Here is a 252,203-nt window from a genome sequence, read left to right as displayed (position 1 = left end):
TCTCCCTCCCTCTGCTGGGATCCTGTCCACTCTGCAGTCGCAGCTGGAGAAATAGATGTGAACAGAGGCGAAAAAGGAACAAAACCAGTTTCCCTCCCCCCCAACTCCCCAGGCAGAACCACATCCTCCTCCCCCTTTAACGCCCCCTCTCCCCAGCGCAGGGCTTTCCCTTTGCTGAGTCACTGAATGAGCTGAGTTGGGGGCGGCTGGGGCTGGAGGACCAAGAGGATGCTGGGGGAGGAAGAGAGAGAGGCAGAATGGATGGAGGAAGATCCCTGTGGGGGAGTGGAATTTCGGTTGCTAAAATTAGGAGCAGATCGAGGAGGCGGAAAGGGCCGAGTTATGTAACCCGGGTTATCTGCTCTTGGGCAACCGGAGATGCACAGCCAGGCTGCTGGGTCCGCAGTTCCTCGGGCCCATCTCCGCTCCAGGGCTGTAGTCTTCACCTCTTCCACAGGTTCTGCCGCCACTCCCAACCTGGGCTCCGTCTTTGGGCACCCCAGGCCAGCCCTTCCACGTAAACATCTCCTCTTCCAAGAACCAGGGTGGCGGGAGGGGGCCTCCATCCCTCCCACTGCTTCTGCCAGGGCCCCACTACAGTGCCCTGGAAACCAGGATAAGAAATGATTTAACCAAACCCGCTGGCATCTGCTACAGGGCACACCTGAGAAGTCAGCAAAAAGAAAGGGTAGGGCTGAAGGAAGGACAGGCACCCACTGGTGTGTGCGCAGCCGTGTGTGTCTGCGTCGCGAATGCTAACATCGGAAACTTGACTTTGAGCTTTGAGCCTTGAGCCTTGATCTACGCTGGAGAATCCCACGAGTGGTGGTAGAAGGTGGCAGGACCGGGAGAGGAAGCTTCTGGAAACCTGGGGACAGGGGCTGGGCATGAGACTGAAGACAGAGCCTGAACCTAGGAGGGGGGCCGAGGCACATGTTCAGGGGCAGAAGGGGGGGGGGGGGTGCTGGTGAGAAAGATCCTGTGAGAGGAAGCTGCCGTGATTCAGAGAAGAGACAGTGCTGTGAGCAACCCAGCGTCTAGTTCCTCTCACAGGCGGGAGATTTCGGAAGTGGCATGCAAAGAGCCCAGGCCTGGAGCTGGGGGGAGCCGGCGGCGGGTGCTGGGGTTAGGATCCCTAAGCGAGGGGCTGAGAGGCAAGCAACAGATGAGCTTCACGTCTGAATTCGCTCCTGCGCCCAGGAGATTTCTCTCTGGTTTTTAAGCACATCGTTTCCCCACCCCCACCCCCACCCCCAAGGGTTACTTAAAACCAAGGCAAAGCGAGCCCTTGTTCCCAGACCCCTGGAGCAACCTCTCTTTGGTGTCCCTCCTTGGCGTCTGGCCCCCAGCCCCGGTGGGGGTTCCCCGGAGAAAAAGGTTGTTCACTTTCTCTGACCACACAGTTTCCGCTTCTGTGTCTCTTGTTTCCTAGGCTGATAAAAATACTGAGCCCTAGAGGCCCTTGGCTTCCTCTGACCCCTGGTGCCAGGCTGCAGGCATCCTGTCCACCACAGTGGGGGCAGGGAGGGGACCAGGGATCCCCACGGGGTGGCTCGGTGCCTCCTGGGAGACACTGCAGGGGCTGCAAGTGTGTGTCTCTGCCCTCCTGAGCTGGGAGCAGGGGGTTGAGTCTCCGTGGAGGAAGCTTTGGGCTTCTGTTGGATAAACAGTTGGTGAGGTTGAAGAGGTCATTGAGGGGCTGGGGCTGGAGTAGGTTTAAGCTCAGTTAGACAAAGAGTCAGAGCAGGTCGGCTGAGCGGGATGTGGCCTAGAGGTAGTTTCAAGCCCTGCTTCGAGTGTGCAGTCTAACGGGGACACAGACCCCTACACAACCAGCTGACTCAGGCCTGCAGGGTGGACCCGATGGCCAGGTGCAGTGGCTGCAGAGAGGGAGGTGAACGTGACCTGCAAGCATCCGGGGAGGCCATGAGGAGGGGACCGCACCTGCATGGACTCTGATGAGCGGGCAGGACTTCGGCGGGTGGAGATGGAGAGGAAGGCTTCGTAGGTAAATGAGACGGCTTCAGCAGAGGCCAGGAAGCCAGAAAACAGGCTGAGAAACGGACGAGAGCATCCTGCACCGAAGGGCACAGGCGTGAGGGAGCGTGTGGTGAAGAAGGAACAGCAGAACGCCAAGGTCACAGACAGGGAAGTGCTACGGGACATGCAGGCAAGGAGTGGGAAAACCTGTCATCACCTCACTCCCTGCTGTGTGTTAATAGCCATTTTCCCAACACCAGGAATCTGATGCACTCAGGAAACTGTAGCCCAAAGCTTGGCATGTTGCCTTGTTGAGTACTTTGAGCTAAACGAGATTGAGAGGGCTCAGAAGCGATCTCTCTCTCTCTCTCTCTCTCTCTCTCTCTCTCTCTCTCTCTCTTCCATCGCCTGTCTTGCTCCCCATGAAGAGAATTATAAAAATAACTCCTTTTCCCAAATCAGGACATAGAAACCAGAAAAGGCAGCCATAGAATCTACAAAGAGTCTAACCTTCCTCCCCGCCCCCCCCCCCCCCAAACACCTTTTTTAAAAAGTCTCTAACCTACCTTGTCTGGCACTTGGTTAGAAGAGCTTGGTCTAGGGCAGGCGCTGTGGTACAGAGGGTTAAGCCGCGGTCTGCAGCACCAGCATCCCATATGGGTGCCAGTTCAAGTCCTGGCTGCTCCACTTCTGAACCAGCTCCCTGCTGATGCACCTGGGAAAGCAGCAGAAGATGCTCTGAGAAATTAGGCCCCTGCACTCACCGTGGGAGACCCGGAAGAAGTTCTGGCTCCTGCCTTCAGCCTGGCCCAGTCCCGGCCGTTGCAGTCCTTTGGGCAGTGAACCAACGATGGAAGATCTCTCTCACTGTCTCTCTCTCTCTAACTCTGTCTTTCAAATAAATATTAAAAAAAAAGAAGAAGAAGAAAGAAATAAAAGAAAAGCTTCATTCCAGACACATCCTGTCCGTTCCTACAGGAAGGAAAGCTGCAAAGAGAGGCCAGGGAGAATCTGGACAGACCAGCCTCGTTTCGGCCCTCCGTCGGTTGCCATTAGCTCACACCCTTTTTGTCCAATCACGTTTCCACGCACTGCCTGTTCTTCATCAAGTCTAAGTGCTTAGAAATGGACGGTTTTCCTTGGGGCCTGGGTCTTCACTTCTGAGGGTTCCCGTATCACGTAAAACTTTGATGCAATAAAGCTTGGGTATGCTGTTCTCTGGTTAGCCTGTCTTTTGCTATTGGAGTATTGGCCATGACCCTTCCGAGGGGTGAGGGAAGGGATCATCCCTTGCTGCCCGTGCATTGCCAACAGGAATAAGGAGTCCATCCCCATGTCCAGATGACAAAGCTGAGGCCCTTAGTGTGGCCCCTGCTTAAGGCCGAATGGCTAAAAAGTAGGGGAACGAGCATTCCACTCACAGACCCTGAAGCTGTGTGCTTTCCACTGAAGTCCCAGCACCACCAAGTGGCATTAAAGGAAGGAAGAGATTTCATAAACTGTGAGGGGACTTTAGGACATGACAAACAATCGGATGGGAAAAGAGGACCCTTAGCTGACTAAAAGTTTTGAGCCCAGGGGATTGGAAAGATGATGATGGCCTACACCAGGGGTGGGGAACCTTTTTTATCTGCCAAGGGCCATTTGGATATTTCTAACAACACTCAAGAGGCCACACAAAATTATCAACCTTAAAAATGAGCCTGCTATAGATTTACTGAACTTTTTTTTAAAGAATTATTTTATTTATTTGAAAGACAGAGTTACAGAGAGAAGTAGAGCCAGAGAGAGAGCTCGTCCATTCCGCTGGTTCACTCCCCAAATGACCACAACGGCCAGTTCTGAGCTGATCCGAAGCCAGGAGCCAGGAGCTTCTTCCAGGTCTCCCAGGCGGGTGTAGGGGCCCAAGGACTTGAGCCATCCTCTACTGCCTTCTCAGGCCATAGCAGAGAGCCGGATCTGAAGTGGAGCAGCCAGGACTCAAACCAGTGCCTACATGGGCTGCCGGCGTTGCAGGCTGGGGCTTTAACCCGCTGCACCACAGCACCGGCCCCAAATTTACTGAACTTTGAGAACCTTCTACAGTTGCCTTGGCCACTGGAGACAGACCAGATGACTACACAGCCCAAGGGATATCCCCCAGCCCTGGACACACCAAGAAGGAAGAGGATGGCTGAAGAAAGATAAGTTCAGTTCCAAACATTTAAACTTTTCTTAAGCATTTGTCTGGAGCAGGGCACTGCCAGACAACAGATATAAGAAAAGAAAAAAAAAATGTGCCTTCCCAGCCTTACAGTCTAGTGAGACAAACAAGCAACACCCACACTGCTGATGGGAGGTGCACCTGCTCAGAGGGCTCCAAGGCTGCTGAGTGTGAGGGGCTGATATGACACTCAGGCAGAAGTCTCCAGCAAGAAGGTGTGAACCTCAAAGAGTCTGGACTGGAGGGATGGATGTGGCCGTCATTCCCTTCCTGGGGAAGGTGGCGGAGTGGCCACACAAATCCCTAAAGCAGCGAAGCGCGAGGAGCGGTCAGAGAGCAGGGTGAGGGAGGGCTGAGCAACCGCATCTGAGGCTTTGCAGAGGTCTCGCAGGTGAGGGCTGGAAACGGTCCTTCGGGCTCAGGAACTAGACGATTACAAATTTTGAGAATATCATTTCCATTTAATAAGAGGCAGAACTCACTTCGTACAGGTTGAGGAATGAGTGAGTGGGAGGTGAGGGAAGGGAGGCGGTGGGTACAAAGTGACAGAACAGTGAATACACAAGCTCGTTAAGAATCATCTCTTAGTTCTACCCACGAATTCGGCGGACGAGGACGGACGAGGAAAATTTTACCAGTTCCTGAAAAAGCGGGCTACTCTCTTGACATCACGTGGAAAGGGAAGTGAGGGGTGAGTGGACGGTTGAGGGAGAAGGAGTTCAGGGAAACAGTTTTTTTATTTTCAAGAAATAAAATTGAGTCAGTGTGTAAAAGGAAAGATGCACAACGAGAAAAAGAAGCTGAGAATACGAGGAGGGGGAAGGATGTGGGAAAGACAAGGCCGTGGACGAGGAGCCTGGATGAAAGGAGAGCTGGGGCCGCGCCGCCTGCAGCGCCGGCATCCCAGAGGAGCACAGGCTCGAGTCCCGGCCGCTCTGCTCCGCTGTGGCCTGGGAAAGCAGTGGAAGACGGCCCAGGCGTTTGAGCCCCTGCACCCATGTGGAAGACCCAGAAGAAGCTCTGGCTCCTGGCTTCAGATTGGCCCAGCTCCGACCATTGCAGCCATTTGGGGAGTGAACCAGCAGATGGAAGACCTCTCTCTCTCTCTGCCTCTCCTTCTCTCTGTGTAACTCCAGCTTTCAAATAAATAAATAAATCTTAAAAAAAAAAAATAGGGCCTGAAAGATTTGTCAAAGAATGCAGACAACTCTGGATTGGAAGGCCGGATGGGAGTCCAGTGCCCACCAGACTCTCCGGAAGCCCAAAAGGACTCAGGAGTGAGACCTTCGAGCTGACCCCATGCAATATGTTAGTCTTCCTGCTGGGACATCAGGGAGGTGAGAGATTCTAAAATGATAATGAAAAAGTAATGGAAATCATTACCCGTGCAGGATGCTAAGCAAATCAATAAGGGGAGAAGTGAAGTCTTGATGGGGACGAAGAACTGATTCAGTGGGAGGAAGAGTGGGAAACGTGACAAGTGAGTGGCTGTGATGAAAGGAAAATTTCAGAGTTCGAGACCTGGAAGGTCAGGGCGGGCACTCGGTGCAGCGGTGAAGATGCCGCCTGGGATGTCCCCACGCCACATCCGAGAGCCAGGGTTGGGTACCAGTCCACTTCCAACACCAGCTCCCTGCTGATGTACGCCCAGGGAGGCGGCAAGTGATGGCTCAACTGTTTGAGTCTCTGCCACCCACATGGGAGACCCAGACTGAGTCCGGAGCACCTGGCTTCAGCCTGGGCCTGTCCTGGCCATTACTGGCAACTGTAGAGTGAACCAGCAGGTGGAAGATATCTCTCCTCTCTCTCCCTGTATCTCTCCTCTCTCTCTCTGTTTCTCTCTCTCTGTATCTCTCTCTGTCTCTCTCTCTCTCTCCCTCTCTTTCTCCCTCTCTCTCTCCATTTCAAATAAAGTGGGAAAAAAAGACCCTGAAGGGATAGCCCTTCAAAGTGATACTGAGGTTCAAAGTACGACCTAGCTCAGGGGTGGCTAAAATGGAGCAGAGACTCCAGCACCCTGTATTGGTGCTGATTTGGGTCACATGATCCAGCTCCCTGCTAAGCACCTGGGAAGGCCGCAGGTGATGACCGAGGTGCCCCTGCCGCCCATGTGGGAGACTAGGATGGAGTTCTTGGCTTCTGGCTCCAACCTGGGCGAGCCCTGACTGTTGCAGACACCTGGGGAGGGAACCAGTGGAAGGAAGACCTCTCTTTCTTTCTCTGTCGCTCTGGCCTTTCAAATAAATAAATCCATTTTTTTAAATAAAATAAAATCAAGCAGAGAAAAAAGCTGCAAAGATGCTGGAGTTGAGAAAGTTGAAGAATTGAAGCACCAGAGCATAAAACTCATCTAATCTGTGTGGTTTTAAAGTCATTGAAGATGGTGGTGGCAGATGAGATATGGAGAAAGTGTGAGTGAGGTATGCAAGTTGTTAAGAGCATACTGATGGGGGCCAGCGCTGTGGTGTAGCAGATAAAGCCACTGTCCGCAGTGCCAACATCCCATATGGGCTCCAGTTTGAATCCCAGCTGTTCCACTTCCAATCCAGCTCTCTGCTATGGCCTGGGAAAGCAACGGAAGATGGCCCAAGTCCTTGGGCCCCTACACCCACATGGGAGACCAGGAAGAAGCTCCTGGCTCCTGGCTTCAGATCAGCTCAGCTCCAAGCCATTGCGGCCATCTGGGGAGTGAACCAGTGGATGGAAGACCTCTCTCTCTCTCTCTCTCAAACCAGCGCCCACATGGGATACCAGCACTGCAGGCCATGGCTTTCACCCGCTGAGCCACAGCGTCGGTCCCAATAAATAAATCTTTAAAAAAAAAAAAAAGCATACCATGATGCTGATGGAGAAGACTGCTGTGAAGACAGAAGAGAGTGGGGGTGGGGGGGAGGAGGAGGAGGAGGAGGAGGTTATGGATGGTGCAGGGGGAGAAGAGAGTCCTGACCTCTCTGCTCCGCCCGCACTCCCGCAGTGATAAGGATCACTTTCTACAGACTTCACCAAAGACAGAAGCAGCCACGTTAGGGGGAGGCCAGGTCCCAAGGTGCCCAGAGAAAGATGATTTTGAAAATGAAATGTAGGATCTGAATGCATGAGGCAGATTAAGCTCCAGTGAGAATGCAGGAGACAAGATAAAGCCTGGAGGGTTTTGCTTCTGGAAGCAGAGACTGGTGCTCCTGGATCGCAGAATGGAAGTTGTGTTACATTTAATGTGGGGGGAACGCACCAGGAAATATAACGTGCATGTATGCACATTATGAAAAAACTAAGCGTTGATTTCATTGTTCTGCACAAAAATAAAGTTATCTGTTAATTTCCACTCCTGTGAACTTTTTCAAGCCCTTTTAAGTAACCTTGAGGGGTTTCATGAGAATGCCCAAGATGAGGTATCTCTCCCAGTTCCGTGGCTTTAAATGCCATCTCCGTGCTACAAGTCCATTTTTCCCTCTCTCTACCCCCCCAGTTTCAACCCCCGAAATCACACACCCAGCTGCCAACCAACACCTCCTCTTACAGTTCCCTCCAACGGCTTTAGACCTGGCACCCGGCGCTCCACCAGAACCCTACTCTCCCAGTTGCCCCACCTCCTCCCAGCCATCCCACGGCTGCCACCATCTCCAGCATCATTACAGTCACCTCCCACTGGTGTCCCTGCTCACCCTCGTCCCTTCCAATCCAGGCTCAACTGCGATCTTCCAAAATCCCAAGTCCAGGCACCACCCTGTCTGTCTGTCTGTCTCTCTCTCACACTACACACACACACACACACACACACACCCGGCTGCTGACTCCCTCCATGGTTGAATACAACCTAGATGACCCAGCCCTGCTGTGGCCTTTTCTATCGACCCCCTGCCCTCCTCTGGGATCTTGTCTCCCGCCCCTCTCCCAGTCTCTCTGCTTGAGCCACACGGACCTTCGTTCTGTTCCCCAGCACCCCCAGTTTGTTCCCACCCCCCAGCAGCTGCAGCAGCTCTTCCCTTTGCCTGGAGTGCCTTGCCCCCACACTCTCCCCTGGTGATTCTTTCTGTCACTTGGGTCTCAGTGTCATTGCTGCTCACTCAGAGCCAGCTTTGCCGACTACTCCATCCAAAGTAGTTCTTTGGGGCCAGCGTTGTGGCACAGCGAGTTAAGCCTCAGCTTGTGGTCTTTGCAATCCCGTATTACAGTGCCAGTTTGCATCGTGTCTGGTTTGCTTTTGCCTCCGGTCCACCTTCCTGCTAATGTGCCTGGGAAGGCAGTGGATGATGGCCCAAGTACCTGGGTCCCTGTCACTCATGTGAGAGACAGGATAGAATTCTTGGCTCCTGGCCTCAGCCTGGCCAAGCCCTGGCTGTTGTGGTCATTTGGGAAGTGAATCAACAAAGGAAAGATCTCTTTCCCTTTCTCTCTCTCTCTCTCTCTCTCTCTCTCTGCCTTTCAAATAAATAAATAAATAAATAAAATCTTTTTTAAAAAAAGTAGTTCTTGCCATTCTTATTACATCATCCTGTCTTTCTCGTTGCACCACCCTCTGATTCCTTCTTCAGTTTCTTTCCCGCCTGCTCTTGGCTGGGATGCAATCCCCACGTGCGCTGGTTCCCTGCCACCACCTCCCTCTGGTGTAGAACAGCATCCAGCACATGGCAGGCACCCAATAAATTGTTATTAAACGGAAGGACAGGAGGATAACGGGATACAGCAGCATGCAGTTCAATTCTAGGCTGTGTCTCAGATCAAACGTACACATTTAGAGTCACATTAACGTTTGGGGTTAAGAACGGGGATAAGTTGGTTTAAGGCTTAGCCCTAGAAACAGGGTTGGGTTGGTTTAGAGGATAAGTTTTGTTCTGGAGTTTATTTATTGGGATATGTTTTAGATTTTAGGTCAGATACAGTTGGCACTGAGTTTGAGCTGTGATCTGGGTTGAGGTTTAAGTGTGGGTTAGGGTTGAAGTCGGTATTAAAAATCCCGGTGTGGGTTTCGAGGCTTAGTTGAAGTTTGCAGCTGTCATTTCAGCCTCGCCAGGAGCCCTCAGAGATTCCACTAGCTGCTCCAGAAGTCACTAAGAGACTGCCTTTCCCTGAGTGGAGGGCACAAGACTCCAGTCAGCAGCCCTCCCACCCAGGGAAAGCCCCAAACCAACTGCTGGCCTCCCCAAGAAAGAAACCGAATTTCACACAACCTCTGAAACTGAGATTGAAACCAAGATTGGCTCATCGCAAGGAGCAGCCTCCGGCCCTCCGCCCGGCTCCCGTGACACCGCCACGGCCCTTCCTTCCTCTCAGGCTCGCCCATCTCCCAGCACCCCCTGCCTTCCCCTTGTGCACCCCCCAGCCCCAGCCCCAGGCTCCCTCTGTGATGGAAGTCGCTCCCTCTCTGCGGCTCACTGCTCATCGCACCACGTGTGTGTTTCAACAAGGCTCAGCTGCGCTCGGAGCAACAGGAGAGGAAAGAAAGAGAGAGAGAGAGAGAAAGAGAGAGAGAGAAAGAGAGAGAGAGAGAGAGAGAAAGAGAGAGAGAGAAAAAGAGAGAGAAAGAGAGAGAAAGAAAGAGAGAAAGAGAGAGAGAGAGAGAGAGAGAGAGAGAGAGAGAGACCCAGAGAAAGAGAGACATAGAGAAGGGAGAGGAGCAGGGGCCGAAAGGGAAACAACAGTGACACAAGGGCAAAGTTCAAAGAGCAAGAAGGGGGCTGGCACTTGGCCTAGAGGCTTAGATGCCTGTGTTCTACACCAGAGGACGTGGGTTTGATTCTCGACTCCAGCTTCCCGCTAATGCAGAATTTGGGTGGCCGCGGTGACTGTTCAAGTGAGTTAGCAGCCAGTGTCCCCCTTCTTCTCCCTCCATCCTTCACAAACAAGTGAATTCTCTTTTTAAAAAAGAAGACGAAGCTAGACGAAGAGATTTAAGATACATCCCTCTCGGACGTCTCTTCTCCTGTCACATCTGGTCGGCCACGAAGATGTAGGTTTTCTACATCTGTTCTCCTGCTGCTGCCTCAATATAAACACAGACGCCCACACCTCCCAGCGGCAGTGACCCCAAACCCTGCTGGTTTCTCCTTTAGTCCCTGCTCCACGCCCCAATCCAATCTCCATGTGGTCTCCAGACTCATTTTGCTTTTTCTTTTAAGATCTATTTGTTGATTTGAAAGGCAGAGTGACAGCGAGAGATAAAGAGAATCTTCCATCTACCAGTTCACTCCCCCAAATGACCACAACAGCCAGGGCTGGGCCAGGCTGAAGCCAGGAACCAGGAACTCCATCTGGGTCCCCCTGCCACGGATGACAGGAACCCGGGTTCGTGGGCCATTATCTGCCGCCTTTGCAGGCTCGGTAGCAGAGAGCTGGATTGGAAGCACACAGGCAAGTCAAACCAACGCGCCGATATGCAAACTGCATCTTAACCCGCTGCACCACAACACTCGCCCCCAGGCTCATTTTCTGACATATCAATCTAGTGGTTTCCTTTCTCGCTTAATATTTTAAGTGACTTTCCATCACATTTAGTGAAATCTAAACTTGGGGTTAAGGCCTTCGGGATATGTTCTCAGCTTTCCCCCCAGCCTCACCTCTGCTCTTTCCACGCATTACGGGCCCTGAACTCTCCCACCTCGGGCCTTTGCACAAACTCCTCCCTCTACCTGGGACCCCCACCCATCAGCAAGCTCTTTGCCTCCGGCAGCAGCAGCACCTGAGCCGTCTGTCCACCAGACCAGGGCCACAGATTCTCTGTGGTTGAGCCCACGGTCCTGGGGCTACCCCACTTTCTTATCCTTGCACTCCAGAGGTCGGGGGACCAGCATTCACATCTGTACCCTCGGCGCTGTGGAGCAGAGAGAAAGCCAAAGAGGCAGAATGCGAGCTGCTGGGTCTCGGGACACAGCGCCCCAGCTATGGGCCTGCTGCTGCTGGAACTGGAAGACTGGAAGGTCCCGAGGCAGCTGCCCTTCTCCTGCTCTGTCTTCTCCACTCCCCCACCTTCCACCCCAAGCCAAGCCACGGGACCCAGCACCCCTCATCCCCAAATCCAGCCACAAAACTTAGGATTACTACTCTACCTTCTCCCCTGCCTCTCTGAGTCACAACCGGCAATAAAGCAACTCCCGACCTGCCTTGTGTCGTCAGCCTTCCATCACTATAACGAAACACCTGGGGCACCGACTTTATAGAGGGAAGAGGTTCAGCTTGACTCCCGTTCCAGGGTCCACAGAGTGAGATCCAGATCAGTGGGCCTCGTTGGTTTAATCTGTCAAACTGATATTCTTTTTTTTTTAAAGATTTATTTATTTATTTGAAAGGCAGAGTTACAGAGAGGCAGAGAGAGAGAAAGAGAGAGAGTCTTCCATCTGCTGGTTCACTCCCCAGATGGCCCACAATGGCCAGAGCTATGCTGATCTGAAGCCAGGAGCCAGGAGCTTCTTCCAGGTCTCCCACATGGGTGCAGGGGCCCAAGGACTTGGGCCATCTCTACTGCTTTCCCAGGACATAGCAGAGCTGGATCGGAAGTGGAGTAGCCGGGACTCGAACTGGCACCCATATGGGATGCTGGCACTGCAGGCAGCGGCTTTACCCACTACGCCACAGCACCAGCCCCTCATACTGATAATCTCGCTGACAGAATCTTAGCTCTTCGATGCTCCCATGTCACACAAAACTTGGATTGAACAGGGCCAGCTGCTCCACTTCCGATTCAGCTCCCTGCTAAGAAAGCAGGAGCTCCTGCTGGGAAAGCAGGAGAAATCACTCACGCGTGCTCAGAATAAGAATTTATCACGACAGGATACATGACCCTTCCAGAACCTGTGCCTGAGTGCAGTGTGCCCAGGGCAGCAGCACTTTAGCCTCACCAGCCCAAGCCCCAGCCCCTCTCAACTGCCCAATTCACCACAGCAATAGCAACAACAATAATATTTGAGAGCCGGCACTGTGGCTTAGAGGGTAAAGCACCAGTTCGAGTCCTGGCTGCTCCACTTCCAATCCAGCTCTCTGCTATGGCCTGGGAAAGCAGTAGAAGATGGCCCAAGTCCTTGGGCCCCTGCACCCACCAGGGAGACCCAGAAGAAGCTCCTGGCTCCTGGCTTTGGATTGGCCCAGCTCTGGCCATTGCAGCCAATTGGGGAATGAATCATCGGATGGAGAACCTCTCTCTCTCTCTCTCTCTGCCTCTCCTCTCTATGTGTAATTCTGACTTTCAAATTAAATAAATAAATCTTTAAAAAAAAAAAAAAGAACCTTTAACTTACAAGCTAAGAGAAAACTGGCTCTTCTACAAGAATGTTCAAATCAACGCTTTTCATATTAGCTAAAAACTAGAAAGAAACCAAATGCCTCCACAGAACACATTAGAGTGTGCTCATCCGATAGACTCTCACAGAACACATTAGAGTGTGCTCATCCGATGGACTCACATCACACATTAGAGTGTGCTCATCCGATGGACTCACATCACACATTAGAGTGTGCTCATCCGATGGACTCACATCACACATTAGAGTGTGCTCATCCGATGGACTCACATCACACATTAGAGTGTGCTCATCCGATGGACTCACATCACACATTAGAGTGTGCTCATCCGATGGACTCACATCACACATTAGAGTGTGCTCATCCGATGGACTCACATCACACATTAGAGTGTGCTCATCCGATGGACTCACATCACACATTAGAGTGTGCTCATCCGATGGACTCACATCACACATTAGAGTGTGCTCATCCGATGGACTCACATCACACATTAGAGTGTGCTCATCCGATGGACTCTCGCATCACACACACAACTGCTGAGAGCTCATGAGGTGGTGTGGCACCTTAAGCTGCCCCTTCGATGCCAGCAGCCCACATCGCAGCGCTAGTTTGCATCCTGGCTTTGGTCTAATGTACCTGGGAGGGCAGCACATGCTTACCCAAGTATCTGGGTCCCTGCCATCCACATGGGAAACCCAGATGGAGTACCTGACTCCAGCCCCGGCTGTTGCAGCCATTTGGGGAATGAGCCAATGGATGGAGGATTTCTCTCTCTCTCTCTCTCTCTCTCTCTCTCTCTCTCTCTCTGTCTTCCTCTCTCTCTTTTCTCTTTCACTCTTTCAAATAAATAAACAAATCTTTTAAAAAATATCTGTAGAGGGCCAGTGTTGTGGCGCAGTGGGTTAAAACCCTGGCCTGCAGTGCCAGCATCCCAAATGGACACCGATTCTAGTCCCGGCTGCTCCACTTCTGATCCAGCTCTCTGCTATGGCCTGGGACAGCAGTAGAAGATGGCCCAAGTCCTTGGGCCCTGCACTCATGTGGGAGACCTGGAAGAAGCTCCAGGCTCCTGGCTTCAGATCGACACAGCTCCAGCCGTTGCGACTTTCTGTTCAATGAACCAGCAGATGGAAGACCTCTCTCTGTGTCTCTACCTCTCTCTGTAACTCTGTCTTTCAAATAAATAAAAGATATTTTTTAAAAGAGCAGCAATTCAACAATAAAAGGTGTCATTTACATTTAAAAATATATTTGTAAAATTCTGACAGATGCGACCACGTGTGTGAATCTCACAGATACGCTGAGTGAAAGATGCCGAGCGCTCCTGAGCACTTCCTCTGTGATTTCATTTATACTAAGTCCACAAGCAGGAAGAACCAAGCTGCGGTGAGCAGGGCCAGAGAGCAGTTGGTTTTCTGGGAGGTGACTGACTGGGCGGGGGTACAAGGGAACCTGTTGGGGACCAGAAAGCATATAGCAGTGGGTGACAGCTCCAGGGTCACATACAGTGGGAAAATTCATCACAGCACATAGAAGAGGTGTGCACTCCCCTGCACCTAAATTATCCATCAACAACAGAAAATAGGAGCTGGCGCTGTGGTGTAGCGAATTGGGCCGCTGACTGCACGCCTGCATCCCGCATGGGCGCTGGTGCGTGTCCCAGCTGCTCCACTCCAGATCCAGCTCCCTGCTAACGTGCCTGGGAAGGCAATGGAGGATGGCCCAGGTGCTTGGGTCCCTGCATTCATGTGCAAGACCCAACCCGGCTGAGGTTCCTGGCTCCTGGCTTTAGCCTGGCCCTGGTCATTGCGGCCATTTGAGGACTGAACCAGTGGATGGAAGACCTCTCTCTCTCTCTCTTTGTCTCTCTCTCTCTCCCTTTCACTCTCTGTAATTCTGTCTTTCAAGTAAATTAATCTTTAAAAAAAATCTTAAAAAAAAGAAAATAAGAATATTGAACAGTATTGAAATAGTGCATTGGCTCTGCAAACGCAGTTTCAAGGCAAGTCCCTTAGCTACGCCCACCCCAGCTTAGGCCACCACCCTTAGGCCTCTCCTGGGGGGACTGTTGAAGCTTGTACTACAGATCACACAGCAGTGGCCCCAGCACTGACCCTGGAGGGGGTGTTTCCACGGGATACAGAAATCTGATGTGGGGGGGCTGAGGCTGGAGTGAGGGGGCAGGCACTGTTCAGGGTGGGACGGGAGCTTGTCATCCAAGAGCATGTAGCATCATCTTGGCACGGGGGTGATTCATCTTCCAAGCCAGGACACTTGGAGAGGGAGAGGGGGCTCCTTTCCCCAAGGCAGCAGGTACACAGCCCTGTTTGAGACCTGCCAGACAGCCTGGAAAGTGCACACACTGGGACGAGCAAAGACGAGGGCCAGGGCTGCCCGAGAAGGAAGCTGGTGGGGTGCAGAGGTGTTCACTGCGCTGGCTGTTCAGGGAACTGGCCTGCAGCCCACACCCAGGCTGCTGCCGCTCGTCCTCCCCGAAACGCCTGTCCCTTCTCTGGAACTGCTGGGCCTGCCCTCCCTCCGCGGCCGTCCCAGCCCACGGTTCCCCTGACCCCACTCGCCTTCCCAGAACTCAATCGCCCGAGCCCCCAGCCGGTGGTTCCCTCCTAGGCCCCAGCCTTTCCTGCCTTCGACTGAAACAGCAGCATCTTCTAAGCCCTGGGGGCTTCCCCGGGCCCCAGCCCCGACCTAGAACCCGCCCGCCGCCTGCCACGCTGCCGCTGCCACTGCCGCTTCCTCTATAAAGGGACCCAAGCGTCCGGGCCCAGGGGCCCCGCACAGCAGGTGAGAGTCTTCTGCCCAGCTGCCTGGGCTGCCGCACAGCCTCCTACCCCCTCGGCCCGGGCACAGGCCGGCGCCACCTGCCTGGCACCCCGCGCCTCCCCTCCCCGCCCCCCACCTGCCTGGGCCTGGGCCTTGGTGGGTTTGCTTTTGGTTTGTCTTGTGTCTGCCTCTCCAGCTGTGCGTCATCCCTGTCACGGGCTCTCTGTTTCTGCCACCTTCCTGTCTGTCTCTTTCTCTTTCTCTCCTGTTCACCTCGGGGCTCCCCTGCCTGCATCTCCTCCTCTTCTCTCTCTGTCGCCCTGTCGTTGGGGTGGCTGTCTCGGTGGGCGGGCGGGCGGGCGGGAGGTCCCTCTTCCGCTGCGTGCCCCGCCCCACCCACCGTCTCTCACTCCGCGGGGCGCGCTCTCTTTCTCTCTCTCCCTGCAGGTTCTCCCCATGACACCACCTGGACGTCTCTACCTCCCCCTCCTTCTGGGGCTGCTGCTGGCCCCGCCGCCGCCTGGGGCCCAGGTGAGGCCGCAGGAGAATGGGGAGCTGCCGGGGTGCGCCCAACCTTGAGCCTCGCAGCTCCCCTCAACTCTGTTCTCCCCTAGGGGCTCCCTGGGGCTGAGTTCCCGCCCTCAGCTGCCCGGAATGCCCAGCAGCGCCTTCAGAAACATTTCGGCCACAGCACCCTCAAACCTGCTGCGCACCTCGTTGGTAAACACCCACCGGGCCCCAGACACACAGCCCCCTGGCTCTCCTGCTACAGCCCCACCAGGGTCCCAAGTACAACCCACACCCCTCCGCCAAGTCCTCCCCCACTAGCACCTCCCCCAGCCCTCACCTGAGCTCAGCTGTCCAGTGCTGCTCCCTCAGGGGCTGAGACTCTGACCTGCCCTTCCCTCCCCACCCCAGGAGACCCCAGCGCGCAGGACTCGCTGCGCTGGAGAGCGAACACGGATCGGGCCTTCCTCCGCCACGGCTTCTCCCTGAGCAACAATTCCCTGCTGGTGCCCAGCAGCGGGCTCTACTTCGTGTACTCGCAGGTGGTTTTCTCTGGGGAAGGCTGCTCCCCCAAGGCCGTGCCCACGCCTCTCTACCTGGCTCACGAGGTCCAGCTCTTCTCCTCCCAGTACTCCTTCCATGTGCCTCTCCTCAGCGCCCAGAAGTCCGTGTGCCCAGGGCCGCAGGGACCCTGGGTGCGCTCCGTGTACCAGGGGGCCGTGTTCCTGCTCACCCAGGGAGACCAGCTATCTACCCACACAGATGGCATCGCCCACCTGCTCCTCAGCCCCAGTAGTGTCTTCTTTGGAGCCTTTGCTCTGTAGACCTTAGAAAAATCCAGAAAGAAAAAAAAAATGGGCTTCAAGGCCTTCTCCCCATTTTGACTCCATTCTGACTGTTTCAAGGATCACCACCACCTCTCCTTGGACCATTCCAACAGTCTCAAGTCTCCCCCACTCAAGTCACCTGGAGCCTTCAAAGAAGGAATTCTAGGCCCCCCAGGGGACCGCACCTCCCTGAACCCAGGATGTCACGCCTGCCTAGAAATTCAGAGCCGCCTGCCTAGAAATTCAGAGCCGGAGCTGTCCTGCTGTTCCCCACTGTCTAGGTGGGGCCTGCGCCTGGACCCGGACCGGGACACAGGGCAGCTTGGGAGGAAGACTAGAGGCAGGGAAGGGGGACTATTTATGAAGGGGGGGAATTAAGTTATTTATTTATGGAGCATGGAGAGAGGGGAATAACACAAGGATGTCAGGAGAGAGAGAGTGTTGAACAGGCTCAAGAGCTAAAGACAAGGCACTTGGACAAGGCTCAGAGAGAGAGAGAGAGAGGTCTGAGGAACTGGGGGGCTCGAGAAGGAAGCGAAAGGGCCGCCGAGCCAGCACCGCTTGACCAGACACCCCCGGGGAGACACCTGCGCCCTCGCCCTCAGTGAAGCCCAATAAACCTCTTTTCTCTGAAGTGCTGTCTGCTCGTGTGTCGGTCTCTAACTCTGGGAGGGGAGAATTCCCCAGGTCTCTCTACGGAATGGAGAGAGGGACGGGGGCCACAGAGGGGTCGGGAACTGTGGGCAGAGGTCCAGGAGATAAAAAGCCCCCAAGGAGCTCCAGGGGTGTGTGGCCGACTCCCAGGGGAGAGGCAGCCAAAGTGCTACACGGGAACCAAAGGATGAGCTGGGAAGACTGGAGAGATGGGGTCCCCGGGGTCTGGGGGGGTGGGAGTCAGGGGGTCCCCGGGAGACCTCTCCTAGAGGCTTGAGGGAGGGGGTCACAGGGGGCCTCTGGGGAGAAGGGACCACACAAAGGGAGGGCTGTCCCAGATGGTGAGGGTGCAGATGGAGACCCCCTGAGGAGGAGCTTTGCACAGGACCCCAAGGAGCACCAGGGGGTGTGGAACACAGCAGACTTTGTGGACACGCAGCCGCATAACAGGGCTTGGAAGGGAGGGGTGGATTCATGAAAAAAAAATCAGGGACCTCAGAGTCCCTTGGAAATCAAGATTGAAACCAGTAGTGGGGATCCGGGTTCAGAATGAAAGGAGAAGCCGTGCCCTGTGGGGCCGTGAATTCCCAGGGCTGATTTCCCTCCCTCTGGGGCTGTCCCAGGCTTGTCCCTGCTATCCTCCACCCAGCCCTGCCAGGGGCCCCATGCACACCCCATGCACCCAGCCCCCAGCGCCTTTTGCCCCCCCCCGGGGACCCAGACACCTGTCTCAGACCCAGCACCGCCCAGGTTTCTCCCGCTCAAGGTCTCAGCCTTCTGAAGCCCCTCCTACTTCAAGTTCTACCCCCCACAGGAGTCCTGTCTGGAAATCAGAGGGAAACAGCACACCCATCGGTCCCCCAAAGTAGGCGTGGTGGGGGCAGGGGCAACCAGGATCCAGCTTCCAGGTTGCTCTGCTTGCACTGGTAACTGGCCCAAGACATTCGCCTCCAAATCCGGGTCGGGAGGGTGAGGAGTATCCTTGATGCCTGGGTGTCCCCAACTTTCCAAAGCCCCGCCCCCACCCCCGAGATGGAGAAGAAACCGAGAGAGAAGGTGTAGAGCCCACTACCGCTTCCTCCAGATGAGCTCATGGGTTTCTCCACCAAGGAAGTTTTCCGCTGGGTGAATGAGAGCCTTTCCCCGCCCCCCTCTCGCCCGCGGGCTATAAAGGCAGCTGTGTGCACACCCAGCCAGAGAAGCTCCCTCAGTGAGGACACGGGCACCAGCTAGGAGGGAGAGCAGCAACTCCAGGCTCCCCCGGCAGTAACTCCCAGACGCCGCCCCGCCAGACAAGCTGCCAGCCGGTGTGCCGTCTTCCTCTCTCACGCACCAGCCCCCGGTTCCACCACCTCCCTCTGGAGAGAGCGCCATGAGCACTGAGAGTATGATTCGGGACGTCGAGCTGGCGGAGGGGCCGCTCCCCAAGAAGGCAGGGGGGCCCCAGGGCTCCAAGCGCTGCCTCTGCCTCAGCCTCTTCTCTTTCCTGCTCGTGGCTGGAGCCACCACGCTCTTCTGCCTGCTGCACTTCAGGGTGATCGGCCCTCAGGAGGAAGAGGTGAGTGCGTGGCGGCCGACAGAAATGAATGAGTTAGCTGACAGGATGGGGGCGGGAAACCGTGGGGCCAGATGGGGAGGCAGAGGGAGATGTGGAGAGGAGGAGGGTGCTCACTAGACCTTGGCTGCATGCATGCAAGAATGAATGAATGAACGAGCAAGCAGATAGAGAGATGTGGGAGATACGCGAGATAAGGAGGGACATGCGGAGACAGAGACGAGAGGGGGTGAAGACAGGGCGTCTGGTACACAGAAGGAACCTCCCGAAAGAGTTGTTAGGGGGAAGGAAGGGAGGGAGGGAGGGAGGGAGGGAAGGAGCCCGATGAGTGGATGGATGAAGAGACAGCAGAGCAAAAGCCGGCTGAGCTGCCACCTGTTGCTCCTTTGAGCGTGATTCCCCCATGCTAATCCTCTCCTTTTTTCTCCCAGCAGTCCCCAAACAACCTCCATCTAGTCAACCCTGTGGCCCAGATGGTCACCCTCAGTAAGTGTCTCTAGCTTCTCCTACCGTCCTGGGTTTGAGTGGGAGGGGAGCTGTAGTCCCGGGAAGCAAGCAGCGAAGGGCGGGGATTAGAGTCTGGGTTTTGGGAGGAGATATCGTCTCCTGAGGGTAGGGGTCTCAGCTCTGTCTTTCTTCTTCTCAGGATCAGCTTCTCGGGCCCTGAGTGACAAGCCTCTAGCCCACGTAGTAGGTAAGAGCTCTGAGTGGGTGTCCAGGGCGCGAAGGAGCACGCGGGACTTGGAGGGAGGGGATCTGAGGGCTGAGATGTGGGAGACGGAGTGAGAAGCACCTGCTGAGCTCAAGGGGAGGGTGGAGGAACAGAGGGGGCACTGAGAACCCCACGGCTAGATGGGATGTGGGAAGGCCCACGGAGGAGCAGGAACCGGATGTGAGGGCAGGCAGAATGTGGGGCCCAGGATGTGGAGGGTGAACCGTCACAGTTACCCTGACTCACCCCTCCCTCCCTTCTCTTTTTCTCCAGCAAACCCGCAAGTGGAGGGCCAGCTCCAGTGGCTGAGCCAGCGTGCGAACGCCCTGCTGGCCAACGGCATGAAGCTCACGGACAACCAGCTGGTGGTGCCGGCCGACGGGCTGTACCTCATCTACTCCCAGGTTCTCTTCAGCGGTCAAGGCTGCCGCTCCTACGTGCTCCTCACTCACACTGTCAGCCGCTTCGCCGTCTCCTACCCGAACAAGGTCAACCTCCTCTCTGCCATCAAGAGCCCCTGCCACCGGGAGACCCCCGAGGAGGCTGAGCCCATGGCCTGGTACGAGCCCATCTACCTGGGCGGCGTCTTCCAGTTGGAGAAGGGTGACCGGCTCAGCACCGAGGTCAACCAGCCTGAGTACCTGGACCTTGCCGAGTCCGGGCAGGTCTACTTTGGGATCATTGCCCTGTGAGGGGACTGACCACCACTCCTCCCCCTCTCCCACCCCAGCCCCCTCACTCTGGGCGCCCTCAGCCCCTCTCATCCTCCTCTAGCTTAGAAACAGAAATGAGGGGCTCAGAATCAGACCTCAGAATTTTTAACACCACCACTTAGAAACCTGGACCATGGTGGTGTAGGCCTGCACAGTCAGGGCCCTGGCCACACCAAAGCATTCAAACTGAGGCTTCCAGGACTCACTGGGGCCTTCAGAACTCCATTCTCAGATTGAGCCCGGAACATCCGGAATGTGGGGACCACGTAGCCGTGGGTTCAGGCCAGAACCTTCTAGAAGAGCCCTTGAGAGAAGTTGTCACCCAGACCTAGGCCTTCCTCTCCTCAGATGTTTCTACACTCTTCTCTGCAATGTGGAGCCCCGCCCCCCGCCCAGGGCAGGGCCCCTCTATTTATAGTTGCACTGGTGATTATTGATTATTTATTATTTATTTAATATTTATTTATTTGCCGATGAATGTATTTATTTGGAAGCTCAGCGCATCCTGGGGTACCCAGCGTAGGAGCTGCCTTGGTTCTCACACGTTTTCCGTGAAAACAGAGCAGAACCATGGGTCGATCCCACCTGGCCTCCTGGCCCCTGTGCCTCCCTTCACTTATGTTTTTAAGAAGATATTTATCTGATCAGGTTGTCTCACTAATGCTGATTTGGTGACTGACCCGTCGCTACATCACCGAACCTCTGCTCCCTAAGGGAGTTGTGTTGGTAACCGCCCTACTGGTCAGTGGCGAGAAATAAAGACTCCTTAAAAAATAAACCTGTTCTCTTTTCCTTCTTTCTTGCTTCTAGTTATTTGAAAGGCAGAGACAGATAAAGAGAGAGTGCCCACCCACTGGTTCTTGTCCCATAATGCCTTGCCATGGGCTGCAGCCAGAAGTCAGGAATTCAACTCAGGTCTCCTATCTGGATGACAAGTACCCAATTACTTGGGCCATCACCACTGCCTCCCATGGTCTGCATTAGCAGGAAGTTGGAGTCAGGAGTGGAGCTGGGAATCAAACCCAGGCAGCTGGGTGTGGGACACAAGTGTCTTAACCGATAGACGAAATGCCCCGCCCCCATAGTCTCCCAAAATTGATTCTGCATCTGCCTCTCCTTGAGGGTGGGAGCCCACTCCCTGAAGATCCTTGGGACCTTAGACTCTTGGGGTCCAGGAGACCCTACAGACACAGAAAGATCCCCTCTTGCCCAGGACGCAGGAGCCTGAACCTAATTGCCTTTCCCTGGGGGCGCGGGAATTTCCCAGTCTGGGAATTCCGCTCCCCGCTGGGAAAGTCCTGCAGCTCTTTCCTGCTGTTGTGGCCTGACCGAGCTGGGGAGGTGCCACATTCTCAGCTACCTGAATCACAGCCAAGGGACTTCCAGAGATGCAGGTGTCTGGGCTCCAAACCCCTGAGTCCCAGGCCCCTCGCTCAGCCCCGTCCTAACCGTGCAACCTGCACCAGTTCCCCGCAAGCTGTCAAAGGGAGCTGGGAACGCCCCCCCCCATACACACACACAGGGGACCCCGAGCTCGGCACCTGGCACGGGAGACAATGCATGAATTCTGGCTCCCTTTCTTCAATCCGCTTCCGTCCCCTTGGTGGGTGGAATACAAGAGACTACATAAGAAACAAGGAATGACACGTGGGTGAAGGACCCAGGAGCCAGCTCAATCTCACTGATCTTTTTGGCAGATGATGAGTGGAATGGATGAAGTGAGGGAAACAGAAAGAGAAAAGCACTCCTGGTAAAGAACACATTAATGATCCTTATTGAAGTAAGAAAGACTTTACTCAGGCCCATCATGGCAGGTACAGGGACCAGTGCCCTGGGCTCTTGTTCTGGGGGAGAGAGATCAGGCTCCACCCCAAAACAGCCTGGGCATGGGGCAGTTGATAGCCAAGGAGCAGGGTAGGGGTCCATGGATGAAGAAAGGTTAAGAAAAAACCTCAGTAAAGGGGATTATGCTAAACCCACCAAGCAGGATTCTTGCCAAAGACAGGCCAAGGTGATCAGACATCACTTGGGGAATGGTAGAGGCTGAAGGATTTGATCAGATATCAAGCATGATGGGGTAGGCATTTAGAGCAGCAGTTAAGATACCACTCAGGGGGGGGCCAGTACTGTGGCGCAGTAGGTTAATCCTCTGCCTGCGGCGCCGGCATCCCATATGGGTGCAGGTTCTAGTCCTGGCTGTCCCTCTTCCAATCCAGCTCTCTGCTGTGTCCTGGGAAAGCAGTAGAAGATGGCCCAGATCCTTTGGCCCCTGCACCCACGTGGGAGACCAGGAAGAAGCTCCTGGCTCCTGGCTTCAGATCGTCATAGCTCTGGCTGTTGCGGCCAATTTGGGGAGTGAACCAGAAGACCTTTCTTTTCCTCTCACTGTCTGTAACTCAACCTCTCAAATAAATAAATAAAATCTTTAAAAATAAAATTTAAAAAAAGATATCACTCAGGATACTCCTATCCCATATCAGAGTACCTGCATACAAATCCCTGCTCTGCTCCCAATTCCAGGTTTCTGATAACGTGCTCCCTGGGAGGCAGCAGTTGAAGAGCTCAAGTAGTTGTGTCCTTGCTACCTGTGGGAGACCCGAATTGAGTTCCCAGTTCCCGGCCACTCCTGGCTTGTTATGGGTTTTTGAGCAGTGAGCCAGTGAGTGAGAGCACTCTGATTGTCGTCTCTGTCTTTCAAATTAAAAAAATAAAATCAGGTATGGAGAATGAGGGGCAGAGAGTTCTTGCTAAACTGACTAATCAGTGTTCTTAGCTAAAATTGGATTAAAAAAATATATATTGGGGCTGGTGTTATGGCATAATGGGTTAAGTCGCCACCTGCAACATTGGCATCCAGTATGGGCACTGGTTTGAAACCTGGCTGCTCCACTTCTGATCAAGCTTCCTGCTAATGCATATGAGAAAGCAGCAGATGGTGGCCCAAGAGCTTGGGCCCCTGCACCCACATGAGAGACTCAGATGAAGCTCCAGCCTCTTGGCTTCAGCCTGGCCCAACCTAGACCATTGCAGACATTCAGAGAGGGAACCAGAGGATGGAAGGTATCTCTCTCTCTCTCTCTCTCTCTCTCTCTCTCTCCATCTTTCCCTCTCACTCTCTATAACTCTGCCTTTCAAAGCAATAAAATAAGTATTTTAAATTTCTTATTTATTTATGGAGAGGAGAGAAGGAGAGAAATCTTCCATCCTCTGATCACTCCCCAAATGCCTGCAACAGCTAGGGTCAGGCTGAAGCCAGGAGCCCGGAACTCAATCCACACAGGCACTCGACTACTGAGCCGAGCAAGGAACCTCTGTCATTCCCCTCTCTTGCAGGGAGGCTGGACACAGAGATGAAGACAAATAGGAACTTGGACATGGAGCCCCCGAGAGCGGGAGCCCCCAGTGGGCCCAGAAGTTGGGTTTTCCTTCCGCAGAGGTTGCCAGGCAGGGGAAAATCAACTTTGTGTGGTGTGCCGTGGGGGTGTTGTGACCCGCAGGGTGACCCAGATAGGGCCCTGGTCCTCCTCTGCCTCCTCGTAGCAACCGCAGGCTGGAAGTTGGTCATGGGGTGGGCCAGTCATGCTGTTACTCACCCCAGGAGTCCCCACACTTGCCCACTTTGGGGAGAGGGGACCCACAGTGTGACCCATGGGTGCGGACTTTCCATCCCGCCGAGGACAGGACCCAGTGGCCCCGATTTTTCCTCTTCCCCCCTCCCCCAGCGCCCCCTGATGTCTGGGGCATCACTGCCTCCTCCCCTTCCCCACCTGGCTCAGACAGCTGAGCCCGCTGTCTTCCTTCAGCCTCCCGCTTCAGACCCAGGAGGCCTGGCCACTGCTCCGCAGAGAGCGGATTGTGGGTGGGGGAGCTTCACTGCTCGGCTGTATTAGGGGTCACGCTGCCGCGGCCCCTTTGTGAGAGGCTTGCCTCCCCCTGTAATGACCCCCATTGGGCGGGACCTATGATGAAGAGTGCAGTGCCTGATCTGGAGGGGACCATGTAGCCCTGGGCATCAGGATGCTTGCGGGGGCTTCTGGGTTTGAGGAGAGCGCCTTCCTCCTACCCTCCAGTTAGACTAACGCTGGGGCCTGCTGGTGCAGACAGGGGTGGATGGCTGGGGAGCAAAGACCACACCCTCTGGGTATCAGGAAAAATTCTGAGACCTTTCACCCAACGCCTGGATTAAGACACGTTAGCGCCTCAGCGTCCGGACAGCCGCATGGAGTTTTAGACTCTTTATTTCCACCTCGCTCCAAATCAGTATGCAAACAGTCTCCTCCCGCGTAGTTCTCACCGAGCTGGGGGCCAGCGGTTTTCCCAGGGTTGGGGCGGCCCTCACCCCACCATCACAGCCCCGAAGGAGGTCTTCCCTCTCCTGTAGTCCACCATGTCCGGGTGACTGATGTTCACGTACACCCTCTCGCCTCTCCGGAGCTGCACCAGGCCGCCGAACCCCACGCTCGTGTACCACAGGGGGCCGTACTCGCGCCTCCCGTCCCAGTCCACGACCGAGGTCACGGTCTCGGCGCCCTCGAGCAGCAGCTGGGGAGCGCCCGGCCCGTAGGCGCCCCCTGCCCGGTACAGCGAGCTGCGCAGCACGACCGCGCGGCCCCGGGGAGCCCCGCCGGCAGGGGGCGCCCGGCCCCGGTAGCCGACGTGACAGTAGAGGTAGTAGAGACCGTCCTGCGGCAGCGCCAGCCCGTCGGTGCCCGAGAACTGCGTCCCGCTCCTCAGAAACGCCTCTTCTTTCTTCGCCTCCCAGCCTAGCCCCTGCCCCTTCATCCAAGCGCCTGCGGGGAGACGGGCCGGTGGGCTCTCGGGGAACCGAGCCTAGGAGGAGCGATCTAGGCCCGGGGAGGGGGGTGGGGATGCGGCGGCGGGGCTTTTGGGTGTGGGGCGCGGCTCGGGTAGGGGAGAGGAAGCTGGAAGGGTGGACACTTGAGGGGCGGGAGGTGGTGGGGTAGGTGGGAAACCCGGGCATTGGAGTAACAGAGCGGAGGGACCCTAACTGTGGGGGAGTAGGGCTGGCACGCTGGGGTTATGAGAGCTTTACCTATGAGGTGGGCAGCCGGCAGCCTGGAGCTGAGATCTGCTTCTGGCTCCTCCTTCTCCTCCTCCGGCAGCTGCTGAAATCCTGCAAGGGACAAAGAGTGCTCGGTTGGGGTCAGGGAGGCCTCCTACCCATGCTGCATGTCCCCTTTCAGAGGGCAGCGGCAGGGCGGGTGGATGGGTGCCTGGCCTCCTGGCTGTGGGTGGGAGCTGGGAGTCCCTGGGGGTGGGGTGGGGGCTCCAGCAGGGGAGAGGAGTTGGTTTGCTCTTACCCGGTCCTTGTTGGGCCTGTGCCCCAGGATCAGCCGTCTCTGGTACCTGGTTGGGTGGGGTCACAGTGCCCAGTGTTCAGATTCAGCTGATGCCAACCCCACCCTTGCGACAGACCCCAGCTCCAGGCCTGGGGTTTCCCATGCTATCCCCAAATGCACATTCCCCAGAAGGACATGCAAGCAAGGCACGTGCACTTGGGCAGGCATCGGGAGAGGAGACACACACTCAGGGGCTTGGAGACATCAGGACAGGGTATGAGAGAAACATCAGAGAGAGACGGCAAAGAGAAAGGCACTAAACCCCCACCCCCACCTCCTCCACGGGGCATCTCTACCCAGCTGAGCCAGGCAGGCACTGACCCCAGGTACAGCAAGCACTCAGCCAGGACAGCAACAAGACACAGCCCCCGGGGCCTGTTGCAACCACTCACCAGTCCTCCCTGCTCCTGCGGCACCAAGGCCAGCACAGCCAGGACGGTGATAGGCACTGCCAGCAGCAGGGTCACCAGGGAAGTGGCCCCTGCCACAGCCAGCAGGAAGCAGCCCCTCCCCTGGGGCCTCCTACCCCGGCCCTCCAACTCCAGTGCCCCCATGCAGACTCCGAACCAGGGTCAGGACCCGAGGGCTTTCATACCTCCGGGGTGGGGTCACCCCCTCCCTGTGGACCCACACACCTGGCTGGGGCTTTCCGGCTCAACGAGGCTCCCCCCCCCCAGCTTCCTGTTTACCCAGAGCAGGGGTGGGGCACAGTGATGCTTGGGTTCTCTGAAGTGAGGAAGGAGTTGAGCTTTCAGGGTAGAGCTGGAGGGGAACTCAGAGACGCTTCTGGGCTAGCGAGGAGGGAAACGGGGACTCGGGGCAGGACAGCAGCTGGCAGAAAGCAAGGCGGCAGGGCTGGAATGAGAACTCCAGGCTTCCAAGGTGGAGTGCGTTTTGCTGTCCACTCCAGAGGTGGGTGCTGGAGAGTGGGCTGCACCCACCTCCTTGAGGTCCAAGGCTGGAGCAGACGGGCAAGAACTGGCACGCTGACGGGCTGGGTGTCTGGGTCACCAAGAAGAAGCCCCCCTCCACCCCCGCCACTCTGGGTTCACCTTTCTCATCCCTTTGTCATCCCCAACCCCCTAGCGCTGGGCGAGAAAGGAAGGCACAGCTCAGCCAGTTCACAGTGTTGGAGGCTGAAGGGGGCTCCAGGCTCAATACTGAGGCACCCAGGGTGGATGGGAATGCATTAGCTCCCTGCTGCACGATCAGACGATCAGACGCAAACCACGAGCCAGGCCCCAGTCTCCAAGAGCTCCACAATCAGTCACAGGCGCTCACTGAATAGTTGTGGACAGATGAATGACAACACAATTGAAGGGAGGCCGGGGCAAAACACAACAAGGACCTACAGAGCGAGAGAGGTAGGCAGCGTGGTAGGGGATGACAGAAGAGAGACCAGTTCCAAAGCAGCGGGAGGTGGTCTCAGTTCATCCCCCTTTCTTAGAGACATCTCTGTGTTTCGATAAAAATAATAGAGCTCTTTGTGCCCTCGCTGTTATTATTATACAAAGATATGCAAAAGTCTCCCAGCATCTGCCTGTTACTGATCCGCAAATACTGTAGCTTGTGTGTGTGTGTGTGTGTTTATGAGAGACAGAGGGGTCCCTTCCTCTGGGTCACTCCCTGAACGCCCCCAGTGGCCAGAGCTGGGCCAGGGCTGAAGCCCGGAGCCAGGCAAGCCATCCAGAACTCACTTACTTGAGCCATCACTGCTGGAGTCAGGAGCCCGAGCTGGGTGTTGACTCCGGTGTGAGACACGAGCATCTTAATGGCTGGGCTATCCACTCACCCCTACCCACACTTCATACATCATAATTCTTTTCATTCTGACAACACCTCAGAGGAAACAGGCGTAGAGAGGTTATGAAACTTGTGGATGGGGCAGGCATTGTGGCGCAGGAGGTTAAGCCACCCACTGGAAGGGCCACATCCACATCTGAGTGCTGGTTCAGTCCTGCTGCTCTGCTTCTGATTCAGCCTCCTGCCAATGCACCTGCGAGGCGGCAGAAATGGCTCCGGTACTTGGACCCCGCCATCCATGGGAAAGACCTGGATGGAGTTTCTGGTTTTTGACTTCAGCCTGGCCCAGCCCCGGTTGTTACAGGAATTTGGGAAGTGAACCAGCAGATGGCAGGTCTCTGTCCCTCCCTCCCTCTTTCTCTTTATCGCTCTGCCTTTCAAATGAATAAATATTTCTTAAAAAAAAAAAAAAAAAAGACAGAAAAGGAAGGAAACTTGTCACACCGCAAGTGACAGAGTCAAGCTTCAGCCCAGCAATCTGGCTCGAGAGACTTGACCACAAAACAGTTAAGAAAAAAAAAAAAATCCTGACTTCAGATTTGTGCGTTTTACTGTATGAAAATTTTGTCTTCCTTGGGTAAAAAAAGAAATGGGGAAACAAGTACTGAATTTGCGTTACTGATCAGCATGCAAGAGCTGAGAGGTGAAAAGTACTGATGCTTGTAAAAAAAAAAAAAAGTGAGATTGCAATACGCAACAAAGCGAATATGCACTAACGCGCATCGTAAAATCTAAGGGACCAGGATATGTTCCCCGTGCTGTACTTCCAATTTTCATCTATGCTTGAACTTTTTAATAATGAAATGTTAAAGAAAGAAAAAAGCCTAAACTACATCGTGTCCTGCTGTTCTGGAGAGTGAGCGGGGTGTGGTGTGGGGCTGGGGAGGAAGTAGCAGAAGACTGCATTTAGAGAAGGAAGTGCGAGCGCCTATGGACTAGACACCAGATCTGCTGCTCACCCATCGCCCCCACCTGGGCTCTCCAGTCCTCCCCTCCTCACGGACGTGGGGTACAATGCTCAGCACCTGTCTACCTCTCCATCATGGTGCCACCCAGGTGTCTGTCTGAGGGTCTCGACCACTGCCCTTACCTAGATCTGTGCTTAGCACCAGAATACCGCCTCCTGCAGGAAGTCCTCGGGGATTAACCACACCTCGTTTCCCAGCACCAACTTCCCATCAACTCTGTTCTAAATCTATCAGCAGTGCTCATGTAGATCTAAGTCATGCTTCCTTTGACTCTCCAGCCAAGCACCCTATGGATACAGCTGCAGAGCACCAGGCTAATCACCCTAACTCATCGAAGTACCTTATCTGATGTGGGAGCCAGGGTGGGGGTGGGTGCTGTCCATCCACTTAGACCAGGATCCTGAGCTCTCAGCTGATGCCGTGCAAAGGGCAGGGGGAAGAGTTAATCAGGCAAGAGGCGGGCATTCTGATCTTGACAACCGGCAGGATCAAAAAGATGCCGAGCTGAGGGGGATTGGAGGCCTAGTGACAGTCCCAGGAGTCCGAAAGGAAAGGTGTTGTAACCCCAGTCCTCAGCATCGAACATCCTCCCCTCACGACGCCAGGGAGGCGCCCAGGCCTGGGGAGAAGTTAAAGCCGGGGGAGGGACAGGAGCGTCTGTCCGTGGTGGCAACACTCCTCTCCACTCAGATGGCCGGAGCGGGTCTGGAATGCACCCACCCCGTGAGCCACAGCTCTGAGTAAGCCGGGAGTGAGCAGCGACATGGGGGGGGGGGGGGGAAACGACCCCGCCCCGAGCCAGCAGAGGCTGAGCGGAAGGGAGGAGCGCGTAGGCGAGGGGTTCCTGGGACTCGAGAAGCATCCTCCGTGCAGCTTCTGCTGCCTGCGGGTGACAAATCGTCCACTGTGGCTCTCCCGGCCACACGGGCACCGCGGTCTCTCCCCTCCACCTGCCACGCACCCCAGCATTCCTGCCAGGGTCTCCGCTTCCGTCCCTAGAGGATTCGTTTGGGTCTGGGGTGAAGGGAGTGCCCCCGACCTCAGTGCCTTCAAACAGGAACCAGTGGTTGGAGGGCAGGAAGTCCCTGAGGGGAAGTTACAGGGCCGTAGGCTCTCCACACCCACGCACCACACCAGACATGCAGGGCCCCGCTCTCCCGTGTCGCTCTGGGGCTGAGGGAGCAAAGCCCAAACTCCTGGGTGTCAATGGACCCCATCTGCTGCCCTCTTCCACCAATCCCCACATCCACTGCACACCCTGCTCCTCTCCGTCCGTCAGCCCAAGCATCAGCCCCCTGGAACTCCCCGGTGCGGGAGACGCTGCTCCAAAATGCCTGGGTGGAGGGGAGGGGGTGGGCTCTGGAGCCTAGAACGCCAGCTCTGCTGCTTCTGGGCTGGGTGTTCGAGTCCCAGTGCAGGCTTCAGTTTCTGGTTTCTTAGTTAACAAACAGGCGCCCCGGCACCCTACACTGCTATAGGGATGAGCAGCGACGGCCAAGAAGTACTCAGCTCAGGGTTAGCACAGCAAAGCACCTCAGCCAGAAGAATGCTTGAAACAGAGGCCGCCCGGCTGCAGATGAGGAACTTGGGGCACGTGACTAACCCTAGGCCAGTTAGCCCAAGCGCTGGGTCTCCTGACCGCCAGGTCAGTCGCCAGTCCCCCGCCAGCCTCATGCCAGCTTGCCATGGGTAACAGCTGGTGTACAAAGAGTAAGTAAGGGTCCTCCCTCCTGTGCAGGGCGGGCTGTGGGGACTCCGGGAGGACTGAGGGCACAGGGGCACGTGTGGCTCCTGACAGCTGCCAGGGCCTCCGGGGAGCAGCCTGTGCAGGTGGGCAAGGACCTCCCGGGAGGCTCGGGGGCAGCAGCAGGGCTGGTGGCGAGAGCCTCGCAGGGGTGAGCAGCAGTCAGGCACTCATGTGCGTACAGGTGAGGGATGCGGGCCCTCGGGCAGGAGGGGAGATAGCAGGGGCTGGGCTGGGGATCTGGAGAGGACAATTTCCTGCTTCTGAAAACAAATGGAGAGGAGACTTGAGATGCCTCCCTCCACCCAGAAGGCTGGGCTCAGGGGAAGAGAACAGTGGGCCCTCCAGCGCTATCCCTCTTCCCAACAGACCTGTGCCCTTTGCTCTACGTGGGCTTGGGGCTGCTGGGGCTGCTGCTCCTGGTCGGGACCATTCTGTCCGCCTGTCTGTGCCGGCTCCTTAGGAGAGGTGAGCCATGTTCCATGTCGCCGGTGGGAGGGGTGAGAGAAGAGCATCCAAAGGGAGAGGCGGGGCCGGGGCGGGGAGGGGGGGGCTTGGCCGTGGGAACCGCGGGGGGCGGGGGTCCAGCAAGTGGGGCAAGGCCCGCGGGAGAGGAGGGCGGTGAGCAGCCCCCTCCCCCCACCCCCACCCCCCGCTGAGCTGCTGTTTTTCTTCCAGTGAAGCGGCTGGAGAGGAGCTGGGTGAGTCTGGGGTTAGGGAGGGGGCAGGGCGGGAGAGAGCCCGAGTGGGAAACGGGGAAAGGTCGGAAGAAGATCGTCTCCCAGCAGAGGGCTGGGACAAGGGGGCGGGGGGGGGGCGAGAGCAAAGGAGAAAGTGGGGTGGTGGGGAGAGAGAGAAAAGGCGAAGGCAGTGAGGTAAGAGAGGTGGGAGGTGGGGGGCGGGTATCCCAGGGAAGGGTCTGAGGGCGGCCACGCCCGAGACCCTCCCATCAGCGCCTTCTGCCCGCCCCCGGTCCCAGGTCCAGCGCTCGGGGGAGACGGAGCTCCATTACGCGTCTCTACAGAGGCTGCCCGTGCAGAGTGCAGAGGGCACGGAGCTGGCCCACGGAGAAGGAGAAAGCATGAAGGAGGACCCCAGTGCTGACTACGCCTGCATTGCTAAAAACAAGCCCACCTGAGCGCCCAGGACACCTGCTTCGCCCCAGCCAGAGGCCAGCATCACCCGGTGGTGCTCCCAGTAAAGACTGTGGTGCGGTCACCTGTGTCTCAGACTTGTCCGTCCGTCCGTCTCTCCAGCACCCGCCCCCCTTCAGCGCGATCCCCGGCCCACCCTCCACAGTGGGGGGCAAGTGGTGGTTTATGGGGTGAAGGAAGATGCTGAAGGGCCTGGGCTCTCCTGCAGGCCAGAGAAGAGTCGGGGGGGCTGTTCAGGGGGCCTGACTGGAGTAGGAGCCGTCAGATCAGGAGCGCCAGCCTCAGCCCCTGGACTGGGGAGAGGAGGTGGGAGGGGCCTCTGGGCACCACTGTTGGGAAGCTCTCTGCGTGGCCCCTCCAGGTCCGACGTGGAAGCAGGGGGTGGGGGTGAGGAGCCAGCACCTGAAGAGAGGCATCCTGGGGCATCTGGACAACGGGGAAGAAAACACACGAGACTCACAGGAGGGAGTCAGTGGTTGGACAGAGACAGGTTTATTGGGGTCTCTTGAAGAGGGCTGGGCATCGGCGGGGGGTAGGGGTTTAGAATCACTCCTCAGAGGCCATCCAAGAGTGGCGACGTGTCCCCAGGTGACAGTGGCCTGGTGGGAGGGACAATGGGAGCTGCTCAGGGCCACCGCCCAGAAGCGCTCTTCTTCCTGGCGTCTGTCCCTCCCATGTGGCTTGCCCCATGGCCCCGGCCCCATGACTCACATTTGCCCTGGTAATAGAGGGTGCTGCCCATGGCCACAGAGAGAAAGCTGAGAGCGTAGAATCCAGCCCGGAGGAAGAGGACTGTGCTGGTCTCTAGCGGAGGAGGGGCTGCGGGAGGAAGGGGCTCGGTGGACAAGGCTGGGGAGGGTTCCTGCCTCCCTGGGACACATTCCCCCCCCACCCCCCCGCCGCCCCAGACCTCACCTCTCTCCACCACCAGCCGAGTCCCATTCCCTGTGCCGACACCCAGGCCCAGCACCTCCACGCTGCAGACGTAGACGCCCGCATCACGGCTTGAGGTGTGCCAGATACAAAGCTCAGCCTGGTGGTCGTAGAAGAACCGGGAAGAGGCCAGGGGGCCCAGGCGGCCCCTGAACTCTGGGGTTTCGTTCTTCACTTCCTTCCCTGGAGCCACCTTGTCCCGGTACCACGTGACGGAGCCAATGGCCGGTCTCCCCCGGGAGGCGTTGAAGCTGCAGGGCAGGGTGGTAGCAGCACCCTCCTCAGTGTGAATCTCAGGGGGCTGGGATACCCAGAGGGCACAGCATCCTGGGGGCAGAGAGAAGACCCAGAGAAACATCTCCCCCGTTAGCCAAGGAGAGAAGGCAAGAGAGCTCAGCATGGGTGTCCCAGATGTCCCCACATGTCGGGTGTCTGGGCACCAGCACACGGCAGGCCTCATGAAACCCTTGCCTCTTTCCCACTGTAATTTCTTTATTTGAAAGCAGAATTACAGAGAGGCAGAGAGAGAGAGAGAGAGAGAGAGAGGTCTTCCATCCATTGGTTCACTCCCCAAGTGGCTGCAACAGCCAGAGCTGGGCCAATCCGAAGCCAGGAGCTAGGAGCTTCTTCCAGGTCTCCCATGCGGCTGCAGGGGCCCAAGGACTTGGGCCATCCCTCCACTGCTTTCCCAGGCCATAGCAGAGAGCTGGACCGGAAATGGAGCAGCTGGGATTTGAACAGCTGCCCATATGAGATGCCTGCACTGCAGGTGGCAGCTTTACTCCCTACGCTACAGCACCAGCCCCTACCACTGTAATTTCTTAACGAGGCTTATGAACTCACTCTCCATACTCTTTCCCATATCACCTCTTACCCTCACCCTTTCCCAACATCATCCAGGCATATTCACCAGTAACTTGTTGACCCTGAACTTGCCACATGAAACTGAAGCTCATTCATTCATGAAATATGGATGCCTAGCTAACTAATATCCTTTTTATTTAAAGATTTATTTTACTTGAAAGTGCTAGGGAAAGGGAAAGAGAGAGAGAGAGAGAGAGAGAGAGAGAGAGAGAGGTCTTCCATCTGCTGCTTCACTCCCCAAATGGCTGCAATGGCCAGACTGGGCCTATCCAAAGCCAGGAGCCAGGAGCTTCCTCTGGGTCTCTCACATGGGTACAGGGTCCCAAGGATTTGGGCCCTCCTCAGCTGCCTTCCCAGGTGCATTAGCAGGAACTGGATTGGAAGTAGAGCAGCTGGGACTCGAACCAGTGCCCGTATGGGATGCTGACATTACAAGCCAGGACTTTAACCCACTACGCTGCAGTGCAGCCCCCACTAATATCCTTAATTACATTATTTCAGGTATCATTTTGGAACGAATGGCATTTAGAGTAAACTGTCTTTGCCACATTGGTTTTTGTTAGAGATAATTAAGTAAATCTCTAGGGCACACACATGGAAATTCCCAATTTAGCACATCCATATTTATGAATTAAACTAATTAAAATCCCTCACTAAATCCTTGAGTTAGGGAAATTTTCCAGTCATGCAGTGCCGGCATCCCATATGGGCGCCGGTTTGAGTCCCGGCTGTTCCACTTCTGATCCAGCTCTCTTCTACAGCCTGGGAAAGCAGTAGAAGATGGCCCAAGTCCTTGGGCCCCTGCACTCACATGGGAGACCCAGAAAAAAGCTCCTGGCTCCTGGCTTAAGATCGGCACGGCTCCAGCTGTTGCGGTCATCTGGAGAGTGAACAGGTGGATGGAAGACCTCTCTCTCTTTCTCTCTCTCTCTCTCTCTCTCTCTCTCTCTCTCTGCCTCTCCTTTTCTCTCTGTGTAACTCTGACATCCAAATTAAAAAAAAAAATCAGTTTCACAAAGAAAGATCTCCCAAAGTCCTAATTATCTATCTAGACCCTAGCTAAGGAGCCTGGTTTAAAATACTTATTGAACATCAATTAAAACAGATCCCTTAAAAAAGTGAAACACACACACACACACACAAAGAAAAGAAAAGCACAAAAAAGGCCCCTTCCTGCAGCCCTTCCTTCTTCCTGGCCACCTTTCACTGGTCCTTTTATCCTAAGAGGAATCGGCTGTGAAAAGGGCTCTGGGATGGACCTGGGTAGTGACCCTGGCAGCAGGTGAGCACATGAAGGGACTGCAAAGTGGGGGAGTCCACCGCTTCCCTCACTTGCCCCCTCACAGCTCGGTGTCCAGCACCCCCCGCATGCCTGCGCCCCTGGTGCATCTAAGTCCACTCTCCTCCAACCCCCCCCCCCACAGCCGCACACCCCTTCGGTCTAAAGCGAGTGCCCTGTCACCTGGGTGGGCCGTGATGAAGATGAGCACCAGCATCCAGGTCATGTCGGTGCGCCCGTCGGCGAGGGGGAGCTGCGCCGTGAGGTCTTGATGTGGTCACGCCTGGGGTCAGCAGGCGGAGCTGGGGAACTTCCTATTACAAACACGTCTCACACAACACTTGCCAAGGACTTGCAGGGATGTTGGGCATCAAGTGCACGCTTCTGGGAGCAAGGGCGCTGCTCACCCAGCTCTGCGGGACTCTAGGAAGCAGGGCAGCTTGTGGGCTGGTGCCTAAGGCTGAGGGGCAGGGTGCAGCTTAGGTGGCTGATATCGAAAGAGTGGGTGAGTGGGTAGGTGAGACCAGGATGTGGTTCTCCCGCCTTCTGAGGTGCAAGAAGTCCAGCTCATTACCCAGAACAAGCCTCCAAGGGTCCTGTGTGACCAAAAGTTGACCGACTTCCCCTCTCCCTGGCTCCACTCATTGCTCGCTCAGATCTTAGCGCTGCGCTAGGATTTCTGTAATGAGGGGAATAGGAGAAGCAAGCTGATGGCAGACAAAGGGGTGACCTTCCAGGGACTTTTTCTGGAACCTGTTTTGCTTTGGGAGTGTTGACTTGGGTGATTTGGCAAACGAGTGAGCTCAGCTGATGGAGAAGTTTGGACTTACTCATATTTGATTTCCATGACAGAAAGACACCCAGCAGAGATCTGCTTTGTCCAGAACCTTCTACATGGACTTACAACCCACCAGAAGACACATTCCCTTGCTATTTTAGTCACCATTCCTCTAGCTTTTCTTGAGAACCCACAAAGTGCCCATTACATGAAATGCATTTAAAAGATTTTTAAAACGTATTGCCATTTTATTTGAAAAGCAGAGAGACAGAGATCTTCCATCCTCTGGTTCACTCCTCAAATGCTCTCAACAGCCAAAGGTGGGCCAAACCAAAGTCAGGAACATGGAACTCCATCCAGGCTTCCCCCATGGGTGGCAGGGACCCAAAGCACTTGAGTCATATTTGATGCCTCCCAGACTACACATTAGCGGGAAGCTGCAATCGGAAATGGAGCCGGAAATCAAACCAGTCACTCTGATCCGGAACAGTGCGATCCCAAGCGGCATCTTTACCGCTGAGCCAAATGCTAACCCATAAAATGCATTTTTACAGGGGATTTTTTTTAAAGATTTTTATTTATGTATTTGAAAGGCAGAGTTCATAGAGGCAGAGGCAGAAAGAGATTGAGGTCTTCCATCTGCTGGTTCACTCCCCAAATGGTTGCAATGGCCAGAACTGGGCTGATCTGACCCAGAAGCTTCTTCAGGGTCTCCCACGTGGGTGCAGGGGTCTAAGGACTTGGGCCATCTCTACTACTCTCCCAGGCCATAGCAGGGAGCTGGATTGGAAGTGGAGCAGCCAAGACTTAAACAGGCGCCTATATGAGATGCCAGCACTGCAGGTGGAGGCTTTACTCGCTATGCCACAGTGCCAGCCAGGCTCTGTTTTTGTGGCACAGTGGGTTAAGTCACTGCCTGTGACACTGGCATCCATATGAGCAGAGTCCAGCCTGCTTCATTTCCAGTCTAGCTCCCTGCTGATGTGCCTATGAACACAGCAGAAGGTGGCCCAAGTGCTTAGGCCCCTACCACCCATGTGGGAGACCCAGGTGGAGTTCCAGGTTCTTGGCTTCCGCCTGGTCCAGCCCCGGCCATCTCCCTCTCTTTCTCTCTCCCCGCCCCTTTCTATCTGTAACTCTGCCTTTCAAATAAATAAACAAACAAATCTCTTTTTTTAAATAAGATTGATTTGTTTATTTGAAAGTCAGAGTTACACAGAGAGAAGGAGAGACAGAGAGAGAGAGAGAGAGAGGTCTTCCATGCACTGGTTCACGCCCCAGATGACTGCAATGGCTGGAACTGTGCCGATCCAAAGCCAGGAGCCAGGAGCTTCCTCCACGTACCCCACGTGGGTGCAGGGGCTCCAGGGGATGTTGCAGCGCCCACAGGGGATGTTGGCACTGCAGGTGGCGGTTTTACCCTCTACGCCACAGTGCTGGCCCCACAAATCTTTTTTTTAATGTATTTTGTGGGCTAGCACTGTAGAGTACCAGGTAAAGCTGCTCCCTGCAGTGTTGGCATCCCCTATAGGTGCCTGTTCAAGTCCCAGCTGCTCCACATGTGATCCAGCTCTCTGCTGTGGCCTGGGAAAGCAGTAGAAGATGGCCCAAGTCCTTGGGCCCCTGCACCCACATGGGAGACCTGAAAGAAGCTCCTGGCTCCTGGCTTCAGATTGGCGCAGCTCCGGAAGAAGCTCTTGGCTTCAGATCAGCCCAGCTCTGGCATTGCAGCCATTTGGGGAGTGAACCAGTGGATGGAAGACCTCTCTCCCTCTCTCTCTCTCTTTCCCCCAATCTGTAACTCCACCTTTCAAATAAATAAATAATTAAAAAAAAACATATTTTTGCAAACACAAATGAAAAATCCACTGCACTACACATAACTCCAAGGTCACAGAGGGATTAGGACAAGTGTTTGCTACACACTCTTATGTGTGTGTCACACACCTACAGGAAATAACAGCACAGAAAGGACTGTGCACCATGCCACCCCCCGTCAGCGCACGTCTCTCTCTGGCTCCTCTTCATACAGGACACCTGAAGACCCTTGTGTACGTCCCCCTAGCCTCGGGAGGGTCTTTGGTTTTGGTGAGAGATAGAACTGCAAGCCAGCAGAGTTTTCTTAAGAAATTTTGTTAAAGCAAGTGGCAAAGAGCAGGCTTTTCCACAGACATAGCAGGCGGCTGTAGCCAGGGTTCTACGTTTCTGAGCTCCAGGAGATGTACAATATTATCTGAGCAGAATAGTCGCTTATTTCTGGGAAGAGGCAGGAACTTCAAGGAATTAGGGATCCACCTGTTTTCTCTCCTTGTATGGTCACTCCCATTGGAGTCAGGGCGGTTTCTACTATGCTCATGTATTCTAATGAGGGGATAATGAAGTTGGAGGTTGGATAGTGGCTAATCTGGACGCCATGTTGGATCCAACTGATGTGGACCAGTTTTTTGCCTGGATCTTGTGTTTTCTGCCCACTTCCCGGTGGGTGCAGCTGGGACTTGCCACATACTATCCCACTTGCACATTAATACTATTTGGGGTTTGGGAAATTTATTTTTTTAAAGATTTATTTTATTGATTTGAAAGGCCGAGTTACAGAGAGAGAGGGAGAGATAGAGAGCTCTTTCATCTGCTGATTCATTCCCCAAATAGCCACAATGGTTTTGGCTGGGCCAGGTTGAAGCCAGGAGCCAGAAGTGTCATCCAGGTCTCTCATGTGGGTACAGCAGCCCAAGCACTTGGACTAGCCTCTGCTGCTCTCCCAGGTTCATTAGCAGAGAGCTGCATCAGAATGGAGCAGCCGGGACTCAAACCGGCACCCGAACGGGATGGTGCTGTCACAGGTGGCTGCTTAACCCACAAAACTGGCCCCTAGAAATTTAGTTTTATTTGAAAGAGAGAGATCTTCCATCTGCTGGTTTTCTCCCCAAATGCACCCCCAACATCTGGGCTAAGTCAAGCTGAAGCCAGGAGCCAGAAACTCAGTCCAGGCTCCCAGATGGAGGGCAGGGACCCAAGGACTTGAGCCTCACCTGCTGCCTCCCAGGATGCACATTAGCAGGAAGCTGGATCAGAAATGGAGCCGGGAATCAGACCCAGGCATTGCGGTGCGGGACGTGGGTGTCCCTGGCAGCCTCTTAGCTGCAGCACCACACTCCCACCCTCGAACTTCTTTTTCTTTTCCTGTGCCTCTAGGTCTGTTTCATGATGTGTGTGTAGACCGTCCCACTCCCACCCGCCACAGCAGGGACCCAGACCTTTCTTTCAGAGAAGCAGTAATCATGGCTGAGCATGCTGGCTTTAGTCAGGATGGGTTCCAACGCCAGTTCCCTCATGAACTCATTACCTAATCCTAAACAATCGTTTAACCTCTCTGGACAGCCACGTGTACCATACACCCTGGGGCAAACTGACCCGTACTGTCCTGCGGTGGAGTGCTCCCTCCCTAGGGCTGTCTTGCAGGGAGCTGCCAGGTGCAGGTAGGAATGCCCAGCCCGTGGGCCATACAAAAGGCTGCCGAAATCCTTTGGCCTGGCCCTGCCAATGCAACCACAGGTAGGACTTGAAATTCAATGCATCTATGGCAGGCTGATTTTTTTGAAAAAATATTTATTTGTTTGAGAGTTAGAATTACAGACAGTGAGAGCAAAAGACAGAGAGAAAAGTCTTCCATTTGCTGGATCACTCCCCAAATGGCTGCAATGGCAAGAGCTGAGCTGATCAGGAGCCAGGAGCTTCCTCAGGCTCTCCCACATGGGTGCAGGGCCCAAGTACTTGGACCATCTTCCCCTGTTTTCCTAGGCCATAGCAGAGAGCTGGACCAGAAGTGGAGCAGACAAGACTTGAACTGGTACCCATATGGGATGATACCAAAGCAGGCCACAGCGCCAGCCCCAGCAGGCTAATTTTTTTTTTTTAATATTTATTTATTTGGAAGGCAGAATTACAGAGCAGCAGAGGCAGAGAGAGAGAGGTCTTCCACTTGCTAGTTCACTCCCCAGATGGCTGCATGGCCGAAATGGCTGATCCAAAGCCAGGAGCCAGGAGCTACTTCCAGGTTTCCCACACGGGTGCAGGGGCCCAAGCATGTGGGCCATGTTCCACTACTTTCCCAGACCATAGCAGAAAGCTGGATTGGAAGTGGAACAGCCAGGACTCGAGCTGGTGCCCATATGGGATGCCAGCACTTCGGGCGGCGGCTTTACCCGCTACGGCACAGAGCTCGCCCCCAGGCTAATTTTTAAGTTGATAATTTTGTATGGTCTACAAATCATGTTGTAAATGCCCAATTGGTCCTTGGCAGTAAAAAGGCTCCCCACCCCTGAATGAGGAACTGAGATGCCATGCAAGGCAAGGGTGCCCTCTGGTGGTCACAGAGCATGGGGGGGCCTGAGGCACCGATGGAGGCTTTCTCCACCTCAATTCCAGTTTCTTTCTTGTCCCTCACCTTGCCTCCCCTAGTAACACCCTATCCCCACCCCCAGAGAGTCAACATGGGGGAAATTATCTCTTTTTCAACCGTGAGAAGTCCACAGTTTGGAGAGGGGGGACAGATCAGTCCCAGTGGGGACACGGAGTGGGCCGCAGGCCTGAAGAGACAAGTCCGCCTTCCCAGCGCACACGATCACATGGTCCTACTGGTCCTGGGCCAACGTGGCCCAGAAGTCAAGCCAGCCTAAGCTGGAGTCTTGGCTTCACTATTTGCACATCTGTGCAGTGGGAGCAGTAAAACCTCCAGATGCCATTGCGCTAGGTGTTCAAGGTGTGGTCATTCTGCAGTCCAGCTTGACCCGTGCTGACGCTGCGCCCAAACTTGAAGAGGTCCTGCTCTTCCCATATCTTCACCTAGGACATCCAAGCCATTTGTCATAGCTAAACTTAAGACAATAGTTGTGGTTTTATTTCTTCTAGAAGAAATCCTAATATGAAGGGTCCTCCAAAAAATTCAGAGAAATCGCATACAATGAAAAACTATGTGTGGGTTGCAAAAAATTTTGCATCAAAATAAACTTTTTAAATTTAAGTTTTATTTTTAATTAAGAGACATAGAGAGAGACAGGCAGAGAGAGTGAGACATATTGAGAAAGAGCTCCCACCCTCTGGTTTACTCCCCAAATGCCTGTAATGGCTGAGGCTGGACCAGGGCCAAAGCCTGGAGCCAGGAATTCCAACCAAGAATCCCACATGGGTGACAGGGGCCCAACTTTTTTTTTTAAGATTTTTATTCTTTCTTTTTTTTTTTTGTTTTTTCTTTCTTCTTTTTTGTGTTTTGTTATTGTTTTTGTTTTTTGTTTGTTTTTATTATTTTTTAAGGTTTTATTTTATTTATTTGAAAGAGAGAGGTAGAGCCAGAGACAGAGAGAGAAGTCTTCCATCCGCTGGTTCACTCCCCAAATGACCACAATGGCCAGAGCTGAGCTGATCTAAAGCCAGGAGCCAGGAGCTTTCTCCAGGTCTCCCTTGCGGGTACAGGGGCCCAAGAACTTGGGCCTTCTTCCACCACTTTCCCAGGCCATAGCAGAGAGCTGGATTGAAAGTGGATCAGCCAGATTCGAACTGGCGCCCATACAGGATGCCAGTGCTGTGGGCTGGGGCTTTAACTTGCTGCTCCACAGCACTGGCCCCAATAAATCAATCTTAAAAAAATAAAAAGAAAGAAAAGTTCTTTAGTGGATAAGCACCAGTCTCTGGTCTTCTTTTTAAAATTATTTGTTTGTTTGAAAGGCAGAGACAGAGACAAAGATCTTCTATTCACTTGTTACTCTCCAAATATCTGCCACAGACTGGGCTGAGACAGGTTGACCCCAGGAGCCAGGCACGCAAGCTGGGTCTCCCATGTGGGTGGCGGGGAGCCTAGGACTTGAGCCATCACCTGCTGCCTCCCAGGGTGCACGATAGCAGGAAGCTGGGATCAGAAGTGGAGCCAGGACTAGAACCCAGGTGGGATGTGGTTGTCTCAGGTGGCATTTTAACCGCTGCGCCCACCACCCACCACCCTTGGTGTGAAGTCCTTACCAGTCATCTCTGGGCTTGCTGGGGAGTGATGGGGAACAATAAGCTCCCAGCTCAGAGCAGCACAGGAGGCTCTGCAGCTCCAGCACACGCAGTCCTGCCCCTGCTGGGGGTTTCTCTTCATGGTGTTGGCTGGGCTAACTTTTCCTCGGGCCAAGAACTTGTCAGTGTTTCTCAACTAATGAATGGCTCCCAGGTCATGACGTCTTCAACTCTGACAACAGCTTCTCCCCTGAGGTTTGCAGCACCTGACCCCCCCCCACACACACACCTTGGGTCCCTCCCTCTCGCTGTCATCGTCCAACCTCCCTCGTGTCCATCAGGGGCTGGCGCCTCATTCTCAAACTTCCTCTTCTTTCAACCTCTGTCCCTTCCCCGATGGACTTAATGTTCACATAAATGACAATTTTTAAAATTGAGGTATAATTATCTACAATGTGATGTGTAGATTTTTAAAGAAATATTAAAGATTTTAAAGAAATATTTGTTTCTTTTTTTAAGAGAGAGAGAGAGAGAGCGCTTCCACTTGCTGGTTCACTCCCTAAATGGCCACAACAGCCAGAGCTGAGCTGATCCAAAGCCAGGAGCCAGGAGCTTCTTCCGAATCTCCCACGTGAGTGCAGGGGCCCAAGGACTTGGGCCATCTTCCACTGCTTTCCCAGGCGCATTAGCAAGGAGCTGGACTGGAAAATGGAGCAGCCAGGACTTGAACCAGTATGCATATAGAATGCTGGCATTGCAGGCAGCAACTTTACCTGCCTACACACAGCACTGGCCCCACACGTCGATCCTAAAAATATGATTTGATGGCCCTTGGCGAAAGTATATATTCGTGTAAACAACACTGCGGTTGAGATACAGATAACTGCCATCACCCCCAGAAACTCCCCCACGTCCCTCGTTGATCAGTTCCTCCCCTCTCCAGGAGCACCCGCTGATCTGTAGCCTACAGTCAAGTTTAATCTGTTCTTGAACTTCATGTCAATGGAATCACATAGCACATGTTCTTGCCCTGGGTTTCTTTCACACCACGTGATGTCTGTGAGATTCACAGACGTTGCTGCATGTATCAGTAGCTTGTTCCTTTTGAGTGCTGAGGGGTGTTTTCTTGCATGTGCGTGCCATGGCTTCCTTACGCAGTCACCTGATGCTGTACTGTGTGGGGTCGTGGTTGCTGTTGCTGTTGTTGTTGTTATGAATAAATCTGCTGTGGGCATTCTTGGATGAATCTCACCACGCCCTACCTTCACAGTTGCCTGCCCCGGCCCCTCCGACCATCACCCTGACTCTACGTGACCTACGCCGTGGCTCACGTCCCCTAGAAAGCTGTTCCACTCCAGAATCTCACCTCCTCCTCCATCAGGCCCGAGACCTCCCAGACTCCTGTATCCAGCTTGAGTCCCGCTGCTCCTCTCCCAATCCAGCTCTCTGCTATGGCCTGGGAAAGCAGTAGAAGATGGCACAAGTCCTTGGGCCCCTGCACTCACATGGAAGACCGGGAAGAAGCTCCTGGCTCCTGGCTTTGGATCGGCGCAGCTCCGGCCCACTGTAGCCATTAAGGGAGTGAACCACTGGATGGAAGACCTCTCTTTCTGTCTTTCCCTCTCATTGTCTGTACCTCTACTTCTCAAATAAATAAATAAAATCTCAAAAAGAAAAGAAAAAGACCCCAGAAAAGAACAAAGATAATTTTCGACCTGCATGAAGTAGAAAACAGGAACAACAGCGCAGACAGCAAACACATATTCACGGCCACTACGGATATACATATGTGCTTTATATGAGAGGCAGAAACACAGAGACCTCCCGTCACCAGCTCAACCTCAAATCCTGGCCAAGCCCTGGCTGTTGGAGGCAGCTGGGGAGTAAACCAGTGGATGGAAGATCTCTCTTTCTGTCTCTCTCTCTCAAATAAATAAAAAATAAATTTTTAAAATTAGGGATATTTATTATAAGTTTCTCTTCTCCATGACATTGGATGTTCGTTTTGCAGTGTTTTTGCGTTGTTCCACTGCGTCTTTCCTCCTCTTCTCATTCACACTCTGCTCTTATCCGCCGTCTCTTCTCTGAGCACTTGTATTTCTCACGTGTGGCCTTCTCTCACTGCTGAAACACTAAGTTCTGTTGCTTTTCAACTCATGATGGGATTTTGGGCTATAATTTCCATCTGCTTTTGGTAATATTTTTCTAGTGTATCGTCATCTGTTGGGTAGGCTGTATCGCTCTTTTTTAAAAAAAAAATATTTATTTGAAAGGCAGAGTTACACAAGAAGAGAGAAAGATAGGTTTTCCATCTGATGGTTCATTCCCCAGATGGCTGCAATGGCTGGAGCTGGGCTGATCCGAAGCCAGGAGCCAGGAGCTTCTTCCGGGTCTCAAACACGAGTGTAGGGGCCCAAGGACTTGGTCCATCTTCTACTGCTTTCCCAGGCCACAGCAGAGAGCTGGATGGGAAATGGAGCAGCCAAGACTTGAACTGGCACCCATATGGGATGCCAGTGCCGCAGGCAGTGGCTTTACCTGCTATGCCACAGCATTGGTCCCTGTATTGCTCTTTTTTAACCTCTTTTCTCATAATTAATCATATAGGAGTTGTGGTCATTTTTTGTTACTCATATTTGAATGTGGTAGATTTTTTTAAAAATATTTATTTTTTATTTATTTGAAAGCCAGATTTACAAAGAGAGGAGGCGAGACAGAGAGAGAGATCTTCCATCCGTTAGTTCACTCCCTGGATGGCTGCTACAGCCAGGGCTGTTACAGGCGGAAGCCAGGAGCCTGGAACTCCATCCAGCTCTCCTACATGGTGGCAGGGGCCCAGGCACTTGGGCCATCTGCTGCTGCCTTCCCAGGTGCATTAGCAGGAAGCTGGATCGGAAGCAGAGCAGCCAGGACTTGACCAGCACTCAGGAAAGCCGCCCCCTCCCCAGGAAGTTTTTCTGAGCCTCTAAGCTCTGTTCCACTGTGGTAATCTGCCGAGCCACCCTCCATGGGAAGACCAGGCTGGGAGGCAGAAGCTCCGGCAGAACAGAAGCCAGCGTCTCCGACCTCACCTGCACCCAGCTTCAGCTGCACAGACCTCCCCGCCGCTCCAGATATCCAGACTGCTTTCACCTCAGGACCTTTGCACACACTGCTCCCGCTGCCCGAAATGCTTCACTCAACACGAGATTGTGATAGTGAGAAATACGTATTTTGGTCTCCGTCCCAGCTCCTGGCCAAGGCTCCTAAAGCTCTTGGAATTTCCTAAGTGATAAAGATGAAGAGTGTCTTATTATTCATTAACAATCCCCTTTCAACCACACCTGGGTTTATGGTAATAAGGTGACTTCTGGAAAGCCCCTAAGGATGGGCGGCTCATTGCCAAGGGAACCAACCGTATCATTAGAGGGTTAGAAATTTCAGGCCCATCCCCCAACTTCCAATCAGCGCCTGCAGGATGCAGGCTCCGTAAAAACCCAAACAGATGGGGTCCAGCTGCCAGTCAGCGCTGGGAGGGTGGCATCCACCAAGAAGGCACGAAGCAACACGCCCCACCCTTCCCCTCCTGAGCACCTCTTCCACCTGGCTGGTTCTGGGCTGTATCCTTTCTAAGAAACCAGGTTTCCAAGTACAGTGCTTCTGAGCTCTGTGAGCCGTTCTAGTGAATTGTCAAACTTGGAGACTGACAGCTGTGGTCAGAAGGGCTCACCCCAGGCATCCAGTGTGAGTGCAGCCTGGTGGGTGTGGGCGATAGCATCAGAACCGAATTCGATGGTAGCAGACCCAATCCAGATCCACCAAGAGCTGGAGAACTGGTTGGTGTAGGAGACGCCCCCACAGAGCTGGTGTCCAAAGTGAGGTTTTAGGGGCCAGCACTATGGCATAGCCAGTAAAACCGGTGCCGGCATCCCATATGGGTACCAGTTCCTGTCCCTGCTGCTCCATTTCTGATCCAGCTCTCTGCTATGGCCTGGGAAAGCAGTAGAAGATGGCCGAAGTCCTTGGGCCCCTGTACCCACATGGGAGACTCAGAAGAAGCTCCTGGCTCCTGGCTTCAGATCAGTACAGTTCTGGCCGTTGCAGCCATTTAGGGAGTGAACCAGCGGATGGAAGACTCTCTCTCTCTCTCTCTCTCCCTCTCTCTCTCTCTCCCTCTCTCCCTCTCCCTCTCTCTGCCTCTCCTTCTCTCTTTGTGTAACTCTGACTTTCAAATACATAAATAAATAAAAAATCTTTAAAAATAAACAACAACAAACTGAGGTTTCAGAGGATAGGTATCGCGGTGCAATAATGGGCACCCACATCCCGCACGGAGTGTCATTCCCAGTCTCAACTACTCCACTTCCCATCCAGCTTCCTACTTAGGCTCCTGGAAAGGCAGCGGATGATGGCCCAAGGACTTGGGTCCCTGCCACCCATGTGGGAGACTAGGCTGGAGTTCCTGGTTCTTGGCTTCAGCTTGGCCAGCCCTACTTATGAAAATAAATAAATTAAAATGCTTAAGGCCGGCACCGCGGCTCACTAGGCTAATCCTTCACCTTGCGGCGCCGGCACACCGGGTTCTAGTACTGGTCGGGGCGCCGGATTCTGTCCCGGTTGCCCCTCTTCCAGGCAGTGGAGGATGGCCCAAGTGCTTGGGCCCTGCACCCCATGGGAGACCAGGAGAACCACCTGGCTCCTGCCATCGGATCAGTGCGGTGCGCCGGCCACAGCGCGCCGGCCGCGGCGGCCATTGGAGGGTGAACCAACGGCAAAGGAAGACCTTTCTCTCTGTCTCTCTCTCTCACTGTCCACTCTGCCTGTCAAAAAAAGAAAGAAAGAAAGAAAGAAAGAAAGAAAGAAAGAAAGAAAGAAAGAAAGAAAGAAAGAAAGAAAGAAAGAAAGAAAGAAGAGAAATGCTTAAACCTGCACTCCACCTGCAGCACCCCACTCCTCCTTCCCCACCTTGTCTTGCTCCATCAGCACGTTACTTTTCTTTTTTATTTTAAAGATGTATTTATTTATTTATTTGAAAGTCAGAGTTACACAGAGAGAGAAGGAGAGGCAGAGAGAGAGAGGTCTTCCATCCGCTGGTTCACTCCCCAGGTGGCTGCAACGGCTGGAGCTGCGCCGATCTGAAGCCAGGAGCCAGGAGCTTCCTCTGGGTCTTCCCGTGCAGGGGCCCAAGGGCTTGGGCCTTCTTCTACTGCTTTCCCAGGCCATAGTACAGAGCTGGATCAGAAGTAGAACAGCTGGGTCTCGAACTTGTGACCATATGGGATGCTGGCACCACAGGCAGCAGCCTTATCCGCTATGCCACAGGCGCCGGCCCCAGCACGTGTTACCTTTCACACACCTCTTTATTATGATTGCCTTCCTCAGTTAGACCGACTATGAGGAGAAGAGTCTTCATTTGTTTGTTCAGCGGGCCTAGAAGAATGCCTGGCATAGAGTAAGCACTCAATAAATATTTATAGAATGATTGAGGCTGGCATTGCAGCTTAGCTGGTAAAGCTGCTGCCTGCAGCACTGGCATCCCACATGGGCACCGGTTCAAGTCCTGACTGCTCCACTTCTAATCCAGCTCCCTGCTAACGGCCTGGGAAAAGCAATGGAAGATGGCTCAGGTCCTTGTGCCCCTGCCACCCACATGGCAGATCTGGAAGAAGCTCCTGGCTCCTGGCTTCAGCCTGGCCCAGTGCTGACCACTGAGTCATCTGGGAGAGTAAATCAGAGCGTGGAAGATCTCCCTCTCTCTCTGTGTCTCTCCCTCTCTCTGTAGCTCTGACTTACAAAATAAACAAATATTTGTTGACTGAATGCATGAATCATGAAGCGCACAGCAGGCACTGAGAGCACTGGGAGGACAGGGTTGCAGCTGCCCCTCGGGGAGAGGGCAGTTGCCATTAAGGGAACTCAAGAAGTCAACGTCCTCTCCCGCGTCTGCTGCACCTGCCTGGGTCAGGGAGAGGACAGTGAGAAGTGAAAACCCCCAGATGCCAAGGGAGAAACTTGGGAGGAAGGGAGAAGGCATGGTGTCTCCATCCATGCTAGGGCACGGGGGTGGAGGGAGCCCTGGGCGGGAAGGTGGGACAAGGACCACCTAGTGAAGGGGATGCACTGTCCTTACTTCCCCCAAAGTGACCAGCCAAACAGTGATAACAAAGTTATGCCCAGAGAGCCCGTTATCAGAGCTACGCACCCACTGCGGTGAGCCCATGGTAAACAGCACCCCCACCACTCTGTCCTAAGCGTGAGTGAGTCCCTCCCTGCCTCTTTTTTTTTTTTTTTCATGATTTATTTATTTATTTGAAAGTCAGTTACACAGAGAGAGAAGGAGAGACAGAGGCAGAGAGAGAGAGGTCTTCCATCCACTGGTTCACTCCCCAGGTGGCTGTAACTGCCGGGGCTGTGCCAATCTGTAAGCCAGAAGCCAGGAGCTTCTTCTGGGTCTCTCATGTGGGTGCAGTGGCCCTAGCACTTGGGCCATCTTCTACTGCTTTCCCAGGCCACAGCAGAGAGCTGGATGGGAAGTGGAGCAGCCGGGTCTCAAACCAGTGCCCGTATGGGATGCCAGCACTGCAGGCGGTAGCTTTACCCACTACTCCACAGCGCCGGCCCCCTCCCTGCCTCTTACATCTACAAATACTGTCTCTTTCAGCACCACTTTCAGTTCCTGCAAAGAGTCTATTTAAATCCTCAAACTCCTGAGCTCTGTGGATTTTACTCCAGATTTCAAAGGAAGTCAAGACAACAGGGTTTCATTGCACATCCTAAAGCCAACCAATTAAAATCCCCCCTCAAGTATTTCCGCCTCTCCAAGGGCCTGTCTGGAAGCTGGCAGTGAGGCCTTCAGCTTTGCAGGCCGGAGCCCATGGTGCCACCCTCCTGGAGTTGCCGGCAGATTCACTCTGCTCCCAGTCCCAGGGCACGACAGCTCACTGGCCCTTCCTCCACTGCGCGTCCAGGCGTGGGACATCGGACCAAACACAAGCCCTAGTCAAAGGCCACTTGGGCTTGAGAATAAATGCTCCTGGGTTCCTAAAAGACCATTAAAAGATCTCCTTTGCGACAGACACCCGGGGCTCTCACAAAGAGGGATTCTGCAGAATGTTCTTTGCCCTTTCTATCTTCCCCCGGGGTGCTAGTGTCTGCAGAAGCTGATGGGACGTGGCGTGGGGGAGGGGCAGAGGAGGCGGGAGTTGGGGGGAAAGGGGAAGTTCAGGAGGCAGGCCCCTGAGCGTCTGCTGGGAGAGAGGCAGAGAGACATCTGACTGCCAGCCGGGCCTCTTTCCCTACCTCCCCCGGCATCTGCTGAGCTATGAGCCAAGCCAGGGATTTCCAGGGTAGGGAAGGAGGGCTAGGCAGAGGCATCAGATGGGAGGAGGGAGGTGGGCAGCTAGAGAGGCCACATGGTGGGACGGGGTGTCCTACTGCACATGTGGGTGGGGAGAAGAAAGCAGGGGTGAGGGTTCATTTACCTTTGTTTTTTGTTTTTTAAAAATATTTATTTATTTATTTATTTGAGAGTAGAGTTACAGACAGACAGAGGGAGAGACAGAGAGGTCTTCTATCTGCTGGTTCACTCTCCAAAGGACAGCAATGGCCGGAACTGAGCTGATCCAAAGCCAGGAGCCAGGAGCTTCTTCTGGGTCTGCCATACAGGTGCAGGGGCCCAAGGACTTGGGCCATCTTCCACTGCTTTCTCAGGCACATTAGCAGAGAGCTGTATCAGAAGAGAAGTAGCCAGGACTTGAACCGGTGCCCTTATGGGATGCCAGCGCCGCCTGCAGACAGAGGTTTAGCCTGCTACGCCACAGCGCTGGCCCCCTGGGTTGATTAACCTTTGTATCCCCACAGGAGGAAAAGCTTTTGGACTGCTGAAGGCCCAGCAGGAAGAAGGACTGGATGAGATCAATAAGGTAGAAGGCAGAAGGAAGCGGCCAGTGCATGGGGGACGGAGCGCGGGACAAGGGGCCCGACCCTTGCTCTGGCTTGCCTCCAACAGCAGTTCCTGGAAGATCCCAAATACAGCACTGATGAGGATCTGCCCTCCAAACTGGAAGCCTTCAAGCGTGAGGGGCACCTGTAGTTTTGGGGGTGGGATGGGACGGGGGCTCCTTCCCCAAGAAAAGCAGGGACAGCACAGGGCTAAAACTGGCAAGAGGGGAGCCTGCCTCTAGTGCCCCCCCCCCACCGTGGTCCCTTTGCCTGGTTTGCCCCTCTCAGCAACCCCCTCCTCAGTGCCCTCCTCCTTACCAGGGCTCCCCTCAACCCCACTTTCTCTGCCTGGCCCTCCCCTTCCTTCCACATCTTCTCTAGGACCAAGCCAGAGTCAGCAATCCCTTCCCCCATCCTCTGCCACTCACTCTCTCTGCTTTCGCTCCTCACCCAGGGAAATACATGGAATTCGACCTGAATGGACACGGAGATATTGGTGAGGAAAGGGTGGTTTGGGGGCGGTGTGCAGACCTAGGAAGGCGGAAGTCCCCTACCACCTACCAGAGTCGGAGGAAGGGGAAGGGGAATGTGAAAGTAGGGGAGGGAAGGCCGGGAACTTCCTCTCTCTCCCTTCCCCATCCTCTGCCTCCAGATATCATGTCCCTTAAGAGAATGCTGGAGAAACTTGGGGTCCCCAAGACTCACCTAGAGCTAAAGAAATTAATCAGAGAGGTGTCCAGTGGCTCCGGGGAGACGTTCAGCTACTCTGACTTTCTGAGGATGATGTTGGGCAAGAGATCCGCCATCCTAAAAATGTGAGGCACACTTCCAACTGCACTCACCTGTTTCTTGCTGCCCCCTTCCCGGCTGCACCCTGGGCCCGGGGCTCCAGTGGCCCCTCTACACAGCATCTGTTCTTGCATCCTTAGAGGCACTCTTCCAAGGCCCTCTGTGGTCCCACTGCCCCCGGCACCTCCATCCCTGCCCTTCTTTCTCCCTCCACCCCCACAACCCCTTCCCTACTGGGCTGTCTTGGCAGGTGAAGATGTACTCCCTTAACAAAAGTGTCCCCCTGAGCCCCGTGTCTCTTCCCCCTCTCAACCAGGATCCTGATGTATGAGGAGAAAGCAAGAGAACAGGAAAAGCCAACTGGTCCCCCAACCAAGAAAGCCATCTCTGAGTTGCCCTGATCGTGTGGCAGGGGTTGAAGGGGCTTCTGATGACCACACGATGGGAAAAGGAGAGAGAATTGTGAGCCAGAGTCAAAGTGCATTAAATACTGCTCCCACTCCAGATCAAGTCAGCTTGGTTTTTATTTGGGGATTCCCCACCTGGGTTTGGGGAGGAGAGAAGAGCAGCAAGGACTTGCTCAAGTGAGCAATTTGTCCACATTTTCCCAGTGCGTCTCCTATTGCTGCCGGCTGTGTGCACCAAAGGGGATTCCCGATGTTTACAACAGCCTTGGCCTCAAGGAATTTAGGTAGGAGGAAAAGATAGGTCCAGACAAAAAACTATCACCTGGGCCCACGGCAGCTTTCATAAGAAGTGACGATGACCTGCTATAAGCACTGTGACCTTGACAAATTGTGCAGCCTGGCTGAGGCTCTCCTCTGAAAATGGGGATTGCCATTGCCATTGCCACTGGTGCGAGCCCTCAGGAATGTTTCCACTTCGAGTGAGTGCATGAAAGAGGTGGTGTTATTTAATGAAGTAAAGGATTGACAAAGCTGCAAAGCCCAATAATTTAAATGTTTCATGAGTGACCAAGGTCCTTTTGGGGACATGTTATAGAAAGTGAGTTTATGGGGGCTGGCAATGTGGCGTAGTAGGCTGAGCCTCCGCCTGCAGCACCAGCATCCCCTGTGGGCACCGGTACAGGTCCAGGCTGCTCCTCTTCCGATCCAGCTCTCTGCCTATGGCCTGGGAAGCCAGTGGAAGATGGCTCAAGTGCTTGGGCTGCTGCACTCACGAGGGAGACTCAGAAGAAGCTCCTGGCTCCTGGATTCAGATGGACTCAGCTCCAGCCTTGAGGCCACTGGGGGAGTGAACCAGTGGATGGAAGACCTCTTTCTCTATCTCTCCCTCTCTCTGTAACCCTACCTCTCAAACAAATAAATCTTTAAAAAGAAATCTCTAAATCTTTAAATAAAAAGAAAACACATGGAAATATTTTAAAAAGTGTGTTTACATCATGAAGAGGAAAGGGGATTGTTTGGGGAGGCTACTGGGGACACGGGGTTTCTAAATGATAGAAGAGAAAGCAGGAGCCTTGGTGAGGACTTTCCTTTCCTCCTTCCTGGGGTCTAAGAAGTCAACTCTAGCAACTCCCAACTCCTGGTCACTATTTCAGATTTCTTGACACACACACACACACAGGCACACACACACACACAAACCTGGAAATAGGGAATCTGATTTGCTCATCTGCTTCATGTCCTGAGGACAGGCCCAGACCCTGGAGGCTCCCTTCCCAACATTGAGGCCAGGGAGGCAGCCTGGGCGGGGAGTGCTAAGCAGTTACAGTACCTGCACAGGATTTCTGATGAGGAAGAAACCATCACTCGATGCCCCAAAAACAACCACTGAAAAGCTAAGTAAGGTGTCTGAATATAATGAAATTAACAGCTAACCCACTATGAACCAGATATTATTCTAAATGCTTGCCTATGTGGTAATTCATGTAATCCTCACATAATCACCAAGCACTTGGACACCAAGAATGATAGAAAGGATCTTGGGCTCAAGTCATTCATTCAAGATAAATAAAGTAGGTTATATTCACACCATGTTCTACGACTATAGAGCAACCAGAACAAGCCACAAGTATACACAACAATCTGTCCAGTCTCATAATGTTGAACAAAAGACGAAAGACACAAAAAGAACCCTCTCTGTGAAATTGTCCTTTGTATGAAGTACAGAACAAGTGAGATTCATCTATGTTGTTCGAAGTTAGGGGCTGGCATTGTGGCGATCCCACATGCAAGGTTGGCCTCCCACATCTGAGTGCAGGTTCAATCCAGCTTCCTGCCAATCTGCGTGGGAAAGCAGCAGATGGTGGCCCAGGTACTTGGACCCCTGCTACCCATGTGGGAGGTCCAGACGGAGTTCCAGGCCCCTGGCTTCGGCCTGGCCCAGCCCTGGTTGTCATGGCCATTTTGGGAAGTGAACCAGTAGCTAGAAGATATCTTTTCCCCCACCCCTTATCTGTCACTCTGTCTTTCATATAAGTAAATAAGTCTTTTTTTAAAATTAGGGCCACAGTTAACCTTGGGGAAGAGCAGTGACTAGAAAAAGCCCTAGGGCGGCTTCTGTAGCGCTAGTGAAGCTTCTGGTTCTGGTCACATACATTGTTCAGTTTGTGAAAACTCGTGGAAACGGACATCTCTCACCCCTGGATGTGTGACTGTGTATATGCAATACTTTTTTTCTTTTCTTTTTTTAAATTTTCTTTTTTAGATTTATTTATTTAGTTGAAAGGCATAGACACAGAGAAAAAGAGAGAGAGAGAGAGATCTTCCATCTGCTGGTTCACTTCCTAAATGACCACAACAGCCAGGGCTGGACCAAGCTTAAACCAGGAGCCAGGAGCTTCCTCCAAGTCTCTCATGAGGGTGGCAGGGGCCCAAGCACTTGGGCTATCTTCCGCTGCATTCCCAGGTGCATCAACAGGGAGCTAGATTGGAAGTAGAGCAGCTGGGACTCAAACCGGCATGCTGGCCCTGCTTGAAGAGGCTTAACCCTCTACGCCACACTGCTGGCCCCTGTAATATATACTTTAATAAAAATATTTCACTGATAATTTAATGGGCATCAACTCTGTGCCAGTCCCTAGTCTAGCTTCTAGGGATGGAAGAGTGAAAAAAATGAGGCCTTGAAGATTTCATTCTATTTTGGAAACTGGTAGAGGAGGAAGATTGACAACAAACAATAATTTAAAATTTACATATGACCTATTAGCAACTGACAAGTAGAATGGAAAAAAGGGAAAGTAAAACAGATGACAAGGGATCAGGGGGATTCAGGATGTGAGAGAAGTAGGAGGTAGAGGCAAAAAGGCTCACTGAGAAAGTGACTAACAATGAGCGACAACTTCCAGATGCGAGGGTGAGCCATGTGCGTTTCTCAGGGGAAGAGTCAATGGAATACAGGGAAAAGGCAGCAGAAAAACCACAAGGTAGAGAGAAAATCAGACAGCAGGGAGCGAGCCTACCTAGGTTAAGTGATTAACCTAGGTTAATTCTGGCTTGGGGGCCAGAATTGTAGTGCAGTGGGCTAAGTCACTGCGTGCAGTGCTGACGTCCCACATCAGAGCTGCAGTTTGAGTCCCAGCTGCTCCACTGCCAATGCAGCTCTATCCTGATGGGCCTGGGAAAGCAGCGGAAGGTGGCCCAGATACTTGGGCCCCTGCCACCCATGTGGGAGACCTAGATGGAGTTCCTGGCTCCTGCTTCAGCCTGATCTAGGCCTGGTCATTGTGAGCATTTGAGGAGTTAAACCAGCGGATGAAAGAGCTCTCTCATTCTCTGTCTCTTCCTCTGCCTTTCAAATAAATAAGTAAATAAATATTTTTAAAATGCAGTCCCCTTTTCATTTATTTATTTATCTGAAAAGCATAGTTACAGAGAAGGAGAGAGAGAGAGAGAGAGAGAAAGAGAGAGAGAGAGAGAGAGAGAGAGAAGTCTTCCATCCACTGGTTCACTCCCCAGTTGGCCACAATGGCCGGAGCTGTGCTCCTGATCTGAAGTCAGGAGCCAGGAGTTTCTTCCAGGTCTCCCATGCAGGTGCAGGGACCCAAGGGGTTGGGCCATCTTCTTCTTTCCCAGGCCATAGCAGAGAGCTGGGTTGGAAGTGGAGTAGCCGGGACTAGAACCAGTGCTGTATGGGATGCCTTCAGGCCACTAAGGGCATATGGGGAGTGAACCAGTGGATGGAAAATCTCTCTTTCAAATAAGTAATTAAATAATAATAAAATAATAAATAGGCTACCTTAGTACAAATAACTAAAAAAAAAAACCCTCAGAATCCTGAGTTTTTAAAAAATTTTTTAGGTCCATAGTTTCTTCCTTCTTTCTTTCTTTCTGATTTATTTATTTATTTGAAATTCAGAGTTACACAGAGAGAGAGGGGAGAGAGAGAGAGAGAGAGAGAGAGAGGGAAGTCTTCCATCTGATGGTTCACTCCCCAATTGGCTGCAATGGCCAGAGCTGCGCCAATCCGAAGCCAGGAGCCAGGAGCTTCCTCCAGGTCTCCCACACAGGTGCAGGGGCCCAAGGACTTGGGCCATCTTCTACTGCTTTCCCAGGCCATAGCAGAGAGCTGGATTAGAAGTGGAGCAGCTGGGACTTGAACGGGTGTCCATGTGGGATGCTGGCACTATAGGAGGTAGCTTTACGCACTGTGCAACAGCAACTAGTTTTTTGCCTTTTTTTTTTTTTTTTTAGAGAGAGATTTATTTATTTATTTGAAATGGAAGGAGAGAGAGAAAGGGAGAAAGAGAGAGGGGGGTGGGAGAGAGAGAGAGAGAGATCTTCCATCTACTTGTTCAGTCCCCAAAAGGCTGCAACCAGACAGAGGCTGGAGCAGGCTGAAGCCAGAAGCCTGGAATTTCATTTGGGCCTCCCATGTGGATGCAGGGGTCCAAGCACTTGGGCCATCTTTCACTGCTTTCTCTGGTGCATTAGCAGGGAACTAGATCAGAAGTGGAGCACCTGGGACTTGAACCACCATTGGCATTGCTGGCAGTGGCTTAATCCACTGTGCCACAATACCAGCACCTGAACTAGATTTGCAAGACTGCTGTCAGCTAAGATGGCAAAGAGTGTGGGTAGAGCAGATCCTGAGGGCCTGGAAATCAACGTTTTGGACACAATGAACTGAAATAACACCAAGAGGAGGGGCAGCATTCTGGTGCAATGGGTTAAGCCAGCCTTGTGATGCTGCCATCGCATATCAGAGCTCCGGTTCTAGTCCTGGTTGCTTCACTTATAATTTAGTTCTTCGTTGATGCACTTGGGACAGCAGCAGACAATAGCCCAAGTGTTTGGGCCCCTGCATTCATGTGGGAGACCTGGATTTGAGTTCCTGGCTCCTGGCTTCAGAGTGGCCCAGCCCCAGCTGCTATGGCTACTTGGGGAGTGAATCAATGAATGGAAGACCTACCTCTCTCTGCCATGCTATCTCTCCTTCTCTTTCACTCTGCCTTTAAAATAAAAATAAATCTTTTTTAAAAATAACACTTAGGCATTGTTGACTAGCAAATATCTATCTTTACCACAGACCTGTCTCCTGAACTCCAGACTTGTAAAATACACATAATACACAGAAGTGCTATTCTAAAAATAATCTATTTCATTTTTATTTGAGATAGAGAAATCTTCCATCTACTGTTTCACTCCCCAAATGTTTAGAACAGCTAGGGCTGGATCAGGTTGAAACCAGGAGTCTAGAACCCAACCTAGATGTTCCTACCTGGGTAGCAGGGGCCCAAGTATATGAGCCATCATCTGCTGCTTCCCAGGGCGTGCGTTAACAGGGAGCTGGAATTAGGAGAGCTGAGACGGAACCACTGCAACACGGGGTGTGGGTCTCTTGTTTAAACTGAGACAGCGTGTTCTTGATAATTCAGTTTTGGTAGAGGGTGGATGTGATGTCTTCTCTGCAGTGGGTTTAAGAGTGAGCCTAAGGAGAAAACTTCAGAGAAAGTACGGCTAGCTCCCACAAGAAACATGGCTGCAAAGGAGGGTGTGTGTGTGTAAAGGGGTGTCACAGCTAGTTAGGGAGAGAAGGAAATCATTTGAAAGTTTGGGAAATGAACTCACTCTGAATCTTAGCCTCAGGTTAGAATTCTTAACTGGTTCCTGCAAATTCTTCTGCCTTCATTGCCAATAGACTGGCCATACCAGCCTCAGAGCTGATGCCCAAACCCACGCCTTTCCCCGTTTGTTCACTGAGCCTGAGATGCACACTTGCTCCTCAAACCTAGCTAGGCTCTAACCAGTTCATCAGTGAGTTTTTCTAGAAGCATTCCTAACCCTCCCCAGGCATGTTGTATTGTATTCCTCTATATGAAGGCGTTCTGGTGCCTTCACAACTCAGTTGTTAAACGATTTGCTGGATGGGGCCAGGTCTGACGGAAGCAGAGGATTCTTCCGTCGATAAGCAACAAAGGAGAGAAAGCAGTAGTGCATTTCGTGAACTGACCCATTGTTAAGGGAATACAAATAGCCAGTAATACCAAATACAAGTCTACTCATGACATTTGTTATAAAAATGTCCGTTTAGGTCACTGGTTGCCGATATTTTGACGAACGGGCTGTTCCTAGTCTATTTTTTGTTCGATGATTTGCATGCATTAATGCAAACAAATGAAACTAGGCCGAGAAGGACTACACTGAGGGTGCCATGATTCGCCCCCCGACCCCGGCATTGGCCTGTCTAGCCACCTCATTTGCATGACGTGATTTAGTAAGCACAGGCCCCACCCCTCCGGGGTTTTCACCTCTCGCGTAAAGACGCGTGAGCTGGGACTCTGCCCCGGTCTACGTAAGCCCCGCCTCCCGGTAGCTAATCCCTCCCGTCCACCGCCGTCTTCTCGTCGGGTCTCCTCGGCTGAAAACACTGTATCGTTTCCTTCCACTTTCAGCGTCCTTACGTCTCCGCTCCCATATTTCCACGAACGCACGACGCACGCCCCGCCTCTTTCTCCCACCATTCGTCGTGTAAATTCTGCGTCCCAACCGCCCGGCCGACCGGCGTCGAATTCCCACCCCCTCTGCACGTCTCAACGGCCGACGCCGGTGGCCCGCCTCCTCAGCCAACCGGCGTCCCAGCGTCTGTAAGTCCCTCCTCTTTATGCAAATACCCTCTGCATGCTCTGCACGCCCTGCCTTTTTTTTTTTTTTAAAAAAAGGATAGTCTTGGAAGTAAAGAGGGGTAGGATAGAGAGCGCCCCGCCCTTTATGCAAATAGAGGGGCGTGTCTAGGCTCGAAGGGAGGCGGGAGGTGGGGGGGCGCTCCCGGGGGCGGCGGTTGCCCGGATGGGCCGTTAGTCGGAGCCCAGCCGCGGAGTGAGCGAGGGAGACGGGAGGAGCCGAACCCGGCGCCATCCGCCGCCATCCGCCCCCGCCCCACCGCCATCCCGCCCCGGGGAGCCCCTAAGCCCCGGTCCCGAACCCTTGCGCACCCGGCCAGGTGAGTATGGGCGAGCCGAGCGCTGACGCCCTTTTCCGGCGCGGAGCGGCGGTGGCGGCGGCGACGGCGGCGGCAGCGGCGGCGGCGGCGGTGGCGGTGGCGGGCCGGGCCGGGGGGGAGGAGAAGCTGCCATTAGCCGCCGCCATTTTGTCCTCCTGCTGCCGGGCCTGACTGCCCCTCCCCCTCCGGGACCTCTACCCCGGGACCCGCAGCTCCAGCTCCTCTCGCAGGGTCTGCAGCCTAACCTTGCCCACTCACGACCCTGGCTTCAAGGCGCGACCCCCCTCTCTGAGCCCGTACTTCCCCACCCCACGCTGCGCTCCTGGCTCCTCACCTCCATCTGTTGACCCGCTTCCCCTCGGTCGCCTCCCTGGGGTGGGCCGCGCCCGAGGGTCCTCCTCTCAGACGGTCTCTTTTCCTCCATGTTGGGCCCCTTCGCATCTCCCGGCGCTAGGGTTCCCCCTTCTTGGCACCGCTCTCTGCGTCGAGTCACTCCCCCCGGGACCCTGCTCTCACCCAGCATCATCGTTCTGCATTCCTCGATCTTCCCCCTGCCGTTTCATTCCCCCCATTCCTTGTCCTCGCCTTTCTCCCGCGACTCCCTTTTTCTTCCTGGTCTCTTGACACTGCCCCCTTACTTTTGTGGGGCTCTGCATCCTGTCTGCCATTCCTGCCTCATGTATTTCCCACCTGCTTCCTTACGCTCTTGTTTGCACCAGCCTATTCGCTCCTCCACCCTCCTGTTCCCTTCTCCTGTACTTACGTTCCCAGATTGAGCTCCTCAGACATTTACAAAGCGAGCCCCCATCGCCTCATCTCTAGCCGTGAACTTCTCTCCCCGATTTCGGCTTTCATCCTGGGTTTGTCTGGATCTCCCTGCCATTTCTCACCTCGTTTCCTTTACACTATTACTCAGAAATGAATGCTCGTTCTAGAATGGACTCCGGATGGAGAGCTTTGGCCTGCTCGGGGCGAGGGGGTAATTGGGGCAAGAATGACCGCCGAGGGGAGTTTTTAACGATAGGGAAATGGGAGTTGGTTCTGGTGTGAGGCCTGAGGTTACCGAGTGCTGTCGAGGTGGATCTGTAATGCTTTGTTTTTCTCAATTCTGTGTCTGAGAACCCAGAATTTCTATAGAGACAGGATTGTTTTTTCCAGGAGCTGAGATGGGAGCAAGTTGAGAGAAAGATTGGTTATTTCAAAACTTGGGCTTCTGCAATCCGGGTCTGTGTAAGCCACTGTTTGTTTCATGAGGGTTTCTCTGGCACCAGCTCCTAGTCTGACTGAGCAAGCTCATAAAATCTTTTAAACTCCCAGCATACCTTCCTGCAAACCTTCCCAGATGGGACTTAAGGCTGCTGGGAGTGGAACCTGGGGCACAGGGCCCTGGGGCATGATTAGGGAGCTGGTGTCTAACAAGTAGGGCTATATAAAGCGCTCCTCCTGACATGATGGAGTTGTGTGCCTGCCTCTTTCTGCTTTTTTCCTGGGAGTTGGATTTGCCTGCCCTGTTTTATTGTAGGTCTCTGACATGATTTTGGTTGAGAGAGAAGAGATGACTGGGGGTAACGAAGAGAACACTGCCCTTTACGGATGGGCACCGAGGGCGGCATGTTTGTATTAGGAGGATACTAGATTTTTATTTGGCTTCCTTGGCAAGAAATGTCTGGGGGAAAGGGAACATGGCAGTTGGGCCTTGTGGGAGCTGAGGGACTGGGGCTGGAGTACATAGGCTGGAGGAGAAGATGCCAGAGGGTCACAGGCTGCGTCCTTAATGAGAATGAGAGGCTTCTGTTCTAGTTGTCTGTAAGGGGGCAGAGACAGACACTTGTCTGGCCCACAGGCTCCGGCACGTTTTGGGGGAGGAGCCTGCAGGACCCAACGTACTCAATGAGCTTCCAGCGCAATGTCCGATCGCTCGGGGCCGACTGCCAAGGGGAAGGATGGAAAGAAGTATTCCTCGCTCAACCTGTTTGATACGTATAAGGGCAAGTCCTTAGAGATCCAGAAACCCGCTGGTGAGGGTCCTGCAAAGATGCTCCTATGTTTGGAGGCTAGGCGTGGACGGGGCATGTGTTTGAGAGCTCTCTGCGGGGGAATTGCTACAGTAGAGATACCACAAGATTGGAGGGACCCTGGAGATCTCCCGGCTTTGGGTCCAGGAGGGGGACTGGGCTCTGGGCGAACACCAGTTATCCTCCTACAAAGGCGTGTCTGTGGTTCCCAGTCTCTGGACACGTAAGAACTGGAGGCAAAGCGATGTGGACTTGGGGGAGTTCTGGAGCCAGCTTGCTCCCCGCAGGCTCAAAACCAACCATCCCACATTGAAGCATTGGATGTAATGTATTTCATCCTTCCTGATAGGGGTTTCAGAGTTTATCAAGTGCAGGGGAAGGGGATGACTTCCGGTAATAAGACACTGAGGGTGTCTAAACTGGGCCTAGTGTGGGAGGCTGTCAGATCTCTCAGGTGAGGCATTTTTGACCCATCTCTCCACCTTTTCTCCAGTTGCCCCTCGCCATGGCCTGCAGAGTCTTGGGAAAGTTGCCATTGCCCGGCGTATGCCACCCCCAGCCAACCTTCCAAGCCTGAAAGCCGAGAACAAAGGCAATGACCCGAATGTCTCACTAGTGCCGAAAGACGGAACAGGATGGGCAAGCAAACAGGAGCAGTCCGACCCCAAGAGGTAGACGACCTTGGGGACACCTGGAGTGATGGTATTGTAACTTTGAACTTCAGGGTGAATTGGAGTGGGCTTGGTCCACATTAAGAGCCAGAGAGAAAGGGAGGCCCCTTTCTTACCCGTCCCAGGTTTAGATGATTCTAGAATTGTACCTTCAGTTTTCTGTTAGATGGAGTGAAAGCGTGAGGAAGCAGCAGCCTCTACAGGGTGACAACGTATTTCGTCCGAATGTTTGTCACTGGGAGCGATGGGTCAGGGTCCAGTCCCTACCAACGCCAGTTGGAGAAGTGGGGTGGGCTTTTTAGGCTCCGGATAACCTTTGCATTATGCTGTCCCCTCAGTTCCGATGCCTCAACCGCTCAGCCGCCGGAATCGCAGCCACTGCCGGCTTCACAGACGCCTGCCTCCAACCAGCCGAAACGACCCCCAGCAGCCCCCGAGGTACCTGGAGAACTGGAAGGCTGGGAGGAAGAATGGGTCGTAGCTCCTCCACCTGTATCACCATTTAACCCCTCTCTGCTTCCCCAGAACACTCCTTCGGTTCCAAGCGGGGTAAAGTCCTGGGCGCAAGCCAGCGTCACCCATGGAGCACATGGAGATGGTGAGTGCTGGGCACCGTGGGAGGCAGGCTCCCTGCACTCTCTCTTCAGTAAAGGGTCCTCAGTCCTCTGGCTAAATCTTAGCTCCCATGTTTAGTGTTGTGGGACACGTGAGCAAGTTTAAGTCTCTCTTGGTTTTATATGAGGGGGTGGAGGGGTCCCAGAACTAACCTTGTGTCCTGGGGGATGAGCACTTACTCCATAGAGGTGGAGTCTGAGGCATGCATCCTGGCACTTTAGTGATGTGTCCTCAGTACATGCACTTTTCTCTCTTGTTCTGCACGCCCATCCTCACAGGTGGAAGGGCATCAAGCCTACTGTCACGATTCTCTCGAGAGGAATTTCCGACCCTGCAGGCGGCTGGCGACCAGGACAAGGCTGCCAAGGAAAGGGAGTCTGGCGAACAGTCGTCTGGGCCCGGACCAAGCCTCCGCCCCCAAAGTAAGTGGCTGCCTTTTGGACTAGACAGTACCTATTCCCTCTCAGTGTTTTTTTATTCCCCTTTCTCTGCCACGGTTTTCACTGTGTTCACTTGTCCCTGAAGCAACTGATAAATCTCTCTGCTTTTTCCAAAACGTAGATTCTACAACCTGGAGGGACGGAGGTGGGCGTGGCCCTGATGAGCTGGAGGGCCCGGACTCCAAACTTCATCATGGTCATGATCCCCGGGGCGGGCTGCAGCCCTCGGGCCCACCTCAGTTCCCTCCCTACCGCGGAATGATGCCGCCCTTTGTGAGTTTGGATGTCTGGTTTTGGAGGGGTTTGTACTGGAAGCTAGGGAACAGGAATTGGGACTTCGTTGTTAGCGCTGAAAAGCAGGCACCTAAGTGATCTAGGTAGATGGGACATGATAGCAGGCTGGCAGCACTAGCGGGCTGCTTGACTCTCCCCTCTGAGCACCTGCTCTTGGGCCCTTTTGCAGATGTATCCCCCATATCTCCCGTTCCCTCCGCCCTATGGACCCCAGGGGCCTTACCGATATCCTACTCCTGATGGGCCCAGGTGAGCGATCCAGGTCTGGGTTGTGGTTGGGGGGCAGGGCAAGCCTGTTGGGGAGGTAATGGTTTCTTTCTAGCCAGGAGGCGTAGTCTTGTATGGGCTGTACAACATGTTGTCTTGTTCCTCTTCTCTGCCATTTGCTTTTCTGCACGCAGCCGTTTTCCCCGTGTGGCGGGCCCCCGAGGCTCAGGGCCGCCCATGCGCCTGGTGGAGCCTGTAGGTCGGCCTTCTATTCTTAAAGAGGATAATCTCAAAGAGTTTGACCAGTTGGACCAGGAGAATGATGATGGTTGGGCAGGTAGGTGAATAGGCAACAACATTTGGATTTTAAAAGACAAAACTCAGATAAGGAAGAAAGGGAGGGTTTGTATGGGAGGAAAGCATCCAGTGAAGGGTTGAGAGGAACTTAAGTTCTGGCAAAATATTGGGGGTAAGTGAAAGGCATCAGAGTTGGTGCGTCTAGACTTGGGAGGGGGGCGGTGTTGGCATTAGTAGTGCGTCCCATCATGTGGTTCTGGACAGTTGTTTTTGTGTCTCAGGAAGACACTTGACAGAATAGAATGTTTGGGTTACTGTTCTTAATTTTTCTCCTCAGGGGCCCATGAGGAGGTCGACTACACTGAAAAGCTCAAGTTCAGCGATGAGGAAGATGGGCGAGACTCTGATGAGGAGGGAGCTGAGAGCCAGTGAGTTAGGGCCCTTGGGATTGGAGGGGCTTAGTTTTTCTCACAGTAATGTACTCTTCAGAGGAGCTGGGTTTTAATTCCACTTTTGATCTGCTCACAGCAAGGATCCCCAGTCAGCTGCTGGTGAGGAACGGCCCCCCGAAGCAGATGGCAAAAAGGGCAGCTCCCCTGGAAGCGAGCCGCCCCCTCCCAAGACGGCCTGGGCAGAGACCTCGCGGCCAACAGAGACAGAGCCGGGGCCTCCTGCCCCAAAGCCTCCCCCACCCCCACCTCACCGGGGCCCCGCCGGGAACTGGGGCCCCCCTGGAGACTACCCAGTGAGTGTCTAAAATGAGAGGTTGACAGGGTCAGTTGTGAGAGATTAGTGTCAGCTGAGTGATGGAAGCGATGGTAGCAGAGGTAGCTGGGGTGGGGAGGCGGGGTCTGAAGTGTGCTCTGCAGTGTAGGGCTGCAGGGTATCTCTGGAAGTCTTGGGAACAAGATTGGTGTTGGAGGAGTCTGGGTGTGTAGAGAGATAAATTTGGGATGCTAGTGAGGAAGAGCAGGGTGGCCTTTAGATCTCCAAAGGAGAGGGAACAGAAAAGAAAAAACCCCAGGGTTGTGAGTTTGTGTCCACCCGTGAGGCCCTCCGCCTCAAGGCCTGGTGCTTGCACACTGCAGCTAGCTAGAGACGGTGGATCTGTGTGAGAGGTGGTGGGAAGTGTAATGCCTTACAGCTCATCTTGCCGGATCTGTCCCTGGCCAGGATCGTGGGGGCCCTCCCTGCAAGCCCCCAGCACCTGAAGATGAGGATGAGGCCTGGCGGCAGCGGCGAAAACAATCTTCATCTGAGATCTCCCTGGCGGTGGAGCGGGCCCGGCGGCGGCGCGAAGAGGAGGAACGCCGCATGCAGGAAGAGCGCCGGGCAGCCTGCGCAGAGAAACTCAAGCGGCTCGATGAAAAGTTCGGGGCACCTGACAAGAGGCTCAAAGCAGAGCCTGCTGCTCCCCCTGCTGCCCCTCCTGTCACAGCTGCACCCCCTGCAGTCCCCAAAGAACCCACACCGCCAGCTCCTCCGCCAGCACCAGCTCCAACCCCAGAGAAAGAACCTGAGGAGCCAGCACAGACCCCTCCTGCCCAGTCCACCCCCAGTCCAGGTGTGGCTCCAGCTGCCACTCTGGTGAGTGGTGGTGGCACTACCAGTAGCACCAGCAGTGGCAGCTTCGAAGCCAGCCCAGGTATGCAGCAGGGGAGAGGTATTCTCAGGTGTGGTGTCAGGTCTTGACTTGGAGTGCAGGGTGGGAAGGACGGAGTAAGCAAGGTAGAAGGCATTTGTTGTAGTTTGTTGGACTATCAGTAGGAGGAAAGGGGACTCTGAAAAGAGAGAAGGGTCTTAAACCACTTTCTGTAGACTTAGAAAGGAGCTAAGCTGAGGAGTTTTGGTGTCGGTAGTTTGTAAGTGAATACCACTGTTAGTGGCTCCTGAGGGGTTTAAATGGGTAGAGCTTTAGAAGTAGATTCTCTGTGGAGCACCTCTGATTTTGAGAGGGAGCTAGAAGTGAGGGCTGAAGTTGCTGCGGTTGTCGGTTGATGGAGTATGTCGTTCTGATCTTTTTAGTGGAACCCCAGCTGCCTTCAAAAGAGGGTCCTGAACCACCAGAAGAGCTTCCCCCTCCTAGCACACCCCCAACCCCCAAGGTGGAACCCAAGAGTGATGGGGTTGGTCCTACCCGGCAGCCCCCCAGCCAGGGTTTGGGCTATCCCAAATATCAGAAGTCGTTACCACCTCGTTTCCAGCGGCAGCAGCAGGTGAGGTCCAGCCCTCGTTGCCGTCTCGCCCAGGTTTTCTGGCGGAGTTGTACACTGAGTCTGAGCTGCTCTGCGGTGCTGCAGGCTTTGGTGACCTCCACCCTGTCTGCTCTTCCCCAGGAGCAGCTCCTGAAGCAGCAGCAGCAGCAGTGGCAGCAGCAGCAGCAGCAGCAGCAGCAGCAGGGCTCTGCCACGCCTGCCCCAGTGCCCCCGTCACCACCACAGCCTGTGACCCTGGGGGCTGTGCCGGCTCCACAGGCTCCACCTCCACCCCCCAAGGCCCTGTATCCGGGTGCCCTGGGCCGACCCCCACCCATGCCCCCAATGAACTTTGATCCCCGCTGGATGATGATTCCTCCTTACATGGACCCCCGGCTCCTCCAGGGCCGGCCCCCTCTGGACTTCTACCCTCCTGGTGTGCACCCCTCTGGTAAGGGGCCAAGGGAGGCCCTGAATCCCAGGCGGTGGGGTCAGGGTGTCACTGATGGGACCCAGGTGGGACTAGTCTTAGCACTGCTGAGATAGTTTTGTTGTGAGTGGGGGATTGGAAAAATAAACAGTGGTCCTTTGTTGGCCAGGATTTATTTGGTAGGGTCGGAAGTTGATTCTTTCAAGGGAAGGCTGAGCGTAAGCATCCCTGTTTCCTGGGCAAGACCCAGATTTCCTGGCAACAGGAGGCAGAGGAGCTGACTCCACAGGGAAGACGAGAGGGGGAGACCTTTTTGGGGGCTGGGGTGCTTGTGATGGAAGAGTGGTTTTTCTTACTCTTCGGTTTCCGCAGGCCTAGTTCCCCGCGAGCGCTCAGACAGTGGGGGCTCAAGCTCAGAGCCATTCGAACGCCATGCACCCACCCTTTTACGGGAACGGGGCACTCCACCAGTGGATCCAAAATTGGCCTGGGTAGGAGATGTCTTTACCACTACACCTACCGATCCTCGCCCGCTGACCTCACCACTGCGCCAGACTGCGGATGAGGATGACAAGGGGATGAGGTGAGTGTTGTGTTAAGAAATTTCGGAAAGGTGTGCTCAGTTGATTGTAAAGAACTCTTGATCCCCACTTAGTTCTGATTTTCCTTATTCTGAGATGCGCATTTCCATTCTTTCCTGTCTTCTTTTTCAGGAGCGAGACTCCTCCAGCACCTCCCCCTCCACCCTATCTGGCCAATTATCCAGGCTTCCCTGAGAATGGAGCCCCTGGACCCCCGATCTCTCGATTTTCTCTGGAAGAGCCAGTTCCCCCAGGGCCCCGTCCACTCCCCTGGCCCCCAGGCAGTGAGGAGGCGGCCAAGATACAAGCTCCAGCACCCAAGAAGGAATCCCCCAAGGAAGAGATTCCACAGCTGACAGGGCCAGAAGCAGGTCGAAAGCCTGCCCGTGGAGTTGGAGGTGGGGGCCAAGGCCCCCCACCTCCACGCAGAGAGAGCCGCACTGAGACCCGCTGGGGCCCCCGCCCAGGCAGCAGTCGGCGTGGCATGCCGCCAGAGGAGCCAGGGGCCCCTCCCCGCCAGGCAGGGCCTATAAAGAAACCACCACCTGCAAAAGTGGAAGAGGTGCCTTCCAAGCCCCTTGAACAGGGGGATGAGACCCCTAAGGCCCCAAAACCAGACCCTCTCAAGACAGCCAAGGGGAAGATGGGCCCCAAGGAGACCCCACCCAGTGGGAATCTTTCCCCTGCACCGAGGCTTCGGAGGGACTATTCTTACGAAAGAGTGGGTCCTACATCTTGCCGCGGTCGGGGCCGAGGGGAGTATTTTGCCAGAGGGAGGGGTTTTCGGGGGACCTATGGAGGGCGGGGGCGGGGAGCCCGAAGCCGAGAGTTCCGCAGTTACCGAGAGTTCCGCGGAGAGGATGGGCGTGGAGGTGGGGCAGGGGGCCCAAACCACCCCCCGGCTCCCCGAGGCCGCACTGCCAGCGAGACGAGAAGCGAAGGTTCCGAGTACGAAGAGATTCCCAAGCGCCGCCGACAGCGTGGCTCCGAAACCGGCAGTGAGACCCATGAGAGTGATCTGGCCCCTTCTGACAAGGAGGCCCCCCCACCCAAGGAGGGAGTACTCACCCAGGTGCCCCTGGCTCCCCCCCCACCAGGGGCTCCCCCTTCACCTGCCCCAGCTCGCTTCTCCACTGCGCGGGGTGGACGAGTCTTCACGCCAAGAGGGGTGCCGTCTCGGCGGGGCCGTGGGGGAGGGCGGCCCCCTCCCCCTGTTTGCCCAGGCTGGAGCCCTCCAACCAAGTCCTTGGCTCCCAAGAAACCTCCAACAGGTCCTTTGCCGACAAACAAGGAGCCTTTGAAAGAGAAGCTGATTCCAGGGCCTCTGTCTCCTGTGGCGCGTGGAGGCAGCAGTGCAGGCAGCAACATAGGCATAGGTGTGGAAGATGGGGAAAGACCCCGAAGGAGGCGTCATGGCAGGGCTCAGCAGCAAGATAAACCGCCTCGTTTTCGGAGGCTGAAGCAGGAACGGGAGAATGCAGCCAGAGGGGCCGAGGGCAAGCCCTCTTCCCTAGCCCTCCCAGCCCCCACTCCTGGACCTGAGGAGCCACTCCCAGCTGTTGCCGCACCCGCACTGCCTCGTCGGGCAGCTGCCAAGTCTCCCGATCTGTCAAACCAGAACTCGGACCAAGCCAATGAAGAATGGGAGACTGCATCGGAGAGCAGCGACTTTGCCAGTGAGCGCCGAGGGGACAAGGAGGCTCCCCCACAAGCACTGATGGCCCCCAAAGCTGTGGGAGCTCCTGGAGGCAGTGGAGGTGGAGCTGGTCCAGGTATTTCAACCATGTCCCGTGGAGATCTGAGCCAGAGAGCCAAGGATTTGAGCAAGCGGAGCTTTTCCAGTCAGCGGCCAGGCATGGATCGGCAGAACCGACGCCCAGGCCCAGGGGGCAAGGCTGGCGGTGGCGGCGGTGGCGGGGGTCCTGGGGGAAGGACTGGCCCAGGACGAGGGGACAAAAGGAGCTGGCCCTCGCCCAAAAATCGAAGGTAGGTAGAAGTAAACTGTTAGGTTAATATTCTGTTATATGAAAAAGAACTATACCTAAATACCTGCAAGAGCCAGGATTGGGCCAGGGGTCCAGAACTCTTATTCGGGTCTACTGTGTTGGTGGCAGGACCCAACTGCTGGAGTCCAGGGTGCACATGAGCAGGAAGCTGGGGTTGGCTCAGAGGCAGGACCCCAGTCAGGGCACACTGATGAGGGTGCGGGTGTTCCAAGTGGTGGTGTCTTGACTTATTAGGCCAAACCTGCCTGGGAAGGGAGACCGCGGGGGGTGAGGAAGCTTGGGCTGTGAGGGCAGATGAGCCCATTAGGAAGGCACTGGAAGTTCAGGCATAGGTGGGAGCAGCAAAGCAGTGACAGAATACTGCCTGTAGGTGTGTCCCTGTCTTCCATCTTTTGCCCCATAAAGCTATATGTGGAGAAACAGTCACCTGTAGTCAGAGAATTGGGTTTGTGAGAGAAGTTGGATTTAAAGGGACAGGGGCTCGAGTTAGTGAGCCCTGGGGCCAATGTTGTTTCTCCTCAGCCGTCCTCCAGAGGAGCGTCCTCCAGGGCTGCCCCTACCGCCTCCACCCCCCAGCAGTTCTGCTGTCTTCCGCCTGGACCAAGTTATCCACAGCAACCCTGCTGGCATCCAACAGGCTCTGGCCCAGCTTAGCAGTCGCCAAGGGAGTGTAACTGCAGCAGGGGGGCACCCAAGACCCAAGCCTGGGCCTCCCCAAGCCCCTCAGGGCCCTTCTGCTCGGCCCCCAACCCGATACGACCCCCAGAGGGCCAGCAGCAACAACGCCAGTTCTGGTAAGCTGGAGGGGATTTGGGTGGGAAGGTCTCCATCCCCAGAGAAGGTCAGGTGCTGGAGGGGAAGAGTGGCCTGGGGCCCTCCTGCTGGGTGTCTGCAGTGCGCAGGGGCAAGAGCACTGGGAGGTGCTGTAGGCGTGAGGGGGGGTGAGGCAGATGCTGACAGCTTTCCCCTCTTCCCCAGACGCCCACTTTGAGGAGCCAGGGCCAATGGTGAGAGGAGTAAGCGGGACTCCCCGGGATTCTGCTGGGGTTAATCCCTTCCCCTCCAAACGGCGGGAGCGGCCTCCCAGGAAACCAGAGTTGCTACAAGAGGTAAGGGCTGGGGTGTGAGATCATGCGTCACTGAGCTCCGCTTTGGAAGGTTCTTGTTCTTGATTGTTTCCTCCATTTTCCCTGTGTATTGCTGTCATGGTTTCCTCACTTCAGGTAGTCACTGCTTGTCTCCTGTCCGTGTTGGCCCTCCTCCTCACCTTGTCCCAGCCGCCTACGTTTCCCTCCTAATTCATGTTTTGCCTCTGGTCTTTGTCATCTCTAGGAATCTTTGCCACCTTCTCATAGCTCTGGATTCTTGGGCCCCAAGCCTGAGGTCCCAGGCCCTCAGGGGGAATCCAGAGATACAGGCACAGAGGCTCTGACTCCTCACATCTGGAACCGTTTGCATAGTGGTGAGTAAAGCTGAGGGAAGGGAGAGGCTGATGGAGGGGTGAAAGAGTGAGATGGGCTTCAGAACTGTTTTCTCTCACTTCCTGTATCCTGGTCGGTGCTCCCCTCTCCAGCCACTAGCCGAAAAAATTACCGGCCTGGATCCATGGAGCCCTGGATGGAGCCCCTGAGTCCTTTTGAGGATGTGGCTGGCACAGAGGTGAGTGAGCATGGGAGGGACGCGTGAGCTGGGAGTTGGTTGAGAACTGGCTGTAACTGTCCCTGCCTGTTGGGTCACGTCGGGCTGTTCTCCTACACAGCGGCCTCTTCAGTTTGTCTGTCTGCGTGTGGGAATCAGTCAGGAATTGGGGTGCTTTCTACCCTGGCTTAACCGGCTCCTTCTCCACTCCTCTCAGATGAGTCAGTCTGACAGTGGGGTGGACCTGAGTGGGGATTCTCAGGTGTCATCAGGTCCCTGCAGCCAGCGAAGCTCCCCTGATGGAGGACTCAAGGGGGCAGCAGAGGGACCCCCCAAGCGGCCCGGAGGCCCCTCACCCCTGAATGCTGTTCCTGGTGAGGGTCCACCTGGCTCTGAACCCTCTGAACCTCCTAGGAGACGGCCACCTGCCCCCCACGATGGGGACAGAAAGGTAAAAGACCAGGAAAGGTTAAGAGGAACATTTCTAAGCACCTGCTTGTCCTCCCTTTGCCCCTTTCCTCTGCCTCTGCTCCGGGGATTCCTTGATGTCGGATCACCTCTCCTTTCTCCATCCCTACTTTATTATGTTCCCTATCCCAGGAGCTGCCCCGGGAGCAGCCTCTGCCCCCTGGCCCCATTGGCACAGAACGATCTCAGCGTACAGACCGAGGCCCGGAGCCTGGCCCTCTCCGGCCATCCCATCGACCTGGCCCCCCAGTCCAGTTTGGCACTAGTGACAAGGTATGCTGTGGGCTGGATCTGGGGGTCCTGGGCTGGGTGGAGAGAAGGGAAGGGCTGGAGGGAGGACTTGAAGCTCATCTGAGTCCTGGGGCAATCTTCATGCCTCATGACCACAGGATGCAGACTTGCGCCTAGCGGTGAGAGACAGTTTAAGAGCAGAGAAGGAGCGAACCACATCCGTCACTGAGGTGAGTGTGAGAGTGAGAGTTCAACAAGGCTCGAGATTACTGGTGAAGATAGCCGGGAGTGGCCTGGGCTTCCAGGATGCCAGATATCTCCCTTAGCAAGGCCTCTCCTTTCCAGGCCATTCCAATATCCCGAGACTGGGAGCTTCTCCCCAGTACTTCTGCCTCGGCTGAGCCACAATCCAAGAACCTGGCTTCTGGGCACTGTGGCCCAGAGCCCAGCTCCTCAGGCCAACGTCTGTACCCTGAGGTCTTCTACGGCAGCCCCGGGCCTCCCAGCTCTCAGGTGGGCCTCACTTCCCATCCTGTGACCCCCTGAATGAAGAGTCCTGCTTTCTGCCTGCTAAGCCTTCCTGTGTTGGGAAGTTTCCAGACCGCTTGTTTTTCTTTTTCTTACTCCAGTTTTCCCCTTGCTTTCACTGCAGTGGGTGGGAAGTGCTAGGTTTCCAGACCGGAGGAACTGGGGCTGTGGGGCTATTGCAGCCATGCTCTTTTGTCCCACAGGTCTCTGGCGGAGCCATGGACTCTCAGTTACATCCCAACAATGGCGGCTTCCGCCCAGGGACCCCCTCTGTGCACCCTTACAGGTGAGATGAGATCTCTTGGGCCTCAGAAGGGAATGGAGATAGTTCAGGGGAAAGGGAAGCCAGAGTGACACATCGCGGCATTACTCAGACTAGAGGAGTAAATGACTGGTTTCCTAACGTCTCTGTTCACCTTCATTCCTTCTAGATCACAGCCCCTGTACCTACCCCCGGGCCCAGCCCCTCCCTCGGCACTTCTCTCTGGGGTAGCTCTCAAGGGCCAGTTTCTGGATTTCTCAGCACTGCAAGCAACAGAGCTGGGCAAGTTGCCAGCTGGAGGAGTTCTCTACCCACCACCCTCCTTCCTCTACTCTCCAGCATTCTGCCCCAGCCCCCTGCCCGACCCACCCTTGCTTCAGGTAAGAGGTGGGCAGGTGCTGCTAGGGGTAGCAGTTAGGGGTGAGGGAGAGTACTCTGGGAGGAGGAGGAGGAGTTGCTATTTCTGCGCATTCCTCAATAGGTGCGCCAGGATCTGCCATCCCCTTCGGATTTTTACTCTCCTCTGCAGCCCGGCGGCCAGAGTGGCTTCCTTCCTTCAGGGGCCCCTGCCCAGCAGGTACCTCTTCTCTTCCCGTCCTCCCTTCATCCTGCTTCTCACTTTGTTGTGATTACCCTTGGTTTTCCAGCGTTTCTCGCCTTCCCCAACACGCACGCCCAAATGTATTACAGATGCTTCTACCCATGGTAGACTCTCAGCTGCCTGTGGTGAACTTCGGCTCCCTGCCGCCAGCGCCACCTCCTGCCCCACCTCCCCTTTCTCTGTTACCTGTGGGTCCTGCTCTGCAGCCCCCCAGTCTAGCTGTGCGGCCCCCACCTGCTCCTGCTACTCGGGTGCTGCCTTCACCTGCCAGGCCTTTCCCCGCTAGCTTGGGGCGAGCAGAGGTAAGGTACATGAATCACGGTGCCAGGGAACTCCACAAGTTACGGATAGGGATCTCGAGACAGACGGGTTAGAAGCAGGGCCGTCACGAATTTTTCTCCTTCAGCTGCACCCAGTGGAACTAAAGCCGTTCCAGGATTATCGAAAACTGAGCAGCAACCTTGGACCTGGGTCCTCACGTCCTCCCCCAGCTGGAAGGTAAGAGGATGGGCATGCAGGGCCTCCCTCCCCGCGGGCTTTCCACCTGGGGCCAGAGGTCAGGTCCTAGGCTTGCCGTAAACACTCGTCTGCCCTTAGGTCCTTCTCGGGTCTCAATTCCCGTCTCAAGGCCCCGCCTTCCACCTACAGCGGAGTATTCCGCACCCAGCGCATCGACCTCTACCAGCAGGTGAAGAAGAGACCCATGTGGCCCCAAGTTCTGCCTGACTTCCTGTCCTTCCATCCCTGGCACCTCCCACTAAGCCTTACTCTCCACACCTACTGTCCCTTAGGCCTCCCCACCGGATGCTCTGCGCTGGATGCCGAAGCCTTGGGAGCGGACAGGGCCACCTTCTCGAGAAGGGCCTTCCCGAAGGACAGAGGAGCCTGGGTCCCGAGGGGACAAGGAGCCTGGGCTGCCCCCACCCCACTGAGGGAGTTCCCCTTGCCCCCCACCCCCGGGGCTTGTATATAGATTATAAATATATAAAGGGGAAAGGGGTGGGTGTGGAGGGGTTGTGGGGCTGGTGCCTCGCTTCCCCTCCTCCCCCTTCCCCTGGTCCCCTATCCCTGGGGCCGTTTGTTAAAAAATAATAATAAAAGGATTAAAAAAAAATCCCAGGAGCAGTTGTGGGGAGGGATGGGTGGGTTGGTGTCTTACAGCATGGTGTTGACATGTATGGGGATTCAGTCAGAACTGTTAGTCAAGTGTCCTTTCAGATTACCTCAAAAATGTGACCATGTTACTGGATCTTCAAGTTCTGTAGGTTGGCGGTTTGGGCTGGGGCTTACCTGGGCCCATCTTCTTGGGCCAGTTGGGAAGTCAGGTGGTTGCCCGAATGCAGCTGATAGCTGGGCTGGCCCTAGTATGGCTTCCTTCACATGTCATGTGGGGTCTTGGTGAAAGGTGGAACCCCTTCAGACTGTCAGCCATTGTCCCCAGATGGCTCCTGTAGTGGGGTGTTAGCAGGACTTGCAGATAGAACTTGCAGAGCCGGTGTCTTGACCTTCAGATGGGATGTCACATTGTTGGTCCTGCAGTAAGCTAGTTAGAATGGATGGGAGAGAGCATAACTGCAGTTGATGACAGCAAAGTTGGCCGCCATGCCTCTGGTCCCACTGACAAAACTGAGAAGTCCTGTTCATAGCTGTTCTGAGCCTTGGCAGACTGTTTAAGTGTCATCAGAAATGGCTGGATTTCATGGGAATCCCAGTTAGCAGGCTAAGATACTAAGGTCTGGAGCTGCTTAGAAATTGAAAAGCATTTTCTGTTCTAGCATGTACTTGGGATACATGTCTCCCATCTCTGAACTCCTTACATGAACACGTGTGTGTGTACAAAAAATGCATGTGGGATTATTCAGGGGTAGCCACTGTGAAGCTAAGGATCCCCACACGCTGGGATGGACTTGCACCTCTAGTTCCTACCCAGCTTCAAGGGATGCAGCAGGTGGTGGCCCAAGTCCTTGGGTTCCTGCCACCCATCTCTGGAAACCTACATAGAGCTGGTTTTGGCTTGGCACAGCTCTGGCTGTTCCAGGCATTTGTTCAGTGAACCAGTGGATGAGAGATCTCTCCCTGTCTGCCTTTCAAATAAACTATTAAATGCTTTTGCATAAAAATGTTCTATCAGTGTTGTGATGCATAAACATAACAATAGTGCACATATGTTCATGGAGGACTTGACTGGCATAGTTGGGTTCTTAGGGAGTAGTACTCTCTAAGAAAGTACTTGTATTTGGAAAGCAGAAATCCTTCAGCTGCTGGTTCACTCCCCAAATGCCTGCAACAGGCAAGACTGGGCCAGAATAAAACCCAGGAGCCCAGAACTCCATGCAAGTACCCTGTGTGGGTGGCCAATGGAACCATCTACTGCCTACCAGGGCGTGCTTTTAACGGGAAGGAAGCTGGATCAGGAGTGGGGCGCCAGGACTCAAACCAGGCACTCCAATGCGGGATGCAGGCAGTCCAAGTGGAGTTAGCCTCTGTCAAATGCCTACCCAGGGAAATGAGAATATTCAATTGAGGGACTCAAAAAGTGCTTAATGAAGACAATTTAAAGACAAGAGAGCCAGGAAAATCCGACTTTTATTTCTTAAATACTGTGAAGGAAGAGGGGGGAGATGGTCCCCTGGTAAGGAAGGGCCACAGAGCAAAGAGCTAGGGATCATCGGCAAAGGCCCGATGGGCATTAGGGAAGCGCTGGGGGCTGTAGTTGGGGTCTTCCTGAAGCCGTTTTTGTATGTCAGACCGGAGCTAGAGAGAGAAACAAGTAGGTTGGAGAAGCACTTGTCAAGGCTCCTCTGATCCCAACAAGCAGAGGAGGCCATCCCTCAGGAGTGAACGCTTCCCCCCCAGCAGCCCCCCACCCCCATCCCAACACATACACTGTCCAATGTGGCATTGCTGAGCGTTCTCAGATGCCACGGGTCGGGTGGGGGGAATGCTTTTGACCAGTTGTCTAAAGGGGGCCAGGGGGAGAGGGGCCCTATCCCAACCCCTCCCACGGGACCATCCCTATTCTGCTTCGAGGTGGGGGCACCTGCTGCCTGTAGCTCTCCTGAACCTCTGGTGCCTCCAGGTCCCGGCTCAGGCTCTCGGGGCTCGTCAGGGGCCGAGCTCCGGCTGCCTTAGCTGCCCGGCTCACAGCTTCTGAGAGAAGCAGCTGGGGGCCCTCACCCTGCATCGTCTGGTGGACAGGGAGTTGGGAGGGAAAAGAGGATCACCGTCAGATCCAGTGCCGCCACCCAGCACACCCTTCCAGGAGTCAACCACTGAGTCTGCACACTAGCAGAGAGAAGGGAAGCAGCACACATGCGGTCTGGACAACACAAATGCCCAATTATGTTGGGCTCTGGTTAAAGGGTTTGAATGTGCTGAACTTGCTCTTCAAAACAAAAGGGGCAGAATGGGTCAAGCCATCTGGAGTTTAGAACTAGTTAGGCCGCAAAAGGAAGCCATCTTAAAGAAAAGTGGGCACTAGTCACACAGTACAATTAGAGACCAAGACAAGACTACCAGCAAACTAAGGCCAAGTCCTGTGTGGTTTTATGCAACAACTATGAGCAAGAAAATGAGTCCCAAAGGTTTCCCGAACTAGAAGAGCCCCTTCCAACTCTAGTTTGATTTTAAACATGAGAGGGGAACTTGGACAAAGATCCTCAGGGAAGAGGTAAACCGACCTTGCGTCTCTTGGCAGGCATACCACTGAGGTAGGCGTCGCTCAGGGGGGGCTGCGGCTTCACCTTCCGCTGGCTCTGAATGTCCTGCTGGATGATAGGAACCCATTCCTGGGAAAGGAAACATCCAAAAGTAGTAACTCCCACAACTCCCAGTGGCCTCAGCTCCCTGGATCACCTCTCAGCACTTACTGGGGGCACAGCAGCGGCCCAGGGTTCTGTCTCGGCTGAGGCTCCATCCTGTTCATCCTGGGAGCCCCCCTCAGGGGCAGGGGGCGGACCTCGGGACATGGCCTCTTCTGCTGTAGTTCCAGGAGCAGGGGAGGCATTCTCCCGCTGGCAGTCAGACGGTGGGAGGAGGCAGGTTTCAGAACTGAGACCCAGCCCTGCCCTCTCAGCCCCCCAGTTCCCATCATCTGGCCTCTCCACCCCTCCCTGTTACCTGAGGCTCTGGGGACGTTCTTTCTGCTCCTTGAACTTCCATGGGCTCCTCAGGCAGTGGCTGTGAGGTTGGAGAACACCGACAGGCCCTCTTAGACCCCGCCGGCCCCCTCAGGCGCCCTGGTCCCAGAGCCCGCCGTGTCCCTTACCTGAGGGGGATCACCAACCCTGCGGACGTATCTGAGGATGGCATCGGGGCCCACGGGCATGTGCTCCAGCACCACCTGAAGCCGCAGGCCCATCATGGTCGTCAGCCAGCTCACCAGTGACGGATTCACTCCACGTGACATGCGGCGCTGAGGGGCAGAAAACAGACTGGGAAGACAAAACCCTCAGCCGGCTTTTAAAATACATCAGATCTAGGGTACAGGATAGTACTTGGGAGAAGAAAAATGAGGAGCAAGGAGACCTCAAGAAACAAATGGCTGGGGAGCTGGGGTGGGATGGTGCTTACAATTCGGCCATTGATGACAGCAGCCAGCTCCATCTGCTGTCCCCCCAAGCAGTGCAGGTTCAGGGCCAGGCACTCAAACAGGCCTTGGTTACACAACTCCAGCAGCCGGGCCCCAAATCCACTGTCTGCAGGCAAGATATAAGGAGAGAATGCTGGCACCTGGCAGCTCTGCACACCCGCTACATACCATGCACCCACACCTAGCCAGCCCCTGCCTGGCCAGGCCCTGACCTGTGCAGTGCAGCACATGAGCAGCAATGCTATTAAATTGCTCTTGAAGAAATTCCAGGTTTGTCCGGATGATGTCCACACCAGGCTGAACCTGCACCAAAGACTGCGGGACAAGACAAAGACCCCAGATCAGGAACCCTGAAAGATCGGAAGTGGAGAAGGCACTACGGACATCAGCTGTCTGGACCAGACCCAAGGAGAGGAAGGCAATACAGAAGGGTCACTCACAAAACTCTCCCGCACGTATTCCTCTAGCCCTGTGATCAATGTGTGTGTCGCCATCTACGGGGAGAACAGCAGAGGTCAGGCCCAAGCCTCAGTCTCAGGAGACTTCCTTCTCTACCCCTCCCCCCTCCACAGGTCCATGTCTAGGGCTGGCGCAGTCAACGGCGTAAGCTGATACATGAACAGGGTCAGAAACAAGGTACTGAAGGGGGAAGTGGGAGGCTTCTAAGGCTCCGGGCCTTCATTTACCCGGATGTTACCAGGTGTGGGCTCCTGGCCACCCAGGTAGTGCTGGTGGAAGAAGGATCGCAGCTGGGGCTGGAGCCGCTGCAGTGGCTGGAAATGCCCATGGAGAAGCATTACCACGTCCACCATGGAGAAATTCTGGCACAGAAGAGAGAGGAGAGCCCCAAAGAATCCTGCGGACAGGGGCGAAAGTTAGCAAAGGCCTTTACCCCCAGCCAGCCCATCGGCCTCATCCCATCTTGGCAACCTCCCTAAACAAAAGCCATCTACCTACCCCCGGCTGTCCCTTCCCTGGCTATCCCCTCCTAGAGAAGACCAAGGCTCCCGTCGTTGCTCACCGAGGGCTCCATCAGCCCCAGGCTCAAAGATGTTGCTGGAGCCACTGAGGCGCTGGATGAAGGCGGCAATACTTTCACTGCTGCCAGCGCGAGCTCCCAAAGAGCCGAGCAGAGAGCTCAGCACGCCTTGTACCACGGAGGTGAAGAACTCCGGGGAAAGGCTCTCAGGACTCAGGCCTCCAGGACTCCCTGTGCCACCAGAAGGGGACCCTGGTGGGGCCGTGCTCTGCTGCTCTGGGGCAGGGGGTGGGGGTGGAGGTGGTGGAGGGGGTGGAGGGGCCGCCTGTGTTGCCTGGGAAAGAGAGAATAAAGATGATGAAGTGAGACCTGAGAGTAAGGACAGACACCGACACGGTCTGGGGAGACAGGGGGCCGTATTCTAAACCTTACTCCTTAGGAAAGAACACTCGTGGCAAGGGAGTCCACAGCAGAGCTGGCCTAAGCAACTCCTCTCTCACTGTATGGTTTAGACCAGAGAGCAGGACACTAGCCACTACAGCGTCTCTCTCTCTTCTCTAAAGCCTTATTTCCCTCATCTCCAAAATGGGAGCAGTTCAGTCAATAAAGTCCCGGCTCCCTTCTCTGGCCACAAAATTGCAGGCAATGGCCCAACAGCTACCTAATGGCAACACAGCCCCACTGCCTGGCTAGGCTGGGGCACGGGACGGGTGAGGAGAAAGGCAAGCCAGCCACTCACCTGCAAGAAGTCACTCATGCCCTGGAGAAAGGCAGGGACGCCGGGCATTGCCACGGTGATGGTGGGAGAAGCCACGCCAGGCCCTCCAGATCCTGGCCCTGCAGGCCCCAGCAAATTCCCCAGAAGCTGAGAGAACTGCAGATCAGCTGCAGGAGGCTGAGGGGGTGGAGGCTGGGCAGGCCCCCCGGGGGCAGGGCCAGCTGTGGTAGCTGTGTTGGTGGTGCCAGCACTGGCTGAAGCAGTGGCAGGAGCTGGAGGTGGAGCCATTCCTGGGGTCCCCTGAGCTGTAAGGAATCAAAGGCAAAACGAAATCTGAAGAAAATTCAGACATCACAGCACCCTCATTAGGTGTTAACAGGACAGTGAGAACCAAGAGAACATGAGAAGAAATGGAAAACAGCAGTTCACACGGACAGTGTCGGGCTTTGGAATCATGGCGATCTCTGAAGTGTGGGGTGTGGAAGAGCGAGGACTCACCCACAAGCACAGGCTGCATGAGAAGCTGCCCCACAAGGCCGCTCACCATCTGGGCCAATGAGGCGTTGGTACCCAGTCCAGCACCCTGCTGGGGAGAGAAGTGGGGAGATTTTTATCCCTACCTTTCCCACATACCAGTTTGGGGTTCTTTCCCCTAACTTTTCCCCACTGGAACAACTCCCCTACCCTTGCTCACCAGAGCCCCGGAGACTGGAGGCCCCCCAGGATGGGAAGGCCGAGCCTGTGGAGGAGTTGGCCGGGCAATCACCACCCGGGTTGGAGCTGTTGGGAAGCCTGGGACCTGCTGTCCTGTGGGGGGCAGAAGAGAGAGACCGGAGAGAGCTGAGGGCTGGGCCCTTGGCCACTAGCTGACAGCACCCGCCACCATGGACTATGCCCCACCTCCCAGGCCTCCCCTTCCAGGTCATTACCTGCTGCCGCGGAGGCAACAGCTGCCACCATGGCCTGATGAGTGATCTGGTGGGCGACGGCGTGCATGAACTCAGGGGGCAGGGAGGGCAGCTGGATGAGGGTGGAGCCTGGGGGGCGGGTCTGATGTAACCTTGAACCTGGACCCCTTTAACCCACCCATTCAGCCCTACCCCTTCTCTACCCAGAGCTCAACCTGCTCTGATGCCCTCACTCTTACCCAGGGTCTGGCCATGACCAGGGGGTCCTAGGGGGCCAGTGGGAGCACTCGGAACACCACCGGTCTGTGTGCCAGAATCTGGGCAGGGAGACAGAGAGAGTGGCCCTGAGACAGGCGGGGCCAAGCCCTAACGGCATCCTCCTGAGATCAGCTGTCCTGCAGGCTCCCACTTCCCCAGCCGGAACACCTGCCTTTCTCTCCATCAAGACAGGGAGCAGGTGCTCCCTTCACCACACCAACAAATCACCAAGGACACAGCACCCATCCTGCCCCGCCCCACACACGACGCTTAAAGCTGCTGCTCTGGCTCCTCTGCCAGCGCTGCCAGCAGCAGCCTCTCCCTTCCCCAGCCTCGCACCTCATACCTCAGCGCCAAGCCTACCTCCTTCACCATGCTGCTCTTCTCTGCCAGCGACCGACTCTAACTCACCTTGAATGTTCATGTGCATCATGACTACGGGTTCCACGCTCTGGTGGGAAATTCGGATGACCCTCGGGTGACTGGTGGCTGGCTGGGGAGCTGGCCCTGGAGTGGAAGCCCCCTCCGTGGACGACTCGACAGTGGTAGAAGACGGAGCCAGGGACGAGGCCTGCCCGGGACCAGAGGAAGGTGCCTCTGCATTAGGAGCTGGGGGGGGACGAGTCCCATTCCCCGTCATGGTCACAGTAGTCCCCACATTAATCTGGAAGAAACAGGGGGACAGGCGGGAATAAGAAACACACAAACACCTAGAACAGATCACCTTATGAGATACCCCTGAAGTCTTCCTCATCTTCATCACTACGTTTCCAAAGTCTCCTCCCTTCCTAATCACTCCACCTACACCCTCCATTCTCTCCGACCCGCTCTTCGTGACGCACCTGGATGGGAATGGCTGCCTGCTGGAGCACCATGGGGGTAGTGTAGTGAGACATGGGTCGGACCACATGCAGGTGGCGTGGGGGTGCACAGGCCAGATTGCAACGCAGATCAGACAGAGCCACAAAGGTGTTGCCCAACAGTCGCAGACTCTCCCCCACCAAGTTAATCAACCGCTGGTCCTCTTCTCGGCCCTCATGCTGTGCTCCGGGGTCAAACACAGAAAAGCAGAAAGTATCAAGCTGGAATCCTCCTCATTAACTAAAGCAGTAAGCTGTGCCTTCTCAAAGTTATCATGCCCTCTAAACCTTTGCTTGTATCCTTGGAAACAAATGCTACTACACACCCATAAAGAACTCCCTGCTAAAATAAACTCTACAATGAACCAACAGGGCATCACCCATGAATCTCCTTACTTTATAAACTTCCTAAATCATTAACTCAGAAGTGCAAGAAAGAGAGAGCAGTAGATACCGCAAAAAGTCACCTTCCCCCGAAGGAAGGAAAGGACCATTTACACGTCTAAAGAGAATTTGGGTTTTTTTCTTGTTTTTGGGTTGTTTCTAGTTTTTTGGGTGTTTTGTTTTTAGTGCGAGGGGAGAGTGTTATCTGTATCTCAGTCTGCCCTGTTCTGCTTCCGGGGGGTTGGGGCCATGGAGGGACTCACGTTGTTGTTGTAGTCCGTGCTGCCGGCGGAGCCCAGGACCTCGTAGTAGCGCTGCAGGAAAGGCTGGAGGCGGCTCTCCAGCCGCTGCAGCTCCTGCAGCACCTCGACATACTCCGCGGGGGAAGGGTGGCTGCGGGCAACCCAAGGGCAGTGAGCCGAGGCTTTCTGCAACTCCTGACCTCCCAGGCACCAGGGATCGCAGCCGCCCGTCTGCCCTGGGCCTGATCCCTTCACAGACCAGCACAGTCTGTTCTTTACTCCTACCCATGGGAGGACTGGGGGAAGACACGGAATTGCTCCCGCCCTCCCCAGCACAAGAAACTGACTCTACGAGAGAGATGGGATCCGTGTGAACTCAGGGCAGAAAATTTTATCAGGCTCAGGACTTACCACCTGGATTCCCTTGCCCAGGAGAGAGCAGTACTTTTTGCTCAGCTATCAATCCTAACTTCACTTACCTACACTCAATGCTAACCCTACAGGTAAGGCCCAAGCAATGCTTCCCTTGCCACTGTACCTTTCCTGGTCCTCACACTTCATTCGGGATCTCCCAAACCCCTAGAGTTCCCTCCTCCTCTCACTTGGGTGTGTTTGTCTCCGTGGCAGGTGCTGGGCCCGTTGGGGCTGGGCCAGGCGGGGTGAGTTCTGGGTTCTGGACTGGGGTGCGCTCCTCCACTTCTTCTGCCTCCATGGGCTCCCGAGCTGGCGAGTCATTTTCAACCGCTTCTGCTGTCTGAGAGCTCAAGGTTCCCGGCTCCTGGGCCACAGGCGGCGTTTGTGGGGGCGGCTGACTGTGCTGTGCTTGGGGCCCTCCTCGACACTGAAGGTGGGGCGAGTCAGAATACCAAAAGCAGGATGAGACTACTGTAGACAACCACTCAGGCCAAAGGAGTCTGAATGGGGAGAATACCCTGACGAGGCGCCCTGAAGGCAGGGCTCTGGTCTGCCTCTAACAGCCAGGGCAGCACTGGGACAATCAGGCTGCACACAAGCATCTGTAGGCTTGGTGAGTGAATCACAGAGAGCAGAGGCTGCAGTTTCCTAATCTCTGCAACGAGAGAGAGAAAGGCCACAGGCTGCAACCGTAACACAAACTGACAAACTTAGAACATCAAGGAAAAAATTAAGAAGTGTGGGATCCTTCTTCAATTCAAAAGATATGCTGTGAGAGTTACCTGACAAGACTGAAACAAAGTCCCCAATACCAGCCACCAAATGATCTGGCAGGGTCAAAGCGGTCTCAAAAAGATACTTTTTCTACCCCAAAGAACAAAGATTGCAGAGAGAGGCGACCAGATTAGGAAGGCAGAGTCCTGTGGTTGTGGCCAGTTATGCCCCTGAAGAGACTCTAGCCAGACTTGCCCACTTACCTCCATCCGGGACAGTAAGGTCTGTATATCCCGGATCATGTGCTGGGCCATCACCAGCCGTACCCGGGGCTCACTCTACGATAAAAGAGGAATCATCAGGACAGGTCCGAGGTGAAGCCATGAGCTCCACTGCCTACTACACCAGGTCCCAGTCATCTCCTCAGCCAGGTCCTCCCCCACTTCATGGCCTCCTTCTCCCAGATCCCCTTCTCTGACCCTCCCAGGCCCCTCAATACCTGAATTGGGGCCTGTTCCATGTTGATGTGAACATCCACAGCAGAGCCGTCACTCTGGGGAAAGGGTAAGGGAAGTTGCTCTGGGAGAAGCCAAACACTAAAGCCTCCACACTTTCAATGTATTGCCTAGCCCCCCTCCCCCAGCCCTTTTCCTCAAAGACTGAGTCCAAATCCAACACTAAACCACAGAGCCCTCCAAGCTGAAGACTGACACATGCATCTGATGGGCCTCCTGTTGATACCACAACCAACCAAACTACCCTTCCCCACAAAAACTCTGCCATGCAAAACACAAGCTTACAGGAAGATTGAAGGTTCCAACCATGACATAGCTGTTGGCATTCCGGTCATGAACTGTGGCCCCAGGCCCCCGAGTACCAGGCAGGGGTCCCCCACCATGGGTGGCTGAGGCAGACCCTGTCCCAGAAGATGCCCCAGAAGGGAGCTGAGTCTGAGGAGGAGCCCGTTCCACCAAATGGATAACCTTTCCCCCAACATCTGCAGAAAGAAAAAGACATACATCAAAATAGTTGTATGATCAGGTAAACCCATGGCCTCAGCTCATCCCTCTGAACACTATCCTCTACCTCTGCAGTGCCTCCCCACCCCCTTACTGTATTCCTGGAGCTTCTTGTCATCTTGCAGAACTCGCCCCTGATAGATGAGCCGCTGTTTCTCAGAGGGGATGCTGACAGAGGCAGCAATATGCTCTTTAAACTCCTTCACACTCATCTGCAAGGAAGAAAGGACACACACAGGAGTCAGATAAAGGACAGAGGAGGTACAGAAGAGGGACCATGCATTAGGGAAGGTGAGAGGTAGAACTCATATAGAATCACTAGCCAATTGTCTCCTATGTGAGGTAACTATCGTGCAAAGCTTGACTCAAAACAGAAGCAGTAAACTCAAGGACACTCATGGCACAGACCAGGAGAAGATGTGGATAAGAAACAAGAAAGCCGACTGCCAGCCCCCTCTCTCCTTCTTTGCCTGGTTCCCAAGGGAAGGTGCGCTCAGTGCTACCAGTGACCCCTTCCCAAACACAAAATGATACCAGGACAACCCTGTAATCTCAAAGACAGAAACAATGGCAAGGAGAATGGGTTAGGGAATCAGGTGAGGGAAGACTAGCCAAGAAGAAAAGGTAGCAAAAAGAAAGGGAAGAAAGAGAGAAAAAAAAAGAGAAAGAGAGAAAAGAATGAAGGAAGGAAAGAAGGAAGGAAGGAGAGAAAAAAAGAAAGTCATTTTTCCTACCTAGAAAACTCACTCTTATGAAATGCTAGAATGTTTACATACATCTAACCACAAAGGCCCATATTATTTTCTTAATAACATGTGATATTTTATGAAACTATAGATCAGTCTGCTCACAATTCTGTCTCTAGCTATTTCAGGAGTAAAGGCACAGACAGCTGTGTCCACAGCATTAAACAGAGTTTCAAAGTATGCTGCAAATACAGTAATTCCACTCGCTTGTCTACAAAAGCTCTATTCATTACGAATTCTTATGCGCATACTTAAAAAACAGTATAGGCAGTGAGCACCCAGCCTAGCAATTAAGATGCTCACATCCCATATCAGAGTGGCTGGTCAATACCCAGCTCTGGCTCCTGGCTCCGGCTTCCTGCTAACACAGACCCTGGGAGGCAAAATCGATGGATCAACCAACTAGATAGTGTTCCTGGCTTCCAGCTCCTGCCCAGTCTCAGCCACTGCAGGCATTTGGGAAGCAAACCAACAGATGGAAGCTCTGTCTCTTTTTAGAAAGAAAGAGAAGGGGAAAGAGGAGACAGGAAAAAAAAGAGTATACACCCATGTGACCAATTTCTGTTTATAGAAGACACACTTGTTTGGGGGTCACTGTATCACGTCCATTCCCAAAGGCTGTCCCCTTGGGCTGGAGGCCACATAAGATGACAGCGTACAGATTCCTCCTTCCTATTCTCTGCACTGACTTCCACCAAGTTGAAAGAAGGCAGAACAAAAATCTGCCTCACTCAACAGTTAAAAAAGTGAACAAAGAAATCAATGAAAACTCAAGGACTAGAACATCAGGCTCTTCTCCGTCTAATGGGCCCCCGGGACAAAGGGCCCACAGATGTCTTCCAGAAGTATCGGGGTCTCACCTGGGCCCCCACAATAAAGGTCCGAGTCTGAGAGTCCAAGGTCTTCACCAGCACCTCCAGGCTGTCAGGCTCCTCCATAGTGGTGCTGGTACTATCACTGGGCTCCATGGCCGACACCTCTCTAAGAAAGAAGGGGGAGAGGAAGGTCCACTGTCGCCCGGAGCCGATTTTAGATCCAGGAAGCCTCCCCGGGCTGAATCCCCGCCCCAATACCTAAAAAGTTTCTCCCGCACAAGCACACACACTCACACCCGCCCCCATTCCCCTTCCGATTCCGGGGCAACGAGAGAGAAACACAAAGGGCAGATCGACGGCACAGGGAACCGAAGGACAGGAGGTAGGAGGAGCTCCACAATGCCAATCACAATGAGGGCGGGTCAGTCGGCTTAAGATACGGGAAAAGAAGCAAGCATGGGACCAGAGACCCGTGTCATCACCAGTCACGGCACTACAAGGGTCCCAGAAGTCGACAAACCCTGGGACAACCCGAGAGTGGGAGTCGCGCCAGACTCCGCGGAGAAAGTGGTTTCGCGCACGCGCGCCACGCCCATCGAACCCGCCTAAATCACTACAGACCCGGACGGCGGACACTCACGGGGGGCTGGACCGGCTAGCTGACTGCCCCCCCACTTCCGCCTTCCCTCGGTGTTCCAAGAGAGCAGCACAACCAACACACAGCCACAGCCAAACACCATACACATACACTCCCCACCACCCTTCGGCTCCGCCCCCGACTTCCCCACGGTACCGTCACTTCCGGTCTCCCCCAACCTGCCTCCGACGGTCACTTCCGTTTCCCCGATAGTATCTGGGGAATCACGAGGCGGTACTTCCGGCTCCCCCAGGTCCCCAAGCGTTACTTTTGTGGGGCACGATTAGAAAGTCCGTAGCCCCAAACAGTGAGTTGCTGGGGGCGAGACGGGCAGGGGCCGGCCTAGATGGGAGGGAGCCGAGCACCCCGAGGAGCCGCCGCCGTCGTCGCCCGGGGACCGTACTGCGCCTGCGTTAAGTCTCATTACGCATGCGTGCACATTTAAACTCCGCCCACCCACCCCCTCTGGCGGTGGTTACTTCCCCTGTGCGCGCGCTTCAGCGATTGGGGGTTGAGGTGGCCACTATAAATGCCTGAAGAAAAAAATTGCCCGATGAGACTGCCACTGCCTCAAGAGAGACTACGAACTATTCGTGTAGACCTTAGAGTTTGGAGCCTGGAGATTTTGCCCCGTTAACCTATGTTAAAATCCTGGTAAGCGGAGAATTTTAGGCGGCATTGTCCTAGGCACCTAAGCCTCCTAGCGTCTCGCGGTCGTCCTCACGGCACCTTTGCTCCGGCGCCTCCGGAAGTCACCTTTGCCGTAGGCTGTTGGGGGCGGCTCGCGAGATGTTTCTCCGTGCGGTTGCGTCGTTGGGCCGGAGCTCGCTTGTGCCGGTTGGGGCGTTTTGCGGACTGAACGTAGTGTTTGTTCGTCATGGGCAGTGAGCGGCCAGGGAGTCACGCCATGTTGTAGGAAGGCTAAGCCTGCCGCTGTCTTTCAGGACTTTTGTCAAGAGAAGTGTTTTCCGAGTTTGAGAATTGTCGCGATGGAACCCGACTGGACCGAAAGAGGAGACCTTGACCTTGGAGAATTGAAAGGCCACCGAGGGGCTTCCGCAGGGGTGCGGTGGGGGGACTACCGCTTCTCTGCGCCCCCTTTCCCCCACGTCTTTCTGCGATTTGTAGTTTATACCCAGATCCCAGGACTGGTTCAGTTTAAATAAGCACCTGCTCAGTGTGCCAGCCAGTATAATAAGCGTTTTACATATTTTAAAGTTTTGACCTTGGAAATGGGTACTAACATCTGTTTTATAGGTGAGTACGCCTAGACAAACCTAGGTGGTGGAAGTGACAAACACGGGCCCAGTTCGACGTTACTGCTCCAATAAATTGTTACATCTTAGCTTTTTCTTGAGAAATCTCAAAGCATTACCCCCAAAATAGACTAGTAAAATGAACTTTCATATACCCTTCGCTCGGATTTAGCTTTGATTTTTTTTAAACCGTGATCTGTTTACACAGTAAATCACAAGTCCATAGCAAGCCTCAAGTCCCAGAGTAAATCTTTGTCGTAGTCCGCGGGTAGTAAGTAATTTGGCAATGGAGCCCTGGTCATTCAGCAGCAGTTCCTCCCTCAGCACAACCCAGTGACCACAGCGTCACCATTCTTCCCTTAGTGCCTATGGTTTCAGAGATTACCCACCAGAAACTAGTAAGTAGTCTGCAGATACTACTGTTATACTGAATATTTAACTTGGGACTTAACCATTTTCTGGTCTTTGCTAAAGACTTCATATGCATTATTTCAATCCTGTGAGATTGATGATTAAATAAAATTATCCCAAATAGAAGAGAGGTCTAAGAATTGGGTTTAGAATTCACTCTGCCAGCCACAAAAGGTCTATCCTCTTTAATCACTAAATTGTGTAGCCCCCTTGTAATAAACATTGAGTGAATGAACTTGTGTGTCCTGAAACTTTTCCTTCCAAGGTGTATACATCCTGTGTCCACAGTTAAAACTTTAGGGAGAAATCCACCATGCCCGCGGAACTGGTCCATACCTGTTGGCACTTATCAGGTTGCACTGCAGTGATCTGTTTACACAGCTAGTTCTTCCTATACTGACTTCAAGGCCAGGGACTGTGTCTCATTTTTGTATCCCCACAGATTAGCTAGTTCCTGGCAAACAGCTGGGGCTCAGAAAACAGCTAAGTGAATGAATGAAAATCCCAGTCAAGCCTCTTTTCCATGCTGCACAACACAGCCAATATCCAGCTCAGGCATGGGTTAAAAAACTGTGGGCTTCTATGTGTGGGACTGGGCTCTTCCCATAACTCGTGAGACACCCTGGACATACCAGGTTGTATCGTGGACTGGTTGTATGAAGAAGAGGGGGAGGAAGGCCCAAACACTAGGTAATCCAGGCTTGGGCTGGAAAACAAGGTTGAAGTTACTCATTAGCAGGTGAAGGGGTCAAGGGTCGAGGCAAGGGGGCTGAAAGCAGAGTGGCCTGAGCCACCAGCAGTGGAGAGAGCAGTTAAGGCACTGGTCGCAAAGCCGCAGCTCCCTCCTGCCTCAAGATGTTCCAATGGATTTGGGCAGCCGTGCTCTACCTCTATGGCATTCTGAACTCCCTCTATCAGTGCCCGGAGCACAGTCAGCTGACAACTCTGGGAGTGGATGGGAAGGAGGTATGGACTGAGGATGGGGGATACCTTCTGGTGGTGGTTTAGAGGGGCTTCAGTGGGTGACCTAGAGTCACCAGAAGCCAGATTGGGAAAGGGACGAGGGTTGGAATGATGAAAGCAAGGAGAAAAGTACCAGTCCAGTGGCCATCAGCGTGGAGACTCGGCCGAGTTAGGGGTGGCGAACCAGGTTGACTTGGGGGGTGGGGGCGAGGAGGAAGTCATTTAGTGGTTTTTTTTTTTTTTGTCAGGAATTCAACCCCCAGTTGCGCAGAGGGAGGCAGCCAGTCCCTCCACCTGAAGTCTTGCTCTGCTAACCGCTGGCTCCAGCGCTGGACTCATTAACTTTTGCTTCCCTCATTGTCTCTCCAGTTTCCAGAGCCGCACCTGGGCCAGTGGTACTTTATTGCAGGGGCAGCTCCCACCAAGGAGGAGTTGGCAACTTTTGACCTTGTGGACAACATTGTCTTCAACATGGCTGCAGGCTCTGCGCCTATGCAGCTCCAGCTTCGTGCTACCATCCGCACGTGAGTGGTGCAGACAGAGGCACCACTGAGTGCACTCTGCCTGAAACGCGAGCGCCCAGCAAGGCCTGGGCTTTGGGGCTAGTGTAGCCAGTATTCTTGGCCACTGAATCCTCTAGTTCTGGCAGTGCCTTCTGGAGAGAGATGGGTCTAACCACGCCTTGTTAGCATGAAACCCAAAGGGAGCTAGATTTCCAGGAGGAATAAGATGGAACAAGTAGAGGCTGGTACCGTATGGCTGAGGTGACACTCGGTCTAAGGTCCTGTCTGCCACTGCCCACTTCTGCAGAAAAAATGGACTCTGTGTGCCCCGGAAGTGGATCTACCATTTGACTGAAGGGAGCACAAACCTCAGGACTGAAGGTTGGTTCTCTCCAGTCCTCCCCCTCCCCCAGCCCCCTAGACTCAGTTTCAAGTCTCCCTCCTCACACTTGCCTCCACCCACTCTTGACAGGCCGCCCCGACATGAAGACGGAGCTCTTCTCCAGCTCGTGCCCAGGGGGAATCATGCTCAAAGAGACGGGCCAGGGCTACCAGCGCTTTCTGTTCTACAGTGAGTGGGGTGCAAGGCAGGAAGGGCCAGAGGGCAATGAGGACTTGCAGAACATCTCACCCGGGGCCCTGTGACATCCTCCCAGGAAGGGCTGGGTGCTGCCATGAGGTCCTTGCCAGGGGCGGTGCTGAAAGGCGGGGGCTTTGACTGGTCTGGCCCCACCCCGCCCTTGCAGATCGTTCGCCACACCCTCCCGAGAAGTGCGTGGAGGAATTCCAGTCCCTGACCTCCTGCCTGGACTCCAAAGCCTTCTTACTGACTCCCAGGAATCAAGGTGAGGGGTTAAAGACACACAGAGGACTGGGACTCACCAAGGCTGCTGGGGGTGCTGGATGCAAGAGGCAGGCTTGTGGTATCACCAAAAGACACCAGCCAAGGGCTGCCACCTTCAGAGTGACTATGTTGAGAGCTCCATTTGTCATAGGCTGTGATGGCGTCAGAGGGATGTGGCTCCCAGGATGGGCTGTGGGTGACTCAGAGGTTTCCAAGTTTGCAGTGGGTAAGAAAGGCAGAGGGTCAGACATGAAGTGGGCAAGGTCTCAGGACCCTTTCTTTGATGCAAGGCAATGGAAGAATACGTTCTCCCTAGCCACGTTACCCACAACCTTGGTTCTCTCTGCCACCTGATGTTCTCCCTCCTCCCATCACAGAGCCCTGCGAGCTGTCCAGTAACTGACATCCATGCCCCCAGACCAGTTTGATGGGAGCTGAGAGAAGCTGGAGACTCCCAAGTACCTTTCAAGAATAATAAAGACGAAGTTTCAATCCTCATCTCATTCTGGAATGTCTGTACACACCAATCCCATGCCCTCCATTTCAGTTTCCCCGCTGGACCCTCTGCCACCTAACCCTGGAGCTGGACGGCGTCAGAAAGGACACTGGCATGGTCACTCTCACTTCGTAGTGGTGTATTTAGGATTTAGTGTGACACAGGTATTTATTGCTCAGTGAGTGGTGATGACAAGCTCCAGCACTCTCCCCACAATGCCTGGCAGAGCTGTCCCTCCTGTCAATACTGCTGGCACTATCCCCTCTCCCTCTGGCTCCACGAGTACCAGATCGGGTCCCAGATGGGACTTGTCCAGACCCTCGAGGCCCCCCACCCCCCACCCCCGGCCCAGCAGTGCTACTCTTCCTTAGTTGGCTCAGATCCCAAGGTCCAGGAGATCTCTTGGTTCTCTCAGCCAGCTTCCCAGCCTCCTTCTGCAGAGATCTGTCCCGCCTCTGGGGAGTTCTGAAGGTAGAAAAGACCATTCGGTCTTCATTCTCCACCACACTTTTTTTTTTTTTTTTTTGCTTTTAAAAAGTGGAGGTGAAAAACAGGTGGGAGAAATGTAAAAGCAAAAAAGTAACAATAGCTGGTGAATCCAAGGGTGATCCCCCCAGTGTCCATAGACACTCTGTTCTCTCCTGTGTATGAAGGGGGCCCTGAGCCCTGGCACTCCAAGGTCTCTTTCCCATCCCTGAGGTCCCTGTGCTTAGTCTGGGTCACACACACCCCCATCCTAAAGGCCACCCTGTCTTTATCTTGTGCCCCCACCCCATGGTCACAGCCCCTTTCCCGGGTCTCCCCTTTGCTCTTCTCCCTTCCTCCCTGACCTCTCACCCTCCCAGTCAGTGGCCTCTTCATCTCCACTGGGCTCCCTGAGGCTGACAGCCAGCACCAGGGCCTGCAGGAGGCCAAAGAGACAGGCAAAGTGCAGAGGATGGGCGGTGAGTAGGCTCAGCACAGCATGGAGCCCATGCAGGGCAGCCACGAATGACAGCAGCCCATGTAGCCAGAGGCCCAGTGGTCCACGCAAGCCCAGAGCGTCCAAAGCTGCCCGCAAGGGCCGTGAACACAGTGCCAGCAGGGCTGAGGCCAGCAGCTCCAGCAGGTGAAGGGTCAGGTTGGTGGAGATCTGCAGACACTCCTCTGGGCCACCCAGGTACCGCGGGGGGCCGCCAGCTTCCCCCCGCAGCCAGCCCAGCAGCTGCTGATGCCGGCTGGCGTTCTCCACTGCAGCTTCAGGCCCGGGAATACTCAGTTCCTCTTCAGGTCTCCGGGTGCCACCTGCATCCACGGGATCCATTCCCAAAGCCCCTGCAGCTTCCAGTCTCTCGGACTCAGCCTTGTTCCGCTGGAGGGAATCCATCCCTTTGCTCCCCAGTTGCTCAGCTCGGGGCTCCCTGCTTGGTTCTGGTGCTGCTCCAGAGCGCCTCGGTGTCCCCGAGTCCTTGGTCTTGGGAGGCCCCACGTCTCCCATGGTTTCTGGGGCACTGTCCCAGTCGCTCCCTGAATTCTCAGGAGAGCTATCCACCCATCTGGGTTCTGGGGCTGTTGAGTCAGGCTTTGCTGGTTTCCGGCGGCCCCAGGGACGAGGCAGCCAACCACTCAGCCGTCGCAGGAACATGGCTGGGGTGTAAGGAGCCTCCAGATTGTGGGGTGGGTGGGAGGAGGCGATTCTCAGCACGGCTCAGACTCTCAGGGGTTCTTCAGAAGCCAGTCTCTCAAGCTCAGAGCAAGTGTCCACTGGGGGACTCTGTCCTCTGAATTCTGACGCGGCTCCTCGCCACCCTGAGGTCATGCAGCCGCAAGCGTGGCAGAGGCTTGTTTCCTTTTCAGTGTTCAGGCAAGGAAGGGACGTGCGCACACCCACACGCATTCACTACTGCCCGGCACGCAGGATTCCAAGAGTCTCAGGCCCTGACAAGGCCCGGGTCACCCCCACAGCATACTCTGTGCGTCCAGCTTCCTTCCCAGCGGTTCCCCAAGTTTCACTCCCCAAGGCCACGCCCCAAGGTGCCCCCGAATCTGGGGAGGCAGTGCTCCATCCGAGAAGGAAGGAAGGTGGCCGGTGGTCCTAGGTTCTACTGGATTTGAAGTCTCAAACTGCTGCCCTAAGGGAGCTGGAGGAATAGGAAGTCTCTTTGTTGGGCAGTGGGACGGCGGATACAGAAAATTCCCGCCGGCAGCGTCTGTCCCTTGCTTTAGGGACCCATGATTCCTACAAAGTGGCCCGACCGGCCCGCGAGCGCGCAGTGGAGCCGCGGCCTCTGCAAGGTCAGGCCGGTGTCCTCGGAGATCCCAGCCGCGAGGCTCAACGCGGGCCTACCTGGGACCCAGGCGTCCAGACACTGTGCGGGCGGGGCGGGCGGCCTCCTGGGCCCAACGTCGCGGCCGCGGCCTCGCGGAGCCGCGGGAGCTGCAAAGCCCGGAAGCAGCTGCTCCGGGACCGGAGGGACAGGCGGGGGCGGAGCCCGCAGCTTTCGGGGCGGACCCTGTGGATCGACCTCCCCTCTGCCCCTGCGCTGCCACTGCGCACCAAGGCGCAGCGCGCAGAGCCTGCTGACTGCAGCGAGAGCCAGGGTGAGCGTAAATCCAGTTCACTTTCGCCCCCCAGCCCCTCAGGCTCCAGTGCTCCCCTAAACTCACCGCCCCTGCAGCCCCTACACTGGAGTTCCCCACATCCCCCACCACTCCTCCATTTTGCGTCCATGACTTCATGAAAAGCATCTCCGGAAGAGGAAAGGGGAGTCCTACAATCCGAGTAACCTTTCCCTGTCCCTCCGTGCAGGGATTCAACAGCGAGCTCTTCATGTGCCTCGCACCTGGGATGACCAAGACAAGGGAGCCAGGGTTGTGGGAGGATGTGGGAGTGTGGGAAAGAAGTCTAGATAAAAAGCATGCTCTTCCTGTTCTTAGGAATTTTCAGGTAGTGGTGAACCCCAATTTACCAGACTTGGGAAGCCAGCCCAGGTCCCAGCTCATCAGCATACAGGTTGGAAAATCTTAGGCTTTGTCCAGTAAGACCCTACCCACTCCCATCACCTCCTCGGGCGGCTGGGGACCTTTCTCAACTTCCCCTCCCACCAGGCATTAGTATAAACACTTCTGATTTATTCGTTTTATTTTCCCAGATGTACAACTGGTTGGGCCTGTTCATACATCTTCATGAGCAGCTAGGCCATCTCTACCTTTGATGTATTTCTGGTGTAAATCACTTGAGCTCTGTGCTTTGAAACCAGTTTTGACAAGTACTTCCTAAGGGGTTTCTCCTGAAGGGTGCCCTGGCCAGGAAGTTGCTGATCATCTTCCTCAAGAGACCACAGCTGGGAGTGTAGATGTATAGTTCGGAACTTCCTTGCAGTCTGTCCTAAGTAGCTTTGTCAAACAAGCTTGGGTTAGTTTGTCCAGAATTCTGTCACTGGACCTCAGCAAAGCTTTTGGCCTTGCCCTGATTTGTTCACAAGGTCTTTATCTTTCTTAGCTGCTGTCATCTTTATTTTTATCGTTGGACAGCACTGCGTGGAGAGAGCAGCAATCACCATGAATTACAGTATTTGGTCACACAGTGGTCTCCCCCTCCAACTGTGAACTTCTTGTTGATTAGAGTATCTTTTATTTGTATTGTTTTGTTAAAAAAAAATTGAAAGGCAGAGAGAGAGAGGGAGATGGGGCCGGTGTTGTGGCGTAGCAGGTAAAGCCACTGCCTGCAGTGCCTGTATGTGCCCCAGTTACTCCTTTTAATCCAGCTCTCTGCCATGGCCTGGGAAAATTGTGGATGGCTCAAGTGCTTGGGCCCCTGCAACCACATGGGAAACCTGGAAAAGCTCCTGGCTTTAAGATTGGCCCAGCTCCAGCCATCGCAGCCATTTGGGAGTGAGCCAGCAGATGGAAGACCTTTCTCTGTTTCTCCCTCTCTCTGTAACTTTGCCTCTCAAATAAAACATTAAAAAAAAAAAAAAAAGAGAGAGAGAGAGAGAGAGAGAGATCTCTTCCATCTGCTGGCTCCCTCTCCAAATGGCTGCAACAGCCAGGTCTGGCCCAGACTGAAGCCAGGAGACAAGAACTCCATCCTGGTCTTCCACATGGGTACCAGACCCAAATACTTGGGTCTTCATGTATTACCTTCCCAGGCACATTAGCAGGAAGCTGGACCAAAAGCAGAGTAGCCAGGGGCCGGTGCCGTGGCTCACTAGGCTAATCCTCTGCCTGTGGTGCCAGCATTCTATATGGGCGCCGGGTTCCAGTTCTGGTTGCTCCTCTTCCAGTCCAGCTCTCTGCTGTGGCCTGGGAGGGCAGTGGAGGATGGCCCAAGTGCTTGGACTCCTGCACCCACATGGGAGACCAGGAAGAAGCTCCTGGCTTTGGATCGGTGCAGCGCTGGCTGTAGCAGCCTTTTGGGGAGTGAACCAATGGAAGGAAGACCTTTGTCTCTGTCTCTAACTCTGTCAAAAAAAAAAAGCAGAGTAGCTAGGACTTGAACTAGCAATCCAATATAGGATGCCAATCAAAAGCAGCTTAACCTGCTGCACCACAATACTGGCCCCTATTTGTTTACATAGTGTATGAACTTATTGTTTGTGAAATCAGTGACTCAACTGGCTGAAGTGGTCAGAGCATCCTTTCTGAAGGAGGCAAGTCTTGCCATGGAGCTTGGCAATTCTTGAGTCAAGTTGTTTGCAAGAATGGGTGGGGCATCACCAGCAGGGGGCCCAAATCCTGGAAGTGAACCCAGACAGGCAGTCAGGTGACCTACCATGCTACCTGGAAAGGCTTCTGGATCTGCTGAGACTTATGGGTGACCCCCTAGACTTCTGTTCGGTTTCCCCACAACAGCTTCCAGAAAAATGAATAAACCAAAAGAGATGAGATGCTTAATTTATTTCTCAACTCAGCCCACTGATCAAAAACTGAAGTTCTGTACCTGGCCAGATCCCAGAAAGTCAAGTCAAAGTGCCCAGGCCAGGGACCAATTCAGACTTCAGCAGTAGGCCAGGGCCAGGCTCGATCAAGGTCAGTACTCAAGGTTCATGTATGTTCTCAGTTCCCGCTCCCAGGCTCTGTCCCGTTCCTCTTGCCTTCGCTCCTCCCTCCGGCTCAGTGTAGCCACCCGAGGGCCTCTCACCCTTCCGGCCACAGCCCGGGTATCTCGAGCTGGGAAGTGTGTGACTCGGGGCTGGGGTGGTGATCTGTAGCCTAATCCTTCCTGGTCCCTCTTGAGGACAGTGGGGATGGGGTTGGCTCGGCCCTCACCTCGGGGTCCCAGCCCCATTCCTGGCTCCCAGCCTCCCCGCAATAGCAGCTGGAAACCTGGGCTGGTGGTGGGCACCCCAAGGCCAACGTTGGGGGACTGACAATCCTTAGACAATGACAGCAGGTGAGCAGTAGATGTGCGGTGGTTGGAGTCTTGGAAACGGGCATCACAGGTCTCACAGTACTGGGGAGAAGAGGCGTGGGACCTGCAGAAAAAAGAAAAAGGGTTAAAAGCAAGGGAAACAAAAAGGGGTAGAGATGGGGCAGGGTATTTTATTGAAGCCCCAGAGGGGTAAGACAGAATCTTTCCGGCTTTTCTAAGGAAAAAATTGCCTTCCTCCCTATGGAGCAGTGAGGGACCCAGCTGGTTGCAAGAAGAGATGGTTATCTAGGCCTCACAAGTTTCTAGCAAGGGAGGAATAATCCTGGTTAGTTAATATTTATATACTGCATATTGCGAGGCATACACTGTTCCAGCACTTCACACAGATTTCTAGCATTTCCCATGTGTTAACCCATTGAATCCTAACCATAACCCTGTGAAAAGGGTGCTGTTATTACCCTGTTTCTCAGACAAGAAAACTAAGAGGTGGCATTTGAACATTAGATTACTTGCAAGTAAGTGAAATCAGGATTTAAATCCAGGAAACTCAGGGCTGGTGCTGTGGCACAGAAGGTAAAGCCACTGCCTGCAGTGCTGGCTTCCCATATGGGCACCGGTTCGAGTTCCAGATGCTCCATTTCTGATCCAGCTCTCTGCTATGGCCTGGGAAAGCAGTAGAAGACGGCCCAAGTCCTTGGGCCTCTGCACCTTCGTGGGAGACCCAGAAGATGCTCCTGGTTCTTGGCTTTGGATCGGCCTAGCTCCAGCTGCTGCGGCAGCTGGTAGACCTCTCTCTCACTGTGTAACTCTGACTTTCAAATAAATAAATAAATCTTTAAATTAAATATAGGCCGGCGCCGCGGCTCACTAGGCTAATCCTCCGCCTACAGCGCTGGAACCCCAGGTTCTAGTCCCGGTTGGGGCACCAGATTTTGTTCCGGTTGCTCCTCTTCCAGTCCAGCTCTCTGCTGTGGCCCGGGAAGGCAGTGGAGGATGGCCCAAGTGCTTGGGCTCTGCACTCACATGGGAGACCAGGAGGAAGCACCCGGCTCCTGGCTTCGGATTGGTGCAGCACGCCGGCCGTAGCGGCCATTTGGGGGGTGAACCAATGGAAGGAAGACCTTTCTCTCTGTCTCTGTCTCTGTCTCTCTCACTGTCTAACTCTGCCTGTCAAAAAAATAAATAAATAAAATAAAATAAAAATGAAAAAATAAAAGAAATCCAGGAACTCATGCTTATAAGCACTCTACTACACTACCATATCAACCTACATTGGAGGATGCAGAGACCCCTTCAATTCTTTTCTGGGGCCTCTGCTGTGGAGCAGCTAGAAGGGGCAGAGCAAACAGAAAGTGGGTATGGGCCTCTCACCGGTTCTCTGGGCTCCTTGTCTCTCCATGGCTCTCTCTGACCACGCGAGCCACCTCGGAGAAGCCGGCTTCTTCGGCCAGCTGAGCAGCATCCCTGCCACTCAGCTCACAGACGCCCACCCAGGCAGCCCCACGGCCCAGGAGATAGCGCACAGCAGCCTCCTGGCCCGCCCGGGCAGCACACATCAGGGGAGTCCACCAGAAGGCATCCCGGGCGTTGATATTCCCTCCAGCTCCCCCTGCCTCATGGGGTTCCAACAGCTTTCGCAGTTCTGCCAGGTTTCCCTCCTGGGCTGCCCTCAGGATCCGCTGGGTCATCTTGTCCTCGGCCTCAGGGGATCTCCACTGTCCATGTCTTTCCGGTGCTCCTGCAGACCCTGTTTCTGCTGCTGTCTCCCTCATAGTTCTTCTCCTCTTCCTCTTTCTTTCCTGTGCAGGCTCAGGTTGAGGTGCCTTGGGCTCAAGGGCACTGCTGTCATCCCTGACGAGGGCCTCGTAGAAAGCTCTGGCAGTAGCCCCATCCAGGGCGGCCTCTGGCTCTTCAGGCTGTGACTGCTGCTGCTGCTGCCCATCCTTCCAGAGGTCACTGGGGTCAGTAGCTGGGGTGAATGAGATGAGGGAGGGCTTGAACATAGCCTTTCCAAGAACTGAGAGAATGAGGCTGGGCCAGGGGAGGATGAGACAGACAAATCAACTTCCTAGTGGCCCTTGCAGTGGCCACAGCCACCTCCAGGGACCTGTGGGCAACAGGAAAAACAGCCTTAAAATCAAAACCATCTTCGCCCCTCCAAAACTGACCCTACAATCTAGGACGTGACACCCTAAGGGCACTAGGTCTCAGATGAAAACACAGAACACTACGATAACACACTTTGCCTACTGTTAAAGGTTAATAACGAAAACTCCCAGGCAGTCATCCTGAGGTCTTAGTTCCACCTTCCCCCAACAACAAATATTAGCCCCTCTCCAATACCACTTTCCTATCCCGTAAGACACACCATCACGAAAAATCAGCCTGGCCCTTTAAATCTTCCTGGATCCTACTTTGGGGTTTCCTCATCCCAAAGGAAGCCGAGAAGTCATGACGCTTCTCGGGAAGACTTCAAGACTTCGGGACGGTGCAGTCTGGGTTGCTTCCATACTGCAAAATGGCGCTATTCTAATCAAAAGCGTTGGCACAATCAAATAGCCACACAGCACAAGCACGCATGCATAGCAACAACCAAACAGCACCCCGCCTCACCTGGGCGCACAGGCGTGCGCAAAGTGCCGGGTCCGGATTCCCGCCCTGGAACCTTCTCAACAGCTTATGCCCAGGGCCTCACGTGCCCCTTTGGCGCGAGGACCCGGGACGATCCGTCGGTTGGGTGGGGGGGTCCTGCTTTTACATAACGCCCCCACAATGCCCTTCGCCTCCCTCAACGTGGCCCCCACTCCAAGCTCATTTTCTGAACCTGGGAAGCCAGCTTCTGGCTTAAGAAAGTGCCTGAGACGGAGGGAAACCTGTGGAAGGCCGAGAAGTTGTGAAATGAAATAACGCCACACTACCCCCTCACCATTACTCGGAGCAGGTTCGAAGGGCACGCGTAGAGCCCTCAGCTGAAGACCCCATTCAAGCCCTGGGAGGAAATGGAGAAGTGCAAGGGGACGAGCAGCAGGATGGCCGGCGCCGCCTCAGGTTAGCGCACCGGGCCGTCCTGGTTGTCAATAACGCTCAACTCAGGACAGACACACCCGACCCAGGTCCCTCAGCACGGAGCCCGTTCGTACCTCCCACCTCAGAAGGCCCGAGCTCAGGGTAAAACGTGGGGCTCTCCTGTGCAAGGCCGTGCCCGACTTGATAAGAACTAGGAGGGTTGGCCAGGGCTCACTGAGGGTCCCCGAGGGCAACGTCTGCGACCCGACTCGCCTCGCTTCTTCCCCCGCCCCCTCTTGGCCCCTCAGTCCAGTGAGCATACGACTCTATTTCCCAGGCTCCTGGCCCCGAACGCCTTACTTGGCTTCCGCTTCCGGTGGCGCCTCGCTGTGCCCCGCCCCCGAGCCGCGTCCTCGGGGGCCTCGCGACACGAGGGTCGTGAGTGAGCTGTCCTGGGATTCGTAGTTCGCTTTTCCCTCGCTTCGCCGGTCTCTCGCCCTAGCGGACTCCATCTCCCAGCGTCCACCGCGGCTCTCGCCCCTCGGCGCTTGCGCGTTGCCCTCTTCCCCACCCTCCCCGATTTCCACTCCCCCCACCCGACTTCGCCTGCCGCGGTCGGGTCCGCGGCCTTCGCTGTAGCGGTCGCCGTCGTTCTTTGGAAGCAGCTGTTCCCCTCCCCCACCCCGGTCCCGCTCCCCGTCCAGCTGGTGAGTGTGAAGTGGTTGCCCCGCGGAGTTCCCGGTCCCTAGGAGCGGCACATGGGGTCTCCCCGCCTTGAGGTGGGGGCGAGGAAGGAAGTGACCCGGTCCGTAACCGTGGGAGGGAAGGGTGGCCGGAGAGCGGGAGGCAGGCTGTGGGGACTCCGTGAAAGAGTACCTGGCGGTGCCCGCCCCTCGCCCCGGGTCGTGAGAAAAGGAGGTGTCGGTCGTTGCTTGGCAAAGATAAACTTCTAATTCTTGGGGAAGGGTGCCGGAGCCCTGCGGTGGTAGGGAGCCCGAGCCGAGGACTCTGCCAGAGTTGACACAGGCGAGAGGGGTCTGGCCATCGGGGGCGCGGGGGATGTAGGTAGGGACTGCTGGGTCGGTACTTGTGGGCTCCTGCCAAGGAATTTCTAAGTTCATTCAGAGAAAAGGGGCCGAGGTGTAAATAACAAGAGCTAGAGAAGCCTGTCCCAAAGGCTGGGATCCTTTAAAAAAAAAAAAAAAAAAAAGGGTGGCCCCAAATTCTTCCATGGCTGAAAGACAGAGTGTGGGAGGAGGGAAGGTGCCAGAGCCGGGGAGGGAGAGCTTGGACTTGACTCCTGTTTCCAGCTGACGTGAAGATGAGCAGCTCGGAGGAAGTGTCCTGGATTTCCTGGTTTTGTGGGCTCCGTGGCAATGAATTCTTCTGTGAAGTGAGTGCTTTTCGTTCTTCCTACTCGCTGGTTCCATGCGTTCAGGTTGGGTATCTTCAGCTTTTGCACACTTTATCCCGTGGAAACTCCTTCCCGTGAAAGAAGGGGTCCCCTCAGTAACCCCCCACTAATCAGCGGCGATGTGGCAAGACTGGGGCCCAAGTCCCATTTCTGTCACACACCCCACCGCACCCCCAGGAGGATAACATTGAACTAGTCAGACCATCTTTTTTTTTTCTTTTTCTTTTTTAATTTTTTTATTGTACTTAAAGTATCTGAAGGTAGAGCAACAGAGAAAGTGAAGGATCTTCTGTCTACTGGTTTATGTCCCAAATTTCTACAACAGCTACTGCTACCAGCCAGGCTGAAGTAAAGATCCCAAAACTTACCTGGGTTTCCCATGTGGGTGGCAGGGACTCAAGTACTTGTGCCATCACCCTGCTACCTTCCAGGGTGTGTGTTAGCAAGAAGCTGGAATTGGAAGTGGAGTTGGGACTTGAACCTGAGCATTCCAGTTTGGGATGTGGGTTATCTCTAACCATGTAGGAACCACCGTGCCAAGTGTCCTTTCTCCTTTGCTTTTTCATTACTAGAATGCTACTGGTAGTGCTTATCTCTGGGGGCTGTTAGGAGAATTGGAATACTGCACCTTAAAATGTTCTGTAACATGCAAAGCTCTGTGTTGACATAAGGAATTCTAACCACCTTCAGAAACCAAGCTGTTCAGCCTCCACCTTCCTCAGAGAGCAGCTGTTCCCTCAGGAGAGGACAGAACTGGTTCCTAGAGATGAGGAACAGGACTAGAGACGCGGGAGTCGAGTGTGTCTCTAAGGAGACTGCTGTGCTTGCTTGTCCTTGGAGGAGAGAAGCTGGAGCTTTCACGGGGGGGAGGGCGTGCGTGTGAACTCGGGACAGCGGCTGAAGTACTGACGCTGAGTTGGAGTAGGAAACAGGCAGACCAGACGCAGCCGTGTGGCCGACAAGGCGTTCGTTAGGTGACCTTGGCCAGCTCAGAAGCTGGGGGTCCCAGTAGGAGTTTTCCTCTTGACCTCCGTGTTCTACCAGGTGGATGAAGACTACATCCAGGACAAATTTAACCTTACCGGCCTCAATGAGCAGGTGCCTCACTATCGACAAGCTCTAGACATGATCTTGGACCTGGAACCTGGTGAGACACCCTCAAGGTTCATGGTGGGGGGGCTGTTTTTCTCTTCAAATTACCTCTTGAATTTACCTCTTGAATTTCTAAACTTCCTTTTGGTTCTCTGACACCCTTAACCTCAAAGTCCCAGCAGCATTTTTGCCCCCCTCCTTGAATTCTTGCCTAGTTTTGTGACTGATAGCACTTGCTGCCATACTTTCTGAATTTGTAGCTCAGCGCTCCTCCTTATGCGAGTTTCCTCGCGGGTCTTGTTTACTGCCTCTTTGCCTGCCTTGCACCCTCCAGTCTAGAGTTCCACCTTCTGTGTTGACATCTTTGTATTTACGTACTAAGGAAGGAGTTGGGAGGGAGAGAAGAGAGCAGAGGCTGAAGAGGTGTGGAGAGAAGGCTGGGCTTCCTTGGGTTGGTGGAAGGGGCAGAGACCCAGGTTAAATGCCCACGTGAGGACTGGGTGAAGCTCAAGGATGGGTGCTGGGCAAACTGGGCAGCCAACAGCCCTGGGGGTGGGCGGGGCACCTGGGAAAGCTGGAACGCCAGTGGTTGCATGTGGCTGGCCCATATTTCAGACGAAGAGCTGGAAGACAACCCCAACCAGAGCGACCTGATTGAGCAGGCGGCCGAGATGCTTTACGGATTGATCCATGCCCGCTACATCCTCACCAACCGAGGCATCGCCCAGATGGTGAGGCCTCTCTGCGCCTGCGTGACTCCTTGTGAGGCAGTAAGGGAAACAGGTTCCTACAGTGAGCAGTAATCTGGCAGCCCTGTCAAGGAGTCGAGCTGAGATGAGAAAAACCCAGAGTTTGGGCCGGGAAACTGAGTCCTCCCTGGACGTCCTGCTGAGGGGGTGTCTTCAGGGAGGGCGATGTGAGCTTGGTCAGAGTTGTGGACTGCTTCTTCCTCAGAGAACAGACGGCAAATGGCCCTGGATGTCATTAGCCTCCCTAACTGGGGGGAAAGTTGGTGGGCCCCTTTGATCTGCACAAGGACCTCCAAGAAGAGGGAGGAAATGTGGAGGACAGAGTTATGTGGGGGTCGCTGCTTATCCTCATACCCACCCACCAATCCCTTCCATTTTTTTCCCTTCAGTTGGAAAAGTACCAGCAGGGAGACTTTGGCTACTGTCCCCGTGTATACTGTGAGAACCAGCCAATGCTTCCTATCGGTGAGTATTGAAGAAGGGAGAGGGGGCACCATCTGGCAGTCCTCTGGGAAGGAGTTGGGCTCAGCAAGGCGGGAGCTGAGTTCTGGGGCAGGGGACTCGGCAGTGTCGCGGGTGCCTGGCCTGCTGAGTCTGGCTGTCTCCCAGGCCTGTCGGACATCCCAGGTGAGGCCATGGTGAAGCTCTACTGCCCCAAGTGCATGGACGTGTACACACCCAAGTCATCGAGGCACCATCACACGGATGGTGCCTACTTCGGCACTGGTTTCCCTCACATGCTCTTCATGGTGCATCCCGAGTACCGGCCCAAGCGACCCGCCAACCAGTTTGTGCCCAGGTGGGGAGCAGACAGAGTCACCATGTGTCAAAGGAAAGACTCAGAATCCCCCAGAGAGAAGGGTGGGCGGGGCCTGGCCCTGTCCTGTGGCCAGCTGCTCCAGAGCCAGGGCTTCTTCCTGCTGAGGGACTGTGGGAAAGTTAGTTGACAGCCTGTGTCTTAGCTTCCTTGTTCTTAGAGCAGGGATGATAGCAGCACCTGCCTGATAGTGTTTTTAGATATAGGAGTTGTTTAGAATGGTGCGTGGCACTCGAAGCACCATTTTAAACAGTAGCTGTTACTGTCCCCATGTCAGGTGCTTGACCTTTTGTTAGGTGATGGTCAGAGTTACAGATTGTCATTCATCTACTCTGGAGTGGGGAAGAAAAGTTCAGTTTTGAATTGAAACTAGTACTGATAGATTACTTGGAGAATTGATATCTTTTCAAGTACTTAGGCGTGAAGAAGTTTGGGAACCATTGCCCTTTAGCATCAAGCAGGCCTGTGGAAGAACTGTGGTAGGGAGGTGGGAATGCAGGCCACTGGCAGGGCCAGGATGGGGCTCACCTACTGCCTCTCTGACCTGTGCCCCACCCAGGCTCTACGGTTTCAAGATCCATCCGATGGCCTATCAGCTGCAGCTCCAAGCCGCCAGCAACTTCAAGAGCCCAGTCAAGACGATTCGCTGAGCCCCCACCCCACCTGTCCTTCAGTCTTTGACACCTCCATTCCTTTGCTGCCACCCTTTCAGGAACCTTCCTCTATGGTTTTTAGTTTAAATTAAAGGAGTCACTATTGTGGTGGGAATATGAAATAAAGTGGAAGAAAAGGCCATGAGCTGGTCTGCTGGTACTTGGTGTTGGGGAAGGGAGAGTGGTGGTGTGCTGGACCCCAGAGGCCCTCATAGCCCAGCCCACCCGCCCCGGGCTGAAAACCAGCCCAGGTTTGTGCCCACTGGATTTGGGTCATGTTTTCAGTGTAGAGCAGAGTGGAATTCTTAAGACTGAGTTTGGGGAAACACAAGATGAGAAAAGACCTAGAAAAAGGAGGTGTTGAAGACTAGAGCAATGTTCTCTTTGGGTACTGTGGTTGCCTTTTACTGTAAAGGAGCTCAATCAGTAATATTTCAGTTTTGATTTTAAAGTTCTGTAATAAACAACCTCACATGGTAGGGAGAGGAGGGAGGTGTAGAGAATTGCTGCTTGTGGTGTCGGTGCGCCCTCTGCTGGTGAGCTGAGACATGGTGCTCATCTGAGAAGGATGGGACCTTCATTCCCCAGCCAGTTTCTCTTGTGGAGGGGGGACCAGCCTTATTGTGTGGAGAAGACAGCAGGTGGCGCCAGAGAAACGCTAATCCTTGGACCCTAGAGGAGATGGGGAGTAGCTCTTTAAGGACAAAGTAGACAAGTGGGTAAAGACACAGGTGGTGCCCAGATTTTTCCCCTGTGTAGGCCGCTGTTCCCACAAACAGGCCTTGTGGGCAGGACATTCTGTCTTCACTGCCAAGTCAGTAACTTCCTGTCCCTGCCTCAGGACTATAACTGCATCTGCCGCTCAGACAGCTTGTCAAAACCACCTGCAGCTCAGGATCCAGGAGCATGGTCACAGGAAACTGGGCTTTCGGGGCATTCCTCAGGAGCTGCTCCTGTCCCCAGAATTCCTTGATGAGGGTCCATACCCTTGTAGGTGTGCTGATCATGGTGGGCTTCGTGGTGGGAAAGCGTAAGTGGGGCCCACGACAGGGAGCCCAGAAAGGGGGTGGAGGTGGGGCTGTGGATGCCCAGGCTTCCTGCCAGGCAGAGGACTTGAAGTGAGCCTGTGTTCCTGTCCCTCCTTCCTGCTACTTCCCAGCTCCTGTTCCTGAAGTGCGGACCTGCCACTTGTGCCTCGTAGAAGATCCCACTGTAGGATGCATTTCAGGCTCAGGGAAGTGCACCATAAGCACCTCATCCCTGTGCATGGTGATCACCATCCATAGTTGTGAGTAAAGTCCCAAGAAGGGGCTCCTGGGGAGACCGTCCATGGCTTGCTCTCCTGTCACAGATGAGGGCTTCTGGGGTCTGAAGTATAAGAGAGGAAGATCTTGGTGGGAAGGGTTTGTGTTTAGGGGGTTAGCTGAGCTCATTACCCGACCTGTTCCGAAGGAGTCCAGGCTAGAAATCGGGTATGACTAAGGAATGGGGTCAGTGGCAGGGGTGCCAGGTTCGATGACTGGGAGGCTGTTAGCAGGGTTATTAGCTGTCCCTTCTCCTCCAGATGGCAAGACTCGCTTCAACATCCGTGGCTGTGGACAGCACAATTCCTACCGCTGCAAAGAACTCCGCAGCACCTATATAACAGATTACTGGTACCAGGTCCAGTGCTGTCAGTATGATTACTGCAATTCCTGGTCCAGCCCCCAGCTTCAGAGCTCCCTGGCCGAGCCCCACGGCAGGCTCATGCCCCTGTCTGACTTGCAGATCCAGCAGTTCTACCAGGCCTTGAACCTTTCACTGCCTCAATCTCGCTTTCATGCTGTGAAGGAGCCTGAAGGCCTGGACCCCCTGGCCACCCTGCGCCAGAACCTGGGCCTATCCACTGCTGAACTGCGCCACATCTACTTGTTCTTAAACAGTTCGGGACTTCTGGTTCTTCCCGGTGCTGGACCCTGATAGCCCCTTCTCAGATCCTGTTGTCCAGCATGTCTCCCTCACACCCCCAGCTCCCTGCACTGCTCTCTCTCAGGACACTCGTGTTCTCTGGTCACGGTGATCCCTTAGGCTTCCCTCCTTCAGATTTCCGGTGTCTATACTTTGATTCTTTTCCTCTCCTGAGCCCTAGTGGTGTTCTTTTTTCCAGACAAGAATCTCAAGGATGGGGTCTTCCCAGGCTGGCCAGAGAAAGACACAATCTTTTCTTTCATCCCTTTGTCATCATCTGAAAGTCCATCATCTTCCCCCTCCTCTCTCAATCTTATTACCTGCCGTTTCAACTCAGATCTAGCTCTGTCTCTAAGATCCAGTGCCAGACTGAACTTGAAGCAAGAAGGATGAGGGGTAGATGCCTGTAGATTCCTTGACTGCGGTCTGGTGTCCCTGCCTCACTGTCTCCACCTCCTGGTTTCCTTTTGCCTTCTGTCTTTTATCACAGTCTCTGGCTGCCTCAGCCCCATCTTACCTCACCAAGCTCATCACCCACACCCATGGGCACCTCATGAGAGGAGACAGGGTGCTCTTCTGTGCCCCATATCACTTGTTCCTCCACAATAAACTGGGCCTGGGCTAAATCTGTGTCACATTGTTTATGGGTTCTGGTTCAGGTGTGGGCAGGTGGAGACAGGTTAGAGAAGGTTAATTAAGTGTGGGATTGAGCCCTACCCACTCCACTCAGCTTTTGTGGCCTCTTGTTCTGTCTCGAAGAGCCAACATTCTACCCAACCCTCTGCTCAGCTAGAGGTGAAAGCAGCCTACAGTACCTAAAAAGTTTAGCCCAGTTGATGCCATTTTTTTTTAAAGATTTATTTTATTTATTTGGAAGAGTTAGAGAGGTAGAGACAGAGAGGTCTTCCACCCACTGGTTCACTCCCCAAATGTCCACAACAGCTGGAGCTGCGCTGATCTGAAGGCAGGAGCCAGGAGCTTCTTCCAGGTCTCCCACATGGGTGCAGGGGCCCAAGGAGTTGGGCCATTTTCCACTGCTATCCCAGGCCATAGCAGAGAGCTGGATCAGAAGAGCAGCCGGGACTGGAACTGGCGCCCATATAGGATGCCAGCACTTCAGGCCAGGGCTTTAACTCACTGTGCCGCAGCGCTGGCCCCAACCATGTTTTATCACCTACAAGAAAAGAAAAACTATTTTCAAACCAGGAAGATTTAGGAACCTATCACGTTCCCGAATCACGTGGTGCTGAGACATGAACTTCTGTCTTTTTAAGGATCTTGCGATTAGAAACCCTCTGTTCTGATTGAAGAAGGAGGTGCAAAGAGTATTGATGGGGCTATAATAGTTGGCTCTTCATTTTTTTTTCTTAAATATTTATTTATTTATTTGAAAGAGTTACACAGAGAAGAAGAGACAAAGAGGTTTTCCATCCGCTGGTTTACTCCCCAATTGGCCACAAGGGCTGGAGCTGTGCTGATCCGAAGCCAGGAGCTTCCTCCAGGTCTTCCCACATGGGTGCAGGGACCCAAGGACCAGGTTTTTTTTTGTTTTTTTTTTTTGAGAAAGGTCTTCCTTCTGTTGGCTCATCCCCCAAATGACCGCTACAGCCAGCGTGCTGCACCGATCCGAAGCCAGGAACCAGGCGCTTCCTCCTGGTCTCCCATGCGAGTACAGGGCCCAAGCACTTGGGCCATCCTCCACTGCCTTCCCGGGCCACAGCAGAGAGCTGGACTGGAAAAGGAGCAACCGGGACAGAACCCGGCACCCCAAAAGGGACTAGGACCCGGGGTGCCGGTGCCACAAGCGGAGGATTAGCCTAGTGAGCTGCGGTGCCAGCCAGGACCAGGGTATCTTTTACTGCTTTCCCAGGCCACAGCAGAGAGCTAGATTGGAAGTGGAGCAACTGGGACTCGAACTGGTGCCCATATGGGATGCGGGCACTGCAGGCGGCTGCTTTTCCCACCATGTCACGGTGCTGGGTCCGGCTCTTCATTTTAATATTTTACTTTTAAAAAATTAGAAACACGTACACGAAGGAGTAATGGAAACAACCCTTTCTGTACATTCAGTAGACACTGGGCGTAAACTGCTCTGAGCTGGGTCAGGTGTTAAGCACCAGGACTTCCAGCTGAGTGTAGCCAGGTGTCTGCCCCCTGAGTCTTACATCCCAGTACTGGGGTTGTGGAACCGTTTTCTTAATTTATTTGAAAGGCAGAGAGACAGTTCCCATCTACTGGTTCACTCCCCAAATGCTGCAACAGTGGGGCCTTGGGGACAGGAGCCAGGAACTCGGTCTACATCTCCCACGTGGGAGGTAAGAACCGGTACTTTGGTGGTCATCTGCTGTCTCCCATTGCACACATGAGCAGGAAGCTGGACTTGGAAGTAGAGCTGGGATTTGAACCCAGGCACTCCTGTATGGGATGTACAGCTTCTTGGTCACCAAGACAAGTGCCCAGCCCCAAGAAACCTTTCCCTAAAAAGCAATCCCAGCTCCTCTGCCATTGTGTCAATCTCCGCTTTACTGGTTCTCTCTCAGGTGGGAGAGTATCTGTAGTATCTGTAACCAGCTTCCCAAGCTAAAGGCCTTGGCAATACCCAAAGCTGCCCTTGTGCCCCTTCCCATGTACTCCTGGTCAGCAGTAGCCATTGTCCTGGTTTGGAGCATTTTAGATGAGTTTGTCTGATGAAAGTATTTACAGCATATATTCATACCTATACAATGCTTTGTACATGTATTAATAGACAATGGGCTGGCGCCGCGGCTCACTAGGTTAATCCTCCGCCTTGCGGCACCGGCACATCAGGTTCTAGTCCCGGTCAGGGCGCCAGATTCTGTCCCCGTTGCCCCTCTTCCAGGCCAGCTCTCTGCTGTGGCCAGGGAGTGCAGTGGAGAATGGCCCAAGTGCTTGGGCCCTGCACCCCATGGGAGACCAGGATAAGTACCTGGCTCCTGCCATCAGATCGGCGCGGTGCGCCGGCCGCAGCGCAGTGGCCATTGGAGGGTGAACCAATGGCAAAGGAAGACCTTTCTCTCTCTCTCTCTCACTGTCCACTCTGCCTGTCAAAAAAAATAGACAATGGACTGTGCTTTAGCAGAAGACACCAAACTGATGTTAATTTGTAGGTCATGAGCTAGCCGGAGGCACAAAGGAACCAACTCTCTGTCCTCAGCTTGCTGGGTCTACCTTTCCCTTTAGCCTCTGACCTCAGTATAAGAATGACACACATTTGTTTAGCTCTAGCAGGCGAGATTACAGTATTAGAAGGATAAGGAGTCCAAGACTCCAAATTAACTTGCCAAGGTCTTTGAAGAGGGAAGGTGACCCTAGAATTAAAGACCAGGGTTCCAGCCGGCGCCGCGGCTCACTAGGCTAATCCTCCGCCTAGCGGCGCCGGCACACCGGGTCCCGGTTGGGGCGCCGGATTCTGTCCCGGTTGCCCCTCTTCCAGGCCAGCTCTCTGCTGTGGCCAGGGAGTGCAGTGGAGGATGGCCCAGGTGCTTGGGCCCTGCACCCCATGGGAGACCAGGAAAAGCACCTGGCTCCTGGCTCCTGCCATCGGATCAGCGCGGTGCGCCGGCCGCAGCGCGCCGGCTGCGGCGGCCATTGGAGGGTGAACCAACGGCAAAGGAAGACCTTTCTCTCTGTCTCTCTCTCTCACTGTCCACTCTGCCTGTCAAAAAAAAAAAAAAAAAAAAAAAAAAGACCAGGGTTCCACAGGGTTCTTTTCCAGAGTGGCCTCATCAGGGCCTTGTCCTTTTGCGGCCCCTCCTCCTTCCTTTTTCTTTTTTAAAGATTTATTTTGTTTATTTGAAAGAGTTACAGAGAGAGGTAGAGAGAGGTCTTCCATCCACTGGTTCACTCTCCAGTTGGCCGCAATGGCTGGAGCTGTGCCTATCTGAAGCCAGGAGCCAGGAGCTTCTTCTGGGTCTCCCACGTGGGTGCAGGGGCCCAAGGACTTGGGCCATCTACTACTTTCCCAGGCCACAGCAGAGAGCTGAATCGGAAGAGGAGCAGCCAGGGCTTTAACCCGCTGTGCTACAGTGCCAGCCCCCCTCCTCCCTCTAAAACCCCTCTGGACCTTCCCTCCAGCCCCCACCCAGCTCCGGTCTCATAGCACTTCTGAGCATGTCAGCCAACCTGAGTGTCATCGGCAGGCCTCCAGCACCTCCTCACCATCTCGTGCCTGTGGACAGTCAGGCCTGCCTCCCTCAGCCTCCACCCGCTCCAGAGGAGAGAGAAACCAAACAGTTTGCACGCCAATTTATTTTAGAGCAAGTCCTTGGGGGCTTGGGGCCAAAGGAGTCTGAGAGGGCCGGCGGCATGAGAGGAAGGATGCTGAGGGGCCTCAGCCGAGAAGAGTCAAGGATTGGGTCCGGTGACTTGAGGGAGGCAGGCGGGCGGGATGAGGAACGGCAAGTTGTCCTGGTGGAACCCAGGGAAAGTCAGGAGGTTGGCTGGCAGCCGGCAGGATATTCCTTCCAGTTTTTAGGATCCTTGGAGTAAAATTTTTGCTCTGTTTTGGGGGTTATTGCAGAAATTCAGGAAGCAGCATTGAGCATATATCCAGAAGCCAAAAACGGAAGAAGGGCGGGTGTGTGTACAGTCACTCAGCTGCTCCTTGCTCCGGCAGTCACTCACCATCACGTCGGAACCGCTGCCTAGGGAGGGGCCCCAACAGAGCCCTCAAATCCTTATTCCACATAGACTTGTCACCATCCCCCACACCCTGCCCTGGACCTCAAAAAAAAAAAAAAAGACAAAGAATAGTTGTGGAATTGGATGGAGTGGTTTTCACCATCTGTGGATCTCTGCTACAGTTTCCCAGGGAAGGTTGGAGGGGAAAAGCCATTTGAAGTGGAACAGGTGGGAAGGACTGGGTTGAGGTCTGTGGAACCAAGTGTTGGGGGGGAGGGGCGCCAGCACTGGGGGACTATTGTAAGAAAAAGATCGGGAGAGGCTGGCATTCTAGCATAGCTAGTAAAACTGCTGCCTGCCATGCCAGTCCCTATGTGGACATTCAAATCCCAAATCTGCTTCACTTCCGACCTAGCTCCCTGCTAATGCACCTGGGAAAGGCAGCAGAGGATGTCCAAGTACTTGGGACTCTGCACCAACATGGGAGATGTGGAAGAAGATCTTGACTCCTTGCTTTGGGCTGACCCAGCTCTGGCCATTGCAGCTATTTGGGAGTGAACCAGCAGATGGGATATTCTCTAATTCTGTCTTTCAAATAAATAAATCTTTAAGAAAAAAGTGTATAGGGCTGGGCATTGTGACATAATGGGTTAAGCCACTGCCTGCAGTGCTGGCATCCTATATGGGCGCTGGTTCGAGTCCTGAGTGCTCACTCCCAATCCAGCCCCCTGCTAATGTGCCTGGGAAAGCAGCGGAAGATCATCCAGGTGCTTGGGCTCCTGCACCCACATGGGAGACCTGGAAGAAGCTCCTGGTGCCAGCTTGGCCCAGCCCTGGCCATTGCTGCCATTTGGGGAGTGAACTAGCAGATGGAAGTCTTCTCTGTCTAGCCCTCTCTCTGTAACTCTACTTTTCAAATAAAATCTTTTCTAAAAAAAAAAAAAAAAAAAGCAGGTAAATGGAATTAAAAGACAAATTTATCTTAAAGAAAAAGATTGGGAAATGTATTGGAAGTTGGATTTCAGAAGTATTTGTCATGTATTTTTTAGGTCAAAGAATAAAATGTCTATGCAGAGGATCTTTGTGCCCATGTCCCTAGATACCCTTCCTCTACATGGATGTTCACTGCTATCCTACTTAAGAGAGTAGGGATGGCATTTGGTGGAGTGGTTAAGACACTGCTTGGGATGCCCATAACTCAGAGCGCCTGGGTTTGAGTACTGCCTCCACTTCTGATTGCAGGTTCCTGCTAATGCACACCCTGGGAGGCAGCAGGTAATGGCTCAAATACTAACACTTTTCAAAAGAGTTAAAAAAAAATACTGGGTGGTACTGTGGGTACAGTGGAACAGCCAATTAAGCTGCATCCCATTTCGAAGTGTTGGTAAGTCCTAGCTACTCCACTTCCAATCCTGTTAGTGCACCCGGGGAGGCAGCAGAAATAGCTCATGTACTTGGATCCCTGCCACCAGTGTGGGGGACCTCAGTGGAGTTCCTGGCCCAGCCGAGTCTGCCGCAGGCATTTGGGGAGTGACCCAGTGGGTGGAAGATCTCTCTCCATCATCCTGTCCATCTCTGCCCCCTCCCCCACTGTCATTACTCTGCTTTTCAAATAAGGAAATCTTTAGAAAAAGAGCACCACATGTCTGCGGAAGGGTGTTTGGTATGGTGGTTAAGGTGGCACTGGGACTCCCACATCTCAGAGTGTCTGGTTTTGAGTCCTGGCAACTCTTGCGGGTCCAGCTTCCTGCTAGTGTGCACCCTGAAAAGCAGCAGTGGTGGCTTCAGGCTCCTGGCTGCCCCCGCCGCCCTCCCTGCTCCCCCCACAGCTGTTGCTGGCATTTGGGGAGTGAACCAGCAAATCAAAGATATCTGTCTTTCAAATACATATAAATAGATTGGCATATTACAAAAACACCATCTATGGAGCCACCACAAATTTTGGATCAGCCTTTGAAGCTTGGGCCACGTTGACCTTTCTAGCTGCTTCTTTACCTGTTAAATGGGGATAATAATCCCTGCCTGAGAGTTGTGTCTAGAACAGTGTCTGGCACATAGTATGCGGTCTGTTTTTGCTTTAAAAGATGAGGGATTAGGTAGAAGGGGAGGCATGTAGAAGGGAATTTAGTCAGTTTTCAGCAAGTTGAAAGTGAAGCGGATACCCAGTGGGCAGTTGGACAGGAGAGTGGTTTTTTGCAACACTCAATTCAGGAGGAAGTAGCAGGTGGCTGCTGGGTAAAGCAAAGGAAGCAGATCGGCTCCTCTGAGGAGTGCGTATGAATTGAGAAAGCAGCTAAGAACCAAACGCTCGTGCACATGAACCAAGAAGGGTCAAGGAGAGAAAGGCAGAACTCAGCGCAGGTGACTGGAGAAGCAGTGGGGACAGAAACTCCAGGGACGGTCAGTGCATCTGGGGGTCTCAGGTCTCCAAGGCTGAGAGCTGCGAGGCAGAAGGCAGTCAGCTGTGGGCGGAGGAGGGAAATGAGTGGAAGTGGGGCCAGGGAGTGGCTCTGAACAGAAAGAAAAAGGTGGCAGACAGTGTCTCAGCGTCACGGGAACAAGCAGCTTAGGCGGCTCAGTTCTGGAGAGAGGGCAGCTTACTGTTCCTTATGTGGAGAGTGACGCAGCTGCTGCCAACCGCGGCGAGGCAGATGTCAGATCCCAGAAGACACCCCAACTCTTTGGTTTCCAAGAGGCAGCGATAGCAGCGCAGGTACTTGGGGAGCTTCAAGTCCTGGTTGGCAGCAACACACTCACCTAGAACAGAGAAGTGCTGACCCCAGGCCCTGCCCGCCTGTTTCCAGGCCGGTCAACCCCACCGTTCCCACCTCCAGAAACCACATTTCTTTAAAGCCATATTTTTTTTTAAAGATTTATTTATATGAAGGTCACTTACATAGAGAGAGAAGGAGAGGCAGAGAGAGAGAGGCTTTCCATTTGCTGGAAATGGCTCCCCAGATGGCTAGAACAGCTGGAGCTGGCTGTGCCAATCCAAAGCCAGGATCCAGGAGCTTCTTCCAGGTCTCCCACGTGGGTACAGGGACCCAAGGACTTGGGCCATCTTCCACTGCTTTTCCAAGCCATAGCAGAGAGCTGGATCGGAAGTAGAGCAACTGGTACTTGAACTGGCGCCCATATGGGATGCCGGTACAGCAAGCGGCAGCTTAACTCACTATGCCTCAGCATCAGCCCTGCCCTCTGGTTCAATCTAATAGGGATTGTAGTCTTCATTAAAAATCTCCAGGGAGGGCCGGCGCCATGGCTCACTAGGCTAATCCTCCACCTGCGGCGCCGGCACACCGGGTTCTAGTCCCGGTTGGGGCACCGGATTCTGTCCCGGTTGCCCCTCTTCCAGGCCAGCTCTCTGCTGTGGCCAGGGAGTGCAGTGGAGGATGGCCCAAGTGCTTGGGCCCTGCACCCCATGGGAGACCAGGAGAAGCACCTGGCTCCTGCCTTCGGATAGGCGCAGTGCGCCGGCCACAGCGCGCCGGCTGCGCCGGCCATTGGAGGGTGAACCAACAGCAAAGGAAGACCTTTCTCTCTATCTCTCTCTCTCTCACTGTCCACTCTGCCTGTCAAAAAAAAAAAAAAAAAAAAAAACTTCAGGGAGGAGGGGCTGGCACTGTGGCACAGCTGGTTAAGCTGCCATCTGCAGTGCTGATGCTGGTTCGAGTCCCAGTTGCTCCACTTCCAATCCACTTCTCTGCTAATGCTCTTGGGAAAGCAGTGGAATGGGCCCCTGCATCCACGTGGGAGACCCAGAAGAAGCTCCTGGCTCCTGGCTTCATCCTGGCCCATTCCCGGCTGTTGTGGCCATTTGGGGAGTGAATCAGCAGATGGAAGTTTCTCTATCTCTCTCCTTCTGTCTCTTTAACTCTGCCTTTCAAACAAATAAAGAAATCTGTTTAAAAATCTCCAGGGGCAGGCATTGTAGCACAGCCATTCAACCACCAGGAATGCCCACATCCCATTGGAGTGCCTCAGCTGTGCTTCAGAGTCCAGCTTCCTGCTAATACCCCTCTTAGGGTCCCTGCCCCCATGTGGGAGACCTGGATAAAATACTAGGCCCTTGCTTTGGCATGACAGGCATTTGGTAAGTGCACTAGCAGATGGAAGATCTCTGTTTTGTGTCACTCTGCCTTTCAAACAAAAGAAAATAAATAAAACTTTATAAAATCTCCATATTTTACCCTTATTGGTCCAGGGTAAGGAATTCATCATTCAACCTATATTTGCGGACTGCCATTGTTGCACAGTGCGTTCAACTGCAGCCCCGGATGCTGGCATCCCATGTCATAGCGCCAGTTCAAGTGCCGACTGCTCGGCTTCTGGTCCAGCTCCCTGCTAAGGTACCTGGGAAAGCAACAGAAGATGCACCCCTGCCACCTACATGGGAGACCTGGATGTAGGTCCAGGCTCCTGGCTATGGTTTGGCCCAGTCCTGGCCATTGTGACCATCTGGGGAGTGAACTAGCAGATGGAAGATCTTTTTTTCTCTCTGTCTATCCTCTCTCTGTGTCATTCTGCCTTTCAAATAAATAAATAAGTCTTTAAAAAACCAACCAACTGGCTCAATAGGTTAATCCTCCGCCTGCTGTGCCGTCACACCGGGTTCTAGTTCCGGTCAGGGTGCTGGATTCTGTCCCGGTCGCTCCTCTTCCTGTCCAGTTCTCTGCTGTGGCCCGGGAGTGCAGTGGAGGATGGCCCAAGTGCTTGGGCCCTGCACCTGCATGGGAGACCAGAAGCACCTGGCTCCTGGCTTCAGATCAGCGCGGTGCGCTGGCCGCAGCGGCCATTGGGGGGTTAAACCAACGGAAAAGGAAGACCTTTCTCTCTGTCTCTCTCTCACTGTCCACTCTGCCTGTCCAAAAAAAAAAAAAAATCAACCAACAAAAATGTGTTTGAAGAGCTAACCTGTGCTCAGCACCCTACAAACCTCTAGATTCACAGGTTAGCCTGAAGCAGCCACTCCAGCTTTGGGTGGCCCTGTGAGAACATGTCCTCTGTCCCCTGGCGTCACAGTCTCCCACCCTCCTGGACTCTTTCAAACATGCTTTCTTAATCTACAACTTGCCAAAGTGAAAATGAGAGTGCGTAATAGGACAAGAAGAATCTCTACTTCACGTAGAAAGGCGATTTCAAGCAGCCCAAGGCCACATTTTCATTGGTTTGACTAATACCAGACTCATATGTCCACCAAATCTCCCATTCCCTGTGTCCCTCCATACCTACGTGCACATCCCTCCCCCTCTTCCTCTGGTCCTAGGCCTAGACAACGCTGTGTGTCCCAGGTCCAGCAAAGCACGTGGTATGAGGCAGAGGCAAATGCTAAATCCTAAACCCTTCCGGATCCCTAGTCAGGCCGCTGTTGCTGAGTGGGCTGGTCACCAGAAATCTCCCTCAGGGCGATTGAGCACCAGTCCATCAGCAGTCCCCAGGCCTTTTCCCACCAAACCCTCCCATCCCATCTTTCTGGCTATGGGTTTGCCTGAGCATCCTGGGCAGATGTGCCCAGACATCTGGTGTCTGTGGGTTTCTCCTTTTAGCTGACCAAGAGGCCCTTCCAACCCCTTAGAGCCACTTACCACACATCAAGCTCATCATGATCAGCGCCGTTAGGAGAATCACATTCGGGCCTTGAGAGGTGCAGCTGAGGCCCCAGAGCCCCAGACGCCAGCCCCCTGCAGGGCCCGCCATCAAGTGCATGACTGCCCTCCAGCCACCAGCTGGGGCTTATATTGGTGGGAGAGAGGCTGGCCAAGAGGAAGCAGCGAGGCAACACCAGTTTGGGGTGGACAGAGGAGGGGCAGTGTGTCCTCACCCACAGTGCTCTGGGGCCTAACATCCTGGCTTGTGGGGGCAGGGGCCCAGCAACAGAGGAATAAGAGGGGGAACTCCTTTCATAATCAGTCAGCCGGTGCGTGCTGAATCCCTGCAACAGGTGGCAGGGATCCAACAGTGAGTGACCTCCCAGGACACAAGCTGTTAGGGTGACAAGACAGTAAGGGGGGGGGGGGGTGCAGAGTGTGACCAGAACAGCTGGGAAGTGGAAGGCACGGGTCAAAGGGACTGCAGCAGCACCGGATCACGTTTCTTGTAGAATATTGCAGCGGCTGCACTTTGGAGGGTGTACGAGGTTGAGTGGAGGCCAGGAGAACGCCACCACTGAATCTAGCCACAAGATGGCGGTAAGGTCCCGCAGAGGGGAGGCGGGCCGCTGAGCGAGGTGAGGGAACCCGAGACGCACTACGTTTCCAAGGAAAACTGGACGGATTCGGTGTCGGACTGCATGGAATAAGGGAGGGTGATTGGTGGCACCATCTTCCAAGATGGGAAAGACGCGGTACTGTCAGGCATCAAAAGCGAGGACGCCCGAACCTGAGTGACCAGTACTCGGCCCGGTGCCCTCTTGGGCTTCCGGAGACCTGGAGCCTTCTCCCACGCCACCCCTTTTTCTCCTTCCCGGCATAAGCTCAGCTCCAGGTCAGTGGGTCTGGTCTCCGGCGCCCACAGGCTCCAGCGCGGCGAGTTCCTTCTCCGCGCCTGGCTGCGCCCCGAGGACGCGGGGGCGTCCTCGCCCACGCTCGGCTCCTGTGGGCCTCTGGGCAGCGCGAGACGGGCGTCGGGACCGAAGCGGCTGGCGCCAGCGGACACCCAGGGCTTGGCTTGCAGGCGCCCTGCCCAGGTCCTCCCCGGGGACCTGCTGTCCCCTGCCCCCCACCTCGCCAGGTCGGTTGCAGACTCCGAGGGACTCGGGGATTTTACACTTAGGAAATGGGCTATGGGAGGCTCTCGGTGTCCAGGAATGACAACTCCAATTTCTCGTCTTGGAGATTCCGGGTGTGGCCCTTAAGTCGGGGTCCCTGCCACCGCCCGGGCTATCCTAGAATCACTCAATCTCGGGATGATGAGGGGGATGATAGGAAGAAACGGACAGGAGACACCTGCCCAGAAAGATGGACGGGTGACAAAGGCACACTCTGCCTCCTCTAAGAGCCTAGGAAGGAATGAAAGTTTACAAACTGTACTGGGGGAAAGCCAGCGTGATGGAGAACTGGGGAGGCGCGCCTGGCACCCACAGAAATGGTTGGATCAAAGACTGTAGAGTGATAGGCAAAAAGAATCAGAGGACCGGGGCTTCTCTGCAGCAGGTGAAGAGGGCCAAGGGGAGGCTGAGGGGACCCTCACAGCGCCCCCTGAGCCCCTCTCTAGAATGTAACCGCAACTCCGAGGCCGAGCGCAGGAGGGCTTCACGAGCCCGGACTGGGCGCCGCAGGAGCTGCCCGCCGAAGTCCAGGAGGACATGCTGGGCGCTTACAGCGACCGCGGGCGCGGGCGGCGGTGGGCGGGAAGCAGACAGAGGCAGGATTTCAGCGGGCTGCGGCGGGGCCGAATGGGGCTTTTTTCCGGAGCGGCCGTGGTCTCAGGGTGGTTAATCCCACCCTTGTATATTTCACTCCTCCCAGTCCCCTAGCCAGGGCCAGGTCGTGGCACGCAGAGGAGCCTGGAGAGCGTTTCCATGGTGACAGGTTGCGTGGAGGCTTTCCTAGGGTGAAGAGGCGGAGCGGTGTGGTCGTCGCCATGGTGACAGCAGCGGTTGACGGTTTCCCTGCTGCGGCCCCTCCCTCGCGACAAGGAACACCTGGGGGTGGGCCGCTGAGTGACAAAACAGAGGAGGCGGGACCTGACGACACAAAGCCACGCTTGGGGGAATGGGACAGAATTATAATGATGGCCCAGCCAGGGTCAAAGCCAAGGCCTGTTCCTGGAGAGAAACCAGAGAGGGTCCTTAACCTCCATACAGTATAAATGAAGAGAAATGACGGATGACTGGGTTCTGTGAGAGTGGGAATGGCTTGTTAGGATGGATGGATGGATGGATGTGGACTTGGCTATCCCGCAAATGCAGGCCCCCATCTTCTGGAGCCCTTCACCCTCTGGGACCCTGACAGCTGTTGGGGAAATGCATGCCTCTGTGAAAGGCGTGGAGCAAACCTTCAACCCAAAGACAAAGCCCAGCACCTCACCCTGGGAGTAGCAGCGGGTAGAGCTGGCTGAGCGTGATGGGGTGGGGTAATTCATGGCCCAGCTTCCAGGAGCTATTTTCCCAAGGGTTCCCACCAAGGCTCTACCTTCCCTTTCTTTGCCCAGCTCCTTGGGTGCCTGGGTATCCAGTGAGTAGGGTCCAGAGCCCCAGCAGCTGCGGGTCTGCATCTCAGCTGATCCTTCCCCAGGAACCCTGCTACGGAGAGCTAGGAGTGGACTGGGAACAGGTCCCACTCTGGGGTGGGGGGTGGTTCTGAAAACAGCTTCTCTGAGCCTCATCAGATGGGGAGTATACTGTCTGAGGCCCCTGGGTGGGAAGCTTCAGAATCCACGTGTTGAGCCTCCTCTCTCCCATCTGCTTTGGATGTTCAAGGGCCGCCGGCAGGCACTGTTCCCTACTGTATATGTGGGAAGATGGGGGTGGGGAGAAGCGGCTGTAGGGGCAGCCCAGCAGAGTCCCTAATTGCCATGGTCAAAAGTTTCCAGGATGTGGGAGGCAGGACTAGGTACCCCCACTTGCATTTAAGGAGATTGTCTTAGCTGAATGGGGACTTGGGATTAGCTATCCTTTTGGAATGGTGAGGGCAGGATTCAGAATGACACAGCTAATCCACCGTTTGATTCTACACTTCTCATCCTGTTTATCCCCTGGGTTGGGGCAGGGGAGAGAGGCACCAGTATCAGTTCTGCACCTGCTGTTTGCTAAAGATGGAGCACTCTTGAGCTGTGGTCACCATCCCTTTCTAAACCTGAATTGCAGGTGTTGTTTCATCACCGGCTAAGTCTCAGATCTCCCCTTCCAGGGAAGACTCAGAATGTCCCCTCTGAAGGAGCTGCTGGGTCGCTGGGGGCAGACACAGCCTCTGTGCCAGGGTTACAGAAGTGCTGTGGTTGAACAAGACACGGAAATCAGCCTTCCTCGGGGGTCTCATCCCATTCTTCCAGGAGGAGTCCCGGGGTGGTCCCTAGAGGTGCCAAGGCATCTGGAAGTTCTGGGCCGGGAGCGGGGTGCAGTGTGTGGCCTCAAAGTTATGCAGGTGTTTCCGAGCCTGGTGAAGAAGGGGTGGGGCAGTGGGGTGCAGAGCCATGTAGGGCGCAGCAGCTGCCAGACCCCCCCCCTCCACCCTTCCTCTGCACCTAGCACCCACCCCAGAAAAGCAGCCACTCTCAATACTTACGAGAGACCCCCATCCCCAATCCTATGGAGGACATCAGAACTATTTTGTCTATGTTAAGCATCTTGTTCAAAATAGCAGGCCTAAGAAAGCCAGTGGTGCAGCAGGTTAAACCAAGACTTGGGACCGCTGCATCCCACATGAGCGTACTGGGGTGAGTCTAGGCTGCTCTGCTTCTGACCTAGCTTCCTGCGAGTGCATTCTGGAAGGCAGCAGATGATGACTCAGGCTTGGACCCCTGGGAGACAGATGGAGCTCCTGCCTCCTGACGTGGCAGACATTTGGGGAGTGAACCAGCAGATGGAGGATCTCTATCTCTCTGTCCCTTTACCTTTCAAGTAGGTGAAAGTAAGTATTTTTTTTAAGATTTATTTTTTTGAAAGGTAGAGACAGAAGGAGAGAGAGAGATCTTCCATCTGCTGGTTCACTCCCCAAATGGCCACAACAGCCAAGAATGGGCCAGGTCAAAGCCAGGAGCCAGGATCTTCCTCCGGGTCTCCCATGCGGTGCAGGAGCCCAAGCACTTGGGCCATTTACCACTGCTTTCCCAGGCCACACCAGAGAGCTGGATCAGAAGTGGAGCAGCCAAGACTCAAACTGGTGCCCACATGGGATGCCAGCATTGCAGGCGGAGGCTTAACCTTCTATGCCACAGCGCCAGCCCTGAAAATAAGTATTTTAAAACAAAAGCAAAACAAACAGCCGAAAAAAAAAAAAAACACACAAAATAATAGGCCAAAGGTGGTAAACCTGGGAGTGTTTCATCCGGAACAAAATGTCCAAGGGAAGAAGCCTGCCAGGCCACAAATTGATGAGTGGAAGAGAGGCTCACTGTCCCACAGGCCCAGGGGTTAGAAACAGGCTGGGAGTTACCAGGAACAAACCTCCTCAGGCTCAGCCCAACAATTTCGTTCCAACAGAACCGTCCAAAAGGCAAAGTATGGCTCTGGGGGGACACGAGGTGTTGGTACCTGAGCGACCCTCTGTTTGCTGAATTGCGGAGACTTGGCCTGATAAGGTTCAGGGCACAGGGCATGGGGAGCAGGCTCTCGCTCACTCCTCGTGGGAACAAGAGCTGAGCAAGGGAAGCTGGCGGTCCTGATAATGACACCAGGTGGGTGGCACCTGTGTAGGCGAAGCCGGACGCTGGAAAGCACTCTGTAAACAAAGCTCAAAGAGAGCGCAACCGTGGGCCCCTGCGGCCGGCCGCTGTGCACAGGAAGGACTGGGTGGGAGGCAGGGAGGGGCTGCAGCCGCCCTGCACTGGGAAGATGGGCCAGGCCGGGGAAGGCGGGGCTCGCCGATGCACTGTGTGCAGACAGTGCAGGTGGAGAACAGAAGGCCTAAGGGGACACAGCGATGGAGCCTGCAGTGGGGGTCTCCCCAGGCCCAGCCTTCTGGGGCCTCTGCTTTTCCCACTACCAGCCCCTGGTTCCCTGGATACTTGGGAAGTCACACAACCAACCAGACAGTAGAAAAAATACCTTTTTATTAATTATCTGGAATAATCCATTCATTTAATGCAGGGTGTGTGTCGGAGATTAGGTGCTGCCACATGGATGAGGGGACACGTGCAGGAGGGACGGTGGCAAAGGGGGATGGTCCTCCACTTCCCACGAACTCGCAACAGCAGCGTGAACACACAGAACCACGGCAAGAGGGTCCTTCCTCGGGAGTCTCATCCCATTCTTCCAGGAGGAGTCCCGGGGTGGTCCCTAGAGGTGCCAAGGCATCTGGAAGTTCTGGGCCGGGAGCGGGGTGCAGTGTGTGGCCTCAAAGTTATGCAGGTGTTTCCGAGCCTGGTGAAGAAGGGGTGGGGCAGTGGGGTGCAGAGCCATGTAGGGCGCAGCAGCTGCCAGAGCCCCCCCATTTCCACCCTCCTCTGCACCTAGCACCCACCCCAGAAAAGCAGCCACTCTCAATACTTACGAGGGACCCCCCCCATCCCCAAGTCCTGTCTGGGACCCCTGGCCAATCAGACCCCCTTCCCTGCTTCCCCCTCCTGAGCTCACCAGAAACAGAGCCAGCTGCCGCCGTCCATCTGCACTCATGTCCTCCCCTGTGGAGAGGGACACTCAAACACAGGCCACACCCCCTGGGTATTCGTCCCCTTCCCAGGCTCCTCCGCCCCCTCTCCTACCCCAGGAGCCCCTTACCCACGCTCCAGGGGAAATCAGGCCCGTGTTCTGCCTGGTAGGAGCGGAGCACAGACACACACCAGTCCTCTTCCACCTCCCATCGGCTGTATATTGAGGCTGGTCAGGGAGAGAGACGAGGGCCCGTCAGCAACCTGGCCCCGCCAGGCACCCTCCCCGCCCCCCCAGAGGCCTCGACCGTCCCCTCGCACCTTCCTCCAGCTGTGAGGAGGCCTCCAGCCACTGCCTCACCACTCGAAGGCCCTCCTCTGCCATCACCCGTGGGTACCTGCGGGGGGCGCGCCGGGCAGGGGTCAGGAGCCGTGCTGCTTCCCTCCTGGGGCTGGTGTCAGTGCACCCGCGTGTACCCTCCCCCCACACCTGCCCTCCTGCTCTCACCGATGCTGCAGGAGCTTCAGCAGGAGGTCATTGCCTCGGTTGGACATGATGTCCTCAGGAACCCTGGAGGTGAAAGCATTACCCCAGAGGGGCCGAGAGTTGCGGGGGAGGATCCGGGTGCCTGGGTTTCTGGTGGGCAGGGGTGGGAGGGGCAGCTCCGGAGCCAGCCCTGGGATCTGGGGAGACTCACGTGGTGGTGATGATCTCATCCTTGGTTCTCCGGATCAGTAGCACAGGGCCCTGGTACCTTCGGAGGACACAGCAGTGAGGACGGGGAGCTCAGAGGGAGACAGGCGACAACTGGCCCATTCCCACCCCTGCACTGGCAGCCCTTCAGCCATAGGGGACAGTCATATTTAAGAATGGGCAAGGGGTCTGGCGTGTGGCGCAATGGGTTAAGGTACCACCTGCAGTGCTGGCATCCCATGATTTGAGCCCCGGCTGCCCCACTTCCTGTCCAGCTCTCTGCTTATGGTCTGGGAAAACAGCAGAGGATGGCCCAGGTCCTGGAGCCCCTGCACCCACATGGGAGACCTAGAAGACGCTCCTGGCTCCTGGCTTCTGCCTGCCACAGCCCCAGCCATTGCAGCCTTTTGGGGAGTGAATCAGCAGATGGAAGATCTCTCTATCCCCTTCACCCCCCCATCTCTGTCTTTCAAATAAAAAAAATATTTTTTAAAAAATGGGCAGAGATCAAAGTCTGGCTCTTGGGATGCCCCAGTTGTGCTAGGCATTAACCCTTTGGTCTTCCAATCATGAGACCGTCCGGGGACTCGGGGGACACAGGAAGGGGCAGGCCAGCTGCGGCGGTGGCAGGGTCACTCAGGGAATGAGGGCAGTGGCCACTTGCCAGCTTGTTCTCTATTCCTAATCTCAGCCTCAGGAGCCCGGGAAGCTGTTCCGGTATCAGGTGCTAGACGCTGGCCTGCCCTCACCTGCACAGCTGCTCCGCGTTGTTTAAATTGAGGTGCTGCCTCACAGTCCTGGTCACCAGGCCCCCTGCAGTGGGGTGTAGAGGTGAAGGGGAGCAGAGACAGGGCCTCGGCCCAACATAAAGTCCCCGCCCTTCATGGGGGGAGGAAGCTGAAGGCCAGGGGGTCCTTTCTGCTCTCAGCAACAGGGGCCTCTTGTCCGCCCACGGAGAAGGGAACCACGTCTGCCCAGGACAGCACCCTGGGGCCCACCCTTCCTGGGGCGCGAGGTGGGGGCAGGCCTGGGAGCTGCACTCACGCCAGCTGTCCGGCATGACTTTCAAGGCCAGGGGCACGAGGTCATCAAAGGACGCGTCCAGGACCACGGCACTGATGTCTGGGTAGGACATGGCTGCCCACGTGGCTGCGACCAGGACAGGGAGGAAGGATGAAGGGATGAAGGCTGAGAGGGGCCCTTGCCCACCGTTCCCACGGACCCCAGACTGACCCCGGCCCTCCTACTACGTCATCTCCTGGTCTCTTCTTAACCCCTGCTTCCCCTGGCCAGGGTACTGTCTGGAGAGGATGGAGAGAGAACCCGAGTGTGTGGAAGACAACGGGCGGAGGAGGCTCTCACTTGCCCTGATCTCCACCCCGCAGGTCCTGGTCTGCTACTCCTTCTAGTGGTCAGGCGCGAGGGGGAGGGAAGGTCCAGTGCACACACAGCAGGATGCCTCCTCGCAGCCCGCCCAGGGATTCTACTTCCTCCCTCTCCCTTGCACCTCCACCCCACTGGGAGCCACCAGTGACGGGGGAGGGGGAGACGGGGCACAAATGTGTGTCCGCGAGGGGTGGGAGGGTGGCTGGTACCAGTGAAGCCTCCGATGGACCAGGCGTAGACGATGATGTCCTGGGGCTGGAAGCCCAGGCGGTGGATGGCAAACTGGATGACCACATCCATGGCGTTGGCCTCGTTCTGTGGGAACGGCACCCCCTGCAGGGAGAAGGGCAAAAGCAGGGGTGGGTCAGAGTCCACGCCAAAAGGGCCCGCTCACCGGCCACCTACACCCCGCTCCCTCCAGCACGGACCTCTCCCGTGGCTACCCACAATACACAGAGATGGTGGAGAAAATGGTGCTGGGAGGGGCTGGCCTCTCCAGACGCTGACAGCGAGATGGACCCCTCCTCTCCATCAGCACCCCACCCCACCCGGGGTGAGGGGGCATGGCTCCCAATGGTGCCTTCACAGCCTCTGGGGCCCCAGTACAAGGAGACACAGCCTTTCTCCCCTTCAGTGGCTGACCAGGGGGAGACACAGCCCAGGAAACAGAGGGGATTCTAGAGAGGGGCTCACCGTGCTTCCAGCAAAGCCTGGATGATTCCAGCCCAGGACTGAATAGCCAGCTGTAATGGAGGAGGAAGAGGGGGACTGAGGGCCCATGGCCCACCCAGCTCTCCCCAGCCGTGGCAGGAGGAAGAGCTCAGAGCCAGGCAACTCCTGGCTTTCCCAGAACCCTCCCAGAATTTCCCAGAATGCCTCCAACGGTTGGGTGCGAGGGGATGGGGGATCGTACACGGGTGTGTGTGCGTGGTGGAACTGAACAAGGAGCACAGGACAGCTAGGGACACTGCCCTGGGAAGGAATGTTGGCTTAGCAAAGCGCGCCCAGGAAGTGGACTTTTCCCCACAGGTGACGGACTCAGACCTCACCCAGAGCACATGCAGGTGAGGCCCCAGGAGGTCCTATCAGTGTGGCAGGTGGGGACATTCCATTCCCAGGGACAGAGGTTAGAGGGCTGAGCCCACGGGCCTACCTTCCAGGGGTGTAGAGACGCAGCCCACCTCATAGAAGCCTGCGTTTCCCTCGCAGCAGATCACCTGGAGAGGGTGGGAAGGAAGGGGTGGGAGGAACTGAGCCCCGCCCTCAGGGAGGGAGGTGGCGGGGGGAGGGGTGGGTGGTGGGGAGGTCTGCCAAGGGCTTTGCAGGGCAGGCGCAAGGGCAGCTTCCTGTCCTCTCTAAGGGGAGAGGTGGCTCGCTGCTGCACAGTGCCCCTCCTCCTTGGAAGCGCCCAGTGGCTGTCTCTCGGGAGTGGGATTCCGGGTATGATTTCCTGCGACAGTTTCTGTCATGTGGTGTGCTAATGGCCTTCTCCCTCTCGGGGCTCCGGTCTTATGGTCAGATAAACCCAATTCCATGATGACCCAGGCTTTAGCTCAGACCGTGGGACTCGCAGGCACTCTCACAGCAGACGGGCGGAGCTGGGACTGGACCCAGCTTCCTACACTCCTGGCTTCCTGCTCTCTCCAGGCAGACTCTGGAGACGGGCTGCCTTGGTTCCAATAGCAGCTCTGCCACTTGCTGTGTGGTTTGGGAAAGTTGTTCTGTGCCTCAGTTTCATCATCTGTAAGATGGGCTAATAGAAAAATTCCTCTCACAGGATTACTGTGAGGATGCCTTGCACACAGCAAGTGCTGTCTCAGTGGTGACTATGAGGGTTTTTTTTTTTTTTTTTTTTGATCCCTGAATGTCACCTCCTACTTCTTCATCTCTTTCCCTATCACAGAGCTAATTCTACACCCAGGAGGTCTTCAGGGTGACACTGGCAGGTGGCATTGTCCCCAGGTGTGGGTCCACAGGGCCAGAGTCCCCAGAACCTCTTCACCCTCCCCAGACTCCACCTCTGGGCTCCCTCTCACCAGCTTCTGTCCTTGGGGCTCCTCTGTTCCCCGCCGGTCCACAAACATGGTATCAATCTCGTTGCCGTCACAGGCCAGCAGCTTTGCCCGGCGCCCGTTACACTGAGCGGGGGAGGGGGAGATGGAATGGCCAGGCTGTGAGGGGCAGGAGGCCATATCCGGGGTTCCGGGCGGGGCTGGGGCGTGGGGGTGGGCTCACCTCTTCCACCAGCCGGGCCTGGCCCTGCAGCAGCACAGGCATGAGGGCTTTCTGGAGCAGGTACACAGAACCCGGGTACAGCATCCGGCGCCCCAGGGTATGAGCCACCAGGTAGCTGTGGGGAACACGGGTTAATGGACCCCAACCCCAGAGGGGGCTGGGGACTGTCCCAGCCTTAGCACTCATAGACTCTGCAGCCTGCCTCACACCTGATCCTCACGGCTTCACTTTCCTTTCTCAGGGCTTAATAATAATAATGGCTGGTGACATGGCTCACTAGGCTAATCCTCCGCCTAGTGGCGCCGGCACACCGGGTTCTAGTCCCTGTTGGGGCACCGGATTCTGTCGCGGTTGCTCCTCTTCCAGTCCAGCTCTCTGCTGTGGCCCGGGGGCACAGTGGAGGATGGCCCAAGTGCTTGGGCCCTGCACCCGCATGGGAGACCAGGAGGAAGCACCTGGCTCCTGGCTTCGGATTGGCAAAGCGCACCAGTGGTACTGCGCTGGCCGTAGTGGCCATTTGTGGGGTGAACCAACAGAAGGAGGACCTTTCTCTCTGTCTCTCTCTCTCACTGTCTAACTCTGCCTGTCAAAAAAAAAATAATAATAATAAAATACATGTAGCAGGCTGGTGGTTTTCAAACTTCATACTGCAACCTGTGTAAGATACACATTTACAGATGCTCCCCGACGTGTGATAGCCGAAGCTGAAAGGATCCTACGTCGAAAAGGCATCGAGTACACCTGACCTGGGGAGCATCACGGCGCAGCTACACGCGATTGCCCTGGCGCGGTGGGGTTCTGTGGGGGCTGCAGCCGCTGCCCCTGCCCAGCATCACGAGCGAGCATCTATGGCGTACCGTCAGCCCAGGGAGAGTCACACTCAAAATACAAAGCATGCTTCCTACTGAACACCTATCTGTTTCACGCCATCATAAAGTGGGGAAGCGCCCTGGCTCGGGGACCATCTGTAATGCAATTCTGGGAGCTTTACGACGACATCCTTTCCATAGTCAGTGCATAAAAGCAAAGTTATTACCAAGTATGATTCTTTTAATGTATAAACACAACTTATTAAGAGTCCCCAAGTAAATAATACTTTAAAACATGATGGCTGTAATTCGCTATGGTGATTTCAGGGTTCACTAACCAGTTAAGCCCTGTACTTTGAAAGGTGCCAAACTAGGCCACGCTCTGCTGGGGCCAGGGACCTGGCGGCTTCACTCGCTGTGATGCGCCACCCAGGAGCTGCCCGGGACATGCACAGCACGGATGTGCTCGGCTAGACAGAACACCTGGCCAGTGGTGTTCTTGGAATAGACGATCAAGTACTTCCGGTTCAGCCTCAAGTGGGATTCCCAGAGCACCCACTGTTCGCAAGGCCCCCTGCGGCGTCCCCTTCAACAACTCCGATCCGCCTTGCCCCTCCGACCAACCAGCAAACCACCAACAAGCAACCCTGGAGTCCAGCCCCTTTCTTGTGATCCTGGAACCCGCCTCCGGACCAGCGTCTGCTCTGCTGTGAGATATGGGGGGTTCCCGGTAGTGCTTCTGACGTCATCAGCACCCGCAACTGCAGTTTGGTCAGGCTTTACAGTGGGGCAACACGGGAGCCCTATTTAATCTCCTCAACAACCCTATTCGCAGATGGAGAAACTGAGGTACAGAAGGGCCTGGGGGGACAACGGAGGGGCAGAGGGGACACCATGGAGGCATGGCTGTCCCCTAAAGCCTGCCTCAGCTGCAGCTGTGTCTCCCCCACCCCCCACCCCCACACGGCTCCCTCTGCCTCACTGACAGAGCTTTGGCCTCAGGCAGATGCATGTGCCCATCCCAGCTCTGCATGCATGTGTGACCCGCAAGACTAGGGGCCTCTCCGAGCCAGGTCCCATCCATGACAGCTCATTTACAACAAGTGCCTTGAGTCCAGGAGCCCCGTGGGCCCCGGCGTGCCTCTCCCCCCAGCCATTTCCCACCTGGTGATCTGACAAGGCAGCTTCTTCACCCGGTTAAGAAGGCTGTCGGCTGCCCCCCGGTGCAGGGGTTCTGGGCGCAGCAGGGCCACACCCCGGCGGGAAGGGCCCCCTCGAGACTCCTTCCTGAAGAAGGGGGAGAGGCAGGGAGTCGGGTTAGGGGTGGCCAGCTGGGCCAGGGCTCCAGGGAGTGTGGAGCTGGAAGGCAGGTACCGGACCCAGGAGGGGGACAGGGACTCTCGGGGACACTTGCAAAGGGAGCATGGGGCGAAGGAACTGGGGCCTCACCGGCTGCTGGGTTCTTCCCAGTGGAAGTCAACCGGCCAGCTCCTGAAGTCAAAGTTGTAGTTGGCGAGCTGCCTCTGTGGCGGGCAGGAGACAGAGGAAGGAAGGAAACGGGGAACTGAGAGCTAGGCCCCCCAGCACCACTCTCACCCAGGGGCCCGGGGAGCCCAAGCACAGGGCAACACCTTAACATCGGGCAGGACAGGACGCCCCGGCAGGTCTGAGGACTGGGCTGCTGCCCTCTACCGGGGACTCAACGCTCCTCCCGGAAGCCCGAGACTGCGTAGGCATTCGACACAGTGGCTAAGATGCTGCCTGGACATCTGCAGCTTACATCAGTGCGCTTCCCCCACTTCCCACCCGGCTGCTTGCCGGTGTGCACCGTGGGAGGCAGCAGCACTTGGGCCCCTGCCAGCCACCCATGTGGGAGGCCTGCGTGGAGCTCCTGGCTCCCGGCTTTAGCTTGGCCCAGCTTTAGCTGTTGCAGGCATTTGGGGAGTGAATCAGCAATTAGATCTCTCTGTTTCTCTTTCTGTGCCTTTTAAGTCAAATGAAAATAAATAAATAAAAATTATTTTTAACCTTGTTTAAAAAAAGACATAATACTAAGCATGGCACAGCTCAGTATATGTGTATGTGTGTGTCTGTAAAAGCTTGCATGTTTTTTTAAAAAATATTTATTTATGAGGCCAGTGTTGTGGCATAGTGGGCTAAGCTTCCGCCTGCAGCGCTGGCGTCCCACATGGGCACTGGTTCGTGTCCTGGCTGCTTTTCTTCCAATCCAGCTCTCTGCTTATGGCCTGGGAAAGCAGTGGAAGATGGCTCAAGTATTTGGGCCCCAGTACCTGTATGGGAGACCCAGAAGAAGCTCCTAGCTCCTGGCTTCAGATTGGCCTGGCCCCAGCTGATGTGACCATTTGGGGAGTGAACCAGCAGATGGAAGATCTCTCTCTCTCTCTGTGTAATTCAATCTCTTAAATAGATAAATCTTTTAAATATATATATATAATATGTATGTATATATAATATATATATATATATATTTATGTATATATATAGAGAGTTACAGAGAGAGAAGGAGAGGCAGAAAGATATCTCCCATCTGCTGGTTAACTCCCCAAAAGGCCATGATGGCCAGGGCTGAGCCAGGGTGAAGCCAGGAGTCTGGAATTCCATCTGGGTCTCCCATATGGGTGGCAGGGGCCCAAGCACTTGGGCCATCTTCCACTGCTTTCCCAGGCATGTTATCAGGGAGTTGGATCACAGGTGGCGTGTACAAACTGGCGCTCATATGGGATGCCGGTGTTGCAGGTGGCCACTTAATATACTGTGCCAAATGCCAGCCCCAGTAAAAATACTTAAAAAAAACAAAAACAAAAAAAAAAAAACAAAAAAAAAACACAACCAACCAACCAAACAAAAAAACCTAAGAGGTGTGGCTGGGGGTGCTTCTGAGCCCCTCAAGGGAGAAAGGCCTGTTGCTGGCCACGCCCCTTTCCCTACCCATGTCTTTTATACTGTGCAACCTTGGAGGCTCAGAAATGCCCCAGCAGATCCAACTGCCAGTCCTGAGGTTGAGTGACTGGGGGACAGTCACAGCCTTAGTGACCTCCTTTCCGGCTTGGGGGGGGTGTCTCCTCGTGATTGAATCTCCCTCCATCCTCACCGCCACCTCCCTGCCCTCAACTCCTGCAGCCATGGGCCAGCGCTGCGGGCTCAGCCACCCCTCTGTGCCTCTGGTCACCCCACTGAGTCGGTGCACAGGGGCTGGGTCCTCACGCTCTGCCGGATCCCTCCCACCTTGCCTCCCCCGCCCACCAGCGCCACCTGGCACTCTATTTTGACGCTGGTTTTTTATTTTCTGCTAAAATAAATTTTTTTGACATTAAAAATAATAAGAGAAAGCAATAAAAAAATGCACAAAACCATAAATAAGCAAACAAAAACAAAACGAGGAAAAGTGGATTTCAGACAGGCTTCCGCTCAGACTCAGCCGCCTCCGTGCTCTGTGACTTAGCCTGCTCTGCCTCGGCCTCCTCAGACGCACAAATGAGGGTAATAACGCCACCCTGCGTGGCCGCCATGAGGCTGGACAGGGTGTGTGCGATGCCTGACAGCAGTGTAGCACACCACGTCTTTCCCTGGTTCCATAAACCATGCCGTGCAGCACCCAGTCATGCGATGACGACGGACCCAGGTGTTTGATCCCGGAAACCCCCTCTCACAACAGGAAGAGGTTTATGATGCCCCCAAGCCCCTATTCAAAGATAATCACACTCCAGCACCGGCAGGCCTGGCACAGCTCCAAGGACGCTGTGCCCTGGCTCTCTCCCTCCTGGCACCACGTGGTGTTCCCGGGCCCAGGAGTGGACACACCTGTCCATCTCGTCCCATCCCCACGCAAAGCCGGCGTGGTGTTTGGTGCATCCAGCACGAGAGAACGTTCACAGAACGGAGCTGCCATAGGAAGCCCCGGCAGAAAACTGCCCTCTAGGAAACGCTGCAGTGCTTGGACGCTGAGACCGTGCCGGCAGTGCGGGGGCTCGGGGGTTTCTAGCATATTCCACTGGAAGTGGTAGGGAGGAAACATGCCTCGCGTGGACAGTTCACTGATGGAGGGGAAAAGGGATACAACAATGTGTCAGCGAACACCCCCTTTGTGAGGGCGGCACAGCCTCACCTCCTGTCCTGGCACACACCGGGGCCGGGGGCCCGGGGCCGGGGTGGGGGGCGCGGCTGAGGCAGCTGCTAGTGAGACACAGTCTGGCACCTTTCTAGACCTCTCACCTTGTTTTCTGCAGACTGATTCCGATGTGTGGCTTCCAAGATGGTGATGAACTGTCGATACTGGGGGTTGGTCCAGCGGCCAATGCCTGGCATACAGAGAGGAGGAAACAGGGTTAAAAGACAAAAATCAAAAACAAAACAAGTAAACAAAAACCCAGGATGCCAGATGCCTAGGCTTTAGGGGGAATAACTTTTTTTTTTTTTAAGATTTATTTATTGGGGCAAGCATTGTAGTGTAGCAGGTAAAGCCACCATCTGCAGTGCTGGCATCCCATATGGGTGTCAGTTTGAGTCCCAGCTCCTCCATTTCTGATCCATCTCCCTGCTGATGGCCTGGGAAAGCTGCACAGGATGGCCCAAGCGCTTGGGCCCTGCATCTACGTGGGAGAACTGGAAGAAGCTCCCGGCTCCTGGCTTTGGAACTGCTCAGTTCTGACTGTTGAGGACATTTGGAGAGCCAACCAGTGGATGGAAGACTTCTCTCTCTCTCTCTCTCTCTCTAACTACCTCTCCTAAATAAATAAATAAATATATTTATTTACTTATTTGAAAGGCAGAGTTACAGAGAGAGGGAGAGAGACAGAGACAGAGATCTTCCATCCTCTGGTTCACTTCCCAAATGGCCACAATGGCTGGGGCTGGGCCAGGCTGAAGCCAGAAGCCAGGAGCTTCTTCCGGGTCTCCCACGTGGATGCAGGGCCAAGCACTTGGGCCATCTTCCACTGCTTTCCCAAGCCATCAGCAGGGAGCTGGGTCAGAAGAGCAGCAGGCGGGACACTAACTGGCGCCCATATGGGATGCTGGTGTTGCAGGCGGAGGCTTAGCCCACTACTCTACGATGCCGGCCCCCAGGGGAAGAATTTGAGGTGGGCGAAGAGCAGGTCCTGGTAGGAAAAGTGAGAGAAGCAGGCAGTGAGGGCCGAGAACGTGAGGGCGTCGGCCTGTGTTGCCTCCTTCCTCCAGGTCCAGCTCTGACTTCGGGTTCTTCCCCTCCCTGGCTCCTTCCACTTGCTGCCTCACACATAATCAAGCTTCCGCCTCGCCTGAGGGCTGGTGTTCTCAGGGTGGCAGCACACCGTCACCTGGCCCTACTGTTCGTCCCTCCCGCCAGCGAGGGGATGTTCTTCTTCCTCTGCTTCCTGCACCCAGCCCTGCCGCCTGCCAAGCCCTGGCCTGCTCCTGGCCTGCCTCCTTCCCTCTCTGAAACACGGGCTCCCTCCCTACTGACTCCTGCTTCTCTTCGCTCACCCCCTTAGGGAGGGCCCCACTCCCCATTCACTGCTAAGGAGTCTCATCCTAACTTCTCTCCTCTCTGACCCGGCAGGTGTCACGTGCCAGGCACCTTCCCACCCATGGGAGACTCAGCAGGAGAAAGAGGCACACGGCCTGCAGCACTTAGAGAGCTGGTGTTCTGCTGTGTATGTGTGTGTGTGTGTGTGTGTGTGTGTGTGTGTAGGGGGGAAAAGGGGTGTTGGGGGAGCTGGGAAAAGATAATAAACAAGCAAAGGAGAAAATGTCACAGTGGCATAAGAACTACAAGGAAAACAAATGCAGAAAGCACTAGAATTCTACACACAGGCAACAGTGGTGCCCTAAAACAATGTGATAAGGAGAGAGTGAAGCAAGCTGCAGGGATGTGCATGGGGCCAGCGCTGCGGCACAGCGGGTTAAAGCCACTACCTGCATCACCAGCATCCCATGTTCAAGTCCTGGCTACTCCACTTTCAACCCAGATACCTGCTAATAGGCCTGGGAAAGCAGTGGATGATAGCCCAAGTACTTGAGCCCCTGCCACCCATGTGGGAGACCCAGATGGAGTTCCAGGCTCCTGGCATTGGCCTGGCCCAGCCCTGTCTGTTGCAACTATTTGTTGAAACTCTCTCTCTCTCTCTCTTTTCTCTTACCCCCTCTCTGTAACTCTTTCAAATAAAGAAATAAATCAAAAAAAAAAAAAAAAAAAAAAAAAAAAAAAAAAAAAGGTTGCACAGAACACTATAAATAGATTCTTACCATATTTCATAGATTCTAAAATGCATATTTTTAACATGTGAAAGCTCAGGAATTTGTAGTATTCATTTTACAATTGATAGCGGCTTAGATTTCTTGAAATGAGGTAGATAGTTCATAATGGATGGATTCTCCCTTATATGTGAAAGCTAAAATAAAAAAATTTAAAAACCAAATTTCTGTGTGTATCAGTTTTGCTAGAAGTACAGTGTTTTGTCGAACTTTGAAATCTTTGTCAAACTGTTAAGAATTACATGCTATTGGGAGACCAGGAGGAAGCACCTGGCTGCTGGATTCGGATTGGCGCAGCGCTCCGGCCGTAGCAGCCATTTGGGGGGTGAACCAACGGAAGGAAGACCTTTCTGTCTCTCTCTCTCACTATCTAACTCTGCCTGTCAAAAAAAAAAAAAAAAAAAAAAAAAAAAAGAATTACGTGCTATTACAGTTTTAGTGATTTTGTGAGTATTTTTACATTTATATGAGTGAAGTCGAACATCTTTTCATTGATTGTTATTTAAAGTCCTCTCCTATTTTCCTGCTTTTTCACTTTTTATTTGTTGAAATCTTTATTTAGTGGAGCTTTGAGCCTTTGACTATATTTAAATGTTCTCTCAAAAATTTAGAGAAAAAAAAAAGGCCAGGAAAAAAAAAAGCCAGACCACATGACAATGGTTACTCTTGGGAAGACAGGGAGGAGCCCTAGAAAGTGTGTATATGTTGTTAATTGTGTGTGTACTGATAAATGGTTTTCTTTTTAAGGTTTATTTTATTGATTTTAAAGGCATAGTTATAGAGAGAGGTAGAGACAGAGAGACAGAGGTCTTTCATCTGCTGGTTCACTCCCTAAATGGCTGCAATGACCAGGGCTGGGCCAGGCCAAAGCCAGGAGCCAGGAGCTTCTTCAGGGTCTCCCACGTGGTTGCAGGGACTGAAGCACTTGTGCCATCTTCTACTGCTTTCCCAGGACATAGCAGAGAGCTGGATCAGAAGAGGAGCAGCCGGGATCTGAACCAGCATTCACATCGGACGCCAATGCTGCAGGCAGGGGCTTTAACATGCTGTACCACAGCACCGGCCCCAATCAACGATTTTCAAAAAGCTTTATCAACTGAGGGAAGTACTGATTGGCTTTAGAAATGGAGAAAAGCCAGAGACTCAAGCAAGTGGTCCTTGTACACAGCAAACGAGCACTGCGATCCAACAGGAATGCCGGAGCTATCTCAATTTTATTGATGAAAACTATTCTGAGACAAGGATTTTAGTTCTTTTTTCATATTTGTTTTCTGGCCTCTCGTGTTTTAATTAAAAATAAAAATAAATTAGGTGGCATGTACCAATGCCATCTCACTAGTCCAAGTGATCAATTTCAGTTCACAATTGATCACACTGATAGGTGTGGGATCACACAAACAAGACTAGTGCCTGCTAATACTAACTGATAGAATCAAAAAGGGAGAGAATGATCCAACATGGGAAGCGGGATACACAGCAGACTCAGAATGACAGATGTCCTAAATAGCACTCTGGCCTCAGAATCAGCCCTTAAGGCATTCAGATCTGGCTGAAGAGCCCATGAGAGTATTTTAGGCATGGAAAGCCAAGACACTCTGGGGGAAAAAAAAAAAAAGACCTAAATGAAAGATCTCTGCGAGTGAGATCCCATTGGAAAGAATGGGGCCATCAAAGAAGGAGGTACCTTTCTCTGAAGGGAGGCAAGAACTTCCACTTTGACTATGACCCTGTCGGAATAAGATCGAAGTCGGCGAACTCAAAAGGCTTCCACAGCCTTGGCAACTCATGACTAGAGCCTAGGGAGATTACTGATGCCATAAACAAGAGTGTCAGATTGTTAAGTCAACAACAGGAGTCACTGTGTACTTACTTCTCATGTGGGATCTGTCCTTGATGTGTTGTCCAATGTGAAGTAATGCTATAACTAGTACTGAAACAGTATTTTATACTTTGTGTTGCTGTGTGGGTGCAAACTGATGAAATCTTTACTTAATATATACTAAATCAATCTTCTGTATATAAAGATAATTGAAAATGAATCTTGATGTGAATGGAATGGGAGAGGGAGTGGGAGATGGGAGGGGTGCAGGTGGGAGGGAAATTATTGGGGGGGAAAGCCACTGTAATCCATAAATTGTACTTTGGAAATTTATATTTACTAAATAAAAGTTAAAAAAAATAAAAATAAATTAAGACAAAACTGAGTAGCAGGAGATGCTGTTACACAGGGTGGTCCAGGAGGACCTCCTGCTGAGGAGGGAGCCCAGCTGCAGAGAACATATCAGGCATGAGACCTTTACCTGGGGGCTGGTGCTGTGGGGCTGGTGCTGTGGTGCAGCAGGTTAACGCCCTGGCCTACAGTGCCAGCAACCTTTATGGATGCCAGTTCAACTTCTGGTTGCCCCACTTCCGATCCATCTCCCTGCTAATGTCCCTGGGAAAGCAGTGGAAGATGGCCCAAGTCCTTGGGCCCCCTGTACCCGTGTGGGAGACCTGGAAGAAGCTCTTGGCTCTGCATCAGGGCAGTTTTGGCCATCACAGCCATTTTGGAAAGTGACCAGTGGATGGAAGACTTCTCTTTGTCTCTATCTCTCTCTGTAACTGTCTTTCAAATAAATAAATAAATAAATAAATCTTAAAAAAAAAAAAAAAAAAGACCCTCACCTGACTGGACCCAACTTAGCCCCAGCCTCAGCCCATCACCCCCTTCCCTAAGCTGGTTGTCTTCAGATGTACCACTAGGGGCCAATGATTTGCTCTGCCTCTTTATTTTATTAATGGGGACATCCAACATATGTACATAGAACATCCATTCAGGTCTTTCAAGAAAGAGCACCAAGCCACACTCACCAGGAGTCTCCCTGTCCTGTACCCCTCCCCACCAGGTAACTCAGCTCCTGACTTGTGAAATAACCATGTCCTTGTTTTCTTTAGCGCTTTCCCACATTCACATGCATCCCTTACTGAACTTGATGTCACTGAACACAGACTGCATAATTTACTTGGTGGTTAGCTTCTTCAGCATTCCAAACGTGAGACTCATCTGCACGGCTGGGCGTGGCTACAGTTCATTTGCATTGCTGTGTACTGTTCTGTTACATGACTTATACCACATAAGGTATTAATCCGTCCTAAGATTCGTGGCCACTGGAGCTGTGTCCAGTTTACGATTATTACATGGGCCAGCGCTGTGGTGTAGTAGGTTAAGCTACCACCTGCTGTGCCAGCATCCCATATCAGTGCTGGTTCGAGTCTCAGCTACTCCTCTTCCAATCCAGCTCTCTGCTGTGGCCTGGGAAAGCAGTAGAAGATGGCCCAAGTCCTTGAGCCCCTGCACCCATGTGGGAGTCCTGGAGGAAGCTCCTGGCTCCTGGCTTTGGATCAGCCCAGCTCTGGCCATTGCGGCTATTTGGGCAGTGAACCAGCAGATGGAAGACCTCTCTGCCTCTCTGTAACTCTGCCTTTCAAATAAATAAATAAATCTTTCAAAAAAAAAAAAAAAGGATTATTACAAACAATGTTGTGTGCTGTATTCTTGTAATCTGTACTGTTTATACATGTGCAGGAGTCTCTCTAGAAACTGTGTAGAACTGTCATAGCGTATATGCATCTTCTAGGTAACAGCAAACGTTTCTATTTTCTTTTTTCATAGTGATGACCCACACCCTTTAGGGGAAAGTTCATACTTTAGACCATTCTCAGCTATTCCTCCTCAAGGTCTACCACCGTATTGCATTTGCAGAAGCAGGTATTTAATAGTTACCCGGCGATGTACAGATCTGAGCCTCGGCACCTACCTCGGAGGCAGGCCACGCCTGCCAGGAGCAGCAGCAAGGTCCCGGCATAGTGGGAAAACGGCACCACTTTGGACAAACTCAAGTAACCTGGGAGGGAAGAGGGCCGGTGTAGGAAGCTCTCTCTAGGGTCCTCCGCTGCTTTTCCCAGTGTGGTCCCCACCCCCACCCCACGCCCTCTCTGTGGGACAGCCACTCCCTTTGAGGAAGCAGATGCCTGGGAGAAGAGGGAAGCCAAGCCACCTTCACAGGTTCCCCCTTCCTCTATAGGGGGTTTGGCTCGAAGCCGACAGCCTGCCCGTATCCTGCCCCAACCACCTCTGAAACCACACTGACCTTTCCTGTACAGGTAGAAGAAGGCGAAGGGAGAGGAGTAATAAGAGATGGACCAGAAGACTGAAGCCTGCAGCAGAGAGATGGGGACAGGCAGTCAGTACGCAGGCACGCACAACCACACACACCGCGCCAGCATTTCCAGGCCTGGGCTCTGAGCAAGATGGGTAACTCGAGGGGTGGCAGAATGAGAATCTATTCTGCACATGCGTTACAGACACAGTGGGTGCTGGGTGCGTGTCGATAGGCAGAGTGTGCCGGGAGCTAATGGGGGCTGGGAAAACAAGGTCCAAGTTCTGCCTCCGGCCTCGGGTCATCGCTAGACATAATTCCATCACACTTAAAAAGCCAGGCTCTCTGCAGACTCAGGTTAATCAAGCCCCTTCCATCGGCCTTGCTCCGGACAGCCCCCTGGACTGGTCCCCAGCGAGATGCGCACACATCCCCACCGGAACCCTGCCAGAGAGAACAGCTGTCGCTTCAGCCAGAGAGGTTAGTTGCCAGGCAGGACAGGTCACTGGGGACTGCAGGACTTAGCGCCTGCAGATACATGGTCCCAAGAGTAAACATGTTTTCTTCAAGGCCCAGGCTGCCCCAGGAAAGCGGTTCTACGTACCCAAGGGGAGTGCCAAGCGTGTGTGCTTGATAACATGTCTGTGCGTTGTGTTGGGGAGTCTACAGAGCCAGAGAATCCCCCGCCCCCTGGGGCACTGCCTTCTCCCAGGCTGGGCAGGAGGAAGCTCAAGAGGGCAGCTGGGCCTGCAGAGATGCAGAGTCCCAGATGCCAGGGCAGACGTACCAGCGCCAGGATGCTGTCGGCATGTTTCTCCAGGGCACGCGGCTGATAGTACGTATCCTGTCAAAACAGATGGCCCGCTTAAGGACCCTGCCCATCGGCAGGTCCCTCCTCCTCCCTTCCGAAGCCCTGATGTGTGTCCTCTGGTTCCAGCCTCCTTAGCTATCCTCCTAGGGGCGCCCCTGGCCCCGCTTCCCCACCCTCCACTTGGAGCCTGACTTCCCACCATGAAAACAGCCACAGGATACCAGACTCAGAAGCAAAAGTGAAAGCATCATTGGATGACTTTTGCGGCTTTTCCACAAGCGGTTTTATGTGGGTGTGTGCATAGAGGGAGAGAGGGGTTAAAGAAGAAAGACACCATTCAGAGGGAAAGAGTGGCATCAGAAATAAGAGCAGGATGATTAAGAAACAGAATGTGTTTAAGGATTAGCTCGTAGGCGTTGGTACACACAAACTGAGACGACCAATAAGAAGAGGAAAGAATATTTAGGGGAACAGCCTACCCCCATCCCCACCCCCCAGTTTTCATGAATGCCACGACCCCGGGGGTCTCCACCCTAGGTCTGGGAGAGTGAGGGGAAGGCCCGTGCATGGATGTGTGATATGTAGAAGTCATTTTGAAATTCAAGGCCAGGGCAAAGGGAAGAAAAAACGGAGCCGTGGGAGGTACCAAGAGGCACCGAGGAAGCCACTGGAAGTTTGACAGCAAAATCCACCAGCTCCCCAGTCGGCGGCGCAGGATCTCTCCAGCACTCAGGACTCAGTTGGGACCGGCAAGAACCATGACACACAGGGTGGGGGACTCGGAGGGGAAAGAGCAAGGACTGGCCGTCGGAATGGGACAGCGGCCCCCAGACAGCGAAAAGGAGGAGAGGCGGCCAGTCCACAGGCATAACTTGGATCTAGGACGCACAAAAAGCGCAGACTTTTCAGACAACCGGCTTGACAAGCAGGCTCCCCTCAGTTCCAGTAATGGGCGCTTCTAGGGAGCAAAGGCCGTAAAGGGTTTGGACCGTACCATGTTCTTAACCAGGGGGGGCACTCGACTCACCCAGGAGCTGGAAGGGGGGTTAGTGACTGAAGTTGGAGTCTCAGGGGCGCTGGACGGGGCCCTTTCAGAGTCCCTCTCCCGGTAGATTTTGTAGAGCCGGGGGCCCAGGACGCAGCTCAGCAGCTTCGCCATGGCCCCGGCTCGGGCCGCTGCTCTCCCAGCAGCAGGTCCCCCTGCCGGCCCCGCCCTCCAGGCTCCGAGGTGTTGCGTGCCCTTGACGTCAGCACGTATCGACTCCGCCTCGAGGCGAGTTGAGAGATTTTCAGCGCTTCTTAAGAAGGTAGCGCGCAGTTGGACCTACGGGTACGGCAATGGTCAGAAATTAGTTGAAGGCGTTTGGAACGCGGAGAGTTAAAGTTACAACGCGTGGTTAAATCACCCCCCCCCCCCCCCCATGCCTTAATATTGGCCGACTCTCGAGCGACAGTGGAAACGCTGGGTCAGATTAGGAGCAAGAACTGCAAAAAACGTAAGGTATCTGGAAATGCACTTCATGAAAGAAATGCGAGATGGTTTGAGGGAAACTATAAAAAGTTACTGAAAGAGGAAACGAAGGCTTGAATAATTGGAGAGCTGCGCCATGACCAAGGAGAGGAAAAGTCAGCATTGTTAAGATGAATGGAATACTTGTTAAATGAAAGCGGTCACTTTTAACTGTGGACAAATCTCAAAACAGAAAAATAAAACCACACACGAATACACAGAATATTATATCATTGTATAAAAATTCAAAATCATGTGAAATTTAATGATAAAGAAAACTAGCAGAACTATAAGAAGAGCTGCCTTAAATGGAGAACTAGCAAATTTAGAATAGTGGTTTCACACTATATAGGAGCTTTGAAATGGTAATACTCTGTTTCTTAATACATGTACAGGCTATTTTTCTTTGTACCTTATACTTACACAATATATAAACTCTTTTGCTTTTTATTGAAGTAAACACATATATGGAAAAGCACACCTATCCAATACATCCATGTAATCAGCACCCACATCAAGAGCAGATCATGGGGGCCGGCACTGTGCGTAGCGGGTAAAGCCGCCACCTGCAGTGCCCATATCCCATATGAGCGCTGGTTCAAGTCCTGGCTGCTCCGCTTCCACTTCCAATCTGGCTCTCTGCTGTGGCCTAGGAAAGCAGTGGAAGATGGCCCAAGTCCTTGGGCCCCTGCACCTGCGTGGGAGACCTGGAGGAAGCTCGTGGCTCCTGTCTCCTGGCTTCTGAGTGTATTGGCGAAACTCTGGCTGTTGCAGCCATCTGGAGAGTGAGTCAGTGGATGGAAGACATCTCTCCCTCCCCCTCCCCTCCCCCTCCTTCTCTCCCCCTCCCCTCCCCCTCCCTCCTCCTCTCCTCCTCACCCTCCCTCCTCCTCTCCCCCTTCCCCTCCCTCTCCCTTTCCCTCTTTCTTTCCGCCTCTGCCTCTCTAATAAATAAATAAATGAACCCACTTGCATCCCGTATCAGAGTGCCTGGGTTCAAGTCCTGGATCTACTTCCAATCAAATTTTCTGCCAATGCACATTCTGGACAACAGTAAATGAGGGCTAGAGTACTCTGGATTGTGTTCTGGGCTCGTGGCTTCTGCCTGGCCCAGCCCTAGATGTGTGGGCATTTGGGGAACTCTCGGCCTTTCAAATAAAAATAAATAAACAAACAGACAAGAACAGATCATAGTAACATCTGGAAGGCTCTCCCAGGATTCCTAACCAGTGGCTACCATTACTAACCCCAGACACACACAAGGGCAACCATTATTCATATTTCTCACACCATAGATTGATTTTAACTATTTTTGTACTTTTTACTTCATTAATTTTTAGAGATTTATTTATTTATTTGAAAGAGTTTCAGAGAGAGGGGAAGAGACAGATCTTCCATCTCCTCAAGTGGCCACAATGGCCAGGGTTGAACCAGGCTGAAGCCAGGAGCCAGGATTTTCCTCCGGGTCTCCCATGTGGGTGCAGTGGCCCAAGCACTTGGGCCATCTTCTACTGCTTTCCCAGGAGCATTAGCAGGGAGCTGGATCTGAAGCAGAGCAGCCAGGAAGTGAACCAGTGCCTATATGGGATTCCGGCGCTGCAGGTGGCAGCTTTACCTGCTGTGCCACACACCGGCCCTTCTTTCTGTACTTTTTAGTAAGTGAGGTACTACAATACGTGTTCCTCACACCTGCCTTCTTTTACTCTGATTAGGTTTGTGACATTCAGCCTTGCCGCCATTGCAATGCAGTCTGTTCATTCTCACTGCTGTCCAGAGCTTCGTTGTATGAGTATACCTGTTTCTCCACTACACAGTTGAACATCACTTATAGTCTTTGCTATGTATGGAATAGCTCATCAACATAATTTTAAGATAAATAAATAACACATGGAAAACTATCAGAACTATAAGAATAGCTGCCTTAAGAGCCATTCCAGGCCGGCGCTGCGGCTCACTAGGCTAATCCTCCGCCTAGCGGCGCCGGCACACCGGGTTCTAGTCCCGGTCGGGGCACCGGATGCTGTCCCGGTTGCCCCTCTTCCAGGCCAGCTCTCTGCTGTGGCCAGAGAGTGCAGTGAAGGATGGCCCAGGTGCTTGGGCCCTGCACCCCATGGGAGACCAGGAGAAGCACCTGGCTCCTGCCATCGGATCAGCGTGGTGCGCCGGCTTCAGCGCGCCAGCCGCAGCGGCCATTAGAGGGTGAACCAACGGCAAAGGAAGACCTTTCTCTCTGTCTCTCTCTCTCTCACTGTCCACTCTGCCTGTAAAAAAAAAAAAAAAGCCATTCCAGGGGCTGGCACTGTGGTACAATGGGTTAACGCCCTGGCCTGAAGTGCTGGCATTCCATATGGGTTCCAGTTCGAGACCCAGCTGCTCTACCTCTGATTCAGCTCTCTGCTATGGCCTGGGAAAGCAGTGGAGGATGGCCCAAGTCCTTGGGCCCCTGCACCTGCGTGGGAGACCCAGAGGAGGCTCCTGGCTCCTGGCTTTGGATCGGCACAGCTCCAGCTATTGCGGCCAATTGGGGAGTGAACTATCGGATGGAAGACCTCTCTCTTTCTCTCTCTGCCTCTCCTTTCTCTGTAACTCTGACTTTCAAATAAATAAATAAATCTTTGAAAAAAAAAAAAAAAGAGCCATTCCTGGAGCTGGCATTGTGTCATAGTGGATAAACCTGTCACCTACAATGCTGGCACCCACTTCCAATCCAGCTCCCTGCTAGTAGCCTGGGAGAAGCAGCAGATGACCCAAGTGTCTGGGCTCCTTCCACCCATGTGGGAGACCCCGGTGAAGCTCCTGGCTTCTGGCTTCATCCTGGCTCAGCCCTGGCTGTAGCAGCCATCTGTGGAGTGAACTAGCAGATGAAGACCTGTCTCTCCTTCCGTCTCTGTTTCTGTAACTCTGACTTTCAACATACATTTTTTAAAAATCTTTTTTCAAATTTTTTTTATTTGACAGAGTTAGTGAGAGAAACAGAGAGGGGTTTTTTTTATTTACTTTTTTTTTTTTTTTTTTTTTGACAAGCAGAGTGGACAGTGAGAGAGAGAGACAGAGAGAAAGGTCTTCCTTTTGCTGTTGGTTCACCCTCCAATGGCCGCCACGGCTGGCGCGCTGAAGCCGGCGCACCGCGCTGATCCGAAGGCAGGAGCCAGGTGCTTCTCCTGGTCTCCCATGGGGTGCAGGGCCCAAGCACTTGGGCCATCCTCCACTGCACTCCCTGGCCACAGCAGAGAGCTGGCCTGGAAGAGGGGCAACCGGGACAGAATCTGGCGCCCCTACCGGGACTAGAACCCAGTATGCCGGTGCTGCTAGGTAGAGGATTAGCCTATTGAGCCGCGGTGCCGGCCTACTTATTGTTTTTAAAGATTCATTTATTTGTTTGAAAGTCAGAATTACACAGAAAAAGGAGGAGACAGAGAGAGAAAGATCTTCTACCCACTGTTTCACACCCCAAATGGCCACAACGGCTGGACCTGGGCTAGGCTGAAGACAGGAGCCAGGAGCTTCTTCCAGATCTCCCACATGGGTGCAGGAGCCCAAGCACTTGAGCCATTTTCTGCTGCTTTCCCAGGCCATAGCAGGGAGCCAGACAGAAAATGAAGTAGCCGGGTCTCTAACCAGCACCCATATGGGACGCTGGCATTGCAGGCAGTGGCTTTAACTACTGCACCACCACGCCAGCCCCAAATCTTTCTGTTCAATAACAACAACAACAACAACAACAACAACAATATTTCCAGGGGCTAAAGGATGAATCACGGAATACTCAGGGCACCTGCTATCTTCCTTGAGTAGAAACTTAATACACTCATCAAAGGTTCTGGAAGGTCTGTGCCAGGCAACCATAGTCATTTATGGAGTACTGACTGTATACACCATCTTGTGCTGGGTTCTACCAACACAAAGACAGCTGACATCTGTTAGGAGCTGAAGAGAGATGACAGAATATGCTTCCAGACTGACAGGAGGCCAACATCTGGGCACTTTCTCTACAGGTTTCTCAGCATGGAAAATCTTTTTTTTTTTTTAAGATTTATTTTATTTATTTGAAAGCGTTACCGAAAAGGTAGTGCCAGAAAGAGAGAGAGAGAGAGAGAGAGAGAGAAGTCTTCCATTCCGCTGGTTCACTCCCCAAATGACCACAATGGCCAGAGCTGAGCTTATCCAAAGCCAGGAGCCAGGAGCTTCCTCTAGGTCTCCCACATGGGTGCAGGGGCCCAAGGACTTGGGCCATCTTCTACTGCTCTCCCAGGCCATAGCAGAGAGCTGGATCAGAAGGGGAGCAGCTGGGACTCGAACAGGTGCCCATGGAAAATCTTGATTTGAGTCTCTCAGCTGGAGTGGAGTCAGGGGGTGAGGAGGTCATCTTTGAAGCAGCCTGGACGGACGGCGTCCTCCCCCTCCCTCCCCCCCAGGAAGGAACAGTGGTGGGTACTTCTCATCCCATCCAGAGGCCATGTCACTGCAGACCGGGGCCTTTATCTGGCCCGTTTCCTCCCTGGGGCCGCCGGGGCTGGGAGCAAGAGACCTTGGCAGGCTCTCGCCATGGCAGTCTGGTTCCTCCTCCTGTTCCTACACTGGCCCTTCCAGGCTGCTGCAGGTAAGCGGCAGGAGGAGGGGGACCCCTCAGCTATTTTCAAGGCTGGACAGGGACAGCTGCTGTTTCTCCTGAGGCTTGGGCAAGGCACCTGAGTCAGGAAGATACATTACCCCGCCTGTACTCTCTACCTCCCGTGCTGGGGAAGCCCCGGAGGGAAGGAGGATGGGTGGAGTTTCCTGGAGAAAACAAGAACCAATGAGTAAATGCTGGGAGAGATGCCGGCATTTCAAATATCCCAGCCTTTGCCCTCCAGATGCCGAGGCGTGTGGAGGAAAGCTTACTAGAGAAATGTGCCCACCAGCCAAGGCAGGGCTGGGGAACCCCAGAGTGGGAGGAAGCCCGGGGCTGGAGGTCGAGTTGGCAACAGGGCGTGGTGTCCGTTCGATGGAGGTCTCTGGCCTCACACAACCCTCTCCCCACAGACAACATCCGGGATGCCTATGTGACCCTGGGGGAGGCCCTGGAGCTGCCCTGCCCCCCACCGCCCACGCTGCATGGAGATGAAATCCTGGCTTGGTTCCACAGCTCTGCTGCAGGCTCCTCTACCACCATGGTGGTCCAAGTCAAAATCACCAAGTTCATTGCTGGCCTTAGGAAAACCGGAAGGGAATCCAGGGCCAAGCTGCTGGGCAACTATTCTCTTTGGCTGGAGGGGTCCCAGGAGGGAGACGCTGGGAGGTACTGGTGTGCGGTGCTGGGTCAGCGCTACAAGTACCAGAACTGGAGGGTGTATGATGTCTCCCTGCTCAAAGGTGAGCAGGGGTGTGCAGAGCAGTGGCTGCGGGGAGAAGGGGGACGCCCTGCGCAAGAGCTAAGCTGTCCCTCTCCCCTCCCCCCAACAGGATCCCAGTTATCTGCAAGGGCTGCCGATGGGTCCTCCTGCTCTCTCCTCCTCTGTTCTGTGTTTCCTGCGAGACGCCTGGACTTTGCAACCTGGCTGGAGGGGAAGGGTCCCGTGAGGGGCCGTGTTCAGTCATTCTGGAGTGAGGGGGCTGCTCTGCTTTTGGTGTGTCCCGGGGAGGGACCTCCCGAGCCCAGGGGCCGTAGACCGAGAATCATCCGCTGCCTCGTGTCTCAGAACAAAGGGGTCAGCTTTAGCCTGGCAGGTAAACTGAGGGAGCAGGTGGGCAGGGCTGTTGCCCCCAGCTCTTCTCCCACCTGCTGGTCAGGGAAGCAGGTGGGATAGGAGGCAAATCGAGCCGGGTCAGGAGTGACTTCTGGTGGAGCCGACCATTGCCTGGTGCGCCATCTTGTTTCAAAATACAGTGATCTGTGATTTCTGTGGGCTCTCATAGCAGAGAGGAAGACGGTAAGAATGATTGCTGGAAGAGTTGTCTTTTTTTTCTTCCTTTTTTTTTTTTTTTAAGATTTATTTATTTATTTGAGAGAGTTACACAGAGAGAGGAGAGGTAGAGAGAGAGAGAGGTCTTCCATCCACTGACTCACTCCCCAATTAGCTGCAATGGCTGGAGCTGTGCCGATCCGAAGCCAGGAGCCAGGAGTTTCTTCCAGGTCTCCCACGCAGGTGCAGGGGTCCAAGCACTTGGGCGATCTTCTACTGCTTTCCCAGGCCATAGCAGAGAGCTGGATCGGAAGTGGAGCAGCCGAGACTCAAACCGGCACCCATGTGGGATGCTGGCACTGCAGGAGGCGGCTTTACCTGCTCTGCCACAGTGCCGGGCCCCAAGAGTTTATGCACTGGTGTTATAATGGCTCCATTGACAGTGAAGGCAGAAAGAGAAAAAATGTAATTGATTTACAATAGTAAGGCCATTATACGGGGAATGAATGCTCCGAGATATAGAATAACCCGTTTATAATGCAGGAAGGAGGGGCAGAGAGCCATAGGCTCAGGAAGCAGAGGCCAGTGAAGGGGCATCCCCTGCCTCCTCCCTGCCTGACACGCTGCAGGGCTGATGGAACCCAGCAAAGGCTCGGAGAGTGAACGGAGGAGTGAAGGGAGGGAAGGCATTTGTCTGTCCTGAGAAGGGGACAGCGCAGACACGGCCCGTGATGTGATCTCTGGCGTTAGTTGTCCATGTGTCTGCAGGAGCTGTGGGATCAGGGAGAGGGGCCTGGAGAGGGGCAAAGTGGCTGGGGAGGGGCTGGGAGGGAGCAGATGTCGGGGCAGGGAAGTTCATGAAACCTGCTGTGGGACGAGGAATTCTCTGGGGCTCAGGGAGCCCCTCCCTCCTCCCTCCTCCTTCCTCCCTCCCTGTCTTGTCTCGCCCTCACCATAGCCTTCGTGGATGCCTCTCCTGTCCTCTGTGCCCCTTCCGCGGGCTGGGACGTGGCCCGCATCCTGATGCTGCTGCTCATAGTGGGCCAGGGGTTCGCCATCCTGGCCCTCAGCGTCCTGCTCTGGAGGCGGAGGGTCAGGGCGGCTCAAGGCAGAGGTGAGTCCGTCCCTCCCAGAGGGCAGAAGAGGGCTGGGCTTGGGCTCTGTGCCGGCTCTTCTCTTGGGAGGGGCTGGTAGGGGACACAGTGCTGAGTTATTGGGGACTTCTCTTTGGTCCTCCACATGTGTCTCCTCCTCCCCAGATGTCTCGATTCCCCACTTCAAACCCGAAATCCAGGTCTATGAGAACATCCATTTGGCCCATCTCAGGTGAGGAAAAATGAGGGGGCAGAGGCTTAAATCCCCAAGGGGACTGGGGATGAGAGGGGGCCTGCTGGCGCTGGGGTGGGGACGAGCCCCTGGTTCCTGGGGAGGGGGAGAATAGAGGCATCGTTTATCTGTCTCCCTGCTTTGTAAACCCCACAGCCCACCAGCCCACAAGATCAAGTGATTCTTGGTGACATCTGCTGCTGGGAAGTGTGACCCGCTGTCTCCCTGAAAACCTTGTCAAGGGGGGAGGGGCAGAGGAGGTGACCTCACCATCCAGCTGTCTCCAGCAGCTCCCCCCAGCCGTTCTTCGTGTTGGGTGAATGAAAGGAGGAACATTATTCTATGATGCCACCTACAAAACAGTGTGCTCTCCTGACTTGTAGCAGCCGGGGTTGGGGGATGCCTGAGCCCAGAGGACTATGGGATTGAAGGGAGTCTGGGGCCGTTGGTGAGGATGGGGAGGGAGGGAGTGGGCAGGGAGGAGACAGAGGAATCCAGAGATTCGAGCAATGGAGGGAAACTGGTGGGAGGGGAATCTGAGGCTCAAGTCACAGTAGGAGGGAGAAGATGGACAGAGGGAGAAAATAGAACCACGAAGTGGAACCGGGGGACAGAGAAAATGGGAAGAAGGCTCAGCTTGCCTCCAAATTAAGCCAGACACCCGGCCCCTCACCGCCCAGGTTTCTCCACACTGAGAACGGAAGCACAGGGGAAACACGCACTTTTCAGGGACCCCAGGACTTCCTCCGATGGAAGGGGACGGAGCTGAGTCAGGGCTGGGCCCCTCCCCACACCCTCCTTATCCTGGGCACGCACACTTCCCATGGCGCTCCTTGTGGAGTCTGAACCACGGGGCACATGTGCAGCTCCTGACTCCCCTGCCACCCAGGGGTCATACCCTATCTCCCACTCCCACCCCCGCGGAGGGAGTGTCCACAGGGGCTGGCAGAGGGATTCCCAAGGGGTGGTTTATGCCGAGCTCTCTGGGGAATGTGGACAAGCCTGGGCTGATGAAGCAGGGAAGGCCACTGGTGCTCCCAAGGCGGCCATCCCCCGATCCCAGGCAGAAAGGAGCCGGACTCCCAGCCACACCCTCCCAGGCAGCTCCGCCATGTGCCCCTCTGTGTTGAGGCTCACGCCTGGGCCTCACCGGGGAAACGCTTTCTCCTAAGCCTTCACAATGCAGCTGTGCTCCGAGGGGACAGAGCAGCCTAACAACGCGGATGGAGAATGAGGGGAAAGGGAGCATCTGGCTCAGGGTCCAGCATTGCAGCCCAACCGGCCAAGCAGCTGTGGTTTGCCCTTAGGACACAGGCGCACACACATGCACAGTGCACACACTGCCCATCCGCAGGCTCCCAGATGGCCCTGCTATGAAATGTACTCTTCGCGGTTCTCAAGGCCTCGCCCCTGAGTTTGCCACCTACCAGATTAATCTTCCCCATTGAGACTCTCCTCGCCAAACCTGGTGCCCTTTCAAGTCTCTTGCCTGGGACCCCCCAAATCCGTCGAAATGCCTGCCCTGCCTGGAACCTGGGGGAATCAGCAACAGGCATTTAGAAAAGACGAAAGACTGAGGGCAGGTGTTGTTGCACAGCAGGTGAAGCCGCTGCTTGTGATACCCACATCCTGGATGCAGTCCTGGCTATGTCACACTTCTGATCCAGCTTCCTGCTGATGGGCCTGGGAGGCAGACGAGGATGGCCCAAGTACTTGGCCATCCTGCCACCCATATGGGAGACCTGGATGGAGTTCCGGGCTCCTGGGGCCCCAGTCCTGGCTTGTTGTGGGCATTTGGGGAGAGAACTAGCAGATAGAAGATATTTCTCTCCTTTGTTACTCCACCTTTCAATAAAATAAAATAAAAATCTTTAACACACACACACACACACACACACCAAAAGACAAAAGATACAGAACAAGTGTCCTTTATGAGCCTGGGTTCCAGGCAGGTTCCTGTAGGGGCTGGAGTCTAAGGAATCAGATAGTGGAAGGGGTCTGCAAAGGTGTTGGGCTCAAGGGTCTGAAGTCTCTGTCCGGAATCAGGTTCTTGAGCAGGCCTCAGGAATGTCTGTACAGGTGTTTGTAGGGCGCTGCTGATGGTGGAGGAGTCCCGGCTTGCGGGCTGCAGATCCACATGGGGCTAGCGGAGGAAGGCGCCTCCCCAGGCGGTGCCAGCCGCGAGCAGGAGCAGGGTGAGGAGGAGGAGGAGGAGGCTGGGGAGCCCCTGCGGCTTGGTGGCCGTGTTGCACAGGTCCTGCTCGCAACACTCGTGCCGCAGAATATAGGAGCGTGACCAGTAGGTGGCACGGCCTGGCAGAAGGCACTGTGCCCGTGGGAGGCAGCCCTTCCGTTGGATGATCTCGTTCTGATCTGTGGGGAAGAGAAAACCGAGGTGGGGCAGCAGGAAAGACAGAGGGAGGCAGGGCGTTAGGGAGAGGGGCCACCGAGCCGGACTCCTACCTGAGGTGCCTGTGCTGATGCCACAAGCTTCCCCCTCCCGACACTCGGTGGGAACAGGGTAGCAAGGTTTGGCGAAGCTGCAGGTGTAACAGCGGAGCCGGCCCTGGGCAGGGGAAGTGGTGAGACCTGTTGGGGCAGCACAGATCAGGGCAGTGGGGAGAGGCAAACACTCCCCGTGAGAGGCAGAGCCTAGGTCTGGGAAAGGGATCCACAGAGAGAAGTGGCACAACTGAGAGAGAGGGAAGCCATGGAACTGAGGGAGAAGGGCAGACAGAAAAAGAGGCAGGGAGAAGGGAGGGGAGACAAAGCAGGAAGAGAAACAAGGGCAGAGACGAGAGGGATACAGGCATGGAGAGAGACACACGGGACATAAACAGAAGCCAAGAGAATCGGAGCTGGGCATTCAGAGTGGCAGAAGCCAGAGCCAGCGGGAGGAGGAGGAGGAGGGAGGAAGTGAAAAGTTAAGTAGATGGCCCAGAGACAGATAAGAAAATAGGACACGACTTTGACAGAGGAGCCCAGCAAAGAAGCAAGATGTGAGATTAGGGATGGGGAGACAGAGGCAGGCGAGGGCCAGCAGGGAAGACAGTGGTTCTGAAAAGCCTATGAAGGTAACTTTTCCTCTTCCTCCCTTTCGGGCTGGCCTGGGGCTGTTCCCAAGGCCCTGGTCTCCCGAGAGCCCCCCCAGTTTTCTTCCTGGCCTCTTCCAGCCCCTCCCCTCCGGCCCCAGCTCCCTGTCCCCTGAGGATTGCCGGGTCCACCCTTACCCAGTGCCCCAGAGAGGAACAGGACGCAGAGGAAGATGCTGGTGGGGCCCATGGCTGGCTCAGGGCTCCGCAGTCTGGGAGAATGAGCTGCACCCTGAGAGCTGGAGCGAACAGGGAGGACCCATAAACAAACACACCTAGGGAGTGAATCTGGGGGGCGGAACTGAGACCAGACTCTGCAGCCTCTGCTCTGCACCTCCCCTCTCACAATGCCTGCCTGCCCCCAACTTGAATGCGCCCTTGCCCCGAGGGTCCTCTCGGTTTTCCTGCAGTGTGTCTGTGCCACAGAGCACCGTCTGCCGCTCCCAAATAGTGTCTGTCACCTTCCCTCCAGCTCTTCCCCCTCCTTCCCCGTCTCAAGCTGTTCTCTGCTCTGACTCCTCGCCCTGTCTTTGTTTTCCCTTTCCCCCTTGGTGCGTGGAGTGTCTGTCAAGGTCACAGCCCTGACCCAGACGGCGGGGTGTTGTGAGTGTACCATCAGCAATACCCCCACACCCCACATACAAAGCCCAGCTGTGGCAGGCGGACCCCACCCAGCTTCGGATCCCTTTGATTCCTCCCCCTCTCCCCAAGCCTCAACATTCCTGCTCCATAATTATCCCCCACGGGTTTACTACCTTGCAGGATTGAATGAATCACAGGTGGGTCTGGCAGGATAGATGCGCTTCCACCAGGGTGGGATCCAAAGACTCAGAGCGGAGGTGTGGGGAGGGATTTGGGGGTGGGGGGCTGTGTGGGAGAGTCTGGGATCCTGGGATTTCAGATGTTGGGAGGGAGAGAGCTGCAGCTGGGGAATCAGGCCTGCAATGCTCCAGAAGCAGCAAGTCTGAGGGTGTGAGTGGGGTGGGACCGGGAGACACAGGTGCCCAGTGGTTTTCAAACTTTGATTTCAGCCTCTCTTTAGACTCCTAAAAATTACTGAAGACGCCACAGAGTTTTCTGTATGTGGATTGTATCACTAGTCACAACATGAAGCATCTAAACAGGATATGTTGAATAGATATTTATTGGTTGGCTTAAAAAATAAAAGTAACCCATCTATCACATTGACAGACCATAGTTGTGTAAAAAGTAATCATCGCTTCCCAACAGCACCGTGAGAAGAGTGGCATAGCTTTACATTTTTGCAAATCTATTTAATCGAAGATGGCTGGCTATTTACAACTGCTTCTGAATTCAGTGTGTTCGATGGGATATGTCGCTTAGGTTGAAGAATAGGAAGAAAATCTAATCTCACACAGATATGCAGTGGAGAAGGAAGACCCTCAAGGACCCACAGGAGGACTTGGGGATCCCTAGGCGTGGTCCAGAGGGTGCTGAGAGCATCCGTGGGGCCCCTCCCAGTCCCCATGGGGCCCCTGGTGCCTGCGGGGGGGGGGACTCTTTCCTCCCTTTTTATAAGCCCCATAAAGCCCAGGGCCAGGGGGATATAAGGCTGACAGAGCAGGGCCAGGAGGGGGGAGGGCGGGAGGGAGAAGAGCTGCTCACACAGGCAGACGCCATGAACCCCCAGTTGCTGTGGATCCTGCTTGGCACCCTGCTGGGGGCAGCGTTGGGTAAGAAGGTGGCCAAGGCCCCTCTCATGCAGACTGGCGCCCCCACTCTGCCAGCCCTGAGGGCCCGGGTCCAGCGCCTCTTCTCTCCTGCCAGGAAACCGCATGCGATGCTACCACTGTGGCGGCAGCGGCCCCAGCAGCTCCTGCAAAGAGACCGTGACAGTCACCTGTGACGAGGGCGAACGCTGTGGCTTCCTGGACCGCAAACCCCAACCAGGCCTGGGACAAGTCAAGATATCTGGGAACCGTGAGTCCTCAGTTTCTCTCTCTTCCTTCAGCCCTTCCCTGCTTCCAGCCTCCCCGCCCTTCCCCCACTCCTTCCAGAACCTTCCAGGCTCAGCCTGGCCTGGGCAGATGGTGTCGCTGCTGGAGCAGAGCAGTCTGCCCTCCTTCTGGCTCCTGGCACTGAGCCACCCGATGGCCCACGGTCCGGTGCTCCCACCTCCCTCCCTGTGCTCTCCAGAACAAAATCTCTCGGGCCACATTCATTCATATCTGAGAAAACCCTGCCCCTTGAAGGCAGGGACCAAAATGTGAAGCTGCAATTCGACTGTCAGGGATCAGCTAAGAATCAGGGGGTGGGGGTGGTTTGTTGTTGTTTTTTTTTTTTTCCCTACTTTTGAGATAATTTTGGATTGACAGAAAATTGCAAAAGTAGTAGAGAGAGTTCCTGCACATCCATCACCCAGCTTCCCCCAAGGCCATCCTCTCTCGTAACCCTACAATAATCACAACTGGAAAGTCACACTGGTGCAATACTATCAACTAATTTCGGCTTTATTCGATGTAGCCAGTTGTTCCACTCAAGTCCTTTCCCTGGCCGACAACCCTGACCAGGATCCCACGCTGCGGTTAGTTCTCGTGTTCTTGGTCTCCTCCATGCTCTGCACGTTCTCAGTCTTAAAGCCCTGATAGGTTATTTTATGTTCTTTAAAAACTTTTTGTTTGTATGCTATGTCAGTTTATGGAAAGTCCCTTGATTTGGATATTGTCTCACGATGAGTCTGAAATCACGTGTTGTAGGCAGGAATTCCACAGAAGTGGTGTCCTTCCCAGTGCCTGAGGTGACATCAGTGGTTGTCACACAAGGTCAGTCACAACCAAGTGATCACTCGGTTCAGAGAGATCTTTTATTTATTTATTTTTTAAGATTTTATTTATTTGAGAGGCAGAGTTACAGATAGAGGGAGAAACAGAGAAAGGTCTTCATCTGATAGTTCACTCCTCAAAGGACCATAATAGTCAGAGCTGGGCCAGGCTGGAGCCAGGAGCTTCTTCCGGGTCTCCCTCAAGGGTGCAAGGGCCCAAGAACTTGAAGCATCTTCCACTGCTTTCCCAGGTTATAAGCAGAGAGCTGGATTGGAAGAGGAGCAGCCAGGACTCAAACCGGCACCCATTTGGGATGCCAGTGCTGCAGGCAGAGGCTTGTTTCAATTTCTCTTCTTTTTTAAAATGTATTTTATTTTAATTTTTAATTATTTTTTTTAAAGATTCAATGTGCTTTGTAGATAAAATCCTAAGAACACAATGGTATTCCCTCCCTTCCTCCTTCCCTCCCTTCTTCCCCCCACACTCCAGGGAGGTGTTTTTTTTTGGGGGGGGGGCTGCAGAGAATCCCTTTGGGTTCCTTGAATCACATCTGCCTCAGAATGCAAGCCCTGAAGCCAGGAGTCCAACACCCTAGTCTCATTCTTGCTCTCAGCCTCCATGACCTTGGGCCATCAGCATCCGGCCTGCGTGGCTGCGCATCGTTGCAATCAAGTAGAAGTGGAGTCGGTGGGAGACGTGACCTATGAAACCCACAGGAACTGCTGCTTCGGAGACCTGTGCAACAGCGCCGTGGCAAGCACCGTGGCTCCAGCATGCATCTGGGCTGCAGTAGCCACCACCCTGGCCTGGCTGTTGCCGGGACTGTGGAGCGGGTAGCGGGAGTAGGGGCAGGGAAGGGCGTGAGCAAGCAGGGGAGTGAGGGAGAACTGAACATCTCAGGGACTCCCTCTGTGAGCCATTAAAACCACGCTAGAGCTGACTGGAAAATTCCATGTATCTTTTGTTGGTGGGAGGGCTGAAGGAGTAAAGCGGGGGCATTCCGCTTCTAGCATGGGGTTTTCCAAGCATCTCGCACTGGTGCGGTCCTCAACCACTCAGATCCCAAAGGACAGTGCAGAATCTACCCTCAGTGGCACCTGGAAGGACCTGATGCTAGGCGGATCTTCCTTAGCAGTGGGGGCCACTGAGGGGCCTCACGAGGACTCTGTGACCCTGGCTGTCTGACTTGGTTCCCCTTTGCCCTGTTTGCTCCTCCTGACAGGAGGATTTTGGATTGAGAAGGGAAATGCAAGGACTATGAGAGGAGAATTGCTCGGTGGGCCCCTTAGTAACCAGCTCTGGGGAGTCCCCAGCGAGGCTGCACCTCCTTCTTGGCAGTACATCAGGGGTGTGGCCTGCTTGTAGCATAAGGGTTGTTTTCCCCAACACTGGGGCCTGTGTGCCACCCTCAGACTGTAAGGAAAGATGGAGGCCTGAAAAACCTGTTCCACCGTCCGCCCCAGCCCAGCCTCCCAGGGAACCTCCATGAAGGCTTCTTGGGTCAGGACCGGGCATCGAGTGTGTTAGTTCCTGGGAGGGGGGCTGACACTTAGGTCCCCTGACAATAAATACACAATTGGCTAGACACAGACGTTTATTACTCAAAATGGGAAATGGTGAGTATGGAGATGGGGTACGTATGGGAACGAGAGTTTGGAGAATCCGCCCCATGCCGTGAGGTCGTCAGGTCCTTCCTGGGATGCATCACTGGGAACAGGACAGAAGCCCCATTTCAGGCCCAGATCCCAATCCCTCCCCAGCGCAGGAGGCCAACTGCGGAGCGCTTCTAGGGGGCCAATGGAGGAGCTAGAGTGGTCCAGAGAGAAATGGGAGAGGACTCTGGGAAAGCAGAGTGGAGGGGACGGGGTGCATGGGGAGAGCACTCTGGGGCCCTGTGTCGTTAAACAAATGGGACAGGACTGGTAGATGTTTTTCAGAACAAAGGGAGCTAGAGAGAGACCAGCCTGGGAAGGCAGGGGCTATGGAGACGCAGGGCAAGAGGCTCGCGCTAAGGCACGTGGGGAGAGGGGCAGCCATGGAGTGAGTCTCAGTGCAGCAGCCAGAGGCCGAGGCCAGCCAAGGAGGTGAGGAAGACCACGGTCAGGGCTGCAGTGGGCCGCGGGGCCAGGCTGTTGCAATTGTCTTTGCTGCAGCAGGTGGTGTTGTAGATCAGGCCCAGCTTGTGGTTGGTTTGGTTGATGGCCTCGTGACACGGCTCTTCCGGTGTCCCACAGCGCAGGTTAGAGAAAACCCACATCTTACCTGGCAGGGGGGAGTGGACGGGGAGATCAGCTGAGGGGCACGTGGCACTCACCCAGCCTTGGTTCCTTCCTAACTCTGGTCCTTATCTCTTCTCAGTGTAATCTTACTTCTGCACTTCCTTGTCCCACGCCTGCACATCCTGATTCTATTACCTGCTGACTGCAAGCCTTTGGGCTCGCTACTATCTCCTTCTGAGGCTGTTTGCTCATTATGATAATAGCACCCACATCATAGGGCTGTCATGAAGATGAGTTGAAACAATGCATCCAAAGACAGGTTAGTGCCCGGCACAAGAATCATCTTAGGTCACATGTTATCATTGCTGTGAGCCTCTTGTTCCGTCTCAACCAAAGCCCCGGTCGGGCCTCAACCCCACCCACTGGGTCTCCACCTGCCCTCCCTCCCCACTCAAGGAGGGGGTGTTACCGAGGTACACATTCGTTGTCAGGCATTGGTGTCCTGGCTCCAGGCGGCAGGACTGGCGATCCACACAGCCCAGTACAGGGACCTTGTAGCAGGAGTGACAGCGGATGTCAGCTGGGGAAACAAAAGCCAGACTGGGGTGATGGGGTGTCTGACTCACGGGGGATAAGCTAAGCTGGGAGCGGCACGGGGGTGGCGGAAGGGCAGAGAAGAGCACATCAAGTGGGTGCTGGGTCCTGTTTAGCCTGAAATGGACAAAGCATGTGAGTGATGCGGCGAAAGTGGAAAGTGGGCGGCAGGTGAGGGTGGAGCTGTTGCTTTTTGGAAGGGCCGCACCCTAAATATCTTCCCTTACTCCACCCGGTTTGTGGATGAGTCAAGAGGGACACAGCTCACAACGAAAACACAGGAAGGGGATAGATGGAATGTGAGGATGCCGTAGGGGAAGAACGGGAGAGAAGACGGAGATCTGAAATAGGAAGAAACTTGACAAATAAAAACTATAGAGGGTACACACTTTCAGAAATGGCTTGGAACTTGAGGCTGGCAAAAAAAAAAAAAAAATGCACCTGTGAGTACCTTGAGCAATTTGTTCTTCACCTGTCTGGGCTGCCAAGAGCGTGGGAAGAGGAACCAGACCTGAATGGAATCCTCTCATTCCAGCTCTCCGGCAGGAGGGCGTAATATCTAGGAGACGGATCACTAGATTCTGTCTTAGCACCTCAGCCAAGCAGAGCGGCTTGGGTGCTGAAGGTAACACTTGGATGCTCCTGCTTCAGCTAAGTCAAGGTTAGGGGCATGGAAGGTTTGGTGAGGTGGGGGCGGGTGGGGGAGGTCAGTCCAAGCAGAAGGAGCCTGCCGAGTGTAGTCAGTGAAGCCAACGTCACTCTGGTGTGAGTGTTCCTGGTGTCCCCTTTCTAGAAGGCTCAGGAACACTCCTGTGTTCCTTGGGAGGTTCTAATCGGTCATTGGAGCCATCCAGAAAGCTTGCAACCCAGGGAGGAGCAGGGGGAGGTAGGAAGGGCAGTGGCTTAGTAGCTAAATCCCCTATGGAGTAGATGGGGCGGGTGGGGCTCAGAAGGAGCCCTGGTCTGTAGGGGGACACCCTGCCGAGAGCAGCTGATCGAGCAGGCCAGCAAACCGCATCCTGGAGAATTGTGACCTGGAATGGGCTGCCGGGGGACTGGATAGCAGAGTTTCCAAGAAGGGGGCACTTCAGGGTGAGGAACAGTAACCCTGGAGCCTTGGCAGGGGTTGGACGGGAGAGTGACAGATGGAGACCTGAGTCCTTGAGACTTGGAGCCAAGAGCATGTGTCGGGGAGGCCTGGTCCTGGAGACACAGAAAAGCTGGGCCGGTTGGGGCTGGGGGTGCTGGAGGACCTGAGCGGTGGGGTGACATAGGGAAACGGGTAGGGCAAGATACAAAGGGCCTGACAGGTGAACCAGGTTCTTGGGGCCCCCAGGTGCTCACCTGAGACCCAGCCGAGCAGAGCGGACAGGGTGAACAGCAGCAGGCTTTTCATTGTGAGGGTCTTGAGAGTGGCAGCCGTTGCAGCAACCGGCAGGATGGATTTTCGGGGCGATCCGGCTCTGGGAGTTGAGAGGCCTTTTTGGAATTTATACTCCTGAAGGCCCCTCCCTTCCCTGCCTCTGGTAGCACCTCCCTCCCCATTTACACATAGCTGACCAGGGGAAATGACAAGGGGTGGGGAGGGCTGAGCAGGTCCAGGTAGGGAGTGGGCATAGGAGTGAGGGATGGGGGAGGGGAGGCGCCACGAGGGACTCTTATTTTGGTTCCTGGTTTCAGGCCGAGACGCCTCCTGACCCCACCTGAGGTCCCTGACGGCCCAGTCCTCTGGAGGATCATCAAAGGCCTTTGTGCTTTTCAGCGGCCATGGTGGTAGCCTCTGCTGCTTCCTGGGAAATGGACAATAGATGTGGCCAAGTTGATGGCCAGATTTGGTCCCTGGGGGGTGTTGGCAGGTGCATGCTGGCAGGAATAGGCTCTCAATGGAGATCAATTCTGTCCCCACTGGACCTTCCCCATTTCCTGCTCAGCCACAGGGTGGAAGGTTTGTGACTTCATGGAGGCTTCTGTGACATCACAGCAGCAGAAGTGGGGACTGGGGCCACCTCCCAGGACAGCCAGCCTGCCTACTAAGGAGGAGGAGCTGCCTCGGGCTTGCTGCAGGTTCTCAGAACCTTAGCTCCACTTGGGCTTGGCAGGACCTTGGTGGCTGCAGTCCAGTGAGGGCCACTGAAGTCTTGGGTGTGGGGCATAGGCATGTGCTCAGATGCACCTCCCCCGTGAAAACCTGCTGACTTGGGTAGTGCACTGCAGCTGGGGAGGTTCAGCGTGGGCACAGGCAGGTGAGGTGGAAGCTAAAATAAGAACAGAAGTAGTAGTGATAAAGGCAAGCACTTAATTAGTGCTCCTCGCTATTAGCCATTGTTTCAGGCACTTTACCCGGGATGCTTTATTTAGTTCTCACAAAGCCCTATGCAACAGGTGCTTTTCACCCCATTGTATAGAAAAGAAAACAGACCAGAGAGGTTAAGTGACTTGCCCACATTGCTCAGCTTAAGCAGGTGGGGAAGTTAGACAGCCGGCTTCCAGGTGTTCCCTGGCGCTCCTACAACGAAGGAGCTGGGGAGGCACACGTGCTCCTGTAAGGCTGTTGTAGGGCCGACTTGGCCTGGGAGGATTCCTAACGGGACCCCGCTAGCTGGTGGCGGTGCCCTGGCTCTTATCTGAGTCCCCAGTCCGTCCGGCGTCCGCCTTCGCCAACTTCCCTCCGTGTCCCTGCTGATTCACTTTGCTGCCTGGTCCCACCACAACCCAGCCATGGCCTTGGTTCTGCAGCTGCTGCCTCTGCTGCTCCCCAGGGCCCAGGGGGACAAAGCAGGTAAGCACTCCCCCCGGGGGAAGTTGTGATAGGGAAGAGGGCGCTAGGGAAGAGGAAAGAGAGGGTTGGCGGTGGTCTCCCTCTGTGGACTTGCCCTAACTACTGTGCCCTGGCCTCCCCTAGCTTCCCTGGACGGCCGCCCTGGTGATCGCGTGAATCTCTCCTGCGCGGGGGTCTCACACCCAGTCCGCTGGGCCTGGGCACCTAGCTTCCCCGCATGCAGGGGCCTGTCCAAAGGACGCCGCCCAATCCTCTGGGCCTCTTCCGGCAGGACACCCACGGTGCCTGCGCTCCAGCCCTTTGCCGGCCGCCTACGCTCCCTGGATCCCGGGATCCGGTGGCTGGAGCTGCTCTTGAGCACAGGGGACTCGGGCACTTTTTTCTGCAAGGGCCACCACAAGGACGAGAGCCGCACGGTGCTTCATGTGCTGGGAGACAGTGCCAACTGCAGGGCCCAGGGGCCCACGCACGGTTGGTGGAGGCCTGGGAGCACAAGGAGATTCAGCCCAGACACACACCCAGGGGAGGCCCGGGGACGTTCGCAGGGGTTTCTTGAACAAGAGCGCTAGTGGTCCGTCATGGTCCCCCTGACCTCGGCATCCCTCCCCGCCACGCTGTTCCCCCAGGGTCCGTGTATCCCCAGCTCCTGTTTCCGTTGCTGGGCGCTGGGCTGCTGCTGGGACTGGCAGCGTTGGGCGTGGTCTGGTGGCGGCGCCGGTGAGCACGAGGGGCGAGGCTTGGCTTAAAGGGGCGTGGCAGAGAGGTGGGAGGGGCAGGGCCAGACCTTCGCTAAGAGCTAGCTCAGGAGCCCTGGGCGAGGTTTGGAGAGCAGGAGAGGTCAGAACTCGGGAGCGAGGAGGCCTGACTGGAGCGGCGGAGCGAGATGGGCGCGTGGGCCGGCCTATCTGTGGGGGTGGAGCCCAAGTCGTTTCACCGCCCAGAGCCTGCCAGTACCTGGGTTGTCATTGGCGCCGAGGAGAACCTGGGCGACCAGATTGGTGACTCTCAGAGACTCTTGTACGTCCCTTACAGGCGCTCGCCCCCGCATCCGCCTCGACCACTCCCCAGTTTTGGTGAGACTAACTCCACCCCATTCTCCTTCTCCCACTTGCATATTCCCTAACCCTTCAATTTCCGAGTTTGAGCCCTCACTGGGAGCAGACAAGTTGGTTCCTTTCTCCTCATCCTTCAGCTCTGTCCCACCACATAGCTCCACTCGTGAAAGTGGAACCCCAGAGTCCAGTAAAGCAGGAGGAGGAGGAGCCCACCAGCCCAGGGGACCTGGACCAGGAGCCGGTAAGGGATTGGGGATGGGAAAGGGACTGGCCAGAGTGCCTAAGGAAAGTGAGCCAAGAAAGAAAAGTGGACTCCAAGGGAGTCAGGGGGCTGAGACCCCACCCCACCCTGCGCCTTCCTCCCTACCTCCTGCAGAGCCTGCTCTACGCCGACCTGGACCACTCGGCCCTCAGGAGGCCCCGCTGGCTGTCCACAACCGTCCCTGGGGATGCCTCCACAGTGTATGCGGTTGTGGTTTGAAGAGAAACTCCCACCCAAGCTGAGAGTCCTTCGCCCTCCATAACCCCCCTCCCTTTCTTGGTCCCTCAACTAGAAGAGGTCAGTACCATGGGAGAGAGACGAGCGCTATACTGGGAGTCAGGAGACCCAAGGTCCGGGCTGTCTTTGCCTTTGACCTTGCTCCTTCGCTTACTCCCATCTCTGCTGTAACTTCCGCGCCTCCTTCGTCACCAGTGTTCTCTCTAAACCTGATCGAAGCCCATCTCCCCATCTTAAGGCATCAACAACTCCCAGCTCCCAGACAGGTGCTGTAACTCTTCCCTTCTCAATCAAGCATCTTTTTTTTTTTTCTTTTCCCAATCAAGCTTTTCTCAATCAAGCTTTCTGAGCCAGAACCGTACACCTGCCTCTTCTATTTTCTTCTCCTTGGCTTTATCCTCATTGCTTATTCTCTGAAATTGTCCATCTGCTCTCTGTGAGGCTGCTAGGATGTCCTGGTGGAGATATTTATTTTTCCACGTTCTCCTGGCTTGGCCTTTGATGACTCCCTTGTTTAAACTCCGGGTTCCTCTGCTCTGGCATTCTCTTTCTGGACTTTTTCTTCCTGGCACTCTATGCGCTCAGGGTATTCCTCATCCTTCTAGATTCTCCCCAGGCTTTCTCTCCCTTCCCCCTCTTTTGGGAAGTTCTCATTCACAGCCCCCACCTCTCAAGTGACACCAAGAACTCTTCTCTGTCCAGCTCAGATCTCAGACCTGGGCTTTCCAATCAGTCCCTGGAGCCTGGCTGGCCCCAGGCATTGCGCACACAGCATGGGCAACCCAACGCGTTGTCATCTCCCAACCTAGTTTCTTAACCCTCCTCTGCATTGGCCCGATCAACCCAGTTGCCCAAGCCAGAAACTGGGAGTCATATAGATCTCCCTTCCTGCCTCCCTCCCACACAGTGAGCCATGGAGTCACACCTTTACAATGTCCCTGTCAAGTCTCCACTCTTGTCTGTCCAGCACTGGCATCTGAATGTCCTCTCTGTGTTGCCTTCCTGAGCTGCCCGTAGCCACCGTGCCCTCCAGCCATCCTGGGCTTCCTCCCTGGAGCTGGGAGATCCTCCCCAAGTGGGACTCTCTCCTGACAGCCTGCAGTATTTCTCTCTCGGGACCCTTTGGGCCCTGGCTTTGTCCAGTCTCCCGGCTTATCGCTGACACCTCACACGCACACAGCATGCCAACCTTAGAGGCGCCCTCCTCAGCCCCAGAATGCACTTTTGCTTAATGCAAATCCTTTGGCCCGATGACTCTCCCCCTTCTCTCCACGGCCCGACGTGCTAATTCTTATTTATCCTCAGGACTCAGTTCCAGTGTACCTTCTTCTGGAGAGCTGTTCCTGCGCCCCTACCCCTCCTTGCCCACCACTGTGTACACTTTGAACTTCCTTATTTCTCTCAAAGAAACAGCCTCTTGCGACTTGTTCCATCACAACCTGTATTCCGTGTGTAAGGCATTTCCGTGCCCTGTGAGCTCCCTGACGAGGAGACTGACCCTTCTGGTACCACTGCTAAGCCTCAGTAAATGAATAAATGAGAGGGACTGTCCCTGGAGACATCATTTCTTCTTCTCTACCAAATAAGGGTGGACCGGTAATCCACCAGTCTGAATCATCTGCTATTGAGATAAATTCAAGGAGTGATCCACCCATATGCTTCTTTTCTGCCCTGGATTATGCTTCTGCAACAGAAACTCTATCTTGTGCCCCGGGTGCCCAGCGCCTATGACAGGGTGGGGCAGTGAGTCAGTAAGTACCCAGTTCCCTACCACTGACCCCAGCCTCAGGTTTGGCTTGCCCTTTGCCCCCCAGTAAGACACAAGCCACAGCCCAGTCTAAAAGCCAATTCTAGTTTATTGATTCTGAGAGAGGACTCACCCAGTAGCCCCATCCTTTTTCCCACACTATGCCCTCCCCCCAGTCTTGGAGTTCTCTCCCCCTACTGCCACCTACTCACCGTCCTCTACCTAACCTTCTTCCCCCTTCTACATTCTATGCTGCCCCATCCCCGACCTGCCAGGACCCCAAGGTCAAGGCCCTCAGCTGTGGGGGCGTGTGCTGAGCACCAGGCAGAGGGAGCTGAGCCCAGCTCCAGCCTTCTCCAGTTCCGAGCAGGACACAGGTACCAGGGTGACATCAGAAAGCTTCTGCAGTGCCTGCAGGGGGACACAGAGTGGGAGAGGGAGAGGAAGACCTTGAGGCCAGAGCCTCAGGCCTCAGAGGCCCCCATCCCACCTTCTAGAAAAGGTAGGCCTTCCCCCTCCCACTAAGAAAGCCTGAGACTCCTTCCTCTGGTTGGTTTTGTGGGTGGAGGAACTTTTGCCCTCCCTCACCTCCTGGCTGTTGGGCAGGTCCCCACCTCCTCGGTGCAGGAGAAAAGGGGGTGCACCTGGCAACCCAGGTCGCAGAAAGAGACAGTCGGCAGCTGCGTCATCTGGGAGGGTCAGCGAGGCGTATGGGTGATCTGTCAGCGCGGCCATGGCCTGGGAGGAAAGAGGAAGTGTTCGGTTCTCCCCAGTTGAGCCTGACCACCCTCCCAGCAGTGAGAGCTGGGGACGGGGATCCATTTGCGGAGAGCTTACTGTTTGTCGGACACTGTGCTAACGCTGCGAGATTACCTCTGCTAACGTCCACCCGGGACCCACATGTAACCCTTTCCACCTGCAACCCTCTTCTCCCTCCCCCCACCCCCACTTTGTCCGTCCCGTCCATCCTTCCAGACACAGCTTGGATGCCACTGCGGGGCTGTTTCTGAAACTCTGGAAGGGCAGGTTCCTGGCATGGCCCCAGTTCTGGGGTCTCCTAGCTCCCTCTCCTGCTGTTGTAACTTCCTGTTTACTTGCCAATTCTTCCATATTAGATGGGCAGCTCACTGAGGACAGGGTTGGAGCTCATCCCCCTAAGCCTCCCAGATCCCTACCTTCCCTACTCCACCCAGGTCTGCCCCTCCTCACCCTGACAGCCTTCTGGGCAGCGTCACTGCTTCCAGCCACCACTGTGCGGGGTCCTCCCATGCCACAGAGGCCGCGCAGGTGGCTAGGGCCTGTGACAGGCACAGTGGAGACGGCGAAGTCCTTAGGGGGAACAAGGGGAGGTATTCAGGGGGCGCAACCTGCACAAGAGAGCCCCTCCCTTCCCAGAGGGCCCCCAGGCACCTCCAACCCCCGCTGGTGCCCCCATTCCCCTAACCCCCACCTCCACCCTGATCCCTCCCGGTTGGTCCCTCTCCTCACCCGGAATGTGTCGGCGACTATCTCTGCTCCTCGGTGATTGGTCCACTTGGAGAGGCCTACGAAGAACTCCCGGCCTGAGCCCGGGGAAGCCACGGAAGTTTGAGGGTGAGAATGAGTTGGAAACAAGGCTCAAGGCAGTCCAGGCTCCCAAACTCCGCTCCCCTATGCCAAGACCCAGGAATGCCAGCACCACAGCCTCACCGGTGAAGAGAACGTCGGTGCCATCCAGGGTCGCGTTTTCATCTCCCATCTCCACAATTCGGAGCCCTAGGTCCTGGAGGGCTTTGCGGACCCCATCAACCTTAGGGCAGAGGAGAGTGGGAGGTGGCAACACCCCCAGCTCCCACTTCTTCCGCATCCGCGACCTCCAGCTCCTCCCACCCTTCCCCCTACCATGCCCGCGCCATGGTGCTCACCTCTGGCCTACGGGCTGGGCTCCAGGGCCGTGTGATTAGGGCTGTGTCCCCTTGGATCACGGCCGTGTCGCCGAGCAGTGGTCCCAGAGGCAGGGGCTCCTCGGGAGGCAGTTCCAGCAGCTGCAGCCCCAGTCGCTGCCTCAGTTTACCACCCAGCACCCCGTGCTCTCTTTGAGCTTTGGCCAGGTCCAGAGCCGGAAGGCCAGCCCCGGCACTGTCCCCCGCCGCCAGGCTCTCCGGGACGCCCCGGATCAGGGCATGGGAGCAGCGGCCCAGCCCCTCCCCCGGCGTTCCCATCCCATCCACACAGTCCGGTCGTGCTGACTTCTGTTTTTCTGCTTCACCTGTTTGGGAGAAGTGACAGAAAGGCAGAGACAGAGTCTCAGGAGAGGGGTGTAGAGGGGTGGTTAAGAGCGGCCCGGGTGTTCCCCCGGCCATCGCCGGACGCCCCTCCCACCCCGCCCCACCCCCTCCAGACCTTCCTCTCCCGTCGACCTCACTCCACCCCACACTCTCGAAGGCTGGCTTCTTTAAAAAGAGTCTGAGGAACAAGACCGTGATCCCTAAGCTGCAGAACACCTGTTGCCCCTGCTCGGGGGCTTCATAGGGTCCCTGCCGGACGCCCCTCTTTGGCTGCCGCTAGGATGCGCTCACTCCCCAAAAATGCAGCGGCCCCGCCCCCTTAACCCTCAGCTGCTCTGAGCTGGTGGGACCCTAGGACCGGCCGGGGACAGACCCACAGGGGTTATGGGACAGAAGGAGAAAGCTGGGGGGTGGGGGGAGTCAGGGCCTCCGAGACCGAAGTGCTGGATGCCCGAACGAGGAAGGGAGAGAGGCGCAGGGACGGAGGAACGAGAGCCTAAGGAGTTAAGCATCCTCTCTCCACCCCGGCGGGTCACGCTGCCCCTAGCGCGACCCAGTGTAAACCAGACCGAGTCCCGGAGGACTGGGAGAGGTCTAAAACGAAATACGAGGGGCGGGGAGACGGGGCGTGGTTCTGGGGTGCGCGGGCCACTCTAGTATCCAGGACGGCCCCCCCCAAGTCCAGCCGCCCAGCTCCGCACCCAAATGCCGGCCCCCCGTGCACTTGGTCGGATGCTAGCGCGGGCCGGGCACCCCCAGACTCCAGCCCCCATATGGTCCAGGGGACATTCTCTACCCCATACTCACGCCAGCGGCCACCCCCACTCCTGCCGCGCTGAGATCTCGGCTGGGGCCCCACCCCCAGAGGACAGAGTTGGTGAAGGGACTCCTAGTCTTGAAGCCACGGGGCCTGGGTGTTCAGGCTTTTGGAGGGGTCCCTGGGTAGGCGAGCTCTTGTGCTACGATGGGGTGGGGGCGCGGCGGTCTGGCGGCTCCGGGGCATTGTCTAAGCGGGACGGGGCGGGGCATCCCCAGGCCACGCCCATTCCGCCCTGCCAGGCCGCGCCCACTCCACCCGGACGGCGCCCCCCTTCCCCGAAGTCGGCACCGCCCGGGTGAGCACAGCTCAGGCCCACCCTGCTCTGGCCTGCCCTAGCGGCGGGGCTGCAAATGCGGCACGGACCACAGCACGCTACGGTGAACCGACTGAAAATGGCAGCCCCACCACAAACACTCCCCTTCTTGATTCCTGACCTCCGCTCTGTCCTCAAGATCGCCGCTCCCACCCCTCACTCCATGTCACCCACACTCCAAAACCCTTTTGTGTAAAAACGGCACATTTTCATTCTGGGTTTTATTACTGAAATACGGTTGTCCTACCCACCCCACCCACAATAAAAACCTCATCCAGGTCTCCTTCCTTTCCCTTCATCGCCCTGCCCACCCCAGCCCACACAAGTACTCCAGGATCCTCTGCCATTCTGGAAATGTGTCCATTGGGTAGCAATGTGGAAACCACCCAGGGCTTTCGTGGAGAAGATGGAAGCCGGTGAGGGAGCCCCAGCAGGGGCTTATTTCAGGGCCTTGGCCACTTGCTCGTAGGCCAGTTCAATCTCTTCATCATCTGGACAGGTGGAGGCGAATTCTTCGCGAGCATAGGCGTTGCTCAAGTACCGGTGCACTCCCCGGAACACCTCTGGGATGGTGAACCCCCGATATTTCTTACACACCACCTGGGGGTGGGCAGGGGAGAGACCAAAGTGTAAGTCCCAGGAAGGCCACATTGCCTGCCATGCTGTCGCCTTTTCCCTCTCCCAAGGTCAACACGATAAAGTCCCGCCTTCTTGCCCAGGCATTCAAGAATCTCCATCATCTGGCTTCTCTTCCTATCAAATCTTATCTCCCATATGAATCCTCTCCAATCAGCTTTTGCAGCTCCCAGTCTTTTGTAATACCTCTTCATGTGCTGGAATCCTGGCCATTACTAGCCAGCTCCTTTCCCAGTCCACCCCAGGCCATGATGCTGCTTGTCCCCTGATCTCGCATACCATAAAATTCCCTTCAACCCCCACAGTGACTTTTGTCTTTTTCACTTGACTTTAAGTCATGTATTAACTTTAGTGCAAATGTTTCATTATCTTGTGTTAGATTTCAGTCCTTCGATGGCAAGGACCAATCACCGCACATCTTCGTGTCAATGCCTAGTGCACAGATGTTCGTGACACCCCTGCATGGCTGGCTGACAATGGACCATGTTTCACAAACTAAACCACAGCTTTAAGACACGACATGGGAAGCAGCAGTTTTCATCTCACACAAGAGGAAGTGGAGACGGAAGCTACAGTTAAAGCTTTGACATTAGGAAAAGGCTGCTGTGTCTGATCTGGGGATTTGGCAGAGATACAGAGACTGGAAGAGCATTCTTGAGGGTCATACCGGGATGTGTTCCTCTCAGCCTGTCTGCACGGCTGGCTTGTATCATGGGATGTAATTCCCTCGGGGGTGGGGTCTGCTTAGGAGTGGCTGTCACAGGAAGCTCATGTGGGAGTTCATTAAAGAGCCTTCCCAGCAGTCGCCCCCTCCTGACACAAAGACCACCTACCTGTACTATGTGCAGCTTTGGCAACAGGTTACAGTCCGCCAGGGTGAGCTCATTGCCATCCAGAAACTTCCTCTGAGAGATACCCTCATCTTCAGCACTGGTCTCATCCACTTCTTCGGGGAGGGGGGAGGTCAGGTAATTGTCTAAAATCTTCAAGGCTTTCAGGAGCCCCTTCTCCAGATCTGCGCAAGACAGGAGGTTTGGTCGGCACATCAGGAGAAGCCCAACACAGTTCCAGAAATAAACAGCAAATGCTAATGTAGTTTTCTATAGGTTATTCTAAGAACTTTAGAAACAAAAAACTCTCTTCAGTCTCACCTCAGCACAGGGAACAGGTATTGTCACCTCATTTGATACATCCGGAAGTGGATTTACAGAGAGATTCCATGAATTTCTCACAGTCACACAGCTATTTGGATTCCTACAGGTGTACTTCACCAAGTTTGTGGACAATACATACCATGAAGAAACTATTCATGGACTTCAACCAATTTTTTGCACCAAAATAAACTTCCAGTTCCATTTTTCCCATGAACTTTTAGAAGCACCTTCATATTCAAGTAGTCTGGATCTAGGGTCATGGTTCTTAAGTATAACCTTATTCTCCAGAAAAATACACCAACGGCCAACTAATGTCCCCAGGAGGGCAAAAGAAGCTAAGGAACAAATGAGAGGGCCTTTAAAAGCCTCAGCCAACGAGAATGCAGGGAAATGCAGGGGTAGCCCGACAAGGGAGGAGGGGGAAAGTTCTGCAGATATCTGCTCCACCTCCCTGACATCTGAACTCCCAGGTGCCCCTGCTGTATCCCAATGCCTGGGCCTTCTCCGTTCCTCCTAGGACTCGGTTTTCTGACCCACAAGACTTACTGTCATTGAGCGCTGGGTTTGAATTCTTGATGTAGGCAGAAAATTTGGCAAATATGTCTACCCCAGCCGTGTTGGACTCAGGGTTCAGAGCTGCCAGCTTTGGGTACCTGAAAGCCAATGGGAAAAAGCAGGTAAGATCCCTTCTGGGAGGAGCCTCAGCCAGCTCCGCTGCCCCAGCCTCCGCGCCATCTGTTTCCCAGTCTCCCAGCTCCTCCCCCCGCCTCCAGGTGCCCCTTTACCTGGGAGGGCACAGCACTGCCTCCAGAAATTCCTCGATCTTGTTGGTGTCTGTGTGGACTTCAGTGCCATACAGCAGGAACGGGAGCTGCCCTCCTGGGCACAGCTTCTGCACTGTCTCGGTCCGCCTGGAGAAGGGACCAGGCATCAAGACAGGAACGGAGAGGGTCAGGGAGAGCCAGAAAGGGGGAATGGAGGGAGAAAGGAAGAGAAGGGGCTCCGGATGGAAGGAAGGAGGGGGTTAATTTAAGATGGAAAGGTTTAGGGGGGTGAGGGTGTGTGTGCTCACATGGGTGGACACAAAGGGTGTTAAGAGAACCAGAAGTGGACCCACCTCTTGGTGTCGACGGTGGTGACATTGAAGGTGACTCCCTTGAGCCAGAGTACCATGAACAATCTCTGGGAGAAGGGGCAGTTTCCGATCTTGGCCCCATCACTGCCAGCCTGAAAAAGCAACCCCCACTCCAAGGTTAGGCCTGGTGCACCCCACTGAACCCCGGGTCTTTCTCCGCATCTCCTGCCCCCACCCACATCGGCTGTTTTCTGTGTCCTCATCTCACTCACACACACACACACACACACACACACACACTGTCCCTTCACTGAGCTCTACCTAGAAGACTGGGTTCTCCACCTTTGGGCCTGGGTCAAAGCGAGGGCAAGGGCAAAGGCAGGGGCAGGCTTCTGGATGCCCAGGGGCTGAGGACAGGTGGGAGGTATGCAGCGGGGAACAGGTCTTAGAGAACTCAGAGGATCAGAATTCTACAGAGGCAAGAGTGTGGGGCTTGGGTGAGGCCGGAGTTGTAGGTCCGCTCCCCCGGTTCCTGGATTCCAGAATGAGATGGAGTCTGAGTACAGAAGTGGGGCGAGATTAGAAGGCAGAACTCCAGCTTACGACACCTCCATCCACGCAGTCTCTGGCAGCTGGGTCCTCAGAGGTGGGGGGCCCTGCATGGAGGGCTGCCCTGGAACTGGCAAGTGGTGATCTCATCCCCCCAGGGACACCTCCCCCCAGGCTGAGGGTGATTCATCTCTGTGTCTCCGGCCTCAGCAGCTTCCTTCCTGACAAGGAAGTGGTGGGGGCAGGGACCTGTGAGGCCGAGGCCTGAGCAGCTAAGGCCACCCCTCCAGCCCCCAGCCCCAGGTCCCCCTGCCAGGGGTCTCCTCAGGCTCCAGATAATCCTCCTGACACAGGACTCAGGGCCAGGACCTCTGCGGGCAGCCTCACCCAGGCGGAAAAAGAGCCCCGGAGGCCAGGTTGAGAGTGAGGTGGGGACCACACCTAAGGGGGCGGGCCCAGGGAGAGGGAATGGCTGCCGAAAGCAGAGGGAGAAACAAGAACACTCAAGGATGAGACGAACGAAAGGGGGAAGCAGAGAGAAAGGAGGCAGGGACGTGGAGGGTGGGGAGAAGGTGCCAATGGGGCGATGCGAACCGAGCAGAGCAGGGAGGAGGAGGGAGGGAGGAGCTCGGACCTCAGGTCCCAGGCCGGGAAAGAATGCGGGGCTGGGCGGGGGTGGGGAGTGGGGCGGACCCAGACAAGGCTGTGCGAGGTGTTGACACGCAGTTGCCGTGAGACCACCTCTCTTCATCCTAAACCCCCCCCTCCCCACGGGGAGGACAGAGTTGGGGCGAGTCTCCAACAACTCCCATATCTGGAATGCCCTGACCCAGCTCTCCCTACCTAACCTCAGGGCAGCTCCTGCGGAACTCAGCCCCTGGCCACCGGCTCCCCTCTGCCGCTTCCCCAGTCGTGTAGCTAGCTGTTCCGTGTCACGCCTTGCTTTCCAGCCCTGCCCCGTGAACTCCACTCCCATTCTCCTCTCCCGTTCCTTCCACCGCACCAGTTCTTCCCAGGCCAACCTCCTCCTGGACCCCCGCACCTGCCGATCTTAGCTGCCCTTCCCAAACCCTGCCGGCCCCCGCCCCCTCCCCACCGTCTCACTCCTGGGAACTCTCCCTTTCCCGTGCCTTCCTCCATCTCTTTGACAAACTTTGCAGGGTTTATTCTACAACTCCCATTCCCCGCTCAAAGTTAATGGGCTTCTCCTTCCGCACGCACACCACAAAGACTGCACGTGGAATTTGGGGTAGGGGTGAAGGAGGGAAGGGGTGGAGAGTCGGAGCTGGATCTGGGGAAAGCCGAGAGTTGGCTTCCAGGAATTCGGCCGGGGCCCAGAGAGAGGAGGTGTTCTTTACCTTCACGAACAGTTCGACCTGTGGTTGCTCTTCAGCCATGGTTGCGTCGGGGACCAGGAAGCAGCAGTCGCTGGGGGAACTGGGAGGGGCCGGGACCAGGGAAGGCGGTCTCACGGTCGGGGCTTCTCTTCCCTCAGACCAAGGGCAGTCCCTTCAGCGCCACACAAGCCTGATCAAATCCTCTCCCTCCAGACACAGCCTCCCCACCGGCCCAGTGCACCCCACGCCCAGCTTTGCCAGCTCGGTCCCCTCCTGGGCTGGATCAGAGAGCCGCTGACTCACCGGCCAGCCCCGCCCTGAACCTGGGGAGGGGACTGGAGGGGGCGGGACTGGGAGACCTAGGGAGTGGGTCCAGAGGGGAGGTACTTCTAAAGATCAGAAATGGGGAGGAGGAAGAGGGTCCTGGGAACTCTTTCTCTGACCTCTCCTGAACACACATGGCATTTTTTTCCTGCCTCAGTTTCCCTGCTTCATTAATCAGCGGACAATCCCACTTCACCCTGGCTAACAGCTTGGGAACGCCCTTGAAGAGCCAGAGACAGGATCTTAGGACAGAAAGGTGGTCGTTCCTTCTGCATTCCTCCCAGGCGCCAGTCCTGAGTCTGGGTTGCTAGGACTGTGGCCTGGGAGGAGAACTTGGAAATGGCAGAGGGACTGGGAGTAGGGCACCGTGAAGGGTGGTGCAGAAGACGGGAAGGGAGAGAGGAGGCCTTGAGCTAGGGCACAGAGCGCTGAGCCATGAGGCTTCAGTGCAGGGGAGGCCTGCACCAGTTTTAGTGCTCCCAATTCTGCTCCCCATCCTGGGACCCCTTCTGGGCCCCCCATCCTCTCCTCCCTGGCTGGCTGCCTGGGGCATGAGGTGCATGCATGGGGTTATCCAGGATGGAGCTGCACTGACCCTGGGGGTGCGGTGCTATCTGGTCCTATCATGGGAATAAAGTAAAGATCAGACAGAGTGCCGTGAGTGGCATCCTGGGTACACACAAAGAAGTAGGAATGACAGAGGAAGGGAAGCACTCACCCTCCCCATCACCTTGATTGGGGAGGGTCTACCAAACTCTTATGACCTGCTTCCAAAAAAAAAAAAAAAAAGCCCTAGAATATATCCCCTAAAGAAGACCTATTCCAGCCTCCTTGTCCTGAGTTTCTCTTCTGTCCAAGCATCGTTTCTCTTTCTTCCTCACCTCCTTCTGCCTGATTAAAAAAAAAAAAAAAACCCGCAGTCCCAGAAACACCTGGGAGAACACGAGACCGTGGAAGCCAAACCGGCCTTGAAACGTAAAGAAGAGGAGGGAGTCTGGCGAGGAGTGGGTGGGGTGGGGTGCTGCACTGCTGGCAGCCAGCAGTTAGTGGTTTCCTCCTGGGCTTCCTCTTCTGTGGGTTTTCTCCTCCCTGGGGGAAAGCTTATCTGGCATCCTCAGAAACAGAAGGCATACTTGGTGTTTGCTCCGTGAATTCCAGCAGCCTAAAAGGGTGGAGGATGGGAGTGTGTGTGTGTGTGTGTGAATTCCCTCCATGGTTACCCTCAAAATCTGCACACAGGCCCTCCCTTCCTCCTGCGGGCGGGGGATTCCCAGGTCCTCTCCTATTCTGATTAGCCAGTGACCGCCAGATCTGCCCCATAAAGACCTCCCCTCCGGGACAAACTGTGGGTAATGGGGGACAGCTTCAGGCTCAGACAGGTTTGGCAGTCTCTCCTGCCTCTCTGTTCTCTACATCTCTATAGCCACAGCTGCCTTGATCCACCAATATTGACTTTGGCTGGCTGACATGGCTACCCACAAGGTAGTGTGCCTGAATTTCCCAGGTGACACGCAATGGTGCCCTCTCCTGGAGCTACCCAGCGCTGTCTCAAAGGGACCTCAGTGAGGCCAGGGGCTGCACCACTAAATCTTGCCTGTGTCAGAGGACCCCCCCCATCTCCTTGCTTCTGTTTTTGTGCTAACTCAGTATCTGCTCTTTCGTTCTCTCTTCATGACTTGGTAAACCAGTCCCTAATCTCTTCACACCCCAGATTGAGGGTGTGTCCCTCCCTGGCACTCCCCAGAGCTGTCACCAGCCTCCCCCAGGTTTCCATAGTTCCATTGCTCAACCATTTGCCAGTGGTAACCATTAACCCAGCCCTTTAACTCTGCTCCTCCACTTATCTTGCTGGAGAGGATTTTGCGATCACTGGTCAGTACAGCCAGGTCTTCTCACCCTTATCATCTTTCTAACCTCTCCAGTGGCATCTCCTCCTCAGGGCACCAAGAACAAAACCCAGGAGGAAGATGTATTTAGGGGATTTTTTTTTTAAAAAGTATATATCTTTCTTCCTCACAACCTCCTCTCTCCTTTCCTCAACCCCAAACACTAAAAAATAAGCTTCATGGAGCAGGGACTTCTTACGTTTATCACTTTTAGTCCAGAATAGGCATTAAATAAATAGTTGAACGAATGAACCACTGTCTTCTGTCCTTCGGGGTGTGTGTTTGCCGTGTGTGTAGGGGTGAAGGTGTTCTTATCAGATCTACTTGTTTTTCCAAATTCGGTATATTTCGAATGTCTCCACCTCTTCTTGGGGTCCTGAAAGAACAAATTAGGCCCTTGTAGGGTCCTTATTGAGGTGCTCATACCTCTGCACGCAGGAAACCGGCAGAGTAGAGCTGAGATAGGAGTCCTTATTACCACTTGTTTAAACACTCACGAAGCTCTTACTTGGTTGCTAGGCACTGTTCCAAGTGCTTTATAAATATTAATTCAGAGATTACAAATATTAAGTTAGAGTTATTGTTGGCACAGGTTGAATTAATGTTTTATCTCCACTTCCCGCAAGAAGAGAAAAAAAAGGTGCCCTGGCCCTTTAAGGCCAGCCTGCTCTTCCTAGTCTTCCACGCGCCCCCAGACCCCTTCCGGAGCCGGCATCCAGCTCCGCTTCCGAGTTTCCGGACGGCTCCGCCCCACGCTCCTCAAAGACCAGAAACGCCCCGGGCCGGTGCCCGGCTGCTAAGCAACGGCAGAGGGCGGGAAGTTTGAATATTCGGGCACCGCCCAGAATGCAAATAGGCCAATCAGCGCCCAGATTCGGCCACGCGGTCCTCCTCCCTCTCTCTCTATTGGAGTCTCTAGGAGGGATCGGAAATCCTGTGACCAATAGCGGCTCGGCGGGCGGGACGTGTGCGCGCGCATCCCCGGTTTTGCCGTGCGCTCCTCCCTCAGGCTCGTGGCGGTTGGTTGCTGGCCTGTCGTCCTGACTCAGGTGACGGAAAAGGCGGGAACGCGCCGCGACTTGCTGACTAGTGGCGGAGGAGGAGCAGCCAAGAGTTTGAGGCTGCGGTGCTAGGGCGTGGTTGGCAGAGAGAGCGAGGAGACGTGCACAGCTCGGCCCACAGCACCCTCCTCCCTCCAAAGTTCCACCTCCCCTGACAGAAGTGAGGGTGGGGCGCAGGAGTTTGTCGCTGTACAGAAATGTTTGAAGGGGTGGCGGTTGTGCCCGGGACGCCCTCCCACACTGGGGTTTGGGCTCTGGCCCGGCTACTCCGCTCTCAGTCCAAGGCAGCAGATGATGGCCCAAGTGTGGGGTTCCTTTCACGCACTTGGAGGACCCGGATGGAGTCCAAGCTCTTGACTTCAGCTTGGCGTAGCCCTGCCTATTGTGGGCATTTGGGGAGTGAACCAGCACTCAGAAGAACTCTTCCTCCCTCCCCCCTTTTAGTTGATTTTTTTCATTTGAGAGAGAGAGGGAGGGAGGTCTGGCTCACTCCCCAAATGCCCACAACGGCTGGAGCTGTGCCCATCCGAAGCCAGGAGCCAGGTGCTTCTTCCAGGTCTCCCAGGTGGGCGCAGGGGCCCAAGGACTTGGGCCATCTTCTACTGCCTTCCCAGGCCATAGCAGAGAGCTGGATCGGAAGTGGAGCAGCCTCAGACTCAGCCGGCATCCTACGTGGCTGCCGGCACTTTCTTTCTCAACATTTAAAAAGAAATACCTGAGAAGCCGCTCCCTGAAAATGCCCTGTAGCTGGCACCATGGCTCTCCACACCCCTCAGCCCTGCACCCTCTTTCACAGGTTCCGAGCAGGTCTGCATTTCTGGTGGGTGACATGGGCTTGTGACCCACCTTCGCCTTTGCTTTCTGCATCCCCACAGCCTATAAGCCCATGGCGTCCACAGGAGTGATCCCAGGCAGGACGCCTCAAGGACCAGGACTGGGGGCATCGTCGGCAAGCTTCCCCAGCCCTGCTGTCACAGTGCCAGGCCTCCAGGAGGTGGAGGGTGAGGAGGAAGATGAGGAGGAACTGGCCGAGGTGCCTGCGGGGAGCAGGAGGGAGGGAGTTGATGGGAGTCAGTGTTAAAGTAAAGGGGTATTGGGAACAGCTGGGCGAGTCACCCATCTCCCTCACCCACCACCAGGAGATGTGATAAGATGATTAAGGCATGCCCTACACTTATGAGTGCCTCACATATCGGTTTCCTTTCTTCCTCACGGGACAGATCCATCTGTGTGTGCTGTGGAATGCAGGACACTTGGGCATTGCCTACTATGACACCAGTGACTCCACTATCCACTTCATGCCCGATGCCCCAGACCATGAGAGCCTCAAGCTGCTGCAGAGAGGTGGGGACAGAATCATTTCTCTATTCTCTGGGACTGGAATATGTGCTTCACTCATATGCCCTTACTGAAGTGAATATTTTTTAAAAGATTTTGTTTACTGGGGCCTGCACTGTGGTGCAGCGGGTTAAAAGCCCCAGCCTGCAGCTCTGACATCCCATATGGGCTCTGGTTCAAGTCCCGGCTGCTCCTCTTCCTATCCAGCTCTCTGCTATGGCCTGGGAAAGTAGTGGAAGATGGCCCAAGTCCTTGGAAGAAACTCCTGGGTCCTGGCTACAGATCAGCTCAGCTCTGACTGTTACGGTCATTTGAGGAGTGAATCAGCACATGGAAGACCTCTCTCTCTCTCTCTGTCTCTACCTCTCTCTGTAACTCTTTCAAATAAATAAATCTTAAAAAGATTTTATTTATTTTTTTAAAGATTTATTTATTTATTTGAAAGTCAGAATTACACACAGAGAGAGGAGAGGCAGAGAGAGAGAGAGGTCTTCCATCTGATGGTTCACTCCCCAGTTGGCCGCAACGGCTGGAGCTGTGCCGATCCGAGGCCAGGAGCCAGGAGCTTCTTCCAGGTCTCCCACATGGGTGCAGGGGCCCAAAGACTTGGGTCATCCTCTACTGCTATCCCAGGCCACAGCAGAGAGCTGGATCAGAAGAGGAGCAGCCGGGACTCAAACCGGCACCCATATGGGAAGCTGGAGCTTCAGGCTGGGCGTTAACCTGCTGCGCCACAGCACTGTCCCCTTATTTATTTATTTGAATGAGAGTTACAGACAGAGAAGGAAAGACAGAGAGAAAGTTCTTCTATCCACTGATTCACTCCCCAAATGGCTGCAATGGCTGGAGCTGGGCCAATCCAAAACCAGGACCCAGGAGCTTCTTCTAAGTCTTCCACATGGATGCAGGGCCCAAGCACTTGGGCCATCTTCCACTACTTTCCCAGGCCATCAGCAGGGAGCTGGATTCTAGAGGAGCAGCTGGGGCACAAACTGGCACCCATGTGGGATGCCAGTATCACAGGTAGAGGCCCAGCCTACATACCATAGCACTGCCTCCTGAATCTATTTGTATTTATTTACTTGAAAGTCAGTTACAGAGGAGAGGGCGAGACAGACAGGTCTTCCATCCACTGGTTCACTCCCAGATGGCTGCAATGGCCAGGGCTGGGCGAGGCTCAGGACAGGAGCTTCCTCCAGGTCTCCCATGTGAGTGGCAGGGGCCAACATTTGGGCCATCTTCTGTTGTTTTTCCCAGGCCATTATCAGGGAGCTAGATGGGAAGTGGAGCTGGGACAAAAACCAGCATGCATATGGGATGCTGGTATTGCAGGTGGAGGATTTACCGCTATACCATAATGCCAGCCCCTTGTTGAATCTTTTATAGTTGACTCCAAGAGGCTCCCTGTGATGTTTTTAGGAATTCAGTTGTTCTCAACAAATGTTTATTAGGTATTTACAATTAATCAGATGCTGTAGGTATGATTGGCCAAATCAGTCATAGCTGCCTGCTGGGGTTATATCTAGTGAGACTCTCCAGGACACCTCTGTTTCCTCCCAGCATCCTGCCAGTCTTAGTACTTTTCTGAAAATGGCTTCTATCACTGCTTCTCATGTATGGAACACTCCCTACTATTAGAAGAAGGGAATAAATTGTTTTGGGTGACATCTGAGTACAAGGGAAAAACTATAGATTGATTTCCTCTTGATCAGCACAAGGGAAAAGCTGTTGGTTTCTGCTTGGTCAAAGGATAAAAATCCTTTAACTCATTTCTTTTCTCTCCTTCCAAGTTCTGGATGAAGTCAGTCCACAGTCTGTTGTCACAAGTGCCAAACAGGATGAGGCTATGACTCAGTTTCTGGGGAAGCTTGGTAAGCACTTGGTGAGGGAGAGGGGAAATGGGGAAGGATGAGGTGCAGAGTACTCCTGCAGGCTGCAGCTCGGGTACGGGGAGGCTGGGACAGAAGCAGGACTGAGATGTGTGGTGATGGCCCTTGTCTTCCTTTCCCACAGCCTCCCAGGAGCACAGAGAGCCAAGGAGACCTGAAATCGTGTATTTACCAAGTGTGGATTTTGGTATCTCCTTCCTTCTGCTTTGCCAGTCCTCCATCTCAGTGTCCTGACCCTTTCTCCTAACTCCACCGCATTCTTGGAGATCTCTCCCTCAGCCTTATTTTGTCCAAAACACTTGTGCTTTCTCTGTCCCGTGACTAGTCTCCCCAAGATCTCTCCTGCTCACGTCCCTTCAGTAATCTGCAACTTAGTTCAAAGCCTCCACTTCGGCATGTCTTAGGATGAAGGCCTCTCCTAAGAAGAGGGAATGGAGACAATTTTGGAATTTTTTTTAAAGGGTGAAATCTATCTTTTTTGATTTTTATTTTTATTTGAAAGGCAGGGGGAGAGAGAGAGAGAGAGAGAGAGAGAGAGAGAGAGAGAGAGAGAGAGAGATCTTCTATCTACTGATTTACTCCCCAAATGTCTACAACTGCCTGGAATAGATCAGGCCAGACACAGCAATCTGGAAGTTAATTGGGATCTCCTATGTGAGTGACAGGGCCCCCAAGTACTCGAGTCATCATCGGCTGCCTCCTCCCAAGGTGTGCATTAGGAAGCTGAAATTGGAAGTGGAGCTGAGACTCAAACCTGGGCACACTGGCATGGAATGCAGTTAATGAAATGGTGTCTTAACTGCTGCCCCAAACACCCATCTCTGGAAGAGTATTGACAGTTAAAATTTTCCTTTGAAGCCAAATCCATTTATTACTTTTTTTTTTTTTTTGTAAAGGTTGAGGCCGGCTCTGTGGCGCTACTCTGACATCCCATATAGGTGTCTGTTGAGTCCTGGCTCCTCCACTGTGGAACCAGCTCCCTGCTAATATGCCTAGGAAAGCAGCAGCAGATGGCCCAAGTGCTTGGCCCCTGCACCCATGTATGATACCTGGATGAAGCTCCTGGTTCCTGGCTTCAGCCTGGCCCAGCCCTGGCCAGTGCAGGCTTTTGGGGTATGAACCAGTGGATGGGAAATTGCTCTCTTTGTCTCTCCCTCTCAGGAACTCTGCCTTTCAAATAAATAAATAAATCTTTAAAAGATTCTAATAAAAAACAATGGGTACCGACTGCTTTAATGACCCTAATAATCAATAAGATACTTCTGTAATCTTCCCAGGTTTCTAAAAAGGACAAGTAATGGTGTTCTCTCCTAATTAGATGTTAGAGTATTAGTGTTATTAGTTCCTCTGTTAATATACTCTTTATGACCAAAAATCCTATATTCCAGACACATATCTTACTTTCCTGAGCCATTTCTTTTTCTCAGGTTGTACTTTCATCCAGATATCTTTACATTATATATAGAATAAAAAGAATTAGACTAAGGAACTGAAATTTTGGCTCTTGCTTCAGCTTTTCATTAACTGTTCATGTGAGCTTAGGGAAATCACAAAATCTTTCTTGCTTTTATTTGTCTCATTCTTTTTTTTTTTTTTTTAAGATTTATTTTTTATTTACTTGAAAGGCAGAGTTTCAGAGAGAAGAGGAGAGACAGAGGTCTTCCATCCACTGGTTCACTCCCCAAATGGCCACGATGGCCAGGGCTGGGCCAGGCTGAGGCCGGGAGCCTGGAGCTTCTTCCAGGTCTCCTATGAGACCTGACACTTGGGCCATCTTCCACTGCTTTCCCAGGCCATCAGTAGAGAGCGGGGTCAGAAGAGAAGCAGCCGGGATACAAACCGGTGCCTATGTGGAATGCTGGTGTCACAGGTGGAGGCTTAATCTGCTACGCCACAACACTGGCCCCTATTTGTCTCATTCTTAAAATGGGTAAAAAGAATTTGCTGTAAGACCTTTCTCTCCCGCTGTGTCTGCAAAATAGGTTTAGAGATAAGCAAACAACGCCTCCTTTGTGGAAACTACTCTTTCATGCCGGACTCCATGACTGCCACTGAGAAAATCCTCTTCCTCTCCTCCATTATTCCCTTTGATTGCCTCCTCTTGGTGAGCTGGGTCCTGGGGGATACAGGCTGGGATGCAGTACGCTGGAGAAAGGCGTAGCACCCCATTCCTGGAGTTGAGTTCTGGAAAGTACGGGCCTAGCCCTGGGAAATACTAGTTTTCCCTGGTATTGTCCAGCCTCTGAGACATTAGAATTTCTCCCAACTGCATTGGTGATTTTGCTTCCCAGGTTCGAGCACTTGGAGGGCTGCTCAAGTTTCTGAGCCGGAGAAGAATCGGGGTTGAACTGGAAGACCATAATGTCAATGTCCCCATCCTGGCCTTTAAGAAATTTGTGTTGTAGGTGACTCAGCCTAACCTTAACCAAAGTAAGGTGGGAGGCCTGGAAAGTAAGGTGGAATGGGTGGTGTGCAGGCAAGTAACCCAGAGAGTAAAGTGCTCTGGGATACACGGGAGAACCCAGGGAATGTGAGGCTCTGGAGGGTATTCCGAGAGGGGTGTGAAGGTGGGTGGAGCTTTGGAATGAACTCAGACCTCCCATACCCCAGCCACCCTCCTTTCTGCTTGTGTTCTCTCCCCAGGACCCATCTGGTAAGCATAGATCAAGACACTTACAGGTAAGAAGGTAGAGTCAGACTGCGGGCTCTGGGGCGGGAGGGAGAAGGATTAAGTTTAATGCTCTAATAATCCTAATGAGGTTCTAGTTTCCCTAATCCTGGGCTATTAACATATCTCTCCCTGAAGGAAAAGGAAGCGGAGGGCGAATGGAAGAGGGGAAAAAAAGCACCAAAGTATCGCCGTAATTTGCCAGGGGTGGGGAACGTCCGGCCCACGGGCCATATAAGGCCGCGAAATCACTGGGTCTGGCCCTGTGGAGGCAACTGCAGGCGGGACTTAAAATTCAGTAAATCCTCAGCAGGCTAATTTTTAAGTTAATCATTTTGTATGGCCTGTGACTGATATTGTAAATACCCAGATGGCCCTTGGCAGAACAAAGGCCCCCCCCCCCGCTCTAAAGGGGAAACCGAGTCACAGAAGATGAAGGACGCCTTGACTTACCTCAGACTTGGTCTCAGGAGGATGTCCCTAGTCCCTCTTCCATTTCTTAGTCCCCAGTTCTCATTACCTTCAAAATCCCAGGTTGCCCCAGACGCCTTCATTTCTCCCTGACAGCGTTCTGCAGATTTTTAAGAGTGAGTCTCATCCCTCGGTGTACAAAGTGGCCAGCGGCCTGAAGGAGGGGCTCAGCCTCTTCGGTAGGTGTGCCCCGTGCCTCGTCTCCCACTGCACCAGCCTGCCGGTAAAGCACTGGCTCCAAACACGTGTCCCAGCCCCTGTACTCTCACTTACTGTCATTGCCAGATGCCTCTTCCACCCTGATCCGGCTTTCTTACTCACTTTGTTCCCCTCTGATCTTGTGTGTTTCCCCCATGCCTTGTAACCGTACAGTGTCGCTGGCATTTGCAGCTGTTACTTTACTGGTTCTGTGTTCATTCCCTGGGTTTGTATGAATGTTTCTGCTTGGCACCTATGAGGGACTTTGGGAGGCCTTGGGTATAGAGGAGAGTTATAGCTGTAATTGCCTGTCTTTGATTTGCATAGTCTTTATTGGTTGTCTCTGGCTTTAGGGTGTTTTCGGGGCATTGCTTCAAGTATCCATGTTTCCTATGTATGTCTCAGTGAGCAGTGTCTCATTTGTATGTATGTGCTGGGCTCTTTGTGAGTCTTCACCAGGCCTGATTTGCCTATTTTTCTGGCTGAATGTTTCTGTGATTGTCTCCCCCTGTCTCCCTGTATAGCAATCCTGACTCAGATTTTGTGGCCAGGAGCCAGCTTTGACTGCTTTTGTGTCCTGCGTCTGCTCCAGATTCCAGCCCTGCCCCCCGGGCCAGGTCGCACCTCTGACCTGGATGTCTCAGCTTAGACACACACATTCTGTTCCCTGCCCTGCCTTCTAACAAGCTCATGCCCTGCCCTCACCCACCGCAGGAATCCTCAACAGATGCCGCTGTAAGTGGGGAGAGAAGCTGCTCAGGTGAGTGGGTCTCCCGCAGTGCCACACACTACTTACAGCATGGGTCCCCGTCACACTACATGCTGTTGCCCACCAAGAGCAGTACCAGACTCTCACTCACCACCCCCCAGGAGAGCTAAACCAACTGCCCTTTACCAAGCACTGGCTGAATAGGTTTAATCCCTTTACTCGCCCCTTGTGGAGGCTGGTATTATTCTTGTTTTGTGTTGTCAGCACGGATACACTTTTATCCACTCAAGATACACAGGCTTGCACACATACAAGCAGCAGGACACATGAACTACTAGTATAACATGATCATGTATTGAATGACAGTATCTTTAATATCTCTGATGACCCTCTGATGTGTCTGTCTGGCTCCAAACCCCATTATGTGCAATGCTAATTGTATGTAACCGATGCCCACCTTTTCCTCAGGCAGCTCCAACTCAGAGCTTCCCAACTGGTGCTCATTAGACTGCTCCTCTTCCTGCAGGCCCTCCCCTGTGATGGCACTGCTGCCAGAACAGCTCCCTGAGCTATGAACCTTGGACGGATGCTTCTCCTTTATGCCCCACGTTCAGTTCTTCACACTGCCGATGCATTCCGTCCTCCTAGCCATCCCCAGCTCCCTCTTTTCACTGCTCTAATTCTAGCTATCATCATTTCCTTTCTTTTTAAAGAGAAATTTATTTATTTGAATGGCAAAGTTAGAGAGGGAAAAGTGAGAGAGAGATTGTCCATCTGCTGATTCACTCCCCAAGTGGCCACAACAGCATGGGCTGTGCTAGGCCGAAACCAGGAGCCTGTACTCCATCTGGGTCTCCCCCCCCCGGTAGGTGCAGGAACCCAAGCACTCAGGCCATCTGCCACTGTCTTCCTGGGTCCATTAGCAGGGAGCTGGATCTGAAGTGGTGCTCATATGTATGCCCGTGTCACAGGAGGTGGTTTGGCCTACTGTGCCACCACACTGGCCCCACAGCTGTTATCATTTCTAACCTGGAACATTGCATTCACCTCTAAATCAGCCTCTTTGCCTCTGATCTCCTTTTCTCAATCTATCCTTCATTCCTGTAACTTGTATTCAGAGGTCTGAATATGTCATTCCACTTTTAGGAAACCTTAGGTAGACACAAAATAATAGGAGGCTTGTCCATACCTGCAGGATGAATGTTGAGGGCCCCCCTTTCACCTCAGTTGTAATTTCTAGGCTCACCTTCCCAAATTTTTCCCAAGTCCTTTCCAACTGAGTCTACTCCATATTGTAGTCTTTAGGGCCACTTGGCCATTATGGAAACACATCACACCTGTGCTTATGCTGTACCTTCTGGAAAGTGTTCCCCGTTCTCTACCTGTCAAAATCTTAGATTTTCAAGGTGTAAACCAACTGTCATCTTTTTGGTGACTCTTTCACAGATACCTGTGAGGAGATTGACATGCACCTTCCTAGTGCTCACATGGTGCTTATTTATGTTTCTCTAGTTGCACTGCCACATCAGGTTAGAATCAGCAGTCAGCGAATCTGTTTGCTCGTACAGAGTGAACTCTGTCCCATGACCATTGCTACTATACCAGTGCCTGTCACATGGCCTTGTACACTGAAGCGCTCGAGTGAGTGAACACAGTATATGAATGCAAGCATACCAGTGACATCATCTCTGAAATCTCAAAATGGAAGCTTTCACAGGCCTACAGATGCACCATCATTTCCCCACCTCACCTGCTCTGCAGTGTCTATATCTTCTAGGGGTTAATTTGGGACAGTCTCTGAGGACCTCTCCAGGTAATTAGCAGAGTAATTTAACTACCTGGTTGTTCAGTGCATCCGGTGTACAGTACAGGTTTCTAGTCTCAACGAGGCAATTGAAAACTGGGTTAGAGGTGGGGAGGAGTGCGGAAGCCCCAGCTGGGATCTGCAGGGCATAGAATCATAACCTCAATGAGGATCTGAGGACCCAGCTGGCCTAAAGCAGGACAGGGCACGAAGAAGGTGACTGAGTGTCACAATATTCTCTAAAGAGCGCTGTCCTAGCTGGCTGGAGACCTGAGTGCTGGGACCCAGCTACACTTCTCAGTAGCAGTATGACTTAGGACAAGTTGCTTATCTTGTAAGGGCTTCATTTCCTCAGCTGTGAAATTAGGGAGTTTGAGTCATTCACGGTCTCTCCTGGCAGTAGCAGAGTGTGAGTCAGATTCCCAGGGGTTTTACAAGAAAGTCGGCTTAGAAATGCTCATTTCCCTCCAGAGCGGACATACATATTCACAGTTGTCGATCCACTGCTGTGTCTGGAGCCTTCTGTGGTCAAGCAGTGGAACAGAGATTACCAAAACCCACCCTTGAATCCAGCCGGGTCCTCTATTTCATTCTTTTTTTTTTTTTTTTTTTTTTTTATTTACCTGAAAGAGTTACACAGAGAGAGCAGGAGAGGCAGAGAGAGAGAGAAAGAAAGAGAAAGAGGTCTTTCATCCGCTGATTCACTCCCCAATTGGCTGTAAGGCTGGAGCTGCACTGATCCAAAGCCAGGAGCCGGGAGCTTCTTCCAGGTCTCCCATGCAGGTGCAAGGGCCCAAGGTCTTGGGCCATCCTCTACTGCCTTCCCAGGCCATAACAGAGAGCTGAACTTGAACTGATGCCCATATGGGATGCCAGCACTGCAGGCAGGGGCTTTTCCCACTACACCACAGTGCCAGCCCCCCTGCCCCTTCATTCTGATCTGGGGTATTATAACCCAGAGTAACTGGCCAGAGACTACAATGTGATATACACATTATCAGACCCCTAGCATCTCTACATATTGACTCTCTTTTTCCCCAAGGAATCTATTTTTTTTTTTTTTTTTTTTTTTTTAAAGACAGAGTTACAGGGAGAGGTAAAGACAGAGAAAGAGGTCTTCTATCCACTGGTTCACTCCCGAAATGGCCACAACGGCTGGAGCTGAACAGATTTGAAGCCAGGAGCCAGGAACTTCTTCCTGGTCTCCCATGTGGGTACAGGGACCTAAGGACTTGGGCCCTCCTCTGGTGCTTTCCCAGGTGCATTAGCAAGGAGCTGGATCAGAAGTGGAGCAGCCAGGACTGTAACTGGCACCCATAGGTATGCTGGCGCTGCTGGATGTGGCTTTAACCTGCTGTGCCACAGCGCTGACCCCATCTACTCATTGACTCTTGTGTAATGGAATGCTTGGTAGATTGTTTTAATGTAGAAAACAATCTATGGGCTCAGATCTTTGCAGAGTCTCACATTTTTCATAACCATAGGGAGAAAGGGCCACCTAGAATTAGACAAACACAGATGAGACATTTATGCCTGTGTACTAATTTAATTTCTTACAAAATACTTTTAATACTCAAAAGGTGATAATATAAACCTCTGTGTCTTTACCAGCCAATTTAAGAATAAGATGTTGCTGATGCTCCTTACGGTCCCTTCCTAATACTTCTTTCTCTGCAGAGATGACCATTATGAATTGAACGCTTATCATCCCATGTGGCACAGCTATATACTTTTTTTTTTTTTTTTGACAGAGTGGACAGTGAGAGAGAGAGACAGAAAGGTCTTCCTTTGCCATTGGTTCACCCTCCAATGGCCGCCCCGGCCGGGGCGCTGCAGCCGGCGCACCGCACTGATCTGATGGCAGGAGCCAGGTGCTTCTCCTGGTCTCCCATGGGGTGCAGGGCCCAAGGACTTGGGCCATCCTCCACTGCACTCCCTGGCCACAGCAGAGAGCTGGCCTGGAAGAGGGGCAACCGGGACAGAATCTGGCGCCCCGACCGGGACTAGAACCCGGTGTGCCGGCGCCGCTAGGTGGAGGATTAGCCTAGTGAGCCGCGGCGCCGGCCAGCTATATACTTTCACAGGAAGAACGTGAAAAGACGAATGTTTGTCTATTACCCAGGACACCTTCTCTGCTAAATACAGATATGCAAACTCATAATGACTCACCCTTGCCTACTTAGTACAGAGCAAGCTGCAGTGTTGGCACACAAATATCTCAACACACTGCTCTCCCTCTAAAATATTGATAATCCGTCAGTATATCCACATGGAATGACATATTGTCTTATCAAAACCATGATATACAGACATGGTTGTGCTCACATCAGTGCTCTTCAGTAGGTACCTGTAAGCACCTGCCTGGACAGGACATCACACTTGCCAGTACATCCTAGAGCGTGTCACTGATACATATTGCCGCAACCCCCAGGGACCTCCAGACGTGTATTTTGGCAAATTAAGACCAAGACAGTAATGAGACAAGATGCAATTTCTAGTTCCTCCACCCTAACTTTCCCTTCTAGGCTGTGGTTCACACGTCCAACTCAGGACTTGGGGGAACTCAATTCCCGTCTGGATGTCATTCAGTTTTTTCTGCTGCCTCAGAATCTGGACATGGCTCAGATGCTGCACCGGCTGCTGAGTCACATCAAGAATGTCCCTGTGAGCCTGGGAGGGAGGCAGGAGGTTGAGGGCCAACCCTGGATGGTGGGCTTCTTGAGGGGCCTTTGGGTAGAGAAGGGAAAACAGTGCTTGTCCCCTTGTCTAACTGTAGCTGATTCTGAAACGCATGAAGTTGTCTAACACCAAGGTCAATGACTGGCATGTTCTCTACAAGGTAAGAATACCCTTCTTGAAACCCAGAAGTCCAAGTTAAGCTCCTCATCCATCCCCTGTTCCAGAGACCCTCTGTGCTCTGATCACCCTGTCTGACTTTATCCTGCCACTTTTTTTTTTTTTAATTTGATTGTGGAAAATGTCAAAATATTTATAGAATAATGTAACCAATCCCCATGTACCCACCATGCAGTTTCAACACTTTGATTCATGCTGTTCTTTTTCTAAATATTTTTATTTGTTTATTTGAAAGAGAGATAGAGAAAGACATAGAAATCTTATAAACTCTGGTTCACACCCAAATGCTCACAACAGCCAGGGCCAGGCCAGGCTGAAGCGGGGAGCTCAGAATTCCATCTGAGTCTTCCATGTGGGTGGCAGGGACCCAAGTGCTTGAGCCATCATCTGATCTCCCAGAGGTTGCACATTAATAGGAAGTCAGAGTCAGAAGCCAGGGGAAGGGGGTAATGTGTGGCACAGCAGCATCTCTGTGACACTTCCTGTCCAGCTCCCTTTACTCTGCCTGGGAAAGAAGTGGAAGATGGCCCAAGTGTTTGGGCTCCTGCCATCCACATGGGAGACCAGAATGGAGTTCCAGGTTCCCAGCTTCCTCCTGGCCAGCCCTGGCTCTTGTGGCCATTTGGAAACTAAACAAGCGGATGAAAGATCTTGATATCTCTCTCTGTAACTCTGCCTTTCAAATAAATAAATAAATAAACAGCTGGCGCCGTGGCTCACTAGGCTAATCCTCCGCCTTGCAGTGCTGGCACACCGGGTTCTAGTCCCGGTTGGGGCACCGGATTCTGTCCTGGTTGCTCCTCTTCCAGGCCAGCTCCCTGCTGTGGCCAGGGGGTGCAGTGGAGGATGGCCCAAATCCTTGGGCCCTGCACCCCATGGGAGACCAGGAGAAGCACCTGGCTCCTGCCATCGGATCAGCACAGTGCGCCGGCCGCGGTGGGAGGGTGAACCAATGGCAAAGGAAGACCTTTCTCTCTGTCTTTCTCTCTTACTGTCCACTCTGGCTGTCAAATAAATAAATAAATAAATAAATCTTTTTCAAAAAAGAAATAGCTGGGACTCAAACTGCCTCCCTCCCCTCCAGCACTTAATATGGGATGTGGGTGTCCCAAGCTGCATCTTAACTGCTCTGTCAGATGCCTACCCCCATCTTGTTTCAGCTGTATCTTCTAATTTGTCCTTGAATCATTTTGGAGCAAATCTCAGTCATTATATAATTTCATCCATAGACATGTCAGTATGATTTATAAAAGGAAATTATTTCTAAGTATAATGCCATTACCTTACCTAAAAATTAATTCTTTCATATATATATATATGTTTTTAAGATTTATTTATTTGAAAAGAAGAGTTACAGAGTGAGAGAGTGAGAGAGAAAGGTCTTCTATCTGCTGATTCACTCCCTAAAAGGCTGGGGCTGGGCCAAGCTGAAGCCAGGAGCCAGGAGCTTCTTCCAGGTCTCCCACATGAGTACACAAGCCCAAGGACTTGGGCCATCTTCTGCTGCTTTTTTCATTAGCAGGAACTACAGCAGCCAGGACATGAGCAGGCACCCATATGGAGGCAGCTTAATCAGCTAATCACAACTCTGGCACCAAGATAATTCTTTAATATCATCAAATATATGATGTTTAAATTTCTAATCATTTCTTAAATGTCAAGATTTTCTTTATTACAATTTACTTAATTAGGATCCAGATACAATGACATGGTAATGGATGGGATATTATCTTTGGCTTTTTGTTTTTAAAAGATTTATTTATTTGAAGGGCATAGTTACAAGAGGCAGAGAGAGGTCTTCCATCTGCTGGTTCACTCTCCAAATGGCTGCAACAGCAGGAGCCGGGCCATTCTGAAGCCAGGAACCAGGAGCTTTTTCTGGGTCTCCCTTGCAGGTGCAGGGGCCCAAAGACTTGATCCATCTTCTACTGCTTTCCTGGGCCAGAGCAGAGAGCTGGATCAGAAGTGGAGCAGCTGGGATTTGAACTAGCACCATATGGGATGCCAGCACTGCAGGCGGCAGCTTTACTTGCTACACCACAGTGCCAGCCCCATCTTTAGCTTTCTTTAGTCTATGGTATACTCTCCCCTCCCCTCCCCCCTCTTTAAGATTTATTTATTTACTTGAAAGTCAGAGTTACATAGAGAGAGGGAGAGGCAGAGAGAGAGGTCTTCCTTCCACTGGTTCACTTCCCATTTGCCGGCAATGCCAGAGCTGCGCTGATCTGAAGCCAGGAGCCAGAAGCCAGGAGCTTCTTCTGTGTCTTCCATGTGGGTGCAGGGGCCCAAGGACTTGGGCCATCTTCTACTGCTTTCCCAGGCCATAGCAGAGAGCTGGATCAGAAGTGGAGCAGCTGGGATGCGAACCGGCACCCATATGGGATGCCGGCACTGCAGGTGGTGGCTTTATCCACTATGCCACAGCACTGGCCCCAGATATGGGATCCTTCTCTATTCTCTATTCTCTCTCTCTCTCTCTCTTTCTCACTTTCTCTCTCTCTAATCCTCTTTGTCTTTCCCTCTTGCAAGTTATTTATTGAAGAAGCTGAATTTTTTTTGTCCTTAGCCTGAATTTTGCTGGTTACATTCCCTTGATGTTTTTAATATGTTTCCTTTCTTCTATAATTTCTGTAAATTAGTAGTTAGATCTAGAAGCATGATTAGGTTTAGGCTATTTTTTTCAGTGTTGTTTCATAAGTGGGGGAGCATAATGCCTAATATATTTTTAAAGATTTATTTATTTGAAAGAGTTACAGAGAGAGAGAAAGTAAGAAATAGAGAGAGATATTGAGAGAGAGAGAGAGAGAGAGAGAGAGAGGTCTTCCATCTGCTAGTTCACTCCCAAATGGCCAAAACAGCCAGGCCTGGGCTAGGCCAAAGCCAGCAGCCAGGAGCTTCTTCCAGGTCTCCTATGTGGGTAGCAGGGGCCCAATCACTTGGGCTGTCTTCTGCTGCTCTACCCAGGCCATTAGCAGGGAGCTGCATCAGAAATGGAGGAGCCGGGATGTGAACCAGCACCCATTTGGGATACCGGCATTTGCAGGTGGCAGCTTTACCCACTAAGCCACAACCCCAACTCCATCCTGTTCATTCTTCAGGCATTGCAGAGATCATGTTACTGTAGGTCTGTCATTCCTTCTTCATTTATTGGCCAGACATTTCGGTAAGGAAAAAATTTCCTCTCATCTACTGTTAGTTCCCCAGTGACATATTTCATATGGAAATACAGAAAATTGCTTGATTTTTTTTTCATTTACCTTCATTTATCAGCTATCAACGTAGTAAGTCAGTTCCTTAACATCCTCCAAGGCAGCCAGTGAGGTTTTTGTTGTTGTTTTAGTATCGCTCACACACACTCACAGAGTTATAGTTGTGTGTCGGTCTGTTGCATTTTTAGTCTTTTTTTTCTTTACAGGCAGAGTGGACAATGAGAGAGAGAGAGACAGAGAGAAAGGTCTTCCTTTGCCGTTGGTTCACCCTCCAATGGCCGCCACGGCTGGCGCGCTACAGCTGGCGCACCGCGCTGATCCAAAGGCAGGAGCCAGGTGCTTCTCCTGGTCTCCCATGCGGGTGCAGGGCCCAAGCACTTGGGCCATCCTCCACTGCACTCCCGGGCCACAGCAGAGAGCTGGCCTGGAAGGGGGGCAACCAGGACAGAATCCGGCGCCCCGACCGGGACTAGAACCCGGTGTGCCGGCGCTGCTAGGTGGAGGATTAGCCTATTGAGCTGTGGCGCCAGCTGCATTTTTAGTCTTTATACGTATTCAAATTACTCCATCTTTGGCCAATGGGAGCCTCTTTATGTTGGCTTCTGATCCTTTAAACATGACCCCAGTAGACTTTAATTAGCTTTCTCTCTGGTTTGAGGAGATGTACCAGATACATCATTCCTACCTCCTGGTTCTCATCCAGAATCAGATATTTCTCTAAGAAGCCCAGGAACCTTTCAGAGGGATATGGTGTTTCAGTGCTGGAGGGTATTTTGTTTATTGCTTTCAGGTGTTTTCTGTGGCCAGCTCCAGGGACTTCCTCTCCCCACCCCCTCCCCACCCCACCAAGCCAGGGACTCCTTAAAAAAAAAAAAAAAAGAAGAAAGAAAACACGATACATTGATTCTGATACCACCAATTTAAATTCAAATTCACAGGATTTTTCTTTCCTATATGCCTTTACTTACCTCCTCAATATTGCCTTTCTTCCACACTAAAAACTGTAGTTCTCAATAACACTAGGAATGATAAAATTAGAATATCATTCATTTACTTTTTTTTTCATACTTCATCCACAGCATTTAGGCAATAACAGCACTACTACCAACTATGTGATTACTGAAAAGCATGTAAGGTATTCTTAGGGAGAACATAGCAGCTGTTTTTGTTCTCACTAGGGATAGACAGTCCATTCACTGCATTTTAGTCACATGGAATAGTTCCTTGTGTGGCTGTATCACTACCTGGATATACATTTATGTTCTTTTTTTTTTCTTTTTTTTTTTTTTGACAGGCAGAGTGGACAGTGAGAGAGAGAGACAGAGAGAAAGGTCTTCCTTTGCCGTTGGTTCACCCTCCAATGGCCGCCGCGGCCGGCGCGCTGCGGCCGGCGCACCGCGCTGATCCGATGGCAGGAGCCAGGAGCCAGGTGCTTTTCCTGGTCTCCCATGGGGTGCAGGGCCCAAGCACCTGGGCCATCCTCCACTGCACTCCCTGGCCAGAGCAGAGAGCTGGCCTGGAAGAGGGGCAACCGGGACAGAATCCGGCGCCCTGACCGGGACTAGAACCCGGTGTGCCGGCGCCGCTAGGCGGAGGATTAGCCTAGTGAGCCGCGGCGCCGGCCTACATTTATGTTCATTTGTTGCATTCTATTTTTAATATTTTTGGAATTGCTTTGTTGGAATGTATTTTCATCTACTTGAAAGACAGAGCTTGGCTCAATAGGCTAATCCTCCACCTTGCGGCGCCGGCATACCGGGTTCTAGTCCCGGTCGGGGTGCCGGATTCTGTCCCGGTTGCTCCTCTTCCAGGCCAGCTCTCTGCTGTGGCCCGGGAGTGCAGTGGAGGATGGCCCAAATCCTTGGGCCCTGCACCCCATGGGAGACCAGGAGAAGCACATGGCTCCTGCCTTCGGATCAGTGCGGTGCGCCGGCCGCAGTGTGCCAGCCATGGTGGCCATTGGAGGGTGAACCAACAGCAAAGGAAGACCTTTCTCTCTCCCTATCCACTCTGCCTGTCAAAAACAAAACAAAACAAAACAAAACAAAACAAAAAAAAAAAAACAACTGTACAGAGAGACAGACAGACATCTATCAGTTCAGTACCCAAATGCCTTTAATAGCCAGGGCTGAGCCAGGCAGAAGCCAGGAGCCCAGAACTCCATCTGAGTCTCCCATGTGAGTGGCAGGGACCCAAGTACTTGAACCATCTTCTGCTGCCTCCCAGGATGCATTAGGAGGGGGCTAGATCAGAAGTGGTACAGTATGGGGCCAGCATCGTGGCTCACTTGGTTAATCCTCTGCCTGAGGCGCCGGCATCCCATATAGGCACCAGGTTCTAGTTCCGGTTGCTCTTCTTCCAGTCCAGCTCTCTGCTGTGGCTCGGGAGGGCAATGGAGGATGGCCTACGTGCTTGGGCCCTTGCACCCACATGGGAGACCAGGTGGAAGCACCTGGCTCCTGGCTTCAGATCAGCGTAGCTCTGGACGTGGCGGCCATTTTGGGGGTGAACCAACAGAAGGAAGACCTTTTTCTTTCTCTCTCTCACTGTCTAACTCTATCTGTCAAATAGATTAAAAAAAAAGTGGTACAGTAGGGACTTAGTAAACTGTAACTCCAGAATGGGATGCAGGTGTGCCAAGTGACAGCTTAACTTGCTGTACCACAACCACCACATCTGGTTTAGCGTTTAAAAAGTTAATTTTATTATTATGTAAAATATTTACAAAGTTCCAAAGTCAAATCCCCCAAAGTATACTTAACTAATTCTAGCTTCTATCCCTGAGTCTCCTTTTACCACTTATAGACAACTTTTTCCTTTTTTTTTTTTCTCCTGAAGTTTAAGATTTATTCTTCTCCTTGGTGTTTGGCTTAGCAAACTGGTTGAGATGCCTGCTCACTTACCACAGTGGAGTGTCTGGGTTCAAAACTTTGCTTCTGCTCCGACTTCAGTTTTCTCTTAATGCAGATTCTGGAGTCAGTAGTGATCCTAAAGTAACTGGATGCCTGTCCCCCACGTGGGAGAACTGGGCTGAGTTCCCAGCTCCTGGCCTCAACCCCACCCCAGCCTTGGCTGCTGTAGGCATTTGGAGAGTGAACCAGTAGATGAAAACTCTTTATGTCTGTCTCTCATTCTCTCCCTCTCCCTTCAAATAAATAAATATGTTTTAAAAGACATATCCTTGGTGTTGTTTTAACTTTGTAAATTTATTTATTTGAGAGAGACAGAGGGAAATATAGCAACAGAGAAAACTCCCTAATTGCCTGCAGCAGCCGGGGGTAGGACTGGGACAAGGCTGGGGCTGAAGCTGAGAGCTAGGAACCCAATCCAGGTCTCCCACATCGATGGCAGGAACTTAACTGCTTGCGCCATCACCTGCTGCCTCCCGAGGTGCACATTGGTAGGAAGCTGGAATTGGGAGTGGAGCCAGGACTCAAATCCAGGCACTCTAATAGGGGATTGTGGGCTCCCAAGTGATGTCTTAATCACTAGTCTAAACATCTACTCCTGTTTTAACTTTTAAAAAATTTTCATTTTATTTGTTTGAAAGGCAGAGAGAGAAACAGAGAGACATCTGTAAGAGCCAGGATCCTGAAACTCAATCTGGGTCTCCCATCTCGGTGGCAGAGACCCAAGAACTGAAGCCATCATTTCTCTTCCCAGGGTGTGCATTAGCAGGATGCTGGAATTGGAAGTGGAGCTGGGACTAATCTAGGCACTTTGATACAGGATGGGGGCATCCCAATTGACATGTGACTGTTGCAACAAACACGAGTCCCTTAACTTTAAATTTTTTAAATTAATTTATTTGAAAGGCAGAGAGAGAGAGAGGGAGAGAGGTCTTCTATCTGCTGGTTCACTCCCCAGATGGCCGTAACAGCTGGAGCTGCGCCGATCTGAAGCCAGGAGCCAGGAGCTTTTTCCAGGTTTCCCACGAGGGTACAGGGGCCCAAGCACGTGGGCCATCCTCCATTGCTTTACCAGGCCAGAGAGCTGGATCGGAAGTGGAGAGCCGGGACTCAAACCGGCACCCATATGGGATGCCAGCACTGCAAGCAGCGGCTCCAGCTTTTTAATTTTTGCAACAACATAAGACTTAAAGAAGAGTTGCAGAAATTTTACAGAAGGTTCTAACTTTTCACCCAGCTTCCCCTAATGTTATATCCTGCATAACCATAGAGCAATCGTCTCATAATATTTTTTGTATTTTGTTATCAGTCAATGCCATCATTGTTTATTTTTGCTCAGAAACTTTAGTTATTGGGAGTTCTTATAGGTTGACTTTAAAAAAAAAGATTTATTTATTTATTTATTTGAAAGTCAGAGTTAGGGAAGGAGAGGCAGAGAGAGAGAGAGAGGTCTTTCATCTGCTGGTTCACTCCCCAATTGGCCGCAATGGCCAGAGCTGTGCCCATCTTGAAGCTAGGAGCTGGGAGCCTCTTCCGGGTTTTCCATGTGGGTGCTGGAGCCCAAGGACTTGAGCCATCTTCCACTGCCTCCCCAGGCCATGGTTGAGAGCTGGATCGGAAGTGGAGCAGCTGGGACTTGAACCAGTGCCCATATGGGATGCTGGTACGGCAGGCTGTGGCTTTACCCACTACACCACAATGCCGGCCCCTGGTTGACTTTTAAAAATAATCATATTTTTGAAATGCAGAGAGGCAGACAGAAAGAAATCTGTTCCTTTACTCCCCAAAGTTAACTTAATTTTAAATATTTGAAAGGCAGACCGAGAGAGATCTTCCATCCTCTAGTTCATCCCTCAAATGTCTGTGACAGCCTGAGCTAGGCCAAAGTGAAGCTAGGAGCCAGGAACACAATCCAGGTCCAGGAACTTAATCTGGGGCCCAAGTACTTGAATTAGCACCTGCTGCCCTCCCGGATGCCACAGCACCAGCCCCTCATTGCTTCTTAACATTTACCCTGTGCTTCAGTGAGGCCAGGCTGTGCAATGAAGGCCTCTGGCTGCATATAGCAGAGTAGGGAAAAGCCAGACACATGAGTTTAAATCTCAGTTCTTCCATTTATTCTCTGCGAAACTTTGAGGATTATGTCAGCTCTCTGTGCTTCAGGTTACACATCTGGAAAATGGGGCTCTTAAAAGATGTGAGAGGGGCCGGCACCGTGGCTCAATAGGCTAATCCTCCGCCTAGTGGCGCCGGCACACCGGGTTCTAGTCCCGGTCGGGGCATCGGATCCTGTCCCGGTTGCCTCTCTTCCAGGCCAGCTCTCTGCTGTGGCCCGGGAGTACAGTGGAGGATGGGCCAAGTCCTTGGGCCCTGCACCCCATGGGAGACCAGGAAAAGCACCTGGCTCCTGGCTTCTGATCAGCGCGGTGCGCCGGCCGCAGTGCGCCAGCCGTGGCGGCCATTGGAGGGTGAACCAACCTTTCTCTCTGTCTCTCTCTCTCTCTCACTGTCCACTCTGCCTGTTAAAAAAAAAAAAAAAAAAAAAAAAAAAAAAAAAGACTTGAGAGGACAGAATTATCTGGCCCAGAGTAAGCAGTCAGTAAGAGTTAGCTCCTCCTCCTGCCTCGATTCCCTCGCCCCTGCTCTCACCCTCACCCAGAATGCCTGCCTTTCTTTGAAATAGCCTCATTCAAGACCCAACTCATGTCCTTTTCTCTGCAAAGGTACCCCAAACTCTTAGCCTATACTAGCGTTTTCCTGAAGGTAAGTAGTAATTTTAGACAGTTCTACAACTTAGTCTGTTTTCTGGGTCTCATTGCTTTCAGTCTACTCCCTGGTTACATCGGCCACCTCAGGGCCCTGCCCCTCCCTGGGGAATTAACTCAGTGACTCCCATGTGTCCTCTCATCCGCTCTTACTCCAGTGCCATCATCGCTCCCTCTCCATTACTCTGCCCCTGCCTTTCATAACTATTTCTCTTTCTTTTTCCTCTGCACCAACTCCTTTGGTGGGAGTTTGTACAAATCTATCAAAGCCTCTCCCACTTGATTTTTTTTTAAGATTTGTGTATTTATTTGAAAGGCGTAGTTACAGTGAGAGACAGAGCCAGAAAGACATCTTCCGCCTGCTGGTTCACTCCCCAAATGGCCGCAAGGGTCCAGGCTGAAGCCAGGAGCCTGGAATTCCATCTGGGCCTTCCATGTGGATGGCAGGGGCCCAAGCACTTGGGCCATCTTTAGCTGCTCTCTCATGCACATCAGCAGGGAACTGGCTTGGAAGTGGAGCAGCTGGGACGTGAAGTGGTGCCCACCAAAGCACCAGTCCCCTCCTACCTTATTTCTAAGTCTGCTTGTCTTCTGTGAGCCCATCTGGGGCATAGCCTGTATCTCAGTTGTCTTTGTGGCTGCAGTGTTTAGTATAGTCCCTGGCACAGAGTCTTGGAGATGTGATTTCTTCTCTATTTCTATTTGCCTTTGAAGGCTTCTCTCCGTTTTTGTTGTTTTTCTCTACTGGTCTTTGTTCTCAGTCCACTCCTGTCCCTTCAGCCCTGCCCAGCCTGGGTGTGGGCCGCCTTCTCCAATGCAGTTCTCCTACAGACTGTGTACAGTGCCCTGGGCCTGAGGGATGCCTGCCGCTCCCTGCCCCAGTCCATCCAGCTCTTTCGGGACATTGCCCAAGAATTTTCGGATGACTTGCACCACATCGCCAGCCTCATTGGGAAAGTGGTGAGTTGAAGGAAAGAGGCAGAGCCCCTGTGGAGGCAGGGCAGGTAGATGGGGTTGGAGAACAGAGAGGGACTGGGGTTTGTAGTGGGGAGATGAGGCAGCATGGGAGATGCTGAGCTCAGTTGGGTGACTCAGGAACGGGATGGTGGAGAACATCAAGGGAGGGGCTTTAGGGTTAAAGCGAGGCTGCAGGGAGAGCTGGGGCCCAAGGCGAGCTGAGGGACAGGACAGAGAGACCGCGTTGGATAAGAAGAAACTGGCCTTCTCGCCTCCTCAGGTGGACTTTGAGGGCAGTCTTGCTGAAAATCGCTTCACAGTCCTCCCCAACATAGATCCCGAAATTGATGAGAGTGAGTACTGGCGGGTGGCTGGGTCTGCAGGTCTGAACACCTGGCTACCCACTGTCAGGCCGCCATCCTCAGCAGGTGGTTGCCACCACAGCGGGCGGGTGAGGGGGGCACTAGAGCACTCGGGTCAGGGGCCTGACTTGTGAAATCCGTGTGTCTTTACCCCCCTAGAAAAACGAAGGCTGGTAGGGCTTCCTAGCTTCCTCACAGAGGTGGCCCGGAAGGAGCTGGAGAACCTGGACTCCCGAATCCCTTCCTGCAGTGTCATCTACATCCCGCTGGTGAGGGCAGGAGGGGGGGGCGTGGCTCCCAGAAGTCTTCTAGAGGAGATATTAGCCTTATGAAGGACACACTGATAGATTAAAAAAAAAAAAAAACATGAGCACCTTTTGGTTGTAGGCACTGAGGGAGGCCCCTGAGGGGTCCCTGGGCTTCCTCCAGGGAGAGAAGGTGCCCAGTGGCTCATCGTCTGCTTTATCTCCTCTTTCTCTCCCCAGATTGGCTTCCTTCTTTCTATTCCCCGTCTGCCTTTCATGGTGGAGGCCAGTGACTTTGAGATTGAGGGGCTGGACTTCATGGTAAGACCCTCCCACCACTGTGGGGCTGGAAAATGGGCCAGCAGCTGAGGCGAGGCCTCCCCGCATCAGCAGTGCCCGACTGGGATGTCTCCTCTGTGGTTTTTGTGAGCTTTACCAGCTCCGAGATAGCTGGAGAGGGGTCAGGGAGGAGGGGCAGGGGTGGGGTTAGAAAGGCGGGAGAGGAGAGGAGGACTAAGAGATGCCAGGCGCACACTCGGAACCCTTGTCCGCAGTTCCTCTCCGAGGAGAAGCTGCACTATCGTAGTGCCCGAACCAAGGAGCTGGATACGTTGCTGGGGGACCTGCACTGCGAGATCCGGGGTGAGGAGCCAGAGGCTGGAGCAGGGCAGGCAGCTGAGAGGAATTTCCAACAGGCTCCTCCTCTTCCTGCTCGCCATCGCTCTCACTCCGTGTCTGCCCTGACTGTCTGGGGGCCTCAGCCCACATCAGTATGCTTGTTCCCAGCTCCCTCTGTGGGCCTCTGTCTTTCCTTTCCTTTCCTTTCCTTTCCTTTCCTTTCCTGACTCCCAGCCTCTGCTCTCACCCCGAGCAGATCAGGAGACCCTGCTGATGTACCAGCTGCAGTGCCAGGTGCTAGCGCGAGCTGCTGTGTTAAGCCGGGTGTTGGACCTTGCCTCCCGCTTGGACGTCCTGCTGGCTCTTGCCAGTGCTGCCCGGGACTATGGCTATTCAAGGCCCCGTTACTCACCCCTGCTCCATGGGGTCCGAATCCAGAATGGCAGGTGAGAGTAGAGGGCTGGAGGCGTAGACACAAGGGCCCCATCTCCTGGGGGGTTCATCTGTCTGGACCCGTAGGCCATGTGAGGTGTCTCTCTGCCCACTGCAGACATCCCCTGATGGAACTCTGTGCCCGAACCTTCGTGCCCAACTCTGTAGAATGTGGTGGGGACAAAGAAAGGGTCAAGGTCATCACTGGACCCAACTCCTCAGGGAAGAGCGTTTTCCTCAAGCAGGTGAGGAGAAGCCCTACAGACTAGGCCTCTGGCGTCTTTTCCAACCTTTCCGTCCTCCTGCCAGCCAAGCAGGGGCCCTGCTCTTTCCACTCACTTTCTCGCTGTGTGCCTGAGCAAGGCCCGTGCCCTAACGGACCTTCCCATGGCCTGGATTCCCTTCACCCCCTCCAGACAGGCACGTGTGCCTCAGTCCACCCCTCTGCCCGTTTACCTGGTCTAAGGTGAATACAAGGCGCTAAGATCAGGATTTGGGGAAGAGGGCAACTGTGTGTCCTGTCGCCTTTTCCTACTTCTGTTTCACTGTGTCTGTCTTTGAACTGCTATTTATGCCCTCGGGTCAGCCTCACTTTCCCTCAGTCCACACTACCAGGCCCCATCTCTTCTCTCTTTTAACTTTTGTTTGAAAGGCAGAGTCAGAAAGACTGGTTCACTCCCCATTGCCCGCAACAGCCAGGCTGAAGCCAGAACCAGGAACTCCATCCAGGTCTCCCACATGGATGGCAGGGGCCCAACGCCTTGGGCCAGTTTCTGCTGCTTTCCTAGGTGTATTAGCAAGAAGTTAGACGGGAAGTGGAGCAGCCAGGGCCCAAACCAGCACTCCGATAGTGGCGACTTAACCCGCCATGCCACAGTGCTAACGCTGCTATCACCACCGCTCCCCCCACCCCACCACCGATCTTCTTTCTTATTCAGGTAGGCTTGATCACATTCATGGCCTTGGTAGGCAGCTTTGTGCCAGCAGAAGAGGCCGAAATTGGGCTTGTGGATGCCATCTTCACCCGAATTCATAGCTGTGAATCCATCTCCCTTGGCCTCTCCACCTTCATGATCGACCTCAACCAGGTCAAAGGGAGCAAAGGGAGGTGGGGTCAGGGGAAGGGATACTGGGGAAGGAACTTGACCCCTGAAAATGGCTCGGTACAGGAAGGCATTTCCTCCGTGTGCCTCTGTACCCAGGTGGGTGCAGCCACGTCAGAGACTGGAGCAGGCAAGGCATCAACACTGCCGAGCCCTGGCAGCCTGCGGGGCATTGGTGGCAACGAAAGGACGAACAAAACGTGTGCCTCACCATTAAGGAACTTGCAGTGCAGGAGGGTGGACACATACAGAAACAGCCTTACTCACAGGCCAGCGGGCCAACCAAGTCTCCCTTGTCCGCCTCGTGCCCAGCAGGTGGCGAAAGCAGTGAACAACGCCACTGAGCGGTCTCTGGTCCTCATTGACGAATTCGGAAAGGGAACCAACACGGTGAGAGGAGAGGCTAAGGAGGGGAACACGGAGGGGGCCCAAGCATGGGGGCGAGGCTGGGCCCTGGGAAGAGATGAGGGCTGTGTGGGCAGAAAAGGAACAGAGTGGGAGCCAGGGAGAGGCCAGGGCAGGTGCAGAGGGCGTGCGGGAGGCCTGGGGCTCCTGCTCACCCCTGGACTCCGTGCAGGTGGATGGGCTCGCACTTCTGGCTGCTGTGCTGCAACACTGGCTGGCGCTGGGACTCGCGTGCCCCCACATCTTCGTAGCCACCAATTTTCTGAGCCTCGTGCAGCTCCAGCTGCTGCCACAGGGGCCCCTGGTGCAGTATTTGGTGAGGGTTTAAGCCCACGTGGCCCCGAGGGCTTTCCCCAGGGGTGGGGATTGGCCCTGCTGCCAGAACAGGGATTCCCTGAACACAGGACCGTGTCCCTTCCCTTTGCTCACTCCCCACGGGCACTGACCGAGGGTTTTAGGACAGGGAGCAGGGTGACTGATGACACACTGTCCTCTTTCTCTTTTAAGACCATGGAGACCTGTGAGGATGGCAACGACCTTGTCTTCTTCTATCAGGTTTGCAAAGGTGTCGCCAGCGCCAGCCACGCCTCCCACACCGCGGCCCAGGCTGGGCTTCCCGACAGGCTCGTTGCTCGTGGCAAGGAGGTGCTGAGATCCGAGTACCCCACCACCTCCACTCAGGACTCCCCTCCATCGTCCCTGCTCCTCATGGGGCCTGGGTGTCTGGGCCTGCCACGTTTCTAACTCATCCCACCCCACCTCCCCCCGCATCCCACATCTCCCACCTTCCTCATTGTTCCCAGGTCTCCGACTTGATCCGCAGAGGAAGACCTATCACACCTGTCAAGGAGCTGCAAAAGGAGACCCAAATGAAAAAGTGAGTTTGTGGCCCTGTCTGCTGCCTCTCTAGCATCTTCTCCCTGTCACAGGGACTCAGGCACCGGCCTTCCCGCAGCACTTTGCTTTCAAAGACCCACACTTTCTTCCTGAAGTCCCCAGATCTTCAGGGCCCCAGGTTTCCTGTGCCACAGCCGCTCCCTCTGCCCAGGGAATCCGTTGCCCGTTCTCCCTTAAAGCTTTGCATTCTCTCGCCCCTTCAGCTGCCAGACGTTAGTGGATAAGTTTCTGAAACTGGACTTGGAAGATCCCAGCCTGGACTTGGACGTTTTCATGAGTCAGGAAGTGCTGCCTGCCGCGGCCAGCATCCTTTGAGCGGCTTTGCTCTGCCTGCCCCATCTCCCAACACCCCAGGGTGGCCTTGCTCTGCCTGCCCCACCTTCCCAGCACCCAAGGGCTGCCATGCTTCTTCCTTATCCTCCTCAGACCCAGAGTTCTCTGTTTCCCTAGAAGTTTATTCTGTATTAGGAATAAAGTTGGTTTTGGAGAAAGTCGTTGTGTCCTTAGGTCAACTGAAACAGAGCAAGAGGCCTGGAAGCAGCCACCACAGTGAGCAGGGGTCCACAGAGAGACCCGCCCTGCGCCGTGAAAAATACAGTGAGGCCCTGGGGAGAAGGCAGACCCTCGGCTTCTGGCCAGGGGGATTTCACGAGAACAGGCCCCCTTAGAGAGGCCCAGCAACCACAGATTAGAGGGGCCCAAGGGAGTCTCACTCCTGCCTCAGACAGCACAGCAGGAAGGAGCCCCAGAGGCCAGATGGATACAAAGCAAAAGGGGAGGGGGAGGGATCAGCCCCGCTACACCAGTGGGAGTGGCTCCACCCTTCCCACTTCAGAGCCATGGGGAGTTGGGGGCCTAGTGGGCCGCCCCCAGTGCAGGCTCCCTACACGGTCCTGCTGCTGCCGCTGGAGACCAGCCGCCAGGATCCAGGCGCCCGGAGCTTCTTCCTTTGGGTGAGTACTAGCCTAGCAAGAGGGCCCAGGGGACTCCCTCTTCTAGACCAGTCACGTTTCCAGCCCGCTCTGAGGACCTGTCAACCTTCCCTGCTTCCCCTTGCCCTCCAGGTCGCCAGTGGCCGGTCAGGGGTGACACTCAGAGACCAGACAGTGCAGTCAGCCAGGGGGTGCGGGAAAGACCTGGGCCCGGACCGGGTCGGGGAGTGAGCCCGCCCCGGTCTCTTGGTCTCTCCAGCTGCAGAGGATGCGGGCTCTGGAGAGGCAGCAGGACGCCCTGTGGCAGGGGCTGCAGCTGCTCCAACGAGGCCGGGCCTGGTTTGAAGACCGCCTGAGGGAGGCCCAGCGACAGCAGCTGCATCTGGGGGCCCTTGGTGAGGTGCGAATGGGGGTGGGGAGGGGGTATGACCCAGAGTGTGTGGACACTGCCTGAGACCACTCTGGCAACGGAAGGGTTAATGGACAGGGATTATGAATTGGAGGCAGCACTGGAATGACAGGAGGCCACAGTGTTAGGCTGGGAGAGGCCGCCCTGCATTCCCTAGCGGGGACAGGATTTGATTTGATCGCTGCCTTGGGTCGGGGAGTGGCCTGGATTATTCCATCGGAGCAGGGATGGAGAGGAAGGATCCATGATCCATAACGGATGGGGAAAGGGGGCATGGCGCTATTTGAGGAGGATGGAGAGATGGAGGTAGACAGCACTAGGTTTTTGCACATGTCTGGAAGGGTTTCGGGATAAGGGGATCCGAAAGAGGAAAGGAGCGGCGTGTGGGGACAGAGTGGCAGAGGACTCCAGCATCCCATGGTGTTGCCAGCCTTCACCTTGTCCTTTAGGATTTTCTAACAGACCCACACCTGGAGCCTGAGGGCGCCTGGTTAGCCCAGATTCAAAAAGTGAACACCTGTTTGCAGAATCTGATTCAGGAGAAGGTGAGTTTATTGTTTTCAGGTTGGCCTTCTGGGAGGTGGGACCCGAGAAGGGAGTTGTTAGGTCAGCACTGGTTTAACAGAAAACAACGAATGTCCCCCAGCTGTCCCCACGTCCACTGAACAGGGCTGGTACCAGCGGCCCCCAGCACTGGAAGGAGAGGCCAAGGAAGCAGAATGTGGGGCAGCCACAGGTGAGGTGAGGGGGGACGGGGAGGAAAAGACAGGGAGAAGCAGAGATGCCCAGCGCTGCCTCCCCCTGCAGGAGTGGCCAAGGCAGCAGAGAGGAGTCAGCCGGTCCGAGGGGCAGACGGCTCAGCCCCGCTGCCCCCGGGGGCGGAGGGCCGCCACCCGGGTCTGAACCTCCTCCCGGTCCCTCGGTCCCTTGGTGGTGAAGGAGTCATCGCCGGAGCCGACTTACTCTGCCGCACAACTTCAGGGCGCGGGGCGGTGCCGGTCAGACATCTCCCTGGGAAGCATCCTGAAAACTCCCACGTCACCTGTCACCTCCGCGGGGTCTCAGGCCCTCCCCACCCCCACACGATGCGCAAGAATGAGCTTTCCTTCAAGGCCCTCGGGAGAAGACGTGTTTATTGAAACTGTCCTTCAACATGAAATACAAAAATAAAATAGAAGCTGCTCTAGACTTTAAAATAAAGACAATTCTATCACACTTCCTGGCACCCTTCTACCTACTCCCAATCCTAGGCACCTCCCCATACATCCTCCCCTCTTCCTAAGCCTGGGAGAGCAGAAAAAGTGGGTGGAATAAAGATGCTACAGAGAAGCAGCCACTTTCCCCCAACATGTCTTTGGTTTGGTTCCTGTGAGGGTCGGGGAAAGTGCATTGTGGGAACAACCATTGCTTCCCCCCCCACCCCGCCCCAGTCTTGTGGTTTTTAAGAAGGAAAAGGGCCAAGTGCATGGGGAGATCTCCATCCCAGGTGAGAGAGGCAAGGGCCCGAGGCCCAGGGGACCTTAGCAAGCAACAGGGCAGTTCTGGGGACCCTCCCTCCCGGGCTGCGGAGTCACCAGGAGACCACTCCTAGCAGGAGCAGCACCCCTCCGATCGTGCCCCACCAGGGGTTGTCGGCCATCCCTCCCCCAGTGCTGCCCTGAGCCCCCCAAGGGGAGGGATGAAAGCTAGGGGCGGCCGTGGGGCGGACAGCGTCAGCTGAATGGGCAGAGGCAGCGAGCTGGTCCTGGGGGAAGGAGAGAGAGTCAGGGTATGCTAGAGCTAGCCCCCAGTTCAGCCTGCCCCACATGTAGGAGGGAGCGCGCCTCACCTGCGGGGCCCTGGCCTGCACCAGGAGCCTAAGGAAGGCGTGGGTCGGGGACCCTGGGCCGCCATCTCTTCTCACTGCAGCCACAGTTACGGTCACCACAGAGTCTAGGGGTGCTGAGTCTGGGATCTGCAGCCACAGGCGTCCCCAGGCAGACTCGTTCACTCCCAGATGAGCCCTGGCCGGTGGATACTGACGTCAGGGTACACCCAGGGAAGACTCTGAGGGCCAATCGGGAGGGCTCAGGGGCGGGGCGTGGAGTAGTGGGGTTCACCTGGAGAGATTGGAGGCGAGGGCGAAGCTGGGGTAGACAGACGTCCTGAGATCCAGATCCTGAGGGCCCGAGAAGCTGGCGACGCGGAGGCTGAGCGGTGCTCTGCTACCCGGAGCCAAGAGATCCGGGGGCCCACTGAGCTGAGGAGAAGGGCCGTGAGGGGAGGGGCCGCTCCAGCTGTCTCCAGTCCCCGCCGCCCTGCCCTGTCTCACCTCCAAAAGGACCGGCGCCACAGTACAAGGCTGGGGGGCAGCCCTGCGCAGGCCCTGGCCCCCTCCGTCCTGGCCGACCAGCTCGAGAGAGAAGGCTCCGGCGGCGGATGCCAGCGTGGGCGGCAGTGCGGCGGCCAGGAGCCCTCGCTGTGGGGGTCCCACGGGCTCCAAGCGCACGCTGCCCAGCTCGGTGCCCTCGGGGACCCCTCGAAGGAGCGCATGGGAGAAATGTGGCCGAGCGCCCCCAGCATTGCTGTTGGAGCCCAGCCCCGTCACTTCTACCAGCAGCTGAGTCTGCAGACCTGGGACCGGGAGGGCAGTGCGTGAGATTCGCACAATGGAGCAGAGAGGCGCTGGCTTTTTGGTTGGGGGTTGCCTCAGGGCTACTGGTGGGCAGGGGTCTGGAGGGAGGGGTGGGGCACTGGAAACGGTTCTCGAACACGGGTGTATTACGTGAAACCTATTGCACTGTAATCTTAAACGCGATGCCCTTCATGTAAATTATAACTCAAAGTTATAGACATGCATGTACACGTAACGGGGACACACACAGGAATAAAACTCACAAAGTGGGGGAGGGGTCAGGGAGCAGACATACCTGCCACCGGCTGGGTAAGCGGGTAGAGGCCAGGATGGGGCCCGTCCTCCACGGGGATCCCAAAGTGGAAGAGGAAGTCCAGGGAAGTCTGGGCTGGGGGAGGGCAAAGGCGGTGAGAGACCCCCACCCCCACCCCCTAGGACTGGCACTGCTCCCTGCCCCTCCCCTTCCCAGGAACATCTTCCTCCTCACCTTGCACTCGCACCCGGGGTGTGCCCTCAGCCGTGACCTGGATCTCCCAGGCCCCTGTCCGTGGGGGGTCATTCACGGTCACTATCCAGAACTGGCCAAAACGGCGTGTGTGGCCTAGAGGGCCGGTGCCTTCCTCCTGGCTCTGGAAGATCCCTGGTGGGGGGGTAAGAGCTTGTCTCATGAACCAGTTCCCTCCCTGGGGTCGTCCCCTCCCCTTCCCCACCCTGCAGCGTCCGCTCTGGCCTCGCTGTGAGACACAAGCAGACACCTTCAGGGTTCCTGATCCGGAAGCTGCTGACTTCCCCGTGGATCCTGACCGTGACTTTCTGGAGCAGCCCATCTACACTGAACACAAGTGGCCTCCCAGGCACCACAGCAGGCGGTTCCAGTGGAAGAGTCACCTGCGGGTGGGTGGGACCAAGCAATGGGGGAGAAGGTAAGACATGGAACGAAGTGTGGGCACAGCCAGGAGACTGAAAGAGAGCACACGTGCAGAAGAGCGACAGGTGAGAGAGCGACGCAGACATGGCCCTGAGGGTGGAAAGCGGGAGGCCGAGGGAGGGGGTTACTGAGAGGGAAGGGCAACGTGGGAGGTGAGCAGCTATGGCTCTCGGAGGAGGAGAAACTTCCTTTCCCACCCCTCCGACCAACCGGGCCGGCCCCAGGGCGCTGGGAGCCATTGCCGGTCTCGGGCAGCGTCACCACCCGCGGCTCCCAGCAGGGGGCGCCAGCCGCCCGGGCGCGCTTCCTCACCAGCGCCGCAGTGCTCTCCTCAACAATGGCCGCCACGTCCCGAATGTGCTGGTCCTTGGTGAAGATCACCTCTCCGCCTGAAGCCAGGGCCACTGCTTCATAGGGCTCAAAGCGCAGAGGGGACAGGACCTCACGGCGAGCTCGGCCCTGCACCCGCGCCGGGTCTTCGGTCACCAGGAACGTCACCTGTGGCCAGAAGAGGGTCCCGGCTATGCGCTCTCGTGCCGAGGACCCGTCCGCTCAGGCTCTCTCCAGAGCGGGCGATTAGCGTCAGCTCTCTCAGCCCACCCTCTGCCCGCTGCGGTGGGGTCTCCTGAGGGCACAGCCCACCCGGCCTTCTGCCCTGCCCTTAGGGCTGTCGCCATTTTCCACACTGGGTCTTAGACAACTGGATCCCCGGTTCTTTACTGGGCTGGGTCAGCGCCGCTCAGGGGAGCGCGGCCCACCCTTGAGGACCATGAGTGTAAGGACACGGTGCATTCCACGTCTGCCTCTCCCGCCCCGCGGCGTGGCCGCTCGTCCTGACATTGTTTCACAGGGTCTCCCCCGGCCCTCGGGGGCTGACACCGGCTCTCCTGTCAGCTGTGCTCACCCTGCAGCGCCGCTCCCGGGTCAGCGATTCCACCCGGTTGGTGAGAAAGGCGTCCTTGGGGGAGGCGTCCGTGAAGACGAAGATGTCTGAGAGTGGAGGCGTGTGCAGCAAGGCCAGCTGGCAGGGAGGGAGAGGGCTGGAGTGACAAATGGCGGGGGCCGGGGAAGGGGTAAGAGGACAGAGCAGAAGGGCAGGTGTCCTGGGAGCCAGCGGCGGAGCTGGCGGCACTGCGCTGAGGGTGGGTAGAAGGCGCGAGGGAGGTTGGAGCGCCCCCTGGTGGTGACGCGCCCCCTGGTGGTGAAGCTCTCCCTGGTGGTGACGCGCCCCCTGGTGGTGATGCGCCCCCTCATAGGTCAGGAAAGGGAGGGATGGGAAGGGAAGGGGAAGGGAGGGGCCAGACCTCCAGCGCGGACAGGCACATCTCGGGCTCGTCTCCACCCCCTAAAGCGTGGATCTCATTGAGCTGTTGCCAGAAACTGTCAGGATCACTGGTTGTAAAGACTGGACCGAACCCTGGGAAGAGAAAAAGGAGGCCGACAGTGAGGTAAGAGCCCTCGTTCCCACCCGGGACCCCCTCCCCAGATGAGAGGCCTGCTGTGCTTGGGTGGGGGGGACGAGTAGTGAGGGGAACAATGTTCCCTTCTATTTCTATGGTTCTTTACCTTTGTTGGGGCAGGGCGGGGCTAGGTGCACCTGGCAGGAAAGGGAGACCCCACTCCCTGAACAAAATGGTGCCAGTTCCTGTGGTACTGCATGAACCTTTACTGAACACACGTGTGTGCATGAAGACCAGCCAGGGCCTCTGCTTCCTTATCAGGGAAGACAAACCTCAGAGGCTCGCTGGGAGAACTATGCACTGAGTCTGTAAATCTTAGAGCCTTGATGCAGGCGAACCTGCATTATTCACTTACTCATACCTTCATCAAACACGTAGTAAGTGCCGTTCAGTGCCAGCCACTGTGAGATTTATGCCAACACAACAGACTCAAGCCCTACTGCTAGGGACTTCTCAGTCCAGGAAGCATTTTATCCGATCATCAGTTCAACTCTGGGACATAGGCAAGAGAAGGTAGGTACTGACCCACTTACAGGTGATGAGACTGAAGCAGAGAGATTATGACCAGCCTGAGGACACCCAGTAAGACTGGTGGGCCCAGGCCAGATCTTCTGACTTCTAATTCAGCTGGGAAAGAAACGTGAGGTATCTTCCAAAAGTTTATGCAAAGTGGTGTTATTTGAGAAGAAGAACTCCAGGGATTTCCAAATCTTTTGCACCAAAATAAGCTTGACTGTTAATTCCATTCGCCCCCAGCCCGACTTTTTGAAGTAGTCTTGTTCAGTGCAACTAGCTACCTCAGACGCTCCCCAAAGGCCCGGATTGGACAGCTCCTCGTGTTCATTTTAACCCACAGGGAAGGACAGAGTTGAGAAGCACTTCCTAGCATGGAAGCCTAAGACAGCTGAGGTGGTGCGCCTGGGTGCGGGCCAGGCGGTAAGCTGGCGGAGAGCTGCCATTCTAGAAACTCTGGGAGCAGCGGCCTTGTTTTCTGCCGGCACACGGGAGCCCAGCAGAGGCTCACTCAGGGCGGGGGAAGCAGCCACATTCCGATACGGAGGCGGAGCCCGACAAGCCTCCTTCTTCCCCAGAAGCCTCTGCCCCCTCCGCCCTGCCCCACACTTACCCGGGTCATGGAAAGGCACTAGTATGTAGTGTGCCGGCTCCATGGGGCTCCCCCGCCGCTGCTCGGCGATGTGGCGAGCCTGGATCTTGGCGGCGTTGATCTCTTCACCCATGCTGCCAGTGGTGTCCAGCACAAAGCTCAGGCCAGAGGCTGGGGTGATGTCCAGCAGCCTGGGGAGCGGGCCAGAGACACAGTGAAGCGTCTGTGCCCTCTCGGCCAGCCCCCTGGCTTCTCGGCTCTCCCCCGAGCGGCCATTCACCTGGAGAAACCGCTGTCTCCCAGGCGGCTACGCAGGAGGCTGAAGGCCTGGATGGAGGCGAGAAGGGCCAGCTGTGCCGCCTGCGCGTGCAGCGTGTGGTGCGGGGAGAAGCCCGGCGATGTGCTGTCCTTGTTGATGCCTCCCCGGGGGGGCTGCGAGCTGCTCTGGTCGAAGTGGCCTCCATGGCTACACTTGCCTGGGTTGGGGAGAGGGATCTGGGAAGTAGAGGTCAAAACCCAAGCACCTCCTGAGAAAACAAGGCCCTTGCTGACCTGGTCTCTCACCCCTTAGCAGATCAGCAGGGAGTGGTGACACTTTGTGGAGGGCAGCTCTACAGTAAAGCTGCAGGGGTCAGTTGCCGCAACACAGAGTGGATCCCCAGATCCCTCCACAGGACACAGTGGATCCCCAGGTCCCTCCACAGCACAGGGTGGATTCCCACACCCCTCTGCAGTACAGGGTGAATCCCCAGGTCTCTCCACAGCATGCACTGGATCCCTAAATCCTTCCACAGTACAGGGTGGATCCCAAGATCCCTCCACAGCACAGGGTGGATCCACAGGTTCCTCCATGGCACAGAGTGGACCCCCAGATCCCTGTACAGCATGGAGTGGACCCACAGACCCCTCCACAGCATGGAGTGGATCCCCAGATCCCTCTGCAGCACAGGGTGAATCCCCAGGTCCCTCCACAGCACAGTGGGTTCCCAGATCCCTCCTGGCACAAGGTGAATCCCCAGATCCCTCCACGGCATGGGGTGGATCCCTGATCCCTCCACAGCACAAGGTAGATCCCCAGATTCCTCTAGCCAGTCCCCCCAAGCTGCCCATACGCAACAGAGCAATCCTAACAGCTGAGCAAGAAGCCCCTCCCCGTCCCGAGTGACCGTGGTCTCCCAGGGGCCATCATGCCCCTGCCGCACTCCTAGCATCGCCTTGTTCTAGAAAGTGATGCCACAGCAAACGGGACAAGGGCCGAGGGGACTGAGCGCCTGCACGTGATCAAACGACGTGGCTTTCCCTTCTTATTTCTGGGGAACTTTCCCAGCTGGTACCTGGAGGTTTGGGGGGATAAGTTCCAAAGTAGCCCGAGGTGAGGTGTGTGACGGCCAGCAAGTTCCCAGGACAGCTCAGCTCCTCGCAGTCAGAGCAGGTAGGATCACCCTCTGGCAAGAGAGGGCAGGGGCTAAAATGCAAGGTTCTGCCGCCCCACCTCTGCCCTGCCACCCAGACTCCTTCCGCTTTTCCTCACACCCGGAACAAGATAAAGCCCGGAGGTACCATGGCCACCTGTGCTTTCTGAGCTCAATCCTGGAGTTCCTGGGCTGGCAGCGAGACTGAGGACTGGAGACTGGGATTGTGTTCAAGAGCCCAGGAAGTCGGGGGACCAGGCCTGAGGGGGTCATGCCCTCTGGAGAAGGAAGTGAGTTTCTAATGGGGGAAGCAGCTTCCGGGTCATAGTTCAGTTGGGAGGAAGAGGAAACCCTGCGGGAGCCAGCTCGGGGAGGAAGCCAGATCAAAGACCGGCCTGAGGTCTGGGGACCCGAGGCCCTCAAGGTGCCTTCGGAGCCGAGGTGGTGTCACTTCTCGAGACCTCAGGATGTGACACGGGGGCTGAGCAGACAGGCTCCCCTCCCCCAGGGACATGGCTGTACCTTGGGCCAGGCTCTGCAGCTCCCGCCGCGGCCAGAGGAGGTGAGGGTGTGGCTGCTGCTCCCCCAGTTCCACCCAGTTGCTGTGACTGTAGAAATCCTGGTGCCCGGGGCAGGGGGCAGAGGAGGGAAACGAGGCGCCATGTGAGTGCTCCCAGGACTCCAGCGCTGGTGTCCCACTCCTCGGGGTTTCCCTCATTGCTGCCGTCAGCCACCCCAAGTCTCCACTGCTCTCTCTCCATCGCTCAGAACAGAGCTCTGCCCAGGTGGGACCTGCCCCAGCACCCCCCCCCCCCCATCTCAGCCAAAGGCCGCGACGTGCCGCTGCCCTCACCTCTCCCGCCTCACTGTTCCCTCTCTGACCCTTGCTTCTCTGCGGCCTCAGTGGCCTCAGCCAGTTTGGAAGTGGGGAGCTAGCACGGGGCCTGGAAGGCCGAGCCAGCCTCCATCCGGGAGAGGGAGACTTGGCTGTGCAGGCCCCGACGCGGCTCTCACCTGCAGGGCATGGAGCGCAGCTCCAAGGCGCTGGCGGGCCAGGGTGTAGTCCAGGGCTCTGGCTGCCGCCAGGGTCTCCCGCAGAGCTCCCACGAGGCGAGTACGTCCCTGGCCCAGCCTCTCGGCATCAAAGTGCAAGTCAGGGTCGTTCCTGGAAGTTGGCAGGAAGTCCTGGGCTGCGTTGGCACGAGACACCTCGCCTAGGGCTGCTCGGAACCGCCGGGAAGGAGCCCCAGGTCCAAAGTAGGCAGCAAAAAGGTCATCGGCGAGGAGGGTTCGGCCCTGGGGAGATGGGTGGGTGATGCAGGGGCTCCAGGGAAGGCCCTCGGTGACTGGCACCCAAGGCGGGGTGCGGGTGAATGGAGGGTGCTGGGCCCTCGAAGGGAGGGGTAGCCCCAGACCTTTCTAAGGAGGACTTAATTTCAGGCCGAGGGCTGCAGCGGGGAGGTGGGCAGCCCTTCCCTTGACATCCAGGGCCCTCAGGGGGTAGGGGTCCCAGGGAATGGGGACCCAGGGAAGCTCACCAGGAAATCCTCAAGACGAATGGGAGGCCTGCCCGGGGGCGGCTGCTCCAGGAAGAGCTGGAGGGTGACGTTGAGCGCAGCCTCCTCGGTCAGGTCCTGGTGGGTGAATGAGCCGGGCGCGGCCAGGAGGCTCCAGATGTTGGGGAAGAAGGCAGACGTGGGGGACAGCAGCAGCTGCAGCAGCAGCAGCCCCGAGGGGCCCAGGCAGGGCAGGGGCGCCTTTCCGGGGAGCATGGCTGAGACATGGATCTGGGAGACAGAAAGCTCTCCAAGGACGAGGAAGCAGCAGCCGGTTCCAGGGCAGGCGTGGCTCTGCCTCCACGGGCACCTGCTCTGGCCCCTTCCTGCCACTTGACTGTCTCATCTCCTCCAGCTCAGCTTCCGTGCTGCCCCCTCAGTCGCCCAGGCAACCTGAGGGCCTCATCTGGCCAACCAGGACAAACACCTGCGGGGGGGAGGCGTGCAAGGCCCCGCCCCAGGGCCTGCCTTCCCAGCCCACCGCCCCTTCCTGGCAGAGTTCACAGCCCTGCCCCACAGGCACCCCCCACACACAGGAAGTCCAAGTTGCTCTCAGGCCTCTCCCCTACCTGGTTGTTGGGTGTCCTGGGCAGGGCCGGCCCCAGCCTGGCGTCACAGGGCACTGAGGTCAGAGTTATAATTAACCGGGCTTCAGTGCAGGGGGAGGCCCTGCCGGCAACAAGGCAGGACGGGGAGCCCCAGCCCCTCTGCTCATGCCTGCCCAGGGCCACAGGCAACAGCGGTGCCAGGGCGGGTCTCCCGCGGCCGCAGTGCGGAGGTGAGTGAGGCGAGCTGGGGAGGAGGGAGGGAGTGAGCAGCATGACTCAGGCTTGGCACGGCGCCAGGGACGGACCCAGCCAGACGTGCCCCTCTGCCCACCGGGACCCAGCGCCTGGCTTCCAGCCCTCGGCTGACCGATTGCTCGGATTAGGCAGCTTGAGGTTTCAGGAACCCAGCCCAGCCCCACCGCCTGTCCACCCCCACCCTATACACAGATGAAAGACAACTTTGTGGCAAAATATTTTATTGCTGCCATCCCCATGGTGCACCACTGGGGGGTCGTGGGTTGAGGCTGGGCAGGTCACAGCATCTTCTGAAACAGGGTGATGGCCTCGTCCACCTTCCTGAGCTCTGCTTCTGTCTGCTGGAGCTGGCGTGGAGAAAGGGGAGGGGTGAGGACCCAGGCCCGAGAAGAGACCCCGGCACTCAGGAGGGTGAGGGCCAAAGCTGAAAGACTCTGAGGACCACGGGAGGCAGGCAGTTAGGGGCGGGGAGGTGGTAGCCACTTTGCCCCGCCCCGCCCCACCCCATCCCATTCTCTCCAGCCTCGCCAGCGGCACCTGCTCTCTCCCACCATGGCCCAGCCTCTTGGGTCTTGCATTTCTCCCCCAGAGCGGTCAGTCCTCAGACAGAGGGGCCTCAGAGCCACGTGCACCCCCCTACACACTGCTCCAGTGCTCTGGGGCCAGTCACTGAGCCTGCGTTTATCAAAGGTTCGAACACTGTGCGCCCTGAGGGCTTGGCAGCCTCGGGTGCGGGGAACCACCCCCACCAAGGCCAGCTCGCAGCCTGGGTACTGTTCCCCTTTCCGTGCTTGCAGTCTACCCCACTGCAGTTCCTTGGAGGGGTCCCAGAAGGCAGAGGGTATCCCGGAGGACATGGCAAGCCGAGCCCGCCACCCCCGGGTCAGCCCTGCGGCTGCAGCCGCAGAAGGTGCCAGACCCACGGCTCCCTGATCGCACATGGGTCTGGAGCCCAGGCAGGCATGGGGGGGAGGGGTCTCCCACCTGGGGCAGCTGGGTGGGCACAGGCGGTTCAGCTGGGCAGTGGCTCATCTCATTCTATTCTAGGTCTGCCTCACCCCCAACTTGTGCGGCCCTGGGCTGGGCCCCCACTCCCGGCTGGCTGCTTCTCATGTGTAAGGAGACAGAACTATGGGATCCCAGCTCAAGGCCTTGAGCCCTGCACTGTCCCGGGAATTCCTCAGCCAGGCCTGGGCGCTGTCCAGCCTCAGGCGCAGGCCTTGATGCTGCAGGGAGCCGACGGCGCGGGAGACAGCTGGCCATGCCACACACCTTGGCTTCATCTGCCTCCTGGACTTCGAGGGGCACCTTGACAGAGTAGCCTGGGGTGGCCCGGCGCTCCTGCAGCCGCTGGGCCTGACGCTGGGCCTCGCCTCGCTTGGCCTGCAGCTTGCCCAGCTCCCGGGCCGGGTCCACCAGCCCCTGCAGCTGCAGGTGGATGGAGCAGCGGTCAGAGGCCAGGGCCACGGCACAGCCCTGTGGTGCGGGAGCTCCCGGCGCCAGGACTGCCACCACACCCGCGCTGGCCAGTGCCTGCACGTAGCCCGCCACTGCCGACGCCAGGGCGCCCGTGGCCTCGTCGGCCACTTCCAGGAAACCTGTCGGGGAAAGAGGACGCTGAGGCCTGGCTCCAAGGAGACAGATGACAGTGGGGCGGGGGCGCCGTGGGGGCCCGAGGCTCACAGTCGGGCTTGATGCGGGTGAGGTTGTAGTCGGCACGCAGGGACCGCACAGCTCGCGTGATGCTGAGCGCCAGTTCGAGGGCGGCTTCTGCCTCAGGGTCCTTCCAGGAGCACTGTGGGCAGGGCGGGGGGTGGGGTGAGAGGCCAGGTGGAGGGCCTGCGGCCCCTCCCCCCGTCCAGAGCTCAGCCCTACCTCGGAGGGCTCGGGGTACGGGGTGACGCAGAGGCTGGGGGGGGCCTGTGGTGCCCGTCGGGGCAGCCTCTGGAACAGCTCCTCGGTCACAAAGGGCATGAAGGGTGACAGCAGCCGCAGGCCAACGTCCAGGCAGGTGTAGAGGGTCTGGCGCGCACACTCGGCCGCCGCCTGGTCCTCGCCGTTCAGGACGGGCTTCAGGCACTCCTGGGTGATGGGGCAGCGCAGGCCTCAGGGCCAGGGTCTAGCCTCCAGCCCTGCCGGTCAGTACCTGCGAGGCCTGGGGAGGGGCCCGGCAGGCTGCCCCCTCCCCCCGTAGCCCCTCCTCACCAGGTAGACATCACAGAGCTCATAGAGCCAGAAGCTATATTGGGAGGTGGTGACAGCTGGGAAGTCATAGGTCTGGAAACCATGGTTGCTGAGTTTCACGGCTTCCGCCAGCCGGCTGAGGATCCAGCGATCCACCAGGCTCTCGTGGCCCCCGGGCTTGGAGAGACAGGCTGCGTCAGCAGGCGAGGCCCATGTGCCCCGGGCAGGAGCTGGACCCAACCGGGGGCAGGAACCATGGGAAAATCTGGTGCCAGGAGCCCGCTGGGGGCCGGGCCGGCATCTAGGGCGCAGGGACAGGCCTCCAGCCACCTTGGGGACACGCCCTGCCCTTCCCCTGCAACGTGTCCCCGTGTCTGTCTGTGCCCTCAGCTATGTGCAGCCCCTCGGGGGTCTGTGCTCCCTGCACCTGAGTGGCAGGGGTGGGTTGGGGGTGGACGTCACCAACCTGGGAGGTAGGCGAGGGCACGAAATCCTTCCCCAGGCCACGGAGGGCGAACTTGGTGGCATTCCAAAGTTTGTTGCAGAAATGGCGGTAACCCAAAATCCGGTTCACGTCCAGGTTGATGTCACGGCCTGCGTTGGGGTGAAATGGGCGTCCTCACCACTCCCTCCCTCCACGGCGAGCGGAGGCCCAGGCGGAGAGGGCTTCATGCCAGCAGAGGCGGGGCTGAGGGCGCGGTTCTGGCGGCCATACCTTGGGATGTGTAGGCGCACAGTCCAAACCGGAGGGCGTCGGTGCCACACTCAGGAATCCCCGCCGGGAAGTCCGCCTTCTACAGGGGGGAGGAGGAGGGGCCGTGTCCTCAGCCGGCCGGCCGCCCTCTGCTGGCGCTCAGCCCTCGGTCCCGGCCGCCTACCTGCCCTTCCTTAGCCTTCTCCACCTCGCTGGGATCCAGGTTGCTGTTCAGCAGCTGCTCATGGAGGCCCTGGGGGCGGAGGGGGAGCCGTCAGGCGGTCGTGGCCGCAGCCCGCTTGACCGACAGCTACGCCTTCTCAGCGGGCCCTGCGCCCAGCCCCACCTGCAGGGAGACTCCGTGGATGACATCCAGGGGGTCGATGACGTTGCCTAGAGACTTGCTCATCTTCCGGCCATGGGCGTCTCGCACGATGGCGTGGAGGTAGACCTGCGGGGCGGGGATCGGAGCCGGTGAGGCCAAGTCCCCTCCCTCGGCCTCAGCACCCCGCACCCCAGGGGCCTGCACCTGTTTGCGTCCCCTCCCCCACCCCCATGGCGTGTCCTCAGCAGCTCCTTCCTGAGAAGGCGGGGATCACTCAGGGTGGCCCAGGCTGGACCGCAGCCCCGCCCTGCCCCCCCATCCTGTGGCACAGGAGGGCACCGGGGCTCAGCCGACGCCACACCTCTCTGAAGGGCAGCCTGCCGGTGAGCTTCAGGCCGAGCATGACCATCCGGGCCACCCAGAAGAAGAGGATGTCGTGGCCTGTTTCCAGTAGTGTCCCCGGGTAGAACACACTCAGGTCTTCTGACTGGGGAGAGACCGGCTGTGAGGGGAGCCCAGTCGCCGCCTTCCAGACCCCAACCCCCACCCAGCCCCAGGAACACACCTGGTTGGGCCAGCCCAAGATGGAAAAGGGAAAGAGGCCAGAGGAGAACCAGGTGTCCAATACATCCTCATCTGAGGGAGGTCAGAGGTCAGCGGGAGGGCAGCGAGGATCAGCTCCCCAGCTCTGCTCCCCGCCTGCCCCTGACCCCGCCTTGCCTTGCTGCAGACTGATCTTGTCAGGTGTCACACCAAACTCCTTGGCCGCCTTCTCGCGGGCCTCTGCCTCGCTGCGTCCACTCACCCAGTACCGCCCGTCGGGGTCCTGCCACAGATGGAGAGGGTCTGCCTTGCCCTGCCTGTTCCCCAGGCAGGGACTCTCCACCCCACAGCCCCCCAGACATCCCTGGGCCTCACCTCCCCAGGGGGCACCGCAGGGTCATTGACGGTGACGAAGTAGGCCGGGATGCGGTGGCCCCACCACAGCTGCCGGGAAATGCACCAGTCCCTAGGAGGGGGGGGATCAGGGAGGCCTGCGCCTCGCCGGCCCCTCCCCAGCCACCCTCTGCCCACCGAGGGGCCCCGCGCACCGGATGTTGTCCATCCAGGCGTGCCAAGTCCGCTGATGGGCCTCGGGCAGGATGCGGAGGTCACCCCGGGTCACGGCAGCGCTGGCGGCCTGGGCCATCTCCCCGCAGCGCACGTACCACTGTGGCCGCAGTAGAGGCTCCACCACGTCCTTGGAGCGGCTGCGGGCAGTGGGGAGGGAGGCTTAGTGGCGAGCACCCTGCGCTGCCCCCCACCTGCCCTCCCAGCCCGCGCCTCACTTGCAAAGCGGCACCACCATGGGGTTGTCCTGGACGCCACGGAACAGTCCCTGCTCCTTCAGCGCAGCCAGCACCGCCTTCCTGGCCTCAAACCTGGGCAGGCCCTGGGCGGGCGGGAAGCCCCGTCATGCAATGCCTGGGTACCCGAGTCTCCCTCGGCCCGGCCCCACACCCCAGGGGTCTCACCAGGAAAGGTGGGGGCACGTTGACCAGGGCCCCTCGGGAGTCCATGATGCTGATGGCCTCCAGCCCGTGCCGCTGCCCCACCTCGTAGTCATTCTGGTCGTGGGCAGGGGTTATCTTCACTGCACCTGGGGTGTCCACGTGCCAAGGTCACCTCCCCGGCCCACTTCCCTGTACAACCCCCTGGGAGCCAGCCCGGACGGCTGGGGTCTGCCACGTGGGGCTCCGCACCTGTGCCAAATGCCATGTCCACGAAGTCATCGAAGACGATGGGCAGGCTCCGCGACAGGAACGGGTGCCTCACGCTCTTCCCCTTCAGGTGCTGGGGCCAGAGGTCAACCAAGAATGCGTGAGGGCGGGCCCGAGTCCCCCTCCCTGCCCAGGGCCCTGACCATCCCCACACCCAAACTCCCGCAGCGGCCACGGATGGCTCCAACGCCAGGGCCAGTAGAGGACCCAGAGGAGGCGTTTCTAACGGAGCTTCTTCTCAGCGGGGGCCCCAGACCCCACACCCCCACCTGGTATCTGGAATCTTCTGGGTGCACAGCCACAGCCACATCGCCCAGCATCGTCTCGATCCGAGTCGTTGCCACCACCACCTCCTCGTCACTGTCTGGGGTGACAGAAGGCCTTGTGGTCTCAGCCCTGGCCCCTGCCTGTCCCCCCGCCTCACTCAGCCCAGGATCCTGGCGCCCCTGGCTCCCACCTGAGCCTTGGACCTTGTAGGCAAAGGACACGAGGACCCCGAACTCCACCTTCTCCTTGTAGCCAGGCACGGGGAGCAGGGTGCGGCCCGTCAGCTCCTTCTTGTCCACCTGCAAGAGGGGCATTCAGGAAAGGGGCCGGGGCTGGGGCCGGGTGGCGGCATGCGGCGGGGGCCGGGGAGGGCATGGGGCTGAGCACCTCGATGTCGGAGATGGCCGAGTTGAGGGTGCAGGACCAGTTGACGAGCCGGGTGCTGCGGTAGATGACGCCTTCCTCGTGAAGCCGAACAAAAGCCTCCGTCACAGCTTCGCAGAGTTTCTGGGGTGGGGTGGAGGGGAAGTGAGCGGGCTGGGGCTGGGTGCCTGGAGCTGCACAGACACCCAAGGCGGCAGGGCCCGCTGAGGCCTGGCCTTCTAGAATCCCCCGGTCAGCCAGACCCCCTGAGGGGAGAAGCACTTTTCTTCTTCTTCTTTCTAATTACTTTACTTGAAAGGCAGAGAGATAGAGAGAGACCTTCCATCGGCTACCTCACTCCCCAGATGCCTACAACAGCTGGGGTTTGGCCAAGCTAAGCCAGGAGCCAGGAACTCCATCCAGGTCTCCCATGTGGGCGGCAGACTTGGGGACTTGGGCCATCCTCTGCTGCTTCCCAGATACAAGGGCAGGGAGCTGGATGGGACACAGAGCAGCAGCGACCCCGGCTACACGCCTGCTATGGGACGCCAGCGTCTCAAGGGGTGTCTTAACCACAGGGCCCAATGCCTGCCCCAGAAGTTCAAGGGCAATCTGATGATGCCCAAGGTGGCAGGGAAGTTACTGGGCTGCAGCGGAAAACTACGGAGTTCAGGCCCCATGGGTGAGGGAGGCGGGACGGCGAGTTGCCAGGAGCCTTGGCCACTCCTGGAGCAGGGCCAGGGATTCTGGGAGGGAGAGCCTGTCATGGCGGGGCGGGGGGGCCCGCACCAGCGCCGCCCAGCGAGTGGGCTCTTTCCCTGTAGCAGGGCCTTGGCACCCCCCACCCCAGCCCCGAGGCACCTCCCACGCACAGGGTCCATGGTGAAGCAGGCTCGGTCCCAGTCCAAGGAGCTGCCAAGCTTCTTCAGCTGGTGGTAAATGCGGTCACCTTTCCTGCAGGTGGAGACGAGCGGGGCTCAGCACTGGGGGGTGGGGGGACAGCTGATGGGACAGGGTGGGGCTCACTGGCCCTCTCTAGAGGAGGGGCCGACCCTGTGGTCTTTCCTGGTCAGGGTCAGGGCGGCAGGGCTGTGTACTCACTCCTCCTTCCACTTCCAGACCTCCTGCAGAAAGGCCTCGCGGCCCAGCTGGTGCCGGCTCAGGCCCCGCTCTCGCCACAGCTTCTTCTCCACCACCACCTGTGTGGCAATGCCCGCGTGGTCACAGCCAGGGTTCCACAGCGTGGTCTCCCCAAGCATGCGGTGCCTGTGGGGGCATGGGAGATCAGACGGTGCGCTGAGCTGCCTTTCAAACAAATGAATCTTAGAGAGACAGAGGGGCTGCTATGGCCTGGGAAAGCAGTAGAGGATGGCCCAAGTCCTTGGGCCCCTGCACCCACGTGGGAGACCCAGAAGAAGCTCCTGGCTCCTGGCTTCAGATTGGCCCAGTTCTGGCCGTTGCAGCCAATTGGGGAGTGAACCAACAGATGGAAGACCTCTTTCTCTCTCTCTCTGCCTCTCCTCCTTTCTCTGTAATTCTGACTTTCAAGTAAGTAAATAAATCTTTAAAAAAAGGAGAGAGGCTGGTGCTGCAGCTCACTGGGCTAATCCTCCACCTGCGGCGCTGGCACCCCAGGTTTTAGTCCTGGTTGGGGCGCCGGATTCTGTCCCAGTTGCTCCTCTTCCAGGCCAGCTCTCTGCTATGTCCTGGGAGTGCAGTGGAGGATGGCCCAAGTGTTTGGGCCCTGCGCCCACATGGGAGACCAGGAGGAAGCACCTGGCTCCTGGCTTCGGATCAGCGCAGTGCGCCGGCCGTAGCGGCCATTTGGGGGGTGAACCAACAGAAAGGAAGACCTTTTTCTCTCTCTCACTAACTCTGCCTGTCCAAAAAAAAAAAAAAAAAAAAAGAGAGAGAGAAAGACAGGGAGAAGGAAGGAAGAGAAAGAAAAGAGGGAAGGAGGGAGGGATGAAGGAAGTAAATAATAAATAAATAAACCATGGTTTCCAAAAATGATAATTGCTTCCAAATACTTCCAGGGGCAGGCATTTGGCCCAGAGGCCAGGGCCTCGCCTGGGTGCCCTCACACCACACCGCAGTGCCTGAGTTCAGATCCTGCCTTTGCTCCCAGTTCCAGTGCCTGCTTCCGCCTGGCCCAGCCTTGGCTGCTGCAGGCATGTGGGGGAGTAAAGCAGTGGATGGGACATCTCTGTCTCCTTCTCAGTGTTTCTCTGCCTTTCAAATAAAATAAATCTTTAGGTAAAAGATAAATTCAAAAAAATACTTTGGGGGGTAGTTGGCTTAACAGTTAAGTTGCTGCTAAGGAGGCCTGAACCCATCCTGCAGAACCTGGTTCAAGTTCTGTCTGCTCTGCTTCTGATCCAGCTTCCTGTTGATCCAACTTCCTGCTCATGTCATCCAGGGAGGCAGATGTTGGCTCAAGTACTTGGCCCTGCCTCTAACGTGGGAGACCCAGATGGAGTTGCAGGCTCCTGGCTTCAGGCTGGCCCAGCTCTGGCTGTTGCAGGCATCTGGGAAGTGAACCAGTGGACAGACCTCTTTCTGTCTCTCTACCTTCAAGTAAGATGAAAATTAAAAAGCAAAAAACAAAAAAAAATTAAAACAAATGAGTTACCTAGAATATTTGGATTTTGCAGTTGTTAATAATGAAAATATTAACAGTAGGAAAAAAACCATTAAAATGGAGAAACATTCAAAATTACACAATCCAACAGCAGGAGAAAATGTATATAAGCCAACGAACAATGTCCTGAACAGGTGATGACCACTCCAATAAACCAATTAAAAAAGAAAAACAAAGAATCAATAGAAAATGGGCCAACGACAGAAGTCCCTTCTGTTAGAAAAAGAAAACCAGGGACCGGCACTGTGGCGTAGCGGGTAAAGCCGCTGCCTTCAGTGCCTGCCTCCCATATGGGCACCAGTTCGTGTCCCTTCTGCTCCACTTCTGATCCAGCTCTGCTGTGGCCTGGGAAAGCAGTAGAGGATGGCCCAAGTCCTTGGGCCCCTGCACCCATGTGGGAGGCCCGGAAGAAGCTCCTGGCTCCTGGGTTCAGATTGGCGCAGCTCTGGCCGTTGCAGCCATTTGGGGAGTGAATCAACGGATGAAAGACCTCTCTCTCTCTGCCTCTCCTCTCTCTGTGTAACTCTGACTTTCAAATAAATAAATAAATCTTTAAAAAAAAAAAAAAGAAAAAGAAAACTATACCTCCCTCCCCCATTCCAAGTACCTAACTTGTCTGGGTAGAGATTTTCGCTTTTCTTTAAGATTTATTTATTTGAAAGCCAGAGCATCAGAGAGACAGAGAGAGAGAGACAGAGAGACAGAGAGAGAGAGGAGACAGAGTTCTATAAGTGGCCACAACAGCCAGGGCAGGACCTGGCCAAAAGCAGGAGCCAGGAACTCCACTGGGGTCTCCTACATGGGTGGTAGTACTTGTGCCACCTTCCATTGCTTTCGTAGGCTTGTTAGAGGGAGTTGGATCTGAAATGGCGCACCAGCCAGGACTGGAACTGGTACTCCAATATGGGATACCGGCATCACAGGCAGTGGCTTCACCTGTTTTGCAACACTGGCCCCTCTGGGGCAGAGGTTTCGGTCTTTTAAAAAAAGGAAGGCTAAATATTGATGGGTATATGTACATGTGAGCAAACAGAAAGACACACAGCAAAGTGCTAACAATGCTATGTGGGGAGGAATCAGCCTACAGGAGCGGTCGATGAGCCCTGAATCTCAATTTCTTACAAGAATACGTCCACAGATTTCTTGTTAAACTGAAAACACTGCTATTTTTTAAGAGGCAGGTATTTGGCGTAGCAGTGAAGGTGCCACTTGGAGCCTCTGGGCCTGGATTCAAGTCCTGGCTCCGCTCTCGATTCCAGCTTCCTGCTAATGTGCACCCAGGAGGCAACAACTGAGGGCTCAAGTACTTGGGTCCCTGCCACCCATGCGGGAGACCCTGACAGAGTTCCCAGCTCCTGGTTTTGGCCTGACCGGGCCCCAGCTGTGGAGGGCATTTGGTAAGTGAACCAGTGGATAGGAGACCTCTGTCTGTCTCTTTCTCTGGTTCTCTGCCTTTCAAATAAAATAAATATCTGTTAATTTTTTTAGTAGAAGGAGAGGGAGGAGAGAATCTGTAAGGGGGTGTTGATTACTGGACTGAGAGGAGGGGAATGAGCAAGAGAAGCAAAGCGCCACAAGGGGGCAGAGCTGAGGCTCACAGAGTCCAGCCAGGGAATAGAAGGGAGCCCCGAGGGCCAGCACGCACAGCTCACCATCGAGTCAGGGAGTCCTGGATGGCGTTGGTGAGCGCGTGGCCCAGGTGCAGGGAGCCCGTCACGTTGGGGGGTGGGATGCACATCATGAAGACCCCTCGGGGGTTGGGCGTGGACACGCTGGGACGCTGAGAGTGGAGGACAGCGCGCTGAGGCCTCAGTCCCCGCCCACAGGCAGAGCATCCTCCAGCCCCTCCCCTCCCTCCCGACCCCGCGCCCACTCACCCCATACTCCGGCTTAAAGAAGCCCTGTTGCTCCCACCAAGGGTACCAGGCGGCCTCCACGTACTGCGGGCTGTATGAGTCAGGCATGGTGCCACTGACGTCTGCGGGGCGGAGGGGAGGGCTCAGTGTGCGGCTGAGAGCAGGGGCAAGGGGTGGGCCCGCAGGGGGACAGGCTTCTAGCACGCCCATCGCGAGACGGACACCCTCACTGAGCAGCGTGATGCACGCAAGGCCGCAAGGCCGGAGCAAGAAGGGGCAAACGCTTGGACGGAGCAGCTGGAGGGTGGGGTTACCTTTCTTCTCTCCGGGTGGGGTTGGGAGGTCATAGGTGATGACCCCAGGATCCCGTTTCTCCTTCTTCTCTGGTTTTGGTTTCTTCTGCGGGGGGTGGGGGTGGGGGTGGGATACGACAAGGCCCAGGCTATCAGCCACCCCTCCCCACCCCTCCCGGGTACCACCTCCTCCAGCTGCACCCTGAGCCTCTCACCTCCCCTGGGGGGGGCTGCTGCTGCTGCATTTTCTGCTTCTGTTGGAATTTTTCTAGCTTCTCCCGCTTCTTTGCCTCTTTCTTGAGCTGAGCAGCTGTCTTTGGGGGTGCAGCCACCTCAGGGCCTGGAGAGAGGTGCAGGAGGTCACACTCAGTCCCTGGGACCCTCTGTAACAGTGCTACCGCCTCTCACGCAGGCTGTTGCAGGCCCCGGCCAGCCGGAGAGGAGCCGCCATCCGCCCTCCCTCACCTGGCTGCTGAGAGAAGGGCCTGGCCCCCGAGTACAGAACCACTTCTCCCAACACGGCGCGGAATTCCGGCTGCTGGACGCACGTGAGGAACCAGCGGGTCACGTTACCCCAGACCTGGCGGGCCGAGGGGTCCAGGACCTAACACGGGGAATGACCATCTCAGCCACCCTATAGCAAGGTCAGAGAGGGGCTCTCGGTTCCTCCCCAGGCCCCAGTGACTCACATATCGGAACGGCAGCAGCAGGGCTGTGACAGCTGCCAGGTCAGCCAGCGTGGGGGCCTCCCCAGCCAGGTAGGTGTGCAGACGGAGCCACTCCTCCAAGGGGCTCAAGGCCCTGCCCAGGGCTCCCAGGGCAGCCTGCGGGAAGGGGAAGGGGATGAGACAGGCCTGGTCCACCCCCTAACCCGATCTGGTAGGCCTCCCTCCACACCCACTCCTGCAGATCACCACCTCTGAGGTCAGTCTCTCCTTCGCTCACACACTCATATCAATACTTCTGACGCATCCAGCAAATCTCTATTGAACACGTACTATGTGCCAGGGCCATACAGTAAGCACAGGAATTAAAGATCCTCCGAGGCAGCAAAGTAATCACCAGGTCCAGGGCTTAATTTCTTTTAAAGCGCCTGTCTGGGGAATGAGGCACCCACGTGGACAGGCCGAGCCCTGCCTGCCAGCTTACAGGGAGGACCACACATGAGCAACTACTTAGTACACAGCCCTTTCTTAACTCTTACAAAGAAACACACAGCAGGCTGATGGGAACAAGAAATTCTAGGAAAAAGAGACTATTTTAGACAGGGCGATGACGCCAGGGTCTGTGTCACAAATTCATTCATTCGAGAAACACCACGAGCCTGCCACATGCCGTAGCAGGAGGCGGAGCTGCGGGTAGGCACAGCCCTGCTCTGGAAGGACTTACAGACATAACTGGTAGGGTTTCTCCTCTCCCTTCCTCCTCATTTAATTTCTCCTTTATCTCCTTCCAGCAGCCGCCACCTCTCCCTCACCCAGGCTTCTCTCAAGTCCCAGTCACCCCTATCTATTCTCATCCAACTCACAAACTTCTACCTGGAAACTTCGAAGCTGCCTGGCATGGGACTGTGTGCTCTGACACATCCTTTAATCGCATTAACTCAGCGAGGCTGGTATTACATCAGGCACCCGGCTCAGAGTTTAAGAAGCCAGCCCAAGGCTACCACACTCGGTGACAATCTGGGACTTGATCAACGTTTTTCCGTATCTGATGGCTCTATTACGATCATCTCCAATTTCCCCCTCACCCTCCTCTCCTCCCCACTCACCTGGGGGTCCTGAGCTGGGCTTCGCAGTCCCAGGGCCGGCAGCGTAGCCCCACAGGCAGCCGGTATTAGCTCCGTGTCGGCGTAGCTGACCCACTGTTGGACGAGGACAGCCGCCTGGCTGCCCCCAGAGCCCCCGAGGCCCGCTGGCCACAGCAGCTGAGACACAGCCGTGGCCCCCCACACCCACAGCCCACCGGGCCCCTGCTCCAGGGCCGGCAGGCGGGGTGGGGGAAAGGGCGTCCTACTGGTTGGGGGCGGCTGGAGACAGATTCGGGGGTGGGCTCCTCCCCATCCTGGTCCCTCTCCAGCCTCCCCATAGCGAGCAGCTATGAGGGCCCGGAGGCTGGGGAAGGCATCGGGGTGAGGGGAGACGTAAAGGATGGACATGGTTATGCGGGTCCCGGACGAGATGGCGAAACCTGGGAGAAAGAGACGGGGGTAGACTGAGGGACGCAGGGACCCTATATTGAAGAGAGAGGGGGCCCTCGGGGGGGGGGGTGGCTCCTTTGCCGCAGGCGCCCGAGATGCTCAGGCCTCAGGAGCCCAGGGGCTAGCTCTCACAGTGACAAGGAGAGCCCGCCTGGGGGAAGAGGGGCGGAGGTCTCCCCAGGATCGCAGGGGTCTCCGGGAGTGCGGGAGTTCGCAATAGCGGTTCGGCGTCCGGTGGACGCGGGTTCGCGCCGCGTGTACGTACTGGAGGGAGGTGGTCGGGCAGGGCCGGGAATCCCCCTCCCCAACTGGGAGGCCGGGGCGGAGAAGTTGGGCGGGCCTCGGAGACGGTGGGCGGCTCTTTAGGCGACCCCGGCTCCCTGCGACCGCCGGCCCGGCAGTCGGCGCCCACGTGTTCCCCCCTTTGTGACAGCGAGCATTTCCGGGCCCGCCGGTCCTGGCGGGGGCGGCCGCGCCCCGCCTGCGTGTGCGCGCGCCGCCCCGCGCTGCCCGACCCTGCCCCGGAGGACGCGCCGCGCGCCGCGCTCCCAAGGAACTGCACGGAGCGCGGGGCGCGGGGCGCGGGGCGCAGAGCGCGAAGACGCCCCCCCAGGAACGGCACTCCCGTCAGGCGCCGCCGCGGGCACCCCGTGCGGGTCCTCGGGCCGGGCCGCGAGGGCGGCGCCCAGCGGGCAGCGGCGAACCGGCCGCGCAGGGAGCGGCCTGAGCCTGCCGTAAGTACGGAAGGAGCCTCATTTGCACACCGACCAGGGTCACGCTGCAGGGCTTGCGCTGTTTCTTAGCGGGGAAGAGTTCGCGTCTGCATTGCATATTGGAAATCGTCTACTGGACGCTGTTGCACAGTGGCTGTTTCTTAATTCCCAGTCACCACTCCACGGCACAAGCTAAGTCACTTGTTGGTATCTTCGAGATACCCGGAGAAAGTGTGTACTGCGTTGGCTGGATTAAAGCAGAAATACGGCGACGTGAAATGCATTTTGGAATCTCACGTTACCAAATTAGTGGAAGGGTGAATTAATGGAAGGGCTGGGGTGGACGCTTGGCCTGGAGGCTAAGACACCACATGGGGCACATCCTGCATCCCGTATTGGAGTGTCTGAGTTCAAGTCCAGGTTCTGGTTCAGATTCTAGCTTCCTGCCAGTGTGCACGGTGGCAGGTAGCAAGTGGTCACTGCGACCCACGTGGACCCAGATTTTTTTTTTTTTTTTTTTTTTTTTTTACAGGCAGAGTGGACAGTGAGAGAGACAGAGAGAAAGGTCTTCCTTTGCCGTTGGCTCACCCTCCAATGGCCGCCGCGGCCGGCGCGCTGCGCTGATCCAATGGCAGGAGGCAGGTACTTCTCCTGTTCTCCCATGGGGTGCAGGGCCCAAGCACTCACTCCCTGGCCATAGCAGAGAGCTGGCCTGGAAGAGGGGCAACCGGGACAGAATCCAGCGCCCCGACCAGGACTAGAACCCGGTGTGCCAGCGCCGCAAGGCGGAGGATTAACCTAGTGAGCTGTGGCGCTGGCCAGACCCAGATTTCTTTCTTTTTTTTTTTTTTTAAGATTCACTTATTCGAAGAACAGAGTTAGAGGGAGAAAGATCTTCCATCTGCTGGTTTACTCCCTAAATAGCCGCAATGGCCAGGGTTGAGCAGGTCCAAAGCCAAGACCCAGGAGCTTCTTCCAGGTCTCCCACGTGGATGCAGGGGCCCTTGGGCCTTGGCCATCCTCCCCTACTTTTCCAGGCCATAGCAGGGAGCTGGGACTTGAACTGGTGCCCATATGAGATGGGCAGACTTTTACCCACTAGGCCCCAGCGCTGGCCCTGAGATGGAGTTCTGAGTTCTGGTTTTGCCATGGCTCAGCCCTGGCATTTGTTCATTTGAGATGGAACCAGTGGACAGGAGATCCTGTCTGTCACTCTGCCTTTCAAATAAATAAAAAGAAAAAAAAAAAAAAAAAGAAGGGCAGCACGCAATCTAGTAGTCAGTGCAACATACGCAAAGGGCCAGAGGGTAAACATGAAGGTGGGGCTGGCCCGGCTGAGGTATTCAATGTTTTATCCAAGGAACACAGGCACAGGAAATGCTGGGAGGTCGACTGGCTTGACTGGGAGTGGGCTTGGATGAATTCATCATCCTTCCCATCACCTCAGTATTCTGCTGAAAACACACACGGAACCAGACTCAGCTTTGCATATCTTTTATTCCCGATGCGGGACAGACTCCTTCCATCCCCATAATGAATCCCGGGCTCTCCTGGGAAGACCCGGGAGACTCTCCCGCCATCTCCAGGGAAGGAGCGAGAAAGGCAGGTGCTGGGGACTGGGAAGGTTTTAGTTTCCCAGCCTTCTGTGTTCCCTTCTCAACACAGAAGAGCTGCTCCCCACTATTCCTCTCATCTACTCATCCCCTTTAAAAAAAAAAAAAAAAAATTCATCATTATAAGAAAAAACACTTCAAGTACGGTGGGGAAGGGTCCGGGCTGGGCCACAGGCTGTGGATCCCCAGTGGAGGGCGGGAAGGGGATCCCCATCACTGCTTCTGCTGCAGGGCTTCCTTCCTGGCTGCATCCTGTAGCAACTGTGTGTCCACCTCGTCTGCTGGTAACTGCACATAGCGCACCACGGAGCCCCGGATGAAGCAGTTCTTCACTGACAGCTAGACAAAGACAGACACGTGTGAGAACACCTTTACAACGTCCTCTATCCACCCAGGGCCTCCTGCTTTGGAGGTGCTTCCTCTCCACCAACCCAACTCACCATGTGAGGGTATTTCTCAGGGTCTGTGACGCTGATGTCAGTTAGTTTGATGTTGAGATACTAGGAGAGGAAGATGAACCACCATCATTAACCCTGGAGACGAGATGGCACTGTCCAGCCCTTCAGCTCCCCCTCCCCTCTCCCCAGGACCGACTGGGAGCCCTTGCTGTACCTCACCTGATCCACAGAATGGAGGGTTCCACAGATGCTGTCAAGGGCAGAGGGAGGGGAGAACCACGTTAGTTTGTACCCAAATCAATACAGAGGTGACTTCACAGCTGGGCTGAGAACATGGTTCAGGGTGGTCAAGGACTTGAGGAAGCCAGAAAAGCGGGCATTCCTAAGCCCTAGAGTAGAAAAGACAGAATCACCAGAATGCTTGGTTATTTTTGATCCCACATCGTCTCTCCCTAAACCTACCCATTCTTCATGGCTACTACTTGTGAGCTAGATCCCCATTCCACACCTGTCATCTTTACAGGCCTCTCACAAGGGAGATACTACCACCTAGAGGCTCAGAGAAGTTACGGACCTAGGCAAAGTTTAGAACTGCTGTCTACAAAGGTCCTCCTACTTCATGCTTCAACCCAGGCCAGCCTCCCATCTGGCCACCTGAATTTTAATCCTCACACATGTCTCTGCTAAATCCCAAGTTCATTGGAACACTGATGTGTGGATTACACAAGGGAGGACACAGGATAACGGTCTGTGTGTGTGTGTGTGTGTGTGTGCGCTACACTAAAGGCTGCCGATAGGTTTTCTTCCCTCTGAGAATAACTGCTGTTTGGGGCAGGCAGCTAGCCTAGCTGTCGTCAGCTAAGATGCCCATGTCCCATAGTGAGGTCCCTGGGCTTAATACCCGCCTCTGGCTCCCAACTCTCGCTTCATGCTAATGTGGACAGTGGTGATGTCTCAAGTAAATGGGGTCCTATCATCCACATGGGGGACCTGGATTGAGTTCCCAGGCTGTCACTGACCATTGGGAAGTGAACCAGCAGATGGAAGCTCTCTTTGTAATACATAAAAATTCAAGAAAAAGAACAATTGCTCTTTTATTGCCTCCTATATTTTTTTAAAATTTGTTTTTTTAAAAAATGATCTTAAGAAATGGCAGTCTTCAAGATGTCCATATCCTGCCAGAAATAACATCAGCATTTCTGTTGTAAAACTGTCTCTGAGGTCCAGTATGAGACCTGCTGTCTCACCACATCCTGGGCTGCTGAAAAACGTGCCAGCACCCCACCATCTGGGAGTGAAACAGCTCCCCGGAATTGCATTCAGCAGTGCCACATCAGGTCTGAGAACAAGCATGAAAGCAAAGCTTTTCTCTCAACCTAATGGACAGGTCCCTTGCTTTGGGGCCTCAGATTATAACACAAGTTAGGCTTGTCATTTGGAAGGCCCAGGAAGGAAAGAAGAAAAATCAAACATGGGTCATCTTACAGAACTGCCTAAGGCTGGTTTTGGTTTCCATACTCGACTCACCATGTGGTCCCAACCCATATGCCATCCATAATGTCACTGCCAGCGCCATAAATGGGAGCTCTGTCCTCAAAGGCAAGGCCCTGTCCCCACCATTCTCTGCCATGTCTGTGCTTCCCCGAGAAACTCTTACATAGGAATGTGGAAGACACTGTTGAGGAAATCATTTATTGACCCAATCTTTCCAAAAGATAATAGTGTAATAAGTGTTAGCATTTTAAACATACATTCCATTTTAAGGATTAAAAAAATCAGGATAAAAATGTATAGAGGATGTTCAAGACATTTTTGAAAAAACAAATGAATGGAAATAGCCCAAGTGACCAACAGCAAGGTCGTCATCCCACACAGATGCCACTCGTGGGCAGGTACTTGGCCTGTGGTTAAGACGCCCACATCTCACACCCGAGTGCCCAGGCTTGAGTCCCGGCTCCATTCCTGACTCCAGCCTCCTGCTAATGCACTCTGGGAAGCAGCAGGTGGTGGCTCAGTAACTGGGTCCCTGCCACCCACACAGGAAGCCTGGACTGAGTTCCCAGTTCCCAGCTTTGAAGCCTGGAACAGGCATAGAGGCTATGGGCATCTGAAACGTGAACCAGGAGATGGAGGATCTCTCAAAAAAAAAAAAAAAGAAAAAAAGAAAAAAAATGCTAGACCTCCACCTCCACCTGCAGTGCCGGCATCCCTTATGGGTACCAGTTCAAGTCCTGGCTGCTCCAATCCAATCCAGCTCCCTGCTAATGCACCTGGAAAAGCAAAAGATGGTCCAAGTGCTTGGGCCTCAGTGCCCAGGTGGGAGACCAAGAAGCTCCCAGCTCCTGGCTTAGGCCTGGCCCAGCCCTGGCCATTGCAGCCATTTGGGGAGTGAATCAGTGGATGGAAGATCTCTCTCTCTCCATCTCTCCACTTGTCTCTGTATCTCTGCCTCTTAAATATGAATAAATAAATCCTTAAAAAAAAAAGGTTTCACAACAACAAAGAGAGTATGATCCTGTTTTTTTTTTTAATTAAAAAAAAAAAAAAAAAAGCCAGACAGGAATAGACTTCAGTTCTGGCTGTCATTTACTGGTTTTGTAGATGAGAGCAAGTTTCTTAGCCTATGTAAGCTTTGTTTCTTGATGTGTAAAATAGCAACAACAGGATATGTGTGTGCTGGGGGCGGGCGGCATCTGACACCGAGGCTCTGATGCCACTTGGGACAACTGCCTATCAGAGCGCCTGTTCACGCCTCTGCTTCTGATCCAGCTTCCTGTGAATGCACACCCTGGGAGGCAGCAGGTGGTGGCTCAAGCTGGGCTCCTGCCGCCCTTGTGGGAGACCTGGCTTGAGTTTCAAGTTCCTGGTTTGAGCCGGCCCACTAAGCCCTGGCTGTTCCAAGTATTTAAGGGGTGAACCAGCAGATGGGAGATCTGTCTCTCTGCCTTTCAAATAAACAAAAGTCAGTAAATAATAACAACTTTAAAAACAGGGTAGGGGGCTGGCATTATGGGATACTAGGTTAAGCTTCCGCCTGTGGTGCCAGCATCCCATATGGACACCAGTTTGAGTCCTAGCTGCTTCACTTCCAATCCAGCTCCCTGCTAATGGCCTGGGAAAACGGTGGAGGATGGTCCAAGTGCTTGGGTCCCTGCACCAATGTGAGACCCAGAAGCAGCTCCTGGCTGCTGGTTTCAGATCCACCCAGCTCCGGCCATTGTGGCCATTTGGGGAGTGAATCAGCAGATGGAGGAAGATATCTCTCTCTCTCTCTCCCACAACCCCCACCCCGGTAATTCTGCCTCTCAAATAAACAAATCCTCAAAAATATGTATTTAAAAATAGGGTATATCACACAACAGTGTTATAAGAATTATATGAATTAGCCGGCGCCGCGGCTCACTAGGCTAATCCTCCGCCTAGCGGCGCCGGCATACCGGGTTCTAGTCCCGGTTGGGGCGCCGGATTCTGTCCCGGTTGCCCCTCTTCCAGGCCAGCTCTCTGCTGTGGCCAGGGAATGCAGTGGAGGATGGCCCAGGTGCTTGGGTCCTGCACCCCATGGGAGACCAGGAAAAGCACCTGGCTCCTGGCTCCTGCCATCGGATCAGCACGGTGCGCCGGCCGCAGCGCGCCTGCCGTGGCGGCCATTGGAGGGTGAACCAATGGCAAAGGAAGACCTTTCTCTCTGTCTGTCTCTCTCACTGTCCACTCTGCCTGTCAAAAAAAAAAAAAAAAAAAAAAAGAATGAAGATTATTTCATTCAGTGCTTGTGTTAAAAAAGACAAGTGTCTCAAATAAAAAAAAATTATATGAATTAACAAAGTATTCAGAACAGTGCTTAGTGGATAGGAAGTTTTTTTCCTTCATTAAGCACTTACTATATACCTGGTCTATACTGGGCATTAGGTACACAGTGGCAACATTAAGCATAGTCGTGGCCCTGTTTGAAAAATAAGCCATAGGCTGGTGCCGCGGCTCAGTAGGCTCATCCTCCACCTGCAGCGCTGGTACCCAGGGTTCTAGTCCTGGTCAGGGCGCCAGATTCTGTCCCAGTTGCTCCTCTTCCAGTCCAGCTCTCTGCTGTGGCCCAGGAAGGCAGTGGAGGATGGCCCAAGTCCTTGGGCCCTGCACCCGCATGGGAGACCAGGAGAAGCACCTGGCTCCTGCCTTCGATCAGCGCGGTGCACCAGCCACGGCGGCCATTGGAGGGTGAACCAACAGAAAAGGAAGACCTTTCTCTCTGTCTCTCTCTCTCACTGTCCACTCTGCCTGTCAAAAAAATAAAAAATAATAATAAAAAAGAAAAATAAGCTACAGGCAGAAAACACATTTCTATTAAACCCAATTCGAGAAGCACCCACTAGGAACAAAATAGAGACTAGGATGGAGGGGTTTCTCGGTCGGTACCAGGAAGTGTCTCTTCAAGGATACAGCATTTAATCCAGGACCTGAAAGATGATCAGCAGCCCCTGCTATAAGGGGGCCAGAGATGTAAAACAAGGTGAGACAAAAGGGACTGTATTCATCTGTTCTTCATTCTTGACACTAACAAAAGGTAGATCATGCCACCTACGCTATTCAGAATAGCTTCCATCTCAACACATTTCATTCACATGACACAGGTGTGCGACACACACAGCTCACCTTCCCGGCTAATCTGTATTCTGTCTCTCTCTCACCATGTCCAGCCTCCAAACACTAGTTCAAACTGAAGAGGCCCCAGGGCGCGGGCACACCCACCCCAGACACCTACCTCAAATCATTCTTGAGTTCCACGACCACATCCTTGCCCACAAGGGACTTGAAGAAGGAGTAGAAGAGCTATTGGGCAAGAGGGGGAAAACCATCACGTGGGAAGGGACTCCGGTGGGGAGCGGTATCCCAGGCCAGTATGAGCAAATTCTGGCATTGGGATGCCCCGCCCCTAACTTCCCAAAACTTCACAACACATACTCACTTTACAGAGGCCAAGGGCTGGAGCACAGACGACTCAACTCCGCACGCTCCACTGGGCCCCTCGCGTAAAGTCCCAGAGACCTGCCCTGCACCCGTTACCACGCCCGGCCACCTCTCCCCGGGTCGCGGTCCTCGCCTCCCGCAGAAGGCAGATTATCCCACCCGCGGCCCCCGAAGCCCGGTCTGCGGCAGGGAAATGCTCCCAGAGATCCAGCTTTTCCCTGTCCCGCAGTCGCCCGCCGACCGTCTCTGGGAGTTGCTGAGGGTTCTCCTCCTGCGGCGGAGAAACCCACTCGCTCTCCGAACCCGAGGCGCAGGAACTAAGGATGGAGGGAAAAGCCTCGGACCAAACTCCAGCCCAGCGGCGCCGAGCTCGGACCTCCCTCTACGTCCTAAAAGGCCCACAAGGCCCGGGTCCCCCGAGGGCGCCCACTTGTGACGTCACGGTACCCACCATGGTGCTGGCGCCGAGGGCCGCCGACCAACCTAGGCAGGAGCGGGCCGGGTGCCGCGGGCCGGAGGCCGGGCGGGAACCGGAACACGAGCCCGCGCGTGGGGCGGGGCGCGGTCGCGCAGGCGCGCGGAGAGCTCCGGGGACGCAAGGGGAGCGCGCAAAGGGCTCGTGGCTCCGGGAGAGCCGGTGAGCGGGAGCGCGGGAGGCCGCCGGGAAAGGGGCGGGGCTTCTGCCGTCCCACTTCCTCCGGGGGCGGACGGCTACTACTGCGCAGGCGTGGGCCGGAGTGGCGGCCAGCGGGGTCGGAGATGCTGGGACCATGGCGTGGCAACGGTTTTTGTGTTTTTAACTCCGACGGCTATCCGGAACGTAATTTGTTCAATACTTCTTATTGAGGACTGTTGGGGAGTTTGTGAAAATTCATCATAATTTGTGCATTTTTCTATGTTGCACTTTGATAAGTTAAATAGTGAGTTCCTGAGGTCAGGGGTAGCCTGAACATGGATCTTGATGTCATAAAAGGTTCCCAATAGACTTTTTCCTCGAAGACCGAACCTCAGTCTCCACATGTCTTACACACTGTTGATTGGGCCTATCCAGTAAAAACTGAATACAGCTAAACAGACTGTGGCTCGGGATGGAGATGACCTATTCCCACAGCGTCGTGGTGCGGCCGGTCGCTGCTTGTGTATCAGCAGGCTTCCTGGAGTCCTGGCTGCTCCACCTCCAATCCAGCTCCCCACTAACGTGCCTGGGAAGGCATCAGATCATGGCCCAAGTGCTTGGGGCTCTGACCCCAGTGGGGTTCCAGAGCCCTGGTTTCTGTGGTTACCATCTGGGGAGTAAATCGGCAGATGGAAGCTCTCTCTCTTTCTCTCACTCTACCATCCAAATAAAATAAAAAATAAATATTTTTGAAAAATCCCATTTTAATATTTCAATTATAAATGTTACCATTCAAACACAGAGACACAAAGGCACATTTAACACATCTCCCATACTCATGGTCCCCAGGTATTTATAAACATGCAGTATTATGACATAATACGTGGAAATTTTTTTTTCACAGAGTTAAGACTATAAATCCTTCATGTTTCATCTCACATATTAAAAGTACCCATTTGTCAGGGGTTTGTTGAAATATTTTCTGGATGCAAAAATGGACTCAGAATGCACAGAGCTCCTGGACCCCCACCTATATATAGGTAACACCTATAAGTAGCATCAGAATATTAAGCAGGCTAGGTTTTGCCCCTGAATTTTAAACACCTAAACCTGCCCAAAACTGGTTCTAAGCAGCAAGTATAGTTTGCAACCACTTCATCTGGGTTAAAGATGCCTGAGGGTCAAAAATTATTATAGGGCAGCATTGAAGTTGATCTACCACTTGGGGCGCAGACATCTCATATCAGAGTTTCCTGGTTTGAGTCCCAGCTGCTTTGCTTCCAATCCAGCTTCCTGCTGGTGCACACCTTGCTATGGCTAAATTCTTGGGTCCCCACTACCCATGAGGGAGACCTGGATGGAGTTCCAGGATCCCAGCTAACAGCTGGCCCAGCCATGCTGTTGTGGGCATTTGGAGGAGGGAATTAGCAGATAAAAGATCCATCTTCCTGTCACTCTGCCTTTCAAATGAATAAATAAATATTTTTTTAAAAAATTACATATTGAAGCCAATGCTATGGTGTAGTGGGTAAAGCTGCCACCTGCAGTGTTGGCATCCCATACGGGTGCTGGTTCGAGTCCTGGCTGCTCCACTTCCAATCCAGATTTCTGCTATGGCCCAGGAAAATAGAAGATGGCCCATGTCCTTGGGCCCCTGCACTGATGTGGGAGACCTGGAAGAAGCTCCTGGCTCCTGGCTTCAGATCAGCCCAGTTCTGACCATTGCAGTCACTTGAGGAATGAACCAGTGGATGAAAGACCTCTCTTTTTCTCTGCCTCTGCCTCTCTGTAACTTTGCCTTTCAAATAAATACATATATCTTTTTTTAAATTACATGTTTTAACTAATAAGCTCATGGAAATGCAAATTATTTGCCCGTACCAGTTTAATCACTCACAATCAGAGAACACATACTCCCACCATGAACTCTTTCTCCTTACTTTCCAAGGTACACTCATAGCTTAATTTACTGCATGACAAATAACCATCCACACAGGAAAAAGAAAGTCAGGGTGGCCAGAAATAAATAACAGACATCTAAAATTCATTAAATGGTTCAAAGAGGGGCCTGGTTTTCCTAAGAGTCCATTCCAGAGTCAGAAAACAGAAGATTGGAGTGTGAAAGGATGGTATATGAGACTCCTCCGTCAGAGTCCCAAAGAGGTGGTAACTTGATTTCAGGTCCAATTTTAAAAAAATCACAACAATGTTTGAAGATGAGGGGAAGAAAATTCACCAAGAGGCACCCTAGAACTATCCAGTTTCAGAAAAGATTAATCCACTTCTTCAATGGTGGGGCCTGTAGCAGGCCTTCCAGCATACCCCGGTGTACAGGAAGGCCCAGTGCAGCCTCCTTGGTAGAGTTTTGTGATGATGGGGTTACACACCTGCTCCAATTCCTTTCTCTTATGATCAAACTCTTCTTTCTCAGCCAGTTGATTGGCCTCCAGCCATGCAAGGACCTGATTGCATTTATCCAATATTTTCTTTTTATCAGCCTCACTAATCTTGCCCTTCAAGCTTTCATCACTCACGGCGCTCTTCATGTTGAAGGCGTAGGACTCCAGCGCGTTCTTGGCAGCGATCTTCTCCCTCTGCCTCTCGTCCTCGGCCTTGTACTTCTCAGCCTCCTGCACCATGCGCTCGATCTCCTCCTTGCTCAGGCGGCCCTTGTCGTTGGTGATGGTGATCTTGTTGGCCTTGCCCGTGCTCTTGTCCATGGCCGTGACATTGAGAATACCGTTGGCATCAATGTCAAAGGTCACCTCGATTTGAGGAACTCCTCTGGGGGCTGGAGGGATGCCGGTCAGCTCGAAGCGCCCCAGCAGGTTGTTGTCGCGCGTCATGGCCCGCTCGCCCTCGTACACCTGGATCAGCACGCCGGGCTGGTTGTCCGAGTACGTGGTGAACACCTGCGTCTGCTTGGTGGGGATGGTGGAGTTGCGCTTGATCAGGACAGTCATCACGCCGCCCGCCGTCTCCAGCCCCAGCGACAGCGGCGCCACGTCCAATAAAAGCAGGTCCTGTACCTTTTCAGACTTGTCACCCATCAGGATGGCCGCCTGCACCGCAGCCCCGTAGGCTACTGCTTCATCAGGGTTGATGCTCTTGTTGAGGTCGCGGCCATTAAAGTAGTCCTGAAGCAGTCTCTGCACCTTAGGGATGCGCGTGGAGCCCCCAACTAAAACAATGTCATGGATTTTGGCCTTATCCATCTTGGCATCTCGAAGAGCTTTCTCCACGGGCTCCAGGGTACCCCTAAACAAGTCTGCACACAACTCTTCGAACCGCGCCCTGGTGATGGACGTGTAGAAGTCGATGCCCTCATAAAGTGAATCGATCTCCAGGTTGGCCTGCGTGCTGGACGACAGGGTCCTCTTGGCGCGCTCGCACGCCGTGCGCAGCCGCCGCACCGCGCGCTTGTTCTGGCTGATGTCTTTCTTGTGCTTCCGCTTGAACTCCTCCACGAAGTGGCCCACCAGCCGGTTGTCGAAGTCCTCGCCGCCCAGGTGCGTGTCGCCCGCCGTGGCCTTCACCTCGAAGATGCCGTCGTCGATCGTCAGCACCGACACGTCGAACGTGCCCCCGCCCAGGTCGAAGATGAGCACGTGGCGCTCGCCCTGACCCGCTTTGTCTAAACCATAGGCAATGGCAGCAGCTGTGGGTTCATTGATGATTCTTAGCACGTTGAGCCCCGCAATCACACCTGCGTCCTTAGTGGCTTGGCGTTGAGAGTCGTTGAAGTAGGCCGGCACCGTGATCACAGCATTGGTGACAGGGTGGCCCAGAAAAGCCTCGGCAGTCTCCTTCATCTTAGTCAGCACCATCGAGGAGATTTCCTCCGGGTAGAACGCTTTCTGTTCCCCTTTATAGGAAACCAGCACCTTGGGTTTGCCCCCTTCATTGATCACTTGAAAAGGCCAAAGCTTCATATCTGATTGCACAACAGGATCATTAAATTTCCTGCCAATTAGGCGTTTGGCGTCGAACACCGTGTTCTGGGGATTCATGGCCACCTGGTTCTTGGCCGCGTCGCCGATCAGCCGCTCCGTGTCGGTGAAGGCCACGTAGCTGGGCGTCGTGCGGTTGCCCTGGTCGTTGGCGATGATCTCCACCTTGCCGTGCTGGAACACGCCCACGCACGAGTACGTCGTGCCCAGGTCGATGCCTATGGCCATTCCCTTGGCAGTAGTCATGGTTTTCCGAGCCCTGTGGGAGTGAAAACGAGATACTGTTTTAGCAGAGTACTCCCTACATTTTTAAAACGAATTTTAGTTATTTATTTGTTTGAAAGGCTGAGAGACAGGCAGAGAGAGATTTTCCATCTCTCTGAAATGCCCAGGAGAGCCCTGATTGGGCCAGGCCCGAATCAGGAGCCCAGAGCTTCAGCCAGGTCTCCCACATGGGTGGCAAGGAGGCGAGTGCTTGAACCATCACCTGCTACTCCCAGGATGCGCGTTAGGAGGAAGCTGAGCCGGGAGCGGAGCCGGGCGTGAAACGCAGGCACTCTGATTCGGGGTGCAGGCAGCCCGAGCGTCTCAATGCTGAGCTGAGCGCCCACTATCATCTTAGCCATTTTAAGTACAAAGCTCAATCACAGTGGTGTCCAATTTATCTCCAGAACTTTCTTCATCTTGCAAAACTGAAACTTTATATCCATTAAACACCAGCTCCCGACCTGTCCCTGGAAACCACCATTCCTCTGTCTCTATGAATGTGACTGCTCTTAGTACCTCTTATAAATGGAATTATACATATTTGTTCTCTTGTGACCTAGCTTAATTTCACTCAGTATAACATTCTCAAGTTTCATCCAGGTTTTAGAATGTGTCATAATATCCTTTTTAAAAGATTTATCTGGGGCTGGCACTGTGGCATAGTGGGTAAAGCCGTTGCCTGCAGTGCCGGCATCCCATATGGGTGCCGGTTCGAAACCCGGCTGCTCCACTTCCGATCCAGCTCTCTGCTATGGCCTGGGAAGGCAGTAGAAGATGGCCCAAGTCCTTGGGCCTCTGTACCCATGTGGGAGACCCGGAAGAAGCTCCTGGCTTCAGATTTGCGCAGCTCTGGCCGTTGTGGCCATCTGGGGAGTGAACCAACGGATGGAAGATCTCTCTTTCTCTCTTTGCCTCTCCTTCTCTCTCTGTGTAACTCTGACTTTCAAGTAAATAAATTAAAAAAAGATTTATCTGTTTATTTGAAAGGTAGAGAGAAAGAGAGATCTTCCATCCTCTGATTCACTCCCGAAATGCACACAACAGCCAAGGACTGGCCAAACTGTAGCCAGAAGCTGGGAACCCCATCTGGGTTTCCCACATGGGTAGCAGGAGCCCAAGTACCTGGGTGACGATGTGCTGCTTTCCCAGGTGAATTAGCAAAAAGCCGGATCAGAGGCAGGTGGCTGAGTGTTGAACTGGCACCCTTACATGGGTGTGGGCACCTGCCCCCTCCCCGATGCTTAATCAGCTGAGCAACAATGCCCACCCCACAGCTTCTTCTTAAGGCTAAACAATATTTAGTATATTTATATACATTCTGCTTATTCATCCCTGAATGGAAACCTGGGTGGCTTCCACCCTTTTGGCTACTGTGAGCAGTACTGCTAAGAACAGGGTTATACAGATGGAGAATCTGGATTTCACAACAGAACCCCAAGCGAGTGGGAGGGAAGTCGGTGCCATATTGTATTCAATTTCTCATGGAGCCCGATTCAGTGACTCTGCTCCTGTGTCTGCGATATATTTTTTTGTGGCACCCTATCCTCCTGCTGAACTAAGATTATTTTACATTCTGATCTCCTCGAGACTAACCTCCACACTAGGGTCCCGCTGCCTTCTTCAGTTCCTGGTATTCATAGGGAGAAAATTCAGGCCAGTCTGCAGATGGCAGCTGTTATCCAAGCAAACCTTCCCAAGTGTTCTCCAAAAAGGTGAGGCACTACAGGCAGTTTCTCTATCTTCTTCTGGAATAAAAGCCCTGTAGTTTTCCAGAGCCAATAACAAAGCAAGAAATGGTTGAAAGCATAGTTGTGGCACAGCAGGTGAAGGTGTCACTTGGGATGCCCACTTCCCATACAGGAGTGATGGTTAGTGTTCAGGCTACCTGGCTTCTTGATCCATTGCCCTGTTGATGCTCCTAGGAAGCAGCCTGTGATGGCTTAAATACTCACACACACACACACACACACACACACACACAGATTTATTTTGGAGCCGGCGCTGTGGTGCAGTGGGTTAACACCCTGGACTGAAGTGCCAGCATCCCATATGGACACTGGTTTGAGACCCGGCTGCTCCACTTCCGAACCAGCTCTCTGCCATGGCCTGGGAAAGCAGTAGAAGATGGCCCAAGTCCTTGGGCCCCTGCACCCGCGTGAGAGACCTGGAAGAATTTCCTGGCTCTGGGCTTTGGATCGGCACAGCTCTGGCCGTTGTGGCCAACTGGGGAATGAACCATCGGATGGAAGACCTCTCTCTCTCTCTCTCTCTCTCTCTCTCTGTAACTCTGACTTTCAAATAAATAAATAAATCTTTTTTAAAAAAGCTTTATTTTTATTTATTTCAAAAGTAGATTTACAGAGAGAGAGAGAGAGAGAGATCAGTCTTCTGTCTGCTGATTCACTCTCCAAATGGTCACAATGGTCAGGGCTGGTCTAGGCCTAAGTCCTTGGGCCACTGTTTTTCCAAGCACAACAGCAGGTAACTAGATCGGAAGTGGAGCAACTGAGCCTTGAACGAGCACTCATATGGGATATTGGTGTTGGAGGCCATAGCTTGACCTGCTACACCACAACACTGGCACCTGGCTCAAGTATTTGAGTTCCTGCCACCCATGTAGGAGACCTAGATGGAGTTCCTGGCTCCTGGTTTCAGCCTGGGCCTGTCTGTTTTACCCACATGGGAAATGAACCAGTGGATGGAACCTCTCTCTCTCTCTTTCAAATAAATAAATAAATAAATATTTTTTGAAAGAGTTAGACAGTGAGAGAGAGAGAGAGAGAGACAGAGAGAAAGGTCTTCCTTCCATTGGTTCATCCCCCCAAATGGCAGCTATGGCTGGAGCTATGCCGATCCAAAGCCAGGAGCCGGGTGCTTCCTCCTGGTCTCCCATGAAGTTGCAGGGGCCATCCTCATTGCCTTCTCAGGTCACAGCAGGCTGGACTAGAAGAGGAGCAAGCGGGACTAGAACCCAACACCCATATGGGATACTGGCGCTGTAGGCGGAGGATTAACCAAGCGAGACACGGCGCCAGACCCCATAAATATTCTTTTTAAAGATTTATTTATTGCCGGCGCCATGGCTCAATAGGCTAATCCTCCACCTGCGGCACTGGCATCCCAGGTTCTAGTCCTGGTCAGGACGCCAGATTCTGTCCCCGTCGCTCCTCTTCCAGTCCAGCTCTCTGTTGTGGCCCGGGAGTACAGAGGAGGATGGCCCAAGTCCTTGGGCCCTGCACCCGCATGGGAGACCAGGAAGAAGCACCTGGCTCTTGGCTTCGGATCAGTGCGGTGTGCCGGTTGCAGCGCGCCAGCCATGGTGGCCATTGGAGGGTGAACCAACGGTAAAAGGAAAACCTTTCTCTCTCTCTCTCTCTCTCTCACTGTCCACTTTGCCTGTCAAAAAAAAAAAAAAAAAAAAAGAGAGAGAGAGAGAGATTTATTTATTTACTTGAAAGTCAGAGTTACACAGAGAAGAGAAGGAAATGCAGAGAGAGAGAGGGGTTTTCCATCCGCTGGTTCACTCCCCAGATGGCTGCAATGGCTGGAGCTGTGCCAATCCAAAGCAAGGAACCAGGAGTTTCCTCTGGGTCTCCCACATGGTTCAGGGGCCCAAGGACTTGGGCCATCTTCTACTGCTATCCCAGTCCACAGCAGAGAGCTGGATTGGAAGAGGAGCAGCCAGGACTAGAACTGGTGCCCATATGGGATGCCGGTGCTCAGGCCAAGGCTTTAACCCTGTTGCACCACAGTGCTGGCCCCAAATAAATAAATCTTTTTAAATAAAAAGTAAGAGGGGGTGCTGGCGCTGTGGCATATCGGGTAAAGCTTTGGTTTCAATGCCAGCATCCCATATGGGCACTGGTTCAAGTCCCGGCTGCTCCACTACTGCTCTCTGCTATGGCCTGGGAAAGCGGTAGAAGATGGCCCAGGTGCTTGGGCCCCTGCACCTTCGTGGGAGACCCAGAAGAATCTCCTGACACCTAGTTTCAGATTGGTCAAGCTCCAGCCATTGTAGCCATTTGGGGAGTGAACCAGTGGATGGAAGACTTCTCTTTCTCTCCCTCCCCCCCTCCCTTCCCTCCCTCTCTCTCTGCCTCTGCCTCTCTGTAACTCTGCCTTTCAAATAAATAAATACATCTTAAAAAAAAAAAAAAACAAAACAGGAGGGGAAGTTAGGATCTTCCCATGTCCTCTCCTGGTTTCTTGCAGCTCCGAGTCACCCTGGAGTTCTTTACAGGGACCCTCGTAGGAGTGTGCATTGTGGCTCAGCTGGATAAGGTAGCACTTGGGGCCCCCCACATTCCATTTCAGAAAGCTCATTGGAGTTCTAGCTCCTTGGCTTCAGATCCAGCTTCATGCTAATGCACCTGGAAAGCCAGGGAATGATGGCCCAAGAGCTTGGGTTCCTGTCACTCATGGAGGAGATTGTGTGGAGCTTCTGGCTACCTGCCTGCATTTTGGGAGCGAACCAGAGGGTGCAAGTGCTCTCGCTTGCTCGCTCTATCTCCCTCTGTCCCTCTCTCTGTCACTTTGCCTTTCAAATAAAATTAATATTTTTTTTTCCCAAAAACAACCTCCAGGGGCTGGAGTTGTGGTGTAGAGGGTTAAGGTGTCGCCAGAGAAGCTGGGCATCCCATCTGGGTGCTGGTTCATGTCCTGACTGCTCCACTTATGATCCAGCTCCCTGCTAATGCTCTTGGGAAAGTAGCGGAGGATGGCCCAAGTCCTAGGGCCCCTGTATGCATGTGGGAGACCTGACAGAAACTCCTGGCGTCAGACCGGCCCAGCCCCAAGTGTTGCAGCCATTTTGGAAGTGAACCAGAAGAGAGATCTCTTTCTCTTTCTCTGTCTCTCCATCTCTCTTTGTAATTCTGCCTTTCAAATACATAAACACATCTTTTTTAAAAATAAAAAAGGACCTTCATTCCCTGATTGACAACATCCCCACACCTCAGATTTAAACCCAAATAACAAAATTGTCATTAATTTTTCCAACAAGGACTTAACTAAACCTTAACCATTCCCATCCCATTCCAATCAGCCCTTCCCGGCTCACCGAGTGTCTCTCCGTCTTCGATCCAGTTTGGAAATTTCAAGTTATGGAGCCCCTGTGAGTGGTGGCTCCCAAAACATCCAAACTGCTCAGGTGGCGTCCCCCCACCCCCCACCCCGCCCGGCTCTACAGCTTTTGAGCCAGATCCAGTCAAGTTACACTGACTCCAAAATGGCCATGAGGTCAAAGGCAGCGCCCCCATTGTAACGTGAATAGAGGAGGCTGCCTCAGCACGCCCGCCTAAACCCCGCCTCAGGGCGTCATCACACACCCCCCCACCCGCCACCGGCCGCCGGCCTCCTCCGGACGGCGCCCTCGCCCGCCCCCAGCGCCTGTGTTACAGCCCAGCCATGCCACTGTGCGCTTCGCAGGGAGAGGCTGGCGGGAGACAGAGTCCACAACCGCTGTCCCACGCCTCCCCTTCCCCTAAGGGCTCCTGTGGAATCCGGTGTGGAGTCCCAGGGGCCGCCCCGTGGTCTCTGGTTTCTGGGAACCCGACTGACGCGAGGCGGAACCCCCTGGAATAGTAGCGTGGCCACCCGGCTCGGGGATTGGCTAAGACGACCCACGGCGCGCAGGAACCACAGATGAACACGACACACGGAACCCGTGAACTAGAGCTTCGGCCAAGAGCCAATGCCCAGTCTCCGGGGAGCGCAACCTGGGGCGCGACTCCCACAGCCTCCGGAATGCAGGAGGCTACTGTAGTAAATCAGTTGTATAGGGCGCAGAATATTGCTTTATTAGTAACGAATATGCTTCCAAGACGTTGCTGGTCACCCTCAGAAAGATGGAGAAAACGATACCGGAACAACACGACATTTACTTTCTTAAAAGTGAGAGAAGTGGCAAGCAGCAGGGCTGGGGCTCAAAGACAAGCTGGGGCTGGGTCGGTGAGGAGCCGGGATTGGGGTCACCCCTCCAGGTGGTCTCTGCGCCTGTCCCCGGGGTGCCCCCTGGGTGTCCCCGGGGGATCCCGTGCAGCTCGGCCCCTCACCTTCTCCTAGCACCGCTACCCAAACGGACATTTCCTGAAGCGGGGCGCAGTCGGGGCAGGGGCGGAATCCTCGCCCCACGCGGCCCGCCCACCCGCGTCGGCCAGGGAGAGGGCACCGCAGGGGAGCAGGGGGCAGGTGCACAGGCGGCTTCCGGGCAGCCCGGGGATGCAGAGCCGCTCCCTGCCACAGGTCCACAGGGGGCCCAGGGCCTGGAGGGGGCGGGGAGGCGGCGGCCCGCGGAAGGCGCGCGGGCTCCAGGTCACCGCTCCCATCCAGTAGGGTGCGCGCTCGCTACGGTCGCGGCGCGGCGGGGGGGGGGGGGGGGGGGCCTTCCCTCCTCGCGCCCCGCCACCCGCCTCATAGGGCTCAGGAGCCCCAAAGCGGCCCGCTTTCTGGGGTCCGAGTCCTTCCTGAAATCTGTTTGCAAAACCCTTGGGAAATGCTCTCAGCTCCGAGGCCGGCCCAGCCTCCTGGCCCGGCCCCCTGTGTCCCAGTTGCTCAGGCTCGGGCTGCTTTGCCCTATTGTTGGCTGTGCCAGGAATCCTCTGGTCAGGCAGGAGGGACAGTCCTGTCGTTATAATTAGAACACTCCTCAACAAACAAGGACTCCACCCCAGGCACCAACCCCAACCCCAACCCCACCCCTGCCCTGGGATATCAGGCTGAGTCAGGTCAACATTAGCATCCAGAAGGTTCTGTGAACCACGTCCCAGCCTTGCCAAGGCCCGGGGCTGTGCCTGGTTTCTCCCGATTCTGACTGCCAGCCTGTTCTGTAGGGAGGTGGGGGCTGGGCAAGGAGAAGCTGGAAGGGGGAGGGGGAGCCTGGGGGTGCACATACCCTAGGTGCTGAGGATGCTCCCCTGGCCTGGCCTTTACTCCCCCCACCCCTTCCTCTGTGTCCATTTGTTTGCCTCCTCTTATTTATTCATTCTTAAAGATTTACTGATTTACAAAGAAAGTAGGAAAGACAGCGGCAGAGAGAGAACTTTCAACCACCGTTTGCTCCCCAAATGGCTGCAGTGTCCATAGCTGGGCCAGGCCTTGGCCAGGTGGAAGCCAGGAGCCTGGAGCTTCATCCAAGTCTCCCATGGGGGTGGCAGGGCCCAGGTACTTATTTTTAATCTTTTTTATTAGGCAGTTTTAGAGTGAAGAGAGAAAGAGATCTTCAGTCAGCGTGTCCCCCCCCCCCCCCCAAAGACTGCAATGGCAGGACTGGGCCAGGCCAAAGTCAGGAGCCAGGAATTTCTTCCAGGTCTCCCCTGTGGGTGGCAGGACCCAGGCACTTGGGCCATCTTCCACTGCTTTCCCAGGTGTGTTAGCTGAGGGCTGGGTCAGAAATAGAGCAGTTGAGACTTGAACCAGTGCCCTGCAGGCGTCAGCTTAACCTGCTGTGCCCCATATCAGCTTCTGGGCTGTTTTCTGCTGCCTTCCGAGATGCATTGGCAGGGCGCTGGCTCAGACGCAGACCAGCCAGGACTGCAATGTTGCTCATGTGAGATGCTGGCATTACAGGTGGCTGAGCCACAACCCCAGCCCCTGTTTTCCTCCTTTTAGAGAATGAATGCCAGGACACGTAGGTCCCCTCACTGATGCTGTACTTACCTGTCATCCGGGTGACCTGATCAAGCCTCAGAACCTCTCTCTCTCTCTTTCTTTTTCTTCTTCTTCTTCTTCTTCTTCTTCTTCTTCTTCTTCTTTTTTTTTTGACAGGCAGAATGGACAGTGAGAGAGAGAGAGAGAAAGGTCTTCCTTTGCCGTTGGTTCACCCTCCAATGGCTGCCGCGGCCGGCACACTGCGCTGATCCCAAGGCAGGAGCCAGGTGCTGCTCCTGGTCTCCCATGCAGGTGCAGGACCCAAGGACTTGGGCCATCCTCCACTGCACTCCCGGGCCACAGCAGAGAGCTGGCCTGGAAGAGGAGCAACCGGGACAGAATCCGGCGCCCTGACTGGGACTAGAACCCGGTGTGCCGGCGCCGCAGGCAGAGGATTAGCCTATTGAGCCGCGGCGCCGGCCTCTCTCTTTCATTTTTTAAAAAATTTTATTTATTTACTTTGAAAGTCAAAGTTATAGAGAGAGAAGGAGAGGCAGAGAGAGAGAGAGAGAGAGAGAGAGAGAAGTCTTCCATCCACTGGTTCACTCCCCAATTGGCCACAAAGGCCACAGCTGTGCCAATCCGAAGCCAGGAGCCAGGAGCTTCTTCCAGGACTCCCACATGGGTGCAGGGGCCCAAGCACTTGGGCCATCTTCTACTGCTTTCCCAGGCCATAACAGAGAGCCAGATTGGAAGTGGAGCAGCCAGGTCTCGAACTGGTGTCCATGTGGGGTGCTGGCATTACAAATGGTGGTTTTATGTGTTATTCCACAGCGCTGGCCCATCAGAACCTCTTTGATCCTTGGCGCTCACCTTTGAAAACAGAAAGGTTGGGCTGAGTGGCCTCCTATAGATCTTACAACAGTTTTTAGGTTTAGCTGTCCATAATTCTATTTTCCTGGTAGTGGTCTCCAACCTTTTCTTTTCTTCTTCTTCTTTTTTTTTTTTTAATTTCTTGACAGGCAGAGTGGCCAGTGAGAGACAGAGACAGAGAGAAAGGTCTTCCTCTGCCATTGGTTCACCCTCCAATGGCCGCTGCGGCCGGCGCGCTGCTGCCGGCGCACTGCGCTGATCCAAAGGCAGGAGCCAGGTACTTCTCCTGGTCTCCCATGGGGTGCAGGGCCCAAGCACTTGGGCCATCCTCCACTGCACTCCCGGGCCACAGCAGAGAGCTGGCCTGGAAGAGGGGCAACCGGGACAGAATCTGGCGCCCCAACCGGGACTAGAACCCGGTGTGCCGGCGCCGCTAGGTGGAAGATTAGCCTGTTGAGCCATGGTGCCGGCCGCCAACCTTTTCTTTTTTAAAGAAGATTTAGTTATTTGCTTGAAAGTCAGGGTTGTGGGGTGGGGGTGGGGGGAAGAGTGATGGATCGGCTGGTTCACTTCCCAAATGGCCACAACAGCCAGGGCTGGACGAGGCACAAACTACTATCCTGGAATTCCATCTGAGTCTCCCATGTGGGTGGCAGGGCCCAACCAGTTGGGCCATCCTCCTCTACATTCCCAGGTGCATTAGCAGGAAGGTGCATCAGAAGTGGAGAAAGCCAGGACTGAAACAGGCTTTTACACGGAATGCTGTCATTGCAGGCAGTGACTTAACCTGCTGCACTACAGCTCTGACCCTAAATCCCCAACCTTGTATGCACCTCAATAAGAATAACTGGGGTGTGTGGCCAGCCTGTGGCACAAAGGGTAAGCCGCAACCTGCAATGCCAGCATTCCAAGTGGAGCAACCCCAGCTGCTCCACTTCTGATCCAGTTCCTGTTAATGTGCCTGGGAAAGCAGCAGCAAGAAGAAGGCTCACCTGCACCCCCAGGGCGTGTGGCCTTTGGGGCTTCCTGGCCTAGATGCTCCTCCATGTGGCTGGTTCCTGGTACTCAGTATGAACCCAAATTTACCCCTCTCTCATGCATCTTTTTCGCTAAATAAAAACTTAAAATGCAAAAAGGGGAAGGAGGAGGAGGAGGAGGAGGAGGAGGAGGAGGAGGAGGAGGAGGAGGAGGAGGAGGAGGAGGAGAAGGAGAAGGAGAAGGAGAAGGAGAAGGAGAAGGAGAAGGAGAAGGAGAAGGAGAAGGAGAAGGAGAAGGAGAAGGAGAAGGAGAAGGAGAAGGAGAAGGAGAAGGAGAAGGAGAAGGAGAAGGAGACTCAAGTGCTTATATCCCTGAACCCACATGGGAGATCTGGGAGAAACTCCTGACTCCTGGTTCCGCCTGGCCCAGCCTTGGCCACTGTGGCCATTGAGGGGGTGGTGTGGTGGTGAATGAGCAGACGGAATATCTCTTTCTCTCTCTGACTCTTCCTGTCTCTGTGTAACTCTAATTTTCAAATAAATAAATAAATACATAAATCATTCAAAAAAATGCATAGAGCTGGGGCTGGCGCTGTGCCTTAGTGGGTAAAGCCACCACCCGCAGTGTTGGCATCCCATATGGGTGCCGGTTCGAGTCCCAGCTGCTCCACTTTCCATCCAGCTCTCTGCTATGGCCTGGTAAAGCAGTAGAGGATAGCCCAGGTCCTTGGGCCCCTGCACCTGCGTGGGAGACCCACAAGAAGCTCCTGGCTCCTAGCTTTGGATCAGTGCAGCTCTGACTGTTGTAGCCATCTGGGAAGTGAACCAGCAGATGGAAGACCTCTCTCTCTCTCTCTCTCTCTCTCTCTCTCTCTGCCTCTTTGTAACTCTGCCATTCAAATAAATAAACAAATATTTAGGAAAAAAAAAAAAACTACTTGACATGGGGCCAGCATTGTGGTGCAATGGGTTAAGCTGCAGCCTGAGATGCTGCCATCTCCTTTGAGTGCCAGGAGGAGTCCTGGCTGCCCCACTTATGATCTACCTCCCTGCCAATGCACCCAGGAAAGCAATGAAAGATGGCCCAGGTGCTTGGACCCCTGCTACCCACATGGGAGACACAGATAGGGCCCATGTTCTTGGCTTTGGCCTGGCCCAGCCTTGGCACTTGTGGCCATTTGCAGAGTGAACCAACAAACAGAAGCTCTCTCTCGCTCTCTCTCTCTCTCCCCCCTTCCTCTCTCCCCCTCTCTCTCTGTAACTCTGCCTTTCAAATACATATGAATAAATCTTTAAAAAAATGCAGTTGACAGCCCACACAGCTTGTGAAAGGTGAGCTTCATTCCTTCCATACACCAAACCTAATAAAAATCTATTTCTGTAATAATATAATTAAAATGCTGTTGGGGTCCTTACAGTCACCCTAGAGGGCAAGCAAACCTGCCACTGGGCTTCTGCCTTGGGAAGGATCAAGTCTAAAAGACAAAATTCAGATGACCCTCTACTTGTGAAGAAATAGAAGATCGATGGTGGATTTCCAGGCCAATCCAAAGAGAGAAACTTTACACAAAATGTAGATCAATTATGTGAAGAGGACTGTCTGATGCGTGGAGGACATTTCCAGTAGACCTTTTTCTGCCACCCCAGCAGCACCAAGATTTAGAGCCTTATCACCATGGCCACCTTCGAGGAGGTAAAGATGTGATGCCATTTGTTTCAAATCATAGAAGGGGCTGGTGCTGTGGCGCAGTGGGCTAAGCCTCCACCTGTGGAACTGGCATCCATATGGGTGCCGGTTCAAGTCCTGGCTGCTTCACTGCCAGTCCTCGTGGGAGACCTGGAACAAGTTTCTGGTTCTTGGCTTCAGATTGGTCCAGCTCCTGGCCTCAGATTGGTCCTGTTCTGGCCATTGCAGCCATTTGGGGAGTGAACCAGCAGACAGAATACCTCTCTCTCTGCCTCTGCCTCTCTGTAATTCAGCCTTTAAATAATTAATTTATTGGGGGGCGGGGAGAGAGAGAGAGAGAGAGAGAATATCTTTGGTTCACTCCCCAAATGACTGTAATGACCAGAGCTGCGCTTATCCAAAGCCAGGAGCCAGGAGCTTCTTCCAGATCTCCCACATGGGTGCAGGGGCCCAAGGACTTGGCCCATCCTCCACTGCATTCCCAGGCACAGTAGCAGGGAGCTGGATCAGAAGTGGAGCAGCTGGGACTCAAACAAGTGCCCAATATGGGATGCTGGCACTGCAGGTGGCAGCTTTACCACAGCACCAGACCTCAAAACTCTTATTTTAAAAATGCAAAGAAATACATGGGAGGGAGGTCTGTGTGTAGTTCTTACTGGTTCAGGATTTTGGATTTCTTCAAAATTAACAGATGTTTGTGCTAAATTTTTATCATCAATCTTATTTGGCATAATTGTTTAGTACTATGCAGAATATAAGCAAAAGATAACTGGTTATAAAAATCTAGGATAGAAATATAATGTACTGGGGCACGTGCTGTGGTGTAACAGGTGAGGCTGCTGTCTGCAGTGCTAACATCCCATGTGGGTGCAGATTTGAGTCCTGGATGCTCCACTTTCAATCCAGTTCTCTGCTGTGGCCTGGGGAAGCAGAGGAAGATGATCCAAGTGCTTGGTCCCCTGCAGCTTTATAGGAGACCCAGAGAAAGCTCCTAGCTTTGGATTGGCCCACCTCTGGATGTTGCAGCAATTTGGGGATTCAACCAGAGGCTGGAAGATGTCTCTCTCTCTTTGCCTCTGCTTCTCTGTAACTCTGCCTCTCAAATAAGTAAATGAAAATTAAAAAAAAAAGAAGTATAATGTACTACCAGGCATGCACAACAAAACCCTATGAACTTGGAAGAAGTTTCCAAGAAATTCTGAGTTGGATAAGCAGTGGGTTTTTTGTTTTGTTTTGTTTTCTAACTTTTAGTAGCTTCAGTTAAGCTAATAATTTTAAGTCTCCCTGTATATTCACCTTTGAGAGCAGTATATAAGGAAGTGTGGTATACTGAGGATTAATAAAATAACACATAACAGGCCCAAGTACACTGCCTGTTGCCTGTTACATTGGTGCAGACTTTTAAAATGCTTTTTAAAAATTTTAAAATATATACCTTTGACATGTCTTAAAGATTTTATTTACTTGAGAGGTTGAGTGTCAGAGACAGAGAGGTAGAGACAAAGAGAGATTTGCCTTCTGCTGATTCGCTCCCCAAATGGCTGCAATGGCTAGGGCTTGTTCATACCAAAATCAGGAGCTTGGAGTTCCATCAGGATCTCCCATGTGAGTGCCAGGGGCCCAAGCACTTGGACTATCTTTGGGTGCTTTCCTAAGGAAATTAGCGAGAAACTGGATCAGAAGAAGAGCAATCAGGACTCCAACTAGTGCTGCGATATGGGATGCCTGACCTGTAGGCAATGGCTTAACCCTTGTATAAAATGTTTTTTTTTTTTTAAAAAGTGTTATTTATTTGAAAGGCAGAATAACAGAGAGTGAGATGGAGACATGCTAACTTCTATCCATTGGTTCACTGAGCAAATGGCCACAATAACCAGGTCTGTCCCAGGCTGAAGCCAGGAGCCAGAAATTCCATCCTGGTCTCCCTCTTTGGGTGACAGGGACTCAAGTACTTGGGCCAAAAAATCCTGACTCCAAGGATGCATTAGCAGGAGGGTGGATAAAAAGCAGAGGCTCTGGGAAGTGTGTGTGTGTGTGTGTGTGTGTGTGTGTATGACAGCCAAGCTTCACAAACTGCACAATCCTTGCTGTTGAGGCACCATATTCTAAAGAGACGTGTTCCTAAGGTGTTCACTTTGGTACCTGAATTGTAGGTGACAACTGCTAGGTGTATGACATTTCTACTTCAGCATCCATGTAGAATTAATTTTACAACAAGGCATCAGACCAAACCATTTTTAAAACAAGAACTAGGTATCCAGTGGTTCAGGCACTTCATAATTGGGCAGGCCAGGGCTTGAGCCATTGTTTCTCCATTGCCAATTTCAGACATTCTTTCTACTTCATGTTGAATCAGATCAGTTATCAAGGTTCTAATCCATCAGGTACAGTTACAGGAATGAGAAACATGACTCAACTGACTTCTTGTTGCCCATGTCTAGAGGAAAACCCACCAGTTTGTATGGGGGGCATCTATACATGCCTCCACCTGCACATCCACCTTGAGGCAACCAGCGAGGCAAAAACCAATCAGGGCAGAAGGGTTGTTGGGACTCCCTCCTTCCACACACATACAGCTAAAGTTTTACTCAAAAGGATCACAGTGCAGTACAACTAACTTGTCAACCCCCTGTCCCGACCTGAGGCAGGAGGCCTCCAGTTTCACACACCGTGAACTAACTGCTCACCACCTTCTGACCACATAAAATAGAGAAACCAGCAAGACACCATTCAGATTTTATGGAGGTTTATTTTCCTTGAAGTAACAAATAAAATTGGCTTCATTAGTACAAATGTGCAAAAAATATGACTATACACCGTCGCTACATTGAAAACTGGAAGCAGTAAGTTCAGCAGCAGTGAAAACTCTAGTCCCCGATGCAAAGAACACGTGGAGCTCAGAGCTGAGGCACAGCAGCACACAAGGGAAGGGAAAGTCCGGGGTCCCAGCCACCTCTCAAAATAAACGTGGGGTGTCCCACCAAGGGCCCCTAATCGACCTCCTCGATGGTGGGCCCGGACCCAGGGCCGCCCCTGCCGCCTGCAGCCCCGAAGCCCCCGCCGGCCCCGGCCCCGGCCCCGGGGCCGCCCGCACCCTGGTAGAGCCCGCTGATGACCGGGTTGCACACCTGCTCCAGCTCCTTCCGCTTGTGCTCGAACTCGTCCTTGTCGGCCAGGGTGTTGGCGTCCAGCCAGGAGAGGACCTCCTGGCACTTGTCCAGCACGCGCCGCTTGTCCGCCTCGCTGATCTTGCCCTTGAGCCCGTCGTCCTCCACGGCGCTCTTCATGTGGAAGGCGTAGGACTCGAGCGCGTTCTTGGCCGCCACGCGCTCGCGCTGCACCTCGTCCTCGGCCTTGTACTTCTCGGCCTCCTGCACCATGCGCTCGATCTGCTCCTTGCTCAGGCGGCCCTTGTCGTTGGTGATGGTGATCTTGTTGGCCTTGCCCGTGCTCTTGTCGGTGGCCGTGACGTGCAGGATGCCGTTGGCGTCGATGTCGAAGGTGACCTCGATCTGCGGCACGCCGCGCGGCGCCGGCGGGATGCCGCTGAGCTCGAAGCGCCCCAGCAGGTTGTTGTCGCGCGTCATGGCCCGCTCGCCCTCGTACACCTGGATCAGCACGCCGGGCTGGTTGTCCGAGTACGTGGTGAACACCTGCGTCTGCTTGGTGGGGATGGTGGAGTTGCGCTTGATCAGCGGCGTCATCACGCCGCCCGCCGTCTCCAGCCCCAGCGACAGCGGCGCCACGTCCAGCAGCAGCAGGTCCTGCACCTTCTCCGACTGGTCGCCCATCAGGATGGCCGCCTGCACCGCCGCCCCGTAGGCCACCGCCTCGTCCGGGTTGATGCTCTTGTTGAGGTCGCGCCCGTGGAAGAAGTCCTGCAGCAGCTTCTGCACCTTGGGGATGCGCGTGGAGCCGCCCACCAGCACCACGTCGTGGATCTGCGCCTTGTCCAGCTTGGCGTCGCGCAGCGCCTTCTCCACGGGCTCCAGCGTGCCGCGGAACAGGTCCGAGCACAGCTCCTCGAACCGCGCCCTGGTGATGGACGTGTAGAAGTCGATGCCCTCGAACAGCGAGTCGATCTCCAGGTTGGCCTGCGTGCTGGACGACAGGGTCCTCTTGGCGCGCTCGCACGCCGTGCGCAGCCGCCGCACCGCGCGCTTGTTGCCGCTCAGGTCCTTCTTGTGCTTCCGCTTGAACTCCTCCACGAAGTGGCCCACCAGCCGGTTGTCGAAGTCCTCGCCGCCCAGGTGCGTGTCGCCCGCCGTGGCCTTCACCTCGAAGATGCCGTCGTCGATCGTCAGCACCGACACGTCGAACGTGCCCCCGCCCAGGTCGAAGATGAGCACGTGGCGCTCGCCCTTGCCGCTGCGGTCCAGCCCGTAGGCGATGGCGGCCGCCGTGGGCTCGTTGATGATGCGCAGCACGTTCAGCCCCGCGATCACCCCCGCGTCCTTCGTGGCCTGCCGCTGCGAGTCGTTGAAGTAGGCCGGCACCGTGATCACCGCGTTGCTCACCGGCTGGCCCAGGTACGCCTCGGCGATCTCCTTCATCTTGCTCAGCACCATGGACGAGATCTCCTCCGGGTAGAACGCCTTGCTCTCGCCCTTGTAGCTCACCTGCACCTTGGGCTTGTCGCCCTCGCTCACCACCTGGAACGGCCAGTGCTTCATGTCGGCCTGCACCACCGGGTCGCCGAACTTGCGGCCGATCAGCCGCTTCGCGTCGAACACCGTGTTCTGCGGGTTCAGCGCCACCTGGTTCTTGGCCGCGTCGCCGATCAGCCGCTCCGTGTCGGTGAAGGCCACGTAGCTGGGCGTCGTGCGGTTGCCCTGGTCGTTGGCGATGATCTCCACCTTGCCGTGCTGGAACACGCCCACGCACGAGTACGTCGTGCCCAGGTCGATGCCGATCGCCGTGCCTTTGGCCATGGCGCTGCTGCCGCGCGCTCTCGGCCGCGCACCGAGCCGGGGGTCTGGGGCCGGCGGGCGAGGAAGGCGGCTGCGGGCCGGCTGCTTGCCGGAAGCGGGAGGCGGACGGCGCCGCGCAGAGTGGGCCTCGGAGGCTGTGGGGCCGCGGGCTTCGCGCTGGGGGTGCGGCCGCCGAGCAGGGTCGCGGTCGCCTGCGCTGCACTCAGCCGCTGTCGGGGGCCGCCCGGGTCCTGTGGTTCGCCCTGGGCGCCCGCAGCCGCCTTTACCCGCCGCGGCCGCGCCCCGCCTGCCGCCGCCTCGGCCAATCAGCGAGCTCGGGGCGGCCGCCGGTCGGGAATCTTCCAGGGGTTTCGCTCGCGCCCCGCCCTCCTGCTCCCCGGGACCCGTTAGAGACCGGGGCGCCCGCCCTCCGCGGAGGGAACTTTCCAGACGCTTCTGGGAGTCCCTGGAGCGGCCCGGAGCCCCGGGGCGGGGGAGCCGCGGCGGGAGGCGGCTGTGGGCTCGGCCTGCGCGGCGGCGGTGCCCGGGCCCCTTAGTGTTAATCGGGAACTGCAGGGCGGGTGAGGCTGCTGCCCTGACACTGGTTCCGCGGTTTAAGGTGGGACTGAGGGCTCCGTGGGTGCGCGGACTCCCAGAGCGCAGAGGGTGCCCGGCTTTCCCTCAGTTGACGGCGCTCGGCGAGCTGTGGCCGCTCTGAGGGCCCGTGTGTGGGGGCGGCGGGGAAGGGGCGCCTTCGGGTCGCCGTCCCGGGGTCCAGATGGGGGGGGGGGGCGCTGCCCGAGGGCGCTCTGTCCCTCCCTCCGCACTGGCCCCTCCCCGCGGAGCGCTCTCCTCGTAATTTAAAGTGGGAACTAGAGGGAACGGTGCAGTGTAATATTGGAGTGTGGAATAAATGGCCGGGAGCTTGGAGTTGAAAAGACCGGCGACTTGTGTACAGCAGGTGTTATGATGCGGGGGCTGCTCTGACCGAGGTCGGGGGGCGCTGAGGTTGGTGAGGGAAGCGCTGTGTCAGTCGCTCCTCTTACTGGAACTGGACCCGGAGGTTAGCAGAAAAAAAATTTTCCACAGGATGCTGGAGACTTAAGGCTTTGGGAGCTTCTTGGGTTCTTTCAACACCAGCCCCCAGCATGGGTCCGGTTAGCCCCTCCCCCCTTTCTGCCTGCTCCTCAGTTCCTGCTTCATTTTGACATGGTGATTGGGACCATGGTCCCAATTCGATCCGCTTGTCCCTGCGGGGTCTAAGCTGTAAACCACTTTCAGGATAAGTGTAGCAGAGTGGTGAGCTCACGGGGTGGGGCCGACCGCTCTGGCTTCCTAACAGCGCACATCCACCACGCACCACAGCTGTTGGCAGGGGCCAAGGTGAGGGGAACCGGCAGGGTGAGGCTGAAGGGCTGACGCCAACTGCTAGTCTGACTCCTGCAGAGCCTCAGGTTTTTGGCTGCACTGAATTCATCCACTAAGGTTTTATCCTGCATCCCCGCCCCGCACGGCCCTCCTTCACGTTTCAGCCACAATTACATTGGTCACCGGCTTTGCCCTTTTGTCTTTCATCGTTTATGGGAGGCAAGACTCCTTGTTGGGCCCCGAAGACATGAGGGACATTGAAATAATACCGCTGAGTTCACCCCCTGAGAAACACACCTGTCCCGCACCCGCCTGTCTGTGCACAGTGGGAGGGGGCAGTTTTTGACGCAGCAGTCCTGCTCTCCCCCAGTGGCATTTGCAAACTCGCACACACACACACACACACATTCTCTCTCCCTGTGTGTCTCACGCCCACCATGAGAACACTGCTTCGTGGGACCCATGGTATTCAATTAGTGTTCCATCATTTGCTGATCGAAACCTATGCTGCAAGAAATACCTCTCCTGTGTGTGCACGCACCCTTGAGCAGACAGGCAGTGCTTTGAGGAGGGCGCAGCTCCCGAGGGAATGACCTCCTACAGACGGTGACACCTGAGGAATTTTCCGTTTCTCTGTGTGGACTCTGGCCATTGAGGCCAACTAGGGATTGAACCAGATGCCCCCCCTCTGTCACTCCTCCTCTCTGTATAACACTGACTTCCAAATAAATTTAAAAATCTTTAAAAATAAAAGTACCCATGTGGGCACCAGTTCGAGTCCTGGCTGCTCCACTTCTGATCCAGCTCCCTGCTAATTAAAACGGAGAAAGAAACAAAAAAGCTGGTGGGTGGACAGAGAGCAGATGTAAGAACAGTGACGCCACAGAGTGAGCTCAGGGAAGGCAGCCTGCCTCAGCCTGGGGTTAGAAGATCTTTATTTCTCCTCCCTTTTTTATAGTTTCACGAACAATACTTTTTCCTCTAATTAGATTCCTTTTATTTTTATTTTTTTATTCTTATTTATTTATTTTTTACAGGCAGAGAGGACAGTGACAGAGAGAGACAGAGAGAAAGGTCTTCCTTTGCCATTTTTCACCCTCCAATGGCTGCTGCGGCCAGCGCACCGCACTGATCCGAAGCCAGGAACCAGGTGCTTCCTCCTGGTCTCCCATGGGGTGCAGGGCCCAAGCACCTGGGCCATCCTCCACTGCACACCCTGGCCACAGCAGAGTGCTGGACTGGAAGAGGAGCAACCAGGACAGAATCCGGCGCCTCGACTGGGACTAGAACCCGCTGTGCCAGCGCTGCAGGTGGAGGATTAGCCTATTGCCCCGTGATGCAGGCTTATTTTTATTTTTAAAGATTCATTATATTTACTTGAAAATCAGAGTTACATCGAGAAGGAGAGAGAGAGAGAGAGAGAGAGAGAGAGAGAGACCTCAATCCTATGGTTAATTCCAAAATTGGCTGCTATGGCTGGAGCTGCACCGATTCCAATCCAGGAGCCTGGAGCTTCTTTTGGGTCTCCCAAGTGGGTGCAGGGGTCCAAGGACTTCGGCCGTCTTCTACTGCTTTCCCAGGCCAGAGCAGAGAGCTGCATTGGAAGAGGAGCTGCTGGGACTAGAACCGGTGCCCATATGAGATGCCAGCACCGCAGGGGGAGGCTTAGCCCACTACACCACAACACCGACCACCGATTTTATTCATTTTAAAAGCTGGTATATTTCTAAGCCTATCAAGAAGAAAGCAAAGAGCTAAAATATGAAGCCTGCAGGCTGCCTTCTGAACAACTAAATTGCAAAAGCTGCAGTGAGGTGGGAGCCCTGGCCGTACCAGCAGCAAGGACAAGCGTGTGGGAGGCCCGGGTTTGCATCTGCACTCTGCTTCCTTCTGAAGCCATTGTGCTTCTCTTCTTCCCATCAAGAACTTGCACACGAAACACGCCAGTCTCTGTCTGCTTGTCTCAAAGCAGAATTCATGTCTGTTTCCCAGGATGGTGACGTCAGGAATTAAAGGACAGTGCCACATTGCCTGTTCAGAGTATGCTCTGGGAAGTTTGATTCGTCTTTTTTTTTTTTTTTTTTTTTTTTTTGAAGGTCCACAC

The 252,203-nt window shown here is 54.7% G+C and overlaps 29 protein-coding genes, 2 long non-coding RNA genes and 1 other non-coding gene across 117 annotated transcripts; 15 read left to right on the top strand and 17 right to left on the bottom strand.

The window, feature by feature from the left end:
* Positions 1 to 14,812: 14,812 nt before the first annotated feature.
* LTA (lymphotoxin alpha) lies at positions 14,813 to 17,167 on the top strand. 3 transcript variants are annotated; one of them, XM_051854169.2, is made up of 4 exons: positions 14,813 to 15,220; positions 15,647 to 15,730; positions 15,814 to 15,919; positions 16,118 to 17,167. In XM_051854169.2, the coding sequence occupies exons 2-4, from the start codon at positions 15,656 to 15,658 to the stop codon at positions 16,528 to 16,530; spliced, it is 594 nt and encodes a 197-aa protein (XP_051710129.1). In that variant the 5' UTR covers positions 14,813 to 15,220; positions 15,647 to 15,655; the 3' UTR covers positions 16,531 to 17,167.
* Positions 17,168 to 18,382: 1,215 nt separating this feature from the next.
* Positions 18,383 to 20,945, top strand: TNF (tumor necrosis factor). Of its 4 annotated transcripts, none has more exons than XM_008262537.4 (4): positions 18,383 to 18,745; positions 19,174 to 19,228; positions 19,389 to 19,436; positions 19,728 to 20,945. In XM_008262537.4, exons 1-4 carry the CDS (start codon positions 18,560 to 18,562, stop codon positions 20,144 to 20,146), a joined length of 708 nt encoding a protein of 235 aa, XP_008260759.1. In that variant the 5' UTR covers positions 18,383 to 18,559; the 3' UTR covers positions 20,147 to 20,945.
* Positions 20,946 to 24,373: 3,428 nt separating this feature from the next.
* Positions 24,374 to 26,210, bottom strand: LTB (lymphotoxin beta). Of its 2 annotated transcripts, XM_008262547.4 has the most exons (4): positions 25,920 to 26,198; positions 25,489 to 25,534; positions 25,221 to 25,301; positions 24,374 to 24,957 (listed from the first exon to the last, which is right to left on the bottom strand). In XM_008262547.4, exons 1-4 carry the CDS (start codon positions 26,079 to 26,081, stop codon positions 24,503 to 24,505), a joined length of 744 nt encoding a protein of 247 aa, XP_008260769.2. In that variant the 5' UTR covers positions 26,082 to 26,198; the 3' UTR covers positions 24,374 to 24,502. The 2 variants fall into 2 exon arrangements, with proteins under 2 accessions (XP_008260769.2, XP_017200464.2); XM_017344975.3 differs by lacking the exons at positions 24,374 to 24,957; positions 25,489 to 25,534 and having other exon boundaries at positions 25,920 to 26,210.
* A 3,628-nt stretch (positions 26,211 to 29,838) lies between these two features.
* LST1 (leukocyte specific transcript 1) lies at positions 29,839 to 31,260 on the top strand. Its single transcript, XM_051854979.2, has 4 exons — positions 29,839 to 30,008; positions 30,412 to 30,510; positions 30,721 to 30,743; positions 31,022 to 31,260. The coding sequence occupies exons 1-4, from the start codon at positions 29,984 to 29,986 to the stop codon at positions 31,178 to 31,180; spliced, it is 306 nt and encodes a 101-aa protein (XP_051710939.1). The 5' UTR covers positions 29,839 to 29,983; the 3' UTR covers positions 31,181 to 31,260.
* A 405-nt stretch (positions 31,261 to 31,665) lies between these two features.
* Positions 31,666 to 34,776, bottom strand: NCR3 (natural cytotoxicity triggering receptor 3). 2 transcript variants are annotated; one of them, XM_008262549.4, is made up of 4 exons: positions 34,456 to 34,776; positions 32,112 to 32,456; positions 31,908 to 32,045; positions 31,666 to 31,795 (listed from the first exon to the last, which is right to left on the bottom strand). In XM_008262549.4, exons 1-4 carry the CDS (start codon positions 34,496 to 34,498, stop codon positions 31,743 to 31,745), a joined length of 579 nt encoding a protein of 192 aa, XP_008260771.2. In that variant the 5' UTR covers positions 34,499 to 34,776; the 3' UTR covers positions 31,666 to 31,742. The 2 variants fall into 2 exon arrangements, with proteins under 2 accessions (XP_008260771.2, XP_002714354.2); XM_002714308.5 differs by having other exon boundaries at positions 31,908 to 32,015; positions 34,456 to 34,757.
* Positions 34,777 to 48,220: 13,444 nt separating this feature from the next.
* AIF1 (allograft inflammatory factor 1) lies at positions 48,221 to 50,254 on the top strand. The gene is made up of 6 exons (XM_002714269.4): positions 48,221 to 48,366; positions 48,881 to 48,942; positions 49,029 to 49,095; positions 49,416 to 49,457; positions 49,614 to 49,776; positions 50,067 to 50,254. Exons 1-6 carry the CDS (start codon positions 48,342 to 48,344, stop codon positions 50,149 to 50,151), a joined length of 444 nt encoding a protein of 147 aa, XP_002714315.1. The 5' UTR covers positions 48,221 to 48,341; the 3' UTR covers positions 50,152 to 50,254.
* LOC138849683 (uncharacterized) lies at positions 48,503 to 57,722 on the bottom strand. Its single transcript, XR_011388731.1, has 2 exons — positions 57,489 to 57,722; positions 48,503 to 48,746 (listed from the first exon to the last, which is right to left on the bottom strand). It is a non-coding gene; the product is annotated as an uncharacterized lncRNA (long non-coding RNA).
* PRRC2A (proline rich coiled-coil 2A) lies at positions 56,662 to 71,649 on the top strand. Of its 4 annotated transcripts, none has more exons than XM_051854953.2 (31): positions 56,662 to 56,798; positions 58,998 to 59,172; positions 59,663 to 59,840; positions 60,179 to 60,278; positions 60,366 to 60,438; positions 60,734 to 60,877; positions 61,017 to 61,168; positions 61,359 to 61,438; positions 61,591 to 61,733; positions 62,031 to 62,121; positions 62,222 to 62,438; positions 62,867 to 63,338; positions 63,719 to 63,909; positions 64,030 to 64,339; positions 64,691 to 64,901; positions 65,032 to 66,885; positions 67,428 to 67,699; positions 67,884 to 68,014; positions 68,238 to 68,367; positions 68,479 to 68,564; positions 68,761 to 68,994; positions 69,144 to 69,284; positions 69,401 to 69,472; positions 69,588 to 69,755; positions 69,974 to 70,056; positions 70,202 to 70,412; positions 70,514 to 70,609; positions 70,723 to 70,935; positions 71,040 to 71,131; positions 71,231 to 71,321; positions 71,425 to 71,649. In XM_051854953.2, exons 2-31 carry the CDS (start codon positions 59,061 to 59,063, stop codon positions 71,563 to 71,565), a joined length of 6,489 nt encoding a protein of 2,162 aa, XP_051710913.2. In that variant the 5' UTR covers positions 56,662 to 56,798; positions 58,998 to 59,060; the 3' UTR covers positions 71,566 to 71,649. The 4 variants fall into 4 exon arrangements, with proteins under 4 accessions (XP_051710913.2, XP_051710912.2, XP_051710916.2 ...); XM_051854952.2 differs by lacking the exon at positions 56,662 to 56,798 and adding an exon at positions 56,852 to 57,154; XM_051854954.2 differs by lacking the exon at positions 56,662 to 56,798 and adding an exon at positions 56,970 to 57,154 and having other exon boundaries at positions 58,998 to 59,142.
* LOC127493360 (small nucleolar RNA SNORA38) lies at positions 59,350 to 59,481 on the top strand. The gene has a single exon (XR_007923415.1). It is a non-coding gene; the product is annotated as a small nucleolar RNA SNORA38 (small nucleolar RNA).
* Positions 71,650 to 73,201: 1,552 nt separating the features above from the next.
* BAG6 (BAG cochaperone 6) lies at positions 73,202 to 84,237 on the bottom strand. 50 transcript variants are annotated; one of them, XM_008262554.4, is made up of 26 exons: positions 84,098 to 84,237; positions 83,327 to 83,447; positions 81,815 to 81,932; positions 81,502 to 81,698; positions 81,201 to 81,254; positions 80,965 to 81,039; positions 80,176 to 80,414; positions 79,595 to 79,724; positions 78,930 to 79,127; positions 78,499 to 78,751; positions 78,069 to 78,146; positions 77,851 to 77,958; positions 77,616 to 77,728; positions 77,420 to 77,507; positions 76,943 to 77,226; positions 76,246 to 76,537; positions 75,911 to 76,080; positions 75,665 to 75,718; positions 75,437 to 75,539; positions 75,206 to 75,330; positions 74,901 to 75,047; positions 74,753 to 74,812; positions 74,503 to 74,646; positions 74,314 to 74,421; positions 73,674 to 73,820; positions 73,202 to 73,387 (listed from the first exon to the last, which is right to left on the bottom strand). In XM_008262554.4, exons 2-26 carry the CDS (start codon positions 83,432 to 83,434, stop codon positions 73,292 to 73,294), a joined length of 3,489 nt encoding a protein of 1,162 aa, XP_008260776.3. In that variant the 5' UTR covers positions 83,435 to 83,447; positions 84,098 to 84,237; the 3' UTR covers positions 73,202 to 73,291. The 50 variants fall into 50 exon arrangements, with proteins under 50 accessions (XP_008260776.3, XP_008260777.3, XP_008260781.3 ...); XM_008262555.4 differs by having other exon boundaries at positions 77,420 to 77,504; XM_008262559.4 differs by having other exon boundaries at positions 78,499 to 78,658.
* Positions 84,238 to 84,334: 97 nt separating this feature from the next.
* On the top strand, positions 84,335 to 88,393 carry APOM (apolipoprotein M). Of its 3 annotated transcripts, XM_051854975.2 has the most exons (7): positions 84,335 to 84,572; positions 84,863 to 85,175; positions 86,918 to 87,072; positions 87,359 to 87,432; positions 87,524 to 87,622; positions 87,798 to 87,896; positions 88,273 to 88,393. In XM_051854975.2, the coding sequence occupies exons 3-7, from the start codon at positions 87,020 to 87,022 to the stop codon at positions 88,296 to 88,298; spliced, it is 351 nt and encodes a 116-aa protein (XP_051710935.1). In that variant the 5' UTR covers positions 84,335 to 84,572; positions 84,863 to 85,175; positions 86,918 to 87,019; the 3' UTR covers positions 88,299 to 88,393. The 3 variants fall into 3 exon arrangements, with proteins under 3 accessions (XP_051710935.1, XP_069930349.1, XP_002714317.1); XM_070074248.1 differs by lacking the exon at positions 84,863 to 85,175 and having other exon boundaries at positions 84,384 to 84,572; XM_002714271.5 differs by lacking the exons at positions 84,335 to 84,572; positions 84,863 to 85,175 and adding an exon at positions 86,347 to 86,551.
* Positions 88,394 to 88,513: 120 nt separating this feature from the next.
* C5H6orf47 (chromosome 5 C6orf47 homolog) lies at positions 88,514 to 90,812 on the bottom strand. The gene has a single exon (XM_008262578.4). It carries the CDS (start codon positions 90,013 to 90,015, stop codon positions 89,170 to 89,172), a length of 846 nt encoding a protein of 281 aa, XP_008260800.2. The 5' UTR covers positions 90,016 to 90,812; the 3' UTR covers positions 88,514 to 89,169.
* A 2,442-nt stretch (positions 90,813 to 93,254) lies between these two features.
* On the bottom strand, positions 93,255 to 97,228 carry GPANK1 (G-patch domain and ankyrin repeats 1). Of its 4 annotated transcripts, none has more exons than XM_070074245.1 (4): positions 97,111 to 97,228; positions 96,358 to 96,617; positions 95,116 to 95,851; positions 93,255 to 93,847 (listed from the first exon to the last, which is right to left on the bottom strand). In XM_070074245.1, exons 3-4 carry the CDS (start codon positions 95,745 to 95,747, stop codon positions 93,403 to 93,405), a joined length of 1,077 nt encoding a protein of 358 aa, XP_069930346.1. In that variant the 5' UTR covers positions 95,748 to 95,851; positions 96,358 to 96,617; positions 97,111 to 97,228; the 3' UTR covers positions 93,255 to 93,402. The 4 variants fall into 4 exon arrangements, with proteins under 4 accessions (XP_069930346.1, XP_069930345.1, XP_008260802.2 ...); XM_070074244.1 differs by having other exon boundaries at positions 96,885 to 97,123; XM_008262580.4 differs by lacking the exons at positions 96,358 to 96,617; positions 97,111 to 97,228 and adding an exon at positions 96,885 to 97,103.
* An 824-nt stretch (positions 97,229 to 98,052) lies between these two features.
* On the top strand, positions 98,053 to 101,472 carry CSNK2B (casein kinase 2 beta; the record flags this gene model as incomplete). Its single annotated transcript, NM_001160283.1, is given in 6 exon segments — positions 98,053 to 98,143; positions 99,209 to 99,311; positions 99,872 to 99,987; positions 100,395 to 100,470; positions 100,615 to 100,804; positions 101,382 to 101,472. Coding segments are annotated over 6 exon segments (648 nt in total).
* A 773-nt stretch (positions 101,473 to 102,245) lies between these two features.
* Positions 102,246 to 103,571, top strand: LY6G5B (lymphocyte antigen 6 family member G5B). Its single transcript, XM_002714309.5, has 3 exons — positions 102,246 to 102,505; positions 102,635 to 102,763; positions 103,040 to 103,571. The coding sequence occupies exons 1-3, from the start codon at positions 102,382 to 102,384 to the stop codon at positions 103,432 to 103,434; spliced, it is 648 nt and encodes a 215-aa protein (XP_002714355.3). The 5' UTR covers positions 102,246 to 102,381; the 3' UTR covers positions 103,435 to 103,571.
* Positions 103,572 to 107,673: 4,102 nt separating this feature from the next.
* On the bottom strand, positions 107,674 to 113,909 carry LY6G5C (lymphocyte antigen 6 family member G5C). The gene is made up of 3 exons (XM_008262581.4): positions 113,649 to 113,909; positions 110,665 to 110,820; positions 107,674 to 108,086 (listed from the first exon to the last, which is right to left on the bottom strand). Exons 1-3 carry the CDS (start codon positions 113,767 to 113,769, stop codon positions 107,914 to 107,916), a joined length of 450 nt encoding a protein of 149 aa, XP_008260803.1. The 5' UTR covers positions 113,770 to 113,909; the 3' UTR covers positions 107,674 to 107,913.
* Positions 113,910 to 118,755: 4,846 nt separating this feature from the next.
* Positions 118,756 to 136,946, bottom strand: ABHD16A (abhydrolase domain containing 16A, phospholipase). 2 transcript variants are annotated; one of them, XM_051854949.2, is made up of 20 exons: positions 136,664 to 136,946; positions 135,613 to 135,669; positions 134,817 to 134,883; positions 134,484 to 134,570; positions 128,668 to 128,753; positions 125,884 to 125,957; positions 125,599 to 125,721; positions 123,626 to 123,740; positions 123,427 to 123,528; positions 122,544 to 122,607; positions 122,084 to 122,133; positions 121,600 to 121,723; positions 121,049 to 121,153; positions 120,754 to 120,817; positions 120,009 to 120,065; positions 119,819 to 119,881; positions 119,632 to 119,708; positions 119,441 to 119,539; positions 119,297 to 119,343; positions 118,756 to 119,083 (listed from the first exon to the last, which is right to left on the bottom strand). In XM_051854949.2, exons 1-20 carry the CDS (start codon positions 136,793 to 136,795, stop codon positions 119,000 to 119,002), a joined length of 1,677 nt encoding a protein of 558 aa, XP_051710909.1. In that variant the 5' UTR covers positions 136,796 to 136,946; the 3' UTR covers positions 118,756 to 118,999. The 2 variants fall into 2 exon arrangements, with proteins under 2 accessions (XP_051710909.1, XP_069930344.1); XM_070074243.1 differs by lacking the exon at positions 134,817 to 134,883 and having other exon boundaries at positions 136,664 to 136,847.
* A 4,681-nt stretch (positions 136,947 to 141,627) lies between these two features.
* LY6G6F (lymphocyte antigen 6 family member G6F) lies at positions 141,628 to 144,714 on the top strand. Its single transcript, XM_051854946.2, has 6 exons — positions 141,628 to 141,746; positions 142,169 to 142,498; positions 142,589 to 142,852; positions 143,987 to 144,142; positions 144,288 to 144,354; positions 144,511 to 144,714. The coding sequence occupies exons 1-6, from the start codon at positions 141,692 to 141,694 to the stop codon at positions 144,533 to 144,535; spliced, it is 897 nt and encodes a 298-aa protein (XP_051710906.2). The 5' UTR covers positions 141,628 to 141,691; the 3' UTR covers positions 144,536 to 144,714.
* Positions 144,715 to 146,266: 1,552 nt separating this feature from the next.
* LOC127493071 (lymphocyte antigen 6G6e) lies at positions 146,267 to 147,745 on the bottom strand. The gene is made up of 3 exons (XM_051854948.2): positions 147,585 to 147,745; positions 146,818 to 146,943; positions 146,267 to 146,727 (listed from the first exon to the last, which is right to left on the bottom strand). The coding sequence occupies exons 1-3, from the start codon at positions 147,634 to 147,636 to the stop codon at positions 146,498 to 146,500; spliced, it is 408 nt and encodes a 135-aa protein (XP_051710908.2). The 5' UTR covers positions 147,637 to 147,745; the 3' UTR covers positions 146,267 to 146,497.
* Positions 147,746 to 149,006: 1,261 nt separating this feature from the next.
* On the top strand, positions 149,007 to 151,169 carry LY6G6D (lymphocyte antigen 6 family member G6D). Its single transcript, XM_017344982.3, has 3 exons — positions 149,007 to 149,140; positions 149,235 to 149,387; positions 150,843 to 151,169. Exons 1-3 carry the CDS (start codon positions 149,086 to 149,088, stop codon positions 151,064 to 151,066), a joined length of 432 nt encoding a protein of 143 aa, XP_017200471.1. The 5' UTR covers positions 149,007 to 149,085; the 3' UTR covers positions 151,067 to 151,169.
* Positions 151,170 to 151,810: 641 nt separating this feature from the next.
* On the bottom strand, positions 151,811 to 156,705 carry LY6G6C (lymphocyte antigen 6 family member G6C). 2 transcript variants are annotated; one of them, XM_070074201.1, is made up of 5 exons: positions 156,606 to 156,705; positions 154,746 to 154,832; positions 154,387 to 154,505; positions 152,918 to 153,028; positions 151,811 to 152,491 (listed from the first exon to the last, which is right to left on the bottom strand). In XM_070074201.1, the coding sequence occupies exons 3-5, from the start codon at positions 154,436 to 154,438 to the stop codon at positions 152,277 to 152,279; spliced, it is 378 nt and encodes a 125-aa protein (XP_069930302.1). In that variant the 5' UTR covers positions 154,439 to 154,505; positions 154,746 to 154,832; positions 156,606 to 156,705; the 3' UTR covers positions 151,811 to 152,276. The 2 variants fall into 2 exon arrangements, with proteins under 2 accessions (XP_069930302.1, XP_017200472.1); XM_017344983.3 differs by lacking the exon at positions 156,606 to 156,705 and having other exon boundaries at positions 154,746 to 154,879.
* MPIG6B (megakaryocyte and platelet inhibitory receptor G6b) lies at positions 155,128 to 163,993 on the top strand. 9 transcript variants are annotated; one of them, XR_007923015.2, is made up of 7 exons: positions 155,128 to 155,821; positions 155,945 to 156,292; positions 156,448 to 156,538; positions 156,854 to 156,894; positions 157,014 to 157,117; positions 157,253 to 157,435; positions 163,538 to 163,993. XR_007923015.2 is itself a non-coding variant. In XM_002714276.5 (6 exons), exons 1-6 carry the CDS (start codon positions 155,761 to 155,763, stop codon positions 157,355 to 157,357), a joined length of 732 nt encoding a protein of 243 aa, XP_002714322.1. In that variant the 5' UTR covers positions 155,128 to 155,760; the 3' UTR covers positions 157,358 to 158,926. The 9 variants fall into 9 exon arrangements, 5 of the variants coding, with proteins under 5 accessions (XP_002714322.1, XP_051710902.1, XP_051710904.1 ...); XR_007923014.2 differs by lacking the exon at positions 163,538 to 163,993 and adding an exon at positions 158,681 to 158,926; XM_002714276.5 differs by lacking the exon at positions 163,538 to 163,993 and having other exon boundaries at positions 157,032 to 157,117; positions 157,253 to 158,926.
* Positions 159,214 to 162,487, bottom strand: DDAH2 (DDAH family member 2, ADMA-independent). 3 transcript variants are annotated; one of them, XM_002714278.5, is made up of 7 exons: positions 162,197 to 162,487; positions 161,027 to 161,370; positions 160,812 to 160,911; positions 160,611 to 160,684; positions 160,332 to 160,451; positions 159,711 to 159,860; positions 159,214 to 159,533 (listed from the first exon to the last, which is right to left on the bottom strand). In XM_002714278.5, the coding sequence occupies exons 2-7, from the start codon at positions 161,321 to 161,323 to the stop codon at positions 159,417 to 159,419; spliced, it is 858 nt and encodes a 285-aa protein (XP_002714324.2). In that variant the 5' UTR covers positions 161,324 to 161,370; positions 162,197 to 162,487; the 3' UTR covers positions 159,214 to 159,416. The 3 variants fall into 3 exon arrangements, with proteins under 3 accessions (XP_002714324.2, XP_008260808.2, XP_069930301.1); XM_008262586.4 differs by lacking the exon at positions 162,197 to 162,487 and adding an exon at positions 161,505 to 161,961; XM_070074200.1 differs by lacking the exon at positions 162,197 to 162,487 and having other exon boundaries at positions 161,027 to 161,492.
* CLIC1 (chloride intracellular channel 1) lies at positions 162,729 to 167,333 on the bottom strand. 2 transcript variants are annotated; one of them, NM_001082111.1, is given in 6 exon segments: positions 162,729 to 163,122; positions 163,992 to 164,173; positions 164,859 to 164,965; positions 165,098 to 165,223; positions 165,430 to 165,539; positions 167,295 to 167,333. In NM_001082111.1, coding segments are annotated over 6 exon segments (726 nt in total). In that variant the 3' UTR covers positions 162,729 to 162,960.
* A 3,063-nt stretch (positions 167,334 to 170,396) lies between these two features.
* MSH5 (mutS homolog 5) lies at positions 170,397 to 196,870 on the top strand. Of its 7 annotated transcripts, none has more exons than XM_051854935.2 (25): positions 170,397 to 170,532; positions 171,420 to 171,577; positions 171,765 to 171,888; positions 173,673 to 173,753; positions 173,896 to 173,958; positions 175,754 to 175,875; positions 176,063 to 176,172; positions 176,415 to 176,450; positions 177,007 to 177,089; positions 177,823 to 177,868; positions 182,147 to 182,285; positions 182,398 to 182,460; positions 192,192 to 192,320; positions 192,598 to 192,670; positions 192,839 to 192,948; positions 193,165 to 193,245; positions 193,479 to 193,566; positions 193,799 to 193,988; positions 194,093 to 194,219; positions 194,913 to 195,062; positions 195,393 to 195,467; positions 195,655 to 195,798; positions 196,038 to 196,127; positions 196,286 to 196,359; positions 196,583 to 196,870. In XM_051854935.2, the coding sequence occupies exons 2-25, from the start codon at positions 171,431 to 171,433 to the stop codon at positions 196,692 to 196,694; spliced, it is 2,457 nt and encodes an 818-aa protein (XP_051710895.2). In that variant the 5' UTR covers positions 170,397 to 170,532; positions 171,420 to 171,430; the 3' UTR covers positions 196,695 to 196,870. The 7 variants fall into 7 exon arrangements, with proteins under 7 accessions (XP_051710895.2, XP_008260818.3, XP_008260815.3 ...); XM_008262596.4 differs by lacking the exon at positions 196,038 to 196,127 and adding an exon at positions 195,990 to 196,037; XM_008262593.4 differs by having other exon boundaries at positions 195,990 to 196,127.
* VWA7 (von Willebrand factor A domain containing 7) lies at positions 196,268 to 207,793 on the bottom strand. Of its 3 annotated transcripts, none has more exons than XR_007923010.2 (17): positions 207,365 to 207,793; positions 206,778 to 207,026; positions 206,254 to 206,535; positions 205,762 to 205,858; positions 205,162 to 205,272; positions 204,108 to 204,303; positions 203,849 to 204,018; positions 202,567 to 202,679; positions 202,167 to 202,283; positions 201,575 to 201,760; positions 201,090 to 201,222; positions 200,822 to 200,974; positions 200,630 to 200,722; positions 200,032 to 200,333; positions 199,820 to 199,954; positions 199,549 to 199,723; positions 196,268 to 196,333 (listed from the first exon to the last, which is right to left on the bottom strand). XR_007923010.2 is itself a non-coding variant. In XM_070074198.1 (17 exons), exons 1-17 carry the CDS (start codon positions 207,614 to 207,616, stop codon positions 198,828 to 198,830), a joined length of 2,808 nt encoding a protein of 935 aa, XP_069930299.1. In that variant the 5' UTR covers positions 207,617 to 207,793; the 3' UTR covers positions 198,255 to 198,827. The 3 variants fall into 3 exon arrangements, 2 of the variants coding, with proteins under 2 accessions (XP_069930299.1, XP_002714326.3); XM_070074198.1 differs by lacking the exon at positions 196,268 to 196,333 and adding an exon at positions 198,255 to 198,866 and having other exon boundaries at positions 199,820 to 199,959; XM_002714280.5 differs by lacking the exon at positions 196,268 to 196,333 and adding an exon at positions 198,837 to 199,464 and having other exon boundaries at positions 199,820 to 199,959.
* Positions 196,999 to 198,935, top strand: SAPCD1 (suppressor APC domain containing 1). The gene is made up of 5 exons (XM_002714311.5): positions 196,999 to 197,332; positions 197,571 to 197,711; positions 198,170 to 198,265; positions 198,367 to 198,456; positions 198,528 to 198,935. The coding sequence occupies exons 1-5, from the start codon at positions 197,219 to 197,221 to the stop codon at positions 198,621 to 198,623; spliced, it is 537 nt and encodes a 178-aa protein (XP_002714357.2). The 5' UTR covers positions 196,999 to 197,218; the 3' UTR covers positions 198,624 to 198,935.
* Positions 207,462 to 209,359, top strand: LOC138849681 (uncharacterized). The gene is made up of 2 exons (XR_011388727.1): positions 207,462 to 207,573; positions 208,646 to 209,359. It is a non-coding gene; the product is annotated as an uncharacterized lncRNA (long non-coding RNA).
* VARS1 (valyl-tRNA synthetase 1) lies at positions 207,803 to 220,659 on the bottom strand. The gene is made up of 30 exons (XM_051854934.2): positions 220,447 to 220,659; positions 219,753 to 220,171; positions 218,671 to 218,805; positions 218,447 to 218,585; positions 218,197 to 218,321; positions 218,003 to 218,087; positions 217,710 to 217,810; positions 217,485 to 217,612; positions 214,293 to 214,457; positions 214,064 to 214,145; positions 213,216 to 213,335; positions 213,019 to 213,127; positions 212,831 to 212,925; positions 212,544 to 212,634; positions 212,316 to 212,440; positions 212,130 to 212,233; positions 211,893 to 212,051; positions 211,720 to 211,810; positions 211,522 to 211,627; positions 211,367 to 211,437; positions 211,163 to 211,288; positions 210,823 to 210,927; positions 210,661 to 210,729; positions 210,498 to 210,576; positions 210,249 to 210,376; positions 209,804 to 209,959; positions 209,474 to 209,680; positions 209,282 to 209,393; positions 208,871 to 209,196; positions 207,803 to 207,945 (listed from the first exon to the last, which is right to left on the bottom strand). Exons 2-30 carry the CDS (start codon positions 220,137 to 220,139, stop codon positions 207,877 to 207,879), a joined length of 3,795 nt encoding a protein of 1,264 aa, XP_051710894.2. The 5' UTR covers positions 220,140 to 220,171; positions 220,447 to 220,659; the 3' UTR covers positions 207,803 to 207,876.
* A 1,713-nt stretch (positions 220,660 to 222,372) lies between these two features.
* LSM2 (LSM2 homolog, U6 small nuclear RNA and mRNA degradation associated) lies at positions 222,373 to 229,214 on the bottom strand. Its single transcript, XM_002714282.4, has 5 exons — positions 228,316 to 229,214; positions 227,659 to 227,726; positions 223,125 to 223,155; positions 222,948 to 223,007; positions 222,373 to 222,846 (listed from the first exon to the last, which is right to left on the bottom strand). The coding sequence occupies exons 1-5, from the start codon at positions 228,634 to 228,636 to the stop codon at positions 222,721 to 222,723; spliced, it is 606 nt and encodes a 201-aa protein (XP_002714328.3). The 5' UTR covers positions 228,637 to 229,214; the 3' UTR covers positions 222,373 to 222,720.
* A 1,202-nt stretch (positions 229,215 to 230,416) lies between these two features.
* On the bottom strand, positions 230,417 to 237,982 carry LOC100353534 (heat shock 70 kDa protein 1-like). The gene is made up of 2 exons (XM_008262601.4): positions 237,757 to 237,982; positions 230,417 to 232,689 (listed from the first exon to the last, which is right to left on the bottom strand). Exon 2 carries the CDS (start codon positions 232,674 to 232,676, stop codon positions 230,754 to 230,756), a length of 1,923 nt encoding a protein of 640 aa, XP_008260823.2. The 5' UTR covers positions 232,677 to 232,689; positions 237,757 to 237,982; the 3' UTR covers positions 230,417 to 230,753.
* Positions 237,983 to 246,550: 8,568 nt separating this feature from the next.
* On the bottom strand, positions 246,551 to 248,994 carry LOC100353783 (heat shock 70 kDa protein 1B-like). Its single transcript, XM_070074197.1, has one exon. The coding sequence runs from the start codon at positions 248,750 to 248,752 to the stop codon at positions 246,812 to 246,814; it is 1,941 nt and encodes a 646-aa protein (XP_069930298.1). The 5' UTR covers positions 248,753 to 248,994; the 3' UTR covers positions 246,551 to 246,811.
* Between the last annotated feature and the right edge of the window lie 3,209 nt (positions 248,995 to 252,203).

This window comes from Oryctolagus cuniculus, chromosome 5 (genome assembly GCF_964237555.1).
Source record: "Oryctolagus cuniculus chromosome 5, mOryCun1.1, whole genome shotgun sequence".
Classification (NCBI taxonomy): Eukaryota; Metazoa; Chordata; class Mammalia; order Lagomorpha; family Leporidae; genus Oryctolagus; species Oryctolagus cuniculus.
This window is presented reverse-complemented; position numbering and strand designations above follow the sequence as displayed.

What these genes read in the sequence shown, in the direction of transcription:
- APOM (XM_002714271.5), top strand. Translation starts at nt 86,441, where the DNA reads ATGTTCCAATGGATTTGGGCAGCCGTGCTCTACCTCTATGGCATTCTG. An exon ending in TGGGAGTGGATGGGAAGGAG is followed by an intron (nt 86,552 to 86,917) that starts GTATGGACTGAG and finishes TTGTCTCTCCAG; the next exon opens with TTTCCAGAGCCGCACCTGGG. An exon ending in CCAGCGCTTTCTGTTCTACA is followed by an intron (nt 87,623 to 87,797) that starts GTGAGTGGGGTG and finishes CCGCCCTTGCAG; the next exon opens with ATCGTTCGCCACACCCTCCC.
- PRRC2A (XM_051854953.2), top strand. Translation starts at nt 59,061, where the DNA reads ATGTCCGATCGCTCGGGGCCGACTGCCAAGGGGAAGGATGGAAAGAAG. An exon ending in CCATGGAGCACATGGAGATG is followed by an intron (nt 60,439 to 60,733) that starts GTGAGTGCTGGG and finishes CCATCCTCACAG; the next exon opens with GTGGAAGGGCATCAAGCCTA. An exon ending in CCCACGATGGGGACAGAAAG is followed by an intron (nt 68,995 to 69,143) that starts GTAAAAGACCAG and finishes TCCCTATCCCAG; the next exon opens with GAGCTGCCCCGGGAGCAGCC.
- DDAH2 (XM_070074200.1), bottom strand. Translation starts at nt 161,464, where the DNA reads ATGGCCGGGGGAACACCCGGGCCGCTCTTAACCACCCCTCTACACCCC. An exon ending in GCCCAGCCCGTAGGCCAGAG is followed by an intron (nt 160,912 to 161,026) that starts GTGAGCACCATG and finishes CTCTGCCCTAAG; the next exon opens with GTTGATGGGGTCCGCAAAGC. An exon ending in ACCTGCCCAACAGCCAGGAG is followed by an intron (nt 159,534 to 159,710) that starts GTGAGGGAGGGC and finishes GTCCCCCTGCAG; the next exon opens with GCACTGCAGAAGCTTTCTGA.
- VWA7 (XM_002714280.5), bottom strand. Translation starts at nt 207,616, where the DNA reads ATGCTGCTCACTCCCTCCCTCCTCCCCAGCTCGCCTCACTCACCTCCG. An exon ending in GCTTACCCAGCCGGTGGCAG is followed by an intron (nt 200,334 to 200,629) that starts GTATGTCTGCTC and finishes TCCCGGTCCCAG; the next exon opens with GTCTGCAGACTCAGCTGCTG. An exon ending in TGCAGGCCAGGGCCCCGCAG is followed by an intron (nt 199,465 to 199,548) that starts GTGAGGCGCGCT and finishes TCCTTCCCCCAG; the next exon opens with GACCAGCTCGCTGCCTCTGC.
- MSH5 (XM_008262593.4), top strand. Translation starts at nt 171,431, where the DNA reads ATGGCGTCCACAGGAGTGATCCCAGGCAGGACGCCTCAAGGACCAGGA. An exon ending in ACTGGCATGTTCTCTACAAG is followed by an intron (nt 182,461 to 192,191) that starts GTAAGAATACCC and finishes GTTCTCCTACAG; the next exon opens with ACTGTGTACAGTGCCCTGGG. An exon ending in TTGAGGGGCTGGACTTCATG is followed by an intron (nt 193,246 to 193,478) that starts GTAAGACCCTCC and finishes CCTTGTCCGCAG; the next exon opens with TTCCTCTCCGAGGAGAAGCT.
- C5H6orf47 (XM_008262578.4), bottom strand. Translation starts at nt 90,015, where the DNA reads ATGTTCCTGCGACGGCTGAGTGGTTGGCTGCCTCGTCCCTGGGGCCGC.
- CLIC1 (XM_008262536.4), bottom strand. Translation starts at nt 166,049, where the DNA reads ATGCAGGGCCCCCCACCTCTGAGGACCCAGCTGCCAGAGACTGCGTGG. An exon ending in GCAGTGCTGTGCCCTCCCAG is followed by an intron (nt 164,966 to 165,097) that starts GTAAAGGGGCAC and finishes ATTGGCTTTCAG; the next exon opens with GTACCCAAAGCTGGCAGCTC. An exon ending in AAACCCAGCGCTCAATGACA is followed by an intron (nt 164,174 to 164,858) that starts GTAAGTCTTGTG and finishes TGTCTTGCGCAG; the next exon opens with ATCTGGAGAAGGGGCTCCTG.
- LOC100353534 (XM_008262601.4), bottom strand. Translation starts at nt 232,676, where the DNA reads ATGACTACTGCCAAGGGAATGGCCATAGGCATCGACCTGGGCACGACG.
- GPANK1 (XM_070074245.1), bottom strand. Translation starts at nt 95,747, where the DNA reads ATGTTCAAGCCCTCCCTCATCTCATTCACCCCAGCTACTGACCCCAGT. An exon ending in ACAAGGAGCCCAGAGAACCG is followed by an intron (nt 93,848 to 95,115) that starts GTGAGAGGCCCA and finishes TTTTTTCTGCAG; the next exon opens with GTCCCACGCCTCTTCTCCCC.
- BAG6 (XM_008262554.4), bottom strand. Translation starts at nt 83,434, where the DNA reads ATGGAGCCCAGTGATAGTACCAGCACCACTATGGAGGAGCCTGACAGC. An exon ending in TGCCTGCCAAGAGACGCAAG is followed by an intron (nt 73,821 to 74,313) that starts GTCGGTTTACCT and finishes CCTGTCCACCAG; the next exon opens with ACGATGCAGGGTGAGGGCCC. An exon ending in AGGAGAGCTACAGGCAGCAG is followed by an intron (nt 73,388 to 73,673) that starts GTGCCCCCACCT and finishes TTCTCTCTCTAG; the next exon opens with CTCCGGTCTGACATACAAAA.
- LY6G6C (XM_070074201.1), bottom strand. Translation starts at nt 154,438, where the DNA reads ATGAAAAGCCTGCTGCTGTTCACCCTGTCCGCTCTGCTCGGCTGGGTC. An exon ending in TCTGCTCGGCTGGGTCTCAG is followed by an intron (nt 153,029 to 154,386) that starts GTGAGCACCTGG and finishes TTGTTTCCCCAG; the next exon opens with CTGACATCCGCTGTCACTCC. An exon ending in GACAACGAATGTGTACCTCG is followed by an intron (nt 152,492 to 152,917) that starts GTAACACCCCCT and finishes CCCCCCTGCCAG; the next exon opens with GTAAGATGTGGGTTTTCTCT.
- NCR3 (XM_008262549.4), bottom strand. Translation starts at nt 34,498, where the DNA reads ATGACCTGGATGCTGGTGCTCATCTTCATCACGGCCCACCCAG. An exon ending in CTTCATCACGGCCCACCCAG is followed by an intron (nt 32,457 to 34,455) that starts GTGACAGGGCAC and finishes CTCTGCCCCCAG; the next exon opens with GATGCTGTGCCCTCTGGGTA. An exon ending in CCTCTATTACCAGGGCAAAT is followed by an intron (nt 31,796 to 31,907) that starts GTGAGTCATGGG and finishes CCCTCCCACCAG; the next exon opens with GCCACTGTCACCTGGGGACA.
- MPIG6B (XM_051854941.2), top strand. Translation starts at nt 155,761, where the DNA reads ATGGCCTTGGTTCTGCAGCTGCTGCCTCTGCTGCTCCCCAGGGCCCAG. An exon ending in GGCCCAGGGGGACAAAGCAG is followed by an intron (nt 155,822 to 155,944) that starts GTAAGCACTCCC and finishes GGCCTCCCCTAG; the next exon opens with CTTCCCTGGACGGCCGCCCT. An exon ending in GGCCCAGGGGCCCACGCACG is followed by an intron (nt 156,293 to 156,853) that starts GTTGGTGGAGGC and finishes CGTCCCTTACAG; the next exon opens with GCGCTCGCCCCCGCATCCGC.
- LTB (XM_008262547.4), bottom strand. Translation starts at nt 26,081, where the DNA reads ATGGGGGCACTGGAGTTGGAGGGCCGGGGTAGGAGGCCCCAGGGGAGG. An exon ending in CGCAGGAGCAGGGAGGACTG is followed by an intron (nt 25,535 to 25,919) that starts GTGAGTGGTTGC and finishes CCACCCAACCAG; the next exon opens with GTACCAGAGACGGCTGATCC. An exon ending in GCCGGCTGCCCACCTCATAG is followed by an intron (nt 24,958 to 25,220) that starts GTAAAGCTCTCA and finishes GTCTCCCCGCAG; the next exon opens with GCGCTTGGATGAAGGGGCAG.
- TNF (XM_008262537.4), top strand. Translation starts at nt 18,560, where the DNA reads ATGAGCACTGAGAGTATGATTCGGGACGTCGAGCTGGCGGAGGGGCCG. An exon ending in TCGGCCCTCAGGAGGAAGAG is followed by an intron (nt 18,746 to 19,173) that starts GTGAGTGCGTGG and finishes TTTTTCTCCCAG; the next exon opens with CAGTCCCCAAACAACCTCCA. An exon ending in GGCCCAGATGGTCACCCTCA is followed by an intron (nt 19,229 to 19,388) that starts GTAAGTGTCTCT and finishes TCTTCTTCTCAG; the next exon opens with GATCAGCTTCTCGGGCCCTG.
- LTA (XM_051854169.2), top strand. Translation starts at nt 15,656, where the DNA reads ATGACACCACCTGGACGTCTCTACCTCCCCCTCCTTCTGGGGCTGCTG. An exon ending in CGCCGCCGCCTGGGGCCCAG is followed by an intron (nt 15,731 to 15,813) that starts GTGAGGCCGCAG and finishes GTTCTCCCCTAG; the next exon opens with GGGCTCCCTGGGGCTGAGTT. An exon ending in ACCTGCTGCGCACCTCGTTG is followed by an intron (nt 15,920 to 16,117) that starts GTAAACACCCAC and finishes TCCCCACCCCAG; the next exon opens with GAGACCCCAGCGCGCAGGAC.
- LY6G6F (XM_051854946.2), top strand. Translation starts at nt 141,692, where the DNA reads ATGGCAGTCTGGTTCCTCCTCCTGTTCCTACACTGGCCCTTCCAGGCT. An exon ending in TGATGTCTCCCTGCTCAAAG is followed by an intron (nt 142,499 to 142,588) that starts GTGAGCAGGGGT and finishes TCCCCCCAACAG; the next exon opens with GATCCCAGTTATCTGCAAGG. An exon ending in CAGGGCGGCTCAAGGCAGAG is followed by an intron (nt 144,143 to 144,287) that starts GTGAGTCCGTCC and finishes CCTCCTCCCCAG; the next exon opens with ATGTCTCGATTCCCCACTTC.
- AIF1 (XM_002714269.4), top strand. Translation starts at nt 48,342, where the DNA reads ATGAGCCAAGCCAGGGATTTCCAGG. An exon ending in GAATGGACACGGAGATATTG is followed by an intron (nt 49,458 to 49,613) that starts GTGAGGAAAGGG and finishes CTCTGCCTCCAG; the next exon opens with ATATCATGTCCCTTAAGAGA. An exon ending in AGATCCGCCATCCTAAAAAT is followed by an intron (nt 49,777 to 50,066) that starts GTGAGGCACACT and finishes CCTCTCAACCAG; the next exon opens with GATCCTGATGTATGAGGAGA.
- SAPCD1 (XM_002714311.5), top strand. Translation starts at nt 197,219, where the DNA reads ATGGGGAGTTGGGGGCCTAGTGGGCCGCCCCCAGTGCAGGCTCCCTAC. An exon ending in ATCTGGGGGCCCTTGGTGAG is followed by an intron (nt 197,712 to 198,169) that starts GTGCGAATGGGG and finishes CTTGTCCTTTAG; the next exon opens with GATTTTCTAACAGACCCACA. An exon ending in AGAATCTGATTCAGGAGAAG is followed by an intron (nt 198,266 to 198,366) that starts GTGAGTTTATTG and finishes AATGTCCCCCAG; the next exon opens with CTGTCCCCACGTCCACTGAA.
- LY6G6D (XM_017344982.3), top strand. Translation starts at nt 149,086, where the DNA reads ATGAACCCCCAGTTGCTGTGGATCCTGCTTGGCACCCTGCTGGGGGCA. An exon ending in CCTGCTGGGGGCAGCGTTGG is followed by an intron (nt 149,141 to 149,234) that starts GTAAGAAGGTGG and finishes CTCTCCTGCCAG; the next exon opens with GAAACCGCATGCGATGCTAC. An exon ending in AGTCAAGATATCTGGGAACC is followed by an intron (nt 149,388 to 150,842) that starts GTGAGTCCTCAG and finishes TCTTGCTCTCAG; the next exon opens with CCTCCATGACCTTGGGCCAT.
- LST1 (XM_051854979.2), top strand. Translation starts at nt 29,984, where the DNA reads ATGGGTAACAGCTGGTGTACAAAGA. An exon ending in GTGCCGGCTCCTTAGGAGAG is followed by an intron (nt 30,511 to 30,720) that starts GTGAGCCATGTT and finishes TTTTTCTTCCAG; the next exon opens with TGAAGCGGCTGGAGAGGAGC. An exon ending in AGCGGCTGGAGAGGAGCTGG is followed by an intron (nt 30,744 to 31,021) that starts GTGAGTCTGGGG and finishes CCCCGGTCCCAG; the next exon opens with GTCCAGCGCTCGGGGGAGAC.
- VARS1 (XM_051854934.2), bottom strand. Translation starts at nt 220,139, where the DNA reads ATGTCCATCCTTTACGTCTCCCCTCACCCCGATGCCTTCCCCAGCCTC. An exon ending in GCAGGCTGCCCTTCAGAGAG is followed by an intron (nt 210,928 to 211,162) that starts GTGTGGCGTCGG and finishes CCCGCCCCGCAG; the next exon opens with GTCTACCTCCACGCCATCGT. An exon ending in GTGCGCCTACACATCCCAAG is followed by an intron (nt 210,377 to 210,497) that starts GTATGGCCGCCA and finishes ACCCCAACGCAG; the next exon opens with GCCGTGACATCAACCTGGAC.
- LY6G5C (XM_008262581.4), bottom strand. Translation starts at nt 113,769, where the DNA reads ATGCACTTGATGGCGGGCCCTGCAGGGGGCTGGCGTCTGGGGCTCTGG. An exon ending in CATGATGAGCTTGATGTGTG is followed by an intron (nt 110,821 to 113,648) that starts GTAAGTGGCTCT and finishes TCTCTGTTCTAG; the next exon opens with GTGAGTGTGTTGCTGCCAAC. An exon ending in CACTCTCCACATAAGGAACA is followed by an intron (nt 108,087 to 110,664) that starts GTAAGCTGCCCT and finishes GCCCCTCCCTAG; the next exon opens with GCAGCGGTTCCGACGTGATG.
- ABHD16A (XM_051854949.2), bottom strand. Translation starts at nt 136,795, where the DNA reads ATGGCGAAGCTGCTGAGCTGCGTCCTGGGCCCCCGGCTCTACAAAATC. An exon ending in AACGCGGAGCAGCTGTGCAG is followed by an intron (nt 120,066 to 120,753) that starts GTGAGGGCAGGC and finishes TGTCCTCCGAAG; the next exon opens with GTACCAGGGCCCTGTGCTAC. An exon ending in CTCCTCACAGCTGGAGGAAG is followed by an intron (nt 119,540 to 119,631) that starts GTGCGAGGGGAC and finishes CTCCCTGACCAG; the next exon opens with CCTCAATATACAGCCGATGG.
- LY6G5B (XM_002714309.5), top strand. Translation starts at nt 102,382, where the DNA reads ATGGTCACAGGAAACTGGGCTTTCGGGGCATTCCTCAGGAGCTGCTCC. An exon ending in GGGCTTCGTGGTGGGAAAGC is followed by an intron (nt 102,506 to 102,634) that starts GTAAGTGGGGCC and finishes GCTACTTCCCAG; the next exon opens with CTCCTGTTCCTGAAGTGCGG. An exon ending in GGTGATCACCATCCATAGTT is followed by an intron (nt 102,764 to 103,039) that starts GTGAGTAAAGTC and finishes CTTCTCCTCCAG; the next exon opens with ATGGCAAGACTCGCTTCAAC.
- LSM2 (XM_002714282.4), bottom strand. Translation starts at nt 228,636, where the DNA reads ATGGTCCCAGCATCTCCGACCCCGCTGGCCGCCACTCCGGCCCACGCC. An exon ending in CCCTCCATTCTGTGGATCAG is followed by an intron (nt 223,008 to 223,124) that starts GTGAGGTACAGC and finishes TTCCTCTCCTAG; the next exon opens with TATCTCAACATCAAACTAAC. An exon ending in CTGAGAAATACCCTCACATG is followed by an intron (nt 222,847 to 222,947) that starts GTGAGTTGGGTT and finishes GTCTTTGTCTAG; the next exon opens with CTGTCAGTGAAGAACTGCTT.
- LOC127493071 (XM_051854948.2), bottom strand. Translation starts at nt 147,636, where the DNA reads ATGGGCCCCACCAGCATCTTCCTCTGCGTCCTGTTCCTCTCTGGGGCA. An exon ending in GTTCCTCTCTGGGGCACTGG is followed by an intron (nt 146,944 to 147,584) that starts GTAAGGGTGGAC and finishes CTGCCCCAACAG; the next exon opens with GTCTCACCACTTCCCCTGCC. An exon ending in CATCAGCACAGGCACCTCAG is followed by an intron (nt 146,728 to 146,817) that starts GTAGGAGTCCGG and finishes TCTTCCCCACAG; the next exon opens with ATCAGAACGAGATCATCCAA.
- LOC100353783 (XM_070074197.1), bottom strand. Translation starts at nt 248,752, where the DNA reads ATGGCCAAAGGCACGGCGATCGGCATCGACCTGGGCACGACGTACTCG.